At 44.6% G+C, this 258,364-nt stretch overlaps 3 protein-coding genes across 18 annotated transcripts; 2 read left to right on the forward strand and 1 right to left on the reverse strand.

Moving 5' to 3' along the window:
• Positions 1-13,691: 13,691 nt before the first annotated feature.
• LOC140395092 (transcription factor E2-alpha-like) lies at positions 13,692-208,517 on the forward strand. 14 transcript variants are annotated; one of them, XM_072482486.1, is made up of 20 exons: positions 13,692-13,864; positions 14,969-15,063; positions 15,640-15,712; positions 83,578-83,666; positions 88,215-88,317; positions 115,487-115,554; positions 121,270-121,405; positions 121,829-121,878; positions 143,919-144,021; positions 161,903-162,042; positions 167,046-167,193; positions 171,761-171,825; positions 172,074-172,152; positions 172,773-172,846; positions 175,590-175,796; positions 177,583-177,703; positions 185,600-185,762; positions 189,487-189,719; positions 204,990-205,135; positions 206,604-208,517. In XM_072482486.1, exons 2-19 carry the CDS (start codon positions 14,989-14,991, stop codon positions 205,130-205,132), a joined length of 2,070 nt encoding a protein of 689 aa, XP_072338587.1. In that variant the 5' UTR covers positions 13,692-13,864; positions 14,969-14,988; the 3' UTR covers positions 205,133-205,135; positions 206,604-208,517. The 14 variants fall into 14 exon arrangements, with proteins under 14 accessions (XP_072338587.1, XP_072338594.1, XP_072338590.1 ...); XM_072482493.1 differs by lacking the exons at positions 13,692-13,864; positions 189,487-189,719 and adding exons at positions 13,871-14,115; positions 192,600-192,823; XM_072482489.1 differs by lacking the exon at positions 13,692-13,864 and adding an exon at positions 13,872-14,115 and having other exon boundaries at positions 189,490-189,719.
• LOC140395749 (flap endonuclease 1-like) lies at positions 71,456-77,025 on the reverse strand. The gene is given in 4 exon segments (XM_072483907.1): positions 71,456-72,021; positions 72,024-72,510; positions 73,951-74,006; positions 76,965-77,025. Coding segments are annotated over 4 exon segments (1,170 nt in total).
• Positions 208,518-226,834: 18,317 nt separating the features above from the next.
• Positions 226,835-246,497, forward strand: LOC140395093 (cytochrome b-c1 complex subunit 10-like). Of its 3 annotated transcripts, XM_072482503.1 has the most exons (4): positions 226,864-226,989; positions 229,289-229,424; positions 244,056-244,191; positions 246,241-246,497. In XM_072482503.1, the coding sequence occupies exons 2-3, from the start codon at positions 229,417-229,419 to the stop codon at positions 244,171-244,173; spliced, it is 126 nt and encodes a 41-aa protein (XP_072338604.1). In that variant the 5' UTR covers positions 226,864-226,989; positions 229,289-229,416; the 3' UTR covers positions 244,174-244,191; positions 246,241-246,497. The 3 variants fall into 3 exon arrangements, with proteins under 3 accessions (XP_072338602.1, XP_072338604.1, XP_072338603.1); XM_072482501.1 differs by lacking the exon at positions 229,289-229,424 and having other exon boundaries at positions 226,835-226,989; XM_072482502.1 differs by lacking the exons at positions 226,864-226,989; positions 229,289-229,424 and adding an exon at positions 227,516-227,574.
• The last annotated feature ends 11,867 nt before the right edge of the window (positions 246,498-258,364 follow it).

Genomic DNA, 258,364 nt, shown 5'->3' on the forward strand with positions numbered 1-258,364 from the left:
ATTTAAATTGGTCGCTGAGTTCTTAAATATGGACCAGTCCACTGTCTCTAAGCAGTCACGTAAGAGCTCTTCTGACTCCTCGGACCAGCACTGCACAACCTTCTTAGCTGGATTCTGCCGCTTGAGTTTCTGCTTGTATGCCGGGAGAAGGAGCACCGTCTTATGGTCTGATTTCCCAAAGTGCGGTCGGGGGATGGAACGGTAGGCGTCCTTGATTTTTGAGTAGCAGTGGTCAAGAGTGTTGTCGCCCCTGGTGGGACAGGAGATGTGCTGGTGATATTTTGGCAGTACACTCTTGAGGTTGGCCTTGTTGAGGTCTCCGGCCACGATGAACAAGGCCTCCGGGTGTTCTGTTTCATAGTTGTTTATAACTGTGTATAGTTCGTTCAGCGCCTTCCTCACTTCTGCCTGGGGTGGGATGTAGACTGCTGTGGTAATGGCTGAAGTGTCCCTGTCAGCAAGCCGGTGAGAGCGGACCACCAAGGCCCTCGGTCAGTCGCCCGTCCTGGGCTTCCTTGCTCTATGCGCCCCATCCAACTCCAGGGGTCGGGGGAAGGCCCCGGCCCCATCAGCGCCTCGCGCATACCTTTCACGTATGCACCCACATCCGACCCCTCACAGCCCTCGGGGAGGCCAACGATCCTCAAATTCTGCCTCTTGGCTCTGTTCCCCAGCTCTTCAAGCTGCTCCTGCATCCTCCTCTGGCGAGCGTTCAGCTCTTCCACCTCGTGCTCCAGCTCCGACACCGAGTCCGCCTGGCTGGAGAGCTTTCCCTCGACCTCCCTGAATGCCTTCGCCTGGACCGCCTGCGCCTCGACCATTCGGTCCATTACCGCCCTCATCGGGTCCAACGTGTCCCTCTTCCATTCGGCGACGCAGTTCTTAAAAAACTCCATCTGCTGCTCCCTTGGCCAGTGAGCCTCTGCTCCCTGCCATCCGCCATGTTTCGCCGCCCGGCCTGGGGCCCCTGCTGCTCCCGCTTCAAGCCCTGCCGCACCACTCGACCACTTCTGGTCCAGCTGCTCATACCCCCAGGGGGGTGGGGGGGGGGGCCTCTCCCCTATCGTCTCCTCAACCTAACCAGGTCGCCAGGTCCCGCAAAAGTCTGTTTAACAGGTCCATTTGCCCATCGCGGGCGGGAGCGATCCGACCTGCGACCTGCTTCCTCGAGGGCCCCACCGGAAGTCGTACATTACTATTAACATGATTGCTTATGCATATCATCACACTGAAGGCTTTGGGCCCGATTGGTGAACAATTGGTGAAGATCTTGAATGTGGTAAAAGTGCTAGGCGGGAAGTTGAAGGGGGTGGAGGAGGCCTTGTCGCAAATGAGGACCGGCTAGCCTCATTGGAAACAGAGTTGCTGCTGGTGACGGAGGGTAACAAAGGCCTGAAGTTAAAAGTGAAGGATCTGGAAAACAGGTCAAGGTGGTTAAACCTGAGGTTGGTGGGCTGCTGGAGGGAGTGGAGGGCTTGAAGTTGACCCAGTAATTTTTGGAGATTTTTTCTCAGCTTCTGGGAGGCGATGAACTGTTTGTTTCTCCGGAGTTGGACAGAGCTCATCGGGTGATCAAGCAAAGGCCAAGGCGAGTGAGCCATTACGGGTGGTGATTATTAGCTTCCATAATTATCAAAGGAAGAAGGTCTTGGAGTTTGTCAAGAGGATCTGGAACATAGACTGGGGTGGGCACATGGTGCAGCTATATCAGAATATTGGGACTGAACTGGCGAAGAGATGTTCGACCTCCATCAGGGCAAAAGTGGTGTTTTACAGTCAGGGCGTGTGGTTTGGGATGGTGTACCCAGCAAGGTTATGGGTCACCATAGACTCAAAAGATAATTTTTTTGACACGCTGGTGCAGACAGAGGCCTTCATCAGAGAGAAGAATTTGGACTGGTGTGAAGAGGACTGGTTGGGAATCTGTATGAAGGAGGAGTGCTTGTGCATTGTACATAAGCGTTTGTGTGTTATGTATCTTTGGCTCTGTTGGGGGACAGGGCCATGCTAAAAATAAGGGGATTGTTGTGTTTGTTTTGAAGGGGAAAGAGGCTTGTTAATGTTGTGGGGGTTTGGGCATGTTGGCAGCGAGTGTGGGCCAAGAAGGATGGGGTGGTTGCTTTTTTCAGGAGATATTTGAGGGGGCCCCTGCTGTTTGTGTGATGGAGAAATGGGGGGGGGGGGAATGGCACCAGGGAGTCTGTGAGTCTGGTGGGGGTGACAGTGGAGGGGGGAAGGTGAGAACTAACAGTGACCAAGGGATTTTCTTTGACTCACTCTAGGGGTGGGGCTGGTGGCCACTTTGATGGGCCTGGGATCCAGGAATTTGGGTGGAACATTAAATCACGGTGCCAATGGTTGACAAGGCTGATCACCTAGAATGCATGGGCCTTGGAGGGGCCTGCAAAAAGGGCAAAGGTTTTTTCCCATTTAAAAGGTCTGGCTGCCGATGTGGTGTTTCTGCAGGAGACGCGCCTGCAGGTGTGGGACCAGATCAGGTTGTGGAAGGCTTGGGTGAGCCAGGTTTTTCACTCAGGGTTCGATAGTAGGGCAAGAGGGTGGGGGCGATTTTGGTCAGCAGGAAGGTTCGTATGGAGGTGGAAATGGTGGTGGAGGGTATTATGGGCCAGGGTTTAGAGAACACCAAAGTATATTATTGAGTTCACCTGACCCACAACTTTTAATAGATTTTGGTTATAGGGAGCACAAGGGCCCACTTTACAGGTGTGATGCAACTGAGAACTAAAAGTATTTTTAAACGAAAACAATGTTTATTCTATGAATCCAGTTAACATTTTATAAACCAACAGTAAACATCTTACCAACTACCAACACTGATAGCCCTCCAAAACGATACAGTACTCTATAGATAACCCTTAATAACTTTCCAAATAACATCCATAAGTCATAAAAACCCTTTTTAACAAAGACAGTAGGTTTGCATTCTTACAGAAACAGGTATTACTTTGAAATCATCTAGTGATCTGGAGATATTCTTTAGATTGCAGAGAGAGAGATCCATACACACCTGCTTGCTTTGAATACAGCCCTCCAACTGAAAGCAAAACTAAACACAGGGCCAAAACCAGCTCCCAGCTCAAAGCGAAAGTAAAAGGCAGAGCAGAGCTCAGCTCCACCTACACAATGACATCATTGCAGCCACTTAAGAAGACAAACATTTCTTAAAGTGACATTCACATGACAAGGACGTTACATGATGCTTACAGGAAAGCTGGAGGGGAAGGCGGTGGGGTTGATGAATGAGTATGCTTACAATTGGAATGATGTTAGGCTTATGGAATGGTTGTTGGCTGCCATTCCGGAGTTAGATACACACCAGCTGATTTTGCAGGGGAGTGGGGGGGGGGGGGTTAATTGCGTTCTGGATCCGAAGTCGGATCGCTCCAAGCCGAGGTTGCTGTCCCTTTCGGGTGTTAGCCGTATTCATGGAGGAGACAGGAGGGGTGGATCCGTGGTGGCTTCTCCATCTGGGCGGGGGGGGGGGGGGAGGGCGAGTAAGGAGTTCCCGTTTTTTTTGCTGGTACACAAGGTGTACTCAAGGATTGACTTTTTTGTTATGGGTAAGACCCTGCCTGCTCCCTGGAGTAAAAAATGAGGAATATTCGGCGGTGGTTATTTCGGACCACGCACTGCATTGGGTGGACTAGAAGCTGGAGGCAGTGTACGGGTTGGAGGTTGGATGTGGGACTGCTGGCAGACTTCGGGTTTTCTGAAATATTTTTAGGGTTACAAAGGACTATGCAGAACGGAATGAGAAAGGGATGGTTTCGCTGTCTACGTTGTGGGAGGCGTTAAAGTTGATGGTCAGGGGGAGGTCATCTCGTACAAGGGGCATATGGATCAAGAGGCTAGGCAGGAGTGTCAGGGGCTGGTGGATGAGATCCTGGGTGTGGATAGGAAGTATGCGAGTGACCCCCACCGCAGAGCTTTGGGCTGGTTGGAAGAAGCTGCAGTTTGACCTGTTGTCCATGGGTCAGGTGGTGCGTCAGCTGCGTGTTGTGAAGGGTAGGTGTATGAGTATGGGGTGTTAGATATTTTAGTTGCTGTGATATGAAGAGTCTAAAGTTCTGTTCCTTTTTCATAAACACACATTTATTTCCTTCCAACAGCCTTTGCACAAAACTCTCACTATATATCCCTTGACAGAGGCCCCCTGAATCCCCTTTACATATCAGTGTCAATTAATGGATACTTAACATAAATGAGACAACTAATTGCAATGTCTCTTAACCCATTACTTAACAGTCTCCCCTTCCTTGGAGAAAAAAAAAAATTAGTTGGAAACAAAATTTCAAGAACCTCAAAAACACACACATGATTTCCCCCCCCCTTTTTTTTGTTTGGACGAGAAAGAAAAAACACAGTCACAGAAACAAGCGCCCTTCATTAACAATATCCAAAAGTTTCTGTGAACTCGCCCCTCTTTTCGTAAAACAGTTTGACAGTTGATAGCTCCTGTCGACCCATTTAATTTTTGTTATTTCCCCTCTGTCCAACATCTGCTTCAAACTTGCGATGTCTATCCGTAACCTCTTTTCATTGACACTTTTTGTAGAGTGCACATTTTCCAACAGGGGTTTATTACAGTCAATAGGTATATTACCCAAATCCCCTAATCCCAAAATTTCTGTCAATATATAAAAGGCCATATCCACCGTCTCTACAAGGCTTAACGTCTCAGCAGACAAAGTGCTTTTTACCACTCTCCTTATTTTCTTTGTTTCCCACACAAGCGGGCAACATTTACCATTGTAACCCAAAAGGAAAATTATAAAACCTCCTGCGCTTGAAACCCCATCACATAAATCTGCGTAGGACACATCACTATAAACTATGAGTTTCAAGTGCCTAAGGTCACCTAAAACCGGGAACTTCAAAACACACTCCTGCATTTTTAGTTTGGCAAACGCTTTATTTGCTCTTATTATGTCATCCACTTTGGGATCATTCATTTTTGTACTCAACTCTAAGACATCAAAACTCACGTCCGGTCTAGTCTCTCTACCTAACCAGTTCAGTTGCCCAATTAAACTTTGCAGTTGCTCTTTTTCTATCTTTGAAACCATTGTGTCTTTTTGTGAAACTCGGTCACGACTAATTGCTACTGGGCTGATGCTTTCCAAATAAGATTGCTGACGGAAAGTTGCCCCTAACTTAGTCTGTCCAATTTCCAGTCCAATATATTTAAATGCGCCGGAAGCCTGACTTCCAACCCTGAATTCTTTCCTCAAACCAGAGATTACAATAGCTTCAAAATCACTAGTCCCACCCCACAAAAAATCATCGACATGCATCATAAAAATGCCAGAAAGATTTCCTTTATAGTGCCAGTAAAACATTGCAGGATCTGCTTTCAACTGGCAACAGCCTAACTTTAACAAAACTGACCTTACCGAAAAATACCAGACTCTAGATGCATCATTTAATCCATATACACATTTGTTCAACTTCCAGAGTACCCCTTCTGTGTTGGCTGCTTCTTTAGGACGGAGAAAAATGTCTCTGGAGCTGATGCCCCTGCAAAAAGGCAGTTTTTATATCTATAGATTTGCATTCCCATGCCTTTGTGGCTATAGAGCCAAGAAGATCTTTAAAATAACCTTTCCTGCTGTAGGTGAATCTACCCTTAAATCCTGATCTTCTAAGTTTTCTTCAAATCCCCTTGCCACAAGCCTGGCCTTTGCCTTATGAGTTCCATCCGGAAGAACCTTTTCCGTGCAAATCCATCTGTGGGATAGAGCTCTTTGTCCCCTATCCGGTACTTCCGTGTTTCCCCCAAATTCACTCCAACTATGCAATTCTTGCTGTTTAGCTTCTTTGATAACTTTTTCATCTAATTTATTTGAAGCCACCAAAATCTCACGTGCATGTGGGCTTCTACTCCTATTAGTATTTGTAGTCTTACTCATGTTCCGAGATCTTGATAAACTACGTCCCCTCTCCCGCCTGGTATCTCGATCTGTACTTCTACTGCTTGATCTTTCCCTTCTGCTGTGGGATGTCCTTTCAATAGTTCTCAACCTTTTCCTGCGGATCTGTTCACTATCCGATGTACTATCTGAACTGGCACTGCGTTTCTGTGCCCTCCATTTTTGAACTTTGTTTTCCCAATCCATTGTCTTGACTCCTTCCCCTGAATGCTGTACGTTCAACCAATGCTTATACTTTCCAGTGGCCTTCCCTGCTCTACTAATAACAGTTGAATCCTTCCATTGACTAGACCCTTCAGGCAAGTATGTCACTTTTGTACCAACTTTTGGCAGTTGCCCTTTCGGACAAATGGCCTGTTCTAATTCATCAGAAGTGTTGTGTTCATCCACAGAACCCCTGTCTATATCAGTTAATTGGTCCTCATAGTTCTGTAACACATGCGTACCAGACGACTCTGGTTCCTCATCATGTCTGCCTGCTCTGTCTAAATTTGAAAATTTGCAATCTGTACCCATTATCCTTGATGAATGTACCCTAACAGTTTGATTACCATGTTGCAAAATAATTGTTTTGCATTCTATGCCTATGATCTTCCCTGGGCCTTTCCAATCATTAGAATTGTCTCTCTTATAGTATACCATGCCTCCTTGCTGAAAAACGGCATCTGATGGCCGTACGTTATGTCTTAAAGCTCTGCGAATTCTTTCAGAGACTTCTGCTTCCAAAAAAGCTTTTCTACTGCTATGTAATGCATTTAAATGTTCAGCAAAACCATAGCTAATTGTAGTCCCCTCCCAAGCTGGAGGCTGGTCATCCAAAATGGATGGAATTTTAGGATTTCTGCCGAACACTAATTGATAAGGACTATAGCCCCCAACCATCTGCAATGAATTATTTGCATGAACTGCCCATGCTAAAGCTGAATTTAGCCTGCAATTTGGTCAATCTGCCAAAATTTTCCGAAGCATGTCATCGATGACAGCATAGTTTCTTTCACAGACACCATTACTAAATGTGCTTTCTGCAGCCTTATTCATAATGCTGATATTCATGTTTTCACACATATCCCTTAACTCATCATTAGCAAATTCTCCCCCATTGTCTGGAAGGAATTGTGCCGGTGGACCCATTCCTGTCCCTATCCATTTTTCCACAATTCGATCCAGAATTACTTTCTTTTCTTTACTTCATACAATCGTTGGTTGACTAAATCTGGTTGCTAAATCTACAAAATAAATATATAATTTGCTTTATCCCAGGTCTTAAGGTCCATGGCCACAATGTTGTTAAAATCCCTGGCCAAAGGTAGGGTTACTATCGGTCGTGCTGGTGTCCTTCTGTACTTCCTACAAACTTCACAGCGGTCACTAACCTGTTCTATCAGTTTAGTATAGTCGTCATCCCTTACCCCTGCATCCTTTAATAAATTTTTCAGCCTCCGAGGAGACGGATGTGCAAATTGTCTATGCAGTTTTAATACCACAAGCTTTTTATCAGCTAAAGTCCCATTTTCAACTGCCATTAACACATCCTGAACCACTCTACTTGAAATATTATTTGTTAGTAATGGAATACAATAGTGTCCCGACTGTGTAAATTGTATGTCCACTTTCTTTCCAAAAACTGTTGCCTTATCCTGTTCCATATCCAGTTTCATGGGTGCTTTCTTCATCGACGGACTGCTCAGAAGAAAAAGCACTTGACACAACATCCGTGCTAATGAATTGATTCACTCCAACAATATTGCAAGGGATCACCATTCTTTTCAGCGACTTCAGAGTATTATCATCCCCAAACCTGAAACTTGTGGAACTTTCAAATTCCTTAACTTTGTTTCGATTTTCAGCATTCAAAGAGTCCAGGTAACATTTTAACCAGTCAATTCCACACACAGTAGATGTGCAGCCACTGTCCAATACAGCACAGTTGAAAGATTCTGCAACCAACACCCTCATTACCGGCGTAAAACTGCTTGTCAATAGGACAATGCCTTCTTTCTGGTCACTATCTTTTTCCTCTTCTGACTCTTCCGTGTCATGTGTCGCTTCAAACACTCTATCATAACGAGTTGGCCAGTTGAAAGCATAAATGGTATTGAGAGTCACATCGAAAACATCGATTTATCATGCCTCGTGCATTTCTGGGGTTCATCTTCCTATTGTAGGTTCTAGCTGGGTTTCTTTCTTCATAATTTCCTTGTCTCGGTATCCTTCTATAGTCTTGAGCCCTGTTCGTAGCCATACGATTTCGCCATCCTGTTAGTAGTGTATCTTCCATATTCTGCCTTATTGCAGGCTGACCTATTTGGGTCATCAGAGCCATCGGAATCGAATGTTTCCCCAGAAACTTTTGTAAAGCTTTTGTCATCTGTTCGAATAAGGTATCTTTATCAGTAAATTGAACTCCTGTCAAAACCAGGAGCCTATCCATGTTGCTCACTCTAGCACAGTCAAGTAATTTAAAGGCCAACACAGACTGTGGAAATTCCAGGTTGTGTTTCTGCAGCCTTTTATATAGTCTGCCAAATTCCATTATATAGTCTTCCATGGAGATATCCTCCATTTTTCGGAACTTATCAAAATCCGACCATGCTTCATACGCACTTAACAAGTCATCTTTCTTATAAATCTTATCCATATAATGTAATAAAGTCTCCAGACCTTCTTCTGAATCTAACTCTTCCAATTCCAGCTCAGAAAGCACTTTGTTTCGGATTTTACTGCCATATGGTAGAGAAAGAGCCAATGCCATACCTTGTTTTCTCTTTCCCAAAGCAGTTACCTTAGTCCACATAACTACTGCACTTCTCCATTGGTCGTACGATTCCCTTTCAGAAAATAAGGGAGGGTAGTCATATCCAGCCATCTTTATACTCGGTTCAGCCATATATCCCTTCTTTTTTTCTTTCTTTTCTCACTCACTCCTTGGTTTGATCTGGAAAAGTTGTATCTTTCAACCCTTCACATTTACACAGCAACCATCCTCTGCTACCAATTGTTAGATGTTTTAGTTGCTGTGATATGAAGAGTCTAAAGTTCTGTTCCTTTTTCACAAACACACATTTATTTCCTTCCAACAGCCTTTGCACAAAACTCTCACTATACATCCCTTGACAGAGGCCACCTGAAGCCCCTTTACATAGCAGTGTCAATTAATGGATACTTAAAATAAATGAGACAACTAATTGCAATGTCTCTTAACCCATTACTTAACATGGGGAGGAGGCTAGCTGTCTTTTTGCTCATCAGTTAGGGTGGGAAGAAGCTGCTAGAGAGATTGTACAGGTGTGGGAACCGAGGTGGTGGCGTGGTGTCCACCCCAGAGTATGTCAATTGGGTGTTTCGGGCCTTCTATGAGGGGCATTTTAAGTCAGAGCCGCCAGAGGACGAGCAGGGGATGGCCAAGTTCTTAGAGGGTTTTGAGTTCCCCCAGGTGGGAGAGGAACAGCGGGGGGAGTTGGAGGTGCCATTGGGATTGGAGGAGATTTGCATGGCCTTGGTGAAGATGCAGAAGGGGATGGTGTTTGATAAGGTAGAATGGAGCTACCTGTTTGTTGTTCTGGAGAAGTTTGGGATTGGCCTTGTGTTTGTTTTGTGGGTGCAGCTGCTATATAATTCACCGTTTGCTAGTGTGCAAACCAGCACCATTGGTTTAGGATCCTTTGGGCTCTATAGGAGGACAAGACAGGGTTGTCTTATGTCTCCGTTATTGTTCGTGTTGGCGATCGAACCATTGGTAATACATGTGCAGGATAGGTGGATTGGCCATGCTAAATTACCAGTTAATTTGAAAAATGAATTGGGTACTCTAAATTTATTTTTTAAAAGTTCACTGTGAGGGAGATGATAAACAGGTTCTATCGTAGACGTCAGCCGCACATATTACACTTTCAGGGTCTGGTCACTGTTAGCTGTTAGGCGGGGAGTGTTCTAGGTTTTCTTTAACGGGGGGTTGTTATAGTTTTGGATAGGAGTTTGTCTTTTTGGGCGTTGATCCATGTTTCGCTATTGTTTTGTATATAATGTCAAAGGTTCAATAAAAATATTTTTAAAAAAGGAATCTAGAACATTTGTCACAAACAGAAGTAGAGTTGGTATAGTATTTGAAATGAGAATTAGGCAACCATTCATAAATGGAGTACAGTCGTGTCTCAAATCCAGCTGTTCAAAAACCAGAGTTGTCCAAAACTGGACATTTTTACAATGTGCCATGCGTCATTGAGGAAAATTGAAAAGATCTTACCCAGACAATTTGGCTAGGCACTGCATTGGCATGGTGGCACTTGACTAGATTGCACGCTGGCCTGCTGCCACACTCCGAGTGACCCTTGACCCCACCCAACCTGGCTTGATGCAATCGCCCATGGCCCAAACCACGAAATGCGGTAAGATTTAAAATCCGGCACAGCCTCAGTCCTGAGGTTTCTGGTTTTGAGATACTGCACCTATATTAAAAGGTATGTGAAGAAAACACGAGAATGGGATGGTCACATGGAAAAAACCAGTAGTGCAAACTTGATGGGTTGAATGACCTGTTTCTGTGCTGTGACACTCTTTGTTATTGTATACTTTGTTCTGAAAAATTGGACATCAGTAGTAATAATATTTCAGATGTATTGATTACATGGTTATTCATGACACTTTCCACCTCTTAAATGTTCAATCTGCAATTGAGAATGGCAGAATCATGATATATTTCTATTGAGTTTCACCAATTATATCTCCAGGATATTTTGGCATCAGGCTGAGAGATGGGATCAATGTACTCAATAACCTATTAATAGATAAACCCAAGTTATTCTGAGACAGGCTGAGGTGAAATGTTTCACTGCATCTTAAGGAACGAAGCTAGATGCAATCTGACACAAATTCAGTTCAGAATTCCTCTTTTTAGATGTCAACTATTTTAGTTTTCAATATGATGTCTTATTTGTAAAACATGCCTGTAAGGGGCAGCACAGTGGCGCAGTGGATTAGCCCTGCTGCCTCACGGCACCGAGGTCCCAGGTTCGATCCCGGCCTTGGGTCACTGTCCATGTGGAGTTTGCACATTCTCCCCGTGCTTGCGTGGGTCTCGCCCCCACAACCCAAAGATGTGCAGGCTAGGTAGATTGGCCACACTAAATTGCCCCTTAATTGGAAAAAATGAATTGGGTACTCTAAATTATTTTTTAAAAAATATCCCTGTAATATTTAGTAACTGTATTTAAATGCTTTGCGTTAGTGAAGCAACAGTCATCACTAACAAACCTATTGCACTGTACAACATAGATGAAAATGCTGATAGTTGGTTTCAGAATGAGTGTCTGAAAGCCTGTCCGCGGTGTCCCGACATACTAATGAAGTTACTTTTTTGCAAGAATACAATTTGTGGTGAGTTTGTGCTTGTTAACACAAGGGGTGCCCATGTTCATAGAAGGCAGGATTCTCCCTTTCAGGCACCTATTGCCAGACATTGCGAATTCCTAGCCCAAGAATAGCAGTTACTTCAAACTGTCTTGCTGTTTGATGATAGAAAGTTGATGCACAGCAAACTTCCACCCAATCTGAACGACCACTCTACTGGTTTTAGTGACAGCTCAGGGGAAAATCAGTGGTAAAAACACTGTGGCATGGTGGCACAATGGTCAGCACTGCTGTCTCACAGTGCCAGGGACTTAGGTTCAATCCCAACCTTGGGTGACTGTGTGGAGTTTGTACGTACTCTCCATGTCTGTTTGGGCTTCCTTGAGGTGCTCCAATTTCCTCCCACAGTCCAAATATGTGCAGGTTAGGTGGATTGGCTATGCTAAAATTGGCTCTTAGTATCCAAAGATGTGCAGGTTAGGTGGGGTTGCAGGGTGAGCCTAGATGGGGTGCTCTTTCAGAGGGTCGGTGCAGACCTGATAGGCTGAATGGCCTCCTTCTGCCCGGTATGGTTCTTTGGTATTCTGTGGTAAAATCATCTTCCCTCCCTTGAATAGTTCCACACTTATGTGATAATGTAACATTGAACTCAGTGTCGCAGTGAGGTCTTCGTCTTTGTCAAATTTTCATCTTGGGAGTAGGGCTTCAAACTGTACACTGTTAATACAGAGGCAGCAAGTGCTACCAACTGAATCAAGCTGACACAGCATTTCTTATGCATTCCAATTTCAAGATCCTTATCTTGAAAACCTTCCACAGCTTCATCCACATAATCGCTGCAGCCTCCTTAGTCTAATGTCCTCCCTGCACTCTTCAATTGGTTAAATTTTTTGTGCATTCTGTTGTTCGGTTAGCCCACCTTTGCTGCCAGTCGTTCTACTTTTTAGGTCGTCCTCGGTAAAACTCTATGCCTCTCATCTTCTCTAAAAACTTTATAATCCATCCCAACAACATTCAGCCACCTGCCCATATTAATTCGACATGCCCAAAATCTTTAATTGTTTTGCTTCGCCCTATTGATGTTCCACATCAAAGGTGCTGCTGTGTGAGATGGGGATGCCACATTGTGAGTAGGTGTGTATGTTTAGCCTACTGAACCTAATTTGAGAGAGGACCATTATAGCCTGCACCGAGGGAAGAAGACTTTTATCCCTGGAGCCCGAGTTAGATTTGAACTTGCACTTCTGCAGATGAAAGCGCAACGTGTTTAATCTCTACGACGACCCTCTAGAGCACATGTTTATTTTATACTTATTTTTGTACATATAAAGTTGCATGATCCGTGTAAAATAAAACCATATCCTCTGCACACGCTGAATCAGAGACCAAAGGAAGTTTCGCCCATTGTAAGGAGAGACTACAAGTGTTTGTAAGGGGGGGGGGGGGGAAATATTGCTCCTTGTAGATGGAATTTTCCTCGCACGCTCTCTCCCCAGTATTGCAAAACCTGCTGTTCTGCTCGGTATTTGGAAGCTTTGAACGGGGATTGGGGGGGGGGGGGCGGCACACTTAATTCACAATTTGGTTTGGGGCTCAGCCTGGCTCTTGACTACGTCTGACATCTCAATAGCAGGACATTTGAGGCGACTTGGAAGCCCTCCAGTGAAATGACGACATCACTGCCATTCCACCAAAGTGCTTGTTCTACCCAGCCAGGTTTTGCCTCTCCTGCGAAATGTCTGCTTCGTTGGGTTTTGGGTTCAGCCCCGGCCCTCCTCCGACTTGGTCGCATCATCTTCTCTCCCCCCTCCCTCCCAAAAAAACTCAGTTTGAAAGGGGGGGGGGGGGGTGAAGAGAGGTCTGTGTCGTGCGATAGCATTCGGAGAGTTTGCACGGTGAGGTTTTCCTGGCTGCGGTGGTGGGTGTTGTTATCGGGTCAGCATTGCTGCATTAGCCCAACCCAGTAGCTCCTTCTTTCCCACCCGCCGTCCCTGCCTATGAAGCGGCCTCACTCTCTCCCTGTGTATGTGTGTGTGTTAAAGTAGCTGCAAGCAGAGCCTTCTTCCTCCTCCTCCTCTCCACACAGCGCGAGGTGGGCGGGGGTGGAAGGGGGAGGGGCGGGCGCCGCGGCCAATCATAGCGCGGCGGCCGCCCATCAGCGCGCCGATTGGCTGGGGCCCGGCCTCTTCCCCTCTCCCCCCCCCACCGTGTCAATCATGGCCGGGGCCGCCCGCTGATTGGCCCGCGCCATTTGTCAGTCAAAAAAGGGGCCCCTCGAGCCGCCCGCTGTCCACCTACGCGCGATATCCCCCCCCCCCCCCCTTACACACACGCAACACCGACCCCCCCTACATAGATCGGGCGCGCCTTTCGCCCGGAGTACCCCCCAGCCCACCCCCACCCGCAGCACCCGCCTTTCCAGCCCCCCCCCCATCTCCCGTGGAGCCGGGGCCGCCCGCGGGCCGCGTCATCCTTCAAGTAGTTTTATTTTTTGTGTGCTGGATGAGCCCCCGGATGTTGGCGCATGGATATCTCGCCGCCTCTCCAATGTGCTAATGTTGAAGAGGGTAAATATGTCGGCCGCTGGGAATGCATCGGTTACAGTGTAGCTGGCGCCTGTGAGCATCGCGATCGGCTCTAAACCTCGCAAAAGTTTTGCGGCGGCGGCGGTGGGACGGGGGTGGCGGCGGCCGAGGAAGGAGGGAGGGCGGGCAGATCTCTTAAAACTGCCGGGAAAGGGTGGACGCGGCTGCAGCTTCGGCGGTCGTTTGGGCTTCCCTTTCCATTTCATGTTGACTTTCGGACGCCCGGCGAAGAGGTAAACAAACGGCGTGTACTTTTATTTATTGCGAGGGAGCGAGAAAGTTGTGTGCCTCGGTTCTGTGTGTGTGCGCGCGCGCGCCCGCCCTCGGCTATCGGTGTGTGTGTAAAATAAATAAATAAATTTTGTATACGCCAGTTCAAAGATCCGGCCAGGGTTTATAAATCCCCGGGCCAGCAATTGGGAGCGATTGTTAATCGCTCCCCACCACCAACCACTGTTTAAAGTGTTGGGGTTGGAGGAGTGTGTGTGTGGGGTGGGGAGTCTCTCTCTCTGGGAAGAAGTGAATTTGCTGCTTTTTTTTCCCCAAAAAAAAAAAAAATGTCTTTCTGGAAGTTCTTGCAGCCACTCTACTCACTCACTCTTGGAGCGAGGGGCGCACATGCACTAAATTTTTTGTTTGACTCGAATGGTTGGGATTGAATTAGTGGAATGGATTCAGCCTGCGAGAAGCTGAGGTAATGTTGTCTAGCAGGAAACGTTTCTCCCTCAACTCTTCCCCCCCCCCCCCCCCAAATCAGGCACCCCCCCCCCCTTTTTTTATATTTAAAAAAAATGATATCCCGAGTCGAGTTCTCTCAATTTCATCAGGGAATTTTAAAATAAATATATGGATCTGATTTCCCGGGAGCACGAAAAGTGGCCTTGTCCTTTTTTGCACTTCTTGTTGAATGTTTTCTCTCTTTCCACCCCCCCCCCCCCCCAATGGAATAAAATGTAATTCCCCCCCCCCCATCTCACTTTTCACTCGAAGACTGACTGGGCTGTTTTGATTCTCGTGATTTAACGTCGCATCTAATCGAGGGTAGTAAGGCTTGCTTTCCATTTATTTTTTTTAACCTTTCTTTAGGGGTGTTTTAATTTGTCAAAATGAATCCTCAGCAACAGCGAATGGCAGCCATAGGGACGGACAAAGAACTCAGCGACTTGCTGGATTTCAGTGCGGTAAGGATTATGACGGTGTACCATGTATTTGTGACCGATATTTTTCTTTGCAGGATCTCTCTCTCGGTCTCACTCAGTGTAATTACGGGGTAAGAGTAGCTGGTTCGTGTTGCTACTTCGATATTGTAGATTTCCGTGTTTTTTTCTTTGATTATGTAAAAGTATACGACACTTCGGATGTTGGGGGAGTTTCTGGGAAAGCCATTAGCCAGACAGTGGTGATAGTATCAGAAGAGCTTCAGTAAATGTGTATGTACTTGGCAATCTTTTGTTTGGGAGTACTTTTTTTTTTACATAATGTTTAATCCTAAGAATATGTGCTGCAATTTGGTAGTTCCAAATGCAGTCGTTACATGGAACAAATGATGCACTTTGAGACTAGTGGAACTAGTGTGAAAATTGCGAGTTTGGTTGTGGTTTTAATGAATTTACATAACCAAAATATTCTTGTTTTTAAGGGCAAAAAAAACAGGCAGCATTGTTGATCGGCCTGGCTGTACTGGGAGGGAGGGAATGATTTGGCACCCTGTTGTAAAATAATTTTATTCAAATTACACTTTATTCTTTATTTCTTAGATGTTTTCTCCGCCTGCATCTAATGGAAAGAACCGACCAACCACGTTAGGAAGCAACCAGTTTGGAGGAACAGGTACAGTCTGTTCATATTTTATTGTTGGCTGGGTGTTGTATAGATGTGAATGTGGCATTATGGCACAGTTTATATCCTCAGACTCTGGATTTGGTTTTGTGTGGAGATTGGAAAAAGAAAGAAGTAGTTCTAAGTCTTTTTAAATCTATGATCTATATTAAAAATAATTTGCATAGTAATCACAGTTGGGGAACGTGGAATATGGAGTAAGGTATCTTGGAAAGCAGCCGGAGGGTTTTTTACTGAAGTAGTAGAAGTAATGGTTTGCTGAACAAAAAAAAGATAATCATAGGAATTATGTGGCCTTTTTCCTGATAATTTTCCCATGTAATTGGATAAAATCCAACATCAACAGAAATTTTCTCGCTAGATTGTCTCACGTTCCAAATAGTGGCCAAACATCTCTCTCCTAGAAATTGCGTTTTGTTTTTGTATAACTGTGGACATCTTATCTCGTGATTGTCATGCGTTAGATTTTTAAAAAAAGAAATACAATAAGTATATCCTTGCTGGATAAGCCACTGATCTTGTATTAAATATGGTGCATTCCGTGCCTTTATTGGTGGATTTTGTACTTCAACGTCACTGCTAGGATGCAAGATGATTGATCTCCATGTGAATGGTTGCATATTTACAGTGCTAACCATCATGTGTGCATAAAATTGAGATTGGTATTTGGATTAAAAGTAACTACTTAAATATTTAAGACTTAGATAGTTTGTATTTCCACACCATGCAGACTAATGTCATAATTAAGGTGAAGAAAACCTTTTTTTAAAAAAGTGATCACTTTCGCAAAGATGGTGCTGTAAAAATCTACTTGTATAACATATTCGTATAAAAATATTTAATGTTGAGAAAAAATATTGTGCAACAGAGATGTCAGGTTGTCTTTTGAAAGTAGATAATCGCAGACACACAATTTTTATTTTCTGCTGCGAGGAATATTTGAGTGTTTGACTTTAATCACACGCTGGATTTAGATTTATCGTTTACAGGCATGGTGGGGGTGGGTTGGAGAGAAGCAAATAACTTTCTGAGGGCTCACAAACCTCTCCAGTTATATAATGTTGTGGCAACACAATTGAAATAAACCTTCCCACTGGAGACTTTTTATGAAAAAGATGAGAAATCTCATCTTTTGAGTTTTGTAACAACAGAATAATTTTCTGTAAAATATTAAAATATAATCTTAACTAACTATGAATGAATAATCAATCATAACATGTTCACGTCAGTTGAATACCTGTGATGTCATGCTCATTCTCCAACCTTAAAACTTGATGGACGGGATTCTCCAGCCCCCCAGCCACTTGTTTCTCAGAGGCACGGGCCCAGCTGCTTGTCAATGGGATTTCCCATTGAAGCCACCCCATGCCGCTGTGAAACCCGCGGGCGGACGTGTGCTGCCTGTGGGAAAAGTGAAGAGCAAGGACTGGCGAATTCCGACTCGTGTCTTCTCTCTCTCTCTCTCTCTCTCTCTCTCTCTCTCTCTCTCTCTCTCTCTCTGGCCTGTCAAATGCCGACATGGAACAAGATTTGTCCAGCTTTCACAAAAAGAGTCTTTTGCCAGCTCTCCAGCTGGCTACTGAGCCCTGCATCATCTCCACAAGATTCTGCTGATGCCTTGAATCAAAATGGGAACGCTTGAAGAGTTTGTGAAAGCCTGTTGAATCCAGAGATTGAATGAAAATCTTTGGTTCCCTGTACAACATTTGTTATTATATTAAAATATTAAACACTGTAAATTTGAATTCTTACTTTTTAACATTGTAGCTGTGCTTTGAGGTTTTTTGTAGAGGGCAGAATTTTGATGATTTGTTAGCGAGATTAAATTAGTATTTTTAACTTGCAATGCATAATGGTGTGCATCTTATAAGATGGTAGATTGTAGTTTAGTGGTTTTCTGCAATTTTTCACTCCAGACCTTGATTGTAACTTCGGCCATGTTTGGGGAAAAAAACACATTATAAAACCTTCCCTACTTGATTCATGCTTCAGGTCAATTCCTTTGTATTGTGCTGCTTTTCTTAATGGCATTTTGTAAGATAGCTGACCAGAGAAAGTTGAATACCCTTGTTCATTTATCTTTCAGTAACAACTGTTACATTTTCTGATGGGTTGTACTCCATAAAACAATGCAGTAATTACTGGTTTTAGTTGATGCATAAATTACAGGAGACCATTCTGATAAATACAAACATTGTACTGTGTAAACATTGATTTTAAATGTTTTGTGATCCTCATGCAAGACCCAGGTTAAATTACAATTCTTTGTATAATAATCAAACTATGTTTTCGGTAGGCACTGTACTGCTTTCTGTTGGTAATATCACCGAACTTCGCCTCAACCTCCTATCGGCTGCTAAAACCCTCGTCCATGCTTTTGTTACCTTCAGACTTGATTTATTCAAATACATTTCTGGCCAGCCTCCCATCTTCCACACTCCATTAACTTCAGCTGATGCAAAACTCTGCTGCCTATATCCGAACCCACACCAATTTCTGTTCACCCATTACGTTTGTGCTCACTGACCTACATTGGCTCCCAGTTGAGCAAAGCCCTGGAGTTAAAGTTCTCATTCCATGCTTTCAAATGCCTCCACTGCCTTGCTCCTCGTCTCTGTAACCTCCTCCTCCCTACAACCCTTTGAAGTTGCCAACTTTTCCAATTCTGGCCTCTTGTCCACTCCAGCATTGATTACTTCATTTAGCTGCTGTGGCCCTCAACACTGGAATTTCTTCCTTTAAACCTCTCTTCCTTTTGAAGATGCTTGTTAAAACCTTCTTTGACTAAGCTTTAAGTCACCTGCCTGAATATCATCCTATGTGACATGGTGTCAAATGTTGTTTGCTACTGCTCTGTGGGATGTGTTACTACTTTAAAGGTGCTCTGATTGCAAATTGTTATAAGTATAGATTTCGGTGTACACAGTACAGCAGCTGAGTGTGCACCAGTGAGGCTTTGAAATGTGAAAAGCTGGAATGCATAGTACTCCATATTGGCTGTTTGGGGCTATATGATTCTCTGTTTGTGAAATTGGCTCAGTTGGGCAGCTTGTTTTGTTTGTACATGGGTGTAATTTAAATTTTGTGATTTTAATATGTGGCACCATGTTTTCAGAATGGCCTGCATCGTTCTTCATTTACATTTACTTTCATAATTTATGGATATTGTATTTTATAAATGTTCTCTTCAATCTCTATGATGTCAAATAGATGAATGATTGCAATGATGCAGTAGTTTATTTTAAGAAAACATGATTACAACAGAAACTTGGAGGTTTGCTTGTAAAGCTCACAATACATGTTAGGGGAGGAAAATTGAAGTTATGCAGATTTCTGAACCTCCATGAATGCATGCCCAAATGGTTCTGTGCGACCTCTTTTGGAGCTGATGCTTTTTGTGTATTTTTCATCATTGTAAGGTCATCCTGACTTGGTTCCCCTCTTTACCACAGTTAGAAACAAAATATTTATTCAACTTGGGGAAATGAAAGGTGTAGAAATTCTAATTGCAGTACCTTTTTTCATATTAGCACTTCATGGCTGAAATAAATTGTGTTTTTAGAACACAAGTGTGAAGCCTGGAATTACGTTGATGTGGACTACATATAGGTCGATGCGACATTAGTAATATGCTCCTGTGGTCCTTGGTATTACAGGGCTCTTACAATGAGTGATTCCAACAAGTTCTTCAACCACATGAGTGAAAGTCATCAAAACCTGTGAAGTTGAATCACTGGCCAAAATACAGTTCCTGTTTAATATATTTCTGGTGTTTCAGTGGTGACTTTTTGATCTTTCTGCAGTGACCAGCAGTTTTGGTCGTCTTGTGCAGTTTATTGGCATCATCTGAGCTTTTTATTACATGTTAACCATTGCACAAGTTGACTTTTGAATGAGCAATAGCTTCCCGTATGATGGAAAAAATGAATTTTAAAATAATTGTCACATGACTGAAGATTCAGAATTGTTACTAGATTTTCTATATTCATTTGGTGAATGGGCATTTCTGAGGTGTACCTAAAGATTTACATTGGAGTTACTCTGGACTGTCCATATTAAAAGCTGGCACAATCATTGCACAGCATTCTTCCAAAAGTTATCATTTTAAAATGGAAATATTTTGACTTTTTTGGAAGGTTGAACTGTTCGGTCTACTCTACTGTTGATTTAAAAGTAATGGCAAAACTTATTGTTGCATTGATCTGAACTGTGACGGAGAGAGCCGGACACCTTTTAAAAGAGTAATTGTGTATAGGACGCCACCCAAAAGAAAGATGCAAATGTATGCTGACAATATTTACATGGGCTTTAAAATTCAGACATTTTTTTGCCTTATTGCTAGCAACATATGTTTGCAGTCATTGCAAAGGAGCTTGGCACCTACCCCCTCTGACAACCAGTGGCACCTTTAGTGGCTTGGGCTCCATGGTCTGCAATTCCCACCCCATGTGACCCCATTCATTCATTTCCCTTTTAGAACCCACTTTAAAACCCAACTCTTCAACCAAGTTTTTGGTCACCCCCACTCACTCTCTCATTTTGGCTAGCCATCTGTTTTTCCTTGTACCCTTTTGAAGTGCCTGTAAATGTTTTTCTAAGTTAAAAGTCAGTACTGTATAAATACGTGGCTGAGGTTTAAAAAAAAAGTCTGTTTTGGCTCATGTCCTCTTATTTTAATTATGTTGAATACTTCAAAATTTTGAATGAAATTAGCAAGCAAGCTTTTAAGTGGTGTGCATATTTCTATAAACCATAGTTTAGGGGAGGAATCAAGTATGCAACATAGCAGCTTCAAGCTGGGCTTTTTCTGTAGTTGAAAAGAATTAACAGCTGATGGAGTACTCTGTTCTCCAGTTTCTACAGAAACCATGGTTTGTTTGGATGAATTGCTTGTCGTATGGTCTATGTTTAGTTCCTTTGCATTACTATTGGCCTCCTGGCGAGAAATATCCCTGGGTGAAGTTTCAGGAGTAATACAGGGCACTCCCCAGGGGATTCTCTGCACAGGAAATAACAGACAGCGCAGACAAAAAGGCTAATAGTTTCACACTTATCTCATCTAATCACCAGTAACACCTCAATTCAAACCCTTTGTCTGACCCATTTAAGTGATTTTTAAATAAACATTCCTGATGTGTCTCGCGATTACTGTATCACCTCAGCAACTGTTGACTTTCATCCGTTTTCAAAATGTGTGGTGTGAGGAGCATTATGTATTTTGACACAGTCCCCAGTTTCCTAATACTCGAGCTCTACAATTTCTGATTCTGAAAAATTATTTTATCAGAATCCGAAATGTGATGTGAATGTCTTTTCTATGTTCAAGCAACTTCTCCTGTAATCCATTGACTTTGCTAATGCCCTGAAGTCCACCCTATTCATACTGAGGGGTGTATTTCAGGCCATCGGTGGCAACTGAGATATAACTGCAGTCATTTAATGTTGCAAGACTTCTGACTTCAAGCTTTAATACAGTATCATTGGCCTGGTTGAGGTGGGTTGATAGTTCACCCCACCCATAGCCAGAAAAAAACTGATGTCAATATCCTGTTACCATTGCTGCCTCATGTTTGTATATTAGTGCAGAAATATGAAAAGGACAGTTTTATTTACTGAAATTTGAGGCATGTTGTGTATTTAAAAAGAAAAATTGAATTGAGCAACCTTTTGAATCGAGATGTTATCATCATCAAGTTACTGCTGTAAATCGGTAGTAATCTGCTATAGCTGTAATGTGTTTGATTTTCTTTTCAAAGTGGCCTGTTCTGTTCTAGCTTGCACTTAATTCTATCCTCCTATGGTGTTTTTATGTTCAACTTGTATGTTAGGCACTGTACTATATTGAAATGGTGTTTACTGGTGTTTTTGTTCAGAAACCATCTTAACATGACTGCTGTTGAGAGGAACTTTAAAACTAGGTCTGTATTAGAGAAACACTTCTATTGTTTTCGGGGTCTGGTTTATTATCTGTATTATGTTGCTGTTTCCTCCCATTTGACCACTGAGCTAAATTTGATGATCTTATCGTTCCTTTTTTTTTATCTTAACATGTGAAGTTGAAGCAAGAAATTCTCAAAAGGCTGAGATACAAAACGAAAAAGCATGAACTAACTACCTGCACTTCAACAGTGCCGAAACATTTACTCTTTACTTCAGCAAACACATTAGGCACCATTAATGTGTTACAGTATCCCATAATGTGTTTATGTTGCAGTTGTACACCAGGCACTGTCTGTGAGTCGTACCTGCTTTTAGAACTTGTGCGAGCCAGCAGCACTGATTTACACTGCTGTCAGGAGAAAGCAGAACTCTGCCAAATGGCACCTGAATGCTGATGACAGTTTTAATGTTCTTCCCTGTTAGAAAATAACTGATGGTTAAAAAAGTGAAAGTAATTCATTGGGTCACCTGGGAACTTTGACAGACTTCAAAGTTAACATAGTTTACTGATATATCATCAATTTTCTTGCTGATTGAGAAATATTGCACATTTATGCTGAAACCCCTGGATTTTTTTGTCATAAATGATGCGGTAGAGGTTAGCCTTACTGTAAAATAGATTGTCCGTAGACGCGGAGAGAATGCAATAGGTGGCTTCAGACAAATTACAACTTTAGTCGTAGCTGATGTACTTTGGAAATGCTTAAGCCTGACTCTGAAGTTAATGTGCACATCTCTAAACTCTTTTTTTTAAAAAACAAGACATAATTGTTCATTGAAAAAATAAGCTTGTAACATACTCTAACTTTCACACCTCCTTTGTTTCTAGATTTTCATTTGCAGTGGCTTAAACCTGTAAAATGGTGGTTGGCAAAGAAAAATGCCTGTATTGGGATAGGTTCAAGACGTTTCAACATGTTTGAACTAGGACTGTGTCCCCATTGTTAGAATATTTTAAAATGGGCCTCCAGACTTCCTGGTTCTTTATTCAAAAAAGGTACCTCCACAGAATTAATCTTCCTGACTACCCAAAACACTTGCTGAATTCTGAGTAAACAGGAACAATGGGATCTATTTATCATTTGTAAGCTTTTTCCTGGTTTTATGTTGGCTATAAATAGTTTTTCAAGACTTTGGTTTAGGTTTATTGTTAACTTAGAAAACTAAATGACATTCTCAAGGATGTGGAGAAATAAATGATAAGTATGTTCAAATATGAATGATGTGTGCAGATTTCAAATACATGTTTTGAAGATTATTTTGTTGGGTTGTATTGGACTGTTTAAATTGATCATCTGTTTGCTTCAGTAGCCTTATAACATCATTGTATTAAAGTCATCCCTGAAGTTTAAAGGGCTACAATGTCATTGTGTTGAAGTTGAAGCCATTTCTTTTCTCTTGCACACCAATCCTTTTTAATTAAGTATGTGCATCTTTCAATTGTTATATTTATTTTGCATCTGTACGGATTCATAAGGTATTGAATAACTTGTTATTGCAGAAATTAATGAGTAACCTTTGGCACCTTTTCCAGTTGATGCATGCGTCCAGATACAGGCATTGTTTTTAGAAGTGAACTGAATTTTTATTGGCTTGGTTCCACCCTTGCTCCCACAACCTTGGACATTGCTTCAAAGAAGGCTGTCCAGTACCCGACAGGTCTGGGGCATGCCCAGAACATGTGTCTGTGGGTGGCCGGGCCTCTCTGGCACCGTTCACACGTCCTCCACCTCCGAGAAGTACTTGCTCATTCGGGTTCTGGTCATGCATCACTTTCAGTTGCATGGGGCTTAGCCTTGCGCAAGTGGAGGTGTAGTTGGCCCTGTTCAATGCTTCACTCCAGCATCCCCACCCTATTTAATCCCTAGTTCTTCCTCCCATTTTTCCTGTGTCTCGTCCAGTGGGGAGTGTGCCCTGCAGTCATCTGTGCAGGTCCCTGCAGTTCTCCCCCTCCTCTTCCCTCGCCCATCCAAATTGCCCAGTAGCTCCTCTAACATTGAATGTCTCGGCGTCCGTGGGTATGTTGCCGTCTCCTTGTGCAGTATGTTGTCGTCTCCTTGTGGAGACTATCTTTCTTGAAGTAAAAAGCGTTTTTTAAAATAAATGTTCGAAAATGAGTATAGTAAAAGCAGCTCAAGATTAAACTGATTTAATTTGCCATTCCCATTATAGTTAAACTAGGTTTGTTTTACCACTGGTTCCTGATGAATTGGTGTCATGTAATCAGCAACAATCTTAAAGTGAATGGGGCATGGTGGGCTGTGTAGGAAATCCTTTTGTTTTTCTTTGAAACCACAATTTTCAGGGGTGAGACCTTTGCACGTGTGGTTAAGCTGTCAGACCTGCTGTGAGTCCAGTATTTTCTTTTTTTGTTGGTAAGTTGATGTTGAGGTTGCCAGGACTTGTGCCCTGGCAACCTATGGAACTAACGTGGCATGAAACCAGTGTAACATCAGTCTAATACTAATTTTTAATGTCTCTCGACCGTTTTTTATTGTGTATTTATTATTGACCTGATCATTTCCCAGTGTTGACTGCTGGGAGCACTGAACATGGAGGCTTCATTCCTGTAGAGCCACTGACTGGATAGCTTGCTCTGACAATAAGCTGTGTTGCCTTTAGGTTGAAATGCCCAGGGATGTATGTCCATTGAAGAAAAACTTGAAAGACTTCAACCAGCAGCTAAAAAATGGCTCTGAACTTGGGCCATTCAGCTAAATCATTATAAACTTTTTTAGAAAAAGAATTGGGATGGGAGGTAAGAATAGCACTTGGTGCTAGTAAATAGCAAGTTCACATTTTGTACACTTATCGTGTGTTAAATAATAGTAACATGTGGCAAGCCAGTAAACTTGCTACTCAACCTCTAGCCCCTCGACATTTTTTGCCCCTCCCCTTTTTGCTCCATTATAATCTTCAGCTCACCATTTGCAATGCTATGGGGAGTCTATTGTCCAAATATTTAAAATGTGTTGGGATACAGTTAACAGTAATAAAGATAATTTGATGTTAGGAACTGCTTTGTTTCTGCAGTGAGGGTTTGTACCAGCATCACGGAGCTGAAAGTTTAAATCTCGGCTTCAACAATCTGGAGATGCTGGTGGCTTAAGAGTTCAAAGGGGCAGGGACTGAGTTTTCAATTTTTAGACATTACATTATCCCTTGATACTTGCACCTTGCAATGCTGTGCAAACACATGACCAGAAAATAATAGCTGGTTCATTGTTATGTCCCACATATTGAACTTTGCTTGCATTGCTTACGCATCCCAATATATACAGATCCCACCACAAGAGTTGTGTAATCTCCTCGGAGAGCTGGAAAAACACAGATGAATGTGGGGGTGGTGGGGGGAGGGGTCTCCAGATTGGGTGGAAATGGGTCTAGCTCTCAGAATGAATTTTAGTGAGTCAGTGTTCGCTGCAGAAATTGACTGCCTGTTTCACAGGGCCACTGTTTCCTTGAACGTGCAACAACAATTATTGTGTGAGAAATGATTGTACAAATTTGCTAGCAGTCCTATTAAACATTTGGGGGTGTGGGGGTCAACTCAGGGTTTTTAAAGTTTATGCTTTTGTGGCCGTCTTTAGACATGACAGCCAGTTGTAGAGCAGCCTCACTAACTTAAGTGGGAATACACACACTGACCAATACCAGTGATTTAAGACTTTCGGTGGAGTCCACGTGACACAGCTCAACATTTGCTGCCCATTCTTCATCCTTGAAATCATCAATTTAATCAGTGCCTGGAACCACAACAAGTTGAAGGTTTGGTGTATCAAACACAGAAATGCTCAGTAGTCAGCAGATTGGTCTAGTATATTTGTGCATTTTTATTCTTGCTGTAATAATCATGCAGCCTGAAAGAGACTGATGGCATAAATGACCTCCAACAACCTGTCTGTAAATCAGTGAAAACTAAAATTACAGTCACTGGGTTTAGAGCTCTGATAGGTGGTTCGAAAGATTTATTGGAATGTAGCTAAAATATGTACTTGTAAATGGAAAACTGTTAAGTTCTTAGGAAAACTGTAGCTACACGAAGAGAAAGCTCTTCTATTCCAGTAAATTGCATTATTCAGTTTGCAATGTGAAACCAAAGGTGGGGGTGGGTGGGGGCAGAGGTGGGAAAGGTCAGCAATGCCAAAAATAAATAAATTTTAAAGAAATCTCATTATTTGCAAGACGAAATGGAGGGGAAAATACACAGGCCCACTTGCCTGCATTTTATTATTTTTTGATCTACAGTTAAAATTTGTTTTGTGTTTAGCACATTAAATTAATTCTGAATCTACAGTTCAATGTTTTGAATGAGGGTGATAAATATGCAGTTTAGAACTAAAAGTAACTGGTTCCATTGACACTACTGACCAAAACCTAGTGAAGTATACAGCAAGATCTCTTGTCAAGTAAAAGGTAATATTTATATATGATGTAATCTGCATTTTAACTATTTCAAGTTGTACTATAAATTGCAAGGTTAATTTTGAAGGTTCAAGATCAGTCTTCAAAATCATTTGGTCGTCTTTGTTTTGTCTATGCTGTGCATGTAAGTGGAGTGGTAAAGGCATGTGATTCTTTTTCCTCAGTCTGCATACTGTGATGGATGATGTACATTTTCTATTGTTGATCCTTAGACATTGGTTGGAAAGAAGTCTGCAAAAACCTGTTCTATAATCTCTCCGTGGTGCAGCCAGAAGTAAATGGATGTGTATGACCTATGTGAAAACCCAGAATAGGATTGATTAGTGCAGTAAAGTAAATAAATGTATCTGAACAAAATAAGGTGCTTAACATATTATGTGGCTTATTTATTGTAGATCACCAGTAAGTGGAAATCTTTCATTTAGTCTTGCATGAAATAAGTTGTGTTTTGTGTGTTTGCATGGATGTATACTTAACCGTTTTTTTTTGTTTTGGAAAAACACACCTGTGTTTAAGTGTATTTGACCCTGTATTGCCACCTCTCGGAGTTTAGATTGTATGTTATGACTAGGTTCAATGTAAGTAAGTTCTGGCTGAAAGCAGACTTTTTAGATTGTCTTCATGTTTGGTTTGAGCTGCTCTAAAATGCACACGTAAGTGAAGCATAGGACGTGTGCTTTCACGAGTGGGTATTAAATCAAGCGGGGATTCAATAAGTTGTCACTGATCGACTTTGATTTTTAACACTTGTGTCCTGCATTTTGACGGATTAATCTGTGGCTGAGAAAGACCCAGTGGCTTTGGGGGTTTAGTGGTGGCAAATTGCAGTTACCGCCCCCTCATGTGGTTTGAACTCTCTTGCAGCTATCAGATAATGAATGAATACCATTCCATTTTGCTTGCTTGCATTTATGTTTGGTTGGCTTGTAACACAGCTGCAAGAATTGGTTTATGAATTTGATAGTTTCATTAGCGTTCAGGGGAAATACAGCTTTTAAAAAGAAGAGTGAGATTTCCATATTTTTCTTTTGGCATAGTTTTGATGCTCGTTGGACCAAGTGTGTTGGGTAATGATGGTTCTGGATTTGGAGTAAAGTACTTCATTATTTGTAGTTACGGAATTACTCTCAGTTCCGGGAGAAGAGAAGAGAGATCTGCTTGGGGCATAATTTCAATATCTTCAGAACAGATTTTGATGCTGGCAAAAATCGAAAAATATCAAGTTGTGTTTATTATGAATGGAAATTCAAGTCATCAAATCTAAACACGGCCTCGAGTGTGCAGCTACAACGGATAAATAATGAACAATACTTAAGTCCAAATAGAAATTGATTTCAGTAAACATGCTTATTGGCTAGGTTTAGGCTGATTTCTGGAACTGTCTACTGATTTGAGCATACAAGGTTGGTTCCATCAACTAATACTGTTTCTGTAGTGATGGGGTAAAAAGCAATTGCTGTGTGCTCATGTAACAAGTGTTCTGAGTGTCACCTTCTGTAATCAGTGCTAAAATTAACTAAATGCTACAGAAATGCCGATACTGACAATACGCTGAATCAACCAGAGGGCAAGAATTACTTGGAGTGTGTTTTTAGTTGCACACAGTTTTAATAGAAGTATCTGAATTCCACTCTACCTGGACTTTTCAATCCAACATATATTTTACAGACAGAAAGGAGTAAAATATTTTGCTGCTGTTAATTTGTTTTCTCTCTTCCTCTCCCCATTTATGTATTTCTTTTTAAATTGCAGAGGAAATCTGTAGGCTTGTTCAGTCTGTCATATTCATAATATTGAAAGTGTGTACTTTAACCAATTCTTGCAATCCAGCAGTATGTGTAAACATACTGTAACAGATGATCAGAGGGTTAGATAGGGTGGACAGCGAGAGCCTTCTCCCGCGGATGGAAATGGCTAGCACGAGGGGACATAGCCGTAAACTGAGGGGTAATAGATATAGGACAGAGGTAGGTTCTTTACGCAAAGAGTAGTGAGGCCGTGGAATGCCCTACCTGCTACAGTAGTGAACTCGCCAACATTGAGGGCATTTAAAAGTTTATTGGATAAACATATGGATGATAATGGTATAGTGTAGGTTAGATGGCTTTTGTTTCGGTGCAACATCGTGGGCCGAAGGGCCTGTACTGCGCTGTATTGTTCTATGTTCTATGCAAAGATCATGTGTTTCCTCAGTGTATGTCCATTGCAAAAGGGTGTCCTAGTAATGCGTTCCTTGGACTGATTGACTTTTTGTTAAATGTAATTTTATTTTTCTATTAAGAATGAAGAGTTTGATATGAAGGCTTCACTATTAGATGGAAGTAATTACTTGTGATTAGCTTTAGGTTCGAAGCAAGATATACAACTGCAGATAGCAAGCTGGGCCTTCAGAACATTTTCACTGACTGCATGTAAAAATGTGTGGTTATTTTTCAATTAACTAAAGTTGATCTTTGGGTCACCTTGTTTTCGAACTCCCAAGCTTAAAGTTGAGATCAGTGATAAATTTGAAATGTGCTTTCTAAGTTGACCATCCTAACACAACTTGGGTTTTCAGATCTTTACTAATGTAATGCTGGTAGCTCCTGCAAGTACAGGTATCTCAAATCTGGCTGTCTGAAAATCACACCGTTTTATAAGCCGCCTTTCATTAATCGTTATTTAACAAATAAAATAATTACTGGAACAGTTCGACAAAGGTACTGCAGTGGTGCACCGGACTAGTTGTTGGCTTTGTGCAATAGTCTTTTTCTGTACACCCTTGGCCCCTAAGACGAGTCAGCCTTACTTTGTTGTTGTTTTTTCCGGATGTTATTTCTTGACTTGCATAATTTAAAAGAAACTTTGATATAAAGAAATTTAATCACTTAATTCAAAGGGAGACACATGAAATCGAGGTTTTGACTTTTTAAAAAAAAAAAAATCCAAATTCTGGCCATAACTACCCAGGTTGCTCATTTTTTAAAATAGTATATTTATTGAAGTTTTACATTTTAACAAAATGCAATAAAACCACAGGAATGCTACGGCTCAGCAAGACAAAAATAAGTCTCAACAAACATGGATAGAGAGGGCAACGGGGGAACAGCAATATAGCTGGCTCAATACAATCATTAGACTCAACCAGATACCTCTCATCTATACACATCACCAGAGAACAAGGGAGAAAAGGATAACGCCATGAGAACATGGCAAAATGATGCACACCTTCCCACGCGGTGATTGCTCATAACGACCACAAGAGTTCAGGACAAATTTTTCACGCCATGTTCAGACCAGCACACCTCCCTCAACTCCAGCACCAGCAACTCCAGAAGTATCAGTGACACATTGCAACCTCCTCCCTTCAGATAACAGACCCATCTATACCTCTGCAGGAATCAATCGTGGATTCTTTATACCCACCATAACAGAAAAGGAAAAATACATAGAAAACACACAAAAACCCAGTTCTAAAAGGATGTTATACCTATACCAGACAGTGCAACATAACCCAACTTCAGGCACAGAATACAACAATCATTGTTCACATTTACCAAGGGAGGACCGAAAGCTATATATTTGGATTATGGTCTGTGCCAAGAGTGCCTCCCATCAACTTAAATCGAAACAGGATTTTTTTAAAAGCGGGGTTGGGTACTGGGGGCATAAGGTCACCGGTTAAGAGAGGGCCAAAACCCAGCCAAGGGTCCATATTCCTCCGGCGCCTTCCTAACCACCGATTTAATGAAAAGGAAAAACTACTCATTCCGACAAGGGGACGTCCCAACCATACTGGGGGCAATAAGATAAACAACCAGAGTACAGGATTCTGCTCAACCCCAGGCCCTCTTGCACAAAGGAGTCTGTGAACCAAAGATATTCAAACACATCAAAATAGAAAACCTGCATCTCAGGGCGCCTCCTAATAAATGCCTTCGAGAAGGGACTCCCAAGCGCAAGGGGGCAACAGGATGCCAGCCACCGGACCTGGCCGAGTCTAGCACACTCTGACAACACGAGTCAGGACACTCATCACACACCGCACCAGCTACAAACCGGAGAGACCCACCACCGAAGAAAAGACACTCTGGAAACCACTATGTAAGACCACTTAAAATCATAGAATCATTACAGTGCAGAAGGAGGCCGTTTAGATCATCAAATCTTCACCAACCCTCTGAAAGAGCGCCCTATCCAGGCCCATGCCCCCACCCTATCCCAGTAACCCCACTTAACCTTTTGGACACGAAGAGGCAATTTAGCATCTAATCCTGTCATCCACCTAACCTGCAGATCCTTGGACTGTGGGAGGAAACTAAAGCATCCGGATGAAACCCACGCAGACACTGGGAAACGTAAAAACTCCACAGAGACAGTGATCCAAGGCTGGAATTGTACCCAACTCCCTGGAGCTGTGAGGCAGCAGTGCTAACTACTGCCACCATGCAGCCCTTGGAGGAGGGTGATCATCAACTCCAAGCTTTTCCCCAAACCGACGATGGACTCCAACAACATAGAGCACAGAATTATAGACTCTCATTTCAATAATTCGAACAAGGATTAAGCATCCCCACCTGGTGTGCACCTCTACTCATTTCCCTCCAATAGCTCTTTTTAAAAATATAAACACTGAAGAATTGGAAGGAATGCAGTCCTCCCCAGGATATATGATCTGCCCCAGCCTTCGAAGGAGACTAGCATGGATTCTCAAAATTCAAAATATTAGAAAAAGCAAAATAAAAATCCGATACCATTAGCTCGAACTAGGGGCTATCCTCCATCCTAGTGAGGACTTGACTAACCCTGCCACCCACCTCCACACAAGCACCCTGCCAAGGCTCCACTGATCTTCAATATAAATGAGATATGGGATATCTAAAATGCACTCACTTCTCATTGCAAGAATTACAGCACATTTAAAACAACAGGAGCAAGATTGTGCACAAACCGCATTACATTACCGACTGATTTTTTGCTAAAACAGGATAACTGATGTCCTTTGCCCTCATGATCACATCTCGCCCACCCTTGCTAGGAGAAAAGACAGCAAAAAGGAAGCAAAGCCCAGGATTATTGATGAACTGCAGGATAATAACACCATCTATGTACGTGGAACGACCAAAGCTATCGTCTAACAATCCTCAGGATCTCCAATTTCATCAAATGAAATGAAGGGGGAGATTTGTTAGTGCTCTTTGGGGGGGTTTAAACTAATGCAGCAGGGGCATGGGAACCTGGATTGTAGTTTTAGGGTAAGGGAGAATGAGAGTACAGAGGTCAGGAGCTCAGATTTGACATCGCAGGAGGGGGCCAGTGTTCAGGTAGGTGGTTTGAAGTGTGTCTACTTCAATGCCAGGAGTATACGAAATAAGGTAGGGGAACTGGCAGCATGGGTTGGTACCTGGGACTTCGATGTTGTGGCCATTTCGGAGACATGGATAGAGCAGGGACAGGAATGGATGTTGCAGGTTCCGGGGTTTAGGTGTTTTAGTAAGCTCAGAGAAGGAGGCAAAAGAGGGGGAGGTGTGGCGCTGCTAGTCAAGAACAGTATTACGGTGGCGGAGAGGATGCTAGATGGGGACTCATCTTCCGAGGTAGTATGGGCTGAGGTTAGAAACATGAAAGGAGAGGCCACACTGTTGGGAGTCTTCTATAGGCCTCCAAATAGTTCTAGGGATGTAGAGGAAAGGATGGCGAGGATGATCCTGGATAAGAGCGAAAGTAACAGGGTAGTTATTATGGGAGACTTTAACTTTCCAAATATTGACTGGAAAAGATATAGTTCGAGTACATTAGATGGGTCGTTTTTTGTACAGTGTGTGCAGGAGGGTTTCCTGACACAGTTTGTTGACAGGCCAACAAGAGGCGAGGCCACTTTGGATTTGGTTTTGGGTAATGAACTAGGCCAGGTGTTGGATTTGGAGGTAGGTGAGCACTTTGGGGACAGTGACCACAATTCGGTGACGTTTACGTTAATGATGGAAAGGGATAAGTATACACCGCAGGGCAAGAGTTATAGTTGGGGGAAGGGAAATTATGATGCCATTAGATGTGACTTGGGGGGGGAATAAGGTGGAGAAGTAGGCTGCAAGTGTTGGACACACTGGATAAGTGGAGCTTGTTCAAGGATCAGCTACTGCGTGTTCTTGATAAGTATGTACCGGTCAGGCAGGGAGGAAGGTGCTGAGCGAGGGAACCGTGGTTTACCAAAGAAGTGGAATCTCTTGTTAAGAGGAAGAAGGAGGCCTATGTGAAGATGAGGTGTGAAGTTTCAGTTGGGGCGATGGATAGTTACAAGGTAGCGAGGAAGGATCTAAAGAGAGAGCTAAGACGAGCAAGGAGGGGACATGAGAAGTATTTGGCAGGAAGGATCAAGGAAAACCCAAAAGCTTTCTATAGGTATGTCAGGAATAAGCGAATGACTAGGGAAAGAGTAGGACCAGTCAAGGACAGGGATGGGAAGTTGTGTGTAGAGTCTGAAGAGATAGGCGAGATACTAAATGAATATTTTTCGTCAGTATTCACTCAGGAAAAAGATAATGTTGTGGAGGAGAATGCTGAGCTCCAGGTAAATAGATTAGATGGCATTGAGGTACGTAGGGAAGAGGTGTTGGCAATTCTGGACAGGCTGAAAATAGATAAGTCCCCGGGACCTGATGGGATTTATCCTAGGATTCTCTGGGAGGCCAGGGAAGAGATTGCTGGACCATTGGCTTTGATTTTTATGTCATCATTGGCTACAGCAATAGTGCCAGAGGACTGGAGGATAGCAAATGTGGTCCCTTTGTTCAAAAAGGGGAGCAGAGACAACCCCGGCAACTATAGACCGGTGAGCCTCACGTCTGTAGTGGGTAAAGTCTTGGAGGGGATTATAAGAGACAAGATTTATAATCATCTCGATAGGAATAATATGATCAGGGATAGTCAGCATGGCTTTGTGAAGGGTAGGTCATGCCTCACAAACCTTATTGAGTTCTTTGAGAAGGTGACTGAACAGGTAGATGAGGGTAGAGCAGTTGATGTGGTGTATATGGATTTCAGCAAAGCGTTTGATAAGGTTCCCCACGGTAGGCTATTGCAGAAAATACGGAGGCTGGGGATTGAGGGTGATTTAGAGATGTGGATCAGAAATTGGCTAGCTGAAAGAAGACAGAGGGTGGTGGTTGATGGGAAATGTTCAGAATGGAGTAGTCACAAGTGGAGTACCACAAGGATCTGTTCTGGGGCCGTTGCTGTCATTTTTATCAATGACCTAGAGGAAGGCGCAGAAGGGTGGGTGAGTAAATTTGCAGACGATACTAAAGTCGGTGGTGTTGTCGATAGTGTGGAAGGATGTAGCAGGTTACAGAGGGATATAGATAAGCTGCAGAGCTGGGCTGAGAGGTGGCAAATGGAGTTTAATGTAGAGAAGTGTGAGGTGATTCACTTTGGAAGGAATAACAGGAATGTGGAATATTTGGCTAATGGTAAAGTTCTTGAAAGTGTGGATGAGCAGAGGGATCTAGGTGTCCATGTACATAGATCCCTGAAAGTTGCCACCCAGGTTGATAGGGTTGTGAAGAAGGCCTATGGAGTGTTGGCCTTTATTGGTAGAGGGATTGAGTTCCGGAGTCGGGAGGTCATGTTGCAGCTGTACAGAACTCTGGTACGGCCGCATTTGGAGTATTGCGTACAGTTCTGGTCACTGCATTATAGGAAGGACGTGGAGGCTTTGGAGCGGGTGCAGAGGAGATTTACCAGGATGTTGCCTGGTATGGAGGGAAAATCTTGTGAGGAAAGGCTGATGGACTTGAGGTTGTTTTTGTTGGAGAGAAGAAGGTTAAGAGGAGACTTAATAGAGGCATACAAAATGATCAGGGGGTTGGATAGGGTGGACAGTGAGAGCCTTCTCCCGCGGATGGAAATGGCTGGCACGAGGGGACATAGCTTTAAACTGAGGGGTAATAGATATAGGTCAGAGGTAGGTTCTTTACGCAAATAGTGAGGCCGTGGAATGCCCTACCTGCTACAGTAGTGAACTCGCCAACATTGAGGGCATTTAAAAGTTTGTTGGATAAACATGGATGATAATGGTATAGTGTAGGTTAGATGGCTTTTGTTTCGGTGCAACATCGTGGGCCGAAGGGCCTGTACTGCGCTGTATTGTTCTATGTTCTTCACCAATGCCCAGTCAACTAGGAACTTGAGCCCCAGCCGGGCGGATAATTTTACACGACCTGCCACTTCTAGCCCCCCACGTCGAGCATCGAGAACCCAATAATATAAGACCAGTGGTCGGGGGCCGCAACCGATCCAGGCCTCGGAGACTGAATGCAATGTACTCCGTCAAACCTTCTGCACCCAGACTCCAAATCAAGACTACCCCCCCCCCCGGTTGTTAGTTTTGAAATGCTGTACCTGCATGCCATTATTGATCTGGAATTACTTTATATGTAATTTTTGTGCAGATGTTTCTCTTATACTGTCTATATTGAACAATCTTCAAATAGGCATAAGCAGAAACTAAATCTGGCATAAAATACACAACCCCAACAATGTGACAACCCGATTGCAAAATAATACCCCTTATTGTAATACATTTTTAGTTTCCCACGCTAATGGTTGTTGTAGACTAACTTGGTATGTCTGCCAATTTAATGCCACATTAATGCTGAATTATGGATAGTTGTGTTGTGGACTCGTGCCTACTAGGAACAGATTTAGAGTGCCAAAACTAGTTAATCTTGGGATGATTCTTTTGTTGACTTTATCTCAACCATGTTTGCTGGACTAAACTTAAACTAAAGAATGGTTTCAATTCCAGTGTGCAAGCCCCTCCATTCTTCATCACAAAATTGAACTATCCCGGATCAGCTGATGACTGAGACTTTTTTTGCCTCTGGTATTCATGGGTATTGGGGCAGCTCCTTGTACTTCGATTAAAGCCAAAATAACTGAGGTGCCATATTGTACCATCAGAGAATGATGATATTGAAACAGCGTCTTTTGGAAGCTCAGCACTGTTGGGGTTGCCGTCTCTCAGGGCAGACATTAAGTCGAGGCCACATCTGTCTGATCGGGTGGATGTAAAAGATCCCATGACTTAAAAAGTGGAAGAGTTATCCCTGGTGAGCTGACCTATACTTATCCCTCAGTCAACATTGCAAAAACCCAAATTATCTGGTTGTCATCGCATTGCTGTTTTGTGTGGGTTTGCTGTGCACAAATTAGTTTTCCTACACTACAATAGTGATTGCTCAAAAGTACTTTAATTGGCTATAGAACACCTTGAGGCATCTGGTGTTTGTGAAGAGCATTATACAGATGCAGACTGAATCATAGATTATCATAGAACTTACAGTGCAGAGGGAGGCCATTCGACCCATTGAGTCTGCACCGGCTCTTGGAAAGAGCACCCTACCCAAGGTCAACACCGCCACCCTATCCCCATAACCCAGTAACCCCACCCAACACTAAGGGCAATTTTGGACATTAAGGGCAATTTATCATGGCCAGTCCACCTAACCTGCACATCTTTGGACTGTGGGAGGAAACCGGAGCACCCGGAGGAAACCCACGCGCACACACTGGGAGGACATGCAGACTCTGCACAGACAGTGACCCAAGCTGGAATCGAACCTGGGACCCTGGAGCTGTGAAGCAATTGTGCTATCCACAAGGCTACCGTGCTGCCCAAATCCATGGTGGTTCCCTAGGTTAATTGGGGTAGGGAGCTAGATTTGACAAGGATTTATTCTGTATTCTTTAGACTTTACACAGCTTTATCTTGGCCAAGGTGTTTTGTTCAAACTTGTTGTCTAGATGGGTACCACTCTTTCCTCTCAAATATTTGATGGTTCACACTCCATTGCAGTAGCTTGAATATATACTTCAAGCAGACGCTATGGTGCAGTATCGAGGGCGTGCTGTATTGTTGAGGTCCTATTTTTGATGAGGGGTTAGACTGCAGTCCACTGACCTGTTCAGGAGGGATGTAAACTCTCCCATGGCACTAAGAGAAACAGGCTAATGTCTTAACAAATCACTAACAAAGCTATCGACGAGGCGTTCTGGTATGGCCAAAGGAATTCTCCCCACTGTGGCATGTTCTCTGGCAGCGGGATAGGCGAGCCTTGCAGAATGCCATAGACAACAGTGGAACCGGAATATCCCATCAGCAACCAATGGCAAGCCGCCTCTTCTGCCAGAAAGCATGTTGCAGCAGGGCCAGAATATCCCACCCTACACCTACGCATTTGTTAGCTTGTGGAACCTTTCTATTCAAAATATAACAATGGTTACACTTCAAAACATTTAGCTATGGAGCTGACTAAGATATCTTGAGGAGTTGCAAATTTGGTCTTAAATTTGTCCCACCTCCTCCACCCAACCCCCATATGTGGGTCTTTTGTCATGTGAAACATCAATGAGTAACTAGTTCATATGAGGGTATAATGCATGGATACTAGCAGCATTCTGGTCCCTCACCTGAGTGACCATTATACCATATTCTTCAGGCACAGTAGGATGTTCTGGACATCTCTCTCACCTGGAGAAAGGAAGCTCGGGATTTTGAAACAATTCATTACTCCTATTTTGCAATGAAGGACATCTGTAAAACCTTCAACTATATAAGGCATTGTAAATATATAATTGAATATTGTTCTAGATTTTTTTGTTTGCTGATGTGATGCATTGGGGGAAGGGGATGTGAGCAGATTGGAGGATATCCTAGTGGGTTTACCCATTGGGCTGAAGGATGTCCTGTATGCTTAGGATCTGTTGGAATGCTGGAAGCATTGCTCTGATTCCTTCTGTGTACCAGGTCACCTTGAAGAGGGATTACATAGTGTCCACTGATTATGCTTGAAGTCTTCTGTGACCAAGATGCTTATAAAACTATCAAATGTATTTTAGCTTTGTTTAGCATTAGTGGTAGGAGTGGAAAGTTAAGAGTTTTGATGATATTAAATTAATTCTTGTGCCACTTCACTGACCCATCAGTAAATTCTTAACATGGATTAAAAAAAAAAATTCTACCTAATTAGTCAGTCAGCTTAACACCGTGAACTTGAGATCTCCAGGTCAAGGGTCAGTATCACCGACAGTGTCTCTACTCATCCAAGTCACCAGGATGTTAGAGGATTTGAGGGATCTTTTTTATTGAGCAGCCTGAGAAATCCTGTGTTCCTTTGCCTAAAGAGTCCCTTTTTTGTGTATAATGGTGACTGGGGAAATTCTTGTAAATGTTGCTGCTAGATTTTAAAAAGAAATAACAATAATGGAAATTAAGACATCTTTTGTGCTCTTTGTCTGTGCTTGAAGAAGAAACCTCTGTCTTGCATCTTCAGTGTATTTGGTTCTTTTGTTAAAGTAATGTGGTCATTTTGAGATGGAAAGTAGATTCACATTTCGTGATTGTCAAGTAATGGTATATGGTTCTGTTCTGTGGGATTAGGATACAGTGTTGACCAGTTATGATATAATCGTGTAAAAATATATTTTGGTTTGAGACAGCATTGTGTGTGAATTCGGGTATTGTGCAACTGTTTTTTTTTTTAATGCATTAATGATTTGGACTTGGGTATCCAGGGCAAAGGGGTGTAGAGTAGAAGAAAAAATAGAAGCTATGCTAAACATTTTGAGCACAGTACGAAGTCTTACAACACCAGGTTAAAGTCCAACAGGTTTGTTTCGATGTCACTAGCTTTCGGAGCGCTGCTCCTTCCTCAGGTGAATGAAGAGGTCTGTTCCAGAAACACACACATAGACAAATTCAAAGATGCCAAACATGTTAACTATTTTTCTTAATTGGACTCTAGCTCCAGGTTTTATTCCTAAAGATTGAAAAAGCCCTGCTTCTCTAGGTTTGTTTGAAGTTCAAAAGTACAAGTTTTGAAAAAAAACTCAGTGACTGCACATTCACACTAATCAACTTTTATTTTGTGGTGTCTTCTGAAATGTGCATTTGTTCAATTTTGGGCAGCATGTTTTAGGGTGTCAAATGCAGAGGTTTAGGGGTGAAGAACTTGTGTGGAGAGACTGGAGAAGGTTAAGAAGATGTTTTGTAAAAAGTCATGAATGATTTTGATAGAGTAAACGAGCAGAAACTATTTCCAGTGGTAACTAGAGGTGAGTGATTTTGAGGTGATTGGCAGAAGAACTAGCGGCAACGAGTAGTTTTACATGGTGAGTTGTTGTGATCTGCCATGTACTGCTTGAAAGAGTGATGGAAATGGGTTCGGTATTAAAATTGAAAGGGGGAGGGATAAATACTTGAGGGGAAATAATTACAGGGCTAAGGGGAAACGGGAAATAATTACAGGGCTATAGGGAAAGAGAGAAGTAGACCTAGCACTATATAGCTCTTCAATCAATCAAAAAAGGTGATCTGGACTAAAAGCCCTCCCACCTTATTAACTCAAAGTTTTGATCAGCTGGAGGTGTTTTCCATTCAAATGATTTCCATATGACAATGGGGATACTTTATAAATTTGATGACGTGTCTGAAGAAAATGTAATCTCAATGACTTCACTCCCTTTTGAATTCTTGCCAATCTTGATAGTTGATTTCCTCACCGTCTGTTTTGCTTGTTTTTTAAAAAAAAAAACAGACTACAAACTTTTGTTCATTGTTTTATATAGCAACAGTCCTACGAATCTTACCAGACAAAACGCCCTTTGCTCTAGACATTTGCAACACAATTCCTGATTACAGCCTAAACTTCGAATATGCCATGTCTCTGATTTTTCAGTTCATTCAATCAAATGTTAATGGCTCATACACGCTGTTGCTTTATGCAGCAACTGTGGATAGTGACATGTTAACAATTTTTCTTAATTGGACTCTAGCTCCAGGTTTTATTCCTAAAGATTGAAAAAGCCCTGCTTCTCTAGGTTTGTTTGAAGTTCAAAAGTACAAGTTTTGAAAAAAAACTCAGTGACTGCACATTCACACTAATCAACTTTTATTTTGTGGTGTCTTCTGAAATATTGCACAAAATGCCTAGCTGGTTGTAGATTAGAATTTTTCTACATTTTCAACAAGCTTATCCAATAAGCAGCTGAGCTGTGCAGACTAGAAGAGCCCCAATTCAGTCTCTAATTTGTGCCGAGTTGGCTCCATCCCAATTGTGACCACCTTTTTGGGCAAACTAAATTAGTTTCAGTATATTCCCATGGATTAAAAATAAATTGGGGCTAACTGTTGGCAATTTCTGGCAATATGTACATTTTTAAAACAAGTAAAGGACATGGATGTTCCTGGCTAGACTAGCAATTATTGCCCATCCCAAATTGCACTTGGAAAAGGTGGTGAGCTGCCGGCCTGAACTGCCGTAGTCTCTGAGATTTAGAACACCCACAGTGCTGTCAGGGAAAGTGTTCCAGGATTTTGACCCAGCAACAGTGAAGGAACAATGATATATTTCCAAGTGAGGGTGATGAGTGGCTTGGAGGGGAACGTTCAGGTGGTGGTGATCCCATGTGTAGGTGGAGAGAGTGGATGTTTGTGAATGGGGTGCCAATCAAGTGGGCTGCTTTGTCCTGCATAGCATCACGCTTCTGGGGTGTTGTTGGAATTGCACTCATCCAGGCAAGTGGAGAGTATTCCATTAAACTCCTGATTTAGATCATAGATCATAGAATTTACAGTGCAGAAGGAGGCCATTCGGCCCATCGAGTCTGCACCGGCTCTTGGAAAGAGCACCCTACCCAAGGTCAACACCTCCACCCTATCCCCATAACCCAGTAACCCCACACAACACTAAGGGCAATTTATCATGGCCAATCCACCTAACCTGCGCGTCTTTGGACTGTGGGAGGAAACCGGAGCACCCGGAGGAAACCCACGCACACACTGGGAGAACGTGCAGACTCCGCACAGACAGTGACCCAAGCCGGAGTCGAACCTGGGACCCTGGAGCTGTGAAGCAATGGTGCTAACCACTGTGCTACCGTGCTGCCCACTGTGCCTTGTAAATGATGAACAGGCTTTGGGGAGTCAGGAGGTGAGTTACTTGCTGCAGGATTCCTAACTTCTGACTTGCTCTTGTAACTACAGTATTATAGGGCTGGTCCAGTTCAGTTTCTGCAGAGCTTTGGGCTTGGGTCAACTATGTCAATGTTTCTCCCACTACTCTGTGATTGAACTGGCTGCCATCATGGCTCACTTGAAGATAATGGACAATGTACCCCAGGGTGACTATTGGCTGTAGCCTACAAGTGGAGAAAAGATTCAGTTTCATTTTCTTATGTATTATGCTGGCTATTTTGGTGATGGTTTAAAGCTTTAATACATTATCATCTTTAAAAGGTATAGGTGCTTTAATTGGAAGAGCTGGTCATCTTTAAAAGGTATAGGTGCTTTAATTGGAAGAGCTGGTCAAGGCAAGATAAACTGATGTTATTTTTCAGTGGATCAGTTGATGCATCCTTGCGCTAAAGTAACATATAAAATCTGGAATATCAAATTGAAAATCTTGGAAATGTACAACAGTAAAATTCTACTTCTTGGTACTGTTTATTCTTCAAAAGTGCTTTACATAATCCTAAAAATAGAAGTGAAGATTTGCAAAGGGTGTTGTGGTATTGAGAGGGTTTTTTCCCATTTTTGGGCACTGCTGAATCTTTCTGTTCCTGTTGTATAATTATACAGAATAGGTATATATTCACATGTGGTTTCAAAAAATTGGCTCAGTTCCTGTAAATATATATGTTTAAATTGTGCTGAGACCTGATGTAGTAATCCAGGCTCAATATTCAAATTTGATGCTGCTCAGCTCTGTGCAGGCTCTATTCATGTCTTCTCCTTCCCACCTTGTACCGTTACTCTTCTGTCTTGATTTGGGTTTGCTATTTTGAAGGTGTGCAAAAATGTAACATACACTGGCATTTTTTTTTTTTGCAGCAAATTGGGATTTCAGTGGTGATGGGAGCAATGGGAACGGTTTATAATAGTGTCCAGTGGAAGGGGGTACTCCGGAGATGTTCCAGTAGAAATGGTTCAGTTATTATGCATACCTCTACCCCATTTGGTATTATGAGTAGATTTGCCAGTAACTGGAATCTGCACAAGGTTCATACACACCTTTTAAATTAAATCCAATTGCATTTGAGGAGCTAGCATAAAGTTACAATTCGCAAACGTTGATAATCTGACTACGAATCGTTCCTCACCACCCATACACGAGAAATGTGGGAAGTATTTTGATTTGCATATCAGTTGCTAACCAATCCTCAGAGATGGTGCATCTTATCAAAGTATGTCTTTTAATTTTCATGTGACAAGTTTAGTCTGAGGCAGTGAGTGAAAAACCTTCAGGGTTGTTACTGCCACCCCTATCGAAAGCCATATAATCAAAGCAAAATTCACAGGTTGTACAGAAAAGAATTCAGCAGCAGGTTATTTATTCTTTAAATCTGCTTTTTTGCCCCCCTAAAATTTAGAGTACCCAATTCCTTTTTTTTTTCAATTAAGGGGCAATTTAGCATGGCTAATCCACTTAGCTTGCACATTTTTGGGTTGTGGGGGCGAAACCCACGCAGATACGAGGAGAATGTGCAAACTCCACACGGACAGTGACCAAGAGCTGGGATCGAACCTGGGACCTCAGTGCCGTGAGGCCGCAGTGCTAACCCACTGCACCACCGTGCTGCCCTCTTTAAATGTGCTTTTAGCAGCATCCACTTAAATGGACAGTTTGGTACTTGAGTGACTTAAAGGATAGACTGGTATAGAAGTTAAGCACTGCTAATTAGTTGCCATCTTCCACATTGTTACGTGGTGCTATAGTAGGAGGTAGTAAGTGCACGGCGTGGTAGTGCCATCTGATATATTGAATGGAACCTGCAAAAGGAAGGAAAGTTGAATTGTTGGGGCACAGGTTTCTCCTGGTCACAACCTTGACCAGTGATTTGTGTTTATTGATCAGTGCAGCCCTTTTCCTCAATATTGATAACAGATTGGCTACAATATTGCCATTGTTCCATCTGACCATTTGCATATTCCCAAATTTTTAAGCATGCTCATCCTTTGCCATATCTGTTCTGAGATATAAACGGACTCATTTGGCAACAGTGGGAATTGACTAATTTCCTATTTATACAGGCTATCGGAAAGCAATGAACATTATGGATGCCATAGATTTGTACTTTGAATCTTGGATCATTTGGTTCAATTACCGCATACCAATCAACATGTTGCTCGTCACTCCAGCAAAGTAGGAGATTTGTAAAATAAGTGGACATTTTCCCTCCCTTGGGTTGCCACATTACTAACCTGTTTACCCACCACCCCTGTAATCACTGACACAGTGATTCCTCAATTTTAAAAAAATGTTCATCCTTGTTTTTAAATTCTCCCCCCCCCCCCCCCCGATAACCTTACCCCTCCATAGTTCTGTGGCCTCTTGCAGATCTCCAATCCCTGCGCTCCTCCAACTCTGGCCTCCTGCTCATCCCGTGACTTCAGCCACCAAAGCCCTAAACTCTGAAATTCCTCCCTAAATCTCTGCACCCCTCTCTCCTTTTTAAGACATTCCTTAATGCCTACCTCTGATCTAACATTTGATGAACTGTCCTAATATATCACTAGTTCGGTGTTAAATATTCCAGATAATATTCTTGGACAGTATGACTGGATTAAAGATGCCATATAACAAACTATATATTGTTTACTAATACAGTGTTTGCACCCTTGATTTGAGTGGACGTTTTCACACCTGGCAAGATTTGGGCTAGAGAACGTTTCAATTCCACAAGTGCATCACAGCACGAATCATGCACAATTTTTACTTATTGTTGTTGAGGCTCTGAATTCCACCCATGGTGTAATTGGAGGTGATTTCAGTCCACCTGTGAGCCCCAAATATTGCAAAACTGCTTGAGGCAGAAATAATTGAGTACAAACTTTGAATTAGAAGATGAAACTGGTTGAACTGTAAATGACAGAACAACGATTCCAGAAAGAAGGAAGCCCTAAAGCTGTAACATGTCAAAATATTCCATGACCATCCTCCCTCCAATCTGACCTTTCAGTCCATGACCTACTGGAATGTTCAGTGAAGCTCAAGGAACGGCACCTCATTTTTTTTATTTCAGTGCTCTACAGCCTCCTGGACTCATCAACTTTAGGAGCATAGCCTCTGCCTACATCTTGTTCTGTTTTTGCTGGCTTGTTTCTTTCATTATCCATTTAAATTGTGTTGATTTGGCGGCTATATAACCATTCACTCCTCAACTGGATACAATCTTTGGTTCTTCACTATACACATTACCACTCCCATTGACTTTTGCATCACAAAATCTTTTGTGAGTTAGTCTGTCCTGCCCTCCACCCTATCACAAACTTTGTCATGCTCTTTCTGCCCCTCCTCTTCCTCTAACTTAAAAACTCATACATCTCTATCTTTCTTCAGTTCTGATGAAAGGCCATCAAGTTGTTCAAAAAAGGTAGCCCAGCAATTACAGACCAGAGAGTTTAACTTCAGTGGTGGGGAAGCATCTAAAAACAGTTACTTAGTAAAGAATTAGTATTCCCATGGGAAAATACGGATTGATTCGGGAGACCCAGCATGATTTCTAAATATCATGTTTAATTACCTTGCTAGAGCTTTTTGACGTGGTAACAGAAAGGGTTGGTGATGGCAGTGCTGTACAGGGACTTTCAAAAGGCTTTCACACAGCAGTTTTGAGACAAAAGGGACAGTAGCAACATGGACACAAAATTGGCTGTGTAATGGGAAACCAAGAGTAATGGTACTGGATACTTTTTTGTGCTGACGGAAGGTTGGGACCCTTGCTTTTCCTGATCCACATTATCATAGAATTTACAGTGCAGAAGGAGGCCATTCGGCCCATCGAGTCTGCACCGGCTCCTGGAAAGAGCACCCTACCCAAGCCCACTCCACCCTATCCCCATAACCCAGTAACCCTACTCAACCAACACTAAGGGCAATTTAGCATGGTCAATCCACCTAACCTGCACATCTTTGGACTGTGGGAGGAAACCGGAGCACCCGGAGGAAACTCACGCACACACGAGGAGTACGTGCAGACTCCGCACAGACAGTGACCCAGCCGGGAATCAAACCTGGGACCCTGGAGCTGTGAAGCAATTGTGCCAATCACTATGCTACCGTGCTGCCCTAGAAAATCGCTTATTGTCGCAAGTAGGCTTCAATGAAGTTACTGTGAAAAGCCCCGATTAATGATCTAAATCATAGTGTACAGGGGGCAATTTCAAGTTTGCAGGTTATATGAAATTTGGGCGCATTGCAACTGTGAGGAAGCCAATATAGAACTTCAAAAGGGCATAGACAAGTTGGTGGAGTGGACAGATAGGTGGCAGATTAAGTTCAGTAGTTCAATTTGGAGGAAGATTGAGGTGATGCATTTTGGTAGGAAGAACATTAGCAGACAATTCAAAATAAGGGGTAACATTCTTAACTGGTGCAAGAGCAGGGGGATCTGAATGTGTATGTGCATAGATCATCGAAGGTGCCAGTGCCAGAACATGTGGAGAGAGTAGTTAATAAAGCCTACAGTATGCTGGGGTTTATTAATAGGGGCATAGAGTACAGGAGTAAGGAGGTTATACGACCATAAGACATAGGAGCAGAATTAGGTCACTCGGCCCATCGAGTCTGCTCTGCCATTCAATCGTGGCTGATATTTTTGTCATCCCCATTCTCCTGCCTTCTCCCTATTACCCATGATCCCCTTATAAATCAAGAACCTACCTAGCTCTGTCTTAAAGACACTCTAGTGATTTGGACTCCACAGCCTTCTGCGGCAAAGTGTTCCACAGATTCACCACCCTTTGGCTGAAGAAATTCCTCCTGATCTCTTTTAAAGGATCGTCCCTTTAGTCTGAGATGGTGTCCACTGGTTCTACTTTTTCCTCCAAGTGGAAACATCCTCTTCACGTCCACTCTATCCAGGCCTCGCAATATCCTGTTTTTTCAGTATGATCCCCCCCTCATCCTTCTAAACTCCAATGAGTACAGACCCAGAGTCCTCAACTGTTCCTCCTACGACAAGCTGTTCCTTCCAGGGGTCATTCTTGTGAACCTCCTCTGGACCCTTTCAGCACATCCTTCCTTAGATACGGGGCCCAGAACTGCTCACTATACTCCAAATGGGGTCTGGCTAGAACCTTTTACAGCCTCAGAAGTGCATCCCTGGTCTGTATTCTAGCCCTCTTGACATGAATGCTAACATTGCATTTGCCTTCTTAACTGCCGACTGAACCTGCACGTTAATCTTAAGAGAATCATGAACAAGGATTCCCAAGTCCCTTTGTGCTTCTGATTTCCTAAGCATTTCCCCATTTAGAAAATAGTCTATGCCTAACTCGCACTTTTCTACATTGTATTTCATTTGCCACTTCATTGCCCATTCCTAGCCTGTCCAAATCCTTCTGCAGTCCCCTTGCTTCCTCAATAGCTCTACAGATCTTTGTATCATCTGCAAACTTAGCAACAATGCCTTTAGTTCCTTCTTCCAGGTCATTAATGTATATTGTGAAAAGACGTGGTCCCAGCACAGACCACCCCTGAGGCACACCACTAGCCAACGGCTGCCATCCTGAAAAAGACCCTGTTATCCCCATTCTCTGCCTTCTGTCAGTCAGCCAATCCTCTATCCATGCCAGGATCTTAACCCTTGACACCATGGGCTCTTAACTTATTTAACAATCTCCTATGCGGCACCTTGTTAAAGGCCTTCTGGAAATCTAAATAAATCACGTCGACTGGTTCTCCTTTGTCTAACTTCCTCGTTATCTCCTCAAAGAATTCTAACAGATTTTGCCAGACATGACCTCCCTTTGACAAAGCCGTGCTGACTCAGCCGTATTACTCCGTGATCTCATCTTTAATAACGTACTCTAAAATCTTACCAATGACTGAAGCATGGCTAACCGGCCTGTAATTTCCTGTCTTCAGCCTCCCTCCCTTCTTAAACAGTGGTGTTACATTAGCCACTTTCCAGTCCTCTGGGACCCTTCCAGCCTCTAGTGATTCCTGAAAGATCACCACCAATGCCTCCACCATCTCCTCAGCTATCTCTTTTAGGATCCTGGGGTGTAGTCTATCTGGTCCAGGTGACCTATCCGCCTTCAGACCTCACAGTTTCCCCAGAAACTTCTTAGTGATGGCCACTGCACTCACCTCTGCCCCCGGTTCTCCTGGAGCTCTGGCATCTCACTGGTGTCTTCCACCATGAATACTGATGCAAAGTAACTATTCAGTTTGTCTGCCATTTCTTTGTTTCCTATTATTATTACTTCTCCAGCCATGTTTTCCAGTGGTCCAGTGTCTATTTTTGCCCCTCTCTTGAACCTTGGAGGGAAGATCTTATGAGGAAAGGCTGAGGGACTTGAGGCTGTTTTCATTAGAGAGAAGAAGGCTAAGGGGTGACTTAATTGAGGCATGCAAGATGATCAGAGAATTGGATAGGGTGGACAGTGAGAGCCTTTTTCCTTGGATGGTGATGTCTAGCACGAGGGGACATAGTTTTAAATTGAGGGGAAATAGATATCAGACAGATGTCAGAGGTAGGTTCTTTACTCAGAGAGTAGTAAGGGTGTGGAATGCCCTGCCTGCAACAGTAGTGGACTCGCCAACACTAAGGGTATTCAAATGGTCATTGGATAGACATATGGACGATAAGGGAATAGTGTAGATGGGCTTTATAGTGGTTTCACAGGTCGGCGCAACATCGAGGGCCGAAGGGCCTGTATTGCGCTGTAATGTTTTGTATATTGAAAGAAGCTCTTCCTAACTTCTTTTATATTACTAGCTAGCTTGCACTCCTATTTCATCTTCTCTCCCCTTATTGCTTTTTTAGTTTTCCTCTGCTCGCTTTTAAAGGATTCCCAATCCTCTGGCTTCCCACTAATCCTTGCCACTTTGTATGCTTTTTCTTTTGTTTTTATGCTGTCCTTCACTTCCCTCGTCAACCATGGATGCCTTGTCCTGCCCTTGGCATGTTTCCTCCTCCTTGGGATGAATTTCTGCTGTGCCTCCCGAAAAAAAAAAAAAAAAAAAAAACTCCTGCCATTGCTCTTCCACTGTCTTCCCTGCTAGGCTCCTTTTCTTTCTTTCGTTTTATTTTTTATAAATTTAGTGTTTCCAATTCATTTTTTTTTTCCAATTAAGGGGAAGTTTTAGCGTGGCCAATCCACCTAGCCTGCACATCTTGGGGTTGTGGGGATGCAACCCACGCAAGCACGGGGAGAATGTGCAAACTCCACACTGACAGTGACCCAGAGCCGGGATCGAACCTGGGACCTCGGCGTCGTGAGGCAGCAGTGCTATCCACTGCGCCACCGTGCTGCCCTCTAGGCTCCTTTTCCAATCAACTCTAGTCAGCTCCTCCCTCAGGTCTTTGTCGTTGTCCTTATTTAATTGTAATACTGTTACATCTTACTCCAGCTTCTCCGTCTCAAACTGCAAGGTAAATGCTGTACTTACACAAGACACTAGTTAGACGTCAGCTGAAAGTATGGTGTACCATTCAGATTATCACGCTATAGGAAGGGTGTGAATGCATTGGAGCAGGTGCAGAAGAGGTTTTCCAAGATTAGTTCCAGGGATGAGAAACTTCAGTTATGAGGAGAGATTAATAATCTTTAGTAGTGTCACAAGCAGGCTTACATTAACACTGCAATGAAGTTACTGTGAAAATCCTCCAGTCACCACACTACAGTGCATTTCGGGTACACGGAGAGAGAATTCAGAATGTCCAATTCACCTAACACGTCTTTTGGGACTTGTGGGAGGAAACCGGAGCACCCGGAGGAAACCCACACAGACACTGGGAGAACGTGCAGACTCTGCACAGACGGTGACCCAAGCCGGGAATCGAACCTGGGTCCCTGGCACTGTGAAGCATCAGTGCTAGCCACTGTGCTACCGTGCCTCCGTTTAAGAGGTTGGGACTGTTCTCCTTTGAGACAAGAAGGCCAAAAGGAGATATGATAGGAGTGTTCAAGATCATGAGGGGGTGAGACAGAATATATTGGGAGAAACTTCTCTTGCTTGCAAAAGAACAGAATGAGAGGTTACAGATCCGAAAGAAGCAAATGTACTGCGAGAAAAAGCTTTTTCACACCAGCTAGTGGTCTAAGTCTGGAAAGTACTGCCAGAAAGTGTGGTGGAGGCCGACTGAATTGAGGCATTCAAGAGGCATTAGATAAATATTTGAATAGAAACGATGTGCAAGGGTATGGGGAAAAAGGCAGGAGAATGGCACTCCCTCGGGGAGCTGGTGCAGACATGATGGGCCGAATGGCCTCTTGCACCATAGCACTTCTGTGATTCTGTTTCTCTCCACGGATGCTGCAATACGTTGTCTTAACTTCATGTGATACAGAACCATGTACACTTCTAATAGATATCAAATAACCTGTCAACTTTGACATTGCTGTGGTCCTAAGTGAGTTGTGAGATTGCATTTTTATGTATTGGGTCAAGTAGCTTGGCATTTTCGAATTGGGTGTTGTTACAGATCCGAGTCAATTTGCCTGTTGAGATGTTGTATTAAAAACATTTTGGGCTAATTGTCCTACCTTTTGATTTGGGACACTTGAAGAATTTGAGTTTAGCAATCCCAGACCAAGGCCCTGTTGTCAACATTGGATTGGAATGGATTTTTTTATTGTCGTGTGTACTGAGGTGCAGTGAAAAATATTGTTCTGTGTACAGTTCAGACAGATCATTCTGTACATGAAAAGAAAATACATAGGGCAAACATAAATACACAATGTAAATACATAAACACAGGCATTGGGTGAAGCATACAGGAGTGTAGTACTCCTCATTAGAGACTATGTATGAAGAGATCAGATCAGTGCATAAGCGAGTCATTTAGGAGTCTAGTAACAGCGGTAAAGAAGCTTTTTTAATCCATTAGTGCGTGTTCTCAGACTTTTATATCTCCTGCCCGATGGACAAAGTTGGAAGAGTGACTAAGCCGGGTGGGAGGGATTTTTGATTATGCTGCCCGCTTTCCCAAGTCAGCGGGAGGTGTAGACTGAGTCAACGGGTGGGCTCGTGTGATGGACTGGGCAGTGTTCACGATTCTGTAAGTTTCTTACGGTCTTGAGCCGAGCAGTTGCCATACCAGGCTTTGATGCAGCCTGATAGGATGCTTTCTATGGTGCACCTGTAAAAGTTGGTAAGAGTTAGGGTGGACATGCTGAATTTTCTTAATTTCCTGCAAAAGTATAGGTGCTGATGTGCTTTCTTGGTGGTAGCATTGACATGGGTAGACCAAGGACAGATTTTTGGTGATGTGCACATCTAGGAATTTGAAGCTGTCAACCAGCTCCACCTCTGCCTCATTGATGCAGATTGGGGTGTGTACGATGCTTTGCTTCCTGAAGTCAATGACCAGCTCTTTAGTTTTGCTGACTTTGAGAGAGAGGGATTGTTGTCGTTACACCACTCCACTAGGTTCTCTATCTCCCTCCTGTATTCTGACTCCTTGTTCAAGATCTGACCCACTACTGTTGTGTCTTCAGCAAACTTGTAGATGGAGTTGGAGCCATCAGTTAGTACAGGTAATTTTTAAACAAAACAAATCAGCAGGAAAGCAACCTCTGTTGGAAATGTTTTACAAGAAGGCTTATTTCAGCTAGTTGGTGTTTTATTTATGCATATTTCAGAACCCCCTATTCCATATCTTTTCAGCCCCCCCCCCCCAGTGTGAAAGAAAGAGATCGGCGGCGGCGGCCAGATCACGGAGGATCCTCGAGGGCAGCGGCAGAGGAAAGAAAGGAACAAGATGGCGTCAGAGGGAGCCCAGGCGACATGGGGACCGGACCAGGATGAATTTTTAAGACGGTGTGTGGAGCTGCTAAAAAAGGAGGTTCTGGCCCCGATGTTACAGGCAATCGAGGGGTTTAAAGAGACACAAAAGGCCCAGGAGATAGAGCTCTGTGTGGTGGAGCTGAAGGTAACTGACAACGAGGACGAGATCCTGGGCCTAGTGGTCAAAATGCAGACCCACGAGGCGCTTTATAAGAAGTGCATCGAAAGAATTGACGTCCTGGAAAATAGATCGAGGAGAAAGAACCTCCGGATCCTGGGTCTCCCCGAGGGAGTGGAAGGAGCTGACGGCGGGGCTTATGCGAGCACGATGCTACGTTCGCTAATGGGAGCTGAGGCCCCCTCGGGGCCCCTTGGAAGTGGAAGGGGCCCACCGGGTCCCTGCGAGGAGACCAAAGGCTGGAGAACCACCTAGGGCGATGGTCGTGCGATTCCATCGCTTCACCGACAGAGAGGTTGTTTTGAGCTGGGCCAAGAAGGTACGAAGTAGCAGATGGGAGAATGCGGTGATACGAGTGTATCAGGACTGGAGTGCGGAGGTGGCGAGAAGGAGGGCGAGTTTCAATCGAGCCAAGGAGGTGCTGCATAAGAAGAAAGTAAAGTTCGGGATGTTGCAGCCGGCGTGATTATGGGTCACGCACCAGGATAGACATTACTGTTTTGAAATGTCGGAAGAAGCATGGACCTTCATTCAAAAAGAGAAACTGGACCAGAACTGAGGGACTGATGTTGGAGGGGAAACGACAATGCTGATGTATAGAGGTGTAAATTGGGGAGGGGGGGGCACTGAGAAATGTGGGCGCCGGTGGGGGGGGAAAAAGAGGCGTAGGTGGGGGATGGGGAATGGGAACGGGGCTGTAGGGGGAGCTGCGCCATAGGGGGAGGGATGGTTCTAGAAAGCACGGGGTTTCTTTTTCTTTTCCCGCGCCAGAGAGATGATGGCGGGACGATAGGCGCAAGGAGGCTGGGAGTTCCTCACACGGGGGGGGGGGGGGGGTGGTCAAGGAGAGAGCGGGAGAAGCCGGGGTCAGTTGAAGTCAGCTGACTTTCGGAAGCAATATGGGGGGAGTATCCATGCTAGATGAGGATCTAGCGGGGGGGGGGGAGGAAGAGACAACTGGGTTGCTGCTGCTGAGATCGAAATGGAGCTGGTAAGAGAAAAGGTGGTCGAGGCGGGAATGCGCCGCCTGGGGGAACGGGTGGGTGCACGGGACCGGGACGTGGGACTGGCCCAGAGAGGGTGATGGCTAGTCGACAGGGGAGGGGGCGGGCAGGCCCCCAGTCCGGCTGATCACGTGGAACGTGAGAGGCCTAAATGGGCCGATTAAGAGGGCCCGAGTGTCCGCGCACTTCAAAAGGACTGAAGGCAGACGTGGCCATGCTTCAAGAGACTCATCTGAAGGTGGCGGACCAGGTTAGGTTAAGGAAAGGATGGGTGGGACAGGTGGTCCACTCGGCTGGACGCAAAGAATAGAGGGGTGGCCATATTGGTGGGGAAACTGTTGTCGTTCGAGGCTAGGAACATTGTAGCGGACAGCGGGGGCAGGTATGTGATGGTGAGTGGCAGACTGCAGGAATGGAGGTCGTGCTGGTCAACGTATATGCCCCGAACTGGGATGATGCGGGATTTATGAAGCGGATGCTGGGACGTATCCCGGACCTGGAGGTAGGAAACCTGGTAATGGGGGGGGTGGGGAAGACTTCAAAACCGTGCTAGACCCAGGGTTAGATAGATCTAGATCCAGGACCGGAAGAAGGCCGGCAGCGGCCAAGGTGCTTAGGGGGTTTATGGACCAAATGGGGGGAGTGGATCCGTGGAGATTTGCCAGGCCGCTGGCCAAAGAGTTCTCCTTTTACTCCCATGTCCATACGGTATACTCCCGGATAGATTTCTTTGTTCTGGGAAGGTCACTGATTTCGAGGGTGGAAGGAACGGAGTACTCGGCCATAGCTGTTTCAGACCATGCCCCACATTGAGTGGATCTGGAACTAGGAGAGGAGAGGAGAGGGAACAGCGCCCACTCTGGCGACTGGATGTGGGATTATTGGCGGATGAGGGAGTCTGCGGAAGGGTGCGGGGATGTATCGAAAGGTACCTGGAGGCCAATGATGATGGGGAGGTCCGAGTGGGGGTAGTGTGGGAAGCGCTGAAGGCGGTGGTCAGGGGAGAGTTGATCTCCATCAGGGCTCACAAGGGGAAAACAGAGGCCAAAGAGAGGGAAAGATTACTGGGGGAGATCTTGAGTGTGAATAAAAGATATGCGGAGGCCCCGGACGAAGGACTATATATGGAGAGGCGAAGACTCCAGACAGAGTTTGACCTGCTGACCACAGGGAAGGCACAGGCACAGTGGAGGAAGGCACAGGATGAGATATGAATATGGGGAAAAGGCGAGTCGCCTGTTGGCCCACCAGCTTCGTAATAGGACAGCGGCGAGGGAAATAGGGGGAGTTAGGGATGAAACGGGAAATACGGTGCGGAGAGCAGGGAAGGTAAATGAGGTGTTGAAGACCTTTTATGAGAGGTTATAAAGGTCCCAACCCCCGGAGGGAAAAGAGGGGATGCAGAAGTTTCTGGAGCAACGAAGGTTCCCGAGGGTGGAGGAGCAGGAGGTGGAAGGTCTGGGGGCGCCAATTGGGGTGCACGAGGTGACCAAAGGGCTGGGGAACATGCAGGCAGGGAAGGCCCCGGGACCTGATGGGTTCCTGGTGGAATTTTACAGGAAATACGTGGACTTGTTAGCCCCGCTGCTGGTAAGAACCTTTAACGAGGCCAGAGAAGAGGGGACTCTACCCCCGACAATGTCGGAGGCGACGATATCACTAATCCTGAAGCGAGATAAAGACCCGCTGCAATGCGGGTCTTCTAGGCCTATCTCGCTCCTGAATGTGGACGCCAAGTTGTTGGCAAAAGTGCTGACAATGAAGATAGAGGATTGTGTCCCGGGGGTGGTGCACGAAGATCAGACAGGGTTCGTAAAGGGGAGGCAATTGAATGCCAACGTGCGACGGCTATTGGGGGTGATAATGATGCCCCCATCAGAGGGGGAGGCAGAGATAGTTGCGGCAATGGATGCAGAGAAGGCATTTGATAGGGTAGAGTGGGAGTATCTATGGGAGGTGCTGAGGAGGTTCGGGTTTGGGGAAGGGTTTGTCAGCTGGGTTAAACTCCTCTATGGGGCCCCAATGGCAAGTGTAGTCACAAATCGGCAAAGATCGGAGTATTTTCGACTACATAAGGGAACAAGACCGGGATGCCCTCTGTCCCCATTACTGTTCGCGCTGCAATTGAACCACTGGCCATAGCGCTGAGAGACTCCAGGAAATGGAGAGGGGTGGTTAGAGGGGGAGAGGAACACCGAGTGTCACTCTACGCAGATGACCTACTGCTGTATGTGGCGGATCCAGTGGGGGGGGGAATGACACAGGTTATGCAGATATTGAGGGAGTTTGGAGATTTCTCGGGATATAGGCTTAACATGGGAAAGAGTGAGCTTTTCGTGATACACCCTGGGGACCAGAGTAGAGGGATAGATGGCCTGCCGCTAAGGAGAGTGGAAAGAAACTTCCGATACCTGGGGATTCAGATAGCCAGGAGCTGGGGAACCTTACACAGACACAATCTGACTTGGCTGGTGGAGCAAATGGAAGAGGATTTCAAAAGGTGGGATATGCAGCCGCTGTCACTGGCGGGCAGAGTGCAGGCGATTAAGATGATGGTCCTCCCGAGGTTCCTATTTGTGTTTCAATGTCTCCCTATATTGATCACTAAGGCCTTTTTCAAGAAAATAGATAGGAGCATCATGAGCTTTGTGTGGACAGGGAAGGCCCCGAGGGTAAGGAGGGGGTTCCTGCAACGTAGCAGGGACAGAGGGGACTGGCGTTTCCGAATTTGGGCGACTATTACTGGGCCGCTAATGTGGCGATGATCCGTAAGTGGATGATCGAGGGAGAGGGGGCGGCGTGGAAAAGGCTGGAGATGGCGTCCTGTAAAGGAACGAGCTTAAAAGCGCTGGTGACGGCGCCACTACCGCTCTCCCCGAAAAGGTTTACCACGAACCCAGTGGTGGCGGCAACATTAAGTATCTGGGGGCAATGGAGGCGACAGAGGGGTGTGCTGGGAGCCTCGGTGTGGTCCCCGATCAGGAACAACCATAGGTTTGCCCCAGGGAGGTTGGACGGAGGGTTCCAGAGCTAGCAGGAATTTGGAGAGTGGGAGACTTATTTATAGATGGGACGTTTGCGAGCTTGGGAGCGCTAGAGGAAAAGTATGAGCTGCCTCCGGGGAATATCTTTAGGTATATGCAGGTGAGGGAATTTCCGCTGCTCCCGACACAGGGGATCCAGGATAGAGTGCTTTCGGGGGGGTGGGTCGGGGAGGGCAAAGTGTCCGAAATATACCGGGAGATGAGAGAAGAGGGGGAGTAGCTGGTAGAAGAACTGAAAGGAAAATGGGAAGAAGAGCTCGGGGAGGAGATTGAGGAGGGTTTGTGGGCTGATGCCCTAAGTAGGGTAAATTCCTCTTCCTCGTGTGCCAGGCTTAGCCTGATCCAATTTAAGGTGCTACATAGAGCACACATAATGGGAGCGAGGTTGAGCAGGTTCTTCGGAGTGGAGGACAAGTGCGGGAGGTGCGGGGGAAGCCCGGCGAACCACACACACATGTTTTGGTCGTGTCCGGCACTGGAGGGGTATTGGAGGGGAGTGGCGGGAGTGATCTCGAAGGTGGTGAAGGTCCGGGTCAAGCCAAGCTGGGGGTTAGCTATATTTGGGGTAGCGGATGAGCCGGGAGTGCAGGAGGCGAAAGAGGCTGATATTGTGGCCTTTGCGTCCCTAGTAGCCCGGCGAAGGATTTTACTCTTGTGGAAGGAAGCTAAACCCCCCCGGTGTGGAGGCCTGGATAAACGACATGGCAGGGGTCATAAAACTGGAGCGGATGAAGTTTGTGCTGAGAGGATCGGCTCAGGGGTTCTCCAGGCGGTGGCAACCGTTCCTCGACTATCTAGCGGAACGTTAGGGGGAAAATAGATAGCCAGCAGCAGCCTGGGGGGGGGGGGTGGGGGTGGGGTAAAATTGTTTTTGTTCTAGAGGGGGTAAAGGGGCGGGGGGGGAGCACTATTTTGTTACTTCACTATTTTATTTAAACAATGCTATCGATCAGTTATCATGTTACCGTTTTTGTTGATTTGTAAGGGGGAAAAATTGTGTTTGAAAACTTTAATAAAATATAATAACAAAAAAAAAGTGGAGACACAGTTGGTCCTGAGGTATATAGACCTGCAGGGGTATGAATGGGAATAGATGGTCACTTTCTGCTACAGTGATAAACGAGCCTGCTGATAATTGAGGCTCTTGCAATAGAAGTAGCTACTTTGTGACACTGGAGCGTTGCTAGTGTGGGAGTGGGATGCAATTTTAACCTAATGCAGTCATTGAGAAATTGAGTGCAGTGCACGTTTTGCACTTTTATCAGTTTTGTTCTCCACTGAAGCCAGTGGAGCTGGGTGTATAAACGGCGTTCCACGCGTCCCCTTGTGTTTCCCACCCAGCAAATGTGGGTTCACCTTAGTCAAAGGGGGGAAAAAATTCAATTAAACTAGCGACTCGTCATTTAGGAAGCATACTTAAAGCTTAATGATTATAATCACTGAGAATTGCATTATATTGCCAATCTTAAGTTTGAGAACTGTACACTATCTGTTTTGAAAATGTTCTTGGAGATGTCAATTTCTTGGAGATGTCTATATTTTTCGGTAATTATTGATATTGATGTGTCTGAGGAGTCACTCAAACTGGATGCCGAATAAAGTACAGTAGTGTTCAGTTTCTTGAACGGATGCAACGTCTAGAAAAAGAAAACTGGTTTGATGGCACTTAGCACAAGACTTTGGGATATTTTGGATAATTGAAGTTGGAAAGGAGTTGAAGAAAAGGAACAATATCTTGTGTCCATGTAATAGCTTTAGCTGAAATAGTTGAATAAGATAGTAACTTCTATTTATAACTTGCAAATTTCAGTTTCAAATTGATTTTCTTTTACACCAAATAGGACAAAGTCCAGCAAGCCCTTTTCTATTTTACAGAAAATGTACGTGGAAATAGTTAGTTATTGGCAGGTTCACATTGGATATCATTTTAATTCAACCTATGAATCTGGTATAGCATTCACCTTTTCGATCAATGTATTTTGTGGTTCTATTAATTTGTGTATCAGTTTATCAAAACTGCAATCTATAGTATAATTTGTAATACAAATGTAAAATAAGCATTTGCCAAAACATTTAATTGCATACACGAGAGACGTTTATGATCATTTAAATAATTCCTGTGTGTCTGGGTAATTCTGTTTGCGCTTGTGCACACTTCTCTGCATATATTTAAGCAGCACTGCCAGAGGCTTGGCAGTCTTCGTTTTTACAGCTGGGCTTCTCAGAAGGGGAACAGTTCTTCTGAACATCCGAATAAACATATGTAAGCAGCATATTTTCACAGAGAACATTTTTTTAAAAATTGAAAAGTGTAAAAATCACAGGTCAAACGACATTTTTATCCCGTGTATAATTACATTGAAGTGGAAAATTGCAGTTGAAGATTGCAATTTAAACGATACACACTTTTGTGATTTTTTTTTTTTTTTTTTAAACTAATTCGTCACTCCCTTTCAATGATTGAAAGGAAATTCGACAGTAATTATTTAACCTTTCTAAGTGACATTTTATCAGGATGAAGGCTGCAAAGTTATACTGCACAGTTGCTATTGACTTCTTTAATGTTGGAAAAGAGCTAACAAGTTTAAAGATGGCCAAGCAAGTTGCCTGGCCTGTGTTTTTCCAAAATTGTCTTCCTAACAATTGGAACAGAACTAATGTAGCACAAAGATTATTTTGGCATGAGACTAGTTTATAAAGGTAGCCTCGCGCCAGATGTAAAATGCCAAGCTGTGGTTGAGTTGGCTGCAGGTTATTTTGCGCTTAAAGGCTAGTTCATGCAGCTTGACCAGTTGCGGTTTAGTAGGTGGCACGGTAGCACAGTGGTTAGCACAGTTGCTTCACAGCTCCAGGGTCCCAGGTTCGATTCCCGGCTTGGGTCACTGTCTGTGTGGAGTCTGCACGTTCTCCCCGTGTCTGCGTGGGTTTCCTCCGGGAGCTCCGGTTTCTTCCCACTGTCCAAAGATGTGCAGGTTAGGTGGCTTGGCCATGCTAAAATTGCCGTTAGTATCCAAAAAGGTTGGGTGGGGTTACAGGAATAGGATGGAGGAGTGGGCTTGGGTAGGGTGGTCTTTCCAAGGGCCAGTGCAGACTCGATGGGCCGAATAGCCTCCTTCTGCACACTAAATTTGATGATTCTATGAGTATAATGCCCTGGCATCTAGTCTGGTTATCTCGCTGGTGGCTATATGATGCACAACAGTAAATGGAATCTAAATTGAGAGATGTGTTACACCAGGATGCAAGCGACTGGCAACGTGACTGGGCAACAGAGTAAATGACTTGCTAAGCCTGTTAAAGACACTATGTAAATTCATCATTGTTTTTGGGTGACACTTGATACAGAAAATCCAGAAACTGCCACCTAGAAGGATGAGGGCAGATTGGGATCACCACCACATTCCCTCCAAGTCGCACAACATCCTGACTTATCGCTGGATCAAAGTCCTGAAACTATGTCCCACCAAACAGCACTGGGAATAATATCTTCACCAGGTTAGCTGCTGCCATTCAAGAAGGTGGCTCATCACAACCACCTCAAAGGGAATTGGGGCTAGACAAGAAATTCTGGTCTTATCAGCAATGATGACATCCTGGAGTTGATGTTTGTGAACAAGAACAATTAGCCAAATTTTGTTGCTGTGGAAAATTTGTTGTTTTCTAACTGCTTAAATTTCTCTCAAATAGCCACAGGCTAGTGCTGTGAAACCAGCAACATGTTCAAAAGCAGAAGTTGGAGCGAGAAATAATTACTGTGATTAAATTTGATTTCCTACTAGAATGTTTCAAGAACTTTTACAGATTGTGTGCCTATTTTTAGAAGTGCTGTAATTTCTAAAATATTAAACATCGAAGCCATATATATATATATATATAGAACCCCAGAACTCTAAATGTACATTTTAAAAAATATAATTTTTAACGATTTATTTTGCACATCCTGTTTTAAAGGGCAGTATATGTCCTTTTTGCTGTGGAATGTTTTGGAGAACACTAACTGAAAACAATGAAGGGTGTGCCTTTATTATGAGGCAATAATAAGCATTAGGAACTAATTCGCTACTGTTTAAACGCCATGGTATTTTTTTACTTCCACCTGAGCAAGTTCATTAAAGCGTCAAAGGACAGCTCAGGAGTGAAATGCCCAGCCCAAGTGCTGAACAAAGAACAATGCAGCGCAGGAACAGGCCTTTCATCCCTCCAAGCCTGTACCGGTCATAATACCAACTTTTGCCAAAACCCTCAACACTTCCTTGTGCCATATCCCTCTATACCCATCCTATCCATATGTTTGACAAGATGCCTTTTGAACGCCGTTATTGTGTGTGCTTCCACAACCTCCCCTGGCAACGTGTTCCAGGCACTCACCACCCTCTGCATAAAAAAACCTGCCTCGCATGTCTCCTCTATACCTTGCCCCACGAACTTTAAACCCTTGCCCCAAAACTATGCTGAAGTTTGGAACAGAGCTTGAACCTACAACTTTGTGTAGGTGTAGGAGGAGGTCAATTTTACATTGACATTTTAGGAAAATGCTGGAAATAACCAGCAGAATAGCCAGCCTCCAACAGAGAAAAAACAGCATAAGCTTTTATGTCAGCACTGCAGTGAGTTCAATGTTCAAGTAAGTACTCCAACGTAAATGCTGCAGTTTTACTGGAAATGATGAGTGCCAACGATTATATGCAATGCCTGAGGCTCCTCTCACTGTAATGAGGAAATTCTTTTGGCAGTCTCACATCAGCCTTTAGCAAATCTGAAAAGCTGGGAATTTGTTCAAAAATATTAAGCACTGTGGGGATTTTCTTGTGACGGGGAGGCGGAGCAATGGAGAGAAGAGGAAGGGCCAGTTCAAACGGGCAGGGAGTGATTTGTGAGAGCACCGAAAATAAGCCTGGTACTTTCTTTGCCTCAGACAGGTGCAGCATTAGACAACAAGCTTTCCTTGGGGCTGAGCTAGAAAGACTTGATGCAAGGCAGGCTGCCTAGCTAAGGTCATCAATAATCGATCATGACGCTCATTTGTCATTTATGGATACCTTCATGAAAAAAGAGCTTTCCTCTTCAGGATTGTATTTAAAGTGAGAACCGGGGTAGTTCTAAAACGTGCAACTGAATTTGTTCAGAATCTAACTTAAGTTGTATGATGTTTTGTCATATAAAATGTTTTTTTTTCTTTTTTTCTTCTAAATTTAGAGTACGTAATTATATATTTCCAATTAAGGGACAATTTAGCGTGACCAATCGACCTAATCTGCGCATCAACTAGGGAAGGGGCTGGCTGTACTGGACCTGGTATTGGGGAAAGAGCCCGGCCAGGTGGTAGATGTTTCAGTAGGGGAGCATTTCGGGAACAGTGACCACAGTTCTAAAGTGCTGCTGGACAAGGATAAGAGTGGTCCTAGGGTGAATGTGCTAAATTGGGGGAAGGCTAATTATAACAATATTAGGCAGGAACTGAAGAACCTAGATTGGGGGCGGATGTTTGAGGGTAAATCAACATCTGACATGTGGGAGGCTTTCAAATGTCAGTTGAAAGGAATTCAGGACCGGCATGTTCCTGTGCGGAAGAAGGATAAATACGGCAAATTTCGGGAACCTTGGATAACGAGAGATATTGTAGGCCTCTTCAAAAAGAAAAAGGAGGCATTTGTCAGGGCTAGAAGGCTGGGAACAGAAGCCTGTGTGGATTATAAGGAAAGTAGGAAGGAACTTAAGCAAGGAGTCAGGAGGGCTAGAAGGGGTCACGAAAAGTCATTGGCAAATAAGGTTAAGGAAATTCCCAAGGCTTTTTACACGTACATAAAAAGCAAGAGGGTTGCCAGGGAAAGGATTGGCCCACTAAAGGATAGGCAAGGGAATCTATGTGTGGAGCCAGAGGAAATGGCGAGGCTATAAATGAATACTTTGCATCAGTATTCACCAAAGAGAAGGAATTGGTGGATGTTGAGTCTGGAGAGCAGTGTGTAGATAGCCTGGGTCACATTGAGATCCAAAAAGACGAGGTGTTGGGTGTCTTGAAAAATATTACGGTAGATAAGTCCCCAGGGCCTGATGGGATCTACCCCAGAATACTGAAGGAGGCTAGAGAGGAAATTGCTGAGGCCTTGACAGAAATCTTTGGATCCTCACTGTCTTCAGGTGATGTCCCGGAGGATTGGCGAATAGCCAATGTTGTTCCTTTGTTTAAGAAGGGTAGCAAGGATAATCCAGGGAACTACAGGCCGGTGAGCCTTACGTCAGTGGTTGGGAAATTACTGGAGAGAATTCTGAGACAGGATCTATTCCCATTTGGAAGCAAATGGACGTATTAGTGAGAGTCAGCATGGTTTTGTGAAGGGGAGGTCGTGCCTCACTAACTTGATAGAGTTTTTCGAAGAGATCACAAAGATGATTGATGCAGGTAGGGCAGTGGATGTTGTCTATATGGACTTCAGTAAGGCCTTTGACAAGGTCCCTCATGATAGACTAGTACAAAAGGTGAAGTTACACTGGATCAGGGGTGAGCTGGCAAGGTGGATACAGAACTGGCTAGGTCATAGAAGGCAGAGAGTAGCAATGGAAGGGCACTTTTCTAATTGGAGTGCTGTGACTAGTGGTTGTTCCACAGGGATCAGTGCTGGGACCGTTGCTATTCGTAGAACATATAAATGATTTGGAGGAAAATGTAACTGGTCTGATTAGTAAGATTGCAGATGAAGCAAAGGTTGGTGGAATTGCGGATAGCGGTGAGGACTGTCGGAGGATACAGCAGGATTTAGATCGTTTGGAGACTTGGTTGGAGAGATGGCAGATGGAGTTTAATCCGGACAAATGTGAGGTAATGCATTTTGGAAGGTCTAATGCAGGTAGGGAGTATACAGTGAATGGTAGAACCCTCAAGAGTATTGACAGTCCGAGAGATCTAGGTGTACAGGTCCATGGGTCCTAAAAGGGCCAACACAGGTGGAAAAGGCAGTCAAGGAGGCATACAGCATGCATGCCTTAATTGGCCGGGGCATTGAGTATAAGAATTGGCAAGTCCTGTTGCAGCTGTATAGAACCTTAGTTAGGCCACACTTGGAGTATAGTGTTCAATTCTGGTCGCCACGCTACCAGAAGGATGTGGAGGCTTTAGAGAGGGTGCAGAAGAGATTTACCAAGATGTTGCCTGGTATGGAGGGCATTAGCCATGAGGAGCGGTTGAATAAACTCGGTTTGTTCTCACTGGAACGACGGAGGTTGAGGGGCGACTCGATGGGGGTCTACAAAATTATGAGGGGCATCGTCAGAGGCTTTTCCCCAGGATAGAGGGGTCAATTACTAGGGGGCATAGGTTTACGGTGCGAGGGGCAAGGTTTAGAGGAGATGTACGAGGCAAATCTTTTTATAGAGGGTGCCTGGAACTCGCTGCCAGAGGAGGTGGTGGAAGCAGGGACGATAGTGACATTTAAGGGGCATCTTGACAAATACATGAATAAGATGGGAATAGAGGGATACGGACCCAGGAAGTGTAGAAGATTTTAGTTTAGTCGGGCAGCATGGTCGGCACGGGCTTGGAGGGCCGACGGGCCTGTTCCTGTGCTGTACCTTTCTTTGTTCTTTGTGGGTGAGACCCACACAGACACTGGGAGAATATACAAACTCCACACGGACAGTGACCCGGGGCCAAGATTGAAGCTGGGTCCTCGGCGCTGTAGGCAGCAGTGCTAACCACTGCACCACTATGCCGCCTCTTGTCATATAAAACTTAAGTCAGTTTTTATTTTATGATCAATTGTTGCTGTGGAATCTTGCTTATTTGAAGCACTACTGATTTATCTACTATTGTTGAGCTAATAGAGAGCAATAGAAGTGTACCCAACAGAACAATGGGACGTCAGTTTCCATTCACCAAATAATTTCAGCCACTGGCTATTTTCCTGAAGCAGATATCGAAGTGGATTAAATAAAGTGATGGCATGTATCCTATGATCTGTACCTTTTTGCTGAGGGTCTTCCAGTTTTGATTTTCATCTAGTATGTGCTAAAATTGTTTTTGTGTAGCAAGAGCTGGGATATTCTCTTTCATCCTAATGGACCAATTTAATTTCATGAAATGTTGCCAAAACACATTTTTTGATTGAAAGGGTTCTACTCTCGAATTTGTATGTACAATAACAAAGGAATTCAGTTTTGTAATGAAACTGTGGAAGGCAAGCTGTATAAAACATTTTTTTAAATCAGATGTACTGCTTACCTGTGACTTAATCGCTGACTAGTCAGTAATCCTAAACTGCTGGCTTCTCTTTAGTGTTCCTCATCCCTTCCAAGATTGAAATTTTGTAATGCTGTACGAGAGTAACAGAATTCGATTTTAATCCAAAGCTGCTATGATGCTCCATTTAGTGCCGCTTGGTTCATTTTTCTTACAACATATTTCTGTTCTAGGATACTCCCAATTCTTCATCTTGGGGGCAGCATGGTGGCACAGTGGTTAACATTGCTGCCTCACGGTGCCAAGGACCCGGGTTCGATCCCGGCTCTGGGTCACTGTCCGTGTGGAGTTTGCACATTCTCCCCGTGTTTGTGTGGGTTTCACCCCCACAACCCAAAAGATGTTCAGGGTAGGCCACACTAAATTGCCCCTCGATTGGAAAAATGAATTGGGTACTCAGATTCTTCATCTTGGTTTGCCCTTACTTGTATTTTGCTCCTGGTTCGATAAAAATATTTTCGTCTGACACAACCCAGAGTTTGGAAGGACAAAGTATAAAATTGTTTGGATGTTTTTCAGTTCTTTTAACCATCGTATATTTAATGCACCAACCATTGTCCCAGGCATAGCAGGTTATGCTTTTAAGCACAAAATAAAACATGGTAGATTCCAGATGAGGTGCAGAATCTGTTTGAACGATTCTATCAGTTATCAGCATATTTCCCATCTAAAGTGTAGGACAGTTTTATTTATATAAAATATTCACAGGAGAGTCTCTAACTTGCCATTTGCTGCATTCATATTCCAGTAACAAAATATCCCTCTGCTGTCCATTGATGTCCTACCATGTTGTGCTGCCTTAGAATTTGGATAATGTGAATGGACAAGATAGTACAAATAATTGCTTCACTATGCATTAGTAGCTCCTGTCTTGTACAGGGCTCTGGACTCCAGTGTGGCAGTTTTGTTCCTAGGGGAAAATTTGAAATAAACATGAGTGAATTAATATGCAGAATCAAATCAGCAGGACTTGTGCATAGAAAAAAAGAGTTTAGGATGAGCCTCCGTGTTGTTTGTGCAACAATGCACGTTTAACATTACTGACTGGATTTTGACCGAATGGTGTAAATGCGACTCTTGTAGTTTGTGGACTGCACCACTGTCTCCTGTTGACCTGGCAGCTACATGCATTTGAAGCCGCATGCATGTGCAGTACCCACAGACAAATTGCTCATTGTGCATGCAAACACGAATCGTGCAATGTTGTCTTCAGCCAGTGACACCATTGTTATAAGACTATATGATATAGGAGCAGAATTAGGCCCTTCTGCCCATCAAGTCTGCTCTGCCATTCGATCATGGCTAATATGTTTCTCATCCCCGCTCTGCCTTCTCCCGTAACTCCCCTTATTAATCAAGAACCTATCTATTCTCTTAAAGGCACTCGATGACTTGGTCTCCACAGCCTTCTGCGGCAATGAGTTCCACAGGTTCACCACCCTCTGGCTGAAGAAATTCCTCCTCGTCTCAGTTTTACAAGATTGTCCCTTCAGTCGGAGGCTGTGCCTCTGGTTCTATTCTCTCCGACTAGTGGAAATATCTTCTCTATGTCCACTGTATCTAGGCCTCTTCGTATTCTGTAAGTTCTCATCTTCCCCCCCACCCCATCCCTCTAAACTCCATCGAGTATAGACCCCAGAGTCCTCAACCGCTTCTATGACAAGCACTTCATTCCCGGGGTCACTCGTGTGAACCACCTCTGGACCCCCTCCAAGGTCAGCACATCCTTGCTTCAATTTGGGGCCCAAAACTGCTCACAATATTCCAAATGGGGTCTGACCAGAGACTTACAGCCTCAGCAATACATCCCTGCTCTTGAATTCTAGCTTTCTCGAAATGAATGCTAGCATTGCATTTGCCTTCCTAATTGCCAACTGAGCCTGTATGTTAACCTTCAGAGAATCCTGAGCTAGGACTCCTAATCCCTTTGGGCTTCAGATTTCCTAAGCCTTTCCCTGTTTAGAAAATATTCTATGCCTCTATTCTTCCTACCAAAGTGCACAACTTCACACTTTTTCACCTTGTATTCCATCTGCCACTTCTTTGCCCACTCCCCTAGCCTATCCAAGTCCTTCTTCAGCCTCCCCACTTCCTCAACACTATCTGTCTTTCTACATATCTTTGTATCATCTGCAAACTTAGCAACAATGCCCTCTGTTATTTCTTCCAGATATTTGATGTATATCGTGAATAGTTGTGGTCCCAATACTAACCCCTGCAGAGCACCACTAGCCACTGGCTGCCATCCTGAAAAAGGCCCCTTTATCCCCACTCTCTGCCTTCTGCCAGTCAGTCAATCCTCTTTCCATGCCAGTACCTTGCCCCTAGCACCATGGGCTCTTATCTTATTTAGCAGCCACGTGTATGGCACATGTCAAAGGCATTCTGGAAATCCAAATAGATCACGTCCACTGGCTTTACCTTACTTTCCTCATTACCTCCTCAAAGAATTCAAACAGATTTGTCAGGCATAGCAACACGCTGGTGTACTAGTTAGCACTGCTGCATCATGGCGCTGAGGACCCGGGTTCGATCCTAGCCCCTGGTCACTGTGTGGAGTTTGCACATTCTCCCAGTGTTTGTGTGGGTCTCACCCCCACATCCCAAAGATGTGCAGGCTAGGTGGATTGGCCATGCTAAATTGCCCCTTAATTGGAAAAAAAATAATTGGGTACTTAAATCCTTTTTAAAAATAAATTTAGTCAGGCATGACCACCCCTTGATGAAGCCAGCTGACGTAGCCCTATTTTACCATGCAATTCCAAGTACTCTGCAATCTCATCTTTAAAAATGGACTCTAAAATCTATCCAATGACTGAAGTCAGGCTAACTGGCCTATAATTTCCAGTCTTCTGCCTCCTTCCCTTCTTAAACAGGGGTGTACATTAGCCATTTTCCATTGCGACCCTCCCTGAATCCAGTGATTCCTGAAAGATCCAACTCCAGTGATTCCTGAAAGATCCACCACCCTTGCCTCCGCTATCTTCTTCAGAACCCTGGGGTGTAGTCCATCCAGTCTGGGTGATTTATCCACCTTCAGACCTTCCAATTCCCCCAGTACCACCTCACTGGTGGCCACTACATTTGCCTCTGCCCCCTAAATCTTGGAAGTTTTATATGCCACTGGTGTCATCCACCATGAAGACTGATGCAAAGTACCTGTTTTCGTCCTTTGCCATTTCCTTTTTATATTGTGGTCATTGTCCCCTAAGGCTTCCTTCACCTTAACAAAAGCAAATTACTGCAGATGCTGGAATCTGAAACCAAAGAGAAAATGCTGGAAAATCTCAGCCGGTCTGGCAGCACCTGTAGAGAGAGAAAAGAGCTAACGTTTCGAGTCCAGATGACCCTTGTCAAAGCTGATTTATTTAACCTTGACATTGAGTGCTATATTGGGGTTTTATGAAATGGCATTTCAACAGGAGCGCTCACCACAGATCAGCTATCTATGCAATAAATAGTTTATGCCAGAGGACTGGAGAATTGCAAATGTTACATCTTTGTTCAAAAACAGTGCAAGGATAAACTGCAGGACAGGCAGTGGGAACCACTTTGACAAAGGGTCACCTGGACTCAAAACGTTGTCTCTTTTCTCTCCCTACAGATGCTGCCAGACCTGAGATATTCCAGCATTTTCTCTTTGGTTTCCTTCTTAAGTTCCCTAATCAAGTCTGCCTCATACCGTGGAGCAGCATGGTAGCACAAGTGGCTAGCACTGTAACTTCACAGCACCAGGGTCCCAGGTTCGTTTCCCCGCTGGGTCACAGTCTGTGAGGAGTCTGCACGTTCTCCCCGTGTCTGCGTGGGTTTCCTCCGGATGCTCCGGTGTCCTCCCACAGTTTAAAGACGTGCAGGTTAGGTAGATTGGCCATGCGCTCTCTCTCTCTCTCTCTCTCTCTCTCTCTCTCTCTCTCTCTCTCTCTCTCTCTCTCTCTCTCTCTCTCTCTCTCTCTCTCTCTCTCTCTCTCTCTCTCTCTTCCCCCCCCCCCCCCCCCCCCCCCAATGACTATTGTAATATTGCCTTTCTTGTATGCCTTTTCTATCTCCTGATTTAATTACTGCCCCACATCCTGACCACTGCTGGGGGGGGGCCTGTGCATAACTTCTCTCAGGATATTTATTGTACCCGCCACTTTTAATATGTGCTGCAATCTCATTTAACTTGTTTTGTATGCTGCGGGCATTTAGGTACAACACCCTCAGTCCTGCAGTGACCACCTCCCATCACATAGTTTTACCCTTATCTGCTGTGCCTGAAGTTGGATTCCTGCTGCTTTTTGTGTTCTGGAAACTTTACTAACCACTCGTGAACCCTCTGATCCTTTAACTAGTTTAAAGTCCTCGTCATTAACCTGCACTCCTACCGTCTCCTTTAACTTTGACTTTCTAATTTTCCATACAGCTGAACCCTCACGCATCCGAGGGTAGCTTCTGGACTACTTTTGATTGGCACATGGTCTTTCTAGTTGTGTTGCTTAAGGTTTTTTTTTGCTAGCTTTAGTGCAATTGTATTGTTAATATGAGAATAGCCTATATGTATTGTTTCATGAAGTCAGCAAAGCGCACGCTTTAAAGATAAATTAGTTGGCGGTGCATGATTTTACTGACCGTAATGAAACTAGCAACCGGCTCAAAGACTGGGTCACTCTTGTTACCGATCTAAAAAAAGCATGGCAGCTTTATGTTCATTTTGCTGCCGGCTAGGGCCGGCCTCCAAAGATCAATATAAAAACAGCTTGTGTAAACATTGAGCACTAGTAGCTTAGTTATAGCATGGATCAGGTGCGGAGTAAATCTCCCTGTTCTTGTGCCATGACAATTTGAATTAATGTCAATTTTGGAGCCCTCTAATATTTATGTATGTTCCTGTGCCAGTTTGTTTTTATGTTCCTACTTTTAGAAACATGACTTTCTGAATACGTTTGACACCATTCCATTGAGTTGCTCTTCTGAAATCCTTTTGCAGCCATTCAATGGTGTTGGCCAAACGATATCACATATAAATTTCTGCACAGAATCACCTAGCAACTAGAATCTGATATGGCAATATATCAGCTCGGTGCGTAAATTGTTAGTGGGATTAATTGCCAAGAATTGAACTTGGGAATCATTTAATGGCCCATTATTGGACCAAAGTGCAAAATAGAAAAACTGAAGTGTTTTTTCTTGTTGAGTGATTTTTTCTTAATCCTGAAGGAGAGTTTTATTTTTTATTTTCTATTCAAATGTGATACTGCAGTGCAGTTGCTTTACGTTTGTGTGAAGGTATTGATGGATGCTTATGAGAGGATGCATTGAAATAATGTGTCTTGACCATAGTTGTGTTACAGTTGGGGAGAAGTAGATTGAAACAATTTGTTTTCTGTCTCTAGAGCTTGGATTGATTAATGGAGGGACCTATTAGTTGGGTTGTAGTCTGTGGATGAGTTGCAGACATCTTTCTATTTATTTGGGCAACATTCTTGTTCTGGGATGTAACTCGGGTATTTGGGGATGAATGATACAAGCCAAGTGGGTTTCTAAGAAATGAACTCCATGGCATTTCCAGGTTTTAGATGGAGATTGAATATTAATCTCTCAGATTGAGAGTTGTTCCCGCGTGTGTGTTTGAAATCTTGATATGTCATTTTGGTATCTGGGCCAATCCGAAGATTGTACAGAAAATAGCCATTCAAAACCAACAGAACTGGGAGAAGATGCTTCAAGGAAGGGAGGTAGGGGAAACTGTTGTTGAAAATTTTCAGATTTATATATAGAGCTACCGTCAAACAATAAAAAAATTTAATGTAGCTGTAAATTTTCTAAGTATTAGGTGGTGTGACAATATGGTTGGAAAAAATTTCAATGCTCTTATTGTTGCCTTACAAGAGAAGAAAGATTATGCAAATAAAATAATTTACCAAATGAAACTGTGCAAGCATAGTTGGTATCCATTACTAACTGATTAAATACTTTTGAGGTCAGTAATTTAAAGGAGTGGCACAGTGGCTAGCACTGCTTCATCAGCATCAGGGACCCAGGTTCAATTCCAGTCATTGTTGATTATCTCTGTAGAGTTTGTTTGTTCTCCCTGTGTCTTTGGGTTTCTTCTGGGTGCCCCAATTTCCTCCCATAGCCCAAAGATGAGCAGGTTAGGTGGATTGACCATGCTAAATTGCCTATTTGGGTCAAAAAGGTTAGGTGGCATTACCCGGATAGGGCAGGTGCGTGGGCCTATGTAGCGTGCTCCTTCGGAGGTTTGGTGCAGACTCGATGGCACCCTTCTGCACTGTATTGATTCTATGACAGCTTAGGAGGACAGCTGGACACCTGAAATCTACATGAGTCAATTCTTGGGCAAAAGATGTCAACAAAAGGCTTGTGGTCGAAGAGGATTTAACTTTCAGTCAAATACTTATTTTTTCATAGCTATAGCAAAATGGTTAAATATCTTTTAATTATATGGGATACAAAATAAAGTACCTTTTGTAAAAAAAAAAAAGTAGTGAGCCCATAACTTTTAATACCTGCTGCAGGTGGTGATTGCCGAGCTGCCTCTTACTTTCATGTAGTAACAGAATTGGACTAAGTTTTTTACTTTGGTTTTCCCACTGGATGTGGATCCAGTTTTGATAACTGATTAATGAGTTTTTTTTTAAACAGTTATGCTGGAGTTAGATGTGCTTTTTTTTCCTGCTAACTCTTTCAGAGTAACTATCAGGGTAAAACTGGCAGAACCATTCAAAGTTAGCAATTTAATGGCTTTGACCGATTTATTCCCAGCCCACCGCAATTATCATGGGGCGGTTGGCCCTTCTGGACAACTGCCTCGTAAACCCTTACATGGGAACATCTGAGAAGGTTTACCCCAGTGCATCAATGGGGTACCTGCCAAATGTGGTGCTGGGGAACCAAAAAGTTATGGGCTAATATTTTCCTCTGTTATGACCAGGTGAAGAGGCCGCATTTTCCCTCATTTGACTGCAACAGGTTTTTTTGTTTAAAAATGGGTACCTGCCAGTGCAGTGGGAGCGTAACTTTTTATGTATGAGATCATAAAAGCACCAATAGGATAGGCTTTCTTGAGCTTAACAAAGGGGTTAGCTTTATTATACTTGAAGCGATCTAATAAAATAATAGAATACGCACCGACTTCCGCACACACCCATACATGGCTCAAAGTTTACCAGATAGGCTGGAGAAAGGAGGAGGCAGGAGGGACTCTTATTTGGTTCTTATCCTTAAACAATTCTGCAGAAAAAACATGCTTGAGGGTAGCTTGTCTATGGCCTTCCTCTCCACCAGTCGGGGGATGTAAAAAGAAGAAATTGTTGTGTATTCCAAAGGTCACTTGATTCGTGCATAGGTGTGGAGTAGGCCATTCAGCTCATCGAATGCGATCTGACATTCAAAACAATTGTGGCTGATCATCCAATTCAATGCCTTTTCCCCCAGGCTAGCTCCATATCGCTTTATAGCATTGGTATTTAGAAATGTGTCAATCCCTGCTTTAAATATGCCCCCTCGGAGATAGAGAATTTAAAAGATGCTCAAAACAAATTTCTGAGAAAAATTGTAATGTCTTGGTGCCAACCTAGCCAGGTCCCATTGTCTAAGCATACGTCTTTATGGCACACGTTTGAGTACCTCGGGTGATTGCCTGAGGTGCTTTGCTAATTAGACAAGAGATACGAGTCCTTCATGCTCTCCTGAAGTCATATTCTTTGGGTTTTGCAGAAAGACTGACTCCAATGATTTGAAATGTGGAACATATAGTAAAGCAAATTGGCGTTGGCCACCTTGGGCTGAGGGTTCAAAATGTTTTTTAAAAGTCTGTGGCTCTGCATCAAAGGCAATCGTAGAATCCCTATAATGCAGTGATATACCTTCAATAAGCACACGACGAGTGATGAATGTAACGGAGGCTTTAATACACCAAACAGCAAGCCTCCTGGCCTTTGACCCAAACTGGGTCGGAGGCGGAGATTAGCCACCTTTATACATGACCCTGAGGGGAGGAGCCACAGGCGGAGCCAGCCTGGGCAAGCCCAGGCATGTACAGTACAACGCAATGCAATACAATGCAACCCCTGTTTAAAAAAGAGTCCAGCGGGGGTGAAGTGGTCTTAAAGGTCAAGTCTGTCGGGGGCCTTGACCTTCCACCGTGATCGCCTTTGTCCCGGCTGTGGTGTGGGCACTGGCGTCGAGACCTGCGTGTCCGAGAGCGTGTTGTCTTCTTCACCCAGATGTTGAGTTGGTGAAGGGGGGTGTGGTGTATGGGCGGAGGTGGGGGTGATTGTCGCCGGTGGGCCTGCGGGTGCTAGTTCGTGAAGTAAGTGGGCAGGGGCGGGGGAAGACTATGTAGGGTCGGGGGTGGTGGTTGCTGGGGAACCTGCAGGTGCCAAATCCCAAAGGGAGACTGTGTCCTGTTGCCCGTCCTGATGTGCCACGTGGGCATATTGTGGATTGCATGGAGGAGCAGGACCTTCTCGACGAGGGGGTCGGTTTTATGGCTCCTCTCATGCTTCCGGAGAAGGACAGGCCCGAAGACTGTCAGCCAGGATGGGAGCGAGACCCCGGAGGTGGATCTACGTATCTGGGTGTATGAATCTGTCTGTGCTCCCGGAGTCGAAAAGGCAGGCCGTCTCGTGCCCGTTGATCCGGATGGTCATCGTAGACTTCACGAGGTGGTGCGGCCGGGACTGATCGAACGTGATGGAGGCGAGCTTCGGAAGGCGGTTGGTTGGCCGGTCGGAGGTAGCGGCGGCCAGCGTACGGTCGGGTGAGCTGGGCTCCTGGGAGGCTGCGGGGTGGTCCCAAGGTGGCGGCCCCCACGAGTCGCGTGTGGTGGGTGGCAGCGGTGATGGCATCCAAGATAGTGGCCCCATGGGTCGTGCGTGGTGAGAGGCAGCGGCGATGGCTTCCAAGATGGCAGCCCCCTTGGGTAGCGCGTGGCGGTTGGAGGATGCGTTAAAGATGGCGGCCCCCATGGGTCGCACGTGGCGACCAAAATTGAAGATGGGCTGAGAGTCAGTTTGATGCCTGTAGTTCTCAGTGACACCGTGTCTCTCCTATTCTCTCTGGCAGGGGTGTGGGGTGAGGGGAGTTTGGGGCTTGGGACACGTCCAGAATAACCTCCGATCGTCCCGGCTCATTTCCCCTTTTTGAACTTGCTGCCGGTTTTCGCTTTCTTCTTGGCTGACCCTTTGGGCTCAGGTTCCTTGCACTTGGCAGAAGTTAGTGTGACCTTGAAGAAATCGTCCAGCCGCCCCTGGGTGCTGGCCTGTCGGCCCCTCAGCAGCTTCTTGGCCCCTTTTCTGATGCGTTCCTCACTGAACGGCTTCTCTGTGCACATGAACCTCACCAGCTCCTCCTCGTCCGCTTCCAACCACTTCAGATCCACCGAGTCAGTATCAACTACCTCAGGCTCCAGGAAGAGCTGGCGGGCCTCCTTATAGAGCCAGTCCTCCGGGATCGGGTACTTGCTGCTGTCGATGTTTTTGACAATCTCCTCGATGTTCTTGTGCTGTCTGATGAGCTCAATAGCTCGTTTCGGTCCAATCCCACAGATACTCTCACAGTAATCACTGCCCAGCAGAATGCACAGGTCAACAAACCGGTCATGTGTCAGTCCTGACTGCTGCAGAGCCTTGCTCAGGTGGAACTCCTGAATGGGCAACTTTTTGGCCTCACTGGCGGTCATATGCCTGAGCAGGATGGAGGTGCGAAGGTTAGAGCGTCCATGTCCTCCGTGGCTGCTCCGTAGACCTTGCCGGCTTTCACCAAAGCCGCACAACTGGCTTCTGCTTCACAGGGAGCCTCGATATATGGGATTCCCATAAGCTCCAGCAGCCGCTTGCACTCGTCGTTGTGCTGTTTGGTGACCTTGACCAACCTCTTGTTGAACTTCTCGATGTTTTCCACGTCGCCTGTCTCCTGAGCCTCCGCCAGCTGTTTCTCTGCTTCAGCCCATCGTTCACTCCTCTTGGTGAGCTCTCCGGATTTCAATTGAGGTGGTTTCCCATCGAAGACGTAGACCGGCTTAATTCCGTTCTCGATCATCCGGATGGTCCGATAAAACATTCCCGTCAGGTAGCTCGTTGTCTCGCCCTCCTCATTCTGCAGTACGTTCCCATCCTGTCTCACCGCGATCAGGAACTGGTAGGTGCTCATTGACGCATCAATGGCGATTTTGCAGCCCAGGTCCTCCAGGCCAAGCAATCAATCTCTGAGCGCCAATCCCCGGTCCTCCGGGCCAAGCAATCCAAATACCACATGCAGAAGGAGGCCATTCGGCCCATCACGCCTGCACCGACCCTCTGAAAAACCACCCCACCCTATCCCCGCAACCCAACCCAACGTTTTGGCGTGACCAATCCACCTAACCTGTACAACTTTGAACTGTGGGAAGAAACCGGAGCACTCGAAGGAAACCTATGCAGACATTGGGAGAATGTACAACCTGCATGCAGTCACCTAAGGTCGGAATCGAACCTGGTCCCTGCTGCTGTGAAGCAGCAGTGCTAACCACTGTGCTACCATGCCACTGTGATCTCGTGGATTTCAATTTTTGTGCTATTTTTCTTGCTTTAAAACAACTGTGAAGTGTTATTGGACAGCTTTACTGAAATAAGGTGCAATTGGATTTTTTTTTGCCCTAAATTTAGAGTACCCAATTCATTTTTTCCAATAAAGGGGCAATTTAGCGTGGCCAATCCACCTACCCAGCACATCTTTGGGTTGTGGGGGCGAAACACTGGGAGAATGCAAACTCCACACAGTGACCCAGAGCCGGGATCGAACCTGGGACGTCGGCGCCGTGAGGCAGCAGGGCTAACCCACTGTGCCACCGTGCTGCCCTGCAACTGGATTCTTAATGGTGTGCCAGGTCATGAATGCTAAAGAAAGTCTGGTCCTTAAAAAATGTAATTTTATATTTGTGAAATATCAAATTTCTCAATTGTAGAGAGCAATTACACACTTTTAAAAAAAAGTTTGATATTTCATGTTTATGTCCCAATTTTTAAAAGGTGAGTGATGAAAATGCTTGTTATTTCCTGATTTGAAGACTATTGGAATTCTTCAGTGTATTTCACTTCTTGATGACATCATTGTTGCTGGATGCCAGAATGCAACTAACCTCTGGAAAGTTGGCAATCCACATCACTAGGAAAAACTAGAAGCAGAGGACACAATCTCAGACTAAAGGGACGATCCTTTAAAACTGAGATGAGGAGGAATTCAGCCAGAGGGTGATGAATCTGTGGACCTCTGCCTCAAAAGGCTGTGGAGGCTAAATCACCGAGTGTCTTTAAGACCGAGATAGATAGGTTCTTGATCAAATAGGGGATCAGGGGTTATGGGGAGAAGGCAGGAGAATGGGGATGAGCAAAATATCAGCCATGATTGAAAGGTGGAGCAGACTCGATGGGCCAAGTGGCCTAACTCTGCTCTTGTGTCTTATGGTCTTATCACAGCACTTGCTGGATCTTCTTGTGCAGTTTTTTGCGCTAGCAGTCATCAGCAAGTGGCTCACTTCACTGACAGCAAAATCTGGACCAATAACATTTGCAAACAGTGGGTAAATGCCAGAAGAGCAAATATCACATGATCTATCCAAGCATGGTTGGCAAACCTACTACTTACAATTTTTGAAGGTGGAGTCATTTGAGCTCCAGCTGATGCCAGTAAATCCAATATAACTGTAATATAATGGACCGTGGTGTTTACTTCATAACCATGTCTGGAAATGTTTGTTTTCCTTCATCCAGTAGCATACGGATTTAAATTTATACTGAGTCTTGGCATGGCTTTTTAAGAGTGTCAAAATCTCACCCATAGTAAACTGCCTCATGGCTATTTCTGAAATGTTCTTGCTTCTGGAGTATGTTTCTTTGCGATCTCAGTGTCTCATTTTTTTACCCTGGTCATAGTATGGAGTTTTGTCCATTTGGAAGCTAGGTTATTTTTGTGGAACATTACCTGTGTGTCCAATTTGCTCTAATGGAATGCGGCAGCTCGATGTGCCACATCCCACTTAGAAATTCAAAATTCCAGTTAAAAGCTGAAACGATGACACAGCAAGATTCTCCTCTTTAAGACTTTTAATGTAGCAAAATAATTGAAGCACTAGTGACTGACACACTGGGCGAAATTCTCCCCCAACGGCGCGATGTCCGCCGACTGGCGCCCAAAATGGCGCCAATCAGACGGGCATCGCGCCGCCCCAAAGGTGCGGAATGCTCCTCATCTTTGGGGGCCGAGCCCCAACATTGAGGGGCTAGGCTGGCGCCGGAGGGATTTCCGCCCCGCCAGCTGGCGGAAACTGCCTTTGTTGCCCCGCCAGCTGGCGCGGAAATGACATCTCCGGACGGCGCATGCGTGGGAGCGTCAGCAGCCGCTGACAGTTTCCCACGCATGCGCAGTGGGGAGAGTCACTTCCGCCTCCGCCATGGTGGAGGCCGTTGCGGAGGCGGAAGGGAAAGAGTGCCCCCACGGCACAGGCCAGGCCACCATGGGGGCACCCCCCGGGGTCAGATCGCCCTGCGCCCCCCCCCCCCCCCCCCCCGGAGCCCGCCCACGCCGCCTTGTCCCGCCGGTAAATACCTACTTTAATTTACGCCGGCGGGACAGGCAATTTCTTGGCGGGACGTCGGCCCATACGGGCCGGAGATTTGAGCGGGGGGGCCCACCAACCGGCGCAGCCCGATTCCCGCCCCCGCCGAATATCCGGTACCGGAGACTTCGGCGGGGGCGGGATTCACGGCGGCCAACGGCCATTCTCCGACCCGGCGGGGGGGGGTCGGAGAATGTCGCCCATTTTCTTTGTCAGCAGCTTGTATTTTAAACTACAAAATCAACTTTTTAATTTAGCTCCCAAGGGCTTACTTTGATCTTTTCCTTTCCCAACTTCTTACTCCAGAACTGTGATTCATAATGAGTTTTCGTGGAGCCCTCCTTTTAATACAAGCTCGGTGAATCTTCCAGCTTTGCTTTAACTCGTCATTAATTTGGTCTTTCCAATCCAGCACGAGCTTCCACCCACATGTGTGGTAAACCGTAGAGACTTTTGGCCTCTAACTGCTGTCTATCCCATACCTTGGCAAACTGACATCTGTATATTTTCAGGTATATCGTAGAAATCTTTCTTCAAAGTCCATGCGGATCACATGGGCACTACATTCAGGTAGAGTTGCTGATTCGCTATCCTTGACACTTCAATGTTCTCTCCTCTTGAAAGTAAATTGACAGATTAAAGTACTTCTGTTTGAAAACTGATAACCTTTTTTGGAATTTAGAGACTCCTACTCTATCGCTATTAGCACAGGCTGCTGTCAGTGTTTCCAAGTGTATACACCTTGTACCACCTTCCCTGTGGTCCCTTTAATCTATCAATCAAACCACCTGGGTTTTTTGTTAGGCAGACACCGGCCACATAACCCGCTTCATTTTACTATAAATTAAAGACAGTGTCTCCAATGTTAGTACCCTTCTGGGGTAAGGGAAGGGGGCATGTCCCAAATCGATCCCAGTGGGATCGGACACCGTGCCGTTGGCATAACACCTGCAGTCTGGCCAGCTGAGTCAAAGGAGTCCAAGCAACTTACACTGCTAAATGTATGTTGTATTCCAGAGCTAGGTATGCTAATGTATAGGCTCTAATTTTCTTTCCATCACGTGGCTGACCAAGGATCTCCCCCACTCTACTGCCTAGTGTATGTTGGAAGAATTTACAAGTTGATACTTGACCTGTTTGGCCACGTTATGAACACTCCTACCTTGCTAAGTCCTGGGGTGCAAATTAATCCAGGAGTTCCTGGCTCAGAGGCAAAGCCATTATCCTCTGTGCCTCAAGAGGACCATCTGATAATCCAGAACAATCTTTAAACCTCAATGTTGAGTAGGCCAGGAATGGCAAAATAGCATTGTTGTCCTTGGAAGATGGGCAGATAGCTCAGCCTGCTTGGTGCTTAGAACAGAAACTGTGCCGCCATTTTGCAACAGCTGCATTTATGTTTCTTTGTTGTATTAGGCACCCAGGAAATTCCCCTCTGTGTTTTGCTGTCTGTAGCACCAATGCTTGAGTGAGTTACGTTTCCTCTGGTGAACTTGCCATCAGAAGCAATTTTGCTAAGTAAGCAATATTTAAGTACTTACATTGATTTCAGCCAATGACCAAAAAGGTTAAAATGACATTGAGGACCTACCCTCCCCCATGACCTTGGTACCTAATGGAGGACAGACACAGCAGAGGTGGTGGCACGGTGGTATGCAGTCGGGAGGGAGTTACCCTGGGAGTCTTTTTTTAAATTTAGAGTATCCAATTATTCTTTTTCCAATTAAGGGCCGATTTAGCATAGCCAATCCATGTAACCTGCACATCTTTGAGTTGTTTGGGGGGGGGGGGGGAGAGAGAGAAGAGGGAAGAGGAGGAGGAGGAAAGAGAGACCCACGTAGGCACAAGGAGAATGTGCAACTCCGTACGGACAGTGACCCAGGGCCGTGATTGAACCCGGGTCTCAGCGCTGTGAACCACTGTGCTAACCACTGCACCACCGTGCTGCCCTATGGGAGTCCTCAACATCGACTCTGGACCCCATGAAGTCCAATGGCCTCAGGTGAAACATGAGCAAGGCAATCCCCTGCTGATTACCACGTACCGTCCACCACCAGCTGATCAATCAATGCTCCTTCATGTTGAACATCACTTGGAGGAAGCATTGAGGATGGCAAGGGCACAGACTGTCTGGGTAGGGGACTTCAAGTCCATCGCCAAGAGTTGCTCGATAACACCACTATTGACTGAGTCCTAAAGGATATAACCACTAGACTAGGTCTGCGGCAGGTGGTGAGGGAACCAACAAAAGGGAAAAAGATACCTCGGCAACCTACCTGCAATGAATGCATCTGTCCATGACAGTATTGGTAGGATTAACCATCGCACAGTCCTTCTGGAGACTAAATTCCGTCTTCACATTGGGGATACCCTCAATCATGTGTGGCACTACTATCGTTCTAAATGGGGTAGATTCCAAACCGATCTAGCAACTCGAAACTGGGCTTTCATGAGGCGTTGTGGCCCATCAGCAGCAGAATTGTACTCGACCACAATCTGTAACTTCATGGCCCCGCATATCTCCCACGCTACCAAGCCAATGGATAACCCTGCATTCAAGAGAGAATGCCAGCAGCAACACCAGGCATGTGGAAAAATGAGATGTCAACCTGGTGACTCTATAAACCGAGGAGTAAGGACTATTTGCATGCCAAAGAACATGAGCAGCAAGTGATAGACAGAACTAAGTGATCGCTCAACCAACAGATCAGACCTAAGCTGCGCCGCATCCAGTAGTGAATGGTGATGGACAATTAAACAACTCACTAGAGGAAGAGGCTCCACAAATATCCCCACCCTCAATGATGGAGGAGCCCAGAACATCATGTGCAAAAGACGAGGCTGATGCATTTGCAATAATCTTCAGCTAGAAGTACCGAGTGGATGATCCATCTCGGTTTCCTCCAGAGGTCCTCAGCCTCACAGATGACAGTCTTCAGCCAATTCGATTCACCCCACGCAATATCAAGAAATGGCTGAAGGCACTGGGTGCAAAGGCTATGGGCCCTGACAATATTTGTTAGTAGTCCTGAAAACTGCTCCAGATGCGCCCCTAGACGAACTGTTCCAGTACAGCTACAACAGCGTCATCTACCCAGCAACGGGGAATCTTTCCCAACTATGTCCTGTACACGAGCACAATAAATCCAACCCGGCCAATTACCGCATTATCCATCTACTCTCAATCATAGTAAAGTGGTGGAAGGGGTCATCAACAGGGCGATCAAGCAGAACTTACTGCTTACTGATGCTCAATTTGAGTTCTGCTAGGGTCACTCAGCTCTTTATCTCATTACAGCCTTGTTCAAACATAGACAAAAGAGCTGAACTCCAGAGGTGAGGTGAGAGTGACTGCTCTTGACATCAAGGCAGCATTTGACCGATATGGCATCAAGGAGCCCTAGCAAAAGTCAGAGAATCAGGGGGAAATTTCTCCATTAGTTGGAGTCACACCTAGCACATAGGAAGATGGTTGTGTTTGTTGGAGATCAGTCATCTCAAGTCTCGGGACATCACTGCAGGAGTTGCTCAAGATAGTTGGACCTAGGACACTGTCCACAGCTGCTTGATCAATGGCCTTCTTTCTAACATGAGGTCAAATGTGGGGATGTTTGCTGATGATTACACAACGTTCAGCACCATTCACGACTCCTCAGCCACTGAAGAAATCTATGTGCAAATGCAGCAAGACCTGGACCTGACAAAGTGGCAAGTAACACCCGTATCACTTAAGCGATAAGCAATGACCATCTCCAATAAGAGAGAATCAAAACCTTCACCCCATGTTACCATCATTGAATCTCCCACTAGCCATATAATTTCTCTGGCTACAAGAGCAAATCAGAGGCTAGGAATCCTCTCACCACTTGACTCCCAAAGCCTGTCCACCATCTACAAGGCATAAGTCAGGAATGTGATGGAATATTCCCCACTTGCCTGGATGAGAGCAGCTCCATCAACACAAAAGCTCAAAACCATCCAGGACAAAGCCCATTTAATTGGCATCCTTTCCACAAACATTCATTCCCTCCAGTAACAGCAGTGTGTACCATCTGCAAGATGCACTGCAGGAACAGCTAAAGCACCTTCAGCGGCACCTGCAGCGGTTCAGGAAGGCAGCTCACCACCACCTTCTCAATTGTAATTAGGGATTGGCAATAAATGCTGGCTCAACCAGCAATGCCCACGTCCCATAAAAATAATTTTTTAAAAAGGTCTAGGTATAACAACTTTTATAGTGCCTTTAACATAGTTAAACATCCCAAGGGCAGGAGCATTATGAACTAAAACATGACACTGAACCACGCAAGGAGATATTTGGGCAGATCATAAGATCACATAATTGTTACGGTGCAGAAGGAAGCCATATGGCCCATTGTGCATGCACCAGCTCTCCAAACAAGCATCATGATTTAGTGCCATTCCCCTACATTTTCCACATGCCCCTGCACATTGTTTCTATTCAAGCAATCATCTAATGTCCTGATTGATCCTGCTTCTACCACACTTCCAGGCAGTGCATTCCAGACCCAAACCACTCGTGTTAAAACGTTTTCTTTTCTCACTTCTTTTGCAAATCACTTTAAATCTGTGCCCTCTCATTTGTGATCCTTTTACAAGCAGGAAGAGTTTCTCCCTATATACTCTGTCCAACCCACTCAGGATTGTGAACATGGAATCATAGAACCCAGACAATACAGAAGGAGATGATTCAGCCCATCGAGTCTGCACCGACCATCTGATGAGCCTCCTACTTAGGTCCATCCTATCCCCATAACCTGACCAAACCTTTTGGACAATAAGGGGCAATTTATTATGGCCAATCCACCTAATCTTCACATTTTTGGACATCCCTGTGAAATCTCCTCTTAGTCACCTTCTCTCCAAGGAGAACAGTCCCAACTTCTCCAATCTATCCTCCTAATTGAAATTTCTCATCCCTGGATCCATTCTTGTCAACCTCTTCCGCACTCGCTCCAATACGTTCACATCATTCCAATGTATGGTGCCAGAGCTTGGGACCGAGACAGCTAAAGGTGCGGCCACCAATTGTGGATCAGTTAAAATTGGAGATGCATTAGAGGAGCAAAGGTTGAGGATTATGGGACTCGAGGAGATTAGAGATGGGGATGGAGAGGCCATGGAAAAATTTGAAAATGGGGGTGAGTATTTTAAAATCAAGTGAATGCTTGATTGGCAACCAATGTAGGTAAGTGAGCACAGGAGTGATGGGGAACAGGAACTTGCTTCAGATGACAGCACATTTTTCTTACAAGTGGGTATACTCAGAGGCCAGGTCCACAGCTTTTGCATTTTAATGTTTGAAGAGAGTCAAGTCCAGAGCTAATGACATTTAATGAGGGTTTCAGCAGCAGAGGTGAGTGAAGTTGGACCATGTTATGGTGGTGGAAATAGGCAGTATTCATGTGGAGGGAATTGGGTCAGGAGCTCACCTTGAATTTGACACCAAGTTTGCAAACGTACTGGCTTAATCTCAAGACTGTTGTCAGGGAGAGGGATGGAGTTAGTAGGTAGGGAAGTGTCAGTGACGGGATATTAGCTAGGGAATGGAGTTTACAGCAGGGGCCACAAGCAATGACTTCAGTCTTCCTAATATTCAATTGAGACAATTCTGCCCATCTGGTGCTAGATGACAGACGAGCAGATTAATAATTTTAGCATGAGTTGGAGTTGAGAGAACTGGTGGTGAGGTTGCACATGTGAAAACTAATGCAATGCTATCCGGTGATGTTGAGGGGTAACATGTGGATGCAAAATAGGAGGGGCTAAGAATTGATACTTGGAACACACCAGAGATTGCAGTGCAGGAGCAGGAAGAGGAATCATTGCAAGTGATTCTCTAGAATTGCTGAGTGCAGCCCCAGCTGGGTGATAGTGGAAAGGCGTTGGAGGGAGATGATGTGGTCAACCATATCAAAGGCTGTAGAAAGGTCGAGAAGGATGTGAAGAGAAAGTGTTTACTTTTGTCACCATCACATAGGATGTCATTTGTAACTTTTAAAGAGCTGTTCCATTTCTGTGGCAGAGACTGGAATCTACTTGGAGGGATTCAAATGTGGAGTTCTGGGAAAGATTAGAACTGATTTGGGACGTGATAACATGTTGAAGGAATAAAAAAAAGTGCTGGTAAAACTTAGTAGTTCTGGCAGCATCTATGGAGAGGGAATTAGTTAACTGTTTCGAGTCCAATATGAAGAGCCACATTCGACTCAGCAATAACTCTGTTTCTCTCTCCACAAATACTACCAGGCCTACTTGGGTTTTTCCAGCACTTTGTGTTTTTTGTTCAGACCCCACCCACACATACACACACCAAGAATCTGCAGTATTTTGCTTTTGTGTTCAAGAAATTTTGAAAGAAGAGAGAATTTGGAGATGGTTTAGTAGTGGGTCATGGTTGGAGGGGGTGATGACAAATTTCTCAGAAGCAGGTATTAAAATAGAAGGGTCCTGTAGGAAATGGTGTGCAGTGATGAGGGAAGAACAAGTTACCGCTCTAGGTTAATTAGCAACTGACACTATGCCTATCTCTATTCACGTGAATCACCCTTGTTGCTCTGGCACTGGAGGATTGCTAACTTCTGCAGAAACCCACAGGAGAACATTTCAGATGAAAAAAATATTTCTTCAGTGATGAGGTTATTCGAGCAGTTGCATAATTAACTTCAGGTTGTTCCTTACTGTAAGATTGAAAGAAAATGGATAGTGTGTAGTGTACTAATCAACAGGCATTGTACATAATGGGTAAGTTAAATGTGCTTCAAATTTTTTCTAACCAAGGATCTCCAGTAATAACTACTTTTAGGGTTTTGATAGTTTCTGTAAACCAGTTTCAACCAGAATTAGCAGCCTATGTGTCACTGATTCCTGGTAAAAATGACCCACTCCAAATTTCTTTAATGTGTTAATATCACTATCCAGTGACTCATTGTGCATGTGGTTGTTGTGACAGCCCAGATATTTATTTTCTCTCTCTCGCGCGCGCGTGCGCTCTCTCTCTCTCTCTGTCTCTCTCAATCTCTCTGTTTCTTAGCAAGTTAACTGTTGCATCTCCACAGAAGTCACTGGGTGTGCACCATCCAGTTCCTCGTGACCTAAAAACCCTGACCTGAGTGTAGGTGGGAGTGGAGTAGCCTTCGTGTGTACCTTCAATAAACCAGTATTTTGTATCCTACCATTCATTCTGCATGATCTCTCTGTTTGGATTCTACATTAACGCTAGCACTGCAGATAATTGTGAGATATACCCTTTGAAGCTCTACTTTATTGTATTTTTTTTTTAAGTAAAAGCTGTTCGAGTGAAACATTTGTAGGAGCCCACATGCTCATTAGGACGTAGTTTTAGTATGGGTTTTGCATACCAGACTGTTAATATTGTGGGTTTGCTTGACTGTTTCATTTTCTCATCCTAGATAGCACTTTAACAAAAAAAAAAATCGAAGTTGAAGATAATACTTTTTTTTTAAAAAGCAAAGTTGATATTCTGAACCTTTTGGCATTACTGAAGAGATTTATTGTCAAACGTTAAATCCAGTGGTGAAATGTTTTGATCAACAATTATGCACTTCCAAGCCTAAACATTTAGATAATCTTTATTGTCACAGGTGGGCTTATATTAACACTGCAATGAAGCTACTGTGCAAAGCCCCTAGTTGCCACCTTCCGGCGACTGTTTGGGTGCACAGGGAGAATTCAGAATATCCAATTCACCTAACAGCATGTCTTGTGGGAAGAAACCGGAGCACCTGGAGGAAACCTACGCAGACACTGGGAGAAAGTGCAGACTCCACACAGACAGTGACCCAAGCCGGGGATCGAACCTGGGACCCTGGAGCTGTGAAGCAACCGTGCTAACCACTGTGCTACCCTACCGCCATACAGCAGTGAGGTGTTAAAATATGCCTGCAGAAACTTGAAAGATTTGAATCCACGTTTCTGATCTCTTCCTTTTTCTTTCTCTTTCTCTCTCTTTCATTTTCTCTCCCTCCCTCCCTCCCTCCCTCCCTCCCTCCCTCTCCCTCCCTCTCTCTCTCTCTCTCTCTCTCTCTCTCTCTCTCTCTCTCTCTCTCTCTCTCTCTCTCTCTCTCTCTCTCTCTCTCTCTCTCTCTCTCTCTCTCTCTCTCTCTCTCTCTCCCACCCTCCCTCCCTCTCTCTCTCCATTGTAAACCACTAAGCGTTTGAAAGAGGACAGACAACCCCTATGAAAGTGTGTAGTATTCTTGGCTAACCCTACTGTTTTCATTCTCTTCCCATTTTCTTTTGTAAAGAGCATTTGCTCTCCATTTCATTTATTTGTTGGTAGTTTGTCTATGGGACAGCTACAATTTTCCAAAAGGTACTTTGCCAACTTTTGATCAACTGTGACACAGGAATTACGTTTCATGCTTTTGTAGCCCACACTTCACGGACCGTTCATTTTCCTGATTTGGATGCCGCACAATCCATTTATTGTCCTTCAGTATGACATTGCAATGCCTTGGCATCCTTGGGAACTTACTGTCTTCTGTAGTGTCAGATCACATTTATCTGTACTTAATATAAGTGATTACTTATTTTCAGAGCCTCTGTATATTTTCTTGCAGTATTTTGGTTTCACATGAGAATCCTGCTTCATTAATATTTGTTTTAACCTGTAGGTTTGGATGAAAGAACAGGCCCTGGCCCATGGGCAGGAGGCACACACGGCAGTAGTCCATCAACATATGAGCAAGCAAGGGTAAGAATGGTCAGTTCTCCCTTTTTCTTCCTAAATTACTTTCTTCAGCCTTCATTGATTTGAATAAATACCCAGGTTTCCTTTGTCTTTCCCACTTCCTCTAAAAGGTTGAGCAGGGTAAATTACTTATATTCTACAAAATGTTCCTTGTATGTTGACCAAATTCTAGTCACTAAGACACTTTTAGGATATGTTTTACACTGCAATGATGGCATGTGAACAGAATTGTTTAATTTCATCCTGCTGCTGAATTTACTATTGTAGTGCAGGAGTGGCGGCCCAACTCAGCATAACAGAATGAGTCTTCAAGCCTCAAACTACTGGTAAACAATACAGCGAGTTAAAGGGCAGCGCAGTGGATGGCACTACTGTCTCACGGCACCGAGGTCCCAGGTTTGATCCCGTTCTGGGTCACTGTCGTGTGGAGTTTGCACAATCTCCCCATGTTTGCGTGGGTTTCGCCCCCGCACCCAAAAGATGTGCAGGGTAGGTGGATTTGTTACGCTAAATTGCTCCTTAATTGGAAAAAATGAATTGGGTACTCTAAATTTGTAAAAAAAAAACAATACAGGGAGTTCACACTGAAGCTACCGTTGCAATGTAATAATTCACAGTCAGCTCTGGTAATTCTCAACTTTCGAAATGTTTTGCTGGTAAATTAGGTTCTTGACAAGTTTGAACAAGTAGCTTTCTTAAAATCTATTGTTTAAAATTTTTTTTAAAAAAAGTTTCAGCACACTGGGCATTTATTGACCTGGTTCTCAATCAAGCCCACAGGTAGACTCTGGCTCCAACTGGCAGGAATCCATGCTGATTATTTATTATTGCCATTATCATAGAATTCCTACAGTATAAACCCCCCCCCCCCCCCCGCCTGGAATTGAGCCCAGGTACCTGGTGCTGGGAGACAACAGTGTTACCCATTGTATCACCCTTGGTAAACCAAAGGTTCTTACTCATTTTATGGGGCTTATGGAAAGTCTGTTCTACTTGCTATTGAAGAAGGCTTCAGTTTTCTTTGTTTACTTCGCACATCCTTTTTGGAAAATCTGGACTCTACCTTCCTTTTCTTTCTTTAAATACTGGGCAAGGCTAACTAGATAGAATGTAGAGAGTGACAATGGATATCTGTAAAGCTAGTGGCATGACCTGTGTATCAGCCTATTTTGTACACACTGGATTTATTTATTGTCACGTGTACCGAGGTACAGTGAAAAAGTAGTTTTCTGCGAGCAGCTCAAACAGATCATTTAGTACATGAAAAGAAAATTTAATAATAGGGCAACACCAGGTACACAATAAAATACATAGACACTGACATTGGGTGAAGCATACAGGAGTGTAGTATTAATCAGCTCAGTCCAGAAGAGGGTCGTTTAGGAGTCTGGTAACAGCGGGAAGAAGCCGTTTTTGAGTCTGTTCATGCGTGTTCTCCGACTTTTGTATCTCCTGCCCGATGGAAGAAGTTGGAAGAGTGAGTAAGCTGAGTGGGAGAGGTTTTTGATGATGCCCGTTTTCCCAAGGCAGCGGGAGTTGTAGATAGTCATTGGATGGGAGGCGGGTTTGTGTGATGGACTGGGCAGTGTTCACGCCTCTCTGATGTTTTTTGCGGTTTTGGGCCGAGCAGTTGACATACCAGGCTGTGATGCAGCCAGATAGGATGCTTTCTATGGTGCATCTATAAAAGTTGGTAAGAGTCAGTGTGGACATGCTGACTTTCCTTCTTGAGTCAATGACTAGCTCTTTAATTTTGCTGGCATTGAGGGAGGGATTGTTGTCGTTACGCCACTCCACTAGTTCTCTATCTCCCACTGTATTCTGACTCGTTGTTGTTTGAGATCCGGCCCACTATGGTCGTGTCGCCAGCAAAGTTGTAGATGGAGTTGGAACCAAATTTTGCCATCCAGTTGTGTGTGGATAGCTAGTATAATAGGGGGCGAAGTACTCAGCCTTGCAAGGCCCTGGTATTGAGGGATGTCGTGGAAGAGGTGTTGTTGTTTATGAGGAGGTGTTGTTTAACATGCATTCCTGGCTGACTCAAATGAAGTATGTAGTACTTGCTCACTAAGTTTGCTTTTCTAATTTACCCAATTGGACCTTACTTAAAGAGCCCAGACTTCAGTGTTGCCACTTTTTATTTTTTTAGGCCTTGCAACTAAATCTAATCTGACCCTGCTCATTGTCCACCTATAAACACATGCAGTCTCTAACAGGTGTCATCGGAAAGTAATTAGAACTAGGATTCCACTGTTTAATTCCACCCTCAGCTGAGCAATGTTGAGGGAAACTGTTTGACCTCTGCCATGATCACCTTACTCACCATGCCACCAATTGACCCTTTGTTCATCTAATTTGATCTAACTTTGTTAACATTGCCGTTACCACTGAATCATTTGGTACACAATAATTTTTTTAATGAAGCAAGGAAGGTTAAAATCTAGCAGGATCCCAGTTCTTAAATTTTGAGTATATAATCACTGATTTGTGTGGCATTTGATTCTGCCAGGATTGTGCATGTCTCTGATGCAAACCAGTGGCTGAACAGTCTGTTGACCCTCACTCTAAGCTCATTTATTGAGTGGTCACTTAAATGAGTTGCTGGAGAGTGATCAAAGCCCATGGAAGAAGATAATATTGTGCATGCTGGTAGCAGGTATCGAATAGAAGCAGAGACCATCATAAGACCAAGGAGCAGAATTAGGCCACTTGGCCCATCGAGTCTGCTCCGCCATTCAATCATGGCTGATATTTTTCTCATCCCTATTGTCCTGCCTTCTTCCCATATCCCCTGATCCTTTTATTGATTAAGAACCTATTTATCTCTGTCTTAAAGACACTCCGTCATTTGGCCTCCACAGCCTTCTGTGGCAAAGAGTTCCACAGATTCACCACCCACTGGCTGAAGAAATTCCTCCTCATCTCTGTTTTAAAGGATGGACCCTTCAGTCTGAGATTGTGCCCTCTGCTTCTAGCTTTTCCTACTAGTGGAAACATTCTCTCCACATTCACTCTATCCAGGCCTCGCAGTATCCTGTAAGTTTCAATAAGATTCCCCCTCATCCTTCTAAACTCCAACGAGTACAGATCCAGAGTCCTCAACCGTTCATCCAGGCATGTCCGTCAAATTTGAGGCATTTCTTGACTAACTTTGATGTGCGCAGTATTTTCTGTATATTGATTCACCATTAAACTAACCAGACACAACAAATCTGGTAATTATCAGTGTAAGTAACCGCTTAACAATAATTTATATCTGCCAATCAACCGTCTTATTGTTCCCTTACTGGGCAAGAAGTCTGGTGTCCCATTCCTTCAGGCTGTAAATTGTTTTCTTAAATTAAAATTTTTCAGGGCATCACGGTGGGGCGCAGTGGTTAGCACTGCGGCCTCAGCGCCGAGGTCCCAGGTTCGATCCCAGTTCTGGGTCACTGTCTGTGTGGAGTTTGCACATTCTCACCGTGTTTCTGTGGGGTTCACCCCCACAACCTAAAAGATGTGCATGGTAGGTGGATTGGCCATGCTAAATTGCCCTTAATTGGGGGGGAAAAAAAGAATTGAGCATTCTTTAAAAAAAAAAAAAAAAAAAATTTTAAATGTCATTTTTTTCTTTTCGTTCATCTTCTTTCCCCCTCTTTCTCTATCTCTAGTTTGACAGTGCATTAACCTACTCTAATTCATCCTCCTCCTTAGTCCTGCTCTGTTTATTTCTCAATCCTTAAATCACTTTGGTTGAGGACATACACTGTTTGAACCATTGTTCACCAGGATCCCAGAAGCCCTGTTGTACTCGCTGCACTGTTATCAGCCCGCACTTGCAATGAGCACAAGGAAGTACAATGGAAGGAGCCATGCTGGGAGATGTGACTCCTCCAGTTAAAGCTGGCCATATCGTTTGTCTCCCGTTGAGCTGCCTTCCATACCCAGGAAATCTTTAGCATTAAAATGTGGTGCAGCAGGATATTTTGTTTTATAATTACCAAATATGTTAATTAAATAGAGTCACGCATTTGATGTCCTGAATTGCTTCAATATATTACTTATTTACAAAAGGTGAGATTATTGCCTGGATTTATATTACAGGCAAAAGCTTAAAGTCTAATTTTTGTTTTACCACTGTACTAATCCAAGCAAATATTTGGATAGTTCACACCTGATTCAGATGTGAACCAGCTTCAAACTTGCTTGCCTTGAGCATTTCAAGTCAAGGTTTTAGTTTATATCTCCTCAAATCTTTACCAGAATTGTTTAAATTCATTGTCCTGAATACTAAATCTTAATACAAGTCAGTGCTGGGATTCTGGGCACAAGGTTTTCCTCCCCGGTGATGGTTTAAACGGTGTTGCATCTATAAATACTTGGTTGCCGTTTAGCTGCAAATCAGCAATGGGAAAATGCAACTTGTGTAGTGAAATGTTACTGTTGGTTGTTATTGGATAATAACTGATTTTATTCTTTGCTCGTATGCTAATGTTTTCTTTGCTTGTATGCTAATGTTTATTACTTTAAACCTTACTGGCTCTGCTATATGTCACCTAACTTTTCATTTTTTTAAAATAGGGCTATGGTGAAGGTTCCCACTATGGTGATCATGTATCCAACAGAGAGCTGTCATCACATGATGGCATTTCTTCTTCATCCTACATAAATCCTGGCCTTGTTGGTGAGTAGAAATGAATGATTTTTAATTGCTGAATCTTCTGGCAGGGTTAATCGCTCGGTATAGTTTTACTGAATTTGATTTTCCCTCAACTGTGAGCATTACAATTGGCATTCAGAATCAGGAAATTTTCCAGTAACTGCCCTTCTCAGTGGCATTTCCTCCCCCCACCCCACTCTTTCCCCCTTCAAATTATTTATGCCCTCTACCCTATGTTAGCATGCAGGAATTTGTAATGATCCTTGCTATGTAACCTGTTTGAATGCAGAATTTCTAATTGAGTGAAGTAGTATGTGTTCCATATATAAACAGTCATAGGTTTGCGAGTTTATTCCTTTAGCTGGGCCCAGTGCTATTTGGGCAGCCCAAGGGCTAAAGCCTCTACTAGATTTATTCTCTAATTTGGGTCACCTAGTAACTCTTCTGGTTATCTGCATTGATTTTATTAGTAAGTTTACCTGATTCAATCTGGAAGTGTTTAATATTATTATTGTAATTACTTGCAGTAGTTCTTTGTTTCAAAAATGGGCAGGTCTAAAACTGTAGGTTTGGCAATGGGGAATCTTTTGGTGATACATAGCTGAAGAATGTCAGTGACTTGTGGGATAATGGATGAATTTGAGGATGCACATCTTAGTGGATTCTCTAGGTTACAGAAAGACTTGGTGAATCTTTTGAGGCCAAGATTGATGGGGGTGTGGTTCTTAGCGTGGTCAATAAAAATCTACTGAATTGTGGCTGACTTAGTTTGTGAATTGTAGAAGAGAGCACCGGAGAACCACACCTGTAGGATGATAAAAATCTGGAATGGGTTTTGGGGGAGGAGGGCGTAGAGGTGATATTTCGGTGTGTTACTGATCGGATATGAACAAAAAAGCCTGAGCTCAAGATCCATAATTTGTCAGAGTTGTACGTCAGGTTAAACCTAAGGTGGTAACCTGGAAATGGATTAGATGAAGGACAGCACCATTTGGATATTTTCTGGAGTCAAAGAAAATGACTTCTGCCTTGATGTTCTCTAGCCATTACTTTATTCAAAATAATTTTGTCGAAACATGCTTAGCTTCTGTTTGAGGAGCTATTTTGGGATAAACCGCTGAGAAAGATGCTATTATTTTAGAGGTGAAATATTGGAGCTCATTCTTCGGTTTCTAAGACTTAATGGAACTGTCCAGATGGTCTGAACGCAGCAAGCATCCACCTCCCGAAGTTAGATCTACACTTTGTTCATCACAATCCAGTAAACTGTAACATATAGGACTGAAAAAAAATTGTCTTGCGTTCTTGTGTACAGAATGTTAATTGATTATAAATAGGTGAGTTGAGGTTTGGCAAAAGGGCTTTCTCTTTGAATTAGGCCCTGGCAAAGACCATTGCCTGCCATTGGAGGTGGTAGAAATACATATCTTTTGGAATCCAGGTCTAACACTCCTGCCAAGAAGTGGTTTTTTAAAAAAAAACATTGCTCTTGTCAATGGGAACTTTATGCTTGTACATTTTTGTAATAGTTATGAATAAGAGGTGACGACTGGAAGAGTTTATCTTGTAATCAAGAGATGAACATAAAGATTTCTGTTGGGATGACTCCCATTGTCTGGACCCAGGCGAATTCAAGTGCCAACCCTGTGTGACACTACATTACGAAAAGCAAACTATTCTGGCCATGAGCAGTCTCTATTGTCAAGAAAAAATAAATCAAATTTCAACTGTCGGCTTGATGTGATAGGACATGCCAAAGGCATACTGTCCTCTTTCTCGTATTAATATGAAAATGCATTCTAATTTAGGGAAGGGAAAGGAGTTTAGTTTCTCATGGAAAAGTTCCTCAGAGGTATATCCTTGCAATTTTCTACTTGAATTGGCTTCCATACCATAGTACATGAAGCATAACTAATGAAGCATCTCTGCTGACAGCCCTAAGCTGCTTTCTGCAGTAGTTATTTTGGCTCTGATCTGCTCTGAGAGATCCCTAGTGTTTTGTTGTATTTTGATCTTTTCCAGGTACATTTTTGAATCTCTTGCTTGCCTTTCTGCTTTATTACGAGCAGTGTTTTTTCCCCTCTGCGTGCCGTCTTAATTCCAATCTGCCCTGCGTTGGCAACTCCATTTCTGCTATCTCTGATAAAACTATTACCGATGTGCCCTGTGTTATCTGTTTTTCTATGATCCATTTTCCACAGTGCATTTAGTCTCACTTACTCCTGACTTGTCTGCTGCCTTTTCAGACCCTGTAGCTTTCTCTAATGAGCTTCTGTTCTGCTTTCCAACTCCTTTGAAACCTACAAATGCCGTCTGGGACTCTCTTTCCCGCTGAGTTTAACAGTGCTTTGGGATCAAATCCTCGCTTGCACCATGCAAACACTTGAGGGGCTTACTGAGAAGGCTATTTACTCCATACTGCTGCAGTAAATAATTTGAAACAATTAATACATTATTTGTTACTGGGCCACTTTTTTTTTTTTTGTTTAATTAAAACAAAACAGACTCCTGGGAGTACAATAGGTTGCAATTTAGGACAGGGTTAAAGGTAGAATCTTTTGAAACTGCTGTGTTCTCATGATCACATTTATTATTGTTGTACAGTTGTACTCGTTTAGTGGTGGTTGTGTATATTAAAAAGATCCTTGTAGATATGCAATAAGGAAGAAATATTGTAAAGTTTAGTTTATGATGGTGGTTTGAAGGTAGAGAATTGTGTATACACTGCCAGTTGTTTGTCAATGTCAATATTCGGGCTTTTTTATTTAAGAATGTGATATGCCCATTTGAATTTGGAAAAGCGCCATATAGTTCAATTGTTTTCCTGTATATGGGATAAGAGTAAAGGGCTGGTGATGCTGGTAAGAGCAATTTGAGATGATATGTACAGAAAGTCTTGCAAGAAAAGTTTGCTACAGCCATTGAACATACAATGTATGGAGCAGAGACTTTATAATATGAAAACCTAACCTATACCTGCTGTTTTGGCTACAATTTTAAATATTTCTATAGTAGTTTGTGATGTATTACCCAAATTCGTGAGAATTGCTGATTTGAAAATTGGCTTTGCAAGAGTTTTCAGAAGCTGGATGGAAGGATATTGAAGCCTATTTGAATTTTAAATTGCATGTAACTTCAAAATGAGGAATGTTATTTGAGTTGGGTACAGTTACATCACAGGGCCATCTGTTTGTCAAACTGACCAAGTCACTACCATGCTTTTAATCACTGCTGGTACTGGACTGTTAATCCTGAAATGTTTAATAAATAAATTGTAATGGAATTTTTCAATGCTTGATGGTTGCATGCATTCTGAAGATATAATTAATGACCCAAGCTATGCTTATTTTAACTTTTTCAGTTGAAGGTGAGGTTTTCGCATTAGCAGAAAAATGTTAAAATGGGGGAAAATGTTGTTCAATGGGCAAATTAGACTCAAAGTAGAACAGTATAATTTTGAAGTGTCATACAGTGAATACTAAAAGTGATAGAGATGCTAGTTTACTAAATGTTAGCTGACGACAACCGATAATTATATGGATGGGATTTTAAGTACTGTTAGTTGGAGTAGTGGTTCACTGAAGATTGTTGGATTAATTACAAAGGGAGAAAAAAATCCTTGTAAAAACAGGAGCAAACACTTTTTGTTAATGGTGTGAGTAGTTGGAGCCTAGGATCCTTTGCACGTTGGAGAGGTTTTTATCTGGAGTTTAGCTGCATGATTATGATTAGAGGCAAAGAACTTGCCGGCGACAATGTAAGATGTGTGAATGATGTTTGTCCTGTAGGATTTGCAGAGAGCAATTCGTGGGCATCCATGTGTGAATTCCCTGTGGATTAGGAAAACAGTACAGTGCCATGTGGCTGTTTTGCACCTGCTACCCTTGAGAGTGATTAATTTGTTATGCCAAGGGGAAGATTTTTTTATATTTAAAATAACTTGATTGTTTTAAATTTGCATTGTTAAAGGAAAATATTTTTGACCCCTCCTAGACAGGATTTTGTTTATATTTCAGTTTGTAATCTTAGGCTAGCATCTCTTAATGTATACAAAAGCAAGTGAAGAGGATTAGAGGCAAATTTTAAATGAAGTCTGCAAAATCTTCACTTTTTTTACAGGTCATATTTTAATTCTGTTTAGTTATTCTCCAACATTACTTTTGGCCAGTTGGAAAACAGATGATACATCTTCATGTTTAGCTGAAAATGTTAGAGTTTAAAGACGATGAAAATAAAATGCAGAAACTTTTTTTTAGTTAATTTCCCACAGAAACACCTGGATTTAAAAAATGACTTCTGATTATTATTATTATTTTTTTGATCACGGAACCCCATTGCCCTTGTTACCTTAAGCCTCCACTAATCCGGTGTTTTCCTGGTCTTCCTCCCAACTCCCTCTATAAACTTGAGTACATGTCAAACTCTACTGCCAATGAGAACTCTCACCGCGTCCCATTTTCCTATCACCTACATTGGCTTTGGTTCAGCAGTGCCTCAACATTTAAATTATTTTATTCAAACCACTCGATGGCTTCATCCCTCCCTAGCTGAGGCCATCTCCAGCTCCATAACCCGCCAGGAGCTCTGCATTCCTCCAATTCTGGCATTCACATTTTTTCCAACTGTCTATGCCCCAAATTCTGGCATTCTTTCCCTAAACTCTTTCACCCGTCTATATTCCTTTTAAGATGCTCATTGAAGCCTTACCTCTTTGATCATGCTTTTGGTCATCTGTCCTGATATCTCCTTGTGTCCAATTTTGTCTGAATGTTCCTATGGAGTTTTAATGCATTTTAAGGCACTAACTTCAAGTCCTTGTTGTAGAATGATATTTCCATGTGGCAAGAAAATATTTGGCTGGAATTATAAAAGTTAATAGAAATTTGGATCTTTGAGGAGTTACGGAGCAAGATAAATTAATTACATTTCAGACAAATTTCGGTTTCCGACAAATTTCAGTCCAAAAATGTGGAGGTTAGGTGGGGTTACGGGATAGGGTGGGGGAGTGGACCTCGGTAGGGTGCTCTTTTAGAGGGTCAGTGCAGACTAGATGGACCAAATGGCTGCCTTCTGCACTGTAGGAGTTCTGTGTTCTAACACTCGTTTGCTTTCCTTCTGTCTTGAGCACTCTCACTACTTTTGTCTGTCTCGCTCGCTCACTCTCACCTTTGTCTCGCACATCCTCTACCTATCACTTTGTTTCTCTGTCTTGTGCACTCTCTTTCTCTAGCTCACTTTATTTCTCTGTCTCACTCACTCTCCCTTCCTTTTTCTGTTACACTGTCTTTTCTGACTCCACCCTGGCCTGTATTTCTTTTTTCTCAGATAAGCTTCTGGAAGTTAACCCATGTCTTAAAATGGTTTGTCATCTAAAGCTTCAATTTTTTGTTTTTCACATCATTTGGAAAGTAAAGTTGGCTGTACTAACTGGAAAAAATGACTTTGGTAAATTTTGATTACACTCATTCAAAATAAATAAAGCTTGAGCTCTTGGGTGCAGGCACACTTCTTCGTAATTTAGAGTTTGTTAGGTATGATCTGCCTTTTATCTATTTCAAATAAGTCTCTGTATTTGTCTTACTAGAAGTGTTGCCCAAGTCGTCTTTTCCGGGTTTCTGACTTTCATTTCCTAAAATTTGGAATGTTAGCCATTATTCATTGTAATAGTATTTAATTAATGAACTGCATGAAAGTTCAACCAGGGCTGCTCTACCTGGACCAAACTATCTCTAGCGCCCTACAAAATGGACATGTCATGGTTTGTATGCAATTAAAATTTGCCTTCCTCTTCTATTTCTCTTCCACTTATCAAATGTTGCTGAACTAGTCAGCTTGAATTTCCGTAAGCTGTCCCAGATTGATATGAGAACCATTCGGTGTATAGCCATTAACTAGCTTATGATATTGTTCCATTCGTTAACTATTTTGATTATTTGTGGGAGATATGCTGAGAAATGGAATAATTGACCCATGGTCAATGATGACCATTGTCAGATTAGGTTTATGCTTTGCCTCTCTTAACAATATCAACTGCCTCAGCACTTTCCATTTTATATCGTAGCCATCTTCAATATTGGGCCAAAGATGCTAAATAACGAGCAATATAATGATCATATGGTTGTCTGCACTTGGAGCTCTAGCAATTTGCAAAGCTAAGATGCCACCCCATCAGTGTAGGCTAGTTTCAACCTAGATCCTGTCATTAAAATTGTATTGCCCTAAGTTGTTGTCAGCAATAGTTTTGCTGAACAAAGTTTGGGTGGCACAGTGGTTAGCACTGCTGCCTCACAGCTCCAGGGTCCCGGGTTCAATTCCGGCCTCAGGTGACTATCTGTGTGAAGTTTGCACTTTCTCCCCGTGTCTGCGTGGGTTTCCTCCGGGCGCTCTGGTTTCCTCCCACAGTCCAAAGTTCTACAGGTTAGGTGGATTGGACATCCTAAATTGCTCCTTAGTGTCCAAAAGGTTAGGTGGGGTTACTGGGATAGAATGGAGGCGTGAGCTTCAGTGGGGTGCTCTTTCCAAGTGCCAGTGCAGACTTGATAGGCCAAATGGCCTCCTTCTGCATTGAAATTTCTTCACAGAATCTATTGTTGAAGCTTTTCATGCACTCATCAGGACAATTGCAAAAATGCTTATGTCAGGGAAAACTAGGTTTATACTGCATATGTAGAGTGTGCTGATTGGTTGGCAAGTGGAGATGTTGACATGGAGAATGCGCTAGTTAATAGTGATTGTCAGTTAAATGCCAAGCACTTTGAAAATTTAAACCAGGAAGCTTGACTTCAGTCAAGGCATTGCCCTGAGGAATAACCAAGTGAATGGCTATCACTTATTTTGTTTAGCTGAAGAAGGCGTAATGTGTGTGCACATGTTCTTTCTGTCTGCAAAGAACAGTGCCCTAGGTATTAATATATGTAGCTTCCAGTACATGCAGATGCGCCACACTTGTGACCATCTTAAATTGGATGGCAGCGTAATTTTCAGAACAACGTTATTTTGCAAATGTTGTCCAATTGCAGAATTGCATCTAATGTTAGACACTGTTTTGTTTTACAAGCACGGGCTGGTTCGATGCAGTCTATACCTTGCCCATCGCAAACAGTGGTAGGGATATGCCGCTTTATATGATCCACCAGTCTTTGGAATGTACAGCCTACATACTTAGCATCACACTGGGACTGAAATTCATATATCACATTGTGTTGAATTCTATGAGAAACGTGTCTTCGATGGAATGGCACCTAACCTCCTCCCTCTGGCATTTTTCTGATATGTGGGTGATATGTTCACTATATTTTTAAATCCATAGCAGCATGTAGTAATTTCCTTGCATGGCATAATGGACTCCATCCTGAGCTCAAGTTCACCGTTGAACTGGAGCAGTCAAATGAGCTACCTTTCCCTTACGGCCTAGTTGAGCAATCTGCCAGAGAGTTCTCTACCACGGTATATCGAAAGCCTACCTTCACTGGTCAATACATGCATTCAGATACTTACAGTTCCCCACCCTATAAGATTGGCCTTATTGGCAACCTTGTATGTAGCGCCAAGCCATTTGCTCACCATGCAAGCTTGATGCTGAAACAGGGCACATCAAAGACATCCTTTTAAAAAATAAATTTGAAGTACCCAATTATTTTTTTTCCCCAATTAAGGGGCAATTTAGCGTGGCCAATCCACCTACCCTGCACAATTTTGGTTGTGGGGGTGAGACCCACCCAAGCACGGAGAGAATGTTCAAACTCCACACGGACAGTGACCTGGGGCCAGGATCGAACCCAGGTCCTCAGTTCTTTGAGGCAGCAGTGCTGACCACTGCACCACCGTGTTGCCCTTATCAAAGACATTCTGGGATAATGCCCAATCTACCTCCGATTACTCTGGAAGAATTCGGGGCCATTAAGGCTACACGGGGACGAGGCAGGGATGTCCTCTGTCCCGTCTGCTGTTCGTGTTGGGCAATTGAACCATTGGCAATTACAGGACCTCTGAAAAGTGGAGGGGAATTGAGGCGTGGAGTAGAGCACTCAGTGTCCCTATATACAGATGACCTTTAACTGTACGTAAGCAATTCAGATCAGGTGTGCGGGAGATTATGGGGATATTGAAGATGTGTTCGGTTCTTTTTCAGTTTATAAACTAAATGTTGGAAAGAGTGAATATTTTGAAGTTAGCCCTCTGAAGGGGGATGTTGGATTGGGGGGGATTGCCATTCCGTCGGTCGGGTACCAGTTTTCGCTTTTTATGGGTTCATGGCGGCCAATGCAGTGAAGCTGTTGGGGTGGTTTGGGGATCAAGATGTTAGTTGGGTATAGATGGAGTCGGGTTCATGTAGAGGGATGGGCCGCGAGGCCTTGATGATGGCACCTCTGCTGTTCTCGCGAGCGAAATATTCTGTAAATCTGGTGGTAGTCAGCCAGGTAAAAATATGGATGCAACATAATCCTCGGAGAGCTAAAAGTTACGCTACCAAACAATTTAAGGTTGTCAGTCGGGCTTGTCGTGTGGCTCATTTCCATGTACTAGAATCTGCAACAGGGCCCTGTTCATTGGAGACAGAACATTAAGCCTGTTTCAGCTAAACAAAGTAAGCTGTTCACTGGCTCATTCCTCGGTGCACTGCCTTGACCAATCATGCTACCGGGTTTAAATTTTCAAAGGATGCTTGGCAGCTGCCCATCACTATTAACCGGTACATTCCCCATGGCAACACTTCTACCAGAGTCCACTTGCCAACCAATCAGCACTCATGTCTCATGCAGTATAAAGTTGTTCACATTCTTATTCTTGTGAGTATCTTGATGAGTGCAAGACAAAAAGCTTCGACAACATGTCTTTTTTCAGCAATACTGAAGTTACATACTACTGTTAATTGGCAATTACTTGGGGAGCAAAGTATGTTGGCATCCATTGGATTCTTTTTGCATTCAGTTCCACACCTGGTATGAATGATAAATTGTTTTTTTTAAAAGGCTCCCATGTCACTTTCTGTTGTGAATTTCTGTTTACATATAGAATAGGAGAAAATTCTATTACCCTGAATTTCAGATTCAGTACTATTTTGAGTTGGGTCATGTGATAGTCATATGAAATTCCAACCTCCGGTTTAAAACTAATCAATAAAATGTTCCGTTTATTTTCTTGTTATTTTGTTACCGGGGCGGGGGGGGGGGGTTATTGTTTGTAAGGGGAAAAAATTGTGTTGTTAAAAAACTTTAATAAATATACATATTTTTAAAAAATGTTCCATTTATCCGAGCAATCTTTTTAATTTTTAGGGTTTTTTAAGCCACTTTCTTTTTGTAGTGGAAGAGCATTTTGGAGCATTAACCTCCAGTTCTGAACCAACACTTACAGCCAGCCTGAGCAAAAAGAATCAATGTCCAAAGCAAATCTACTCTATTCCAGTGTAGATGACTGACATAACTTTCCAAGGCAGTCAAATTGGCAACCCTTTGAGTCAAGAAATGATTTGCTAGTTTTCACCTCATGACCTTACAATTTAATTGTCTATTGCTGTGATTGTTGGTTTCTTCCTGATTAATCAATTCGAACTATTATAAAGAGAGTTTCACTGTTGCCTTTCACTGCAAGAGTAATAGAAATTAAGCTATCAACCTGATGATAAAATTGACAGCTTCCAATCTTATTAACAAATTCATTTGGGAAGAGGTTGAGAAAATGAGATTGTGTGGTTTCCTAGGTTTTCACCTGGGCTGGAGTTAATGGAATATGCGGTTTGAGTGTCCAAAACAGTGTCTGCAAGCTAAACTGAAACTCGATCTCTGTCATTTTGAATATGGTGGAAAACATACCGAAATAGCTGGAAGTATTGACGTGAGCTGTTGAATAAGTAGAACTAATCATACCAAAATAGTGTCCCATCTAAGTAATGGAAGAATGGTGTAATCCTTTAACCTGCACTAGACATTTTCTGGAATTTATTTGGTACATAATGGTGAAAGCATTGGATACTAATTTAATTGTTTTCAGGTGGTAAAAGATCACTTATTGATGCAAATAGCTGCTACATTGCAAATATGAGTTTCTATATGGAGTGAGAGATTTTCAGCAGTAAAGGTTTGATTAACATGGTGGTTTTTAAAAAAAAAAACAGTTGATGTTAGAGTTTCAGAAAGCCTTTTCTGCATTTGCAGTTTATTAGTTAAAATCAGGATTCATGCGCTAGTAGATAAAAATATGGTATTTTTCATATTGTTTTTAAAAAGGACTTGAGGGCCAGAATTCGGAGCTTTGCACTGCTACTCCACTGTGTGGGAGCAGGCAGTAGTGACTAAAATAGCAATGCAGCACTCAACGTGCCCATTCATCCTAACATTCGCATCTCATTTTGGCGAGGTCTGGTTTAATTGAGCGGCCCAAGTATCAGCTTTAATTGGCATTAATGTGTGCGACCGTTTGGCCCATCGGGTCTGCACCATCCTCTGAAAGAGCACCCTACCTAGACCCACTCTCCCACTCTATACCTGCAGCCCCACCTAGCATATTTGAACACAAGGGGCAATTTGGTATGGCCGATCCACCTAACCTGCACATTTGTGGACTGTGGGAGGAAACTGAATCATCCGGAGGAAATGCACGCAGACACGGGGAGAAAGTGCAAACTCCACACAGTCAGCCGAGTCCCTGCCGTTGTGAGGCAGCAGTGCTAACAAATGTGCCACCGTGCCTTATTCCATTGCTTGCACCTGCTTTTTTCCCCCATCGAGAGCTACCAGAAGTGGCAACTCTTCCTTTGTCCAAACTGCTACGGTTGAAGACAGGATCCCAATTGCCTTGAGGGCTTGACTCAACATTGATGCAAGATCTCCCAGGATATCCTGATCCATGTGGCTAAATGCCACACACACAGCAGTGGATTTGCGCACACAGACTTCAGCAGAATTGCTATTGCTCACTAAAAATGTTCCATATTTGTATGGTCAGGATTGCCACTTCCTTGTCTTCACACTGTAGCCCTGCACATTGTTCCTTTTCAAATAATCCAATTCCCTTTTGAATGTATCTATTCAATCTGCCTCCTCCATACTTGCAGACAGCACATTCCAGATCCTAACCACTTGCTGTGTGAAAGCGTTTCTCCTCGTGTTGCTATTGCTTCTTTTGACAAATCCTTTAGACCTGTGCCCTCTGATTCTTAATCCTTCCACCAATGGGATCTATTTCTCCCTATCTACTCTACTCTGTATCTCCCCATAGCCCTCCTGAGTTTGAATATCTATATCAAATCTCCTCTCTCCCCTCTCTCCTCAAGATTCGCGGTTCCAACATCTCCAGTCTATCCAACTTCTCCAATCTATCCATGAAACTGAAGTTGCTCATCCTGGAACCATTCACATGAATCTTTGCTGTGACACCTTCCTAAAGTGTGATGCAAAGCATTATTGCAGTTAAGTGTTTTGTACAAATCCATAACTTCCTTTTGTTGTGTATTCGCTAGGAAGTATTAAATGCTCTCTCTACTGGCCCTGCCGCATTCCATGATTCTATTACATATACACCCAGGTCGCTGTGGTCCTGCACCCTTGTTCAAATCGTGCCCTTTTTATATTGTGTCTCCACATTCTTCTCATCAAAATGAATCACTTCACATTCTGCTGCATTAAATTTAACCTGCAACTTGTCAGCTCATTCCACTAAGCTGTCTCTTGACTTTTGGAAATTCTACATCAGGGTGTTTCAAAGTGCAGGTTGCAACCAGTGGGTGGGTTGCAGGCGGGTATGAGAAGGGTCGCATAGTTCAGGGTCGTGGTGTATGAGCGTCCAGTCTCGGTGCCGGATTTCATCTTATTGTGTAAAATCACAAGATTTTCCTGTCATAAGATTGCACTGCTCTCCTGCTCAGTCCTGAAGAAAAAATTTAAGATAAAGTTTTAGTTAATTTTCAGATTTCAGATTCCGTCAAAAAACAAATAAATTGGCGTTCGACTGACGGCACGATCGACCCAACAAAGAAATAGGTCAAAATTTGAAATTGCTGCCATGGATTGATGGTTGAGCTATTTTTAAAAAAATTTTTTTAAATGTTTTTGTTGGATTTCACACGTAATGGTCAGTTCATAAATTAAATTACATGTTGCGTACCCGCGACAGATCTTGGAACGAGTTGGTGAAAGCCTTCCATGTCCGGTGGAAGGCCTCTTCCAACCCCCGGAAGATAAATTTTATTTTCTCAAGCCTGAGAAGTTCCACCAGATTGGACAGTCTGCAACTTTGAGTGGTGCTGCAGATCGCCAGCTGAGCAAGATTCTCAGGCGAGCGCATAGGGCGGCTCGGGCGTCGGCCCCCCTATAAAGCGGTGTGGCTGCTCTGAAAATCTGAAGACCGCCACTTTTGGCCGTGGCTCCAACCTCACCCCCACAACATTAGACATTGCCTCGAAGAAGGTCATCCAGAACTCGACTAGTCTGTGCAGGCGCAGAACATGTGGTTGGCTGAGCCTCCCTGGCACGTCCCGCATTTGTCCTCCACCTCCAGAAAGAACCTGCTCATTTGGGTTCTGGTTAGGTGCCCTCTGTGCACTACCTTTAGCTGCGTTAGGCTGAGCTTTGCGCAGTGCTTCAATTCAGAGTCCTCCCCCCACCTCTATTAATTAAGGGGCAATTTAGCGTGGCCAATCCACCTACACTGCACATCTCTGGGTTGTGGGGGCGAAACCCAGGTAAACACGGGAGAATGTCCAAATTCCACACGGACAGTGCCCCAATGCCAGGATCGAACCTGAGACCTCGGCGCCGGGAGGTAGCAGTGCTAACTACTGCACCATCATGCTGTCAACTGCTTCATCCCCGAGTCTCTCTCTCCCCCCCCCCCCCCCCCCCCCCCCCCCCCGGGGGTCACGGAGGTGTACAGCCCCCGGTAGAAGGTCTTGAGGCCTTGTTGATCCTTGTGGTTGAGCTATTTTGTTGAAGGATATTGTTTTGTAAATACCTCCTAGCTTTCCTCATGGTCAAGCAGGAAGTTTAACTGCTGTGTTTACATGCAGCCAACACCTTTATTTGAAAAGTCACTGTGATGGGATTTTATGTTTGACTCCAGTCACAAATCTGGTTGTGATGCCTTGTGGCTCTAGCTGTCATGTGATCTGTCAAGGAATGACCTCATAATTGCCCCAGTCATGCCGCTGTGGATTGGGAATACTTTCACTTGGACTGACTTGGTTGCATTTCCTTTGAAACACCAGTGTGTGCCTTCAAATCCTACTCCAGAACTTGTGTGTGACAAGCAAGATTGACACTACAGCACAGTACTGAGGGAGTGCTGCACTAATGGAGTGTTGTCCTTCAAAAGAGATGTGAAACCAAGGTCCTTTCCACCTTCTCATTCTGTCGTAAATGGTCCCATGGTGCCGTGCTGAAGACACATCAGCAGTACGGCTATCACCCTATGCACTGGCTGATATTTATCCAGGAAATGCAGCTTGGAGAGGATACTTCATTCTCTGCAGCATATACTGGGAGCTGAGTTGTGTGTGGAATTCTAGTTCGGGGCCAGAGATTATCAGTACTGAGAGAATAATGGTCTCAACAGAAGGATGATACAACTTGTTTCCGTTCCCTCCAAATTTTGTTTTTCTTTGAAGAGGTGGTGGGAGAATTAAATTTAACAGACAACATGTACAGACTGGGTGAGAATTTGAAAACTTGTTCAGTCCAGGATTAGGAAGATAGGAATGTAGCATCAGAAGTAATCTATTCTTCCTCATTTCTGTTCTGTCATTTAATGAGGTCATGACTGGTCTGTATTTTGACTCCCATCTATTCAGCTTCATTTTATAATCCTTAAACACTTAAAAACATATCCGTTTCAGTTTGGTAATTTCCTGTTATCCTCCAGCTTTATCAGTTTTGTGGGAGAGAGATCAATATTTCCACCATCCTTTAAACTAGAATGGCAGGGGGATGGGAACCGACGCAGGGTGACCAGGGAAAGAGAAACGAGGAAAGCAATAAAAAAACAGTAAAATGTGAAAACCGGAGACAGGGTAATCAAGGGTGGGAGAGGCAAATAGGCCACGGAACAAAGAAAAGTCAGGATGATTAAAAATGGCAAAAAGGCAAGCCTAAGGGGTTTGTATCTTAATGCACAAAGCAGTTGGGATAAGGTAGGAAAACTGACTGTGTCAGTAGAGGTAAAAGGATATGATCTCTCAGCCATTGCAGAGACATGGTTACCAGGAGATCAAAACTGGGAACCTAATATTCAAGAATATTTCTGAAGGACAGGAGGGAAGGAAAAGGTGGTGGGGTAGCACTGTTGATAAGAGATGAAATAAGGACAGTTGAGAGACGATCTTGACTCGGATAATGTAGAATCCCGAAGGTCGGCCGACGTGGGTCCCGAAGGTCAGTCAGTTGGCAAAAATGGGTCCCGGGAAAAAAAAGTTTGAAAAGCACTTCTACACTATCTTCCTCCCAGTTCACAAATCCTTCCAAGCTTTATATCATCTGCACATTTTGAAATTATGCCCTGTACACAAAGGTCTAGGTCATTAATATATATATGGAAGAACAGGAATCTAACACTGATCTCTGGGAACTCCACTATAGATATTTCCCCCAGTCTGAATAACAACCATTAAGTAATTTGTTTTCTGTCACTCAGCCAATTTCGCAGTCATGTTGCCACTGCCTTTTATTCCATGAGCCATTACTTTGCTCCAGTCTGTTGTGTGGCATTGTATCAATTGCCTTTTGGAAGTCTATGACTGGGATTTTGAGGTTGAAGGTGACAACTATTCCAATGCTCTCTTTGCTGGCCTCGCATCTTTAACCCTATGTAAACTTCAGACCAACAATTTTTCTGCTGTCTGAATCTGATCACCTGTTGGGTTCCTTTTTTTTTAAAAAAAAAAATTAAATTGATTGCTGTCACATTGACCATTATGTACTATACTATGTTCAACAGTAGACCAACAAGAAGCGTGAACCATTTATGTTGCAGTGATAACTATTCAGTTATCAAGGAAGTTTCCAAGAATACGAAGACTAGAGAGACCCATCTTCAAATGTAATCCTGTGCAAACCCAAACATATTTAAATCTCTGAAAAAGATATCAAGGTACCAAAGTGACTGCTTCACATCAAGAGTCCTCTGACTATCTCATACCCCAACTGCTTTAGACTAACTCATGAGCTGACTGCAAGCAACCACACACAAACCTATAACATGTAGCTCTGAGTGCTGTCTGTCAGAGGGTTTGCAAAGAATCATACCGGTGTGCCTCAAGTTGGCCTTCCACAATGATATTGTTATCAACCAGCCTTTATTGGCCGTGGTGTTGTCTGAATTAAATGGTCCAGAACCATTGACAGTTTAACCAATTTGAGATTGCAGGAAATCACTACATGGGCAGTCAACTATCAGAAAAATGAGAAGGGAAACTTGAAAATGCTGGAAATTCAAAGAAAACTGAAATATTGCAAGTGTACAGGTTGGTCAGTATATAGAAGCATCAGCAGGTTGTGTTCTTCAGAGGTAAATACTAAAGTTGATGGCCATTTGATTCAAGTGGGGGTGGGTAGAAAAAGGAAGAGGCCCAACAGATGCATGAACCGTACAACAGCAACTTGTACTGTATTTATATAACACTTGTACCATGATAAAATGTCCCAAAGCACTTCCTGGGAGCAAGCTTTTAACACCAAGCCTTGAAAGGAAATATAAGGGCAGATGACCAAGAACGTGGTGAAAGAGAGAGGTTGTAAAGAATGTCTTAAAGGATGATAGGGGCAGAGGGATTTAGGAAAGGAATTTGAGTTTAAGGTTTAATGACTCCAATAGAGGAGTGATTAAAATTGAGGATGTTCAATAGACAAGAGGCCAGATTTGGGGAACAGATAGAGGCAGTTAACAGATTATATGATCTGTAAATTGAATGATGTAAAACTTTGCATCGGGCATATTAGCATATTTAACTACCTGTTATCCCACCAGAACTATTTGCAAACACTTTAATAATCTAGGCAGTAATGCTTATACTCTGCATCTTGAGAAACAAGGTAATAGCATTCTCATAACCCACATGTGCTGTGACCAAGAAATATGCTACCGTATATACTTGAACCAGCTCTGTATTCCCACCATTTGCTCCACACTTCTCTTCACCCCAAAGCTACAAGCTTTGGGCTAGTTGTGCTTCGGTGCATACTCGCAGTTGGCTGAGTCAGTGTAATGTGACTTCTAATCTGACACATTCACCATTCATCACAAACTGAAAAGGAATTTGCTTCCTTAACTCATGTCCTTGGTGGGGGTAGATCTGTTGGAACTGGGTTTCATTCCCTAGATCATAAACAGATTGAAAATAATGACATTTCAATGAGAATTATTTAAGATACAAAAGCATGTAGTATTGTTTACTGGGAAGTATTGCACTACTGCACATGGGTATGGATTTTTTTTTTTTTTTTTTTTTGTGGGTTTTTCTAATGCGTAACATAGCCTCTGTAGATGGGGTCAGAGATCCCAGGAAAATTTTAACATGTCAAAATGTGGAATAAACTGTCTTGTTTGTTTGATTAATTTTCTTGCAGTTGCACTACCTTTTTTGAGAATCCTCCTTTAAAAAGGCTTATTGCTTCAAATGTTATAACTGCTATTGTAGTCTTAATAAATATTGTTGCTTTCAACACAACTGTTAAAATCACTTGGAAATTTAGGTGTGACATAATTTTTTTTTTAATGGGTTTCCCTGTATGAGTTGTCTTACTTTTGTTTAATGAAGAGCTGAAGGTTGATAACTAGTAAATGTTTAAAAACTAGTTACAAAAGGGACAGTCATGGCTTTGACTGAAAAGGAACCTCGTACCTTGCGGAATTGCATGAGATGAGTCCTTTTAACTTTTATTCATTCATGGGGTGTAGGCGTCACTGGCTGTGACAACCTTATTCCCCATCCCTAATTGCCCTTGAGAAGATGGTACGAACTATCTTCTTGAACCACTGCAGTCCAAGTAATGTAAGTACACCCACAGTGCTATTGGGGAGGGAGTTCCAGGATTTTGACCCAGTGACAGTGAAAGAATGGCGGTATATTTCCAAGTTGGGATGGTGTACCAGGTGGTGGTGTTCCCATGCATTTATTGCCCTTACAGGTGGTAGTATCGTGAATTTGGAAGGTGCTCCGAAGGAGCCTTGGTGAGTTCTTGTGGATGGTACACTTCTGCCACTGTGCGTCGGTAGTGGAGGGGCTGTGATGTTTGTGGACGAGGTACCAATCAAACATGCTGCTGGGTAATGGGGAGCTTCTTGAGTTGAAACTGCACTCAACCAAGCACGTTTTCCATCACACTCCTGACTGTTGATGGTGGACAGACTTTTGGGAGTCAGGAGGTGACTCGTGGCAGGATTCCCAGTCTCTGACCTGCAGTTGTAGCCAGTGTATATGGATAGTTCAGTTTCTGGTCAATAATAACTGCTTGGGATATTGATAGGGGATTCAGCAAATGTAATGCCATTGAATGTTGTGGGGCGATGGTTAGATTCTTTCTTGTTGGTGAAGGTCATTGCCTGGCACCTGTGTGACATGAATGTTGTGGATGGGGATATTTGTGGAGCCTCCTCCAGTGAGTTGTTTAACTGTTCACCCAATCTAGACTGTAAGTAGCAGTTCTGCAGTGCCTAGATCGGATCTGTTGGCTGTGGGATGTCACAACTCTGGCCTGAATTCTCCGGCCATTGGGATCCAATTTTCCCGCCGGCAGTGCAGCCCCATTAGTGGGTGTCGCAGCTGTGTGGGGTGGTTACAATGGGAAATCCCTTTGGCAAGCGGTGGGAAGATCAAATCCTGTCACAGATGCACACGGCTGAGAAACACACAGCTGGGTGACCGGAGAATCTAGCCTCCTTCTATCAATTCCTACTTGTGTTGTTTGGCATGCAATTAGTCCTGTGTTGTCGCTTCAATGGGTTGACACCTCACCTTTCGATGTGCTTGGTGCTGCACCTGGCATGTCCCTCTGCACTCTTCTTTGAACTGGGTTGATTTCCTGACTTGGTAGTAATGGTAGAGTGGGGGATATGCTGGGCCATGAGTTTGTAGATGTGATTGAGTACAGTTCTGCTGCTGATGGCCCATTGCACCTCATGGCTGCCCAGCCTCGAGTTGTTCGATCAGTTTGAAATCTATCCCATTTGGCATGATGGTAGGGCCACACAACACGGGGGAGGGTATCCTCTATGTGAAGTCATGACTTCATCTCCTCAAGGATTGCGCGATGGTCACTCTTACCAATGCTGCCATGGACAGTTTGGTGAGGATGAGGTCAAGTACATTTTCCCTCTGTTGGTTCCCTCACCACCTGCTGCACGCATACTCTAGCAGTTATGCTCTTTAGGACTCTGCCAGCTTGATCAATAGTGGTGCTGCCAAGCCACTCTTGGTGTTGGACATTGAAGTCACCAGAGTACATTCTGCGCCCTTGCCACCAGTATTGATTCATCAGCTGGGGGAAGGTGGGGGTTGGTGGTAAGTGATCAGGAGATACCCTTGCCTATGTTTGACCTGATGCCATGAGACTTCATGGGGGTCCTCAGTCAATGTTGAAGACCCTTAGGATAGCTACTGCCCCACTGTATACCACTGTGCTGCCACCTAATAATAATAATATTTATTATTGTCACAAGTAGGCTTACATTACCCCTGTAATGAAGTTACTGTGAAAATCCCCTAGTCGCCACACTACGGCGCCTGTTCTGGTTCGCTGAGGGAGAATTCAGAACGTCCAAATTGCATAACAGCATGTTTTTCGGGACTTGTGGGAGGAAACCGGAGCACCCAGAGGAAACACACGCAGACATGGGGAGAATGTGCAGACTGCACACGGTCAGTGACCCAAGCTGGGAATCGAACCTGGGACCCTGGCGCTGTGAGGCAACAATGCTACCTTGCTGCCCATTCTGCTGGGTCTGACCTGCTGATGGGAAAGGACATACCCAGGGAAGGTGATAGTGATGCCTGGGACATTATCTGTAAGGAATGATTCCATGAGTATGTTGGACTGTTGCTTGACTCATCTGTGGGACAGCTCTCCCAAGCCCCCAGATGTTCATGAGGTTGTTGCTTGGTCGATGGGGCTGAGTTTGCCATTGTCATTTCCGGTGTCCAAGTCTATGCTGAGTGGTCTGTCCACTTCCATTTCTTATCGACTTGGTAGTGGTTTAATACAGCTGAGTGGCTTGCTGGCCATTTCAGGGGGCAGTTAAGTTTCAACTACATTGCTGTGGGTCTGGAGTCACATGAAGGATAGGCCAGGTAAAGACAGCTGATTTCCTTCCCTAAAGGGCATTCGTGAACTAGATGGGCTTTTATGACAATTGAGAGTGGTTTCATGGTGACCATTAGATTTTAATTCCACATTTATTTTTTTATTGAATTCAAATTCTGTCATCTGCCATGGTGGGATTCAAACCCAGGTTCCTAGACCATTACTCTGGGTCCCTGGATTATGAGTTCAGCGATGATACCACTATGCCACTGCCTCCACATCCCCTAGTTTGTTAAAGAACTTTGTTGAAATGTGAGCATTAAACATGGGGATATCGCAGCTCTTTAAAAAATGTATCTTGTTAAAGTGTTTGAGCACTATGTCATTCGTTACCCAGTTGCTTTAGTGTGAGCAATGTTGCTTCGGTATGTTTGATGCACAAGATGAAAATATGAACTGGAGCATAGGAAAAGCAAATCCGAAATTCAGTGGGGATTAAACTGCATCTGGGAATTATGGATATAAATTGTGGTAAACTCTGAATTGGGAAGCGTTAAAAACAAAAGGCAAAAGCCTGCATGCTCCTAAATTCATTCTATGGGTCCTTAAAGTATTCGGTGTCTGGAGTATTCGGCGAGTAGTGTGTTTACTTGAAATGTTAAAATCTGTCTGAGACGTGTATCTTTTGATTTGCATATAAATGAATACCCAGTCCAAGTGTTCTAAATAACGATGGTATAGAAGCCATAATTCCTCCTGTGATACCCAATGAAATGTTTCCTCGTGTTAATTCGGGTCTAATCATGTGGTGCAGAAGCAACAGCTAATCTTCATTCAGTGACACACCCACTGGAGTGAGAAGGACAGGGAAATAGATAAACTAAGTATATCAAGAATTAAATTGCTGTAGTAAGCTCATAACTTTTGATGTCAAATTGTCTGTTGTGGTCTTGGAATGCATATCTTTTATTTTTAATTTCCATTGCTAGTGTGGTATTTCTTCACTAATAACCACATTCGACTTCATGGTTTAAAAATAAAAATGGAATAAAGATAGAAGATGGATCCATCTACAAAACGCATCCAAGAAAACAACTGGCTTTGTTACTTCAATTAGAATCTGGATCAAATCTCAATAACTAAGTTGATTTCAATCAAATGCATGAAAATGTAATAATCCTGTGTCCTGGTATTAATCGCCAGTGTGGCAAACTCTTCTGTAACTCCACCTCATAAAAAGGGCATATGTTTTGTGTTTCAAAATCAAATGAACTGTACACCTGAATGTTAGCTTAAACAAGCCTTTTTTAAAGACTAAAGGACACTTCAACTCTAGCCACAGTCCAAAGATGTGCAGGTTTGGTGGATTGGCCATGATAAATTGTCCCTAGTGTCCAAAATTGCCCTTAGTGTTGGGTGGAGGTGTTGACCTTGGGTAGGGTGCTCTTTCCAGGAGCCGGTGCAGACTCAATGGGCCGAATGGCCTCCTGCACTGTACATTCTATGATAATCTATGATTAATCTAGGACAAAGATTCGGCACAACATCGTGGGCCGAAGGGCCTGTTCTGTGCTGTATTTTTCTATGTTCTATGTTCTAGCATAGATATGTTTGGAAATTTGTAGGTTTGAGTCAAAACTTTCTAGGCGGCACTTGTTTTCATTTGAGAAAAATTGCTAAGAAAACACAACCCCCATCTTAAATACTGAGAATATGTCAATATTTGGATGCGATCAAAGTGGTGGGGATGAAGGTGAAGCCGTGCCCGAAGGTGGCGGTCTTTGGGGTTTCAGACCAGCCAGATCTATTCTCTGGGCGGAGGGCGGACGCCCTTGCCATTGCCTCTCTGATCGCCCGCCATAGAATCCTGTTCGACTGGCGGTCAGCAGCACCAGCCAAAGCTGCAGACAGGCTGTCCGACCTCTCGGAATCTCTCCAAATGGAGAAAATCTAATTCGCCATCCGAGGGTCAGATGACTTCTTCCACAGAACGTGGGAGCCATTCACCCAATTGTGACCTGTATATGGCCAACGAACAAGCAGAAGACTAGCCTGGTAGCCAAGAATCAGGGGAAAGTAGTCAAAGCATGAGAGGGAGAGATAGACCGGGAGGGGGGGTGGGGGGAGAACAGCTAAACCTAAGAGGAAAGAAAGGCGAACCACAGGAGGGGGGGGGGGGGGGGGGGGGGGGAAAGGAGGTGGGAAGGGACAGGGAACAAGAGAGGAGAACCAGGGAGGTGGGGGGGGGGGGCAGGGGAATGACAGCTGGAAGGAGGGCACGGGATATGATAACAAACTTGGCATCTCCAGGAACAGAGAAAAAGAAAACAGGTGAAAGATGGAAGGAACAGCTGAAGCGGAGGTGAGCGCAAAACAACAAAGGCAGCGAGATCCGTCCGGGAGAAGCAAGTGACAACACCAACACCAAACCCATTCGAGTATTGCCCACTGTAGTTGTTTCTCCGGCACCCAAATGTATATTTACCTCCCCAGTCTCCTCCACCCCCACACACACAAACAGTCGCCTACTTGTGTTGTAAATAATTTTGCCAGTTGTACAGATTTGCTGCTGTTGAGCTGGTGCACAAAGCACAATGCCCTACCAGTTATTCAATTTTCTTTTTTATTATTTTTTTTTTGGTATGTTTGGGTGTACCCTCCCTTCTATATATGTGTATATATATATATTTCTTATTCTGTGTACATAACGGTAAATATGCTTTGTTCAAAAACCCAATAAAAACATTTATTTAAAAATATATATTTGGATGCGATGGCCTAGTGATTATGCTATTAAATTAATAATCCATAGGGATGGGCTATTAATCTGGTAAAACTGAATTAGAATCACTACAGTGTAGAAGGAAGTCATTTGGCCCATCCAAGTCTGCACCGACCCCCTCTCAGAGCACCCTACCTAGGCCCACAACCTCACCCTATCCCCATAACCCAGTGACCCCACCTAACCTTTTGGACACTTAAGGGGGAATTTAGCATGGCCAATCCACCTAACTTGCATATCTTTGGACTGTGGGAAGAAACCCACGCAGACATGGGGAAATAGTGAAAATTCCACACAGACAGTGACCCAAGGCTGGAATTAAACACGGGTCCCTGGTGCTGCGAGGCAGCAGTGCTAACCACTGTGCCGTCCCACCATGGCAGTTTGAGAATTTATGTTCTCTTATATTAAAAAAATCTATTTTGGTAAAAGTTTTGGATAGTCGTAAAATCTCTACTGGTTCACTAATGTCCTACTTGAGAAAGGATACATGCAACCTTACTCAGTCTAGCCCAGTCCCATATGGTTGACTATTAACTATGCTCCAAAGGCACTTGATTGTATCAAAACACCTGAGTAATAACGAGTGCGCAACCAAATGCTGTCTTGCCGGTGACGCCTGCATCTTTGGAATTAACAATGATTTCACTGGGTTTATAAATGCAGGACTATAGCACCATTAATTTGATATTAGAAGCAATCTTTGGAACTATATTTTGCAGTTCAGCCAAGCAAAAGTTTAATCCATCTATTCGCTCGCTCTCTCTCTCACTCTCTCTCTCTCTCTCTCTCTCTCTCTCTCTCTCTCTCTCTCTCTCTCTCTCACACAATTAAGCTTTAAAGCTATGCTACCTTTCACTTATCAAAGTGTTTTTAAAATAATATATCTTAATTCTCTCAGCTGCATCACTGTCACGATCTACCAGGTAAACATTGTCTAATGGATATAGTAATAAAATCTCGTCACTAGTCACATTTCATACATTCCAAAGCTTTTGAATGGTAATGTTACTGCCTAGTTAGGTAATCTTTGGATTAATTCTTTCATTTTTAGAGAAAATTATAATTGCATAGTTAGGTAATTTTTGGATTAATTCTTTCGTTTTTAGAGAGAATTATAATTGCATCAGATTGAAAACGTTAAGTATTAGGGGTGTTTTTCATTTCAGCGACCCAGTTTGTTCCACTGTTCCTACATAAACATTTTGTCTTTTTAAAAATTACAATGTTTGCACTAACATGTTGGTGAATCTATTGTGGAGTAAACAAATAATTACATGACTCCATTTGTTATTTGTGCTTTAACAAATCTTTGAACCAATGTCATAAAAATTGCTTCCCTCTGAATAACCTTTGAATTGTTTTATTTGGGTGCGGCTGGTTTTACCTGCGTTGGTTTTATGTTTCCAATTGAGTGACTGTTTCCATCTTTTTATGATTTGTATTTCCGATCACCAGATTTCGCACTATTTCACTTTGTATGCTGTCTATACTTGTCATCTCTGGTAGGGTGTGTGTATACATAGTGGGAGGTTGTGGAGTCTCTTTATTTTTTTTAATGGGCTGTCTTTCAAATGTATTTGGCTTCCCTTTTCCACACTTCTGCCACTGCTGCCCATCATTAAAAGTGGCCAAGAGTCAAATTCGGGCTCAGCAGCTCACCTTCGCACCTCAAAATTCTGAGATTGGATGCTCCAAAATTTATGTGAAGTTGTCTAACCCCCTGCTGTCACAGTAATTCATGCTGCAACCTGCTGTAGTTCCATCTTGTACATAACTGCTCAAAGTAAAACTTTGGATTTGCGTCTTGTCACAACCTCTTGATAATTGATTGTTAAACAGTGCCATTTTTAGATGCAAAATATTTGTGTGTCATTTCTTTAAATCGTTTAGGCCTTTGCTTTTAATCCAGAAACTCCGGTAAAACAGTTCTTTAAATTTTAATGTGTTGGAGATGCTTAATTAAATTTATGCTCCTAATATTGTAAATCATTATGGGTGCTGATACATAGATAATGCAGTGATAGGCTGCCTTTTAGCACAGGACATATATAATGAATAAGCATTTCAGTGCTAAACTTCAAGACCTAGTGGAACTGGGGGTTGCAAGGTAGCACAGTGGTTAGCACTGTTGCTTCACAGCGCCAGGCATCTGGGTTTGTTTCCCGGCTTTGGTCACTGTCTATGCGGAGTCTGCACGTACTTCCCTTGTCTGTGTGGGTTTTCTTCGGGTGCTCCAGTTTCCTCAACAACTCAACAAATTGGACATTCTCCCTCAATTCTTCCTCCGTGTACCCCGAACAGACGCCGTAGTGTGGCGACTGGGGGATTTTCACAGTTAACGTCATTGCAGTGTTACTTGTGACACTAATAAAACTGAGTTCTTAAGCACGGATCTGTTACTGAAAAGAAAAAAAAATTGCATTCATGTAGCACCTATGTTAGAAATATTGAAATTCACTTCACACAGTGCATTCATTTGGAATATGCTGACTAGCAGTGGCTTAATAGGTAATGCTCTGCTTCTGAGACTTTGGAGTAAAATCTAAACTGAGGGAATGCTGCGCTTTTGGAGGTGCCATCTTTAGAATAAACGTTAAACTGAGGCTCCGCTGCTCTTTGAGGTGGACTTAAAAGATTCCATCGTACTGTACTATTTTGAAGAACAGGCCTGTTTTCCCCTGTGCCCTGACCAATATTTATTGTTCAATCAACATCCCCTAAAGAGGAAAAACAGATTATCTGTACATTATCACATTGCTGCTTTTGGATCCTTGCTGTGCACAAATTGGCTGCTGTGTTTTCTACACTGCAACACTGACTACGCTTCAAATTACTTAATTGGATGTAAAGCGCTTTGGGACATCCTGAGGTCATGAAATGCAAGACATAAAATGCAAGTCTCTGTGTTACTGGTTATGGGAGAAAAATTGGTCAGAGCGCTGAGAGAACTTTGAATACTGCATCTGTATCGACACCCGAATTGGACAAACGTGATTGTAGTTTAATGTCTCATCTGAATGATGGAACCTCTGACAACACAGAACTCGTAACGCATCGAAGTGGTGATGTAGATTAGATATTCAAATCCTCAATGGGACTTGAATTACACCGTCAGACCCAAAGGCAGGAGTTTTACCAACTGAACTATGAGAGCAAGGGTGGCAGTGAAAGTGTTTGCAGTAATTAACTGCATTGTCGTGTCTTTAATGCCTGGTTTAAGTAGGAACTAAATTTAGTAAATCAAAATGGGATTATTTGGGCTATTGATCATGAATTGGGAGAAATTAACTGTCTAGCTTCTCTTGGCTGCTAGTTTTCCGATTTTTGCTAAACATAAAATGCATTTCAGAAACTGTGCTCTGGGGAATTATGCAACATTTTATAAGTATAATACAGTAGCTGGTATAATTTGTATTATTTGTATTAAATTTTGATCCATTTAACTGGGTGCCCGACGAAACCAGAAGTTCTTCCTGTACAATATTAGGGCGGCACGTTAGCACAGTCGCTTCACAGCTCCAGGGTCCCAGGTTTGATTCCTAGCTTGGGTCACTGTCTATGAAGTCTGCACGTTCTCCCCGTGTCTGCGTGGATTTCCTCCGGGTGCTCTGGTTTCCTCCCACAGTCCAAAGGCATGCAAGTTAGGTGGATTGGCCATGGTAAATTGCCCCTGGTGTCCAAAGAAAGGTTAGGTAGGGTTATGGGGATAGAGTGGAGGTGTGAGCTTGGATAGGGTGCTCTTTCCAATGGCTGATGCAGACTCGCTGGGCCGAATGGCCTCCTTCAGCTCTAAATTCTATGAATAGAATAATAATCTTTATTGTCACAAGTAGACTTTCGTTAACACTGCAATGAAGTTACTGTGAAAAGTCCCTAGTCGCCACAATCTGTTCGGGTACACTGAGGGCCAATTCAGAATGTCCAAATTACCTAACAGCACCTCTTTCGGGACTTGTGGGAGGAAACCGGAGCACCCGGGGGCACCTCATGCAAACACTGGGAGAACGTGCAGACTCCACACAGACAGTGACCCAAGCCGGGAATCGAACCTGGGACCCTGGCACTGTGAAGCAACAGTGCTAACCACTGCTACTGTGCAAAGCTCTGCAAAATAATTAACAATTGGATTATTCTTGGTATTTAAGGGAAATAATTGTATAATAGTCCATTTTTAGTTGATTTTGTTTTGCTTCCTATAGAAGCTGACCTTTTCTTTTGCTGGAAAAGCAAATCGTTTCGGCTTTGTAACTCACTCGTGCCCATTTGCGTCATTCTGGGGCAGGAGGATTTTTTTAAGCTGTTGATTAAATGTACATACTTATAGCATAGGGTACCAGCGATGTGGAAATGAGCTGCTGTTATATCGCAGTACAAACTTAATACAAATAACTACAGTTTGAGCAGTGTTACATGTTGCCCTGGGTAAGAACTGCACACTTGGCTGCCAGGACTGAACTCTGTACATGTATATATAAGTGTTTCACTTCCACAGGTCAACTTTTAATGTTTTCCAATGCAGACTGGTGCATCTGCTTTCCCGAAACATTAAAGAATACTTGAGTTTGTAAAATGCCCAAATGGATTAGTCGGCTGCTTGAGCACTTTTAAATTAGACTTCACTATTTTGGAGTTGGGTTCTTTGTGCTTTGAGTTGGTTTACCCGGAGAAGTCTTGACCAGCTGAGTTCCAGAATTGTGCGGCCACGCTTTTTGCGCTGACATGCAGCAGGATAACCTTGTACATCAGTGACTTTATCCTCTGAAACCTAGTGTTAAAATCGGATACTGTTTCTAAAAATGTAATTATGTAAATTGATCTAGACCTTCTGCCAGAAAAAACTGAAAACCTAAGTTCTAAAGATTGAACATGTTGAAATTGCTAATTTTGAAACTTGGAGTTTTGCATATAAGGTTTCAGTTTGGCATAAAGGCCATAAAGTGCGCAATTTACACAACTTCTGCATGTAAAGTGTTTTTTTCTATGTTCTCGGCTTACATCAGGAAAATTTCAACTTTCTGCCTCTGATTGCAGGAATGAAAGTGCAATTTACAGTTGTACAATTGATAATGTTACAGATAATTGTACAACTGGTTGTGTAGAGTGCCAAAGTAGGAGATATTGTATTACTGTAGTATTTTGTGACCAAATGATATTGAGTGTAACTTTTTTTTTTATATAGTCAAAAATGCTGAGAGGGTTCCTTTCCCACCATTTGGAAGAGACTCAACCATGCCAGGTTTAAATCAGGTAGGTGGGCTCCTGAACAATTTTAAGTTTAATGTATTCAGCCAAAGATATTGGGCGAAATTCTCCCCCAACGGCGGGATGCCCGCCGACTGGCGCCAAAGCCGGCGCCAATCAGACGGGCATCGTGCCGGCAAAAAGGTGCGGAAGTCTCCGCATCTTTGGCGGCCTAGCCCCAACATTGAGGGGCTAGGCCGACGCCGGAGGGATTTCCGCCCCGCCAGCTGGCGGAAATGGCGTTTGTTGCCCCGCCAGCTGGCGCGGAATGCGGCTCATGCGCGGGAGCGTCAGCGGGCCGCTGTCAGTTTCCCAGCGCATGCGCGGGAGCGTCAGCGGCCGCTGTCAGTTTCCCGCGCATGCGCAGTGGGGAGAGTCTCCCGCCTCCGCCATGGTGGAGGCCGTAGCGGAGGCGGAAGGGAAAGAGTGCCCCCACGGCACAGGCCCGCCCGCGGATCGGTGGGCCCCGATCGCGGGCCAGGCCACCGTGGGGGCACCCCCCGGGGTCAGATCGCCCCGCGCCCCCCCCCCCCCCCCCCCCCCCAGGACCCCGGAGCCCGCTCCCGGCCGGTAAATACCAGGTTTGATTTACGTCGGCGGGACAGGCAATTCCTGGGCGGGACTTCGGCCCATTCGGGCCGGAGAATCCAGCGGGGGGTCCCGCCAACCGGCGCGGCCGGATTCCCGCCCCCGCCCAATCTCCGGGAGCGGAGACTTCGGCGGGGGCGGGATTCACGGCGGCCAACGGCCATTCTCCGACCTGGCGGGGGGTCGGAGAATGACGCCCATTTTCTTTTGGTAGCAATTGCGCGTGAAGTAATTTATTCTCCTCCACAACTATCACAGATTAAATTAGCACAATGTTACCAATTCAAAGCAGATTTTGACGAGAGCGTCAATAAGCAATTGGCTTAACTGTTTTCAAATTAATGGTTAAAAAGTCTTTTGCAGTTAAATATAAATACCAGCAATAGTGACAAAAAGAAAACAGCATACTTGTGAAATACCAGTATGCTAAAATCACGAGTAAGTTTGCTGGAGTTTTCTTTGCACTGATCAATTGACTTGTCCAATTGTCAGGAACTTATCAGTTTTTCACTACAGTAATTTTTAGATTAGACTCGTGATTTTATATGGATTGCTGTCTGATACTCGATCAATGACTCCAGAAGCGAGATTGGATGACAATTGAAGGCTTTATTGGACTAGATGTTTCCCCCAGCAGCGCAGGTACAGAATGCAGCTGCGAGGGAGAGACAGACTCTTATACTCCGCCTTACTGGGTGGAACCAGCAGGCAGGCTTCACCAATGATCTTCCTGTCTCAGGTACCTCCCACACCAATGATCTTACAGTCTCAACTTAGGTACCGTAATACCCCTAATACGGCTACCACATTCACCCCTGTTTAGAAAAAAAAAAAAGAGTCTGGCGGGGTGGTCGTCTCGCGTCATAGTGGTAGAGGTTATGGTGGTACCCGTTGGTGGTACAGTGTTTCGCAAAAAGGGAAGGCGGGTCGACCTTGAGGGTCGCGAGGCTGCAGACAGTGAGGGGGGGGGTATAGGGCCGCCGAATTTAAAGGTTAAGCTCTGGAGGTTGCATTGGAAGTCCAATCCCAGGAGCGTGGCAGCAGAGATGAGGGAGGACGTAGAGTTGGAGATTTTTTAATTCTCTTCTCCTGGACCGTGAGGTTCGCTACGCAGAACCCCTTGATCTCTACAGAGTGAGACCCCGAAGTCCAGGGAGATTGGGTGTATGGGAAGAGAACAGTGCTTTACCGTGTTGGGGTGTATGAAACTCTGTGCTCCCGGATTCGATCAGGCAGGATGCTTTGCGCCCATTGATGAGCACGGTCGTTGTCGCGTTCGGGGCCGAGACTGGTCCAGGGTCACCGAGGCGAATCGTGATAAAAGTTGAAGATTTACCTCGGGCGGTGTGTGGTCATCCGAATCGGGGTCCTGAGATTCCAGCCAAGATGGCCGTGCCCACGCATCGCACATGGTCCCTGGGGAACAAGAAGGCGGCGCCCAGGGCCCACACATGGCTCGGGAAAATTAAGATGGCGGTGCCCGTGGCCCGTGGAGAAAGTTGTGGTAATGGCCACGGTTCGCCCCAGAGACAGCGCCGACCGCCCGGGCCAGGCATACCGCCACGAAATGGCCCTATTTGCCACAAACTTTGCAGGTGGAGGAGCGGGCCGGGCAGCGCTGCCGGCGGTGCTTGGCTTGCCCGCAAAAATAACAGCGGGGGCCCCCCGGGGTTGCCTGGTAGCCATGTGGCACAAGCTTGTGGGGGGGATGGGGGATGCATCGGGGTCAGCCGCGGGTGGGTTCCACACTGCCCAAGGGGGCTGTCCGCGTGGTCAGGGACGTGTGCGCGAGCGTTTCGGGAGGCCACATCCAGGGAGCTAGCAAGGGCCTGTGCCTCCTTGAGGCCTAGTGTCTCTTTCTCCAGCAGCCACTGACGGATTTGGGAGGACAGCATACCTGCAACAAATTCGTCCCGGATTAAAAGTTCTGTGTGGACGCTGGCTGAAACTTGCGGACAGTCACAGTTCCTCCCTAGTACCAGGTCGCGTTGTAGAATTCATCCAGCGATTTCCCCTGGGATTTGTCGCCTTGTCGCTAGCAGATGTTCTGGCGTAAACCTGGTTTACTGGGCGAATGTAGTGTCCTTTCAGCAGGGCCATCGCGGCCTCGAAATCGACCGCATCCTCGATGAGGGTGTAGAACTCTGAGCTCACCCTCGAGTGGAGAACTTGCAGTTTCTGGTCCTCCGTGGGTGCAGTCCGTGGCCGTCCTGAGGTACCCTTTGAAGCACGCCAGCCAGTGTTTGAAGGATGCCACTGAGTTTGCCGCGTGGGGGCTGAGTTGCAGACACTCCAGCTTGATTCGGAGCTCCATTCTTTAAAATCTAGTCCAATAAATTGATGCTCGATCAATGACTCCAGAAGCGAGATTGGATGACAATTGAAGGCTTTATTGGACTAGATGTTTCCCCCAGCAGCACAGGTACAGAATGCAGCTGCTAGGGAGACGCATACTCTTATACTCCGCCTTACTGGCGGAACCAGCAGGCAGGCTTCACCAATGATCTTCCTGTCTCAGGTACCTCCCACACCAATGATCTTACAGCCTCAACTTAGGTACTGTAATACCCCTAATACCGACTACCACACTGTCTCGGCAACACTGTGGAAAGAATAACCATGGACTATTTCAACCTTTTTTTTGTCTTTGATAAAATGCATGTTGTATATCTCCCAGTTCCTCCTCAGATATTGGTTGAATTATCTGTCCTTGTCTTACCATCTGTGTAGTTGTACAACTGTGTTGTGAACTGTTTTAATAATCAGAGTATCCTCTCTGCCCCCGTATGTTGGTACAGAGTTTTCTCCAAAGCAAAATTAGTGTTTGTATCGTTTGGCCTTGTACATATGTGATGGTTATTATTTTAATAAAAAGATATGGCCAAACCACCTAGCCTGCACATTTTTGAGTTGTGGGGCGAAATCCACGCAAACACGAGGAGAATGGGCAAACTTTACACGGACAGTGATCCAGAGCCGGAATCGAACATGGGGACCTCAGTACTGTGATGCAGCAGTGCTAACCACTGCACCACCGTGCTGCCCAGAGCATTGAATCTTTGTGTCATTTTGTTTCTCATTTAAAGCCATATTAGTACAAAAAGCTGTGAAATTGATAACTGATGCGTGACTTCATCGGTGATACTAATGTTATGTAAAAATTTTTACTAATTTGGTAATTTCTTCAGAATTTCATGAGCACAAGAAGTAAGTGGGTTTAAATTTTAACATTAATGCAAAAGCAAAATGCCACAGGTGCTGAAAAACCTACAGTAAGAACTGGAAATACTCTGGTCAGGCAGCACCTTTTTGGACAGAGAAACAGCTGGGGCGGGATTCCTCCGACCCATCCACTGGGTTGGAGAATGGAGAATCGCTGGGGTGGGTGAATCCCGCTTCGCCGCCGGCTGCTGAATTCTTCGGTGCCGGTTTTCGGGCGGGGGTGGGGATCACGCCGCGCCGGTCGGCGGGGCCACTGGTAGCAGCTGCCCCCCCCCTCCCCGGCAATTATCCGGGTCCCGATGGGCCAAGCGGCCCACCCATTTTTGGCCAGTACCGCCGGCGGGACCTGGCTTGGAGGGTGGCTAGCGAAGTCCTCGAGGGGGCGCCGGGGGGGATCCGCCACGGTGGCCTGGCCCGCGATCAGGGCCCACCGGTCTGCGGGTGGGCCTGTGCCGTGGGGGCACTTTTTCACGCTGCGTCGGCCTCTGTAAGGCTCTGCCATGGCCGGCGGGGAGAAGAAACCCCCTGCGCATATGCAGGAAACACGTCGGCGGTTCTGCGCATGCACCAACTCAAAGTGGGCCTTTGGCGACGGTTGGCGTGGCGCCAACCCCTCCGGCGTAGCCCCCGGAAGTGTGCGGAGGATTCCACAATTTCCGGGCGGCCCTACGCCAGAGTGGTTCTTGGCGTCGGGCCAACCGGCCAGTTGCGGGAGAATCCCGCCCCTGATGTTTTATATTGATCACCTTTCCTCTGAACTGCTTACCAACATGCACTCGTGCAGATGTTGTTACAGAGGAAATTAAACTTTTTTAATCCACTATGCGTCAATGATCAGCACCAACTTTCTTTCATTCCAACGACATTAGGCTTAACAGCGTACAGAAGAAACCTATGTTTAGCTTTTCATTCAGCCAGTTTAACTGAGATGGACTGTTTTCATGTTAGTTTAGTTGTTACAACCCCCAGTGGCTTTTCGTGTATTTTTTAACAATTAGCAATCGGCTTGCTGCAACTATAGATGTTCCAACAAAACATAGCCCATTTAATTGCTAAGAATTTGATTACTGAATCACAACAGCCTGGGGGGGAAATCCGTATTCTCAAAGGCCAAATTGATTCAGTCATAGATCAAAGTATAATTGGTACGGTCAGCCATTTTATTTTGATAATGTTACAGATAACTGTACAGTTCCAAAACGCCTTTTTTTTTTTTAAATCCACAAAAAGGGGTACTTATTTTGTGTGAATAATTTCTGTTTGAATTATAAAATAATTGGTTAGATTTAAAACTTCTTGAGCTAACAATGGTATGAAAAGGTTTGTTTTTGTATGTCTGCATTTAATAACTGTTACTGAATTCCCCTCACTGCTGTTTTTCTTCTATCAGAATTCATCAGTCGCATTGTACAAAGATGCATAAGATTGACCTCTGCAAAGTGCATTAGACATTTATATTCTACATCTGTGGGTCATTTCTGAATGGGCAGCGTAGTCACTTGCTGTTTCACCGAGCCATTGAGAAGCCAAGTAACATAATCCTGCAATTAATTTATCAGTACTTCGTGTGGCTTGATGGACAAGCGTATTCATTCCAATGTGGCCTGTTAACTATACCATTATATAGTTTCAGCCATCAAAATTAAACTATTAAGAGCTGTGTGACAATCTCCATGGCTTTTTATTTTACAGTTACAGCATTGACTGAAGTTGTCATGTAACTTCAATGGAATTGTGGCTTCTTGCGAGTTAAATTCAGTGCAGTGCGCTAACTCAAAAATTGTTGGAAAGGGAAAGAAATACGATTAAATTTTTCGCACCAATTCAACAATGTTAAATGTAATTCTTAAGTGTGCTGTAGTAAACCAAGATGCTCATGCTTATCATAAATGCATTTATTTACTGATGCAGGGAAGTTTTCTGAACTCTGAAATGGGAATGGCCAATTCGGGAGCAATATCGCCAACTGGAGTCAAATCAGGCTCACAGTATTACCCCTATGCCAGCAATCCTCGAAGGCGACCAGTGCAAGAAACAAGTAATTTAGGTAACATCCATAGAGATTTGCTCTATGTATGCAGTTTTCTCAATGTCTCTTCCATCCTTGGTTTTGATTTCCTCAATTTAGTAAACATACAGTTAATGTTTTTGTGAAGGGATAAAAACTGCATTCTTTCTGGTTTGTGGTATGTCATTTTGTGCAATAATGGAAAGTGTTTTAAATGTTTCTGTTCGTGTTTCTGATTGTGTTGTTTCTTCTCTTTGGTCCACTAATGTTCGCCCATTTGATTCTGTCTTTTCTTCCTTCTTCGCGTGCCCTTTCTTGCTCTCATTCTCTTGCCCTCAATTTCTTGTTCACCTTAATTCCGCAAATGGCATTGCAAAATAGTTCATTCGTTCAAAATGTAAACTTCATTTTATTAGCTTCATTTTATAATTTTGAATGTTAATCCATATTATCCCTCCCTAGAACCGCAGCCCAAGAAAGTACGAAAGGTACCTCCTGGCCTTCCATCTTCGGTAAGCATTTTGTTTCTTGATAGCATTCTTATTAAAATAGTTGGCTGAAAGTATCTTGGCTAATTCATAAGCAAGCAAAGTTACCAGACTGCTTGAATAACATCCAGTCAGAGTTGAGCAGAAACTTTCTCCCAACTAAATTTTGGGATGACCAAAGCCATTGTCTTTGGTCCCTTTCACAAGCACTGTTCCATAGACACCAATCTCACTCCTATCATATTTACAAGCGTTTATTTGCAGTTTGGTTTGGGCTTTAGCTAGCCCTCGGACCTGACACGTGCGGCTTTGTCCCTCGCGTTCTTTTTGTTTGCCGTCACCCTCTCTTTCACCCCCTCCAACTTCCTTTTCCTCGCTGACCTGTGAGAGACCCATCCCACCACCACCACCAAGTTGATGAACGGCTTGTTCTGACCACAGATGGCAAATTTTATTTTCTCTAACCTGAGAAATTCCACCAGATCGAACAGCCAGTCTGTAGCCTTGGGTGGTGCCGCCGATTGCCAGCCGAACAGGATTGTCCGGCGGGCGATCAAGGATAAAGGATAGGGCATCAACCCCCTTGAAGAGTTCTGGTAGATGTGATAGCCTGAAGTCTGCCACCTTTGGGGATGACTCCAGCCTCACTCCCACACCCCCAGACTGGCTTCAAAGAAGGTTGTCCGGTACCCAATGAATCTGGGGCATGCCCAGAACATGTGAGTGTGGTTGGCTGGGCCTCCCTGACATTCGCATTTGTCCTCCACAACCTGAAAGAACCCACTCATTTGAGTTCTGGTTAGGCGCGCTCTGTGAACCACCTTTAGCTGCGTTAGGCTCAGTCCTGTGCATGCGGAAATGAAATTCGCCCTGTACGGTGCTTCGATCCAGAGTCCTCCCCTGGCAGTTTTCCTTCCATTTTTTCCTAGTCTTGACCAGAGGGGAGCATACCTCCTCAAATAGTCGTCCGTGCATGTCCGCACCATTTCCCTTTCCCTCGGTCACTCGCATCTAGCAGTTCCTCTACTAACGAGTGTCCTGGTATCTGGGGATACGTAGTTGGTTCCTTGCGGAGGAGATTCTTGACCTGAATGTATCTCAGATTTTTTTCCCCTTGGTAACTGGAACCTCTCCGTGAGTTCCCCCAGGGCCGCTACTCTGTCGACCATGTACATGTCCCTAATCCTAATGCGGGAATGAACCTGTGGTTCTTGCAGATGGGGGCCATGGTGGACATTTCTGTTAGGCCGAAGTGTTGCCTCATTTGGTACCACATCCGGAGCATTTCTACTACCACTGGACTCCTTGAATATTTGGCCGGGGGGGGATGGGCGAACATTTATGGCTAGAGCTCAGAGGGATGTCCCCGCGCAGGAACTCTTCCATCTTCACCCACTGCTCCCTGTTCCTTAACCTATCCCGGTACTCTTTCTGCGGTGGCCACCCAGTGGTAGAACTGTAGGTTTGGAAGGGTCTACACACGCACATGCCGCCTTGTCGGTGAGGTGGGCTGTGTCTAGCCTCCATGCTCCATTGAAGGGGAAGATGGAGGACCAGGAGAATTGGCCATGTCGCCAAAACCTCCGTATCATGGGTAACCTAGCCCCCCCCCCAATGGTGAGTCAATGTGTGTCTATGTCGGGGTCTCTACCATGGTTTTCTTATGAAATCCGCATCGTCCCAGTTCGGAGTGTACATGTTTACCAAGATTACCAGTGCCCGCTTCCAGGACGCCACCAAACCATGACATACCCTCCCCCATAACTGTCTTTGTCTCCATGAAGGCTGTCCTCTTGTTCAGTAGTATGGCCACCCCTAGCCCTCGGTTCATTACACGATTGGTACGACTGACCCAGCTCTACCTTACCAAAGTCGGTCCTTCTCCCTCTGGTATGTCTCCTGGAGGAAGATAACATTGACCCTCAGAATGTCCGTCATTGCCATTCACTCCATGTTACTGGAACTCGACACTCCAGGGTTTCCCTTTGCTTCAGGGTCCACATAGATGGCTGCTCTTGGTGACGCTGTTTTCGCTGCCACCATGTGTGTCCTGTCGTAGCCAGCTTTCTACTCCTGTCCCCCGGTTTTCTTGGGATTGTCTCCCTTCTGCCAGGCACTCCCTCCCTGTCGGGAGGTGTGCCGTGGCTCCTTTGTGGTTTTCTGCCCCTTCCCGCTCTCACCCCCTCCTTCCTGGGACTTAAAGGCTAGGTCGAATGGGAGGCAGTTTTGTCCCACGCAAATGTCTTTCTCATTAAAGTGAGTTTGCCTTCATTGCTAGGGATGTTGCTGCTGCCTTCCCAGCCCTCGGCTGGTACGGCGAAGTAGAATTCCTTTCCTGGAAGGTTACCCACAGTTTGGCCGAGGACATTATACCAAACCCGGACCCCAACCTTGTACAGGGCCACCCTTAGCTGTGTTAAATTCAGTGTGGCACTTGGCCTGGTAGACTCTGGATGGCCCTCCTACTGGCAGGACCATGAGTGCTTTGCCCAGTTCAGGATCTTCTCCCAATCTTTGTGACGGTGCATCTTCTCCCCCACCCTTAGGTTTTGGCCAGAGTGATCTGTGGACTCAGTCTATCTCCGGGGGATTGGAAAGCTCTCCTTCCGACTAGGTTACCCATGATACGGAGGTTTTGGCGACACGGCCAATTCTCCTGGTCATCCATCTTCCCCTTCAGTGCCCCTTGCGTCACTACCACCCTTGCCACTTCTGTTTTCAGGGAGGCGATTTGGTCACTTTGGTTGGCCACCACTTTCTTTAGGTCCATGATTGTTGCTTTCCAGTCATGTCCCGTTCCTCCTCTCCAGGCTTTTGATAGCCCTGCCATCCTTTCGGGTCCTCAAGTTATTGCCAAGCATTTCACAGTAGTTGCGACTGTTCTTGTGAGAGGGTGGGGGAAGGGATTCAACCGGTTTGGTGGGCTATTTTTGTACAAAAAGTTCAATTTCTCTGAGTTCCTGGAGGAGAGCCACCTTCCCTGCATCCGCTTAGCACATCATCATCCTCTCTTTCTTCTCCTCCTCTCTCCTCCCTCTCTCTCTCCTCCTTCTCTCTCTCTCTCCTCTCTCTCTCTCTCCCTCTCTCTCTCTCTCTCCTCCTTCTCTCTCCTCCTTCTCTCTCTCTCCTCCCTCTCTCTCCCTCCCTCTCTCTCCCTCCCTCTCTCTCCCTCTCTCTCTCTCTCTCTCTCTCTCTCTCTCTCTCTCTCCTCTCTCTCTCTCTCTCTCTCTCTCTCTCTCTCTCTCTCTCTCTCTCTCTCTCTCTCTCTCTCTCTCCCCCTCTCTCTCTCCTCCACTCTCTCTCTCTCTCTCTCTCTCTCTCTCTCTCTCTCTCTCTCTCTCTCTTCTCTCTCTCTCTCTCTCTCTCTCTCTCTCCCCCCTTGTCTCTCTCTCTCTCTCCCCCCCCCCGCCAACCCAGAAGTCAGGTTCCAGGGTTTTGATCCAGTGACACTGAAGTAACAGCGATATAATTCCAAGTCAGGGTGGTGCATAGCTTGGAGGAGAACTGGAAGCTAGTGGTGTTCCCAGGCATCGTGCCCTTGTCCTTGGTAGTAGAGGTTCCATGATTGAAAGATGTGACTGAAGGACCTTTGGGGAGTTGCTTCAGTGCATTTGTCGATGGTACATTATTGTGTATTGGTGATGGAGGCAGTGAATGTTTATGGTGGTGGATGGGCTGCCAGTAAGTGGACTACTATGCCCTAAATGGTGTTGAGCTTCTTGAATGTTGTTGGAGCTGCTCTCATCCAGGCAAGTGGAGAGTATTCCATCACACTCCTGACTTGTGGTGTGTAGATAGTGGACAGGCTTTGGGGAGTTAGATGAGTTACTTGCTGCATAATTCCCAGTCTCTCACTTGCTCTCCTAGCCACAGTATTTATACTGCTGGTTCCAGTTCAGTTTCTGGTAACCCCCAGGATAACTTGACGATGATAATGCCATTGACTGTCTTGGGATGATGGATAGATAATTTCTTGTTGGAGGTGATCGTTGCCTGGCACTTGTGTGGACCAATGTTACTTGCCAGTTATCAGTTTTGGATATTGTCCAGGTCTTGCTGCACATGGCTATGGCTGCTTCAGTATTTGAGGAGTCACGAATGGTACTAATTTGTGCAAGAATCAGCGAGCATCCCACTTTTGACCATGCACCGGATGGAAGGTCATTGAAAAAGCACCTGAAGATGGTTCGCCCTGAGGATCTTTTGCAGCGATGTTCTGAGATGATTGACCTGCAACCCCACAACCATCTTCCTTTGTGTTAGGTATGACTCAGTTGAGAAATTTCCCCCTGATTCTCATTCACTCAAAAGGGCTCCTTAATGTCTCACTTTGAAAAATGCTGCCTTGATACCCAGGGCAGTCATTCTCACCTCACCTTGGGTTCAGCTCTTTTGTCCATGTTCGAGCGAAGGCTGTAATGATGTCACGGGTTTCGTAGTGCCTTGGTGGAACCCAAACTGAATGTCAGTGAGCAGGTTGCTGTTGAGTAAATGCCACTTGATATCATTGTCGACAACCTCTTCCTAACTAATTTAGGCTGAGGACCTGGGTTTCAATTAGCTAGTTTTTTTAAACTCCTATAGCTTGAATTAAAGGATAACTACCAAGGAAAATCTGGACAAATAGTTAGATTTTGCTTCCATTCCCTTCGTACAATTAGCTTTCCCATTAGAAAACTAATTGTACTTTGACAAACCCTAATCTTTTGGCCTCTACCTGTTTGGTAGACTGTTCCATTTATTACTTGTGATCTTAACTCAAGTTTTCTTTAGATTTGCTTTTAGTTAATTTCTATTTTCTGTCCTCTAATTCTTCGCTCTTAGCATGCATCACAGTAGCAATCTGGGCACACCTTATCTACAGTAATTAATATTTCATATACTTCAATGAGGCATTCTCTTTAATCTTTTCTTTCTAGACTGTAAAGCATAAGCCTCTTTAATCTTTCCTCATAGCTTGTTCACTGACTTGGTCCATCAGTGGGTGAGCACAGCCTTTATAGAGCAGTTGGGGTGAGCACAGTGGGCTTGCTTAAGAATTCTAACTCTTGTCAGCATTTCCCTTGCCATCAAATTTCTCCAGCAAAGATTAAGAGTGAGAGAGTATGGTTAATAATGAAACAATATAAAGCAAGTGATGGGGTGGGGAACGTTACCCTGTTTTCTCACCATTATTATTTGAAGCCCATTTCATGCAGATTTTACAAGCATTGGGAGATGAGGGGGGAGGAGGGGGTTAAAGCATGGGCAGAATAAAGGACCCGGAAACAGAAGCATTATTTCTCTCCCTAGCCCTGTTTTTTGTCGACATTGACTCCAATTTTTAAAATAAATTTAAAGTACCCAAATATTTCTTTTTTCCGATTAAGGGGAAATTTAGCGTGGCCAATCCACCTAACCTGCACGTCTTTGGATTGTGGGGGTGAGATCCATGCCGACACGGGGAGGATATGCAAACTCCACGTGGACAGTGACCCAGGGCTGGGATTCGAACCCGATTCTTCAGCACCGTAGTCCCAGTGTGAACCACTGTGCCACTGCCACACTGACTCTCAGTTACTTAATGTTTCAACTATAAATTCTCATTCATGATTTGAATTCCCCCCCCCCACAGAACTCTGAATTCCCAAGCCCTCCAACTCACTGAAATACCACATTCTTCCAATCCTGGCCTCTTGAACATCCCTAATTTGAATAGTTCCACTGTTGGTGGCTGTGCCTTTAGCTGCTCTGAAATTCATTCCTTAATCGTTTCCTCCTCTCTTTCCCTCCTTCGTTTAAGACGCTCCTTAAAACCTACCCCTTTGACCAAGCATTTATGTCATCTCCCCATATATCTTGTGTGGCTCAGTGTCACAATTTGTTTGAAAATGCTCTTGTGAAGCGTCTTGGGATGTTTTACTATGTTAAAGGTGCTATCTAAACGCAAGATACTTCATAATGTTCAAAATTCTCTTGGGTCACTAAGAATACAAAACATGCCAGTTCATTCAAGTCTTTTTTTGTATGTTTGTTTCCACAGCCATTCCTCCTGAATGCACTTTTGTTCTTTCTCCCCCTGAATTAAAAGAACCAAGTGATACAATTAGGAATAATTCTAGTGATAGACTGCACGAATGGTATTCTTTCACCTTTAAGGGATGACCAATAAGTTTAGGTTAGCCTCCATGTCATATTTGTGGCTGCAGTGCTAAACGTTGGCAACCTTGGTCAGAAGCCGCAAAAGTGGAAATGCTCATGCTGATGCATTGATCAATGTAGTCTGAAGATTAGTTTGATCATGGCTGTTTGGAGAAAAAATGGAGAATTCTTGACGAATTGAGAACGGTGGTTGCCTCTGTTTAAGATATGCAGTGGGCATGTGTTTATTAAAACTCTACCCTAAAATATGGTTATTCAAGTGCACTCTTGGGAACTTAGCCACTGCTGATTGTAGCATTAGCTGTTTGACTCGAGAGGCAGGGACGCAACAACGGATTATGATTTGTATATGTCCCAGGAGACGAGCACCGATTTCTTTTTTAAATGCTGTTGTTTATATGCCCTTGGGCGTGTTGAAACTGGGAATTCAATATGCTGAGTTCAACAGTTGCAGTTTCTAGGCCACCTCGCATTTTACTTTTGTGGTGAATTATAAGCAACATCGTTTGCCCTGAATGGTTGAATAAACTCTTGTTTGTTCTCACTGGAACGAAGGAGGTTGAGGGGAGACCTGATAGAGGTCTACAAAATTATGAGGGGCATAGACAGAGTGGATTGTCAGAGGCTTTTCCCCAGGGTAGAGGGGTCAATTACTAGGGGGCATAGGTTTAAGGTGAGAGGGGCAAGGTTTAGAGTAGATGTACGAGGCAAGTTTTTTACGCAGAGGGTAGTGGGTGCCTGGAACTCGCTACCGGAGGAGGTGGTGGAAGCAGGGATGATAGTGACATTTAAGGGGCATCTTGACAAATACATGAATAGGATGGGAATAGAGGGATACGGACCCAGGAAGTGTAGAAGATTGTAGTTTAGTCGGACAGCATGGTCGGCACGGGCTTGGAGGGCCGAAGGGCCTGTCCTGTGCTGTAGATTTCTTTGTTCTTTGAGACAGAAACTAAAATATGAGCTGCAGAATCACGTACATTTGCAATTTTGATAATTGCTAAAAAAGAGGCCGCCATGTTGGATAATGGAAATGGACAGATAAGAGCGTCTCCAAACCTCATGACCGACATTTTCAATTAATAAATCAATAGAGGTATATGGAATGGTTATACAGAGTAATACATAGTCTTGGGATGAATGATTCGGAGAATGAGTGTTCAAATCCCACCATGATGGTTCATTTTTAAGGTAATTGGCAAAGATACCAACACAATAAGAATTTTTTTTTAATGCAAAAGTTATGATCTATAGTGCACTGGATGGTGAAAGGAGATTCAGTAATTACTTTCAGAAGTGAGTTGGAGAAATGCTGAAAGGAGTCATTTTGCAGTGCTCTGAGGAAATGATGGAGGGATGGGGCTAATTGGATAACTCTTTTGAAGATGAGACGTTAAACCAACACCCCTTCTGCGTTCTCAAGTTGACAAAGATCCTGTGGCACTATTTTGAAAAAGGACGAGAGTTGCCCATGGTGTCATGGCCAATATTTACCCTTCTACCAATATCACAATCTGGTCATTATCATGTTGCTGTTTGTGGGAGCTTTTTGTACATAATTGGCTGCTGCTTTCCAACACTACAACAGTGGCTATACTTGGAGCAGTACTTCCATGGCTGTATAACGATGGTGAAAGGTGCAATATAATTGCAAGTCTCTGCTTAGTTGCAAAGACTACATTTGTTTTAAATGAGAAGCAATAATAAAGAATCGAGACCTCTGCTGCGGGACATTCTTAGCTTTAAAATTAGTTTTTTTAAAGGAGTGATTAGATGACTACAAAGGCTGAAGATTATAGGAAAGGGAAAAATCTGAGGGAGATGTGCAATGCCTCAATTATGGGGTTATGATGAATTATTATGAATTTCGATTTCAGTGCCATGGCAGGTGTAGCGGAGCAAAATGATAGGGCAACAAAAAAATAAAACTGGAAATAATGATTCTGGGAGCCAAACTTGAATTCAAAGACTAAATCTTTTGAAAGAAGGAATAACTTGCGGTATGATACATAGATTCATAATTTGTGTTGAAAAGAAAAAGGAAAGTTTCCAGAAGTACGGAGTACCGTATCAAAAGAACAAAAATAGATTAAAGCTCAATAATGAATTGCCTGTCAGATGGTTAGCTTTTCCTTCCATTTTTTCCCCTAGGAATATCGGGTAATAGAAGACCATCCTTAAATGTCCACTCTTGCTGGAGAGTGTAAAAAATTAGCAGAGCTAGCTTTACATTCAGATAACAAACCAACATATTTCTGAAATGAAAAGCAGTTGAAACAAGATAAAATGACAGCCAGTAATTGTTTTAATTTCATCTATAATGGTGAAAGTAGCCATCATTTTCCATTTGGTATGGAAACTTTGAAGTGAACGCCTTTTGCCACCAAATTTGTGGTGCATTCTACTGGTTGAAAATATTTATGGACTAGCTAAATGTTAATCTAGTACTCTGCAGATTTATTTAAGAAGGGTAGCTGCTTTTTTTTTTGGTTTCTGTTATCTGTACTCTTAAATAAATAACAAATCATCTGCAAAAAATCAAGACTGTATCACAGCCTCTGTTGAGAAAGTAGAGAACAACTAGCAAGTTTTCTGAAGCGATTGTCTACTATTGCAATTCGAATGAATAATAGAACTTGTGCTCGTAGCTATATAACGGAGCATGTTGTGTATTAAGATTATGTTGTTGGCAGTTAGTGTTTATCTTTTCATTTGCCTTGTTCCATTTAACATTTTTCTTCAGGCTCATTACTTTACTTTTCATCCCAAGGTGATAATCCTCTGAAAAATGAATACCATTTTCAAGAATACTTGCAGATTTTTTAGTTTAGCGTGTTAAACCCTATTGGTTATATTGGGACAAATTAAACCTTGCAGAGTTTAATTTGAAGGGTTACTGCACATCCAAACATAGGAACAGCTTCTTCCCCATAGCTACAAGACTCCTCAACGACCCCCCCCCGGGGACTGATCTGTTCCCTGTAAGAACATTATTCACAACGCCCTATGTTGCTCTTGCTCATGTATTTGCTTTGTTTGACCCCTTGTTCCACACTGTAACCAATCACTGTTTGTCGATGTACCATTTGTCAATATACTCTGTTGATTATTCTTTTTGTCTACTGTGTACGTTCCCTCGGCAACAGAAAAATACTTTTCACTGTACTTCGGTACATGTGACAATAAATCAAATCAAAAAATCAGATATCCCATTACATAAATGCCTTGTCAGTAGCTGTAGCTTGGGTTGAGGAAAGAAGAAAAGCATCACAGTCTGTACTTACAAGTACAATAGGGCTGGCCCACTGGATCCAATCAAGGCCATCTCTCCTTCCTCACAGTCCCCAAAGAAAGTGTGATGCATGCAAGAGATAGGCATATTTTGCATTTATGCACCTGTTTTGTGTATTCTATACCACTAGGAAATGTTCCTAAAATACTTCCATTGTGCTACTGATATTCTGCTTAAGGAATTTATTAATTCTGCTTAAACTTTGTGAAGGAAAATGTTTGTGGTCCTTTGCTTGTTAGATCAAAAGAAAATAACCATAATGTACATTCTATATTTTATTTTTGACACCCCCCTCCCTCCCAATATGGCCAGTCGTGATGGTTTAGCAAGACAAAAAAAAAACTGGTGCTTGCACATGGAGTTCAACTCTCCACTGAAATGATTTATTCTGGTTTTGGTTTATATACGTATACAAATGACCACACGAGGGAGCTATTACACCATTACGTCTGTCTTAATTGCCAAGGACTTTATGGCCCTTCCCACCTGGCAGGATATTACAGTCCCACTGAAGTAAATGGTAAATTAAATGGCCCAGAGCAACCGCTTGGGGGGGGGGGGAAGAGGGGGGGAGAGAGAGAGAGAGACACTTCATGGGCGGGGCCATAAAACCTTGTTCCAATTGTCTATATGCAAGTCTTCATATTATGTCTACTCTGCTTGCTTTTTTGTCTTATGTTTTCAATGGGTTAGACTACACTAACATCGAAGTCTTACAAACAGTTATGCAGACGTTTAGGATTTCAGAACGATATCATTAAAGTTCAGCTTGGTTTCAAAATACTCTGATACTACGCCTGCATTATTCAGTAAAATTCTGAGAGCGGAATTATTATTGGGAGATTCTTTTAGACTTGAGTTGTGTTTAATGTTGTAAATGGAAAATAACATATAAACAGGTCTTCCCTTGAAGCAAAGTAATGCTGTTAGTGAAATTCACACCTAAGCTTTAGTGCAGTTTAATTGTGGCTGAAGTGGGTTTAACCTGAAAATTGACACCCAATTCTTTTAGGATGTGACTGAGATAAATGAGTTTCCACTCATAAGAATTTGTGTTTTGCAATTCTGCATTCAAATCATGGTACAAAAGCCCATCTGTAAATTACATCTTTAGTCAGCCAATCTGAACTACTTAACACTAAAAGTTTGATTTCAGCTGATTCAGCATTCAATGTGGGCTTTGTTTACACCAGCCAAGTGGCGACACTGATGCCTTTGGGGACCATGTTTCTATTTTTCCCTTGTAAAAACCCAACTGGGTGTTTACATTATAACTGGATGAAATGACAATTAAGGTGGACTGACGTGTAGTTACAGTTCAAGTATTGTTTTATGCAGTTCTCTAGCGACATAGTCGAGTAGGATAGAAGCAAGATTATCTTTCATTATCAGTCCCTGGTGAGTACATTAATGTGACATTCAAAGCTGAAGCACACACTGGTGCTTCACATACATGGAGCATTTATCTCTGCTCTGGCTTTTTGTGTTAAAAATAGTGTCACATTTCTGATCTATTTGCTTGAAATATCATCCCCGAGTGTAGTTGAGTGCAGTGGGATATCCGTGAAAAGTGCTGAAAGTTTACATCAGTATGGAGTTGTTTGTCTTGTTTATTAGGAATCTACAGCCTTGCTCACATTACTTAGCCAAGTGTCATTTTCAAACTTTCTGCTTGAGTTCCCCCTGCAAATATTGACCCGTTTTCACAGACCTCTGAAAAGCAGCTCTGTCACTGTAGAAAGCATTTTTATCCATAGTTTTTCGCATGGCCAGTCAAAGCCAACTGTACTCAGCAGATAAGTTGGAGTTGGGGAGTGGAGAATGAATGAGCTGGAACAGACAAAAACATTGGCATTGGGGAGTGAGAAATAACTGAACCAGTGGAGAAAAATTACAGTTGGGTCTCTTTAAGCCCTGCATTGTGTTTATTCTTGGATAAATTGGACCTTATTTGTTCTGGTTAAATAGCGAAAATCTGGAAAGCCAAGAAGTAGAGTTAGTTGGAACATGGGTGTTTTCGTGCAGTATGAACTGACGAGCTGGGGAAGCAAACTGAGGGTTAGGTATCCCACCACTCAATTACAGCATGACAAGTTTACAGTTGGCAGTTTCTACAGTATTTGAAATATGGACATATTTGTATGTAATGGAGAGCGTTGATGTAAGTATGACAAAAAAAACAAGAGCTGCAAATAAAGTTTAATCAGCAAGAAGTCAATGAACAAGAACAAAGAAAAGTACAGCACAGGTACAGGCCCTTCGGCCTTCCAAGCCTGTGCCGATCGTGATGCCGTAACTAGAAAAAAAACCTTCTGACCGTACTCGGTCCATATCCCTCTATTTCTCGCTATTCATGTACCCATCGAGATGCCTTATAAATGTTGCTAATGTGCCTGCGTCCACCACATCCTCTGGCAGTGCGTTCCAGGCACCCACCACTCTGCGTGAAAAACCTACCCTGTACATCTCCCTTAAACTTTCCCCCTCTAACCTTGAACCTGTGCCCCTTGTAATTGACACTTCCACCCTTGGATAAAGCCTGACTATCCACCCTGTCTGTCTATGCCTCTCATAATGTAGACCTCTATCAAGTTTCCTCTCAGCCCCCGTCTTCCAGTGAAAACAATCCTAGTTTATTCAACCTCTCCTCATAGCCAACACCCTTGGGACTGAAAGATTTTAGGTCTATTAATACAGCAGGAGATGCACAGAATTCAAATAGTATGAACACAAATGCAATGCTCTCACTAACTCTAGAATCAATTTTATGTTTTTAAACTAGTGCAAAACTGGATGCTCAACTCTGCAAGTATCAATTTTGTACACCAGTAGATTTGAGTTACTGTTCTGCCTCGAAACTAAAAGTCAGCCAAGTCACAATTCTTAATTTTGTATTGGATTATCTATCTTTGTAGCTCCAGGTACATTTTTAGCTATTTCTGTTCTGTTGTTGGATTGGATTCTTTTGTAGTTTTCTGGAGAACAAATATCTAGTGCTTAAGTAACAATAGCATTTTGCAATGTGTATTTTCAGTAGGAATTTATCAGCCTCCTGAAACATTCACTTGATGCACCACTGACATACCAGTGGCAGTAGTGTGTACTATCTACAAGGTACACTTCAGCTACTCTCCAAGGTTTCTTTGACAGCACCTTCCAAACATGCGACTTCACCAAGCAGGGCAAGGGCAACAGTGGCATGGGAATACCACCATCTACAGGTTTCCTCTCAAGTCAAACACCATCCTGACAATGGTAATGTATTGTGCTCTTTTACCGTTGCTGGGTCAAAATCCTGAAACTCTCCTTAAGTGTTGAGGCCTGCAACGGTTCAAAAAGGTGACTCAATACCACTTTTTCAATCGTGGTTAAAGGGTGGGCAGTAAATTCTGGCCTTTCCAGCCACATTCGCATCCCATGAATGAATTTTTAAAAATAATTGTTTTAGCCTTTTTATCCCTTTGTCCCACTCTTGCACCATAGAAGTACTGCATCAGATCCTTCTCTTAGGTACCACTTCCTATCCGCTGTACCTCCGGTTGGACTAGTTGAATATCAAGTTGACCCTAAATATTGGATTAAACTTGTGCTCTGCTTTTTCAACATTGTTCATGGATTATTTGTGGTGCACATTTTCCATCATCTATTAAGTAGATGGGTAATGCAATTAGATTTTGATTTAAACTCATGTACATCAAAGTGTACGAATTGACCCTAATACCAGTTCAAATATGTGACCAATAACCATGCGAGAAACCTTGCCCTTTTGTAAAAACTGAATCTATCAAATGAAGCCAAAATCTCAAAATACTACTTTGTGCTGAGTGTACAAGTTCTTTTCCTGCCATATTTTTTGTTGAGAGCCAGTCATATTGTGCTCAATTGGGGTTGGTGTAATTTTATGGAATTTGCAAAGTAACTTCTGCAAGTTAAGCAAGCTTTGACGATCAGTCGAACTTCATTTATAGGCTCGTTTTGCTTTTCTCAGCAGTGTGCAAGGGATTTTTCTCCCAATTTCTAAAATTAATTTTTGTACTCGTTGTGACTAAGCCTAGTTTGCTGCTTCTATTGGAAAGCAAAGCTAGAATTTATAGGGAGGGGGGGGGGGGAAGAGCACCTTCAGTTGAAGCCTTTTACATATTTTGCTGTTTAGTTGCAAGGTGATGATTTTCTGGCCTCATCAGGTTTATTTAGAATCTGATGCAGGCATATCTCCTGCCCAGCTGTGTTTAAAGCTGGGAAGATGCCAGAAATGGACAGATGGCATAGTTATTTGATGTGCACCATTCAATTCCCTTCCTGATGCTTGCTATTTAATCAGATTATTTTTTAAAAGTCCATTTTGTGAGATTCATATTCAACTCAGTAACCTGTTCCATTTTACCCAGCTGTAAATTGAAATATTTAGATTTAGCAAAGGTGTATTGTAATAGAAAAATATTTGCATTTGAGTTCTAGTTATGCATTGTTGCCTGCAATATTGAAGTATTTTATGATTGATAGTAGATAAGTACTTTAAAAAAAAAAAAAAAAAAAATTGTGTTCATCAAGTTGTAGGAATGGAATATTTTCCATTTTGAGAAACCCGCTGTTGCTATCAAGCATTGCTAGGTTAGGTCTTGCAGAGTTAAACTACTTTTAAATTTTAGTCTAGAGTCTTTTCTATCTAATCCTAGCCAGGCACTCGGCAGCAGTGACTTCTCTTCCCACTCTTGCACCGTACCCCTGTTGTCCCTCAAAGATTTGTCCTCGGCCCCCTCCTATTGCTTACCTGCAAGCTATCCCTCTGAAAATAAAGCAGCAATTTCCATAACTATACTGATGACACCCACGTGTACCTCAGCACCATCTCCCTCAATCCCTTCACTTCCTCAACCTTTTCACTGTCTGAGTGCTTGTCCAACATCCAGTACTAGTGGAGCAGAAATTTTCTCCAATTAAATATTGGGCAGATAAAGCCCAAGTCTCCGTAGCACTTTATTCCAAATGTGTTTATTAATTGAATGTAAATTCCTTCTGGTGCCAAAATGAGATTTGAACTCCAGTCTCCAAATTATTAGTCCAAGCCACTAGAGTACTTGTCCAGTTACATCATTACAATGCTACTGCCCCCCCCCCCCCCCCCCAACACCAAACAAATACCTCTTCTACCAAGTTCTAAGGTTTCCTTCTGTGCACAGCATCATATTTTGTTTTGTAATATCCTTATGAAGTACTTTGGGACATTTCATTTTGTTGAAGGCATTATGTTGAAGGCATCATGCAAATACTAAGAATTGGTATAAAAGGTTTGATACTGTAGATGTGGAAAAGACATTTCCGCCTTTTGGAGTACAAAATAGTCACTAATGAATCCAATAGAAAATTTAAGAAAACAAAATGTGCAACTTGCCATCACAAGGAGTAGGTGGGACAAATAACATAGATGCATTTAAGAGGATGCCCGATAGGCACATGAAGGAGAAATGAATAAGAGTTACACCAATGCAGTTAAATGAAGATGGTGGGGGGGAGCTCAATGGAACATAAACACTGGTATGAACCATTTGAAATGAATGACCTGTTTCTTTGCTGTATGTTCCATGTAATCCTGTGTACCAGGTGGCTAGGGAGGTTTACAGACCGCACTGCACTTCAACAAATCAATATGACTAATCTAAATAAGAGGAACATCTGACCCTTGTTGATTAAACTTGACCAAAAGCATATGAATGCCCTTGATATTTAACCAAATTCTAGAAGAATCAAACCAGCATAGCAGGAGCAAAACAGAGAATGCTGGAAAAACTCGGCAGCTCTGGCCGCATCTGTGGGGAGACCAGGCAGAGTCGGCGTTTCAAGTCCATTGGGAGGGATATGTTGGATATTTGTTGTGGCTGGGAGAGATTGCAGCATGGTAGCACAAGTGGCTAGCACTGTGGCTTCACAGCGCCAGGGTCCCAGGTTCCATTCCCCGCTGGGTCACTGTTTGTGCGGAGTCTGCACGTTCTCCCTGTTTCTGCGTGGGTTTCCTCCGGGTGCTCCGGTTTCCTCCCACAGTCCAAAGATGTGCAGGTTAGGTGGAGTGGCCATGCTAAATTGCCCTTGGTGTCCAAAAAGGTTACGGGGATAGGATAGAAGTGAGGGCCTAAGTGGGTCGGTGCAGACTCGATGGGCCGAATGGCCTCCTTCTGCACTGTATGTTCTATATCTATGTCTAACCACACTATTCACAACCTTGGTCTTGTGTTTGACCCCAAAACAAGCTTCTGACCCAAAATCTGCGCCGTAGCCAAGACTGCCTATTTTCACCTCCTTAACATTGCCCAACTTCATCTCTTTTGTTAATTCTGGGATTGACTATTCCAATGCACTCCCGGCCAGCACCTCACATTTTGCCCAGTGGAAACTTGACCTCATCCAAACTTCTACCCGTGTCCTACCTCATACCATGTCCAGTGCACCCATTGCCCTTTTTCTCTCTGGTCTACATTGGCTTCAGTGCATCAGCACCTCAATTTTAAAATTCTTATCCTTGCTTTTTTTTGTAAATTCCATTCCCACAATCCTCTGTTATCTATATTACTCTAAATACTGGTCTCTTGAGCATTCCTGATTTTAATTGTTTCTCCATCGGCTTTGCCTCCTGCTGCCAAGGCCCAAAGATCTGGAAGTTTCCTTCCTTCACCTCTTTGCCCCCTACCTCGGTTTCTTCGTTTATGACATACCTTAAAAACCACCTTGGTCAAGCTTTTGGTGATCTGTCCTAATGTCTACTTATGTGCTTTGGTACAAAAAGCTCCTGTGAAATGCTTTTGTGTGCTTTATTATTAAGGAGGCTACATAAATACTTGTCTCTTCTTGCGATGACAAGCTAATGGTATTAATCTTTAGCCTTTGCCTTTTGTAATGTATTTGTTGCACATTTCAAATACTTGAAAATATAATTTAATTGAAGGCAACTTAATTAAAATGCTTACCCGCAAAGATGCTGTTCTCTATATCTTCCCTTTTCATTATGCGAAACATATCTTTTTAAAACTAATCTTTATTCAGCATTCATTAATTAATCATGGAAATTACAGTATGAAAGGAGACCATTTGGCCCATCATGCATGTGTTGGTTTTAATTTATTAACTGCGAATTTGCCTGCCATTCTCTGGATCTTTTTATAATTTGCAAATGTTTATCCATTTCCCTTAGTTGATATTGTCTGCCTTATGCCATTTTGTGGAAAGATATTGGATTTTATAATGACCTACTTCATTAATTCTTCCAACCTGGAGTCTGTGCCCCTTCCTAGTTAATTAATCAGTAGTAGCAATCCATCAGTGTGTACCCTCTTAAAACAAAACTCCATTGCAGATTTGAAAACTCACTGCTCCCTTTGCCTCTCCAGATCATTGAAAAGTCCCGAAATTTTTACGCTGCTCTTCATAATGATGTATTCAGTGAATGTGGCTGAACACTTTCCTTTAATTTGCTTGCTGTAATGGGGTACCTAGAACTGTATGTTATATTCCAGCTGTGATCTAATCAATCATTTTGTATAATTGTTACCTTGCTTTTGCATTCAAGTCCCATGTATGAAATCTAGTATACAATTTGCCTATTCTTCATGAACCCCGTTTGATAATCATTATTCCTGCTCACTGAGATCCCTCTGTTCCTTTCATGTTTAAGAATCTTGATATTTAGGGTACGCTGCTCGTTTTTTTTTTAACAAAATGTCTTGACCAGCTACACCTGCCGTCCATCAGCTCTTCTGTATTAGCTTGTCTGAGCACTGCCATCTCCTGCCTGTTTACTTGCCCTTTATTGCATCCATGGGAGGTGTACCAGTAAAAGTGTTTAGGGAGTAGGCCAGTGAAAGATTAGAACAAAGAATGTTTTCTTGTCCCATGAAATGGCAGGCAGAGCCCCTATATCCATATAGACCCCCATAGCGACACCTTTTATTCAGAGGAAGTGAGTGAGTCAGAAGCAAAGTTTTTCCATGTAAGAACACGTTCAGCTAGGCAGAGGACGGTGCCGTTGGATAAGGACTGGCTGGACCTCTGTTCAAGAAAGATAAGTAAAGCCCTCTGGCTGCCCGGGTAGGGGGTAGAACTGTGGGCGGGTGAAAAAGGGACTGATTGTGCCAGCAAACTAGAAACAAAGAGATGGAGGCCATTAGTGAGTCGTGGAATTAGATGGGAAGAAACCGAATGAGGGAGAAATAATAGTCGCGGCAGGAAGAAATCCGTTCTGTGGAGGCATGAACAGGCTGAAAAGGCAAAAATGGCTCTACCAGCGAGATCTGTTTGTGAAACTTGAAAAGGAAATGAAAGTGAACTTTGTAGGTTTGGATACTGAAAGTTGCAGGCTGTGGAAGGAAGATCTCAAGAGAGATGAGGTGACTATCTTGGAATTGATTCCTTGATGCTTGGATGTTTGGTGATGTGGGCAATGGTCCAAGGGTGAGGTAGGAGGAGTTGTCAGAGCATTGACATACTTTAGCTTCCGCAAAGTATTGGTCAATTAACCAAACACCAGCACCACCTGATCATGTTATCTGAGGAAGGATCATCTTGCTATGGAGGGAGCTGCTTCCTGGAATGGTGGGCCTATCATATGAGAAACTGTCGGTTAGGATTATATTCATTGGAGTTTAGAAGAATGAGAGGGGATCTCATAGAAACTTGCAAAATTCTAGCAGGATTAGAAAAGTAGATTCAGAAAGAATGTTCCCGATGGTGGGGGAGCCCAGAACTAGGGGTCATAGTTTGAGGATAAGGGGTAAACCTTTTAGGCTGAGGTGAGGAGAAATTTCTTCACCTAGAGAGTGGTGTATCTGTGAAATTCACTACCATAGAAAGTAGCTGAGGCCAAAACATTGTGTAATTTCAAGAAGGAATTGGATATAGCTCTTGGGGCTAAAGGGATATGGGGGAGAAGGCGGGATCAGGGTATTGAACTTCATGATCAGCCATAATAATGAATGGTGGAGCAAGCTTGAAGGGCCGAATGGCTTCCTCCTGCTTCTATTTTCTATGTATGTTAGGGTTGCACCTGAAAAAACAGAGTTCTGCAAGTTCAGAGGAAGTTAACTTGGTGAGTGAGTGGAGCAGAACAATTGAACCTGTGGATGGCACACCAGCAGCTCCCAATGAAAAGATTTAGAAGGGTAAGAGTCCAGAGGGAGGAATCCAGATGAAACGAGAATTCTGAAGATCAGAGAAGATCTGCTCTGTATGAGAAGGAGTGGGCATGAAGTTGACTGAAGAGATCAATGTCATGTTCAGTTCGAACTTCATTGAGATGGGTGTGTAAGACGGAGTTCTCAAATGTTATCAGACAAATGGGTTAATAAACACAGGATCCTCTTTCACGCCCCCCCCCCCCCCCCCCCCCCCCCGCGCTCCTAATCAAAATTATAATACCGGGGCATGCATACTGTGCAGCACTGCATGTAATACTTTAAATTGTTACTTGAAAAAACCCTCTCTTGAGAAAGGCTGAATTCACCACCAGCTTTGGTAACTGGGTCCACCTGGTGATCATTCTAGGTGGTCTAGGTGGTCCTCCATGTGCACTTCCCTCCCAGATGAGACAGGAAGTCCACATTGCTCTGCACACAATCCGCAATTCTCTCCCGGTTCATACCAAACTCACCTCTAACCATCGCTCATGGTCGTATTGCTTGACTGTTTTGCGGATTGCCACCCCGGAAAGTCTTTCCAGCCCCACTGGGATCTACCGACCCTGATTTGAGAGCCACTGGCATAAGGTTAAGGGATGAGGCCTATGCTGAGAACTGATAATGTGTGGTGGTGGTGCGGGGGTTAGTGAAAGCAAAGCTGGGGTGAGATTGGAAAGCGGGATAGGATCAGGGGAAAGAAGGATTTGGGGCAGTGGGAGGTAATATTGGTATTGAAGAGTTATTGAATTGGTTAGAAAGTACTCACTGTCAACAGGGGTGGTACCAGGGGATTGGAGAGTGGCGAATGTCGTGCTCCTGTTCAAAAAAGGGACTAGGCATAACCCTGGGAATTACAGGCCAGTTAGTCTTTCTTCGGTGGTAGGCAAAGTAATGGAAAGGGTACTGAAGGATAGGATTTCTGAGCATCTGGAAAGACACTGCTTGATTAGGAATAGTCAGCACGGATTTGTGAGGGGTAGTTCTTGCCTTACAGGTCTTATTGAATTCTTTGAGGAGGTGACCAAGCTTGTGGATGAAGGTAAAGCAGTGGATGTAGTGTACATGGATTTTAGTAAGGCATTTGATAAGGTTCCCCGTGGTAGGCTTATGCAGAAAGTAAGGAGGCATGGGATAGTGGGAAATTTGGCCAGTTGGATAACGAACTGGCTAACCGATAGAAGTCAGAGAGTGGTGGTGGATGGCAAATATTCAGCCTGGATCCCAGTTACCAGTGGCGTACCGCAGGGATCAGTTCTGGGTCCTCTGCTGTTTGTGATTTTCATTCATGATTTGGATGAGGGAGTTAAAGGGTGGGTTAGTAAATTTGCAGACGATACGAAGATTGGTGGAGTTGTGGATAATGAGGAGGGCTGTTGTCGGCTGCAAAGAGACATAGATAGGATGCAGAGCTGGGCTGAGAAGTGGCAGATGGAGTTTAACCCTGAAAGGTGTGAGGTTATCCATTTTGGAAGGACAAGTATGAATGCGGAATACAGGGTTAACGGTAGAGTTCTTGACTGTGGAGGAGCAGAGAGATCTTGGGGTCTATGTTCATACATCTTTGAAAGTTGCCACTCCAGTGGATAGAGCTGTGAAGAAGGCCTATGGTGTGCTAGCGTTCATTAACAGAGGGATTGAATTTAAGAGCTGTGAGGTGATAATGCAGCTGTACAAAACTTTGGTAAGGCCACATTTGGAGTACATTGTACAGTCCTGGTCGCCTCATTTGAGGAAGGATGTGGAAGCTTTGGAAAAGGTACAAAGGAGACTTACCAGGATGTTGTCTGGAATGGAGAGTAGGTCTTACGAGGAAAGGTTGAGGGTGCTAGGCCTTTTCTCATTAGAACGGAGAAGGATGAGGGGCGACTTGATAGAGGTTTATAAGATGATCAGGGGAATAGATAGAGTAGACAGTCAGAGACTTTTTCCCCGGATGGAACAAACCATTACAAGGGGACATAAATTTAAGGTGAATGGTGGAAGATATAGGGGGGATGTCAGAGGTAGGTTCTTTACCCAGAGAGTAGTGGGGGCATGGAATGCACTGCCTGTGGAAGTCGTTGAGTCGGAAACATTAGGGACCTTCAAGCAGCTATTGTATAGGTACATGGATTACGATAAAATGATATAGTGTAGATTAATTTGTTCTTAAGGGCAACACGGTAGCATTGTGGATAGCACAATTGCTTCACAGCTCCAGGGTCCCAGGTTCGATTCCGGCTTGGGTCACTGTGCGGAGTCTGCACATCCTCCCCGTGTGTCCGTGGGTTTTCTCCGGGTGCTCCGGTTTCCTCCCACAGTCCAAAGATGTGCAGGTTAGGTGGATTGGCCATGACAAATTGCCCTTCGTGTTGGGTGGAGGTGTTGACCTTGGGTAGGGTGCTCTTTCCAAGAGCCGGTGCAGACTCAATGGGCCGAATGGCCTCCTGCACTGTAAATTCTATGATGATCTATGATTAATCTAGGACAAAGGTTCGGCACAACATTGTGGGCCGAGGGCCTGTTCTGTGCTGTATTTTTCTATGTTCTATGTACTCTGGCTTTGTTTTGTATAATATCAATATGTTACCGTACAAAAACAGGATGGTATATGCAACAAAAATGTACTTTTCTGCAAAAAAGCTATTGTTGGGAATTCATCTGAACTACATACATTTCATTAGCATTTTCCTAGAATCTTTCACATCCTCCGGACTGCTCATATGCCTTACGGCCAGTGAATTACGGACTTTCTTGAGTAGGCAAAAAGTGAATACTAATGGGTACACAACCAGATCCCACGAACTGAAAGCATTGAATGATCAGTAAATCAAGACCATTGATTTGACTTTGACACCGAGAAAAGCTGGATTTTGCTTTCAGATACCAGGAAAGAAATCCTGCAATGCCTCCAAATTTAAAAATGAGATTGTTTAATTCCACCACCTAGTACAATTGGGCAGAATTATTTAATCATGGAATGCAAATTCTCCTCCCCTTAACCCCCCCCCCCCCCCCCCCCCCCCCCCAGGAAAGAAAGTAACAACATTCTGAAACCCTATGCAATGAAAACTATTTGATTTATTTAGCTCTCTATCAGTTGCCAAAAAAAATCTGCTGTGCTCAGTGATGAATATGTTGAGAAGAAATATTGTTAGCATGAAAACTCCAAGTGGTACTATCCTCAAGATGTTTGTAGGCATGCTTGAAACTGCTGGACTTCTTATGCTAATCAGGGTTCGTGATAAAGGTGAGGGATATGAAATGTCCACCTTTTATGTTGAGGAAACTCTTCAAGTATAATAAACGTTTATGATTATGGTCATGTAAATTGCGATGATATTTATTGCAAAATCCTTTTGAATTAGTTCCTGGGGAAGTATTTGAGTTAAAATGGCAAGTACTGTGGAAATCTGTGGAAATTTAAAGACCATGACCTATATTTTAAAGTAAGTATTTACATAACAACAAAATTTTGTTCTCTGACGCAGGTCTACGCTTCAACATCAAGTGAAGAATATAGCAGAGATTCAGCTGGATATTCTTCATCCAAACCTTCAGGTTCTGTATTTCCAGGCTCTTTCTATATCCAAGGTAAAAGGCTAATTGAACTGTCATATGTTTTTGTGTTTTTTCATTTTTTTAAGTCACAATTCATGATTCACAACTGATTGTGAAAATATACCTGATACCATTAATGCACACCCAAGCTTTTGAAAAGTCTGCTGTGTTTTATGGGAAAATGAGCTTTAAGGAAATGTCTACTTGTTAATGTGAAATAAAAACTTAAAATGCTGGATAAACTCATTTAGGTCTTGCAGCATCCGTAGATAGAGAAACAGAGTTAACGTTTCAAGTCCATATGACTTCTTCAGATGCTACCAGACCTGGATTTATCCAACAGTTTCTGTTTTTATATCTGCTTTCCAGCATCAGCAATATTTTACTTTTACTTGTTGACTTTTGTGTAATTTTAATTCTGTACATTTTTGATGCTTAAAAACCCCTCTGGCATATTATCCAAAGAAATTAAATGGAAAGGAAACCCAATAACACCATGAGGAAAATTTATAGGCTGGGAGAATTGAATTTACTCAGGTTCATTGTAAAAGTTCTGCAGGAACCCAAGTCCCATAAAGGAAAAACCATAAGGAATTAAACTTGAGGATTGGCGTCTTCCTTTCTTTGCATTCCACACAAGTGTTGGTCAAAATCATCATGGCTCAAGAACATTTGCAGATACTTTGAATCTTGCAGAGTGCTACTTATCAAACAATTTTTCCCCCCTTGTATAAAACCCCTGTGCAATTTCCTTTTGTTTTGTTTGTTTCTATGTCCCTTTATCAAAGATGATGGTTAAACAGTCCAGAATGCTTTGTAAATGTAATAATCAAGTACATCAGTGTCTTCCTGCAGTCCACCTGAGGTACAAGGGAATTGTGACAGCTATAGCTAGTGCTTTTATTGGCTTTCCATTAGCCATGCCAATTCTGGAACTTTGGAGTTTGTCTAATAATAAATAATCCGTGGCTAATGCATCAATCTCTGGCTGATGCTGAAACCTGATCCCATCTCACTCAGTTGATTCTTCTCCTGTCTCTTGTGTAGAGAGAAATCTCCTGCTTTACTTGAGCAGGTTCAGAGTGACTAATATTTACTGCGCATAACACAACAATATGAGCAAGTCAGTTGGAACAGATACCTAGGATTCAATTGATTATTTGCCTTAGGTGGGTGATTCAATTGTACCAATTGATTACTGATAATTGCAGATGGAACATACGAAGCAACTTTTAAGGGGCGTACCAGAATAACTAATCTGGATCAGCTAGGATTTGGGTGAAAATAGTAGCAAAGTGCTACTATCATAGTTTCCCCTGTTTTCAGTTTGAAGATGTACAATTTCTAGTTTAGGTCTTTAAAAATGTGACCAATTCCATTGCGGGTACAGAATCCCAAATGCATTGTGTCGTGGCATCCATGGGCTCGATGTTGTTATTGGAGGGATCTGTTAGAAAAATTTAAGTTCTAAATAAATCTGTATACCCATGCAATTAGCCCAGACCTTTTGCTACATGCCTGTAGTCATGGTAACCTCCCACATGTATTTGGAGAAGTTTCAAATGCACTTAAGGCAGTTGTCTGGCTTGAGTATCCTCACACCAGTGAGTCAGGAGAGGCCTGTATACCACATGGCATTTTATTTCAAATTTCTTGTGAAGCTGGAGAAGCTCCAAATTGAAACTTCCTGGGGTATCTACTTCATAACTTAAAACAGATTAAACTTTCCAGGGGACAGTTTTTTTTCTGTGTTCTATGGTTTTTTTTACCCCAAAGTGCAGAATTTAAACAGACATAACTCGCTCAGAAATAAAAACAGGAAATGCTGGAAATACTCAGCAGGGCTTGCAGCATCTGTGGAGACAGAAACAGCACTAACTTTTCAGGTCTGAATTTTTCATCAGAATTTCCAGTGGTTGCAGTATTTTGCTTACATAATAGTCTTCTTAGAAATTTGGTATGGTTAACTGTTTTATTCCAGGCTGTTCGTCCTTCTTACTGAAACTCTCGATGCCTTGAGCAGCCATTATTTCTTGTTTTAAAAAATATTTTTATTGAAGTATTTGTAAAATTTTATAACAATAACCGAAAAAGAACAGTAAACATTAAACATTAACATGGTGAAGAAATAACATAAAACAATAGCTCAAAGTTGCTACTGCCGAAATTTTAAATTTCTCCAAGAAAGTCGACGAACAACTGCCACCTCTGGGAGAACCCTAGCAGTGATCCTCTTAAGGCAAACTTTATTTTCTCGAGGCTGAAAAACCCAACCATGTCATTGGCCCAAGTCTCTACACTCGGGGGTTTCGAGTCCCTCCACATTAAAAGGATCCGTCTCCGGGCTACCAGGGAGGCAAAGGCCAGAACGTCGGCCTCTTTCACTCCCTGAACTCCCGGGTCGTCTTTTCTTTTAACAAACAATTTTATTGAGGTATTTTTTTGGCATTGTAAACAGTTACAGCTAACAGAAATGTGCAAACATCAATATAAAACCACTACTTCAATCAAACCATACTGCACATGCCCGCTCCTCTCCCCTAGACACTACCCGCCTGTTTTTCCCTCCTACTCTACCCTAATCTCTTCACCCCCCCCCTTGCTGACGTTCACTCTCCCGTGAAGAAGTCGATGAATGGTTGCCACCTTCAGGCGAACCCCAGTACAGATCCCCTCAAGGCGAACTTAATTTTTTCCGTACCCAGAAAACTTGACATGTCCGAAAGCCATAGTTTGGTCTTCGGAGGTTTTGAGTCCCTCCATGCCAGCAGTATCCGCCGCCGGGCTATTAGGGAAGCAAAGGCCAGAACATCTGCCTCTTTCTCCCCCTAGACTCCCGGGTCTTCCGAAACCCTGAAAATTGCCACCTCTGGACATGACCCCCGCAAATCCCTCCCAGTACCCTGTAAGCTTAGGACATGCCAAAAACATGTGAACATGGTTCGCTGGTCCTCCCGCGCATCTAGCACACTTGTCTTCTACCCCAAAGAATTTGCTCATCCGAGCTACCGTCGTGTGGGCCTGGTGAACAACCTTAAATTGAATCAGGCCGAGCCTGGCACATGTTGCGGTTGAATTTACCCTACTCCGAGCTTCCACCCACAGCCCGTCCTCCATCTCCCCGCTGAGCTCCTCCTCCCATTTGTATTTCAGTTCCTCCGTCTGGGACTCCTCCCCCTTCATGAGCACCTTGTAGATATCCGAGACCCTACCCTCTCCTCCTTCTCTAGAGACTATTTTGTCCTGGATCCCTATTGGCGGGAGGCGTGGTAAGGATGGGACCTGTCTGCGTACAAAGTCGCGCATCTGTAAGTACCTAAAGTCATTTTCCCTTACCAGCCCAAATTTCTCCTCCAAGCCCCTCAAACTCGCAAAGCTCCCCTCCAGGAACATATCGCCCACCCTCCCCACCCCTGCCCGCCGCCATGTTCAAAAACCTCCATCCATGTTCACGTGGGCGAATCGATGGTTATCACATATTGGAGCCCAAACAGATGCACACCCCCACCCCCCCCCCACATGCCTCATATCCGCAAGGCTCCCCCACTACCGGGCTGGTGGAGTACCTGGCTGGCGACAGCAGTAGGGGAGCGTGACCAGGGCTGCCAAACTGGTGCCCCTGCACGAAGCCGCCTCCACTCGCTCCCAGATAGACCCCGTACCCACCATCCACTTCCTTATCATGGCTCTGTTAGCCGCCCAGTAGTAGATGATCAGACTCTGCAATGCCAGTCCCCCTTCGCTGCAGCTCCTTTCAAGCATCGCCTTCTTCACCCGCGGGGATTCTCCCGCCCAGACAAAGCTCATGATGATTTTGCCAGTCCTTTTGAAGAAGGACCGTGGGATAAAGATCGGGAGGCACTGGAAGATGAACAGAAATCTAGGGAGGATTGTCATCTTTACAGTCTGCACCCTTCCCGCCAGTGACAGCAGGAGTGCATCCCATCTCCGAAACTCCCTCTTCATTTGTTCCACCACCCTAGTCAAATTTAACTTATGCAGCCTGCCCCAGTCTCATGCCACCTGTATCCCCAAGTACCGGAAACTTTCCTGCACCAGCCTAAATGGCAGCTCCTTCAGTCTATTCTCCTGGCCCCTTGCCTGCACCGCAAACATCTCACTCTTGGCCATATTTAATTTGTACCCTGAAAACTGGCCGAACTTCCTCAATGTTTCCAGTGTATTTCCCATCCCGGCCAGTGGGTCCGACACGTACAGGAGCAGGTCGTCCGCATAGAGAGACCCTATGCCCCCCCCCCCCTAGTCATTCCCTTCCACCCCTTCGCAGCTCTCAACGCCATCGCCAACGGCTCTATAGCCTGCGTGAATAGCAACGGGGAGAGTGGGCACCCCTGTCTGGTCCCGCGGTGTAGTCTGAAATAATCTGACATTGTCCTGTTCGTCCTAACGCTAGCTTTTGGGGCCTGGTACAATAGTCTGACCCAATTAACCAGTCCCTCCCCGAACCCAAACCGTCCAAGCACCTCCCACAAATAGCCCCACTCCACCTGGTCGAAGGCCTTCTCAGCGTCCATTGCCACCACTACCTCCACCTCCTTGTCTGTCGGGGACATCATGATCACATTAAGCAATCTTCTCAAGTTAGCTGTCAGCTGCCTGCCTTTCACAAACCCTGTCTGATCGTCCCCAATCACCTCCGGTACGCAGTCCTCAATTCTAATCGCCAGAAGCTTGGCATCCACATTGATCAGGGAGATTGGCCTGTATGACCCGCAGGATTCCGGGTCCTTGTCCCGCTTTCGTATCAGCGAGATGGTGGCTTGCGACATCGTCGATGGCAGGGTCCCTCTGTCCCTTGCCTCATTAAAAACCCTTGTCAGGACCGGTCCCACTATCTCCGAGAACTTCTTGTAAAACTCTACTGGGTATCCATCCGGTCCCGGGCCTTTCCCCGACTGCATGGCCTTTAGGCCCCCCAATACCTCCTCCGCTCTAATCGGGGGCCCCAGCCCGTCCACAAGTCCCCTGCCTACTTTTGGGAAGGTTAGTCCATCCAGGAACCTTTTCATCTCCTCCGGCTCTTCCGGGGGTTCTAAAGTGTACAGCTTACTATAGAAGTCCCGAAATACCTTATTCAGTCCTGCTGGGTCCTCCACTTTGCTCCCCTCCCCATCAACCACTCTACTTATTTCCCTGGCCGCCTCCCTCTTCCTGAGTTGCTGCGCTAGCAATCTGCTGGCCTTCTCCCCATGCTCATACACCACTCCCCTCGTCTTCCTAAGTTGTTCCACGGCCCTACTCGTGGATAGCATCCCCAGTTCCACCTGCAATCTCCGTCTCTCCCCGAGTAGGTCCTCCCCCGGGGCCCCCGCATGCTCCTCGTCTATCCGGTGAATTTCCCTAACCAATCTGTCCATTTCTGCTCTGACCGCCCCGACTCTGAGACCGAATTGAGATCAGCTACCCCCTCACTACTGCCTTCAGCGCCTCCCACAGGGTCGCTGCTGAAATCTCCCCCATATCTTTCACCTGCAAGTAATTTTGCATACACTTCGGAAGTCTCTCACATATCCACTCCTCTAACAACAGTCCCACGTCTAACCTCCATTGCGGGCGTTGGTAATTTCCCCCCCCCCCCCCCCGACCTGCAGGTCCACCCAGTGTGGGGCATGGTCCGAGATAGTGATTGCCGAGTATTCCGTATTCTTTACCTCCCCTACACAGTCCCTGCTCAAGATAAAAAAAATCAATCCAAGAATATACTTTATGAACATGCAAATAAAACGAGTAGTCCCTTCCTGTCGACTGTCTGGCTCTCCATGGGTCCACAGCCCCCATTTGCTCCATGAACCCTTTCAGCTCCCTTGCCATTGCTGGGAGTCTGCCCGTTCTGGGACATGATCGGTCCAGCCCCGGATCAAGGACCGTATTAAAGACCACCACCCCCCCCCCCCCCCCCCCAACCATTATCAACTTACGTGAGTCTAGGTCCGGGACCTTCCCCAGCACTCTTTTGATAAAGTCAACGTCGTCCCAGTTCGGCGCGTATATGTTCGCCAGCACCACTCTTCTCCCCTCCAGCTTGCCCCTTACCATAAGGAATCTGCCCCCGCCGTCTGCGACTACGCCCTCCACCTCAAATTGAACCCGCTTATTGATCATAATTGCTACCCCCCTGGACTTAGAATCCAAGTCCGAGTGGAAGACCTGGCTGATCCAGCCCCTCCTTAGCCTAGTCTGGTCAGACACTTTCAGATGTGTCTCCTGCAACATAATTTAGAGCCCGCAAATGCGCAAACACACGTACCCTTTTAACTGGCCCAATTAGTCCCCTGACATTCCAGGTGATCAGCCTGGTTGGGGGGCCCAACCCCCCACCCCGCCGGTCAGCCATAACCTTTCTTGGGCCGGCCCATGTGCCGTGCCATTCCTGGCTCGCCTCTTGGCTGCCTCCACCCCCGTCCTTTCCATTACCTACTTCAGATCCCCCCCCCCCCACGTCAGAAAAATAACTCCCCTCCCCCCGCCTAGCAACATCCCCTGATAACCCCATCCCTGCCATTCACTGGCTGTATTCTCTCTCTTCCCCCCCCCCCCCCCGCCCACCTGACTCCCTTGACTAGCCAATCTGCTAGCCCGGTGACTCATCGCTCCGGCTCCACCTTGTCTCACTCCCATTGTTTCCCCGACCTCATCTCCCCACTCCGACCCACTGGAGCAGTCTCACTAAGATGGGAAAGATCAAACAAGGTGTAAACATCAAACAGCAATGCGAGGCTGCTCCAGGTACAATACAGTTCCAGCTGTGTACACAGAAAAGTGTTAACCCACGTCCCTTTCTGAGCACCAAAAAGAAAAAAAAAGAAATATATAACACCGCAATACAAGGAAAAAGACCATTCGAGAGGGGGGGGGGGGGAAATACCCTCCCCCCACAGGCAGAAACTGCCCACAAAAAAAATACACAAGGCATCTTTAAAGCAGTAAACAGTCAACCTGCAGTCCAGGCACAGTAAGCGTCCCTTCAACCAGTAATTCTCAGACCCTAGCTTGCGTCCGTGGGACCTTTTTTCAAGATCAGCCCCTGATCCCTCAAAGTCCATCGCTTCTTCGGGCTCTGAGAAGTAGTGGTGTTGGCCCTGATGCATAACCCAAAGACTGGCCGGGAAGAGCAGACCAAACTTTACGTGCTTTTTGAACAACACCTCCTTAACTTGTTTAAAGGCTGCTCGCCGCCTGGCCACCTCCTGGCTTAGGTCCTGGTAAATGCGAAGCACACTGTTATTCCACGTGCTGCTCTTAGCGCTCTTTGCCCACTGCAGCACCCGCTCCTTCTCCACAAACCTGTGGAACCTAATCACCATCGGACGGGGGGGCCCCCCCGGACGCACCTGTCTCGCCTGTACTCTGTGTGCCCCCTCCAGCGGTTGCGGACAGACTGCAGCCCCCATCAGCTGCATTAACAGGTCCGCCACGAACGCTGTGGCATCAGCTTCCTCCGTCCCCTCCAGGAGGCCGATGATCCTCAGATTTTGCCTACGGGCTCTATTTTCCAGCTCCTCTACTCTGTCCAGCAGTCTTCTCTGTCTCTCCTTCAACCCATCAACTTCTAGCGCAGCAATCGTCTGCGCGTCCACCTGCTCCTCCACCGCTCTTCCAGCTCCTTAACTTTTTCGCCCTGGGCTCAATTGATCCACTGCCTTCTGAAGTGGGTCCAAGTTATCCCGCTTCAACGATTCAAAACTGCTTTTTATCACCTGCAGCATGTTTTCCAGCGCCTGCTGGATTGGCGGTCTGAGGTCCGCAGGTCTGCCATCTTTGCTCCCGGGTCAGCTTCCCCTGCACCTTGTCTTTGTCCCTTCCTCTCCCGTTTGCTCTGCTTTCTGCTCTCCCGCAGTTCCATGCAGCTCTGCCCGTTCCTCAGCACCTCCGTGGCCATCTTTCCAGTGCTCCGCAGTCCTGCAAAGCGGAGGAACCAGGTCCTCTAATCCCGTAGGAGTGAGAGCCCCCGAATGTGCGAACGGCTCACTCATTGCCGCCACCGGAAGTGGCTCCCGGGTCTTCTGACACTCCAAAGATCGCCACCTCTGGACTCGGCACCACCCGCATACCTAGCACCGTGGTCATTTCCTTGGCAAACCCCTGCCAGAACCCTCCAAGCTTCGGGCATGCCCAAAACATATGGACATGGTTTGCTGGGCTTCTCGCACATCTGTCTTCTACCCCGAAAAACTTACTCATCCTCGCCACCGTCATGTGTGCCCGGTGGGCCACCTTAAACTGGATTAAACTGAGCCTAGCACATGATGAGGAGGAATTGACCCTACTTCGGGCTTCCTCTCACAGGCCCGGCTCTAACTCTCCTCCTAACTCCTCCTCCCATTTGCCCTTAAGTTCCTCTATCGGGGTTTCCTCCGCTTCCAGCAGTTTCTGGTAGATGTCCGACACCTTCCCCACCCAGGTACCAGAAACTACTCTGTCCTGTATTCCCCGTGGTGGCAGAAGCGGGAAGGCCACCACATGTTTTCTCAGGAAGACCCGCACTTGTAAATATCTTAAGCCGTTCCCTGGCAGCACTTTAAATTTGTCCCCCAGAGCCTGCAGGCTGGGAAAGCTCCCATCTATAAACAGGTCACCCATCCTTTTGATACCTGCCCTCTGCCAGCTCTGGAACCCGCCCTCCATCCTGCCCGGTAGAAACCTGTGGTTATTACATATCGGGGTCCAGACCGACGTGCCTTCCACCCTCTTGTGTCTTCTCCATTGCCCCCAGATCTTCAGTGCCGCCACCACCACCGGACATGTGGAGTAACGGGCCGGCGAGAACGGCAGAGGTGCCGTTACCAGCGCTCCCAAAATGGTGCCTTTACGTGACGCCGCCTCCAACCGCTCCCATGCCGACCCCTTCCCCAATACCCACTTCCTAATCATGGCTATGTTGGCTGCCCAGTAGTAGTTGCAAAAGTTCGGCAATGCCAGCCTCCCCTCCCCCGACTGCGTTCCAGCAGCGCGCTCTTTACTCGCGGGGTCTTATTCGCCCACACAAATCCTGAGATGATCTTATTCACCCGCTTGAAAAAGGCCTTGAGCAGCCATTATTTCTACTCTGTTTTATAATGTGGATAAGTTGGGCCTGAAAGCGTACACTATATTCTCTGCCTCAATACAAGAACTTTAGTATAGGAACAAGGAACTCATTCAGAGTTGGATGCACCCGAGGTGCAACTTGTTCGTCGGCTATTCGCTTAACATGTGTCTTAGTAGAACCTAAGTATCCTGGGTAACCCTCAAAATAGCGTTGTCCAGAAAGCCAGCTATATATTACAAGCATTTGAAAAAATCTGCTATCTGGTTTGAGGATTCTGCCATTTGCCACATCCATAATGCTGTTGGCAAATTTTTTTTTTTTTTTAATTCGTTCATGGGACGTGGGCGTCGCCGGCTGTGTCAGCATTTATTGCCCATCCCTAATTGCCCTTGAGGGGAAGTTAAGAGTCAACCACGTTGCTGTGGCTCTGGAGTCACATGTAGACCAGACCATGTAAGGACGGCAGATTTCCTTCCCTAAATGCTGATTACTGAACCAGATGGGTTTTTGCGACAATCAACAATGGTTTCATGGCCACCATTAGACTTCTAATTCCAGATTTGTTTTCTATTGCATTCAAATTTCACCATCTGCGGTGGCTGGATTTGAACTTGGGTCCCCAGAGCATTACTCCGGGTCTCTGATTTACTAGTCCAGTGGCAATACCACTATGCCACTGCCTCCCCACATGCTTAAGGACCAGCCTCTTTAACAGGCAAGTTTGAGCCAAATTCCTTTCTACTTTTTAAAAAAAAGTTTCACGGAAATATTCGTCCCCTGGCTGAGTGTCAAGTAAATGAGAAAAAAAATTGCATTATAGTTTTAATCTGCCAAAGGCTTTTTTAGTTGTACAAGAACAAGGCACCATTATCCTGCTAAAGCCTTCCATGTACTGAATATATTAGACCATCTTTGCAAAATACTGGAGATCTGAAATAACCAAAAGTGCAAGAAAAACTCAGCAGGTACAGGTGGATTTTAGGGCCCCCACACAGTGGTGTGTTTTCCAGTGGTGGAGGAGGTTTGACATTGGCCGTCTGGATCACCTGGTCTCGCTGATGTCTATGGCATTTTGTGTGGCTCACCCACCTTGCCACGGGTTCGCCTTCGGCGGTACCAGAAATTCCTGCCCACAGTTGCCGTTTCAAGTCCAATATGACTTCTTCAGAACTTATGCATATTCCAGAACTTGTATATGTTCCGACCCAGGGGCGTCATTCTCCGACCCCCCGCCGGGTTGGAGAATCGCCGGGGGCTGCCGTGAATCCCGCCCCCGCCGGTTGCCGAAGTCTCCGGTACCGGATATTCTGTGGGGGCGGGAATCGGGCCGCGCCGGTTGGCGGGCCCCCCCGCTGGATTCTCCGGCCCGGATGGGCCGAAGTCCCGCCGATAAATTGCCTGTCCCGCCGGCGTGGATTAAACCACCTTTTGAACGGCGGGACAAGGCGGCGTGGGCGGGCTCTGGGGGGGGGGGGGGGGGCGCGGGGCGATCTGGCCCCGGGGGTGTCCCCACGGTGGCCTGGCCCGCGATCGGGGCTCACCGATCCGCGGGCGGGCCTGTGCCGTGGGGGCACTCGTTCCCTTCCGCCTCTGCCACGGTCTCCACCATGGCGGAGGCGGATGAGACTCCCTCCACTGCGCATGCGCGGGAAACTGTCAGCGGCCGCTGACGCTCCTGCGCATACGCCGCCCCGATATGTCATTTCCGCGCCAGCTGGCGGGGCAACAAAGGCCGTTTCCGCCAGCTGGCGGGGCGGAAATCCCTCCGGCTTCGGCCTAGCCCCTCAATGTTGGGGCTCGGCCCCCAAAGATGCGGAGCATTCCGCACCTTTGGGGTGGCGCGATGCCCGTCTGATTGGCGCCGTTTCGGGCGCCAGTCGGCAGACATCGCGCCATTTGGGGAGAATTTCGCCCCAGAGTCATATTGGTCTCAAAACATTACGGTTTCTCTCTCCACAGATGCTGCCAGACCTGCTGAGCTTTTCCAGCATTTTATGTTTTCATCTTTGCTGAAAACGGGTTGTTTCAGTATGTTTAAAAACTAGATTGTTGGACTTCCGGGTGCGGCTATGCAGAGCTAGGTCGCATATTCGGCAGCTCCTGCTTGGAACGGACTTTTGGGCTCTTTTATAGGGCCCCCACGGCATTTGTTTGACATTTCCCGGTGTGGGAAGAAGGCTGCAATATTCCCCCGACAGTGTCCCCCAGGAAGGGTATGTCTCTTGGTTGCCAGACACACTCAGAAACAGTAAAAGATTTGGCTGCAACTGCAGGATAAACAGGGCCTCTTCCAGCATGCAGGCGGGGGAAGGGCAAGCTTAAAGCTGCAAGCTGACCTGAGGGCCTGTATCAAAAGTGAATTCTAGCAGCAGAGGGAACAACTGTGAAAAGACCTCATCAAGGCCACTGAAGGGACTTCCGGTTGCGGTGATGCCTAGCTAGCCGCACGCTTCGGCGGCTCCAGCTCCGACGGACCTTCGGGCTCTTTTAAGAGCCCCAACGGGGAATTTTTCGACGACGCAACCCGGTGTGGGGCGTGTGAGAAGGGAGTCCCCCCCAAACGAAGGAGGAAAAAACCGGCGGCGGCGGCTGCAGCGCGAGGAATCGTCGACCAAAGGGTCAGAAAGGGAGAAGTACAAGATGGCGGCGGAGAAAGCGCAGGCGACATGGGGGCCTGAGCATGAAATTGTGAGACGGTGCGTGGAGCTGCTGAAGAGGGAGGTGCTGACCCCGTTGCTACAGGCAATTGAGGGGCTCAAGGAGACATTAAAGACCCAGGAGACAGAGCTCCGCGTGGTGGAGCAGAAGGTGACAGATATTGAGGACGAGATCCTGGGCCTGGCGGTTAAGACACAGACGCACGAGGCACTTCATAAAAAGTGTACTGAAAGGATCGAAGCCCTAGAAAACGGAGCGCGAAGGAAGAACCTTCGGATACTGGGTCTCCCTGAGGGTGTGAAAGGAGTGGACTGTGGAGCGTACGCAAGTACGATGCTGAGCTCACTGATGGGTGCTGAGGCCCCTACGGGCCCCTTGGAGGTGGAGTGGGCAAATCGGATTCCGGCGAGAAGACCAAAAGCGGGAGAACCACCCAGGGCGATAATCGTGCGATTTTACCGCCTTAAGGATAGAGAAGAGGTCCTGAGATGGGCTAAAAAGGTGCGGAGTAGCAGATGGGAGAATGCAGTGGTACGGGTATACCAGGATTGGAGTGCGGAGGTGGCGAGAAGGAGGGCGAGCTTCAACCGAGCCAAAGAGGTGTTGCATAAAAGGAAGGTGAAGTTCGGGATGCTGCAGCCGGCAAGACTCTGGGTCACGTATCAGGAGAGACACCATTATTTCGAGACGGCGGAGGAAGCATGGACCTTCATCAAAGAAGAGAAATTGGATCGGAACTGAGGGACTGATGCTGCAGGAAATGTTATTGTTAATGTTACGGTGGAAGTTAATTGAGAAGTAAACAGGGAAGGGGGGAGACATTGGGGAAATGTGGGCGCCGGTGAGGGGGGAAAGACGGGACATAGTTGGAGAATGGGGAAGGGGAGGGGGAGGGGAAAGGGAGCTGCGCCATAAGAGGCGGGTCAGGTAAAGGGATGTTCCCGCACCAGAAAGAATAAGGCGGGAAGACAGGCGCAAGGCGGATGGGAGTTCCCCACATGGGGGGGGTCGAGGAGTGAGCAGGAGTAGCCGGGGTCAGTTGAAGTCAGCTGACTTACGGAAGTAATATGGGGGGAGCAATCATGCTAGAAAGAGATCTAGCGGGGAGGGGGAGGGGGGGGAGGACAACTGGGTTGCTGCTGCGGAAATCCAAAAGGAAATGGCTAAAGAGTGGGTGGGCGGGGATGGTGTGCGACGCTGGGGGAGCGAGCGGGAGCGCGGAGGCGGGATATGGGACTGGCCTAGAGAAGGTAATGGCTAGTCGACACGGGAGGGGGGCAGGTAGCCCCCTAGTGAGGCTGATCACGTGGAACGTGAGAGGCCTGAACGGACCGATAAAAAGGGCCAGAGTGCTCGCGCATTTGAAAGGACTAAGGGCAGACGTGGTTATGCTCCAAGAGACGCACCTAAAGGTGGCGGACCAAGTTAGGCTAAGGAAAGGATGGGTGGGACAGGTGTTCCACTCAGGACTGGACGCAAAGAATAGAGGGGTGGCCATTTTGGTGGGGAAACAGGTCACATTTGAAGCAAAGAACATCGTAGCAGATAGCGGAGGTAGATATGTAATGGTGAGTGGCAGGCTGGAGGGAATGGAGGTCGTGTTGGTTAACGTGTATGCCCCAAACTGGGACGATGCGGGATTTATGAGACGGATGCTGGGGCGTATACGGGACCTGGAGGTAGGAAACTTGATTTTAGGAGGGGACTTTAATACGGTGCTGGACCCGGGGCTAGATAGATCCAGCTCAAGGACCGGAAGAAGGCTGGCAGCGGCCAAGGTACTTAAGGGGTTTATGGACCAAATGGGGGGAGTGGATCCATGGCGATTTCTTAGACCTAGGGCTAGGGAGTTTTCCTTCTTCTCCCATGTCCATAAAGTGTACTCCCGGATAGATTTTTTTGTTTTGGGAAGGTAGTTGATCTCTAGGGTGGAAGAAGCTGAGTACTCAGCCATAGCGGTTTCGGATCATGCCCCACATTGGGTGGACCTGGAATTAGGAGAGGAAAGGGAGCAGAGAACACTCTGGCGATTAGATGTGGGACTGATGGCGGATGAGGGAGTGTGTGCAAGAGTGCGGGGGTGTATTGAGAGATATCTGGAGGTCAATGACGACGGCGAGGTCCCTGTGGGAGTGGTATGGGAAGCACTAAAAGCGGTGGTCAGAGGAGAGCTGATCTCCATTGGGGCCCACAAAAGGAAAACAGAGGCCAAGGAAAGGGAAAGATTACTGGGGGAGATTTTAAGGGTGGATAGGGAATTTGCAGAGACCCCGGAGGAGGAATTGTACAGGGAGAGGAGACGACTCCAGACGGAATTTGACCTGACCACCAGAAAGGCGGAGGTACTGTGGAGGAAGGCACAGGGGAGGAGGTATGAATATGGGGAAAAGGCGAGTCGCCTGTTGGCTCATCAATTGCGAAAGAGGGCAGCAGCGAGGGAGATAGGAGGAATTAGAGACGAAAGGGGAGACACGGTGTGAAGGGCAGGAAAGATAAATGAGGTGTTCAAGACCTTCTATGAGGAACTGTATAGGTCTCAACCCCCAGAGGGAGAGGAGGGGATGCGGCAGTTCCTGGACCAATTGAGGTTCCCGAAAGTGGAGGAGCGGGGGGTGGTAGGCCTGGGGGCACCGATTGGGGTGGACGAGGTTATTAAGGGACTGGGAAGCATGCAAGCAGGGAAGGCCCCAGGACCAGACGGGTTCCCGGTGGAGTATTACAGAAAATATGTGGACTTGTTGGCCCCGTTGATGGTGAGGACGTTCAATGAGGCCAGGAAAGGGGGGACTCTACCCCCGACGATGTCGGAGGCGACGATATCGTTAATTTTGAAGAGGGATAAAGATCCGTTGCAGTGCGGGTCCTATAGACCCATTTCATTGTTGAACGTGGACGCCAAATTGTTGGCAAAGGTACTGGCATCGAGGACAGAGGACTGTGTCCCGGGGGTGGTGCACGAAGACCAGACAGGGTTCGTAAAAGGGAGACAACTGAATGTTAACGTGCGACGACTATTAGGGGTGATAATGATGCCCCCAGTGGAGGGGGAGGCAGAGATAGTGGCGGCAATGGACGCAGAGAAGGCATTTGATAGGGTGGAGTGGGAGTATTTATGGGAAGTGTTAAGGAGGTTTGGGTTTGGGAACGGGTTTATTAGCTGGGTTAGACTTCTTTATGGGGCTCCAACGGCAAGCGTAGTTACAGGTCGACATAGATCGGAGTATTTCCGACTATATAGGGGAACAAGACAGGGATGCCCGCTGTCTCCATTGTTGTTCGCGTTGGCAATTGAACCTCTGGCCATGGCGTTGAGAGACTCCAGGAAATGGAGAGGGGTGATTAGAGGGGGAGAAGAACACCGAGTCTCGTTATATGCGGATGACCTATTGTTATACGTGTCGGACCCAGCGGGGGGAATGATAGAGGTTATGCGAATTTTGAGGGGGTTCGGGGATTTCTCGGGGTATAGGCTAAACATGGGGAAGAGTGAATTATTTGTGATACATCCAGGGGACCAGAGTAGAGAGATAGAAGGCTTGCCTCTAAGGAAAGTGGAAAGAAACTTCCGATACCTGGGGATTCAGATTGCTAGGAGCTGGGGAACCTTGCACAGACTTAATCTGACACGGTTGGTAGAACAAATGGAGGAGCACTTCAAGAGGTGGGACATGCAGCCTCTATCGCTGGCGGGCAGGGTGCAAGCAATTAAGATGATGGTCCTCCCGAGGTTCTTATTTGTATTTCAATGTCTCCCTATACTAATCACTAAGACCTTTTTTAATAAAATAGACAGGAGCATCACGAGCTTCGTGTGGGCAGGGAAAGTTCCGAGAGTAAGGAGGGGGTTCCTTCAGCGTAGTAGGGACAGAGGAGGATTGGCACTACCGAACTTGGGCGATTACTATTGGGCCGCCAATGTGGCAATGATACGTAAATGGATGATGGAGGGTGAGGGAGCGGCGTGGGAAAGACTGGAGAGAAAGTCCTGTAAAGGGACGAGTTTAGAGGCGCTGGTGACGGCGCCGCTACCGATCTCACCTAAAAAGTTTACCACGAACCCGGTGGTGGCGGCAACATTGAATATCTGGGGACAGTGGAGGCGACAGAGAGGGGTGCGGGGAGCCCTGGTGGGGTCCCCAATCAGGAACAACCATAGGTTCGCCCCAGGAAGAATGGATGGAGGATTTCAGAGCTGGTTCCAGTTGGGAATTAGGAGGGTGGGAGATTTATTTATAGATGGGACTTTTGCGAGCTTGGGAGCATTGGAGGAAAAGTATAAGTTGCCCCAGGGAAATTTCTTGAGATATATGCAGGTGAGGGCATTTACTAGACAACAGGTGAGGGAATTTCCGTTGCTCCCGACACAGGGGATACAGGACAGGGTGCTTTCAGGGGTGTGGGTCGGAGAGGGCAAGGTGTCAGAGATTTACCGAGAGATGAGGGAAGAGGGGGAGGAGTCGGTGGGCGAACTAAAAGGAAAGTGGGAAGAAGAACTAGGGGAGGAGATAGAGGAGGGTATGTGGGCTGATGCCCTAAGCAGGGTAAATTCCTCTTCCTCATGCGCCAGGCTTAGCCTGATTCAATTTAAGGTGCTACATAGAGCACACATAACGGGAGCAAGATTGAGCAGGTTCTTTGGAGTGGAGGATAAATGTGGGAGATGTGGCGGGAGCCCGGCAAACCACGCACATATGTTTTGGGCATGCCCGGCACTGGAAGGGTATTGGAAGGGAGTGACGGGAGTGATTTCGCGGGTGGTGAAGGCCCGGGTCAAACCAGGCTGGGGGTTAGCTCTATTTGGAGTTGCGGAAGAGCCGGGAGTGCAGGAGGCGAAAGAGGCCGACGTTGTGGCCTTTGCGTCCCTAGTAGCCCGGCGCAGGATCCTACTCATGTGGAAGGAGGCGAAACCCCCCGGACTGGAGGCCTGGGTAAATGATATGGCGGGGTTCATTAAACTGGAGCAGATAAAGTTTGCCCTGAGAGGATCGGCTCAAGGGTTCACCAGGCGGTGGCAGCCATTTCTCGACTACCTAGGGGAACGTTAGAGGGAAGACAGATGACCAGCAGCAGCAACCCAGGGGGAGGGGGGGGGTTAGTTTAGGTCAAAGATAAAGGGGTTTTGTTACTTGTGTATTGTTTAAAATTTCTGTATTGTTATTGTTGCGTTTGCTTTGTAAGAGGGGAAAAATTGTTTGGGAAAAAAATTTCAATTAAACGTTTATAAAAAAAAAAACTAGATTGTTATGACTGCAGTTTAATAAACTTTTGATAGTCTACAATCTGTTATGTAAAGAAAAAGTGACATTTTTGTGTTAATTTGTCACTTTACCTTTTATTTCTTTTTTTTTTTAAAGACCAATTGGAGATGTAGTTGAATGGGCATGAATTAAAAACAAGGAAGAAGAGTTGACTAATTTTTTTAATGACATTTTCTAAACATTGTGCTGGTGTGCATGTGGGAATGAAACACTTTCCTACCTAACCAGGAAAACAAACACTCCAGTTGGTGGAAATCTGAATTTAAAACTGAAAATGCTGCAAATACTCGGCAGGTCTGGAAACATATGGAGTGTGCAACAGAATTAACATTTCAGATCTGTGACCTTTCATCTGACCTGAGAAAAGTTAGAAATGTAATAGGTTTTGAGCAAGTGAAAAGGGAAGTGTGAGGAAAAGAAGAACAAAAGGGAAGGTCTGTGATTGGAGGATTATTAGTTGCAATTGAAAATTCATTCTAGTCACTCTCAACAATGGTGCTAACTTAATCTTGGAGGGGGACCCTCCACTAATTATATTTTTCCTTTTAACATGCCAGACGTTCCTCTGGCCTGTCTGACTGGAATTGTGCAATTATTGGTGAATTGTGGTCAATATTTGTCTATAGGCTTTTCCACTAGGAACTGGATTAGGTTTGTGAACTCCTCCCACATTCGGGAGAGAAAGCATTTATTTCCCCCGCCAAAAAGAAAACAAAGCGGGTTATAATCAGTTGCATCAGATCCCAACAGATTTTCTTCCTGCACCAATATCATCAGATTCCACTGATTTCCTCATTAGAATAACCAGAAATAACAAAAATGCTTCACCTAAAAATGGTTAACTTGGTTTTATGTGGGTTCTAAGATCAGAAATATGTACAGTGTGAAAATGATTTACCTTTAATTCCTGTGGGGCATGCTGTTAAATAAGCTTTTTGTTGCATTCTAGATGGTATTCACAACGGCCCTGATGTTTGGAACTCGTCCAGTGGAATGGGTCAGCCAGGGTATGGAGCTATGATGGCAAATTCTACACCCCATTTGTCCCAACCTGGCGGCTACAGCAACCTTCATCCACAAGAACGACTGGTAAGTGAGCTTCGTCTCCAGAATAATGATCCTAAGTCGGAAATGCTAACTTATCCACTAATCTAAGAAAGCATGATAATGTTCCTCTTGGTTGTACAGAGTTCTAGCAAGTGGTAAAACTATTATATTGTAAGTTTCGCACTTTTGTTAAAAAAAAACGCCAAGCAATGCTGCTAATATTTTATTCTTAAGAGTTATTTGGATTGTAGTTAAATTATCAATCAACTATTTGACCAATGCTGAGAATGTGTATACAGGTTATGGTACCATGGTGTTAAATTCATTTATTGATGATCTTTTGGAAAAAGTTCATTCTCAACGAGTAGGCTCATATAAATTTATTCAGAATTCTGAGTAAACCAAAGTCGTAGATTAGTTGTTAAAGAACTTTTTTTCTAATGAAAACCTAACCACATTTATGGCGTAGCAAATTTTACTCCGCCTTGTGCGTAAATGAATTATGGATTATTTGTGGGCTTGGATACAAGGTTTTTGTAACAGAAGGAGCGAGGTAAAATCATGGTTGTAAAAACCTTCTTCAATAAGAATTTATAATTGATAAACAAGATCAGTAAATTCAATAGCTTTTTAATAATCCCCTTTTATTCATCATCGTTAATTGTGGACAAGTTCATTTCCATTTGGCTTTAGAGCAGATATAATTCTGTTACAGAATATATTTTCATTTGTTTAGTGGCAATTGTCAGTGTCTCAAATGCCTGTCACAGTGAATAATTCCTGAAGCACGCTGTTCTGTAAACCGTATTAGAAGAGTTTCTAGGCACCTCCTGCTTCTCCACACTTTTTTTGTTTCTCATGTTACCCCCCCCCCAAACACATTATTGTTTCCTTTTTTTAGGTGATAGGTATTTGTATCCAATATAATTTCCTTGGTCCAGTTGCACAGTTTATTTTATTTGAAGGTCATTTTGAAGGAAATGGCAGAATAAAAAATTCTAAAACTACATCTCATGGCAGTCATAATGCCTCTAGCTGTACTTGGGCTAAACCACAAAGGAATACAATGATCCTTCAAAGCCAATTTTTGTGACCAATTTTTAGGTGATTCTTTGTCAGATTACAACTTACTTTATTTGTTTAAAGCAAAAATTAAATTCTTCCACATTAACTGTAAATTCATTCATGACTTTGCATGCAGTGCAGTTCTGCATTCACAAGGATGCGAAAACTATCATTTTAGCAATGGCTATTGCTAACGAGCCTTGAATTTTCCTGTTTGCTTTGGTTCAACAGGAGCACGCAAAGTACTTTACAATGGAAAGTATTAGTTATTGTGGTAGATTTGAATTTCGCATTCTCGGCCCATTCACATTTCCTAAAGGAAACAAAACCCGTGTTAGGAAAATATTTTGTCCATTTTTTTACTCCATTTCTTTTGTGACCCAGACACACATGGCAAGTTGAGACTGCAATGAGCAGCTTAGGTGATGTAGACACAGCACACAGAGGTTCTCGACCACTATTGTATTTCTAAAATCATTGACTGATCTGGATCGGCATCAGTGATTGAGAAGGCTGTAATCTCATTTTCTTTTCTCTTTTTCCCCAGTGCCTTTCCCCCCCCCCCCCAGTGTCTTTGCTTGTGTACCAAGTCTCCAGGCAACAGAGGGGAAAAAAATTAAGAACTTTTTATGCCAGTAGAGAAATTTAAATTTTCTTTCAGCTAAAACAAATTTGGTGCAAAAGGTACATTCTGCACTGGGGTGTTGGAGAAAGCAACCTATTTCCTATTTGAGACATGGAAAGCTACGTCATTCTATCATTCAGAAGTCCAATATAACTTAGCCAGATGGAAAGTAAGAATCTTTGAGCTGTATGTAACAGTCTACCCCAACCTCCCAGGAACGTTCCTGTCCTGAATGAGCAGGTACTGAATGAGCACGTGTTTTTCATTTTGTAAAAACCCTCCTCTGAGTGACACTTTGACCACTTTCATGTTATGGATCATTATTATTTTCCAGTAGCACTGACTTCCACAATGGGTGAAGCATAGCGAGATGAGTAAGTCTTGTAGTAGGCACTGGGACAGAGGTCCAGACATTCCAGTAGAAACAGTGTAGGCGAGGGCCAGGCAATTTAAACCTGGGCAAATTTTTAATTCTACAACTGTTCTGTTGATGGAAGATGGCAGACTCCCTCCTTTAGTTTCACATGGCAACATTATAGGTTCTAGTAGCTTGGAGGGGAGGGGATTACATGTAACAACTCTCACTGCTTTCCCTTAGTTTGGACAACGGGTGCTGGATTCTCTGTTTCTGCGACTACTTGTTGACGCCAATGGAGAATCCGTGGACCTTTATGTCAGGAAAATCAGCACCGCATCTGCACCCATTATGCGACCAGTGAGGGATTAGCACTGGTGCCAGTTGGCGCACTCATCGAATCCCATGAAAAACGGTGCGGGTTTCGTTGGGTCTGTGATTGACGCTCGCAGGGCTGATGAGCTGCAGTCGCGCATAAACACACTCCCCACATATGCACTTCTCGACAGAAAAGATGGCACAGGTTGTGCTGGAGCGCCCATTCAGCTCAGGGGTTGGCTGGGGCCCTGGGGGGGTGGTCACCTATACAGCTCAGGGCACCAGGTTTAAAGCTTGCTGCCAGCGACTTGCACAGCCGCATGGCTGCCTTGCCGGCTGCGGTAATGGTATTGCGTACCCGTCCACCCCAACCCCACAGCCCACCCCCTCACTCCTGGCAGAAGCCCCCAGCCAGCGGCATGACTGTCGGCAAACTATGGCGGTGTTGGACACTGTCCGTACGCTCACTCGCTCCTCTGTCTGTCTCTCTCTTTCCCCTCTCTCTCTTTCCCCCCCCCCCCCCCCCCCCCCCCCCCCCCCCCTCCCGGTCAGGAACTCGGCCCATCGGAGGTGGAGAATCGCGGGTGGGCCCACTAATGATGTGTGAACAGTGTTGAAAGTACGTGCAGCGTGCATCACATTAACGCCACTTTCGAGGTGACGGCGCATCGCAACTTGCCTGCCGCGATTTTGGTGTCGGAAGCTGTTCTCTTCCCGATCGCATGCCCCGATTTTGCTTTGGCTAACTGAGATTCCCGCTCAGGTTGTATACTCCTGGACTGGATTCTTGAGATGGTTAATGTTTCATTTATTAATAAAGCTCTCAAATGTTTCAAGATTCTTTGTCTTTGCAGGTGCATTGTCTCTGTTGGCCAGGGCTTTGCCTCAGAAATGTAAAGGGGCTTGTGGGCGATACGGCCACGCAGTGGTTAGCACAGCTGTCTCAAAGTGCCGAGGACCCGGCTTCAATCCCGGTCCCGGGTCACTGTCCATGTATTCTCCTCATGTCTGCGTGGGTCTCACCCCCACAAACCCAAAGATGCGTGGGTTTCCTCCGGGTGCTCTGGTTTCCTCCCACAGTCCAAAGTCGTGCAGGTTAGGTGGATTGGCCATGCTAAATTGTCCTTCGTGTCCAAAAAGGTTAGGAGCGGTTACTGGGTTACCGGGATAGGGTGGAAGTGAGGGTTTAAGTGGGTCGGTGCAGACTCGATGGGCCAAATGGCCTCCTTCTGCACTGTATGTTCTATGTCCTATGTGCAGGGTAGGTAGGTTGGCAATGCTAAATTGCCCTTGATTGGGGGGAAAAAAAGAATTGGGTACTCTAAATTTATAATGAAAAATAATTTTAAAAAAAAAAGAAATGGAAAGGGGCCCTTTTGCATTTCTTTTAAATTTGATTTCTGCAGTCACGGGGGAAATTAGTACCTCTTAAGATAATGAGGTTGCTGTGGTTTTCTGAATGCTAGAAATTATTTTTGTGTGAGTTGCAGCCAGTCGTGGGCTCAGTCATTATAAAGCCTTTGTCCATTATATTTTTTTAAATTTATAAAATACCCAGAATGATGTAGATCTGTGTTTTTTTTCTTTTGTGTTATCTTGGCATGACAGTCCTATTCATGAGGAACTGGGTTGAGACAACTAAGGTTGTTTCACATTGCCTACAGTCTGTTGCTGCAAGAGTCTTGTTGGCCCCTCGAACCAGTTCCACCATTCAATTAGATGATGGCTAATCTGTATCTGAACTACATTTATCCACCTTAGTTTTGTATCACTTGCCATTTTATAAGAGAATTGCAGTGTTTGAAATCTAAGCTTGCAGTCAAATGTGCAATTGAAGGCAAAACATTGAGGATTTCTTGATGTGAACCACAATTCTCCAGTTGCTGAAGGTAAGCGGATCCATAAATGAAGCATTTGGTTTCATTCTGGTTTACAACACTAGTCTGACATTGTTGAAAGATTAGCGGTGTAATGGTTAGAAATACTTGTATGTTTTTGTAGTATTTATTCAATTCCTGAAGTTGTCTTGTAACATGCACTTGTATGTCGCCTCTTCAATGACTTGCATCACTGCCACATGGTGACATACTGCTAGTAACTTCACAATGAAGGCCAGACACCCTCTCTTTTATGTCTCATTCTGTAAGGAAGTACTTCTGCTAGACATTTGTCAAAAATGGCATGATTTGAGGTTAGAAACCTGTGTCAGGAAACATGGGTGTAAACCTGTTCTTTCATTCAGTTTTAACGATTGCACATTTCCAACATCTCTTTTAAGGAATAAAAATGTCATTTTTGTTGAGGGGCAGAGATTATATACAAGAAGGTAGGGCACGTATGCTAATTTATTGGATTGCATCCTTTGCTTATTGAATTTCGAAGTGGGACACATGGGGAAAATCTTGAACCAATATTAGTTCCGTGGTCAACCTTTCCTTCACCCATTGTGATAGAGATATGGGTCTAGTAAGTGGGATAACGAGGTTTGAGTAATTGTATTTGTTTTAAGGTTATTGGCTGATTATGCCCTATGTCGTTGCTAACTTTATTTTCTTTTAATTCAGTGCTAAAATCCAGGTTGGAAAGTGGACTTGTTCTCAGCATTTGCACTATAACTATCGTATCTTCAGTATTCATAAATTTGGTGAATGAGCTTTGTACCACTGCATTCTTCTCTTGCAGAACTACCCAATACACAGTGTGCCATCAACAGAAGTTAATGGAAGTCTTCCTTCTCTGTCTGGTTTCCACTGTTCCAATAACGCAGGTTCGGCTGCATATGGCGTTTCATCTCACACACCCCCAATCAGTGGGTCAGAAACCATCATGAGTATGTATGACTTTTTAATGCACAATTGCAGAACACCTTTTGATCTGTTAAGGGCAATGAAGTGCACATTGTCGTCCATATGTTGATAGAAAGTAGAGACCCTACGAAGAACTTACAAATACCTTTGAGTGCTTTCCACATGATTGAGACTCATTGACTTATTTTCTGTGGTCACGGTATTTATTTGAAGAGTTGAAACTTCCATTGTCAACCTGAGTTTGCACAGTTGGCATTGTTAATATCATGATCGCTTTTGCATTACACTGACTGTCAAGACCTAGATCATTGCATTTCTTTGTCTCCTCAACAATTGAGGAGTCCTGCTAAGAGATGCTTTCTCAGACAGTTCACAAGAAGAACAAAAAGCTTGCACAAAATTCTGTTTCATATTGTTTTAGTTTTGTGCCCACTTTGAACTGTTATTTCATGCATTTCGATAAAACAAAATATTAAAAATAATTGGCCTAAATTGAATCTGACCGTTAGATCTGGCATCCAAGCTTGATTTATTTGAGCCCATATAAACTTACTGTGTACTGTGGCATTTGGCATGACTTCATCTGCTAAGATGAGTTGCACACGGGTACAAGAAAGGATGGCGTACTTTCCCTGCATCATCATCTTAATCTTCGTCTCATGTTCACCATTTAGTAAATGTTGTCACCCTGAGTCTGAAGATAATTGGTTCTTCCGTGGGATCTTTCTGTTGCCTTTCCTCTAGATTTTGATCCTCGTGCAGAATATGTTTTTAAGATATTGAAATGTTTCTTAAAATTCTTACTTTTTTCAATTTAAAAACTATTGAGTAATGTCACCATAGTCCCTGGTGACCATAGAATTTACAGTGCAGAAGGAGGCCATTCGGCCCATCGAGTCTGCACCGGCTCTTGGAAAGAGCACCCTACCCAAGGTCAACACCACCACCCTATCCCCATAACCCAGTAACCCCACCCAACACTAAGGGCAATTTTGGACACTAAGGGCAATTTATCATGGCCAATCCACCTAACCTGCACATCTTTGGACTGTGGGAGGAAACCCACGCACACACGGGGAGGATGTGCAGACTCTGCACAGACAGTGACCCAAGCTGGAATCGAACCTGGGACCCTGGAGCTGTGAAGCAATTGTGCTATCCACAAGGCTACCGTGCTGCCCTACCATAGGCTGCCTTTGTAGGGGAAAGCTGACTAATGGTGATTTAACCTGAGGGTCACCACACCACCGGCGAGGGGCAAGGTTGGGAAGGCAGGGCCTTCATGAATAACCTATTAGAAAGTATTACACTGTGCTTATACAGATCTCTTTACTATTCCAGTGTTGCATTGCTCCTGTTGGTGATCACAGCTGGTAATGACCAAAAGGCACATAGATGAGAGTTGGGAGATTGTTTGTTAGAAATGCATTCTTTGTATTTTTTAAAATGCTAAACCTCATTCACTATAAACACATTGATGCCACATGTAAAGAGATTACAGGTCACAGGTAGGGTTAGAATACTATGGGTGGAGTTCCTGATGTGGCAGAAAATCCGGCATAGTCCGCAAAACGGGCTCCAATCCCACTCCGATGCTCTGCCAGCGGTATCGAGGTTCGCGCCAGCAGAAGGATGTAAATATGTCAAATTGACCATTTGTATCCTATTAAAGGGCCAGGCACTGGATTCTCCCAGATTCACTGGGTCCGCTGGGTCGTGCGTGGTGAGTATTGGTGCAGGTATTTCCCAGCATTGCCCTGGCGTGGTGGACCTCGCAGTGGTTCAAGGGGGCAGCTCTTTATGTGAGTTGACCCCAAGGTCCATTGGAGGACCCCCCACCCCAACACACACAATGCAAATCCTGCCTACTCTTCTCCACCCCCCAAAAACAGAGACTCCTGTCTGGAAGCTAGAGAGCAGTTCAGGTAGAGACAATGAAAAAGCACTGCTTTAAAACGCAACTGTGCAATACACCTAGCTCGGGTAGAGAACGTAAAAACTACAGCTGCAGGGTTTAAATCTCCTCAGAATTTTGATCTGCAAGGCTTTCATTCACATCAATGGGAATTGGTTTTACTAGGCAGCGATTGACAGCTTGCACACAGCCAGCTGACTGGATGTATAATTTCAATTCCCTTTGCGCTACCATGAAAATAGCTGGCTTCTGCACACTGTCCGTGTGAAGTTTGCACATTCTTTCGTGTCTGCGTGAGTATCACCCCCATAACCCAAATGGATGTGCAGGGTAGGTAAATTGGCCACGCTAAATTGCTCCTTAATTGGGGGGGGGAAATGAATTTGGTACTCTTAATTTAAAAAAAAATTAAATTAATGTTAGATTAAAATCCAGCCATGATTGACAGCTCTTGGACCATGTCAAAGGTAGTTAAATGTTTTTTGAAGAGAAAAAGAGGATGTGAGAGCACTTAATTGTATCTGATGGGGTGTCTGTTTGGGGGAGGGGGGGGGGGTCGCTAGTGGGTGTCTCTCTGGGGAGGGTTCTCTAGTGGGTGTCTCTCGGGGGAGGGTTCTGGTGGGGGCTCATTTCTGGAGGACTCTGTAATAGGGTCTGTGGTGGGGAAGGCCAGGTCACCATTGCACTGTGGGGGATGGGCGGAATTACATTACAGGGGAACAGCACCAGCCACCGGACCTCGCTATTGGGCTACCTGCTCAAAATGGTGGCCTGTTAGCTGGATTCGCGAGTGAATCCCTCGCAATCCCTGCCATGCAGGAATTTGCATGACGAGGGATAGTGAATCGCCTCTGGGTTCTCGCTCCCAGGGTGAGCACAAATCAGAGGCGATTTGTCTCCGGCGGGAGAACACCGTCTCCCAAACTAAGAATTCAGCCCCATGGGAAAATTTATTTAATAGTTGAGTACTTCTAGTAGGATTATATATAATGAGCAGCACATTGGCCCAGTGGTTAGCGCCGCTGCCTCACGGCGCCGAGGACCCGGGTTCGATCCCGGCCCGAGTCACTGTCCATGTGGAGTTGGAGTTACACATTCTCCCCGTGTTTCGCCCCCATAAACCAAAAAGATGTGCAGGGTAGGTGAATTGACCACACTAAATTGCCCCTTAATTGGGGAAGAAAGAGAATTGGGTACTGTAAAAAAAATTTTTAAAGGATTATATGTAGTACACTCTTTAAACGTTGCAACATAATGGCGTGGACCTTGCAGTGGTAATTGATGCCAAAATTGTCACGGCTTGGTTTCATTACACGACTAAAATTGACAACTTGGGAATTTGCACGTGCACACAAAGTAGTGATCCAGATGTCGCTGTTGAGGTGTCCACCACCATCTCTTTTCTCCCCAACCCCTGCCCCCACACGCCTTACGATCAGTGGGTCATCTATTTATTGATAAGGTCTTCCATTCTGACCCTGTTGGTCTTGCCGTAAAAACCCTTAGAAAAATGTTGCACCTTGTTGAATGAGGTGTAACTGGGTTTTTAACAGCACATAAACTTTATGATTCCTACCAAAACTCTCAATTGCTTGAAAAGTTAATTTTATATTTATGGAATGTCAGACTTCTCTACGATCATGTTTTTAAAAAACCCACATGTTTAAAATGTTTACTTAGTTTAGTTTCTACCTTCATCGAATCATAATTTATTTTATTATCTGAAAATTTTAATTAAAAGTGAAAGATAACGTGCTTTAGACTTCGTGTTTGGTTGATTAACCTGCTGGATGCGTGCCGATCCTCTTCACTTGACACCAGAATTAAACTGTTGTTAGGAAAGGGGAAATCCATGTCATCTCGATTGCTAGATCTTTGTGGGAAGTTTTTTTAGAGGTCAGCAGCAAAAAAAATCCATGGCATAATGGTAGACAATCTCATTTGGTTGTTATCTTGTGATGCATGTGGAGGTGCTTAAAGTTGGGTACTTGTTATATCCTGGGTTGCATACCTTTTAGTTGATACAGGGGCAATAGTTTTAGTAACTTGGCATAACAAGTCATCTTTAGAAAACATTAAAAAGTACTGATTATTTTTATTACCAATGGAGCACAGATGTTAGGAGTGAATTGAAGACCAGCCTTGTCACCAGGTTGGATCAGAGTAATATTTAAGAATAGTATATTGATCCTAGATTTTATGTCACTTGAAAGTAAACTTCCATGGTGTCCTAACTTGGTGCAGGTTGTGGTATCCAGATTTTAAAAATAAAATATTAATATATCTGGTCTAACTACTCTGTCCATTTGACACTGTAGGCACAAGTGCATTTGCTTTTTTTTCTCCTTTTAAAGCAAATGCCATTTTTAAAACTTAATTTAAACAGTTTTCAGTGTTGTCCATTATTTAAGTTTACTTGGCAAAATTAACTGCTTCACTAAGCCATATTTAGATGTGCAAATATTATTTGCAAATTTATTAGTGGGATAACCCAGTGTTTAGGAAATAAATGACATGGTCTTTATTTAATAACTATGTTTCTGTGTAATTGTTTTTTTTTAAAGAAGCGATTGGTGTGGTTTATCTGAGCTTCAGATACATCTGTTATCTTAACATAAAATATTTACTGCATTTACCTGCTGGGTTTCCTGTTAATGTATCTATTCTGGTTTTAGCTAACAGAGGAAGCTCAGCTGGCAGCCCACAAACCTGTGATGCACTGGGAAAGGCTCTAGCCTCGGTAAGCTTGCATAATAAGTCATTTTGAAGTAAGGATTTAATTTATAGTCTTTAATTAACATGAACCCAGCTTATTGCCGGATTAGAATTGTGTACGCAGCCAAATTTAGAATGTTTGGAATGTTTATTAACCACATTTCAGATACCAGTGTTCATTGTGAATTGAACTTTTAAAGAAGAGTGCAATTAAATAAATGGTCTTTGTATTAGAAAAGTATAACTTCATTTTGGGCCTTACCTTTTTTCCAGATCTATTCACCTGATCATACCAGCAATAACTTCCATTCAAATCCATCAACACCAGTTGGGTCCCCACAGGCAATTGCAGGTATATTATAGTTTTATGTTTTTCCCATGGTCTGAGATGTGTGTGTTCAATTTCAGAAATGCTAAGGTTAGCATCTGTTCAAATTGTTGAGTTATAAATGTGTACGTACTACTGTTCCATTATGCTTGAGTATGATGGTGCTATTGCACCATCCAGTGTTCAAAACTGAAATTGCAGAAATGTTTAAATGATAAAAGGTGGATGTGGGTGCATGAACTGCTACAGTGTGGTGTGTGCACTCCCACAGTGCTGTTAGGGAGGGAGTTTGACATAATTAAAGAACAGTGATATATCTCCCAAGTCTGGATGGTGCATGAAGTGGAGGGAGACTATTCTTCTATGTGGTAGAGATTGTAGGCTTGGAAGGTTCTGTCAAAAAAGCCTTTGATTATTGCTGCAGTGCATCTTACACATGGGATGCCATGCAAACATATGTGTGCTGGTGGTGGAAGAAGTGAATGTTTGAGGTGGTGCTTGGAGATATAATGTAGCGCAATTGTTAAAAGTTCTAGGTCTTGGGAGTGGATCCAATGAGAATTAAGCAAACTGGATTTTTTAAAGATTGTATAATTGGTGGTGGATAAAACACAGCTTTACTGGTTGTTGTCGTTGTTTTATAGGTACAGGTCAGTGGTCTAGATCTGGAGGCCAAGGTGCATTATCACCGAATTATGAAGGGACAGTACATAACCTGGTAGGATTTTCATACTTAATTCTTTTGTACTTAGTTTGTACTAGTTCGCAAATTATAATCTACATAGTGTTAATTTTAATTCATTCCGGGGGCAACATGGTGGTGCAGTGGTTAGCACTGCTGCCTCATGGCGCCAAGGTCCCAGGCTCGATCCTGGCTCTAGGTCATTGTCCATGTGGAGTTTGCACATTCCTAGAATTTACAGTGCAGAATGAGGCCATTCGGCCCATCAGGTCTGCACCAGCCCTTGGAAAGAGCACCATACCTGTGCCCGCAACTATCCCCGTAACCCAATAGCCCCACCGAACCTTTTCACACTAAGGGGAATTTAGCACGGCCAATCCACCTAACCTGCACATCTTTGGACTGTGGGAGGAAACCGGAGCACCCGGAGGAAACCCACGCAGGCACAGTGAGACCCCTGTGGTTACGGGTCTCACCCCCACAACCCAAAGATGTGTAGGGTAGGTGAATTGGCCACGCTAAATTGCCCCTTGGAAAAAATTAATTGGGTACTCTAAATTTATTTTAAAAGAATTTTATTCATTCCTGTGTGTTCGTCAAAGATCCATGCAAAAGTAATTATTTGGAAGAAAATGGTCTCCTATTCTTTTGTCAGCACATTTTGAGGTTTATGTTCAAGCTTAAGTTTTTAATTGAACTCTTGCCGATCGTGTGCACTGAGCAGTAAGACAAATTTGTATATCAATTTCTTTTGTGATAACATGGTTTTGTGGCATTTATTATGCTACAGTTGTTGACTTTTCCATTTAGCTGTCTAATGGACAGCACAGCTGGGAATTTAACTTCTATTTAATCGAAAATACAATTAGAATATCTGAAAATGTAAGCTGTGTTGAGTTGCATTTGTTCTCCCATCTTCAATTCTTCACTATTTTCACATTTTGCTATTCTGCTTTTTGGAATATATATCTTGCAAGACCAATTTATGTTAAGAAAAATGTTTGTTTGTGAAAGATGTCAACTCAGTAATATAAAATCTACTGGTAGGTATTGGTATCCATCATGATTTGATATTTGTTTTGAAGTGAAGAAGTAGTTCCTCACATGAGGATCTTGTTTTTAAACAACCTGAACTATAGATTGTCAACAAGCCAAATTGATGTTATCTTACCAGTGAACTTTATTTGTCGTTAGGTGAGGAACACTATTCATCATATTTTCTTTGCTTCTGAAGGAAATGACCATTGCTGGAACATAGGTCCACAGGTGCTAGCAGCCCTCTGGTGCCTACCTAAGTTTCAGTTGTGTGTCATGAGTCTAGATTTTTGTCTTGGCCCGGAGGCTCTGAGGTTGCTCCAGCTGAGACTGGATAACTCGGCAGGAATCAAACCGAGGACCTTCAAACCTGTGGAGCGTTCTACCACGCCCTGCAGTGCTTCTACTGGCAGGGAGTCAAAGTTCTCTTTGTTTTGCTAGTTATGGGCATAAACTCCCCTGACCCATTTAATTATCCTGCCACCTTATTGCAGGCCCCAGCTTAGACCATCCCACTTGTGTTCCTAACAGATATGGGACTAACAAGTTGACAGCTACTCTGGGAACACATTATCTGCACAATTGTGAATCGCTTCAAGTGTGCTCAAAATATTTATTTTGCTTTAAAGTAAATGGCATGGTGGTTTCACCCAATTGTTAGTATCTTTACCTCCTATGCTACATAAGAAAACGTAAACAGATTGTTGAGCTGAAGCTTCATATGTCATCCCCAGTCTCGCAAGCAATATCATAGCCCCATTCACAAAGCGTAATTCTGCATTCTGATGTGACGTTCTTGTCATCATGGGGCCTTTAGCACATTAAAGGAGCATTTTCTTTTTATTATTTTTAATTATTTGTTTTTGTCCCTCCTGAGGGTAGCTTTCTTTAAGTGTCCTGAATATCATGGAATTTTAATCTGCACCGAGTTTCATTTGATGACTAATGTAACCACTGTACCACACGCCACTGGATAAACTAACTTGGGGACAGAGGAAGAAAACTCACTAACTTCTGTCCTGTTCCGCATGATCTCCATCCAAAACAAAACTGACATGATTTCAAGATAGAAATCCTAATGACTGCCCTGAGCAACAACATTGGTTTTCCTGTTTTATTACCATCATTCAAATGATGGGAAGAACTTTTATTCATATAGCACTTTTCACACCTCCGGAATCTCCCAAATCACTTTACAAATCAGTGAGGTACTTTTGTGGTACGGTGGCACAGTAGTTAGCATTGCTGCCTCACAGCGGCAGGGACCTGGGTTTGATTCCGACCTTGGGTGACTGTCTGTGTGGAGTTTGCACTTTCTTCCCTTGTCTGCGTGGATTTTCTCCGGGTGCTCCGGTTTCTCCCTACAGTCCAAAGATGTGCTGGTGAGGCGGATTGGCTATGCTAAATTGCCCCTAGGTGGGATTATGGGGATAGAGTGGGAGATTGGGCCCAGGTTGGGTGCTCTTTCCTTGATACAGACTCGATGGGCTGAAAGACCTCCTGCACTTTGGGGATTCTATGATTCTTCAGATATAGCCGATGTTATATATGAAATGATCTTGTACATCAGTAGTAATAGAACTTGTATAGCATTCCTTAAGACTTGCATTTCTATTCGGTACAATATTTGATCTTTTAACTGTCAAATTGAAAACAAAATTTCAAAACAAAATTGAAGCTGTAATCAGCAATTGATGTTATCTTTTTTCAAAAAAAAACTTTGAGCACTTAATTTCCTTCCAAGCAGCAGAGTAAAATGGAGGATCGACTAGACCGACTGGATGATGCCATTCACGTGCTGCGGAGTCATGCTGTTGGATCAGCAACTGCCATGCCTGGTAACCATGGTGACTTGCACGTATTAATAGGACCATCGCACAATGGCCCAGTGGGAGGTATAGGCCCAGGATTTACACCCCCAGTGCTGATGTCAACCAACAGGCATTCTATGGTGAGAGTTGTTTCATAATGCTAACATTATTCGCAAGGTCTATTCTAATTGAGACTCTATAACCATCAGGATTTAAAGGGTTAATCCTTCATCCAAATCGCAATCTAAAAAAGATGCAAAAATTAGTATTTGTTCAAATACAAGCTTTTGCATTATAAATTCCATTATACAGAACTGATTATTTTCTTCAGTAAAAATTCACCTGTGTTTCTTAACTTTTCTTTTCATCATCCCTGGCCCTCCGCATACAAGTAAGAACAGCTTCCAAACAGGTGAATCGGGGATGGTTCCCTTTTTAAAGCATTTCTCCTTTTAAAACAGTTCTCCCCTCAAGACTACTGAGCTAATCCACTGGCCTATGTTGTAGTGAAAGTTTTGTTCTTGGATTCCATCTTCTATCTGCAGCAGTGTTCAGAGGAAAATGTTCTTGGGTTACTGCTTGGCCCGCTCTAAATTTAGCAGTTTCGCCAAAACTGTGAAAGATCTTGTAGATCCTTCTTTGTTGCTTCTGATTTTTTTTTTCTACTTTCAATATTGTGTCGTTCGGTTGAGACGTACAATAATTAGAACCATGGTCAGAATGCCACCACCCATACTTGTACTAACCTGTGCCAGAAGTCAAATTGAAATTTGCACAACCAGCAATTAAACAAGAAACATCATGCAACTTCCTGCAATATTCCAAGCTCTCAAGGAAAGCATTCTGTAAATATTTGACCTGAGATACCCAGTAGACTATCTGTGTAAATATAGAATCACAGTTGCAACTGTAAAGTATTTTATTTTATCGTGCCCATGTTTGTTTTTAGGGTGACTCGTGTTGAAATTATTTTGAGTTAAAACCGGATTCAGTGGGACCAATCTGTGTCGTGATCCAGTTTGGAAACTTGACTTCAGATTTAACACACTTTAATCGCTAATATGGACGTACATCAATTCTACAGATTTCGTACAACTACTGCCACAGTCCCTTAGCTGATTAGAGCTGGGTGCACAAGATAAATACCCCTTCCAGTTTTTCTTGATGCAATATATTATGTTAACACCCTAGTGTGTTACATTCCAATGTGATTACTCTTAAAATTAGAGAGACAAACACCTGCATTTTTATAACCCCTTTCATGACTTTAGCATAGTACATATAGCCAGTTGGATTTTTTTTTTTTGCGTTTTGGTCTCTGTTGTAAAGTATAGGGAATAGCAACCAAGTTGCACAAAGCAAGTTCCCATAAACTACAATGACCATATTATCTTTTTAAAATAAATTTGATGTACCCAATTTTTTTTCCCCCTATACGGGGCAATTTTGTGTGGCCAACCCACCTACCCTACGCATCTTTGGGTTGTGGGGGTGAAACCCACACAGACACTGGGAGAATGTGCAAACTCCACACGGGCTGGGATCAAACACAGTTCTGTGGCGCCGTGTGACATCAGTGTCATCACTGTGCCGCCCTGTATATATTTTTTAAACTGGCATTGGTCGAGGGATAAATATTGGCCAGGATACGAGGAGAACTCGCCTTCTCTTCTTCGAATAGTGATCTTTTACTTCTGTTGAGACAGCAGGCGAGACCTTGGATTATGGTTTCATCTGAATGACAGCACCACTGGCAGTAGAGTACACCCTGAAAGCTGGATAAATTTACATAGTTCTGCAGTGTTTAATTGTTAGATTTCATAAATCTGTTAACATGTCTTGTGTTTCTAGATTTTCCTTTTAATGTCCTTTGCTCAAATTTCGGATAATGCAAATATCTACTCCTTAATCTAATTTATTTTGCAGGTTGGAGCTCATGAAGAAGGCTCAGGAATATCTAGTAATGCTAGTGTTCTGCCTAACCGTGCACTGCCATCACAGTCCACTGCACTGTCGGACCTGAACCGACCGCAAGAAACCTATAGTGGTTAGTATGGGCACATCTTAATATAAAGAAAATGCATTGTGCACTTATTTCTTTCAAACAATGTAAATATCAAACAAATTATAAACTAGCAAAGAGCTCTAAAGCCTCACTCTGATGCATCATGGCAAAATGAGTGTTAGGTTAATGAGTCAGCACTTGGTGTTACTAACCTGAGGTGTAGAGTTAAGGGGTGCTGCAGAGTTAAATTGATTTATTGCATGGAGTCCCTATGGGCAGCATCCGGCTTCTACACTAGTTATGGAGCAGCAATGGAGACATGGGGGCAAGTTGTTTCTGTGTTGACTGTTATGTATTGTGATCCGAAAAGGAGAATTCACGTTTTAAGCATCATGTCCTGTACTCTGTATGGATAAAGCTGCAATACATGAATAGGAAGCTCAATACAGTTAAAAAAAATACGGTAACAAATATTGTTATCGACTTCCGGGTGCGGCTATGCAGAGCTAGGTCGCATATTCGGTAGTTCCCGCTTGGAACGGACTTTTGGGCTCTTTTACAGGGCCCCTACGGCATTTGTTTGACATTTCCTGGTGTGGCAAGAAGACTGCAACATTCTCCTGACCGTGTCCCCCAGGAATGGTATGTCTTTTGGTTACCAGACCCGCCAGAAACAGTAAAGGATTTGGCTGCAACAGGATAAACAGAGCCTCTTCCAGCATGCAGGTGGGGGAAGGGCAAGCTTAAAGCTGCAAGCTGACCTGAGGGCCTGTATCAAAGGTGAATTCTATCACCAGAGGGAACAACTGTGAAAAGATCTCACCAAGGCCACTGAAGAAGCGGGGACGAGGCTTCCGGTGGTGGCCATGGAGGAGTAGGTCGCGCATTCGGCAGCTCCCATCTGGAACGGACTCTTGGACCTTTTTCAGGAGTTTCCACAGACATTTTGGGGCAGATTGGTGAAGCGAACACTGCCAAAAGGATTCCCTCTCGAGACTTCCAGTTGCGGCTATGCGGAGCTAAGTCGCACATTCGGCGGCTCCCGCAAAAACGGACTTTTGGGCTCTTCTCTGGGCCCCCAAGGGCACTTTTCGACGTTTCCCGGTGTGGGAAGGAGTTAATAATAGCTCCCCGTCAGTATATGGCTTTAACTAGGAGCGGGGCAACAAAAAAGGTGGTGGTGGACCAGAAATAGGGAGGGAAGAAGGACAAAATGGCGGCGGGCGGAGACCAGGCAGCGTGGAGGCAGTGGGCGGAGGAGCAACTGGAGGGTATCCAGCGCTGCCTCAGAGAGATTAAAACGGACCTGCTAGAGCCGATGAAGGCTTCTATTGATAAGCTGTTGGAGACACAGGTGGCCCAGGGGGTGGCAATCCGAGAGGCTCAACAAAAGATCTCTGACAATGAGGACGAGATCTTAGTCCTGGCAGTAAAGGTGGAGGCGCTCCACAAGAAATGGCAGGAGCGGTTCGAGGAGATTGAGAATCGGTCGAGGCGGAAGAATCTGCGGATTCTGGGCCTCCTGGAGGGGCCGGACGTGGGGGCCTATGTGGTCACCATGTTAAACTCGCTGATGGGAGCGGGATCCTTCCAGGGGCCCCTGGAGCTGGAAGGGGCCCATAGAGTGTTGACGAGGAGGCCCAAGGCTAACGAGCCTCCACGGGCGGTGCTGGTGCGGTTCCATCGGTTCATCGATCGGGAGTGTGTGCTCAGGTGGGCCAAGAAGGAGAGGAGCAGTAGGTGGGAGAACGCGGAGGTTCGGATATATCAGGACTGGAGTGCGGAGGTGGCGAAGAGGAGGGCCGGGTACAATCGAGCGAAGGCGGTGCTGCACAGGAAGGGGGTGAAGTTTGGCATGTTGCAGCCGGTGCGACTGTGGGTTACCTACAAGGACCGGCACCATTATTTTGAGTCTCCGGAGGAGGTGAGGGCCTTTGTTCAGGCCGAGAAGCTGGACACAGACTGAGGATCGGGATGGGCGATTGGGGACTGCGGTGGATATGTTATGCCTATTTTTGGTTTGGGGGGGGTGGGGGGCTTTGCATTGTTTTGGGTTTCTTTTTCTCTGTGTTTTTCTCTTTCAGGTTGGGGAGGGTGGATGGGGCGGGTTGGGCACTGTTTTGGTTGGTGGCGGGGCCTGGTAGGAGAGCGCGGGCTTTTTTCCCACACCGAAGACTGGGGGGGGGGGGGGGGGCGGGACCGGGGAAGCGAGGATTGTTTCCCGCGCTTAGAACGGAGGGGGAGAGCCTGTGAATGGGGAGCGGGAGAGGGGGGGGTGCCACACAATGGGAGGAGTCGAAGGGGAGGCGGGAGTGGCTGGGGTCAGCAGGAATCAGCTGACTTGCAGAAGTGCAATGGGGGAGTAAACCAGCTAGGATGGGTCCTAGCCCGGGGGGGGGGGGGAATAGAGTTGCTGCTGCTATGATCAAGGAGGAGCTGGAGCGAGTGGGGTGTGTCGAGACGGGGGTATGCCGCTGTGGGGAACGGGCCGGGTGTGGGGTGCGGGCGCGTGGCTGGCCGAGGAGGGGTCATGGCTAGTCGGCGGGGGAGAGGGCGGGTAGCCCCCTCATCCGGCTGATAACCTGGAATGTAAGGGGACTGAATGGGCCGGTTAAGCGGGCCCGCGTGTTCACGCACCTGAAGGGGCTCAAGGCGGATGTGGTTATGCTCCAGGAGACATACCTGAAGGTGGCAGACCAGGTAAGACTGAGGAAAGGGTGGGTAGGTCAGGTGTTTCACTCGGGGCATGATGCCAAAAATCGAGGGGAGGCGATCTTGGTGGGAAAGAAGGTGTTATTCGAGGCGTCGAGCATTGTGGCAGATAATGGCGGTAGGTACATAGTGGTAAGTTGCAGGGAGAGAGGGTGGTACTGGTCAATGTGTATGCTCCGAACTGGGACGATGCGGGTTTTATGCGGCGTATGTTGGGTCAGATCCCAGACTTGGAAGTGGGGGGCCTGATAATGGGGGGAGACTTTAACACGGTGTTGGATCCTGCACTGGATCGCTCCAGGTCTAGGACGGGTAGGAAGCCGGCGGCGGCTAAAGTGTTGAGGGGATTTATGGACCAAATGGGAGGGGTGGACCCTTGGAGATTTGCAAGGCCGGGGATTTTCATTCTTCTCACATGTCCATAAGGCTTATTCTCGAATCGACTTTTTCATTTTGAGTAGGGCGCTGATAGCGAGAGTAGAGGATACCGAGTATTTGGCAATAGCCATTTCGGACCAAGCCCCGCATTGGGTGGACTTGGAGATGGGGGAGGAGAGGGACCAGCGCCCGCTGTGGCGCTTGGAGGTGGGGCTGTTGGCGGACGAGGAGGTGAGCGAGCGGGTCCGAGGAGGTATAGAGAGGTACTTGGAGACCAACGACAACGGGAGGTCCGAGTGGGGATGGTATGGGAGGCACTGAAGGCGGTGGTGAGGGGGGAGCTGATCTCCATCAGGGCCCACAAGGAGCGGGGGGGGAGGGAGTGGCTGGTGGGGGAGATGGTGAGGGTAGACTGGAGGTATGCGGAAGAACCTGAGGAAGGATTGTTGAGGAAGAGGCGCAGCCTCCAGGCCGAATTCGACCTGGTGACCACCAGGAAGGCGGAGGTGCAGTGGAGGAAGGCCCAGGGGGCGGTCTACAAGTATGGGGAAAAGGCAAGCCGGATGCTGGCGCATCAGCTTCGGAAGCGGGACGCAGCTAGGGAGATCGGGGGAGTTAAGGACAGGGGAGGGAGCGTGGTGCGGAGTGGGGTTGGCATCAATGGGGTCTTCAGGGACTTCTACGAGGAATTGTACCGATCCGAGCCCCCACGGGAGGAGGGAGGGATGGGCTGTTTCCTGGACCAATTGAGGTTTCCAAAGGTGGAAGAGGGACTGGTGGCGGGACTGGGGGCCCCGATTGGGCTGGAGGAGCTGATCAAAGGGGTAGGAAGCATGCAGGCGGGGAAGGCACCGGGGCCGGATGGTTTCCCGGTCGAGTTCTATAAAAAAATATATGGACCTGTTGGGCCCGCTGTTAGTTAGGACCTTCAATGAGGCTTTACCCCCGACGATGTCCCGGGCACTGATCTCCTTGATCCTGAAGCGGGACAAGGATCCCCTGCAATGTGGGTCTTACAGACCGATTTCCTTGCTAAATGTAGATGCCAAGGTGCTGGCGAAGGTCTTAGCCACGAGGATTGAGGATTGTGTGCCGCAGATCATTCATGAAGACCAGACGGGGTTTGTGAAGGGGAGACAGTTGAACGCGAATGTGCGGAGGCTTTTGAACGTTATGATGCCGGCGAGGGAGGGGGAGGCGGAGATGGTGGTGGCGATGGTCGCTGAGAAAGCCTTCGATAGGGTAGAGTGGGGATACCTGTGGGAGGTTGCTGAAGCGGTTCGGGTTTGGAGAGGGGTTTGTCAGGTGGGTTAGGCTGTTGTCTGAGGTCCCGATGGCGAGTGTGGCCACAAATAGGAGGAGGTCCGAGTACTTTCAGTTGCACCGAGGGACGAGACAGGGGTGTCCCCTGTCCCCCCTGCTCTTCGCACTGGCGATTGAACCCCTGGCTATGGCACTGAGGGAGTCGAGGAACTGGAGGGGGTTGGTGCGGGGTGGGGAGGAGCATAGGGTTTTGCTTTATGCGGACGACCTGCTGCTGTATGTGGCGGACCCGGTGGGAGGAATGCCAGAGGTGATGAGGATCCTTGGGGAATTTGGGGACTTTTCGGGGTACAAGCTCAATATGGGGAAGAGCGAGCTGTTCGTAGTTCAGCTAGGGGACCAGGAGAGGGGGATTGGCGAGCTCCCACTAAAAAGGGCGGAGAGGAGCTTCAGATATTTGGGGGTCCAGGTGGCCAGGAGCTGGGGGGCCCTGCATAGGCTTAACTTTACAAGGCTGGTGGAGCAAATGGAGGAGGAGTTCAAGAGGTGGGACGCGTTGCCGCTGTCCCTGGCGGGTAGGGTGCAGTCAATCAAAATGACGGTGCTCCCAAGGTTTTTGTTCCTGTTCCAGTGCCTCCCCGTGTTTGTCCCGAAGGCTTTTTTCAGGCGGGTTAACAGGAGTATAATGGGGTTTGTGTGGGCGCGAGGGACTCAGAGGGTGAGACGGGTGTTCCTGGAGCGGAGTAGAGATAGGGGGGCTGGCGCTGCCCAACCTCTGTGGGTACTACTGGGCCGCCAATGCGACAATGGTGCGCAAGTGGGTGATGGAGGGGGCTGCATGGAAGAGGCTGGAGATGGCGTCCTGTGTGGGTATGAGTCTGGGGGCGCTGGCAACGGCGCCGCTGCCGCTCCCTCCAAGGAGGTATACCACGAGCCCTGTGGTGGTGGCGGCCCTCAAAATCTGGGGGCAGTGGAGGCGGCATAGGTGGGAAGTTAGGGCCTCGGCGTGGACCCCATTACGGGGGAACCACCGGTTCGCCCCAGGAAGAACAGGTGGAGGGTTTTTGGGGTGGCACAGGGCAGGGATACGAAGGTTGGGGGACCTGTTTGTGGACGGGAAGTTCGCGAGCTTGGGTGAGCTGGAGGAGAAGTACGGGCTCCCCCCGGGGAACACCTTCAGGTACTTACAGGTCAGGGCGTTTGCCAGAGGGCAGGTGGTGGAATTCCCATGGCTACTGCCATACACAGTACAGGACAGGGTGCTCTCGGGAGGGGGGGGGGGGCAGGGAGGGGGGGGGGGGGGGGGGGGGGGGGGAGGGAAAGAGAAGAAGAGTGGGGAAGATCTCGGAAACTTACCAGGTGATGCGGGAGGAAGAGGAGGCCTCGGTGGTGGAGTTGAAAGGTAAGTGGGAGGAGGAGTTGGGAGAGGAGATCGAAGAGGGGACATGGGCAGATGCCCTAGGGAGGATGAACTCTTCCTCTTCATGCGCGAGGCTCAGCCTCATACAGTTTAAGGTGCTGCACAGGGCACACATGACCGGGACAAGGATGAGCAGGTTCTTTGGGGGCGAGGACAGGTGTGTTAGGTGCTCAGGGAGCCCAGCAAATCACACCCATATGTTCTGGGCATGCCCAGCGCTGGAGGAATTTTGGAAGGGCGTAGCGAGGACGGTGTCGAGGGTGGTAGGATCCAGGGTCAGACCGGGCTGGGGGCTCGCAATATTTGGGGTGGCAGAGGAGCCGGGAATGCAGGAGGCGAAAGAGGCCGGAATTCTGGCCTTTGCGTCCCTGGTAGCCCGGCGAAGGATTCTCCTTCAGTGGAAAGATACGAGGCCCCCAAGCGTGGAATCCTGGATCAGCGATATGGCAGAGTCCATTAAATTGGAGAGGGTGAAATTCGCCTTGAGAGGGTCGGTACAAGGGTTCTTTAGGCGGTGGCAACCGTTCTTAGACTTTCTGGCAGAACGATAGACGTTGGTCAATGGCAGCAGCAGCTCGGGGGGGGGGGGGGGGTTTACTTTATTTTTGTTTAACGTTATTTACACTGGAAGGGTCTGAGGGGATGTATACACCTGTTGTCTTAAGTCGGGGTGTTAATGTTAATTTATTATTTAGGTACGGGTTGGGGGGGTTGCTTTTTTAGATTGTGTTTTGTACTTAACCCTGTTGGGTTCTTTTTTCTTTCTCATTTTGTTATTGATATTTTATGAAAACCTTTAATAAAAATTATTATTTTTTATAAACAAATATTGTTATCCAAAGATATTGCACTGTGTTTTCTTCCCAATCAAATTCTTCTGATACTTCAGTGGGGAATAATGGCTTGCCTGTAATTTTGTTGAAGAAATTATTAAAGGCAACTATATGGAATGGTCTTTTGACCAGCTTCAGGTGCTTGAGAGGCTTTTAATAGAAATAAAAGTCAGCAATGTTTTCTCTTCCTTCCTTAAGCTTACTTTGAAAAGTGTACACATCGAAAGCTTTCTCCTTCCTTTGGGATCTGAGATAGCCATGGTGTTGGGTTTTCCTGTAGAAACAGACAGTATAAAAAGTACCAGTAATGTTGAGGACTGTGGATAATGCAATTCCATTGGCCACCGATTCTGAAATGACTTTCTTGCTCTTCAACAAACCTGCCTGTCTGAAGTCTTTCTTTGATTGACCAGAACCTTTTCCATTTTTACAACTTTGATTAATCAAGCAGAATCCTGTTTTCCCACCAATTCTGGGACACATAGTCATGTAGACACTTCCTACTCAAATAGCTACAGTCCTTAAGTAGCACTTGGATGTAAATCTCCCTCACTGAAGATTCCAAAGTAATTATTTTTTTAATTGTTAGAATCCGATAAATTAGGCTAATGCTTTCAAAAACGAAAAGATGGACCAGATGTTTTTTATATAGATTGCACAACTATGTTTTGTGTAAACACAATACTTTAATTTGCATGCTCCATATTAACTGTAGGATACTATGGTTCCTTGGTCCTAAACTAAAGTTTAAAAAAATCCTGGGGTTATGCTGATTATTTTGTTTCCCCTGAAATGTCCCATTTGTCAAATGGAAACTTATAAAATTCCTTTCAAGGTTGAAATGCCATTAAATGGTGGGCTGCAACTATTTTAGTTTTGAAGTGAACACTGCCCAGTCCATCACACGAACCCGCCTCCCATCCATTGACTCTGTCTCCACCTCCCGCTTCCTTGGGAAAGTAGACAGAATAATCAAAGACCCCTCCCACCCGGCTTTCTCATTTTTCCATCGGGCAGGTGATACAAAACTCTGCGAACACACACTAACCGATTCAAAAACAGCTTCTTCCCCGCTGTTACCAGACTCCTTAACGACCCTCTTATGGACTGATCTGATCTCTTCACCATCTTCTCTACCGAGTAGTACTACACCCAATGCCTGTGTCTATATATTTACATTGTGTATTTTATGTTTGCCCTATTAAGTATGTTCTTTTCATGTACGGAATTATCTGTCTGAGCTGCACGCAGAACAATACTTTTCATTTTGTTAAATAAGTAGTAGATCCCAGCAGTGTGACTTCTTTTTTGATTCTTTGCATCCTATTATAGGAATGACCGGTGGTCTGCAGAGATCAAGTGTTAGTCAGTCTAGCGCTGACATTAAACGAGAAGACAAGGAAGACGATGAAAATCACAATTCCTCTGGTTCGGAAGACAAGTCTGAGGATGAGAGGAAAGATTCCAAAATGTCATCAAGGGCATCAAGAACAAGGTACTTCTTACTGTCCTGGAATATTTTCCAATTTCCTGGCCTGGAGTAATTCTTTTTAACACTGTGCAATCATATTTGGGTATACCCTGTTTTATAAATTTATAATTGATTTATTTATTCACTATTGCATAGAAATATGGAAACTGCAAATGGAACTTTTTGGATTCCGTCATCTCCATGGTAAATGAAAATTTGTGGAAGGTTTGGATAAAGTCGGCAAGGCATTGACAATGACTTTCATTTATACCTATTTTGGCCACATGTATTTTCTGACCAGGAAAACTGGATTGGACAGCAATATTGTTTTTTTAAACGGTTGAGATGTTGTCCACAAAAGTTGATGGGAAATTGCCACCAGGAAAAACAAGGTGACACGTGCACTAATATTGTATGCACTTCAGCAAGATATTCTATATAAAATGTCATACCACTCCTAGCAGAGCAATTAAAAAAAAAAAATTATTGCAAATTCATAAAAGGTATTCTTATCGGTGAGATGGTAGGCACTTTTTACTCATTGTATCTGTACTCCACAATGACTTATTGGGTGAATATACATGTTGCATGGAATTCTATAGACCAGGAAGGTTTCCGCTTTGGTCACTAGTTAGTGTTGACTTGGTAGAGTATCTACCTAGTATTCCTTGATTTGATACCTGAATTCTAAATTTTGGCTGATACGAGAGTCATAAATCTTGTGACCTTTCATTCTCCCTGTTCCATCATTTGTGGAATAGATCTACATTAAGTTCCATCTGTCACGTTTGGGGGATATTTATGATTCACTCTGATGCAGAATTACTAAATTCCGTTCTTGACCTTGACACCAAAGAACTATAAAACTCTAGCTGAGTGTGGCAATTGGAAAGAGCTCAATGTGCAAAAATCCTAGAAGCAGATTGAATATTTTAAAACTAGCTGATTTTCAAGTAAGGACTGAGCTCTTTCCCTTTGTAGAACTCAGCTAGAACGAGTATTACATATATGAGTTGAATGTCAAAGTTTTGTGTGGATCCAATCTTTCCCATCACCAGAAGTGCCTATTTCTGCCTGACATCAACCAGCATAAAGTAATTCATTAACTATCAAATGATTTGGGACATTCTGTGGTCGTCAAAGGTGCTATATAAATGCAGTTCCATGTGGAAACTCCAATATCATCATTGAGAACAGATAAACAAAATGTGGCCATGCCAAGTGATTATTTGTAATGTATTTTACATGGAGGGAAAGATTATACACTGTGATCTGTCCATTTCATTGAAAATCAACAGGTCTGTACTACTGCTTCCAGAACATTAGATATAAGGGAGCAGTAATACAATTGGACAAGACCATAATATTTTCTACGGATTCATTTTAAATAGGAAATATTTTGCTTTTCAATAAGAATTAAACTAAATGCTATTTTGCTTTTGACTGCCATGTGGCATTAAAATAGTTCCACTTCCCTCATTTATCCAATTTTTACAAATCAATATTTTAAGCTGTCACCTGGAGGGTATGGGGTTGTATTGCAACAATGTTCTATTAAGGCTTGGGCTATTCTGAAGCGATATTAATGCTTTTTAAAATCCCCACCATGAGAATAATCTAGGTTGATTTTCATTTGGGGTGAAAATGCACTAGGAAATGAAATAATGGAGAGTGTAGATGAGGATGCTGGGTTGATTTTTGTGTATACTGACTTTCAAAAGAGGATGTGCTAATTTTACATGATGTTGAATCCAGAGATCGTGTCCAAAAAGGATTTGAGGTCAGAGGAGCAAGCACACATTGGTGCTGTGACAACTTTATTTACTCATGTCAGTATGGAGAGTATTAGATTTGTGCAGTGCCTCTGCAGTTCTCTTACAGCCCAAGGCATCTTAGTCAGCAGACACAGTTGGTTTACAGTTTCACAATTTGCTTTTTTGTCAAGTTTTTAAGGGAGGAGCAGGTCCAGTTGATGCTAGAGAATATGAAGAACTGGCAGCAGAGTGTGAAAACAGTTGTTGACATGACTTCTAGGGGATGGCAGATATACTGTAACTGAGATGCATTTAATGAAAAAGGCTTCTTTCCAACTCCAGAGCCTCAATACGATGTAGATATTACATTTGTTTCTTGAAACTTAACCTTACAGAGCATAAAATGTCACCGCAGATAATTTGAGCAGCGCAAGATCTGGCAGCAGAAGTTGACTCTTCAAGAACATGTCATTGTTGCAGCACCTGATGACTCCACTTCAGGGCATGGTGCTCCTCCAAGCTTCAGTTTGAGGTTTGCTCCTGAGGCACAATGAAATTGTCAAGACATTCATATTTCCATTTCTACAACCTGCATTTATGTAGCACCTTACATGGTAAAATGTCCCGGAACACTTTAGGTGCAATTAATGTCATGGAAAACACTCATTCAATTTTAGTGTCAAGTGGAAATTGTCCATTGGATTCCAGCATATCCAATGTTGTCATAGAGTCTATGTGTCATTTCCTTGTTTGCAATAATTAGTCATTGGGTCAATAGACCAGCTTGCTGGGATTTCTATATCATTGGAGTGCTTCCCAGTAAAGTGTGTGAAATAAAACTGAACATCAAGTGGGATTCCAGCTTCCTGAAAGGCAATCTGCATGCTCAATAATTGCATTGCTTCAACCCATTTTGACGTGGAGTTTATGGTGAGCATCTATGGAGCTGTTGCATTTCATTGCTCGGGATTTGTCTGCTTTATTTGGGGTGGTGGATATACCTCGTATGTTTGTGTTCTGTCAGGGCAGGCATAGAACGATACAGAACCGAACAAAGCCATTCAGCCCAGAGTGTCGTGTTCCAGTTTAAGAGCATTTTGAAATCTCTAAAACATTGTTATGGAGAATTACAAATGCTTATCACTGGAGTTGAAATTGAAATTTAAGATCAATCAGCAATTGTGTATTTTCTTAGAGCTCCCAAAATAAGAATGTGAAAGTTGTTTTTTGAGCAAAAACCTTGGGAATAAAGTTAACCGTATCCACTTAAACTTCTAATTATGTGTGTTGTTTCTTACCCAATGTACCAAACTCAGTCATGTGACAATGCGACATATTTAAGTGCAGGTTAAATGTCTTGCAGAGGTATCAAAATGTTCCACAAATTTATGTTGATATGCAGGTGAAGTACAGGCTTGTGTACATTAATTAATGACGTGGAGATGCCGGCGTTGGACTGGGGTGAGCACAGTACGAAGTCTTACAAACCAGGTTAAAGTCCAACAGACAGATATATATATATATATATATGTTTCTGGAACCTACCTCTTCATTCACCTGAGGAAGGAGCAGCGCTCCGAAAGCTAGTGACATCGAAACAAACCTGTTGGACTTTAACTTGGTGTTGTAAGACTTCGTACTGTGCACATTAATTAAGAAAAGTTTACAACCTAAGGGCATGAACCATGATGTATAGAGTTGTAATAATCTTTGTTCAAAACAGAACTTAATTTGCCTTGAGTAATCGTTTTTAATCAGTGCCTATTAAATGATTATTTTATGTAAAATAAAAATTAGTTATAGTTTTTAAACTGCATTACTTAGCAAGTTGCAGCCTTCAAAATTGCGTGAATATTAAAATCGCTTAATACTAAAGTGATTAGCAGTCGATGCTTTTGTCCAGTTCATGCATTTGAAATTCAGTATGTGAATGCCTCAACAATTTGCATATAATATTTTGTACTTGAGGGCTGTTTTTATTATATTTTGGTCAGTAGTCAAGATGATGATGAACACCTTCCCCCAGAGCAAAAGGCAGAGAGAGAGCGGGAGAGGAGAGTAGCTAATAATGCTCGTGAACGCCTTCGTGTGCGTGACATCAATGAGGCCTTCAAGGAACTTGGACGCATGTGTCAACTCCACCTTAACAGTGACAAGCCACAGACAAAACTGCTTATTCTCCACCAGGCTGTGTCAGTCATTCTCAACTTGGAACAACAAGTCAGAGGTCAGTTGGTCATAGTGATATCAACTGGCATGGGCTGCCTGTACTTGTGAAAATACAACATGCCTAAACTTACCTTTCCCATTTATCCTGACGATACCAATTCTGTTTTACACAACTCTAGCACTTGCATGCAATGCCTGTCATTTATCCTAGCATTTTATTTCACAACAAATTAAATATAAAATTATAAATCAATTTCACATTTATGCTTTTCTTAACCACATTAAGTGGTGAAGATGACATGAGCACGAGGCTTGTTTTTAATGCAGTTTATGAAACTGTACATGCAGGCATGTCTAGTTCAGAAGTTTTACCCAGCATAATTTTTGATTAAAATGCCTATATAAAAATTTACCCCAGACTGATGGCAATTCAGAACTCATTGAAAATTCACTCCTGGTGAGTACACCTCCTGCTGTACCATACAGACATGAAGGCTGCAGGTTTCATTCCCACTGAGCTGATCTTGGCTGAGGCAGCAGCAATGGCACCACAGTTGGTCTCAAAACCCTTGAGCTAAGGAAATAAATGGTGCCTACACCTGACTGCTTTATTATGAGTGCTGCTTGACATGCGTGCACACACCTGGAAATTCCAAGGGAATAGGATTGGCTCGACTGATGGAACGCAGTGGAATAGCCTTCTACAATAAAATAGGCATTTGGGCAAATTACCGGAGGCCTACTGGCGCACAAAAGTCACCAGCTTCAAATGAGATGGGGGAAAGAAAAAGAAAGTACAGTAGAAGAAGAGAAGATGTCTCATGAAGTCTGTCGAGCATTTGCTGAACCCATGACCTGATATTGGACATCACTTCCGGCTGTGCAGCATGAGCGTTTCCTCCTGGAAAATAGAGCATTCCTGCAAGTTGTGAACAATCTGGGCACAACCTTGTTCTCTCTTCTCTGCCCCTACTTTATTTTTGAAAAGTGACAATTTTCTTTCTAGTTCTCAGTTGGCTACATTCATATGTGGCAGTACAGCCTAATTTGAAGAACAGTAGTTGTTAATTACTCTTCTAGCTCAATTAACACAACTTTCATCACACCTCAAACATTTATAAAACCTGTGAAATTCCAAGATTCAAATCAGGAAAGGAATCACTGATAATTGTCCATATAATTGGATTGCATTCAGTCTCGGTGCATTCAAAGGTTGCCTTAAGGTTAACCTGCAGTCCTGGGTCATCTTAACCATGACATCTTTGCTCAGGTGCTAGGTATTTTAGTGCTTCTCATGCACCTTCTGAGAGGTGTCCTGAATCTGGAGAATATTTCCTATCCATCTAGCCCTACACCATGCTTCTGTGTTCTTCTTATCTCCTTTCTAGCCCTCCAAATTAAGTGCATGCCACATGTAGACATCTTGGCATACTTGCGCAGTTTAACATTTCCTTTGCAGTTCGCCATACAAACTTGAATTTGGGAGTATTTCCGTACAGCGAGCTTTTGCTCTTAGTCATGTTCTTTTAATCTAATTTCCGTAACACCTGTTTTCTGCTCTCCTGTCTTGGCTTGGATGGTCCCAAGCCATGGCGACTCACTGGTTCCATTCTGACCTCGTACTTGGTGCTTGGCAGTGTTGAAAGCAGGAAATTGATATCAAATGTAAAAATAATTCAATCTGACATGTCTGGCAACTCTGATTTTATTACTGATACTGTAATAGTTCCAAGTTCTGATTTACCTGGGGTTCTGGCTTCCAAATTGTTACGTGTGTACAACTAACCAATTTACTGGAGTTTTGACTCGAGCAGTCCCTGTCTAAATTACAAAACATGCTTCAAGTTCCCTCTAATATACCCCGAGCATTAAAGGTGAGATATAATTCTTAGTTGGCCTCACTTTGCACATGAAGTAAATAGCAGACAGCTATTACAAAATTCTGATGGATAATACAAATGCATTAGTGCGTTAGCATGCTTGATGCAAATGGCCATGAAAAGATAGCGGGGGTGGGTAGAGAGAAGCAAAAGTGAGAAAGGCAACATTAATGCAAAGAGAATGAAGAGCAATGTTGAAAAGTAGTGGAGAGACAAAATAGGATCAAGAAAAACAAGTTGGCGAGCACCCCTGTGAAGTGTTGATACAGATTAAGGAAATAGTTCTTAGATTTATAAAATTAGGTTGAGCTGTTGGAAATGTTGGGCTTTCAGAGACACTGGTTTGTATTAGCTATTGCAATGGAGGAACCAATGTTGGCAACTAAAAATCTAATCTGAAAGGCTTGTAATAAGTCAAATTTGACTTTAATTGAACACGTGAGAAATTAGACTTAATTATTAAGAGCAGTCTTAAAAATGAAGATGCATCTTAAGTAAATTGCCTTTAACTTAAGCCGGAGTGCTACTCAATTTTGTACATTTATTTTCGGTTTACATGGAGTGCACTCGTTCTGGATTGATTCTAACCGATGCAAGAGAATCTGAACAATTGTGGAAATAAATCAAGCAAATGCAACAGCTACTCTTGTAAATTTATAAAGATACATAGTTAGGTCTGTGAGAGATAACATTGCAGCTCCTTAAGGTTATATAATCTCCTGTACCTATCTCTTCTAGCAGTTTGCTCTGGGTGTGATAGTTTATTGCTTCAAACATTAAAAGGCATTGTATCCTTTTGTTGGCTTTATGATTATATCTATCGACCACATCTGTATGCAATACTTCGGCATCTCATTCCATCAACGTTACAAATTCAGATATGCAAACCAATTTGTTACAACAAATTTGACCACCTTACGAAGCTTTAAATCTGAAGCTACGTACTGGTGCATTGATTATACAGGTTTGATAGCATTCATATCATTATGTGCCTACAAAAGGATTACGGCGGCTTTAAAATCCCTAACTAACACCTATTGGCACTATGAACCCTGCAGTACTGATGAAGGCTTTACAGGCGAAGAAAAAGAGATGAAGGACCGTGAAAGGCGAATGGCAAATAACGTAAGGGAGCGAACTCGCGTCAGAGACATTAATGAGGCTTTCAAAGAGTTGGGCCGCATGTGTCAGACGCACTTAAAAGCTGATAAAGCTCAAACCAAACTGATCATCCTGCAGCAGGCCGTCCAGGTCATTCTCTGCCTTGAACAGCAAGTACGAGGTAGTGTACAGCAACTAATTATGTATGGAGACCAAACACTGTTTCTGCTGTTTTTAAATTGTGTTGTAGTGATTGATTATCACCAAGAACATTGAGTAATTGAAACTCTAAACCTATCCATTAGAAATATATCTGTGAATTTACTTTAATCAAGTTTGATCTTTTGTAGTACATTTTTAGAAAATCTTTTATAACTTCGTTTTAATTCCATGAACCTAGGTAAGTCTGGAATTGAAAATTTGTACAGCCACACGTGCACCTTTTAGATGAAATGCTTAGTAATGAAGTGAAGCTAGTCATTTGCTAAAGCCTATTGAACAGTAAATCTCACTTTTGAACTGTCATGCAGACAGAATGCTTGAGAGTAACAAGTTAGATGTTCTTTTAATTCAGGAAGCTTAAGGTGAAGGGCCAAGGGCTAGAATACAAGGCACCACCAAAGGTAGGTGAGAAAGCAAGCTTAACACAGGAGGCAGTGGTGGATAAATACCAAGCTTAGATTTTTGGAAATTTGAAGATTGACAGCGGTGAATTATTCCTGGGTGCAATTAACTTTTAACAGTGTGTCGTATCTTATGAATTTCATTGTAATTGCCATTAAACCTTAACATTGTTATGCAGATAATGGGTCTGTGTACACTTTTATTATTGAGGATAGCTGGGACACTGGTGGGTTGAAGTATGTCTTGGTTTTAGCTTCACCAACCGCCATGGATTCAATTAACACGATGTGGGTGCAGGACTTAGGACCACATGCAGCCCAGAATTGTTGCTTTTGTGCACAAATTTTTTAAAATTGCCTCCTCCTTCCCATGCCGATCAAGTTAATCAAATGTACATGATCTATCTGCCCAACTTAAAATTGTCTGAATTTGAGATGGAGGAAGGCCAGGCACTTGGTTTGTAGTTTGAGAGAAAATATGACCTCGCCAGGAGCAAATCACCTCTATTTCTCCTCAAAGAGATGATTTATACTGGAATATCATTGAATTTACAGTGCAGAAGTAGGCTATTCGGCCCATGGAGTCTGCGCAGGACCTTGGAAAGAGCACCCTACTTAAGTCCACACCTCCACCCTGTCCCCGTAACCCTATCTAACCTTTTGGGCACTAAGGGCAATTTTTGCATGGCCAAACCACCTAACCTGCACATCTTTGGACTGTGGGAGGCAACTAGAGCACCCGGTGGAAACCCACGCGTAGAACGTGCAGAATTCCCGAGCCGGGAATCGAACCCAGGTCACTGGCGCTGTGAAGCTACAATGCTAACCATTGTGCTACTGCGCTGCCCGAATATGTTTCCAGAAGTGCCAGCATCGTTTAGATATTTCACCTGAGCCGCTGTGTATGTGAACCTGAACATGGTCAAATTCAGCTTTGTCTTCATCAAACCTCCACGCTTTGGTATTATGCTTTTGCAATGGGATGCAGGGCCAGTCCAAGACCAGTACCTTCACATAGCCTATGTCCGACACTTGCCTTCCTTGACCTATCTTTCTCCATTTCTGACGATAGACTGGCCACCAATATTCATTACAAACCCACTGACAACTACAGCTCCTCACAGCTCATTTCCTGTAAGGACTCCAGACATTTCTATCCATCTCCAGTTCTGCAGAACAGTCATATGGATTCAGTTGACAGAGTGCTGGATCAGGCGAGCACAGCTGTGTGAAACAGGCGGCTTCACAGACTACTTTTCTCGCCCATTAAAAGGCACTCTGTGCAATTTGAGTGCTGGCGAAGATTGCACTGCCAGCTGTAGGGGCAGGGCCTAACACCGGGACTCTAATCTCAAAGTTAGATTTAAATTACCCCACCCTCACCTAGAATCAGGGTGCCCCAGCCCCCTTTCACAGGCACCTCTTTTCTCCCCCCTCCAATAAAGGAATCCCCTCTCTCCCTCACACATACACAGGGGAACTCTTCAACCCCGCAGTGGGATTCCTCAGAGCACTTGCTCCTGGCTTGCCCAGCCATGCCCTGCACCACCTCGGGGCTATACCTTGCTGTGCACCCCCATAGAGCCGGTGCAGACTCGATGGGCCGAATGGCCTCCTCCTGCACTGTAAATTCTATGAAATTCTATAGTGGTCATTACATCTGGTTTTAGTTTTTGGAAACCAGTCATGATTCATGCTGGCGTGACATGACGATGGGTGGATGAGAGGATAAGACGTAGACCGATGTTACGGCATCAAGGTTGGTAAATATATGTTAATTTATTTAAATTTATGGATTATGTCATTGGTGGGGGGGGGCAGGGAAAATCTCAAACTCCGATCTCACTGGCGCAAATCCCATTTTTGGCCACTCTTGAGATTTAGCGGCCATTACAGAATTTGTGTCCACAGGGCTGCTATCTTGTGGACATTAACTGTTTCTCTCTCCACAGATGCTGCCAGATCTGCTGAGTTTATCCATCATTTTCTGTTCTTATACCAGTACCAAGCTTGCATTCACAGTTTTGGGAGAGTTGGTGGCTTAATGGCAATGTCACTGGGCTAGTAATCCAATAACTAATGCTATGTGGACATGGGTTCAAATCCCACCAAGGCAACTGGTGGAATTTAAATTCAATTAATAAAGCTAGTCTCAGTAATGGTGACCATGAAGCTATCATCGATTGTCATCCAGACCCATCTGGTTCACTAGTTGAGAGAGGGGCAGGATTGGCAGCTCAATATTCCAGGATATGGAATCTTCAGGCGAGATAGGAAGGAGGTAAAAGAGGAGGGCGTGTTGCAATTTTGATCAGGGAATCAATTACAGCAAGGAAGAGTGATGACATCTTAGGGGGCTCTTCAACTGAGGCCATATGGGCAGAACTTAAAAATCAAAAAGGAGTAATCACATTGGTGGGAGTATTGTATAGGCCCCCAAACAGCCAGAGAGAAATAGAAGAGCAGATATGTAGGTAAATTTCAGAAGTGTAAAAGTAATAAGACGGTGATAGTGGGTGCCGCAAAGTGTAAAAGTAATAAGGTCGTGATAGTGGGGGATTTCAACTTCCCCAATATTAACTGAGGAAGTCAAAGTGTAAAAGGTTTAGAGGGAATGCAGTTCTTAAAATGCATCCAGGAAAACTTTTAAGAGGTCCTGTACTTAATTTTTGGTTACAAAGCTGGACAGGTGGTTGAAGTATCAGTGGGGGAACATTTTGCAGACAGTGATCATAAATACATTAGATTCAAGATTGTTATAGAAAAAGACAACGATGGGCCTGAGATCAAAGTTCTAAAGTGGGGGAAGGCCGATTTTTAATGAGATCAGATGTGATTTGGCCAGAGTAGACTGGGAGCGGCCACTTTTGGGTAAATCTAGTAAGAAGTCTTACAACACGAGGTACTTCTTACTGTGCTCACCCCAGTCCAACGTCGGCATCTCCACATCATGGGTAAATCTATGACCGAACAATGGGATGCATTCAAGAAGGAAGTAGGCATTCTCCCCGTGTTTGCGTGAGTTTCGCCTCCACAATCCAAAGAGGTGCACGGTATGTGGATTGGCCACGCTAAATTGCTCTTTAATTGGAAAAATGAATGGGTACACTAAATTTATTTGAAAAAAAGAAGAAAAAAAAGGAAACAGGAAGAGGGCAGAGCCAATACGTTCCAATCAAGAAAAATGGTGGGGCCAACAAATCCAATGAACCTTGATATCAAGGGATATACAGCATTTGATAAGGAGAAAAAGGGAGGCTTATGGCAGATATCGGGGCTCAGGTGGGCGGCATGTGGCACAGTGGCTAGAACTGGGACTGCGGCGCTGAGGACCTGGGTTTGAATCCCAGCCCTGGGTCACTGTCCCATGTGGAGTTTGCACATTCTCCCCATGTCTGCGTGGGTTTCACCCCCACAACACAAAGATGTGCAGATTAGGTGGATTGGCCACGCTAAATTGCCCCTTAATTGGAAAACAAAAAATAATTGGGTACTCTAAATTTATATATTTTTAAAAAAGATATCAGGGCTCAAAACGGCAGAAGCACTAGAGGCATATAGAATGTCCAGGAGGGACGTGGTCAAATGCATTAGGGGCTGGTTTAGCAGAGGGATAAATAGCTGGCTTTTAAAGCAGACCAGGGCAGGCCAGCAGCGCGGGTTCAATTCCCGTATCAGCCTCCCCGAACAGGCGCCGGAGTGTGGCGACTAGGGGCTTTTCACAGTAACTTCATTTGAAGCATACTTGTGACAATAAGCAATTTTCATACTTGGACTTCAGCAAGGCTTTTAATAAGGTCCCATTTGGGAGACTGATTGCGAAGGTAAGAGCCCATGGGATCCAAGGTAATTTGTCAAATTGGATCCAAAATTGGCTGTGTGACAGGAAACAGAGTGATGATCGAGGGGTGTTTTTCTCACATGGAAGCCTGTGCCAGTGGAGTCCTGCAGGACTGTTGATGTTTGTGATTTACCTAAATGATATAAATATGAATGTAGGAGGGTTGATCAGTAAGGTTGAAATAATACAAAAATTGTGGGTGGTAAATCGTGAGGGGATATCCTTCAATTACAGGAGGATATAGACGGGCTGGTCAGTGGCAAGTGGAATTCAAAGCGGATAAGTGTGAGGTGATGCACTTGGGCAGGACAAACAAGGCAAGGGAATACATGATAAACGGCAGGACCCTGGGAAGCACCGAGGATCAGAGGAATCTTGGTGTGCATGTACACTAGTCCCTTAAGGTATCAGAGCAGGTGAATACAGTGGTTAAGAAGGCATATGGTAGGCCCGCGCCGGACTGATTTCCGGCCCGCTAGCTGGCGGGAAAGGCCTTTGGTGCCCCTCCAGCTGGCACGAAACTGACTTTGCCGGGCGGCTCATGCGCGGGAGCGTCAGCGGCCGCTCACGGCACCCAGCGCATGCGCGGTGGAGGGGGTCTCTTCCGCATCAGCCATGGTGGAGACCATGGCGAAGGCGGAAGGAAAAGAGTGCCCCCACGGCATAGGCCCGCCCGCGGATCGGTGGGCCCCGATCGCGGGCCAGGCCACTGTGGGGGCACCCCCCAGGACCCCGCCCGCGCCGCCTTGTCCCGCCGGTAAGAGGTGGTTTAATCCACGCCGGCGGGACAGGCATTCCAGCAGCGGGACTTCGGCCCATCCGGGCCGGAGAATCGCCGGGGGGGGCCCGCCAACCGGCGCGGCGCGATTCCCGCCCCCGCTGAATATCCGGTGCCGGAGAATTTGGCAACCGTCGAGGGTGGGATTCACGCCAACCCCCGGCGATTCTCCGACCCGGCGGGGGGTCGGAGAAATCCGCCCCAGAATTGCCCTCTGAAATGTTCAGTTCCAAGGGCAATTGGGGATGGACATCAAATGCTGGCTTTGCCAGCAATGCCCACATCCCTGGAATAACGAAAAAAAGTATGTTTAACACCTGTATTGAAGAGAAGTGTCATATGCACTGCATCAAATGGAGTAACCTCTAAGATTATTTATTTTCTAGGATTGTTGAGCTTAATTTTTTATTTAGTCACCATATTTACACATAGAAATAGCAGCATATGAAATGGTTCCAACAATGCTCTGCACTTTTAGCCTATTAAAATATCAGTGTTGCTCTTCCCCAAGACAGACCTGCTTAATTCAGCTCACCAAATATTATGAAAGTTTTTCTATGTAAAAATTAACTGTTCCTTCCCAGCAGTGCAAATAGGTAGACGGAAGGAAAGGATTTGAGTTCTATTCTGTGACTGAGATGAGTTTGCTTTATTTTCATTAATTCACAGGATGGTGGGCTTCACTGCCAATTCCAGCATTTGCCCATCCCTATTGCCCTTGGGAAGGTGGTGGTGAGCTGCCTTCTTGAAATAAGTGTTGTAGGATTGGACCTTCCAGGATTTTGAACCAGCGGCGAGGGCCTGGTGTGTGCTTTGGAGAGGAACCCAGATATAATGGTGTTCCCATGTGCCTGTTGCCTGGCCCTCTAGATGGTGGAGGGTTTGGAAGGTGCTGTCAAAGAAGCTTTTGCAAGATGCTGCTGTGCACATTATAGATGGTGCACACTGCAAACATGGTGCATCAATGATGGGCTGCTTATCAAGCGGCTGCTTTGCCCTGAATGGTATCAACTTCTTGAATGTTGGAGCTTATACTCATCCAGTCAAGTGGGCAGTATTCCAGCACACTCCTGAATTGTGCCTTGTAGGCGATGGACGGGCTTTGGACAGTCAGGAAGTGAGTTACTCGCCACAAGATTCCTAGCCTCTGACCTCTTGTAGCCACAGTATTCATGTGGCTAGTCCAGTTCATTTTCTGGTCAATGGTTACCCCCCCCCCCCCCCCCCAAATGTTGATAGTGGGGGATTATGCAATAGTAATGCCATTGAATGTATGGGGTCATGGTTAGATTCTCCCTTGTTGGTCATACCTGGCACTTGTGTGGTGCAAATGTTACTTTCCACTTGTCAGCTCATGCCTGGATATTGTCCAGGTCTTGCTGCATTTGGACAGGGACTGTTTCAGTATCTGAGGAGGGGCAACTGGTGCTGGACATAGTGCAATCAACAACAAACATACCCACTTTTGACCTTGCGTTGGAAGGAAGGTCATTGATGAGGCAACTGAAGATGATCAGGCCGAGGGCACTACCCTGAGGAATTCTGCAGTGTTGTCCTGGAACAGAGGTGATTGACCTCCAACCACCACAACCATCTTCCTTTATGCCAGGTATGACTCCAACCAGCACAGGATTTTCCCCGATTCCCATTCTAGATTTCCTTGGGCTACTCGATGTCACACCTGGTTAAATGCGACCTTGATGTTGAGGACAGCCACTTTGACCTCGCCTCGGGAATTCAGGTCTTTTGTCCATGTTTGAATCAAGGCTGTAATGAGGTCAGAAGCTGAATATCAGTGAGGAGATTATTGCTAAGCAAGTGCAGCTTGATAGTATTGTTGATGACATTTTCCATCACTTTACTGATAATTGAGAGTAGACTGCTGGAGCGGTAATTGCTTGGGTTGGCTCTGTTCTGCTTTTTGTATACAGGACATACCCAGCAATGTGGTAAATTGCCCACAGTGTTGCAGCAGTACTGGAACAGCTTGGCTCGGGCCACAGCAAGTTCTGAATGACAAGTCTTCAGTATTGCTGGAAGTCCGGGCTCATAGCCTTTGCAGTATACATGACATTGTTGATGAAGAGCAGTCTTAATCTGAGGTGCACCATTGAAATGGATTTTATAATTACTGCTGGAAAACATTTTCAGTCCATCAAATGGATTGTGAAGATATATTCAGGAAATACCAATTGATTTGTGCCAAAATATTATAGTAATATTAGTCCAGAATTCTCCGTTTGGGAGATTGTTTCCCGCTGGAGATGAATCCCCACTGATTTGCCTGCAAATTTAAGCATGGTGGGAATTAAGAGGGACTCCTTCGTGAATCCTACTATCGGGCTACCATTCTGAGTGGGCAGCCCAATAATTAGGTCCGGCAGCTGGGGGCCCCCACGACCACCACCACAGGATTTTCTGGATTCTCGCCGCCCATCACCACAAACACAAGGTACAACGGTTACACTTGAGTGGATTTCTCACTTCCTCTTTTTCTCTGCAGAGAGCACTTAACTGTCTTTGATGTGGTCCAAGAGCTGTGGTCACAGCTAGATGTTTATAAACATTGTATTAGTTTCACAGCTGACTACTTGAAACCCACACATGCTGAAAAGAAAATAAGATTAAATAATCCAGACCACTGGCTGTGTGGAAGCTGTCAATCACAACCTAGTAAAATCTATTCTACATTGATTAGAATGAAAGCTTTGTAGATAAAAGATCTGAGGGATTTTAAACCCAGCTGATTGGGTTTTCTCTTTCAAGGAATTTACAGGTGCTGCTTCCTCTGCCTGAGCCAGCAGGTGTATTGCACAGCTGAGTTTTAAAGCAGTGATTATTTTTTTTTTACTGTCTCTGTGTGGTCTGCTCTCTCGTTTCCAGGCAGGGGTCTCTAATGCGGGGCTTCCAGGCACGTAATGGGGGGGTTTCCAGGCAGAGGCCTTGTAATGGGGGGCTTCCAGACAGGGGTCTCGTAATGGGGGGCTTCCAGTCAGGGGCCTCGTAATGGGGGGCTTCCAGGCAGGGGTCTCATAATGGGGGGGCTTCCAGGCAGGGATCTCATAGTGGGGGGGGGCTGCCAGGCAGGGATCTCGTAATGGAGGGCTTCCAGGAAGGGGTCTCGTAATGGGGGGATTCCAAGCAGGGGTCTCTGTAATGGGGAGGGGGGGGGGGGGCTTTCAGGCAGGGATCTCTGTATTGGGGGGGGCTTCCAGGCAGGGGTCGCTGTAATGGGGTGGGGGCTTCCAGGCTGAAGTCTCTGGATTGGGGGCTGAGGCTTCCAGTCAGGAGTGTATTAGGGGGCTTCCAGGCAGGGGTCTCTGTATTGGGGGGTCTTCCACAGGGGTCGCTGTGGCTGTAATGGTGGGGGGGGTGCTTCAAGGTAGGGGTCTCTGGAATGGGGACTGGGGCTTCCACAGGGCTCAGGGGTGTATTAGGGAGGCTTCCAGGCATGGATATCTGTAATGGGGCGGGGTCTTCCATGCAGGGGTCTCTGCTCTGTAATGGGCGGGAGGGGGCGTTTCCAGGCAGGGGCTCTGAAATGGGAGGGGTGGGGTCGGCTTCCAGGCAGGGGTCCCTGTAAAGGGAGGGGTGTGGGGTGGCTTCCAGGCAGGAGTCGCTGTAATGGGGGGGCAGCTTCCAACCAGGGGTCACTGTAAAGGGGTGTGGGGGCCTTCCAGGCAGGGGTCTCTGTAATGTGGGGGGGGGGGTCTTCCAGGCAGGGATCTCTGTAATGGGGGGGGGGGGGGGGGTTGCTTTCCAGGCAGGGTTCTCTGTAAAGGGGGGATGTGGTGGTGGCTTCCAGGCAGGGGTCTCTGGAATGGGGTGGGTGGTTTGGGATTCCAAGCATGGGGTCTCGTAATGGGAGGGGCTTCCAGGCAGGGATCTCTAAATGGGGGAAGGGCTTCCAGGCAGTGGTCTCTGTAATCAGGGGGGGGGAGCTTCCAGGCAGGGGTCCCTGTAAAGGGAGGGGTGTGGGGTGGCTTCCAGGCAGGAGTCGCTGTAATGGGGGGGCAGCTTCCAACCAGGGGTCACTGTAAAGGGGTGTGGGGGCCTTCCAGGCAGGGGTCTCTGTAATGTGGGGGGGGGGGGTCTTCCAGGCAGGGATCTCTGTAATGGGGGGGGGGGGTTGCTTTCCAGGCAGGGTTCTCTGTAAAGGGGGGGGATGTGGTGGTGGCTTCCAGGCAGGGGTCTCTGGAATGGGGTGGGTGGTTTGGGATTCCAAGCATGGGGTCTCGTAATGGGAGGGGCTTCCAGGCAGGGATCTCTAAATGGGGGAAGGGCTTCCAGGCAGTGGTCTCTGTAATCAGGGGGGGGAGCTTCCAGGCAGGGGTCCCTGTAAAGGGAGGGGTGTGGGGTGGCTTCCAGGCAGGAGTCGCTGTAATGGGGGGGCAGCTTCCAACCAGGGGTCACTGTAAAGGGGTGTGGGGGCCTTCCAGGCAGGGGTCTCTGTAATGTGGGGGGGGGGGTCTTCCAGGCAGGGATCTCTGTAATGGGGGGGGGGGGGGGTTGCTTTCCAGGCAGGGTTCTCTGTAAAGGGGGGGATGTGGTGGTGGCTTCCAGGCAGGGGTCTCTGGAATGGGGTGGGTGGTTTGGGATTCCAAGCATGGGGTCTCGTAATGGGAGGGGCTTCCAGGCTGGGATCTCTAAATGGGGGAAGGGCTTCCAGGCAGTCGTCTCTGTAATCAGGGGGGGGGAGCTTCCAGGCAGGGGTCTCGTAATGGGGGTGGGTGGGAGGGCTTCCAGACAGGGGTGTTCTGTAATTGGGGGGACTTCCAGGCAGGGGTCTCTAATGGGAGGGGGTTCCAGGCAGGGGTCTTGTAATGGGGGGCTTCCAGACAGGGGTCTTGTAATGCGGGGGCTTCCAGGCAGGGGTCTCTGTAATGGGAGGGGGGGTGGAGCTTCCAGGTAGGGGTCTTTGTAAAGGGTTGTAATGATAGGGGGCTTCCAGGCTGTGGTCTCGTAATGGCATGGGGGAAGGGCTTCAAGGCAGGGGGTGTAATTGGCGGGGGGGGGGGGGGGGGGGGGGGGGAGCTTCCAGGCACAGATAATGGGGGGCTTTCAGGCAGGGGTCTTGTAATGGGAGTGGCTTCCAGGCAGAGGTCTCATAATGGGGGGAGAGGGGGCATCCAGGCAGGGGTCTCATAATGGCGGGGGCTTCCAGGCAGGGGTCTCATAATGGAGGGGCTGGCTACCAAGCAGTGGTCTCAATGGGGGGGTGGTCTTCCAGGCAGGGGTCTCTGTAATTTGGGGTGGGGGGGGGGGGGGCTGCCAGGCGTGGGTGCCTGTAATGGGGGATGGGGAGGCTTCCAGGTAGGGGTCTATGTAATGTGGGATGGGGGGGGCTTCCAGGTAGGGGTCTACGTAATGTGGGAGGGGGGGGGCTTCCAGGCGGGGGTCTGTAATGTGGGAGGGGGGGCTTCCAGGCGGGGGTCTGTAATGTGGGAGGGGGGCTTCCAGGCGGGGGTCTATGTAATGTGGGGGGGGGGGGGCTTCTAGGCGGGGGTCTATGTAATGAGAGGGGGGGACTTACAGGCGGGGTCTCTGTAATGGGGGGGCTTCCAGGCCGGGGTCTCTGTAATGGGGGGGGCGGATTCAAGTCGGGGGTCCCTGGGGGGGGGGAAAGAGGCTGGTGGGCAGGATTTGAATTGTTGGAGGGCTGGCGCTCTGATGGATTTTGGGGTCAACCTTTAAAAGAGTTACCCCCTTGGTCCACCGCTTCAGGGCTACGTTGGGAAATACCTGCACCAATTCACCAGCCCAGGCGACCAGAGATTCACATGGGCTAGGCGAATCCGGTGCCCAGTCCATTTTGACCCATTTGCATCCTTCTGCTGGCATGGGGTGGAAACCTCTATGCCACCACCAGCAGGGGACTTGAGCATCAGCTGCCTATCACACTCTTTGGCCGATGCTGGATTCTCCTCCACATCGGGAGCAGTGAAGAATCCAGCCCACTATCAATGTTTGTTTCATAGCACCTCTGAAGTTATCAGCAACTTGTGAAATCTGTACTTAACACAGATCAGTGTGGAAATCTAGAAGTTAATGTTAATGATCCTCGAGTTCTCTGTTGGGTGTGCTGTTGGCATCCTATAATCAGTTAGTGGTTCAGTAGAACCTCCCCTTTTACTTTGTAATATCACTGATGTAAAAGCCCCCTTATTAGAAACCCCTTAATATTGAGGTGTAACTGCATTTTTAATAGCATACCAAGCCATAGCTATTGCTGAAGAACCTCACTGGAAATCTTCTATTTGTATAATGCCACTTTTTTTTTACAGAATGATGACAATTAAAAGCTTTTTAAATGGTTTTAAAGTTTGATATTTCAGTTTCTAATGTATTGGCCCCAATCATTTATGTATATAAAATTTACAAAACTGAGGGAAAATCAGTACATTTTACGTCCTGGTTTTCTGTGACAATACTTCAGTGTTTGCCTGCTTATCATGATTTATGACATTACAGTTGCTGGGCGCCTAGAGATATCTTTTCTTCTCTCCTCCTCCTCTCCCCCTCCTCTCTTCCCCCCCCCCCCCCCCCATTGCTCGGCACCGATTTCAAACTAAGGAAAAAGGAAATCAATGCCACAGAGCTGGCTAGACCTCTGTTGATTGGCTTACTACAAGGTCAGCGGCAAGCACTTGTTTTGCCACTGACTGCAATATCTAGGCTAATATTTTTCTATTGAATAAAAGAACAATTGTCTGCTTTGTGCTTTAATTTTTTTTTAAATGTTCTCCACATTGCTTTTTGTATCATCAATCATTGATCTGACACTTGATGTTTTTCCTTACAAATTGTATACTTTGCAGAGCGAAACAGTTTTTTTGGCGTCCTGTTACAGATTGTGAAGCTGAATTATCTGACTACATTTTGTTTTATGGGACTATGTAATTTTCAACTTTCCTCTAAAATAGTTCAATTACAGCATACAATTCTCAATATATTTTTGGTTTTCTTTGACTGGTTATTCATTTTTAATTTGTGAAAGGGGATGGATTGCAGTGAAGAATATGTCTAAGGATTACTATCCTTGCACTTCTAACAATATTATGTTTTTTTTTAAATTTTGAACTTTTCTGTATTATTTTGCTTCCAGAACGCAATTTGAATCCTAAAGCTGCTTGCCTTAAGCGAAGGGAAGAGGAGAAGGTATCTGCAGTAGTAGGAGAGCAGCCACTGCCCCTTTCAGCTGCACATCCTGGTTTGGGAGATAATCACAATGCAGTGAGCCACATGTAGGAGGTAAAATGTCAATCAGTAGAATGCTAGACTATATGGGATGCTAATTTTAATAAATTTGAATAAAGTTTTAAATAGCCTAAATAGGTACAACTCAGTTCAAGCATCTGAATGTGTGTATTTAATTTTTCCTGAAACTCTCCTCAAAATAAACTTTGGTGCTGAAGGACTCCCTGATATGGCAGTAACTATTGTACTGTTGATGTAGAGTGGATCTCGGGTGGTCAGACTCTGCTTTGAGTTGGTGTCTTTTGGAGATAGCAAAATAATGGTTGGCCAGTTCTTTGATCCCGTTGACTAATCTGGTGGCCTCTGCTATAAAGTACATAGATATAGGATTGGGAAATGCCTCCATTTTGGTAGTATGCCCTGCTGATACTTGCTGATTCGACTCGTGCAGTGGATTAGGTGCCAGAGATCTTATAGTATCTTTTGAGCAATATGAGTTACTGCCTTTAGAAGAGGAAAGATGGCAAGTATTTTTTTAAAATTAATGTATTTTCTCTCCTTTGAATATAACATTGGGTAATATTTGTTTAACCCTGGTAAATTTTTAGAGACCAAATAAAGTAGCCCTTTCCAAATTGCATTCAATGTTGAAATTGCTGCATAATTTGAATTTGTCCAGTCTACAAAAAATAAGCAGATTAAGTAATAAGAAACAATTTCTACTTTAGAATATATATATTTTCCCCCTTATTTATCCCTTGAAGCCAATGATACTGTCACTTAGAATCCCTGCAGTGCAATCAGAAGCCATTTAGCCCATCACGTCTGCACCGACCATTTGAAAGATTGCCCTACACAGGCCCAATCCCCGCCCTATCCTTGTAACCCCACCTAACCTTTGGACACTTGGAGACAGTTTAGCATAGCCAATCCACCAAACCTGCACATTTTTGGACTGTGGGAGGAAAACAGAGCACCCGGAGGAAACCCACAGAGACATTGTGAGAATGTGCAAACTCCACACAGTCACCTGAGGTTGGAATGGAACCTGGGTCCCTGGTGAGATAGCAGTGCTAACCACTGTGCCACCGTGCTGCCCTTCAATAGTTTTCCCCAGTAACTTATTCCATAACTATTTGTGTGTTATTTTAATTCTTCCGTTTGTTTACTCCAGTATTTGAAACCTTTATCACAGTGAACCGTTAAATCCCTGATCAGTTTTGTCAATTTAATTTATAATATTGAAAACTTAATTGGATTTACTTTAGATGTCTCTTTCCCAACAAAAACACTACTTCCGTTTAATTTCTGATTCAGTAAAAATAGATAATTAAGCAATATATTTTTTACTAATGCTGTGAATTCATAATAAATGAGCATTTTGTGGAGAATTAGTTTTGTTGAGCATGAAATGCCTTTATAAAAATGTATGCAATATTGTGTATAGTCCTAAACTAGTCTAGATCATTGGAAATACTGTGCACAAAGTCAAATATTCTAACAATTGATTTTTTTCCCCTAGCTCCATCTGCCTGGTTTAACTGAAGATGGTGAGCAAGAGGGACACGTCATGTCATCTTTCTCTTTAAGGAAGAAACCTTGTTCTGCCAAAAAGATGATAAACTGACAAATCCTTTCTGGATCAGAATTGCAAATGTGAACATATACATTTGCCTTATCTATCTAAAAAAAAAAGGGGGGGAAAGTCGTCATATATCATTGAAGTACTGGATCTCTGTGCTGCAAAAAAGGTTTTTTCTACAGCCCAAAGAAAAAATCTTCCCCACAGTGGAAAAAAGGAGTTAGTGCCTAAGCTTATTTTAAATCCCAGTATGTTTTAATGAAACTTACAAGGATGTGAGGTTGTTTTGGAACAAAATTTCAAAAGTCCTTTTTTGCTTGTTTTGTAAGCAATTGGTCTTATTGTTTTAAAAAGAAAACTTTTGGTGTCCTTGGTTTGCAGCATTCCCAGCAAAAATATTTGTCTTACTCAATTGACACACGACCACTCCATGTCTCCCTGGTAGTTGGCTGGGAGGGATTGTAAGCCAACGGACAAAATATTCTACAGACCTTCTCTTGCCCTGCCTTTACGATCAGGTATATCTGGAGGGCCAACATAATGAGTGCATTACAAAAGCTAGTTCATTCATTTGTAGGGAGTTATTTTATGTAAAATGAGCAAAACTATATTTTTGCATTATTAGACTTTACATTGTAGTTTTTTAAGGTAGCTGGGCATAGTGTGTACTTAGAAATTGAAAGGTCTTTGAAGACTTTCATACTGCAACAGATAATGTTGCAGATTCTAGGTATTGTATGACCATAGGGTTGTCATGGACTTATTCAAGAGTGGGAAAAATTTCCACCTTTTGTAGGATTCCTGCACAATGAACTGTTTAAATGTTTAAAATTCATATGAATTGGTTGTGGAATCTAATGAGGATGTGAGCAACTTGCGTATCAGTGGCTTGCATTATGCCAAGCTGAATTAATTTCTGCAACAACCTGTGTACTATGGAAACAAGCCCATTACAAATAAAACACGGAATCAGTCTTCCACTGAGAACATATTCACAGACTTTCACCAGCCAAGCAGAAGACACAGTACTTTTGACATAACTTTTTTTTTATTTTAAAAAAAAAAAAGATGTGAACAAGTGGAAAACGGGCAACGAAACCGTGGGACTGAATGAACAAAGTTTTTGACATTTTAGGGTAAAATGCCTGACACTTCTAGAACTGCATTAAATATTATGCAGTGACATTTCTCAGCTCATTTTGAGTATTGCAGATGTATGTAATAGTTTAAAAAAAAAAAAAGAATTACATGTGGCCTTTTCATTCTTGTACTTGTGATGCAATGTGAACAGAATGAAAAATGACCAGTGCCTAACATTTCATTAAAAGCCTCTTTTTTGTCTAGTGCTTTTTTTGCTAAGAAAAGACTTGCAGTATACCCTTACAAAGTGAAATTTAAGGAAAAAAGTTGGCTTATTTTCACAACAGCAATCCTTTTATACCATAAATCTTGAAAATGTCTTGGATTCTGAATGTTACTTTTTGTAGATTTTTACTCAATGTCTGATTCCAGAAGTTTATTTTACTACATTTAGGTAAGGCTTCTTCTAGCACCCATACAGTACTTAAATGTTGCACAATTAGATTTCTGATTGTGTTGCTGAGTGCCTCAAGTTCCTTGTGTTTTTTTTTGTATTTGTACAAGCATCAAAACAGCTGGCTGGAGTATTCAGAGAAGTAGTTTAAATCATTTCCTTTTGTCTTAGTAGCTAATGAGAACTGTCATGTATATAACAGTAATGTAGCAATAAATGTGCCATTTTTATAACAGGAATGCCCCTCCTTTTTAATGTCCGTTTAATCTTGTATACCCAATGTCATTGTAATAAAGGGTTTACCTTAAATTTAAAAAAAAGCTTCATTTAACTTTTTCACTGTGTAAATTAGCAAATATATATTGGAAAAAGTGTTATTTGCATCTGTACCCTTTACTTTTACTTTTATATTTTTTGGAGAATAAGAACAGAAAGTACCCGATTCAAAAATGTGTTTTTCTGGCCTAATCTCAATTATTGCATTATCTGGCAACGTGCTTTCAGAAGTTTGTAATTACAGCCGTTTGCTCATTTGCAACCTTTTGTACATATTGACTGTGTCAGTTATGACTTGTTAATTGAAGTAAAATGTTGATTATTTGTAAAAGTAGTTGAAATTTGAAACTTTGCTACAGGTCAGTGGCTGTGAATGTTGTTTTGAGCAGGTCCAACAAAACAGTTCTCTACTGGTAGTGGAATGTCTGCTTGCATTATCACTCATTTTCTTGCTCTTTCTACCTTTGTTTGTCTATGTCGCACTCCCATTATCTCTCTAAAGTGGAAGCCTCGGCTTAGTAGTGGCACATGTTCTTTGGGGCTCAGGTTCCACTCCAGAGACTCCAGCATGTAAGCCTGGTTTGGCCCCAGTGCAATACGTTAGGGTGCTACACTGTTTGGGTTGCCTTTTTTTCAGATGAATTATTAAACTGAGGCCCCCATCTAATCCTTCAGATAGACCCAAGACCCCATGGCACCACTTAAAGAAGAGCTTGTTATCCTGTCCAATATTTATCTACCCCTATCAGAACTTAAAAGCGTTACCTGGTTGTTATTGTTTGATATCTTTGTGTGAAATTTCATTTCCTTGCATCATAACGATAACTGCTGTCAAAAACACTTCACATTTTATCTCTCTCCTCCACCCTTTTGTTCCTTTCTGTCGCCATTTTGTTTTTCTCCACTTTTTGTTTCAAAACTTTGCCTAAAGTTTTTGGATGACAGGGTCAACCTTCCTGGCAAGCAAAGAGAAGGCATGGGACACATTCCTGCTGACACGTGCCCGCGGCCATTTCACGCTCACTGCAGGCGGGCCTCAATTGGGACACCGGTGGACTTCCTGGAGGTCTTGCCCATCCCAACTTGTAATCAGATGGTCAGAGTGGGCAAGAATCCAGAGAGAATCCCGTCCCTTCAATTTCATGTTTTCCCCCATCCCTACAGAAATAGTTTAATTCGTTATTAATTCTGGTCCACCTAACCATTTTTCTCATCCACCTTTTATTCCACATCTAGGAACTGATTCTGGAGGCTTCCCTGCGATGCATATCATCCTATTTATTTCCATACTTCAAAATACACATTTTTCTTTTTAAACCTCTGGGTTCTAATGTCGTGGAGGCTAATTTCAATGTTTTCTGGTATTTTGACACCTGTATATTTCCACTTGGTATTTGTGGATATATTGTCATTCCATAAAAGGACCATTCAGATTTTATTTAATTGACACAAAATATTTCATTTATGGTTGGATTGCATGAAGTACTCTGCAGCCTGAGTTATCTTAGCGAATTATTTTTCTTCAAGTGTTCATCCAGTTGATCACTGGACATGCTGCAGACATTTGAATGTTTGAGATCCGCAATTCACCTCAACCACTGTCCTATGTTACGTAGTTGCATGTTGACCACCACAACATGAAAATTAGGCTTATCAGGCATTCCTTATAAACTTTGCTACTGTGACAGGAGCTAACTAAAGAATGGTCCAATGTTGCAATTTCAGACAATGCTCTTTTGCAAAATTTGCTTTGGTTTCTAATATATCCAGTATTGAAATGGGGTATAAAATGCTTGGGCAGTTTGGGAAGAAATGCTTTAAACTGTATCATTGCTGAATAACTTTTTTTAATATGGCAATTAATATTTGAAACATGCATATAGATGTCAGTGGTCCATTTCCAATTGGTTTAATGCTTGCTTTTCATCCTTGTGATGTGAAACTTCTAATGTGCTTAAATGTAATCTTACACCCCTCCAATTCAACCAGGTCAATGAAGTAAATTGGCTCCTCTTCCTACCTCGTTCAGGGAAGAACAGTGCACTGGAGCTGTAAAGAAAAGATAGCAGATCCAGAGGCATTAATTAAAGTTTAAATCAGGCACTAACTAGATTGTTAAAGAGGGAACAAGGTTTATTTTTACATCGTGGATGGGCATCTGGCACCTGTTGCATGCAACTCCTGCGTCATGTGAGAATTTCAAAACACATCATGTGGTTTGGGTAACTACATGCAGGGAGAGCTTATGGGGCAGTGGAGTCATTGTCGAAGGCTGGGGAGGATTGAGTGGTTCCTGGCATAGGAGGTAGCCACAAGCAGTGAGAGATCAGGATGGGTGGCCTTCCAAAAGTGGATGGAGCAGATTGTGCATAAGTCTTCAGAATGCTCAATATTCGAGATTGCTGGGAATGATAAAATCCTGAAGGAGTGCACACCAGGGCACCATTGGGCAAGCAACTGCAGGAGGGAACAGCAAAGTGTCAAAACGCAGTTGCTATAGGAGCTGAAGTTAGCATGATGGGAATTGAGAGTGCCAAGTGATATCTCCCTGGTGCCACTGCAAAGGACATCTTTCCCTACAGAATATTCTCCACCCTTTCTGTGCTGTTGCCAATGATGCAAGAGTGGGCAGGTGTTGAGGTCCTAATGTCAGATTTTTAGAAGCTAGGGAAGAATTTCTAAAGTGTAGCTTCTCAAGGGCAACGATTTTTGGATTACTCCCAGTGCAGTGCACTTGCAGTGGTGCAGGAGAGAATGCTGAAGATTCCTGTGGCTTTGGGACAGAAGCATCTGTTCAAAAGGGACAGACTACACCTCTTAACAGGACTTGAACCAATGCCCTCATGGAAGTTTCACAAATTCGGTTGGGGAGGGTTTAAGCTAAATTGACTGGGGAAATGGTGGCAGCATAAAGAAGCAGAGAAGATGTGTTTCTGAAAGAAAGACGTCAAAAAATTTCATCTTGCATGCATCAGCATACTTTGCAAGTATGCCAATATAAGGGGGAAACAATTTAATACTGTATGAGACGAGAGCTGATTGATTGGCAAATGGACTCTGGTAGAGGCATTGCCATGGAGAATATACCAGTTGATGATGAGTGACAGTTAATTGCCAAACATTTTTCCCAGGAGTGTACTAAACCCAAGATTGTGCCAGTTTCTGTTCCCAAACGTATTGGTAATGTACATTAAGATGCAATCCTATGATCATATGAAGATTTTATGAGATTGTTTATAGGGTTAGCGATTTAGCCCGTGCCTTACACTGCTCTTGGTCTGAAGTGTGTAAATTTCTGCCGCTATATTGCTTCAATAGATGTCTGCATCATATATAAAGACAGTTTGAAACACATCCACATTATAAACTTAAAAGCAGTTTTGTAAAGCAATTAATGATGCCACTAAACACCAAACCTCTCTATCATTGCTGTGCCTTCATTACAGATCAAACTGAAAGCTGAGTTCGAACTCCAACAATGGATTGTAACAGCTATTCTTGAGCACATTTTCCAGACACTGAAAGATTAATTCACATTTGCAAAGACCATACAAAACTTGCATGTTGATAGCAATGCTATGTCCATGTGCTCATTTGACATTGCTAGTCTATTAACCAAATTTCCACTTAAAGTCATAGATGTTTGCGTTGTACCACTATATCGTGGTCATCTGGGCCGCCACAATTGTGTGAATAAGTATTCATTGAATTTATGAACTCTAACTTCAGCAGTTAAGATCAGTTGCTGCAAGACCATATGTGCCCAAATAAATGTTATTGCCAGCTCTTGCCAACATCTTTGTTCGGTTCCATGAGAAGTGTGCTTTCATGGGAATGTCACCTAACCTCGCCCGGCATATTTCTGATATGTGGATGATATGTTTGCTATATTTAAATCCATAGCTGCATGTAATTATTTCCTTACATGCCTTAACGGGCTCTACCCTGCGCTCAAATTCACCTTTGAAATAGTGCAGCCAAATGAGCTCTGCTTCCTGGACTTAGCAGTTGAGGGATCTGCCAGGGGTTCTCTACCACGGCCTATCGCAAACCTACCTTCACTGGTCAATTTATGTGTTAGGATTCTCAAAGTTCCATGTGCTATAAGATTAGATTTATTGGTAACCTAGTAAATAGGGCCAGTTATTTGCATTAAAAGGTATCCATTCTGCAGGACGTGGCTACCCTGATCAGATAATTTCTTGCTGTGTCATGCAAATTCACAAACAGGTGTAAAGCTATAATTTTCGGCCATGAAAATTTCCCAGTCTACCTTGGGTTACCATGGAAGGTTAAGATGTGTCAAAAGTTTCAGTAACAGATGAAGCATACTAGCTGTTTCACGCTTCTACTATTGGTACACTAATGGTATTTGCAAATTAACAGAATGCTGCCGTCAAGTCAAAAAGATGTTCTGCCTAACGTGGTACATGAATTTCAGTGTGGTAACTTGACTACAAAATGGTAGTTGAAAACCGGTAATCTTCAAGTTAATCTTTAATAATAATTCCTTATTGTCACAAGTAGGCTTCAATGAAGTTACTGTGAAAAGCCCCTAGTCGCCACATTCTGGCACCTGTTCGGGAAGGCCGGTACGGGAATTGAACCCGCGCTGCTGCCTTGTTCTGCATTACAAGCCAGCTATTTAGCCAAATGTGCTAAATGCCTTAATTATACATCAGTCTTTCAGGAGTTTTGTGACTACGCAGTGATCTTTGCAGTACCATTAGTGACTCCGTCAACTCTGATGATGCTTGACTTGTAGGTGTAGGTTGAGCTTCTGTGCATGTGTGTCCCCCCTCCTGAAGTGGAGTCCACTGGAAATCCTGGTACAACAGGAACCACTTCTTGTTGAATTTCTACAGCTGCATTTCGTTCTGTTTTGTTATCTGGGACTTTTATGGTCTCCGCGTCATGGTTCGAGCAGAGGAGAATGGCGCCTTACAATGACATACAAAATCCCCGAATAATACCGAAAATAATTAAACTCCACACGGACAGTTGCGAAAATAGTTTAACCAGGATTAATATGCTACATACGAGGCACCTGTTCTTTTTTTCTCCGTGGACTTTTCACCAACTTTTTCTTCCGTGAACCACCTGTAACAGTGGTCCACAAGGGTACGGCAGGTGGTCTGTGTGATCATTGAAGAAGAAAAAAAGTCAGTGGAAAAAAAGATGTCCGTGGAGAAAAGATAAACAGGTACCTTGTATGTAGCGTACTAATCTTGTTAAAACTATCTTCACAATCCCTGCAATTAAATAGTGTGCCACTTTTGTGTGACGTCATTGTAAGTCACCATTCCCTTCTAAGCATATGATAGTTGGTTAGGGCCTAAGTCAAAATGGATATACATTTCAAGAGTTTTTACAGTGAAACTAACAGGATAAATAGTGGAAGATCATACAAATCAAATGTTTTCTTAAGATTTCTACCGACAAGGACTTCCAATACTGCATCCTGTGGAAGAGGAACATCATGAAAGAGGGAGAAAACGGCAGCGCCACCGAAGTTATAATGGATCGAGGGCTGAAGAGAAAATGTCAAAATGGTGTTGAGACATCATCAAATGAAACTCAGCACAACAGAAGTAAGCGAAGTGCGGAGAAAATACAGTAGTAGGGCAACACCGTGGTGCAGTCGTTAGCATTGCTGCTTCACGGCACTGAGGACCCGGGTTCAATCCGGCCCCTGGTCACTGTCCATGTGGGGTTTGTACATTCTTCCCGTGTCTGCGTAGGTCTCACCCCCACAAACCCAAAGATGAGCAACGTAGGTCAATTGACCATGCTAAATTGCCCCTTAATAGGAAAAAATACGAAGGCACTGAAAAGGAGTCATTGCCCTTGTGTGTTCTGTGTTATGAAGCTCGTGTCGACTTAAAACCAACTAATCTTCACCGTCATCTTAAGCCAATCCAATTTTTTGAAAGCAAATTCAAAGAATTTCAAAGTAGCAAGAAAATTATGGAATGCACATCTACAGGCAGTGATAATGCTAAGGCAATGGAGGCCTTGTATCGATAGCTCTGCTCATAGCAAAGACGGGGAAGCCACACACAAGCAGAACGGAGTTGATATTGCCAGAGGCGAAGGAGATGGTGGTCTGCTGGGAGAGAAGGCTTGCAAGCAAACTAACAATTTAATTGTCGGATAACACCGCGCAATGCAGAATTGATGAGACGGCCCACAACATGAGTGATCAACTAGTAGCGATCAAGCAATTGAGTTTATGCACTTCAACTGGATGAATCACTGGACACCGCAAACCTTTCAAACCTGCTCATGTATGTAAGGTATGAACACTGGAGAAATATATGACTCTTGTAAATTATTGCCCACATTCTCGACTGTAGTGGATATTTTGACATGTTGAACACACAATTCAAAATAGGATTGATTGGGCAAAAGATGGAGGAGTTAGCACAGATGGGCCCCGTGCAATGTTAGGCCAACACACGGGTTGTTACGCAGGTGGCTCCACGAGCAACATCCATTCACGACAGCATCCGTAGGGAGACATTAGCTGTGAAGAAAATGCCTGCTGATCCCATGGCCATTTTGGAGGAAGCGGTTTAAACAGTTAATTTTATCAAACCCCGACCACTGAACTTGTGAGTATTTGCGACTGTGACGAGGTGGACAGTGATCACCATCAACTACTTTTACACACCGAGGTCTGCTGGCACACTTAAGGAAAGGTATGTCTTTTCAAGTTACATGATGAAGTGAGAATTTTTTTATTGGACTCAAAAGTTTGAACTCTCATGATGCTTCAGCGAATTTCAGTGGCTTGACAAACTAGCATATCTGGCAGTTTCCAAACCGTGTGAAGCAGGACATCAGAGAGCACCTGCAAAGTTTGAAAGCATAGCTACGCTACGTGAGTATTCCCTGTTCCCAACACAACATTCAACTGGATACAAAATCCCTTTGCGAGCCTTGATGACATCCTTGCAGGCCTTGTGGAGAGAGAGAGCAAGATAGCTTTATGGAACTGTCTTGTGACCATGATTTAAAGCTGGATTTCTCAGAACTACCTGACTGACCTCTTGCTTAAAGTTGTCACAAATACCTAGAACTGTCCCACAAGACAGTAACGTTTCTGAAGCCTTTTCTTACAGCCTACCTTTACAAAACTGGATTTTCAGGGCTTGTCGCACTGAAGACCAAATATCGGAATAAACTTAGCACTGAACCAGATCTGTGATTGAGACAGTCATGCCTGGAACTGGACATCCAGCATTTTACATCTGCGAAACATCAGCCATCTCATTAAGGGGTAAGCTAGTTTTCACTAGTAGGCCTATTTCAGGCAAATGTGCTGTGACAAGTGCAATGCATTTGTGAGTGTGCATCATAAACTATTAGAAATAGCTGAGTTTTTAATACCTATCTTGATATATAATACAAATTTGACTCCCACCAACCCCAGGCTACATAAAAAGTATTGTTTTAAATGGTTTGCGTACGTGGTGGTCCGCAAAAACTTTCGATGACTATCAATGGTCCCCGTAAAAGAAAACATTGGGAATCACTGGCTTGGAAGAATATGATCTTGGTGCCTGTGAACAACTTTTCCAGTGTTCAATTTCACTGCCAAAGATACTGCACACAACTTTTCCAGTGTTCAATTTCACTGCCAAAGATACTGCACCACTTCGGTTAAGAATAACTTCAGATAGCCAATCCTGGTGACTGCCGAAATTCCTGATATATAAACAATCCCTCACTTTGCAACTGGATCCTCGACTTTCTAACACACAGACCAGAATCAGCCGACCATGTTCCGTCTAAACTAAAATCTTCTACACTTCCTGGGTCTGTATCCCTCTATTCCCATCCTATTCATGTATTTGTCAAGATGCCCCTTAAATGTCACTATCGTCCCTGCTTCCACCACCACCTCCGGCAGCGAGTTCCAGGCACCCACTACCCTCTGTGTAAAAAAACTTGCCTCGTACATCTACTCTAAACCTTGCCCCTCGCACCTTAAACCTATGCCCCCTAGTAATTGATTTTTGGCTTGGATTTTTTGAGGGGTGATGATGGCAGATTAAAAAAATTGTGATGATGGCAGCACGGTGGTGCAGTGGGTTAGCACAGCGGCCTCACGCTGCCGAGGTCCCAGGTTCGATCCCGGCTCTGGGTCACTGTCCGTGTGGAGTTTGCACATTCTCCCTGTGTTTGCGTGGGTTTCGCCCCACAACCCAAAAATGTGCAAGCTAGGTGGATTGGCCACGCTAAATTGCCCCTTAATTGGAAAAAAATGAATTGGGTACTCTTAATTTTTTTTTTAAATAAAAGATTTTGATCGTCTCTGAAGAGTGGTAGCTGTACAATTTCAACTCACATGGGAGTTAGATGTTGGGTGGATCATTTTTCAATAAAGTGAAGCAGGAGGGAGGTCTTGTTACACAGTGGTAGTGTCCCCACCTCTGGGCCAGAAGCTCTGGGTAAAAGTCCCAGTTCAGGACTTTGTCCATTGAAGGTGTGTCATAATGTGGCCAAATAGTTTTTTTAAAAATATATTTTATTAAAGTTTTCAAACACAATTTTTCCACCTTACAAATCAACATAAGAAATGACACAATAACTAATAAGTAACATTATTTAAATAACATAGTGAACTGGCAAAGTAACAAAAAATAGTGCTCTCCCCCCCCCCCCCCCCCCCCTCTGGGCTGCTGCTGCTGACAATCTATTTTCCCTTAACGTTCCGCGAGATAGTCAAGGAGCGGTTGCCACCGCCTGGAGAACACCTGAACCGATCCTCTCAACGCAAACTTCATCTGTTCCAGTTTTATGAACCCTGCCAGGTCGTTTATCCAGGCCTCCACGCCGGGGGGTTTCGCTTCCTTCCACGTGAGTAAGATCTTTCGCCGGGCTACCAGGGACGCAAAGGCCAGAATATCGGCCACTTTCGCCTCCTGCACTCCCGGCTCCTCCGCTACCCCAAATATAGCTAACCCCCAGCCTGGCTTGACCCGGACCTTCACCACCTTTGAAATCACTCTTGCCACTCCCCTCCAGTACTCATCCAGTGCCGGACACGACCAAAACGTATGTGTGTGGTTCGCCGGGCTTCCCAAGCACCTCGCGCACCTGTCCTCCACTCCGAAGAACCTGCTCAGCCTTGCCCCCGTCATGTGTGCTCTGTGTAGGACCTTGAATTGTATCAGGCTAAGCCTGGCACACGAGGAAGAGGAATTTACCCTACTTAGGGCATCAGCCCACAGACCCTCCTCAATCTCCTCCCCCAGCTCTTCTTCCCATTTTCCCTTCAGCTCCTCTACCAGCACCTCCCCCTCATCTCTCATCTCCTGATATATTTCGGACACTTTGCCCTCCCCAACCCAGACCCCCGAAATCATTCTATCCTGGATCCCCTGTGTCGGGAGCAGCGGAAATTCCCTCACCTGTTGCCTCGTAAATGCCCTCACTTGCATGTATCTAAAGATATTCCCCGGGGGCAACTCATACTTTTCCTCCAGCGCTCCCAGGCTCGCAAACTCCCCGTCAATAAACAAGTCTCTCAATCTCCTAATTCCTACCTGATGCCAGCTCTGGAACCCTCCGTCCATCCTTCCTGGGACAAACCTATGGTTGTTCCTGATCGGGGACCACGCCGAGGCAACCGTCACACCCCTATGTCGCCTCCATTGCTCCCATATCCTTAAGGTTGCCGCCACCACTGGGTTCGAGGTGTACCTTTTCGGGGAGAGCGGTAGCGGCGCCGTCACCAGTGCCTTTAGGCTCGTTCCTTTACAGGACACCACCTCCAGCCTCTTCCACGCCGCCCCCTCTCCCTCACTCATCCACTTGCAAACCATCGCCACGTTGGCGGCCCAGTAATAATCATCCAGATTCGGCAACGCCAGTCCCCCTCTGTCCCTGCTACGCTGCAGGAACCCCCTCGGGGTCTTCCCTGCCCACACAAAACTCATAACACTCCTATCTATTTTCATAAAAAAGGCCTCAGTGATCAAAATGGGGAGGCATTGAAACACAAAAAGAAACCTTGGGAGGACCATCATCTTGACCGCCTGCACTCTGCCCGCCAGTGAGAGTGGCAGCATATCCCACCTCCTGAAATCCTGCTCCACCAGCTGCGTCAGATTGAGTTTCTGTAGAGTTCCCCAACTCCTGGCTACCTGACTCCCCAAATATCGGAAGCTCCTTTCCACTCTCCTTAACGGCAGGCCGTCTATCCCTCTTCCCTGATCCCCGGGGTCAAATGCTTTCTCGGCATCCATCGCCACTACTATCTCCGTTTCTCCCTCTGGTGGGGCCATCATCATTACCCCTAACAACCTCTGTATATTCGTGTTCAGCTGTCTCCCCTTCACAAACCCAGTTTGGTCCTCGTGGACCACCCCCACCCCCGGGACACATTCCTCTATTTTCATTGCCATTACCTTGGCCAGGATCTTGGCATCTACATTTCGGAGGGAAATAGGTCTATAGGACCCGCATTGTAGCGGGTCCTTTTCCTTCTTTAAGAGAAGCGATATCGTTGCTTCAGACATAGTCGGGGGCAGTTGTCCCCTTTCCTTTGCCTCATTAAAGGTCCACGTCAGTACCGGGGCGAGCAAGTCCACATATTTTCTATAGAATTCGACTGGGAATCCATCCGGTCCCGGGGCCTTTCCCGCCTGCATGCTCCTAATTCCTTTCACCACTTCTTCTACCTCGATCTGTGCTCCCAGTCCCACCCTTTCCTGCTCTTCCACTTGGGAAATTCCAGCCGATCCAAGAAGCCCATCATTCTCTCCCTCCCATCCGGGGGTTGAGCTTCATATAATTTTTTATAAAATGTCTTGAACACTCCATTCACTCTCTCCGCTCCCCGCTCCATCTCTCCTTCCTCATCCCTCACTCCCCCCTATTTCCCTCGCTGCTCCCCTTTTCCTCAATTGGTGTGCCAGCAACCTGCTCGCCTTCTCCCCATATTCGTACTGTACACCCTGTGCCTTCCTCCATTGTGCCTCTGCAGTGCCCGTAGTCAGCAAGTCAAATTCTACATGTAGCCTTTGCCTTTCCCTGTACAGTCCCTCCTCCGGTGCTTCCGCATATTGTCTGTCCACCCTCAAAGGTTCTTGCAGCAACCGCTCCCGTTCCTTACTCTCCTGCTTCCCTTTATGTGCCCTTATTGATATCAGCTCCCCTCTAACCACCGCCTTCAACGCCTCCCAGACCACTCCCACCTGGACCTCCCCATTATCATTGAGTTCCAAGTACTTTTCAATGCACCCCCTCACCCTTAGACACCCCCCCCCCCTCATCTGCCATTAGTCCCATGTCCATTCTCCAGGGTGGGCGCCCTCCTGTTTCCTCCCCTATCTCCAAGTCCACCCAGTGTGGAGCGTGATCCGAAATGGCTATAGCCGTATACTCCGTTCCCCTCACCTTCGGGATCAATGCCCTACCCAGCACAAAAAAGTCTATTCGTGAGTAGACTTTATGGCCATAGGAGAAAAACGAGAACTCCTTACTCCTAGGTCTGCTAAATCTCCACGGGTCTACACCTCCCATCTGCTCCATAAAATCTTTAAGTACCTTGGCTGCTGCCGGCCTCCTTCCAGTCCTGGACTTCGACCTATCCAGCCCTGGTTCCAACACCGTATTAAAATCTCCCCCCATTATCAGCTTTCCCATCTCTAGGTCCGGAATGCGTCCTAGCATCCGCCTCATAAAATTGGCATCATCCCAGTTCGGGGCATATACGTTTACCAAAACCACCGTCTCCCCCTGTAGTTTGCCACTCACCATCACGTATCTGCCCCCGTTATCCGCCACTATAGTCTTTGCCTCGAACATTACCCGCTTCCCCACTAATATAGCCACCCCCCTGTTTTTCGCATCTAGCCCCGAATGGAACACCTGCCCCACCCATCCTTTGCGTAGCCTAACTTGGTCTATCAGTTTCAGGTGCGTTTCCTGTAACATAACCACATCTGCCTTAAGTTTCTTAAGGTGTGCGAGTACCCGTGCCCTCTTTATCGGCCCGTTCAGCCCTCACACGTTCCACGTGATCAGCCGAGTTGGGGGGCTTCCTACCCCCCCCCCCCCCTTGTCGATTAGCCATCACCTTTTTCCAGCTCCTCACCCGGTTCCCACGCAGCTGTATCTCCCCCAGGCGGTGCCCCCCTGCCCATCCTCCCCCATACCAGCTCCCCCCTCTCCCCAGCAGCAGCAACCCAGTAATGCCCCCCCCCCCCCCCCCCCCCGCTAGCGTAATTACTCCCCCCATGTTGCTCCCAGAAGTCAGCAAACTCTGGCCGACCTCGGCTTCCCCCCGTGACCTCGGCTCGCACCGTGCGACGCCCCCTCCTTCCTGCTTCTCTATCCCCGCCATGATTATCATAGCGCGGGAACCAAGCCCGCGCTTCTCCCTTGGCCCCGCCCCCAATGGCCAACGCCCCATCTCCTCCACCTCCCCTCCTCCCCCCATCACCACCTGTGGGAGAGAGAAAAGTTACCACATCGCAGGATTAGTACATAAAACTCCTCTTTCCCCCCTTTTTAACCCCCCTCTTTGCCCCCCACATTCGCCCCACCACTTTGTTCAAACGTTCTTTTTAATAACCCACTCATTCCAGTTTTTCTTCCACAATAAAAGTCCACGCTTCATCCGCCGTCTCAAAGTAGTGGTGCCTCCCTCGATATGTGACCCACAGTCTTGCCGGTTGCAGCATTCCAAATTTTATCTTCTTTTTATGAAGCACCGCCTTGGCCCGATTAAAGCTCGCCCTCAATCTCGCCACCTCCGCACTCCAGTCTTGATAAACACGGATCACCGCGTTCTCCCATTTACTGCTCCGAGTTTTCTTCACCCATCTAAGGACCATTTCTCTATCCTTAAAACGGAGGAATCTCACCACTATGGCTCTGGGAATTTCTCCTGCTCTCAGTCCTCGCGCCGTCACTCGGTATGCTCCCTCCACCTCCAACGGACCCGCCGGGGCCTCCGCTCCCATTAACGAGTGCAGCATCGTGCTCACATATGCCCCGACGTCCGCTCCCTCCACACCTTCAGGAAGACCAAGAATCCTCAGGTTGTTCCTCCTTGCATTGTTTTCCAGTGCCTCCAACCTTTCCACACATCAAACAAAGAACAAAGAAATGTACAGCACAGGAACAGGCCCTTCGGCCCTCCAAGCCCGTGCCGACCATACTGCCCGACTAAACTACAATCTTCTACACTTCCTGGGTCTGTATCCTTCTATTCCCATCCTATTCATATATTTGTCAAGATGCCCCTTAAATGTCCCTATTGTCCCTGCTTCCACTACCTCCTCCGGTAGTGAGTTCCAGGCACCCACTACCCTCTGCGTAAAAAACTTGCCTCGTACATCTACTCTAAACCTTGCCCCTCTCACCTTAAACCTATGCCCCCTAGTAATTGACCCCTCTACCCTGGGGAAAAGCCTCTGACTATCCACTCTGTCTATGCCCCTCATAATTTTGTATACCTCTATCAGGTCGCCCCTCAACCTCCTTTGTTCCAGTGAGAACAAACCGAGTTTATTCAATCGCTCCTCATAGCTTATGCCCTCCATACCAGGCAACATTCTGGTAAATCTCTTCTGCACCCTCTCTAAAGCCTCCACATCCTTCTGGTAGTGTGGCGACCAGAATTGAACACTATACTCCAAGTGTGGCCTAACTAAGGTTCTATACAGCTGCAACATGACTTGCCAATTCTTATACTCAATGCCCCGGCCAATGAAGGCCAGCATGCCGTATGCCTTCTTGACTACCTTCTCCACCTGTGTTGCCCCTTTCAATGACCTGTGGACCTGTACTCCTAGATCTCTTTGACTTTCAATACTCTTGAGGGTTCTACCATTCACTGTATATTCCCTACCTGCATTAGCCTTTCCAAAATGCATTACCTCACATTTGTCCGGATTAAACTCCATCTGCCATCTCTCCGCCCAAGTCTCCAGACAATCTAAATCCTGCTGTATCCTCAGACAGTCCTCATCGCTATCCGCAATTCCACCAACCTTTGTGTCGTCTGCAAACTTACTAATCAGACCAGTTACATTTTCCTCCAAATCATTTATATATACTACAAAGAGCAAAGGTCCCAGCACTGATCCCTGTGGAACACCACTGGTCACAGCCCTCCAATGAGAAAAGCATCCCTCCATTGCTACCCTCTGCCTTCTATGGCCTAGCCAGTTCTGTATCCACCTTGCCAGTTCACCCCTGATCCCGTGTGACTTCACCTTTTGTACTAGTCTACCATGAGGGACCTTGTCAAAGGCCTTACTGAAGTCCATATAGACAACATCTACTGCCCTACCTGCATCAATCAACTTAGTGACCTCCTCGAAAAACTCTATCAAGTTAGTGAGACACGACCTCCCCTTCACAAAACCGTGCTGCCTCTCACTAATACGTCCATTTGCTTCCAAATGGGAGTAGATCCTGTCTCGAAGAATTCTCTCCAGTAATTTCCCTACCACTGAAGTAAGGCTCACCGGCCTGTAGTTCCCGGGATTATCCTTGCTACCCTTCTTAAACAGAGGAACAACATTGGCTATTCTCCAGTCCTCCGGGACATCCCCTGAAGACAGCGAGGATCCAAAGATTTCTGTCAAGGCCTCAGCAATTTCCTCTCCAGCCTCCTTCAGTATTCTGGGGTAGATCCCATCAGGCCCTGGGGACTTATCTACCTTAATATTTTTTAAGACACCCAACACCTCGTCTTTTTGGATCACAATGTGACCCAGGCTATCTACACCCCCTTCTCCAGACTCAACATCTACCAATTCCTTCTCTTTGGTGAATACTGATGCAAAGTATTCATTTAGTACCTCGCCCATTTCCTCTGGCTCCACACATAGATTCCCTTGCCTATCCTTCAGTGGGCCAACCCTTTCCCTGGCTACCCTCTTGCTTTTTATGTACGTGTAAAAAGCCTTGGGATTTTCCTTAACCCTATTTGCCAATGACTTTTCATGACCCCTTCTAGCCCTCCTGACTCCTTGCTTAAGTTCCTTCCTACTTTCCTTATATGCCACACAGGCTTCGTCTGTTCCCAGCCTTTTAGCCCTGACAAATGCCTCCTTTTTCTTTTTGACGAGGCCTACAATATCACTCGTCATCCAAGGTTCCCGAAAATTGCCGTATTTATCTTTCTTCCTCACAGGAACATGCCTGTCCTGTATTCCTTTCAATATCCATTCGTTTCTGATGTGCCTCCTGCGTCTCCGTCTTCACCACCAGGCCCTGTGTGTCGTCCTCATTATCGGCTGCCTTTGCCTTCACGACCCGAAGCTCCCGCTCCTGGGTCTTTTGTTCCTCCTTTAGCCCTTCGATCGCCTGTAGTATCGGGGCCAACAGCTCTTTCTTCATTTCCTTTTTGATCTCTTCCACACAGCATTTCAAGAACTCTTGTTGTTCAGGGCCCCATGTTAAACTGCCACCTTCCGACGCCATCTTGGTTTTTGCTTGCCTTCCTTGCTGCTGTTCTAAAGGATCCACTGCAATCCAGCCACTATCTCCTCCTTTTTCCATCCGTATCCAGGGGGGATTCCCTTCTGGTTTACCACACAGTGTTTTTAGCCGTCAAAATTGCCATTGGAGCTCCTATCAAGAGCCCAAAAGTCCGTTTCACCGGGAGCTGCCGAAACGTGCGACTCAGCTGGTCATCGCCGCACCCGGAAGTCCCCTAGTTTTTGTTTTAAACCCGAGGACGCCTCCCAGACTAGATTTTTTGCAATGGTTGAACACAGACACTGAGTGAATACCTTCAACCTCTCTAGATTCACAAAGAAAACCCTGTTATGGTCAGATTTGGGGTGGTAGGACAGGGAAGTCATTTCAATACCACCTCGTGTGCCCCGTCCATGCCATGGGATTTGGTCCCCAGATGGGAGATATCTGCTCTTTGTCTCTCTCATGAAGAATTCCAGCTTCACCTTCAAGGATCTCGCCCTTGAATTCTCTCCAGCAGTTGCTCCAACTCAGCCACAGTGACGGCCCATATCGCAGGGTTTCAATTGCATCTCCTGAGATTCCGTTCCCCTGGAATCCCAAATCTGCAGTCGAGAACCATCTCACAAGTACAACTCAAGGTCTTTGGCCGCGCCAAGCAGGATACTGCTCCAAAGGGGTACCTTTGCCACAACAGCCTGAAGCTTGGGGTTACCAGTTTTCTGGTGCTTTCTTAGATCTTCAGGGCTTGTCCCGAGCCCCCACCACTTAAAGTCTACTAGCCGGAGCCTTTTCTCTGATTGAGCGCCTCCTTCTCTCCTCTTTTTTCTTAACTGGGACCTTTCTTTGTCCCCTGTCTTTGTCCCCTTCCTGGAAACCCTCTTTTGGGACCTCTCCTTGTTCACTCTCTGGGACACTTGTCTACACAGTGCTTTTCTACCAGTCGCATGTCCTGAGCTTTGCATAATTTTCTCTCGGTGGGCCCATCTACACCTGAAGAACTTAAAATACTGAATTGCGCATGTGCCACCCATTTCAATCTGCGCATCAGCAGAAAACCCGAGGTCCATCAGGACTTGTTCCCAACCTCTGCTTTCGATGAGAAGGTACGTTTTGTTTCATAACCATTTTGTATGGTGGTGATTGTTTTTGGAATGCTGTGCATTGTCTCAGGTGCTGTAGTACAATTTGTCACAGCTTCAAAAGGTGAACAGCGTTTTCAGAGCAGGTCTTTGGATGTGGATTGGCCTGAAGCCATCTCAGTAAGTTGGAAATTCATAATGAAAGGGTTCATTTTTCTAGTTTTGTCATTACAGAGCAAGAGCCAGGCAGGGAAGAGCTGCGTAATTGTAATGATATTGCGTGAACACACTGTAAACTGCATCCTCCTTGTTGTTTGGAAATAATAGGTATGAGGTGTCACCTACAGCAGTGCCAGGAAATGGCTCATCCATTCTGGGAGATTCCTGGGCTACCTTGGAATATTTGTAACTCTGATACATATTTACACCCTGGCTGGCTAAATGCAGCGCACAGAGATGTTTCCTTTCTTGAGCATTAGCAACCCTGTCTATTCCATATATTTTCCCAGTCCTACATATAGTTGAATCAAAACATACTTCTTGGTATTCCTAATAAGATAACTGTAAAAATTATAATTTTCTTTCACCCTTTGACATCTTAAATATCAAGAAAGGGTAGCGCCAGGGACCTGGGTTTTATTCCAGCCTTGGGTGACTCTGTGGAGTTTGCACATTCTCCCCATGTCTGCATAGATTGGATTGGATTTGGATTTGTCACGTGTAGCAAGGTACAGTGCAAAGTATGTTCTGTGTACTGTCCAGACAGATCATTCCATGAAAAACGTAGGACATTCGATAGATTCAAAATATAAATACATAGACACATTGGATGAAGCATACGGAGTGTAATACTACTCTGTAGAGAAGATGCGTGGAGAGATCAGTTCAGTCCATAGAAGGATAATTCAGGAGTCTGGTAACAGCAGGGCAGAAGCTGTTTTTGAATCCGTTAGTGCGTGTTCTCAGACTTTTGTATCTCCTGCCCAATGGAAGAGGTTGGAAGAGAGAATAACCTGGGTGGGAGGGGTCTTTAATTTTGCTGCCCGCTGTCCCAAGGCAGCAAGAGGTGTAGACAGAGTTAGCAGATGGGAGGTGGGTTCACGTGATGGACTGGGCTGTGTTCACGACTCTCTGTAGCTTCTTACGGACTTGGGTCGAGCAGTTGCCATTCAAGGCTGTGATGCAGCCAAATAGGATGCCAGATAGGGTTTCTTCAGGATGCTCCGATTTCCTCCCACAGTCCAAAGATGTGCAGGTTAGGTGGGCTACTGGGGAGTTGGCCGAGGTAGAGTGCTCTTTCAGAGGGTCGATGCAGACTCGAGCTGAATTTTTGCACTGTAGAGCTTCTATGGATTCACTTCAAGCAGGCCTTAAAGGCATTGTCATATGATTAAATCTCCAGGAATACGCCAACCCTAAACCAGTTACTGAGGAATACTGTGATGCGACAAGGCCATTAAATCACACGGGAGCCTCTCGCGAGATTCACCATGCTCTGAACGTCTCGTCAGACCTAACCAGGTATTGCGAGATGTCGTGACCTGCGAGGGGCGAGATCCAGATTTGCATATTTCATTTCAACATATGGGCGCCCAGTTTCTGGGCAATGGACAACTGGTGGGCGATCAAAGCCGCTTCCAACACTGGCCAAAGAGGGCAGCACCCAGCATATCACTCCATAGAAACCACACTGCGAAGACCCTTGGAGAGAGTCGCGCCATTGGCAATTTTGGTGCAGTGCAATCTATTTTTCAACATGAAAGGTTTAACTTTAAAAACGAATTATAAAAGTGATTTTTTTTTTTAAATAAATAATTCGGTGCATTGAATTATTTTCGACAGGCGCTGACTGGGGCTGCCTATATCTGGGGGGGGAGGCGGTCCTGGTGCCGCCATTTTGTGGCTCTGGAGTGGGTCAGCGAGCGGTCACCGGGATGTTGGCGAAATTAATCGGACCCAGATACGTCCAGTTGATAAAGAACTGGTAAGGACGTGAGCCTGGCGGCTGAATTCAACGTTATGGGATGGGGAGGGTCGATTTTGTTTGAGGGAGGGAGGAGGGAGAAGGTTTGAGGCGCCCCCCCGCCGCCGGCGGTCTGACTCTCCAGGAGGGCTGGAGGCTGGATTCACCTTGACCGTCCTTTTTCCTACAATCCAGGATTTAAACCCGGCCACTATATCCCGCTTTGTCTTTTGTAAACGCAAACCTTTACCGCTGCTCTGATCCTCCTTACTTTTTTGGTTCCTCGGTTGAAAGTAAAGTTTGGTGTTCTTATCTGTAGCTGACTGCTCGTTTATTCCTCAGTTGGATAGAATGTCATTCTGCTTCCCATAGTTATCCATTGGTGTTTTTGTTGTCATGAAATCACTCGGTTCCGCCCACGATTCAACGCAATGTTCTTGGACCTGACATTATGGAATAAAAGTGCGGGAAATGCTCAGGTCTTGGAACAGCGGTGGAGACAGAAGCAGGGCTAACGTTTCGAGTGGAATATGACTTCTGGACAGCATTGCACCAAGCTCTCATGTTTGGGACATCTAATTTATTTGGAAAAAGAGCTCGTGCAAGGTAAACCACCTGGGAAACACGCCAACATTGGCATAGATAGGTAATTACAGAACATGGACTGGCCCCTCTATGCTACAGGCAGGGAGGGCAGTGGGGAGTAGAAGTCCGTGGTGAAAGATTGCTGGCAGTGCGACCAATCCTCGGAATGAGGACGGGTAAAAGATAACGGCTTTGTAGGTGTACCTATGCCCCGCAGAGTTTTCAGCAGTACAAGAAGATGGCACGCCTTCTCGAGGGCAGTTGGGGATGGACAATAAATGCTGGCCGAGCCAATGATGCTCACATGCTGTGATTTAAAAAAAAAACTTCTTCAGAACTGAACGGAGGTAAAAACATGATGGATCTTTACTCTTGTTCTCCCTGTATCTACGTGAGTTTGCTCTGGTTTCCTCCCATAAGTCCCGAAAAACGTGCTTGTTAGGTGAATTGAACATTCTGAATTCTACCCGTGTACCCGAACAGGTGTTGGAGTGTGGCAACTAGGGGATTTTCACAGTAACCTCATTGCAGTGTTAATGTAAGCCTACTTGTGACACCAGTAAAGATTATATTATTACTATTCTCTCCACACCTTCCAAGACCCCAAACATTCCTTCCATGTGAAGCAGCAATTTTCTTGTACCTCTTTCAGTTTTGTTATCTATATTTACTGCTCACAGTGCAGTCCCTACATTGGGGAGACCAAATCAATTAGGTGACTGCTTTGCCGAACACCTCCGCTCAGTCCCAGTTGTTTGCCATTTTAATTTACTAACTTGTTCTCAAGTTCACATTTCTGTCCTCAGCCTGCTTGCTGCATTGTTCCAGTAAAGCTCAACTCGCGCTTGAGGAACAGCACCTCGTCTTCCAATTAAACATTTTTACAGCCTCTGGACTCAACAATTTCAGACAAGGACACCCCCCCCACCCCCACAGCCCAATCCATTTTGATTCTGCTTTTTGCCATGTCCTAGGCTGAGTCTAGTTTATTTTGTTTTTATTTGTGGGCATCGCTGTTCATTATTCTATGTTCACACACTCTGGGCAAATCCTCTTGCTTAACTTCAGCCATTTACCCTGAAAGAGAAAAAGAGAACTTCAATCATTACCACATGATATATTTACCAATTAATCTCTACTATATCCCTGACCTTCCCTTTTGTCTCTTCTTCCCCCACCCCTCCCCAACCATCAACAGCATAAAACCCACCACATCTCTTTTGAAGAAGTCATATTTGACTTGCAACGTTAATTTTGTTTCTCTGTCTACATATGCCAGGAGTATTCCCAGCACTTTGTATTTATTACAGATTTCCAGCATCTGCAGTATTTTGCTTTTATTTCTAATACTATAAATATGGAGTGACCAAACACTTTCTCTCTATGGAAGTAATGAAAGTATATGCCCATAACCATTTGCAGTTTCTGCTCTGCTTTGTTAATTCTGAGGCTGGGAAAAAGAAGGTAGCACCTCTGAGCTGGTTATTGGAGCAGCATTGATTAATTCCTGCCCCCTTTCCATCTGGGAATAAAATGGAAAACAGGACAAGCTATACGAGACTTATAAATTTAGTATTGCGTAGCAGCCTTATATTATATTTGAGATTATAATCTAGACCGTTGTCATCAATGTATGGCACAATTAGAATTTCTTGCTATTGTTCATTCTTGCTATTGTTCATCAGCACCCACAGCTCAAGTTTGAATGCACTGTGATTTTTTTTTACTTGGGCAGAGACCTGGACTGGTAAATAAAGTACTGCAACCTCAGAATGGTGACCCAGTACTGCTCTCCAAGGTTGTAAGCTCTTGTCCATATTTCGAATAAACAGTCGTGTAAAACCAGATTATGTGGTGTCAGAAATGAAAAGGTAACACTTTTTTTCCTATGTAAAATATTGCCTGAAATAACTCTGAGCTTTATTGACCTGATCCTGTTGATTCGTCATTTCAAATTTGAAACTTGTTCACTCCAACATCATCTCTGACAGGTTCTAATCACGGGTCACCCCTGTCTTCAATGACGCTCCCATTCCCCCAACTGAACAAATTAAAAATGATTTTGTGTTTTAAATCTCTTCATGGCCTCACTTTAAACTCCTCCAATGTGGCAACTCCACCCCTAACACAAACTATCCATTGCTTTGAAACTTGTGCACATCACACGCCCCACACTCTGGCATTGGCAATTAGTGCCTAAGCCCCACATTTATCTCCTTGTACTCATTTGCTTCTTCACATCCCTTTCCTTCATTAAGGTGCTTCATGAACCTATCTTTATGCTGTTCCTGATATGTCTCCTTTGTCCAGTTGTCTTTTATTTTAGTTGTGTGAAACGCCTTGGGATATTTTTCTACATTTAAAGGTGCTATGTAAATAATTTGTTGTGGGGTACACCTTACCAAAAAAAGGTCAATTTCCTTTCTGAAAGTCGTTAAATTCAATATTTACAGGGCAATGTAGCAACTTATTTAACAAGGTAAAACAGCCACACAGTGTTTCCAAGTTAATTGTAAACTATTTTCTAACCTTGTGATAACTTTGGTAACATGTTTGCTGCTCCTACTTGATTTGATTGAAGGAATTGGATGCAACGTGCTTCTGTGTCTTGCAGCTGCTTTCTCAGTAAATGACATTGTCACATCTGTGTATATTGCTGAGCTACATTTACAGCCATCGTATGAAGGAGCAAATCACAAATGAGATTGTATGTTTCATTGTACATTGTGTCTGGTGAGAAACAAAAAGGAATAGTACTGCAAATAAAAGATGATGGACGTAAAGCAAAACTGTTTTCCAGCGATTAAACTAAATATTAACAGTTTTATTTCGCTGGTGTAAATTTACCTCTCTTCCTAACTTCAATGTTTTGACTTTGTTCACGGTAGCTCATACAATTTTGTGTGTGTATAGGTTGGTAGCTGGAGGATAGTTTCTAATGTATCCTGGCCCTACAATTGCCTAAAGGCTACAGTGGCTTTCCTATTTCAATGATATAACCAATTTACTAAAGTAGCAGATCATTTGCAGGGCATGCTTTAAGATGTACAGTAACTTTGTGTTGCCTGTCTCTTCCCGCCTCCGCCTCACAACCTTGTTTTCAGCTATTTATGTTATAATCCATCCCCCCTGGAATTAGTAACATTTGCTTAAGCAGCAAGTTCTATGTTTGTTTTCTGCCCCACATTTTCCAAAAAGAAAATTCTTCCACTCCTATAAAGTAATGCTTGCCAGCCTACAGTGGTGTCTGAGTAATGTCCAAACCTGGGCTGATGGTGGAAGGTAGCATTGCCACTATTTTAGTGCTAGGTAATAACCACAAAGTTCAGAATTTCCCCATTACCTTCAAAGACTGCAATTATTGCCATCAATATCTTGAGAACCAACATTGACCGAAAACATAACCGGTTTCGAACTATCAACAGAAGTCCAAGAATACAGTAGGGTGGTGGCTGCCTACTTTACGATGAGAGGCTCATCTTTTGATCCCTCAAATTCTTCAACTACATGGCTGAAATTGGGGAATATCCTGGAACCCAGCTGAAAGTTGCAACCACAAGAGCAGCTTGTGGCAATTGCATTGCCAATGACCAAGTAGTTAATCAGGTTCGTGCTAGGGGCGGCATGGTGGCGCAGTGGTTAGCACTGCTGCCTCATGGCACTGAGGACCCAGGTTCGAAACCGGCCCTGGGTCACTGTCCTTGTGGAGTTTGCAAGTTCTCCCCGTGTCTGCATGGGTCTCACCCCACAACCCAAAGATGTGCAGGGTAGGTTGATTGTCCATGCTAAATTGCCCCTTAATTGGAAAAAAAAATTATTGGATACTCTAAATTTAAATAAAATACAGGTTGGTGCCCCTGCTAGTGAATTGTCTATTTACTTTCTCCATCAGCAACAACTCGCTCATGTTACAAGAAGAGTTTGCATTTATATAACGGCTTTAACTTAGTACTATATCCCAAGATAATTCACAGAAGCAAATTGCGACAAAAATACAAAGCCAAGCCAAAGGAGATATTAGGAAATGTGATCAAAACTTGGTCACAATAGGATTTAAGAAAACTGTTAAAGGAGACGTGTTTATGGGAAGATAGTCCATACATTGGGACAGACAGCTGAAGATGCAATCATTAGTTGTCAAGTGAAGATATTGAGGGATGCACAAGAGACCAGAATTGGAGGAATGCAAAACTCTTGGGGGGTTGTAGGATTTGAGAAGAAATCTGCAGAGGGAAGACTATACAGGAATTTAAATATGAGGAGAAGTGTTATATTGTGGCATTGGTGGACTGGGATTCAATGCATGTCAATGATCAGAGGGTAGTAGATGGGCGAGCAGGAAATGCTGCAGGTTGGGATATGGATTGCAGAGCTTTGGATGAGAATATGTATGGAATATGGGAGGACAGTCAGAAGAGCTTGAAGTATGTGGCTCTCGTGTATGAGAGGAATTGAACTCCAGGTCAGTAGGATGTAGAACAGTGAACAATGTGCTTCAGCTTGAGATCATGGCTGGGGAAAGTAGTTTGCAGTGGAAATGAAAGATTTTATTGCCCCAATAGTTAATTGAAGGTAAATAGAAAGGACTGACCAGAGGCAGCAGAGGAATCGGGTGAGGTGATGGTAGAGTTGGGTGTCATCTTCGTAAACGTGGAACCTGGCATGTTTTCCGACGGTGTTGCTGAGGGGCAACATGTAGATGGAAGATAGGACAGAATCAAAATTAGACCCGTGGCGGACTCCTGAGACAACTGTGTGAGAGCGGGAAGAGAAGTCACTGCATGATATTCTCTGACTACAATTGAATACCTAATTATTAGACCTGACCAAGGCAGCCCCGGTTAGCCAGGCAATGGAGGAGAGATATAGGAGGGGAATGCCAGTCCTCCGTCTCAAAGCCTGTAGACAAGTTGTAATGGGTGAGGATGGATAGTGCACTATGGTTGTGAAAATGTAGGATGTTTTTTGTGATTTTGATTAGAGCTGTTTCATTGCTGTGGTAGGATCAGAATCATTAACAATGCAGTTGTTCAAAAGTCAAGGAAAAATCACAGCTCTCATTATGAATCATTTGCACCTTTTGTTAACAGAAGCTGTGACCTTCATGGCTCCTTTTTTTCAAAAATATTCCCAGTCAGGCCATCATACCACATTGATAAAGTAAGCTTCAAGTTTTGGATTTTCACTGTAGTAGGATGAAATGTACAAGCCCTTTTGACAATTCTCTATCCCATATTCAGAATTTGTCCACTGGTACCATAAATCCCCAAATTCCAAGCCCCACCTTGCTGCACAAGAGGACAGACTGGAAATTATATGTTCGGAACTTGGGATAAAATGCAAGCAGTTGCCTGGGGAATTTCTCATACTTTTTGGGAGAATTATATAATTCATTAGCTGGACAATAATATTTACAAGATACATATCAACTAGGTTCGCAATAATAATGGCTGCTTGAATTACTGGGCAGGAAATCATTATAGAAGTTCTTGTCTTTCAGTTGATTATGTTGCTGTTTATATTTTAGAAAATGAGAATGGTTAGTTCCTTGAACTAGTGGGAAAATGTTCTTTGCCTGCTACAAACCAATTTGAGAAATTTTAATATGTGATGAGCTATATGCAAGACTTAACGTACACATCCCCTGTGAGCATTCTCATTAGCTAATAGTGATCACAATATACATTTTTTTTAAATAAATTTAAGTACCCAATTATTATTTATTTTCCAATTAAGGGGCAATTTAGCGTGCCCAATCCACCTAACTTGCACATCTTTGAGTCATGGGGGTGAAACCCATGCAGACATGGGGAGAATATGCAAACTCCACACAGACAGTGTCCCAGGACCGGGATTCGAACCCGGGTCCTCAGCGCCGTAGTCCTAGTGCTAGCCACGGCACCCCGTGCCGCCCTCACAATATATTTATAATTGCAAATTTCTGTTGGTTTAATTAATAAAGATTTCTTTTTTTTAAATTTAAAGTACCCAATTATTTTTTTTCCCCAATTAAGGGGCAATGTAGCGTGGCCAATCCACCTAGCCTGCACATCTTTGGGTTGTGGGGGCGAAACTCACGCAAACACTAGGAGAATGTGCAAACTCCACACAGGAATCCAGAGCCGGGATTGAACCTGGGACATCGGCGCCAGGATAATAGAAGATTTCTGAATGGTAATTTTCTATCCGACAGCAAGGTACCACAGTGGTTAGCACTGTTGCTTCACAATTCCAGGGTCCCAGGTTCGATTCCCAGCTTGGGTCACTGTGTGTGGAGTCTGCACGTTCTCCCTGTTTCTGCGTGGATATCCTCCAGGTGCTCCGGTTTCCTCCCACATGTCCCGAAAGATGTGCTGTTAGGTCATTTGGACATTCTGAATTCTCCCTCCGTATACCCGAACATGTGCCGGAGTGTGGCGACTAGGGGATTTTCACAGTAACTTCATTGCAGTGTCAATGTAAGCCTACTTGTGACAATAAAGATTATTATTATAACACCTCACCAGCTATTGCGAAACATATGAATGGTTTAGTTTGTATACCTTTGATAGAGCTCGAGATGTCCATTTTTAAATAAAAGCATCATTGATGCCTATAATCCCTGAGCATTGGTTTTGAATGAAATTATTGACTGAAAAATTGTATCTGTCATCTGTGCTACCTGTTGCTTCCTGATCTCTAGCAACCATGTGAGCATTACAAGGAATAATATTGCAAAAACAAAGTAACACTATGAGGCAGTACAATTGCTTTTTCTTGGACTAAGAGAAAAATCTTCAATAAGTGTTATAGAGTCTTAGAGAATAGAAACAAGAGCTGTTGAGAAAGGGTCACTGTAATATTTTGTTCCATCTAGCTATAGCATTAGAAAATCTTCGGTATGTGTGCACTTCCTTACTGCACCACAAAACACAACGTTGTGATCACATTTATTTTTAAAAAGAACTTTAAAGTACGCATTTCATTTGGTATCCAATTAAGGGGCAATTTAGCATGGCCAATCCACCTACCCTGTGGTTGTGGGGGTGATACCCACACAGACACGGAGAGAATGTGCAAACTCCACACGGACAGTGGGCCAGGATCGAACCCCGGACCTAGGTGCCAGTAGGCAGCAGTGCTAACCACTGTGCTGTCCGGATCACATTTATAATTGCGAATAGAACCATAGAAAGCTTACAGCACAGAAGGAGGCCAGTCGGCCCATCTTGTCCCTGCCAGCCCGAAGACACCCGGGTGTCCTTTCTAATCCCACCTTCCTGCACTCGATCCATAGCCCTGTAACTTACAGCGCTTAAGGTATAGATGCAGGTTCTTTTATAAAAAAATATATTTTATTGAAATTTTTCATTCGCAATTTTTTCCCCTTACACATCAAACAAAAAGAAAAGTTAACAGTACAAGTAACATGATAACTACAATCTAATAAAGAGTAACTAACTAACATGGTAAACTAACCAAATAACATAAAATGAAACTTCCCTCTTCCCTCCCTTCCCCCCCCCCTCTCCCCCCTGGGTTGCTGCTGCTGGTCATCTATCTTCCCTCTAACGTTCCGTCGAGGAACGGCTGCCACCGTCTGGTGAACCCTTGAGCCGATCCTCTCAGCGCAAACTTAATCTGCTTCAGTTTTATGAACCCCGCCATATCGTTTATCCAGGCCTCCAGTCCGGGGGGTTTTGCTTCCTTCAACATGAGTAAAATCCTACGCCGGGCTACTAGGGATGCAAAGGCCACGACATCGGCCTCTTTCGCCTCCTGCACTCCCGGCTCATCCGCAACTCCAAATAAAGCTAACCCCCAGGCTGGTTTGACCCGGACCTTCACCACCTTCGAGATCACTCCCGTCACTCCCCTCCAATACCCCTCCAGTGCCGGGCACAACCAAAACATATGCGTGTGGTTTGCCGGGCTTCCGCCGCACCTCCCACACTTGTCTGCCACTCCGAAGAACCTGCTCAACCTTGCTCCCGTTATGTGTGCTCTATGCAGCACCTTAAATTGAATCAGGCTAAGCCTGGTGCACAAGGAAGAGGAATTTACCCTGCTTAGGGCATCAGCCCACAGACCCTCCTCTATCTCCTCCCCGAGCTCTTCTTCCCATTTTCCTTTCAGTTCGCCCACCAGCTCCTCCCCCTCTTCTCTCATCTCTCGGTATATCTCTGACACCTTGCCCTCCCCGACCCACACCCCCGAGAGCATTCTATCCTGGATCCCCTGTGTCGGGAGCAATGGAAATTCCCTCACCTGTTGTCTTGTGAACGCCCTCACCTGCATATACCTAAAGAAATTTCCCCGGGGCAGCTTATACTTTTCCTCCAACGCTCCCAAGCTCGCAAACGTCCCGTCTATAAATAAATCTCCCACCCTCCTAATTCCCAACTGGTGCCAGCTCTGGAATCCTCCATCCATCCTCCCTGGGGCAAACCTATGGTTGTTCCTAATTGGGGACCCCACCAAGACTCCCAGCACACCTCTCTGTCACCTCCATTGCCCCCAGATATTTAATGTTGCCGCCACCACTGGGTTCGTGGTAATTTTTTTTGGTGAGAACGGTAGTGGCGCCGTCACCAGCGCCTCTAGACTCGTCCCTTTACAGGACTTCCTCTCTAATCTTTTCCATGCCGCTCCCTCTCCCTCTATCATCCATTTACGGATCATCGCCACATTGGCGGCCCAGTAGTAGTCGCCCAAATTCGGCAGCGCCAGTCCCCCTCTGTCTCTACTACGTTGTAAGAACCCCCTCCTTACCCTCGGAACTTTCCCTGCCCACACGAAGCTCGTGATGCTCCTGTCTATTTTTTTAAAGAAGGCCTTAGTGATCAGTATAGGGAGACATTGGAATACAAATAGGAACCTTGGGAGGACCATCATCTTAATTGCCTGTACTCTGCCCGCCAGTGACAGTGGCTGCATGTCCCACCTCTTGAAGTCCTCCTCCATTTGTTCCACCAGTCGTGTCAGATTAAGTCTGTGCAAGGTTCCCCAGCTCCTGGCTATCTGAATCCCCAGGTATCGAAAGTTTCTTTCCACTCTCCTTAAAGGCAGGCCATCTATCCCTCTACTCTGGTCCCCAGGGTGTATCACAAAAAGTTCACTCTTTCCCATGTTAAGCCTATATCCCGAGAAATCTCCGAACTCCCTCAATATCTGCATGACCTCTGTCATCCCCCCCACTGGGTCCGTCACATACAGCAGTAGGTCATCCGCGTGGAGTGACACTCGGTGTTCTTCTCCCCCTCTAATCACCCCTCTCCATTTTCTGGAGTCTCTCAGCGCCATGGCCAGTGGTTCTATTGCCAACGCGAACAGTAATGGAGATAGCGGGCATCCCTGTTTTGTTCCCCTGTATAGTCGGAAATACTCCGATCTTTGCCGACCCGTGACCACACTTGCCGTTGGGGCCCCATAGAGGAGTTTGACCCAGCTAACAAACCCGTCCCCGAACCCGAACCTCCTCAGCACCTCCCATAGATACTCCCACTCCACCCTATCAAATGCCTTCTCTGCACCCATTGCCGCCACTATCTCTGCCTCCCCCTCTGCTGGGGGCATCATTATCACCCCTAATAGCCGTCGCACGTTGACATTTAGTTGTCTCCCCTTTACGAATCCTGTCTGGTCTTCGTGCACCACCCCCGGGACACAGTCCTCTATCCTCGTTGCCAGCACCTTTGCTAGCAATTTGGCGTCCACATTTAGTAGTGAAATAGGCCTATAGGACCCGCACTGCAGCGAATCTTTATCCCGCTTCAAAATTAGCGATATCGTCGCCTCCGACATTGTCGGGAGTAGAGTTCCCCCTTCCCTGGCCTCGTTAAAAGTCCTCACCAACAGCGGGGCCAGCAAGTCCACATATTTTCTACAAAATTCCACCGGGAACCCATCTGGTCCCGGGGCCTTCCCTGCCTGCATGTTCCCCAGCCCCTTGGTAACCTCGTCCACCCCAATTGGTGCCCCCAGGCCTTCCACCTCCTGCTCCTCCACCCTCGGGAACCTTAATTGGTCCAGGAGCTGCCGCATCTCCTCTTTTCCCTCCGGGGGTTGGGACCTATAAAGTCTTTCGTAAAAGGTCTTAAACACCCCATTTATCTTCCCTGCTCTCCGCACCGTAGCTCCCTTTTAGTCTCTAATTCCCCCTATCTCCCTCGCCGCTGTCTTCTTTCGCAGCTGATGGGCCAACAGGCGACTAGCCTTTTCCCCATATTCATATCTCATCCCCTGTGCCTTCCTCCACAGCACCTCCGCCCTCCTAGTGGTCAGAAGGTCAAACTCCGTCTGGAGTCGTCGTCTCTCCCTGTATAGTCCCTCCTCCAGGGCCTCCGCATATTCTTTATCCACCCTTAAAATCTCCCCCAGTAATCTTTCCCTTTCCTTGGCCTCTGTTTTCCCTTTGTAGGCCCTGATGGAGATCAGCTCTCCTCTGACCACCGCCTTTAGTGCTTCCCATACCACTCCCACTCGGACCACCCCGTCGTCATTGGCCTCCAGGTATCTCTCGATACATCCCTGCAACCTTCCACAGACTCCCTCATCCGCCAACAATCCCACATCTAATCGCCAGAGTGCACGCTGCTCCCTTTCCTCTCCTAGTTCCAGGTCCACCCAATGTGGGGCATGATCTGAGATAGCTATGGCTGAATACTCCGTTTCTTCCACCCTCGAGATCAACGACCTTCCCAAAACAAAAAAATCTATCCGGGAGTACACCTTGTGAACATGGGAGAAGAAGGAGAACTCCTTGGCCTTCGGTCTAACAAATCGCCATGGATCCACTCCCCCCATTTGGTCCATAAACCCTTTAAGCACCTTGGCCGCTGCCGGCCTTCTTCCGGTCTTAGATCTAGATCTATCTAACCCTGGGTCCAGCACGGTGTTGAAGTCTCCCCCCATTATCAAGGTTCCTACCTCCAGGTCCGGGATATGTCCCAGCATCCGCTTCATGAATCCCGCATCATCCCAATTCGGGGCATATACGTTAACTAACACGACCTCCGTTCCCTCCAGTCTGCCACTCACCATCACATATCTGCCTCCACTAACTGCTACAATGCTCCTAGCTTCGAATGATACCCGTTTCCCCACCAGTATGGCCACCCCTCTATTCTTTGCATCCAGCCCTGAATGGAACACCTGTCCCACCCATCCTTTCCTTAACCTAACTTGGTCCGCCACCTTCAGGTGCGTCTCCTGGAGCATAGCCACGTCTGCCCTCAGTCCTTTCAAGTGCGCGAACACTCGGGCCCTTTTAATCGGTCCATTTAGGCCTCTCACGTTCCACGTGATCAGCCGCAGTGGGGGGCTACCTGCCCCCTTCCCGTGTCGACTAGCCATCACCCTCTCTAGGCCAGTCCCACGTCCTGATTCCGCGCTCCCACCCGTTCCCCAGGTGGCGCATTCCAGCCCCGGCCACCCTTTCTTTAACTAGTTCCTCTTTGATTTCTGCAGCAGCAACCCAGTTATCCTCCCCCCCCCCCCCCCAGCTAGATCCCCATCTAGCGTGATTGCTCCCCCATATTACTTCCGAAAGTCAGAAGTCAGCTGACTTCAACTGACCCCGGCTTCTCCCGCTCACTCCTTGACCCCCCCCCCCCCCCCCCCCCGTGTGGGGAACTCCCATCTACCTTGCGCCTATCTTCCCGCCATCACCTATCTGGCGCGGGAACAAGGACAGTAGGCCCCATATTCTCTGTAGTTGTCCCGCCCCGTGTGGCGCAGCTCCCTCTACCGCCCCACTCCCATTCCTCATCCCCCGCCTATGTCTCTTCTTTCCCCCCACCGGCGCCCACATTTCTTAATGTCCCCCCCTTCCCAATTTACATCCCTATATACATCGACAGTGCCATTTCCCCTCTAAAATCAGTCCCTCCGTTCCGATCCAGTTTCTCGTCTTTAATAAAGGTCCATGCTTCTTCCGCCGTTTCGAAGTAGTGATGTCTCTCCTGGTACGTGACCCATAGTCGCGCCGGCTGCAGCATCCCGAACTTCACCTTCTTGTGTAGCACCTCCTTGGCTCGATTAAAACTCGCCCTCCTTCTCGCCACCTCCGCACTCCAATCCTGGTACACCCGTACCACCGCATTCTCCCATCTACTACTCCGTACCTTTTTGGCCCATCTCAGAACCACATCTCTATCATTAAAGCGATGAAATCGCACGATTGTCGCCCTCGGTGGTTCTCCCGCCTTTGGTCTCCTCGCAGGGACCCGATGAGCCCCCTCCACTTCTAAGGGGCCCGCAGGGGCCTCCGCTCCCATCAGCGAGCTTAGCATCGTGCTCACGTAAGCCCCGCAGTCCACTCCTTCCACTCCCTCGGGGAGACCCAGGATCCGAAGGTTCTTCCTTCGTGCTCTGTTTTCTAGGGCCTCAATCCTTTCAATGCACTTTTTGTGGAGCGCCTCGTGCGTCTGTGTTTTGACCGCCAGGCCCAGGATCTCGTCTTCTTTATCCGTCACCTTCTGCTCCACCACGCGGAGCTCCGTCTCCTGGGTCCTTTGTGCCTCCTTAAGCCCCTCAATTGCCTGTAGCATCGGTGTCAGCACCTCCTTCTTAAGTAGCTCCACACACCGTCTTAACAATTCGTCTTGATCGGGCCCCCATGTCGCCTGGGCTTTCTCCGCCGCCATCTTGCTTCTTTTTTCCTCCTGTCCCTATCCTCGAGGATTCTTCGCGATGTAGCCACCGCCGCCGATATTTTTCTCTTTCGTTGGGGGGACTCCCTGTTAACTCACCCCACACCGGGTTTCGTCCTGAAAAAATTCCCTGTTGGGGCTCTTAAAAGAGCCCGAAGGTCCGTTTGAGCTGGAGCCGCCGAAACGTGCGGCTTAGCTGGGCATCGCTGCAACCGGAAGTCAGGTCCAGGTTCTTTTAAAAAGAGTTTAGGGTCTCTGCCCCCACCACCAATTCGGGCAGTGAATTCCAGGCTCTCACTACCCTCTGTGTAAAAACGTTCTTCCTCATGTTCCTTCTACACTTTCTGAAATCTATGTCCCCTGGTTCTAGAATTCTCCACCAAGTGAAACAATTTTATTCTGTCCTCTCTATCTCTCCCCTCATAATTTTGTACACCTCGATTAAGTCACCCCTCAGCCTTCTTTATTGCAAGGAAAATAACCCCAACCTATCCAGTCTCTCCTCATAGCTACACGTTTCTACCCCCGACAACATTCTTGTAAACCTCCTCTGCATTCTCTCCAGAGCAATTACATCCTTATAATGTGGTGACCAGAACTGCCTCATCAGTGTTTTATACAATTCCAACATTCTATCCTTACTTTTATCATTTATACCTCTGCCAATGAAAGGGAGCATTCCATTTGCTTTCGTAACTACCTTGTCTACTTGAACTGCTGCCTTTAGGGATCTGTGTACTTGCATGCCAAAATGTCTCACTTCATCTACCCCTCTCAGTATATTCCCATATATTGTGTGCTCCCTCAAACTGTTTGACCTCCCTAAATGCATGACCTCACACTTCTCTTGTTAAATTCCATCTGCCACTTTATTGCCCACTCCACCAACCCATCTATATCATTGCTCATGGAAAACTTGCTGCACAATTGCTGACTGTCCACAAATCCCTGAATGCCTTTTGGAGGGGGGGGGGGGGAATGTTACCAATTTATTTCTTCAAGCCAAAATTGTTAATGTGATGAATGTAGAAATTGATATACATTATATTTCATATTTGTGATAGTAATGTTATTTAAAAACCTTGGTTTAAAATGCATACATGCAGTGTGTCTACTAAAGCTGTAATTAAAGTGTAATAAAAGGCAAGGTAATTATTCATTCCAACCACTTGGTTACAGATAAAGGATTAATAGAATAATTGATTGCTAGAGATTTCCTGGAGTGTCGATAATTTATGATAGGAGTGGTGTTTCGTCCTAGCTGAGCAGGTGATGGAACCTAGTGGGATACAGGTGATGCAATGAATGGGAGGAGCCAGGTCTGTCTGTAGTTTTGCAGTCTGTTATAGGATTTTAAGTTTAATAGTTTAAAAACTGTTTAACTGATAAACAAAAAGTTATTTCTTTGATAATGTGGTTAATTCCGTGTTTAAAATAAAGTTTGTTTGAACATGTCTATTGATCAGGATCTTCACTCCTGGGGTGAAGTATCATTTCCTCACAATTTTAGAAATTGAAAAATTGTTTGGGGTTCTCTTCTGGTATTCCAACAACTGTTGGAGTCTGGTTTGGTATCCGAACACTAATGTTCAAAAAAATGTAATCAGAATTTTTAAAAATAACAATAACATATAATATATCAATCAACTTGCCTCTTAATGCTTTAATTGTAGTTTTCCCTTGAAGGCCTTTTCCAAATCCTAAACTGTGAAATTGATAATTTTGCCTTGAGCCGAAGCTATGAACTGATGTTGGGTTGTGCCGTATACCTAATTTCTCCGGATCCAGTCTATGTTTTTTTAATAACTTACAATTTCTGACATCCATTGTCAAATTATGTGAAGCAATGTTAGAGGGCAAATTTCAGGAGGTTTACTTAGGTAAAATTCAAACAGGATGTGCAAAAGGCTTCTGTGGTGAAGCCTTTTATCGGCTTTTCTGTGTTCTAGGAAGTGAGAGAATGAAGATTGCAACCAAAGTGGCAGGAAAGACTGGGGGAGTTGGAGAGAAAGAGAGCCATCATTATTGTTACCCAGATTTTAGTGTACATTTGGGAGCCCTATTCATCCAGACTGCATTTTGTTTTAGAACAAGGGCACAACATAGTGTTTATGTTACTTGATCAGTAATCCAGAGGCCTGCACTCATGATGCAGAGACAAAGCTCAATTCCCACCATGGCAGCTGGTGAAATTAATTTCAGTTTATTAAATAAATCTACAACAAACAGCTGATATTGGTAACTGCCAAATTAGACCTTGCAAAACACTTTGGAGTAATTTGTGGCGTAGTTATTTGTAGGGAGTATTCTCCGTTTGTAGAGTATTCTCCATTTGGGAGGCTATGTTCTCCAGCTGGAGCTGAATTGCACCTGATTTGCGCTCGCACTGGGAGCACAAATCAGGAAGCGATTCCCAATCCTTAGCGATGAAAATTGTTGCATGGCAGGGATTGAGCGAGATTGCCTCGGGAAACCTGCTATCGGGCCGCCGTTTTGAACAAAGTCCAGTGGCTAGGCTCCTCCCCCTCCCCACACCCACCAGGGGACCCCCAATTAAAAACAGCCCCACCAGAGACCCCCCATAAGAGAAGCCAAAGAGCAGTCCAGACAGAGGCAGTGAAAAAAAATTACTGCTTTAAAACTTACCTGGGCAATACACAGGAAGCAGCACCTGTCAATTCCTGGAAAGAGAAAAACAGTCAGCTGGGTTTTAAATCCTTCCGATCGTTGATCTGCCATAGATTTTACTAAGCTGTGATTGACAACTTCCACACACCTGACTATCTGCATTCTAACATAGAAAATAGGAGCTGGAAGAGGCCTTTCAAGCCTGCTTCGCCATTCATTATGATTGTGGTTGATCATCCAACTCGATAACCTAATCCCACTTTCCCCCATATACTTTGATCCTTTTTGCCCCAAGTGCTATACCTAACTGCTTCTTGAAAACATGTAATGTTTTGGCCTCAACTACCTCCTCTGGTAACGAATGCCACAGGCTCACCACTCTGGATGAAGAAATGTCTCCTCATCTCTGTCCTGAAGGTCTACCCCGTATCCTCCGGCTAAGACTCCTGGTCTGAACACCCCCACCATGAATAACATCCTTCTTGCATCTACCCTGTCGAGTCCTGTTAGAATTTTAAAGGTTTCTGAGAGCACCCTCATTCTTAACTCCAGTGAATACAATCCTAACCGACTCAATCTCTCCTCATTCATCAATCCCAAAATCTCAGGATTCAGTCTGGTAAACCCTTGCAGCACTCCCTCTGCAAGAACATCCTTCCTCAGAAAAGGAGTTAAAAACTGCACATACCTCATTCATCTCCCTTTGGCTTGAGTGACTTTGAAGTAGTCAGCTGTGAAACTAACAGCACTTGACTCTCTTTGATATGGTCCAGGAGCTGTCAATCATAGCTTGATGTTTATAAACATTGTGGGTAGTTTCACAAAAACCATAACAGAAACTAGTCATCAGCCAATTTGATTGGCTTCATGTGATGTCAGGAAATGGCTGAGGGGATAGCGTACATCAAAGATTGGGCCCCAACAACATTCTAACTGCAGTGCTGAAGATTTGTCTCTAATTAATGAAAAAAGAACAACATACGAGATGTTACTTATGGTCAATAATGAAATACAGATCACTTCTGTACTAATCCAGTAACTACAATTATTTTTGAGCTACCTATAGAAATTAAGCAAAAATTGAAGATTTAATGTTCTTGAAACTGCACCAAAGACAGGAGGAAGTGGTTTATTAATCTTATGACCAAAGATTAAGAGCATGAAATAGGCACTGTATTAGCATAAATGTGCTTCTGAACTCAATATGATATTTCTACATTTATATATCATTTATTTTTCTAGGATTCCAACAATGGCAACATGGGGAGGTGTTGGTTGTGTGGTACTGGTGTACGCTACAGATTGGAGAGTAATAGTTGACCGTATCCCATATGTAAGAGGGAAATTCAAGACAGAATGAAGTAATCATGTTTTAATGGTAAGTCACAGTTTTATTTTTTTCCTCGACTTCTATTCAGACTAAAGTAAGGATATTGAGTAGTGAAATCAAGGGTTAATGGAGTGATGCTATTATCAATGATCGGTATGCTCTTTGACAGTCTTTGTTCAAGATACTTTGGGAATCTCAGCTTGTATGTCAATAATGAACTGTCTACAGTGAGGGCTTTGAGTTCAGTCGATCTTATTTCATGGGGCCCTAAACCCAACATGTAGAACTGGTTTCTGCTACAAATCTAGAGTGTGTGCTATAACACATTTACTCGTGAACGTGGAGCAACAGGGAAAGTAATGTTGGTTTGTTTCAAATAAATATAGCAATAGTTCCTATTGACTTATTTTTCTGGCAAAAATGTCTGTGTCCTTGCTGGATGATTGCTTCCTAGCCTTTGACATAGCATATCGTCTGAACCCCGGACAACTCCTTCTGTTATGCTCCCTATCGGACTGGGTTTTAGTTACCATTAATTCATTATCTGATACACATTGTGTCCTATATTCTTTTTCAGGAGTTGAACATGGGTAATTCCTGTCTCTCTCAGTCCTTCATTTTATAATATTCATGCTGCTAAAAGCCAAGCTAGTACCATGAATTGGTGCTTTTTTATTTTTTTAAAGTACCCAATTCTTTTTTTCCAATTAAGGGGCAATTTAGTGTGGCCAATTTTTTTAAAAAGAAAATACTCCTGCAATCCACCTACCCTGCACATCTTTTGGGTTGTGGTGGTGAAACCCACACAGACTCGGGGAGAATGTGGAAATTCGCACCGACTGTGAACCCGGGACCTCCGAGCCCTGAGGCTGCAGTGCTAACCACTGCGCCGCCGTGTTGGCCGGTGCTTTTTGATTTTCCTGACCTTCCTTTGTTTCTTATGTTATGTTCCTCAAAGGAAAAACAGACAGACAAATTAAGTTTTGGCAGGGGTGGTAAAAGGCTGGGTTAAATAGATAACCTTGAAAGGTGGTCTTAAAGGATTGATGGTAGCATTGGATCATCTGGAGAAAATTGAGGTGTGGCTGCTATTGGTGGGGTGAAGCAAAAGGGCCATGGTGAAGTCGTAGGAATAAAGAGTTGTTGGGTTATTCATGGGGAGGGATTAAAATGAGAAAATTTGAAATTATGGTGGACCACTGGTCAGTGTGCCAACAAGGCTGTGGTTAATGGACAAACTTTAAGAAAATAAAAATGTTTAAATGGTATTTTACGGAGAATCTATTGAAAATTGATTATTGCAATATCAATCAACTAATACCTCATGGTTGGCCTTTTAATATGCTTACTTTGTTCACTTGGTTGGAATTTGTCAAATGCTGACTTCAGTGTATCCATTTTTAAAAAATAAATTTAGAGTACCCAATTATTTTTTTCCAATTAAGGGGCAATTTAGCATGGCCAATCCACCTAACCAACACATCTTTTGGGTTTTGGGGGTGAAAACCACGTAAACACATGGAGAATATGCAAACTCCACACGGACAGTGACCCAGGGCTGGGATTCGAACTCGGGTCCTCAGTGCCTTAGTCCCAGTGTTGACTACTGTGCTACTGGGCTGCACTTGCGACTTCAGTATATCCATGAAAAGGAATTATAATGGTCAGTCCAGATAGTCCTATTTGACTAGACCAAATTGTACTTCCTGGCTCACCTGTGACGTATGCAAACAGGAAATAGCCACTCCGTCTACCCAGACTGCTTCATTTTTCTTGTCCTCCTTCAGGATGCAGTCTAATCATTGCCATTTTTCCCATTCCTTTGTTCTCTGTACAGTTTCTTCCTCCCTCTAATCCCTACCCAATATTTTAAATCCTGCATATGAATCAAGCAAATGGAATACCATCTTCTGAGTCCACAAGATTGCTCTTTAGTTTCAGTGACTTACTTGCGCATGTTATTCCTACAGCCCAAGAATCGAGGAAAACATTTGCCAAGAAGAAATTTCAGTCTTGTTTAGCTGTCTTAGCGAGAGCTAGCACTGTTGTGTATTAAATACATTTGATGGCTTATTAGCTGTGTTTTGTGTGTTGCAGGCTGCAGATGAACAATCCAGATAAGCGACCAATGGCAGATATCAATACAGCCTCAACTGAACTTTTATGTTTTTGAACTTTAAAGTTGTAGCAGGAATCATTTTAGCAGCTTTTGAATGGCTGTGTCAATGTGAAACAAATAGACTATATCCACATGAGCATTTTGTGTTCTGACTACTCCAACCTTTTGAGTTTTGCCCCAAATTGAATCTTCAGTATCTGAAATAAAATATGAAACCTCATAATCTATTGAAAAATGTGTTTATATATTTAGCATCTCTTACATTCTCTGCACTTATGTGATCAGAGCATAGTGAAATTATAGAATTAATAGGTGTTCCATTCGAGAGACAGGATCTGACTTTCCTCGGTTTATTATCGTACATTTAATTAAAAATATAAGCATATTTTTGTTCAAAAAATATCCAAACAACTTGCTATTTTCACATTTTCTACCTCCGAACACATTCCTGGTCAATTTTATTACTTTTTATCATTTGTAAACTTTTACCATTGTCCACAACTTAAGGTGCCGAGCAGCAAAAGCTGCTCAAAACCTTACATCAACAACCCAAATAGAGTGCAATTGTATATACCCTTCATGAAGACAAAGGTGCAAACTTGAGACCTCTTTTCTGAAGTTTAATGCAGATGTGTAGCAAATGCCAACCTTCTTTGCACATTGCTGGTAATTAGTCATCAGATATTTGGAATAATCTACAGATTACAGCATCCACAATAATTTGCTTTTGCATTCCTTCACTAACTGACCGCAACCCCAGAAATAAAATGTAGACGTTTGTCTTTAATAGAAGAATTTTTAATACCTTATATTCCCAGTGAGGAAACAACCTGTTGGAGACCTATCATTTTGGACACTAGCCAGAACTAACTGTACTGAATGCATGAAACTGTATCTTGACATGGAAATAATGTGGATCCTTGCCTATAGTAGATCAGGAATGGATGTGATGCACATGTCATACGGTCAGATCTTTGCCCACTTTGCATGAATACCTGAGGGAAAGAAACCTGCTGGACTACGTGGATTGAAAGAGAAGTGGGACAGACAGGTTTGCTCTGGGGAGAGCCAACATGGACTCATCAACACAATATAGACCTTAGGCCCTGTTATGCCATTCAATATGATCATGGCTGATCTTGGGTATAAATTAGGTTTTGCTGCTGCTCCCCGCATCCCTTAATTCCCTGAGAGTCAAAAAGTCCGATCTATCGCAGTCTTAAATGTATTCTAGGGCAGAGAATTCCAAAGATTCACAGCCCTTCAAGTGAAGTAATGTCTCTTCATCTCAGTCCTAAATGATTGGCCCCTTATTCTGAGATTGTGCACCTGATTTAGATTCCCCAACAGGAGGAAACAATCTGACCACCCTATCAAGCGACTACCCAATCGAGTCCCCTCAAAAGTTTCAATGAGATCGCCTTTCATTCTTCCAAACCCTAGAGATTATAAACCCAATTTACTTAGCCTCTCAAAAGACTCCATCACCCTCTAGTTGGGTGAATCACTGCTGCATCGCCTTCAATGCAAGTATATCCTTTCTTAAATGTGGAGACCAAAACTGAACACATCCAGATGTGGTCTCACCGAAACCCTGCACTTGATGGGCCAAACGGCCTCCTGTGTTGTAAATGACTTTAATGATGCGTTGATATTTTTTGTGATGGTGTTGAATAAAGGACAAATTTTAACCATGGCAACAAGAACACGACATGCTGTTCTCTAACACATCCAGTAGGGACAAGAGATTATGTCTTGAAGTGGGGCTTGAATGCACAACCTTTTCACTCCGTGATGCTTTTTTTTAATTTAGAGTACCCAATTCTTCTTTTCCAATTAAGGGGCAATTTAGCATGGCCAATTCACCTACCCTGCACATTCTTTTGGGTTGTGCGGGTGAGACCCACACAGACACTGGGAGAATATGCAAACTCCACACAGATAGTGACCCGGGGCCGGGATCGAACCCGGGTCCTCGGCGCCATGAAGCAGCAATGCTGCCCTTACCCAGCAATGTTATTAAATGAGGCCAGCTAACCTTTGCTGTGAGCAGGACAAACATTTTCCTATGATAAAGATCATGTCCTTGATTTTTGAAAATCTGAATGCATAATAAAAAATACAAAGTACTTGTGGTTGGGAGTTTTGGGGAATTTTGGATTTTCCCTGCACTACTGATTGAGTCACCAATTCAACCTCTGTACACTCAACAGGGCTTAAATACAGTAGGTGTGTGCATTTATCAAATTACAGTTGAAAGGAGCAGGTAAATCGAGCAGTGTTCTGTTTCCAGGCCCTGGGAATAATGACTTGATCTAAAATGATATGATAAGTCTGGCCATCAGTACAGTGAAAATATAAGAGAAAAAGTGAGTATGGTGATGCATTTTCAGATTGGTTAAAATTCTTCAAAAAAATAAATGAGGCAAGACAATGTCTGGGGTCGAAAATGGGAAGGCAATTAAGATTGAGGTTCAAAACGTATTATGGCCAAAATGTGCATAGTCAGAATTAAAACTTTGTTCGTGTCTCTGTTAATGTTTGATGAATAAGACCATTTTTAAAAAGATAGCAAAAAAAAGTGGGCAGCACGGTAGCATTGTGGATAGCACAATTGCTTCACAGCTCCAGGGTCCCAGGTTCGATTCCGGCTTGGGTCGCTGTCTGTGCGGAGTCTGCACATCCTCCCCGTGTGTGCGTGGGTTTCCTCTGGGTGCTCCGGTTTCCTCCCACAGTCCAAAGATGTGCGGGTTAGGTGGATTGGCCATGATAAATTGCCCTTAATGTCCAAAATTGGCCTTTGTGTTGGGTTGGGTGGGGTTACTGTGTTATGGGGATAGGGTGGAGGTGTGGACCTTGGGCCGGTGCAGACTCGATGGGCCGAATGGCCTCCTTCTGCACTGTAAATTCTATGATCTAACTATAATTATGAAGAACTGTATTGTATTTAACCTCTGGATAACCTGTGAGTTCTTGATCATTATGATGCATAAAATCTAATGACTCTCAATACCATTCTTGGGATAATACAATTCTGGCTCGAATTCTCAGGTCCTTGTGATTCACTTTTACCACCGGCAGCGCACCCCAGCCTGTGCGTTTCCCGGTTACAGTGTGTGGATGGTTACAATGGGAAATCCCATTGACAAGGGAGATACAATCCCGCTGCCAGTGAATAGCGCACTGGGTTGGGGGACTGGAGAATCCAGCCCGGTGTATTAAGTGAGCTGTGTGTACTACAACTGGATCCCATGGCAGGAGGTTCCTCTGTTTCTTTTTGCCTTTTTTTGTACACCTGCAATGAATCAGTGATTTCTGAGAGTGAAGAACATCAGTTACAAATATGTTTTTGGGACATTAATTATTGGCAGTGCTTTTTTTTCTCTGCACACCTATTCTTCCTGAGTCTCGCAGCATTGCCTGTTTTAAAGTAAAAATAAATTACAGGTTTTGTACTGAGAATTTTAGAAATTCCTGATAATTGTATGTTCACTAAATAAATTGAGAGAGATGGTGGAAGAATTCTTTAAGTTGCGGCCGTGTTCAAAGGCTTTTAGTATTTGAAATGGCAAAATTATTTTCTATATGTGGAGTTAAAAGAGAAAACTTCTACTGAGGGTTATGTTTTGTGCTTTCATGAGAGGCAAGGGCATACCAGGTTTCACAAATCCTCACCACCTGTCATTTTTCTTGTAATTGGTGAGCAAGTTTTAATGAAAATAGAAGGAAGTAATATCTTGGCCTTCCTTCAATTTTCCAGCGTATTAATATTGAAGTGTAGTGAATGAAATTTCAGCAAGTAACAGGATGGCGAAGAACAAGATTTAGAAAAATGTTCTACGAATTCAATTGAATTCTCTTTAGAAAAAATATCATCTACTTTATTTTGACTGCATATTTGTGTTTGAAAGTTAATTTAATATCACATGCAAGTTGTGGAAGGTTCTGTTTATCGATGTAAGGAGGAAGAGTGGGGTTCTTGCCCAGATGCATCATAAGAATCATAAATTGCAATGTAGTAACAGAGAACTGAATAGAAGCCACATGAAATAAGTAAGCATTTGAATGGGTCGGGTCCAATCTCTTTTTTTAAAAAAAACCTGCATCAAATGTGTGCCCTTCACATTTCAGGTTATAATCAGCATTAAAGTAATCATTTCCTACTAGTTTTTCTGACTGTAAACAGCAGACCTTTGGATTTACCTTACCTATTTACAGCAGCAGAATATACAATGGCGGAATTCTCTGAAAAGGGGCTGGATTCTCCGATTTTGAGGCTGTGTCCCAACGGTGGCGTTTTACGATAGAGGAAATGACGTAAAACAGCCACCGATCCTCCATTTAGCTGGAGGCTAGCAGCAAGGCTGCGTAGAGCACCCGGTTCTAGCTGCCGATACGACCCGGAGAATTGCCGGGTCCGTGGCTGCTCATGCGCACGACCGCGCCGTGCTACATGGCGCCGGCCGCTCACGGACTCGGCCTGCAAAGTAGTGCCCACCCTTTGGCCGGTTACGCTCGCCCCAGAGCCCCTGATAAAGTCCCCCCTGCCCACGGATCGGCCCCAAGTCTGCAGCCGCCACTTTCCTGAGTATGCCACTTTGGAGGGGGTGGAGCATCGTGAAAGTGGCCCCGCCCCCTATTTGGTCAGGAAGTGATTCTCTGGCCGATCGGCGTACGCGATTTTGGCGCCGGCAACCGGACAATCCTGCTCCAGGTTTCTGAGTATGGTCTCTGGCGTGAAATGAGGTACGATTTCTAGCTGGGCAGATCAGCACGATCCAGATCGCAATCGACCCACACTTAGAATTTTTGGGGGAGTTGGGGTGACTCGTGCATGGGACCCGAAGAAGCCGGCAAGGCCAAAACCTCAAGAAATCAGCGTGCCATTTTTAAAGGGTGCCCCATTCTCAGAATATCCTTACACCCTCCCTAATCATGGGCAAGGACCACCTTCACAATCGCTGGCAAAGGTCCCCATAATAGCTGGCATCAGCTATCTCTCTTCCCCCCCCCCCCCCCCCCCCATGTCTGCGACATCATGCTTTGGATTCACCGAAGGCCCCTCGGTTTCCCTGTTCAGGCTCTTCAGTCTAAAAGATACGCTCTGAGAATGCCCACCTGGTCTTTCTAGGAAGCACTTCAGAGTAGAAAAAAACCCAATGTGAAACACAAATGCACTAAGAGCACACAGTAGTCAAAAAAAAAACACTCAGACAGGACACCTGCTCAAATGAGTAAGTACTTCAGAGGTAATGGTCTGTGAAGTGCTACAAAAAGAAACAAAACAAATCCACCTTTGACATAGCCTTCAGCTGTCAATCAAGAGGCTTGTTAAAGTCAATGGGATGTGAAAGGAATGTAAACCAGCAAGTACCAAGGGAAAACTTCAAGGGGGTGAAATGGCATATAATCAACCAAGCACAAAGAGACAAAAGCAAATTACTACGGATGCTGGAATCTGAAACAGAAACAGAAAATACTGGACATTCTTAGCAGGTCTGACAGCATCTGTGGAGAGAGAAGGGCGCTAACATCATTTTGAGTGGATGATTCTTTGTCCAAGTTATAGAGTACTGAAAATGGGGTCACATTTATACTGTAGTGGGGGTGTATGGAATGGTGGTGCTGGATAGGGGGCCAGCAATAGGCGGAGATTGACAAGGATGTCGAGGATGGAAGGCAAAAAGAATGCAAATAGGGGGGATTAAGGCTCAGAAGAATGTTGATAGTGGTATATATGGAGATTAGAATGTGAATGGCAGAACAAAGGTGAGCAGGGTGTCAAAGGAACAGTTGGTCCAAGTGGAGTGGGGGGAAAGGAGGAATAATGGTGACGAAAAAACAGATCAAGGGAAGAGATGAAAATAAATTGATAGAAATAAAAATGGGGTGAAGGTGGAGAGAGTTCAGTCTGAAGTTGTTGAACTCAGAAGGCTGTAATGTGCCTAGTTAGAAGATGAGGTGCTGTTCCTCGCTGGGCTTCACTGGAACATTGCATCAGGCCAAGGATGGACATGTGGACTTGAGAACAGGAATGTGAGTTTAAATGGCAAGCAACAGGAAGGTCTGGGTCCTGCTTGCGGACTGACTGGAGGTGTTCTGCAAAGCAGTCAACCAGTTTGTAGAGTAGACCTCATTGGGAGCAGCAAATGCAATAGACCCGATTGAAGGAGCTGCACGTGAAGCACTGCCTTACTTGAAAAGAGTGTTTTGGGCCTGAGATGGTGAGCAGGGAGAAGGTAAAGTGGCATGTGTTGCACCTTCTGCGATTGCATGGGAAGAGGGTGAGATGTTGGGGGTGATGGAGGAGTGGATCAGTGTATCCTGGAGCGAACAGTCACTGCGGAATGCTGACTGGGGGAATGAGTGGAAGATGTGTTTGGTGGTGGAATCTCACCCCATCAGCCTCATGCAAAGAATCCTCCGCCAGTTCCAGTATGATTCCACCACCAATCACATTTTCCCACACAGCCTCTGGTCAGTCGCTGCTGTGCCCTTGTGCTTCCTGGAGGTATGTGGAGAGGGCTACTCACCTCCTTGCTCCCCCTCTGAATCCATGGCTCTTGCTCTACTGTTTTAAGGACTTGTAGTGATTCGGGTACAGGTGTTCTGTGGCTGGTGGGGGAGGAATCTCCTTTATGAGATTAAAATGAATGGAAATTAGCTGTGATCGGTTTCTTGCCCTTTCTGGCTGAGATCCTGATCACGCCAGCTGGAACGGATATTGCGCCACTCTGTCATTAGCCTCATGAAAAAGCAGCAGGCCTTCAACTTTGCTGAGTTTCATGAAATTCCTGCACTTTTCTTATTCTTTCAAGCGACATGGGCATCGCAGGCTGTACCAGCATTTATTGCTCACCCCCAATTGCCCTTAAGAGTCAACCATATTGCTTTGGGTCTGAAGTCACATGTAGGCTGGGTAAGGATGGCAGATTTCCTTCCCTAAAGGACATTAGTGAACCAGATGGGTTTCATGGTTATCAGATTTTTTTATTGAATTTAAATTTCACCATCTGCAGTGGTGGGATTTAAACTGGGTACACCGAGCATTACTCTGGATTACTAGTCCAGTGACAATACTGCTACACCACCGTCTCCCTATGAGACGCACTACAGAAAGTTAAGGCTGCTATTTATTGGCTCAATCTTTCTAACAACAGTTATGTTCCTGCATTGCCATTCAATGGCCCCAGCACAGAAAGGGGCACAATTTAAAAAGGAGTCTCTTTTCTACAGGTAGGTTGTTTTTGAGAATGTATATTTTTACTTTCTATTTCCTTGATATAATCTTTCTGTTTCTATTGCCTTTTTTTTAATGTAACTGATCTTGATTATCCATTTTCTTCTTTGCTCCTCTGAGCATATGTTATTTTCAAAATAGATGGGATTAAGGGCAACTATTAAGAACATGTTATTATAAAGTAGGGGGCAAATTATTATTTTGTACATGTATACAATGAAAATTATACATGTATATGTAAAAAACTGACTCTGAAAAATAATTTTTTAGCAAAGTCTTGACGCTTCTTAATTTTTAGCAAGAATCTTGTTTTGTTCCTTATGAGGTGCAGGTAATTTATTCTTGGGTTTCACTAATTGTAAATATTAAGAAATATGCTTTTCCATTGTAGCCATCTGGGATGGCCACTTACAATAAGGAAACATGGACGGTCGCAAAGTATAATGGGAAAAATGGACAATGCAAGGTTCAGGCAGGCTCAAGAGCCTGAATGTATATTTGTGAGCGAAGAATCCAGATGGTATCGAAACCCCCAACCGATTAGCATTTTGATGTCCCATCTCCGTCAGACAAAGGACTGATACTTGAGCAACCGATACAATCCCAGACATTTCGGCGCCACTCCCTGTACTCGGGAAGCGTAAACAACAGGGTCAATGACTGCTTAAGACATGCTCAGCCATCAAGGCACCCACCCCTTTATTGGTTCAAATCGAACACAGTGATCAAGAATTACCCAATTAGTGGGGTCCAAACTGAAGGACCGCCCAAAAGTGTGCAAAAACCCCCAAGGATAAAGAGAGAGACCACCATGTGTTCCGCCTCTCTTGCACTCTGTACTCCGGCAACGTCTACTTCCAATTGCAGCACCACCAGAAGCAAGTACAAGTTCAACGCCCGCTACCAGATGGATGAGCCCAGCTGAGCAGCAGTTACCTGATAGACCCAGATTTTAACAATGGCCACTGTTCCTCTGACCTAAGCCGGGTGCCTGAAGTTAAGTACAGGTTGTCATAGTTGATAGGTGTAGTTTAACTAGTAGTGTTTATGTTGCATGATAATTGTGTGTGTAAATAAAGTACCCTTGATCTTGAACTAACTAACTGGTGTTTGGCTCTTTGATCGATATCCGGTTGAACCTTGTGGTGGTATCATTCGATACCTGGCGACTCTGAGCAATATAATATCGATATCCAAAGAAAGAAGGGCAACCTCATTGATTGCCATATTTACAGTAGGTAAAAAAGACAACACCATTTCAGTAACACCAGATGTTAGCATTGAGTTGGTTGCAGTAGGAAAATTAAATTCTAGGTGGAGGATCAATGTGCTCTTAAATATTCAAGACTATTGAGCTTACATAGATTTTGATATTAACTGCTACCAAAATACATTATTTGGGCCATAAAACAGCTTAAGATGTCAAATGTTTGTTTTAATTTTATTGTAACATAAAATTGATCACTTCTTATAGAATAGTGTCATGTATAAAGCATATTTGTCATTGATTCTTCATGTTATTCCTTGAAAGTTTACTTCAAACTATCCTTCCTAATATCAAAATGTGTTTCCACTGGAAAGAAAATGAATGGAATTCTCTTCCTCCTCATGCTCAACTTTATTTCTATAATACTGTGATATTCTTTATTATCGTTTTTGAATTATTGGAGTGCTTGTGCAAAAGATAAAACTGAACAACTCCAATCCAACTCTCACCAGTTTACTGAGTTTATCCAGTGACTAGCTGAGCCTTAAAGATAGGAGCATCCAAGGTTTAATCCCTGGCCTGTGATGAATTAGTTTATTTCAACTTATGGGGGGATGGTAGGAGAAGCACTACAGTTGACATCAGGAGCCAATATTTCATAGAATCATAGAAATCCTACAGTACAGAAGGAGGCCATTTGGCCCATCAAGTCTGCACCGACCCTCCGAAAGAGCACCCTAACCCCACCTATCCTTTTGGACACTGAGGAGCTATGGGTCAGGGTTTAGCGAATCCCAAAGTGTTGCACCAGGATCACTTTTTTAACCGCCCCACTCCTGGTCCAATCCGTATAATGTCAGGGGGACCCTGCTGTCACCTTCCAACACTGGAAGCCGTCGAACAGTTGCCGTTGGGGCCCCTCTGAAGAGCCCAAAAGTCCGTTCCCGGCGGGAGCTGCCGAATGTGTAACCTACCTAGGCATAGCTGCGACCGGAAGTAGTGTTGGCGTTTATTGATTTTAAGAGCCATGGGGTTATGCTGCAACTATACATGACCTTGGTGAGACCACATTTGGAGTATTGTGTGCAGTTCTGGTCACCTCTTTATAGGAAGGATGTGGAAGCATTGGAAAGGGTGCAAAGGAGATTTACCAGGATGCTGCCTGGTTTGCAGGATAGGTCTTGTAAGGAAAGGTTGAGGGAGCTAGGGCTTTTCTCTTTGGAGCGGAGGAGGATGAGAGGCGACTTAATAGAGGTTTATAAGATAGTGAGGGGGATAGATAGAGTGGACGTGATTCAGGGTGGGAGAGAGAGGAGGGATGTCCAAGGTAGGTTCTTTACCCAGAGAGTGGTTAGAGTGTGGAATGGACTGCCTGCTGTGATAGTGGAGTCGGACACTTTAGGAACTTTCAAGCGGTTATTGGATAAGCACATAGAGCACACCAGAATGACAGGGAGTGGGATAGCTTGATCTTGGTTTCGGACAATGCTCGGCACAACATCGAGGGCCGAAGGGCCTGTTCTGTGCTGTACTGTTCTATGTATCATGGAGTTCACCTGACCCACAACTTTTAATAGATTGTGATACGGGGAGCACACGGCTCACTCTACAGGTGTGGTACAGCAGAAATGAAAAGTATTTTTTAAAAAAAACAATGTTTATTCTATGAACTCAAGTTAACCATCTTAAAACAAACCGTGAATATCTTAGCAACCATTAATTCAAAGATAACCCCCAAAGAATACAACACTAAGTAATCCTTTAAGCTGTCCTTTTAACATCCAAAAGACGTAACCTTTAAACAGAAGCACATCAGGGTTTACATTCAATACTGAAAACATTTAAATTTCTGAATTCACCAAATGATCAAGAGATAGCCCTTCATGGCAGAGAAATCAACAGTACAGCTGCTTTGGCTGACTTCAGCTGCAACACACTGAAAAACGAAACCAAAATGATAGTCACACCCAAGCTTTTCTCAAAGTTAAACTAAAAAGCAGAACCAGAGCTCAGCTCCAGCCACACTCTGACATCACTGCAGTAACATGAGCAGCCAAACATTTCTTAAAGCAACATTCTCATGACACATGGTCAATCCACCGAACCTGCACATCTTTGGACTGTGTCACCCGGAGGAAACCCCGTAGACACGGGAGAATGTGCATACTCCACACAGTCACCCAAGGTCGGAATCAAACCCAGGTCCCAGGCACTGAGGCAGCACTGCTAACCACTGTGCTAGCGTGCTGCCCTTCTGGGGCGGTGATTCTCACAACATTGTTCTGGAAGGGTATGTGCTCCAGTTTGCTACTCAGAGGCTTGAAGTGTATAAATGTTTGAGAATAGCACTGGGTTTGTCTCTAACCTTTAATGTCAAGGCTAAATAAAGTCCTGTTGAATGAGGCACTTGGGTTTACTGATTTTGTTGCAACCATAGCAGGGAAGAACACAACCAAAATATTTTTTTAAATTTAAAGTTTCTATGCTCGAGAGTTGATTAAAACTTCAAATATGAATTTGAGTGCATTGTTGGCAGTGATGCATCTTATTCTCTACTCTGAAAAGTTCCAAATTTATCTCTATTGCCATAAGGCAAAAGATGTGATGTGGAGATGCCGGCGTTGGACTGGGGTGGGCACAGTATGAAGTCTTAGAACACCAGGTTAAAATTCAACAGGTTTATTTGGAATCACGAGCTTTTGGAGCGTAGTTCCTTCATTACCTGATGAAGGAGCTATGCTCCAAAAGCTTGTGATCCCAAATAAACCTGTTGGACTTTAACCTGGTGTTGTAAGACTTCTTGCTAGAAGGTAAAAGGACCTAGATGGGTTGCTAGTATGGGTGGACAGTTGGCAGATGAATTTAATTCCAGAGAAATGGCGAGACAGAGAGAAGAAATCTCACCAGCTGTACTGATACAGATCACCAATCAATCCCAAAGGTCCGTGTGTCCCCAACAACTGCAGTGGAACAACAGGTTACCCCAGGGACAAGTGCCATAGGAGCGACACTTTCTGGACAAGGAACATTACCCAGATGAACAGCCAATGTCAACATGCACATTTGCCCATTCGGAGAGCCAGTACAGACATAGTGGGCCAAATGGTCTCCTTGTACTTCATCACAATTCTGAGTTCTCTGAAGAGAAAGCTGAGCATTGGCCAAGTTCATCCTCTGGTTGGGTTGTCTCTGGGCTCTACTCGTAGCTGGCACTGGACACAGGTTAGTCTGGAATCCCAAAGGGAAATATCTTCTTTTTAAAACGGGTACACTCTAGGGTGACTAACCCTCTAGATTTGTCCTGGAATCTCACTGAAGCATTAAAAAATTGTGATTTTTTTTTTCAAATGTTTAATGCATTTATTAGCTACAAAGGTATTGGAGACTGTCTAACAGGACAATGGATTTGAAGGGGGTGGTCAGCGAGCGATCAAGTGCCGAAAATTCCATCTGCCAGAATTGAGAATCCTACTACTGGCCCATTTGCACAATACACATTTCCAGAGGTTATCATGATGTGCAAACTTCTGTACTGTATTGTGTTAGCTGTCTTTAACAGTATACCAGTTGGCACTGCACTTGTCTATGAGTTAGAACATTGTGGATTAAAGTCCCATTCCAAGACTTGAGCACAAATGATAAAAGCTGTTACCGG

The sequence above is a fragment of the Scyliorhinus torazame genome, chromosome 18 (genome assembly GCF_047496885.1).
Source record: "Scyliorhinus torazame isolate Kashiwa2021f chromosome 18, sScyTor2.1, whole genome shotgun sequence".
NCBI classification, from domain to species: domain Eukaryota; kingdom Metazoa; phylum Chordata; class Chondrichthyes; order Carcharhiniformes; family Scyliorhinidae; genus Scyliorhinus; species Scyliorhinus torazame.

Coding starts and splice junctions, on each gene's coding strand:
- LOC140395093 (XM_072482501.1), top strand. CDS start 226,940: ATGTTGGCGAAATTAATCGGACCCAGATACGTCCAGTTGATAAAGAAC. Junction 226,990..244,055: donor GTCCAGTTGATAAAGAACTG/GTAAGGACGTGA, acceptor TTATTTTTCTAG/GATTCCAACAATGGCAACAT.
- LOC140395092 (XM_072482486.1), top strand. CDS start 14,989: ATGAATCCTCAGCAACAGCGAATGGCAGCCATAGGGACGGACAAAGAA. Junction 172,153..172,772: donor GTCCCCACAGGCAATTGCAG/GTATATTATAGT, acceptor GTTGTTTTATAG/GTACAGGTCAGTGGTCTAGA. Junction 189,720..204,989: donor CTTGGAACAACAAGTCAGAG/GTCAGTTGGTCA, acceptor TTTTGCTTCCAG/AACGCAATTTGAATCCTAAA.